Source organism: Tympanuchus pallidicinctus, unplaced genomic scaffold (genome assembly GCF_026119805.1).
Source record: "Tympanuchus pallidicinctus isolate F22 unplaced genomic scaffold, pur_lepc_1.0 scaffold3, whole genome shotgun sequence".
In the NCBI taxonomy this organism is placed as follows: domain Eukaryota; kingdom Metazoa; phylum Chordata; class Aves; order Galliformes; family Phasianidae; genus Tympanuchus; species Tympanuchus pallidicinctus.
This window is the reverse complement of record NW_026294747.1, coordinates 54,258,884-54,528,402: the sequence shown is the minus strand read 5'-3', so window position 1 is coordinate 54,528,402 and position 269,519 is coordinate 54,258,884. Positions and strand designations below refer to the sequence as shown.

General features: G+C 43.3%; 7 protein-coding genes, 1 long non-coding RNA gene and 1 other non-coding gene across 30 annotated transcripts; 6 read left to right on the top strand and 3 right to left on the bottom strand.

Annotated features, from left to right (window-relative positions):
• Positions 1-22,476: 22,476 nt before the first annotated feature.
• ARMH4 (armadillo like helical domain containing 4) lies at positions 22,477-75,914 on the bottom strand. 6 transcript variants are annotated; one of them, XM_052694754.1, is made up of 8 exons: positions 75,789-75,914; positions 67,775-69,186; positions 66,002-66,220; positions 64,591-64,809; positions 53,885-54,136; positions 30,433-30,464; positions 27,011-27,145; positions 22,477-26,803 (listed from the first exon to the last, which is right to left on the bottom strand). In XM_052694754.1, the coding sequence occupies exons 2-8, from the start codon at positions 69,147-69,149 to the stop codon at positions 26,735-26,737; spliced, it is 2,301 nt and encodes a 766-aa protein (XP_052550714.1). In that variant the 5' UTR covers positions 69,150-69,186; positions 75,789-75,914; the 3' UTR covers positions 22,477-26,734. The 6 variants fall into 6 exon arrangements, with proteins under 6 accessions (XP_052550714.1, XP_052550718.1, XP_052550715.1 ...); XM_052694758.1 differs by having other exon boundaries at positions 22,477-26,800; XM_052694755.1 differs by lacking the exon at positions 75,789-75,914 and adding an exon at positions 74,664-74,957.
• A 7,365-nt stretch (positions 75,915-83,279) lies between these two features.
• Positions 83,280-103,745, top strand: LOC128086677 (actin-related protein 10-like). The gene is made up of 14 exons (XM_052695547.1): positions 83,280-83,376; positions 84,710-84,782; positions 85,137-85,219; positions 86,211-86,319; positions 87,797-87,904; positions 88,249-88,316; positions 88,474-88,553; positions 88,897-88,932; positions 89,951-90,030; positions 90,119-90,192; positions 90,602-90,683; positions 91,869-92,070; positions 93,158-93,640; positions 103,623-103,745. The coding sequence occupies exons 1-13, from the start codon at positions 83,300-83,302 to the stop codon at positions 93,337-93,339; spliced, it is 1,254 nt and encodes a 417-aa protein (XP_052551507.1). The 5' UTR covers positions 83,280-83,299; the 3' UTR covers positions 93,340-93,640; positions 103,623-103,745.
• Positions 94,736-103,745, top strand: ACTR10 (actin related protein 10). The gene is made up of 13 exons (XM_052695546.1): positions 94,736-94,874; positions 95,996-96,068; positions 96,510-96,592; positions 97,226-97,334; positions 97,569-97,676; positions 98,021-98,088; positions 98,246-98,325; positions 98,669-98,704; positions 99,717-99,796; positions 99,885-99,958; positions 100,368-100,449; positions 101,077-101,278; positions 103,125-103,745. Exons 1-13 carry the CDS (start codon positions 94,798-94,800, stop codon positions 103,304-103,306), a joined length of 1,254 nt encoding a protein of 417 aa, XP_052551506.1. The 5' UTR covers positions 94,736-94,797; the 3' UTR covers positions 103,307-103,745.
• Positions 103,746-104,171: 426 nt separating this feature from the next.
• TRNAK-CUU (transfer RNA lysine (anticodon CUU)) lies at positions 104,172-104,244 on the bottom strand. Its single transcript has one exon. It is a non-coding gene; the product is annotated as a tRNA-Lys (tRNA).
• A 132-nt stretch (positions 104,245-104,376) lies between these two features.
• PSMA3 (proteasome 20S subunit alpha 3) lies at positions 104,377-113,815 on the top strand. Its single transcript, XM_052695550.1, has 11 exons — positions 104,377-104,483; positions 104,777-104,859; positions 105,622-105,745; positions 106,178-106,279; positions 106,412-106,485; positions 107,108-107,180; positions 108,535-108,600; positions 110,962-111,008; positions 112,867-112,934; positions 113,071-113,135; positions 113,638-113,815. The coding sequence occupies exons 1-11, from the start codon at positions 104,463-104,465 to the stop codon at positions 113,680-113,682; spliced, it is 768 nt and encodes a 255-aa protein (XP_052551510.1). The 5' UTR covers positions 104,377-104,462; the 3' UTR covers positions 113,683-113,815.
• A 9,906-nt stretch (positions 113,816-123,721) lies between these two features.
• On the top strand, positions 123,722-177,085 carry ARID4A (AT-rich interaction domain 4A). Of its 11 annotated transcripts, none has more exons than XM_052695533.1 (28): positions 123,722-123,892; positions 124,445-124,518; positions 125,587-125,697; positions 128,078-128,143; positions 128,972-129,062; positions 138,281-138,360; positions 138,461-138,555; positions 139,264-139,396; positions 141,005-141,084; positions 142,948-143,024; positions 144,770-144,936; positions 152,139-152,211; positions 154,343-154,437; positions 154,588-154,685; positions 156,161-156,389; positions 157,249-157,499; positions 159,186-159,383; positions 160,348-160,432; positions 160,608-160,803; positions 161,013-161,075; positions 161,879-163,003; positions 163,202-163,306; positions 163,979-164,194; positions 167,849-167,995; positions 169,021-169,562; positions 170,132-170,371; positions 171,268-174,346; positions 176,404-177,085. In XM_052695533.1, exons 2-25 carry the CDS (start codon positions 124,513-124,515, stop codon positions 169,122-169,124), a joined length of 3,891 nt encoding a protein of 1,296 aa, XP_052551493.1. In that variant the 5' UTR covers positions 123,722-123,892; positions 124,445-124,512; the 3' UTR covers positions 169,125-169,562; positions 170,132-170,371; positions 171,268-174,346; positions 176,404-177,085. The 11 variants fall into 11 exon arrangements, with proteins under 11 accessions (XP_052551493.1, XP_052551487.1, XP_052551490.1 ...); XM_052695527.1 differs by having other exon boundaries at positions 169,021-170,371; positions 171,268-171,428; positions 171,689-174,346; XM_052695530.1 differs by having other exon boundaries at positions 169,021-170,371; positions 171,268-171,807; positions 172,194-174,346.
• Positions 177,086-177,197: 112 nt separating this feature from the next.
• TIMM9 (translocase of inner mitochondrial membrane 9) lies at positions 177,198-183,007 on the bottom strand. 2 transcript variants are annotated; one of them, XM_052695551.1, is made up of 4 exons: positions 182,889-183,007; positions 180,045-180,113; positions 179,626-179,721; positions 177,198-177,712 (listed from the first exon to the last, which is right to left on the bottom strand). In XM_052695551.1, the coding sequence occupies exons 2-4, from the start codon at positions 180,081-180,083 to the stop codon at positions 177,578-177,580; spliced, it is 270 nt and encodes an 89-aa protein (XP_052551511.1). In that variant the 5' UTR covers positions 180,084-180,113; positions 182,889-183,007; the 3' UTR covers positions 177,198-177,577. The 2 variants fall into 2 exon arrangements, with proteins under 2 accessions (XP_052551511.1, XP_052551512.1); XM_052695552.1 differs by having other exon boundaries at positions 180,045-180,108; positions 182,889-182,997.
• LOC128086682 (uncharacterized) lies at positions 177,681-179,755 on the top strand. The gene is made up of 2 exons (XR_008209475.1): positions 177,681-177,787; positions 177,925-179,755. It is a non-coding gene; the product is annotated as an uncharacterized LOC128086682 (long non-coding RNA).
• Positions 182,566-247,220, top strand: KIAA0586 (KIAA0586 ortholog). Of its 6 annotated transcripts, XM_052695524.1 has the most exons (32): positions 182,566-182,723; positions 183,414-183,463; positions 184,562-184,641; positions 185,338-185,410; positions 186,443-186,509; positions 187,341-187,518; positions 187,886-188,119; positions 188,393-188,561; positions 189,996-190,116; positions 190,988-191,132; positions 192,150-192,191; positions 192,773-192,814; positions 193,151-193,380; positions 194,383-194,455; positions 194,782-195,042; positions 195,450-195,624; positions 201,821-202,009; positions 202,845-203,032; positions 203,892-203,999; positions 204,989-205,069; positions 210,125-210,321; positions 210,527-210,645; positions 211,257-211,441; positions 212,219-212,378; positions 212,949-213,162; positions 213,648-213,889; positions 214,371-214,438; positions 215,193-215,327; positions 216,862-217,042; positions 219,355-219,494; positions 224,227-224,308; positions 246,851-247,220. In XM_052695524.1, the coding sequence occupies exons 1-32, from the start codon at positions 182,617-182,619 to the stop codon at positions 246,994-246,996; spliced, it is 4,482 nt and encodes a 1,493-aa protein (XP_052551484.1). In that variant the 5' UTR covers positions 182,566-182,616; the 3' UTR covers positions 246,997-247,220. The 6 variants fall into 6 exon arrangements, with proteins under 6 accessions (XP_052551484.1, XP_052551485.1, XP_052551481.1 ...); XM_052695525.1 differs by lacking the exon at positions 183,414-183,463 and having other exon boundaries at positions 182,576-182,723; XM_052695521.1 differs by lacking the exon at positions 182,566-182,723 and having other exon boundaries at positions 183,015-183,463; positions 219,358-219,494.
• The last annotated feature ends 22,299 nt before the right edge of the window (positions 247,221-269,519 follow it).

The following is a 269,519-nucleotide window of genomic DNA, read 5'->3' as shown; positions in this document are numbered from 1 at the left end:
TAAAAGGTTTTGATGTGGCCATGAACAAGGCAGGTTTTTTTTAATGCCAGTTGGTTTCATTGAAGGAATGCAGAACAAGAAACAATCAACCCTTCGTGAAAATAAAACACAAAGATGGTATCAGGGATGGAGGAGAAAGCTGCAGGAGCAATAACCAAGTGAAAGTAAAAAAAGCAAGGAAGAGAAGTGGAAGTGTGTGGGAAATAAAAGAACTGAAAGAACCAGGAATTTTGAATAAAGGAGGCGGCCAACAACAGAGATGTCACTGTTTCAATATTTGCACAGACAATAGAAAAGAATGCCTTCCTGGTCCCAAACTTAGCTGTGGTTTCCACTCCTGGAAGGGAACCAGCTTACACCTTAGAGCACAACAGGGGCAGAAGATGCACTACGAGGCTGAGCATGCTTATTCTGTGGTTAACTCCTGAAGAAGCAGCTTGTGCACATCTTTTAAGCATGCATCTGTTGAGCACAGACAACAGTGCAGCTTGAAACCATCTCTGTGCTCCAAAGCAATTTGTATGAATGTGCATTCTGTGATCCACTTGGGACACTAAGAGACATAGGGATAGTTGGCATTTGCTCCTAAGATGTATAAAAATGCAAGTCTTCAGCTCTAGCCAACTATTATAAGTAGAGCTAGCAAGAAAGGAGCTTCCACAGTACTCACTGCTTGTTTCCAAATAACAAAGGGAGGTAGCTACTCTTCTGACCCATGTTATCAGCTATTTCCTGGAAGCATTTATTTAGCAGCAACACTGCCAATGCATTGATGTGTTTCAAAGAGAGGAGAAAGAGGGAAGAGCTTCTCAGAACCACAGAACGACTGAGGTTGGCAGCACTTTTGGGTCCATCTGGCCCAATTCCTGCTCCAGCAGGTACATCAAGAGCAAGGTGCTCAGGCACACATCCAAGAGGTTGTTGAAGCTCATCAAGGAGGAGACTTCACAGCCCCTGGGAAGCAGCTGTTCAGTAAAAGTAAAGAAGTGCTTCTTGATGGTCAGAGGGAACCTCCTGAGTCTATATTTGTGCCCATTGCCTCTTGTGCTGGTGGTGGCACCGCTAACAAGAACCTCTCCACCTTCTCTACTTCTCCCTTCAGGTATTTATGGGCACAGATAGGCTCTCCCCTGCTCCAGGCTGAGTAGCCCCAACCTTTCCTTATAGCAGAGCTGCTTATGGCCCTGTGTTTGATTCTCCAGCTTGCCCAGGTCTCTCCTACTGGGGTGGGGGTCAGAACCAGACCCAGCACTCCAGATGTGACCATACCACCACAGAGCAAAAGGGAAGGATTAACCCCCTCAATCTGCTTTGCCTGATGCTATATTCTTAGCAGCAAAGGCACTCAGCTGGCTCCTGTTCAATTAAGCATCCACCAGGACCCCCAGCTCCTTTCTGCAGAGCTGTGTTCCTGGTGGGTCCCCCCACCAGGGTGGGGGGTTCGGTCCAAATTGCACTGGTTGTTGCAGGTATTTACTCCATAAAAATCATCCAAGTCACCTCTGTCCATTCTTAATGACAAACATGTATACATAAATATGTATGCATATAGATATACCCATAAACACACTATAGAACTCCATACAAATAGCACAAGTTTTGTTCTACATCAAGGAATATATGCAAACAACAACAACAACAAAAAAACCTTTCTTGGCATTTTGACCTAGCACTGATCATGACTTGCCTTCCTTCTTTGGTAGCTCAGCTCAACATAGAACATTATAGCTCATTTAACAGGAGCCCATGGATTGATTTATACCCATTGCTCTACATTTTCAAATCCTACTGCTGCAAGGTCTGAAAGCAATCAGTGTCTCTCACCAATGGCCACAGCCAGGCTGTTCTACTGTTCATAATGGCTATTAACATTTAGACCCACAGAAGAACTTTGTTGGTTACAGTGGGAAGCAGGGTAGATAAAATTCAGCTGGACTTTCAGATTCCAGATCAACTGCAGCTGCCCATGGAGGTTTTGGAGTCACTATACCTGGAAGTTTTCAAGAAAAGGCTAGATGTGGCAATAAAGGACATGGCTTAGGGAGCATGGTGGTGATGGGTTGGTGGTTGGACTTGGTAATCTTAGTGGCCTTTTCCAACTTCGACTATCCTCCAATTCTACCTCTGAACAACCTGCAGCATTTGAGAGGCACAGAGGAATTTGAGTTCTACAGTACGACTCAGAAATCAGCTGTGGTAAGACCCACTCTGATTTAGTGAGCAGCTGCTAAGATTTGGATACCTCTCCCTTGAATTGGTGCTGGTGCCACTGGAAATTAAGCACACTGATGCACTGACATGGGAAGTCCTGACGGCTGGCAGCCAGGACAATACTGACTTCATACCTCAGCATCACAAACCTCCTCTTTCCTGTGATCTTTTGTGCCAGTTTTTCAATTGCTTTTGACACCAGCAGGAAGCACAGCAGGACCCACAATGAGCAACAGCCCATGTAACACAAAAAAAAAAATCTGCAACACCAGGTAGTCTCACAAAAGAGCTCTTTTGCAGATGAAGTCCTGGTTCTTTCAATACATCTGCACCTATAAAGTCTCCCAGATACTGTTTGAAGGAGATAAGAGAGTTCATGAAAAGGTACTTGTAAAAACCTAAAAATCTCTACTACCTCCTGGTGGCAGAGATTTGTTCTCCGTACACACAGCAAAGAAGCTAATGGAATGAGCTATTCATGTGGCATCACTGTACAGACTCCAGAATCTTCAAATTAGCTCAATAAGCCCTAAAAACTCCAAATGATACGTAAGGCATCACCTGAGCAGCAGCTGTCAGTCTGTCCTCAGCTCTTTCCTTCCCACACCTCTCCCTGGCTACATCAAGTCCATTCCTTTCAGCTCCTTTCTCTGAGCCAAAAAGGAAGATCTTATCCTCTACCTTTCATTTTGGTACATCCAGACTCTCTCCCAAAGGCACAGAGATTAAAACAAGCAACGTGTCTTTGTCCCAGCTGTAAGATAAGTCCTGTCCCTTGGGTTTCCTAGGTCCTTTAAAATCAATACCTTGTAGAATCATAGAACGTCATCTCCTCTGGATATCCTAGGCTGAATTTGTGCACGGTGCTTACAGAGAGAAGTTGATCGTGTCCTGCTCTGCAGTGAGCAGCTGGGTGACACATCTGTGCACGTCCCCAAGGTTCTGCAGTCCCAGCACTCAGACAAGAGCTTGCAGCTTCTCCCCAAGGGCCTTTCGTGAGCAGTCCGAAATCACTTGCACTTCCATTCCAGAAGGCAGAAGCCCTTATTTAATATAAAACAGGACTCAATCCATTGATCTGAACATCATAATCCGGTGCTGTCTGTGAAAAGTGCAGAGTGCTGGCAGGTTTGACAGAGGATCTAAGGATAGATATGTTCCTATGCTGGCAGCTGGAGACCACATTGTGTACCCTAGCACATCCCAAATATCTCTGAAGTTTTGCACAAATCAAGCCCTCAATGGCTCCACTACATAACCAGTACAAGTACAATTTAATGCAAAAAAAGTTAAGAGCCATCCTGATGCCTCTATAGGAAACTTCATCAATAGGATAGTACATCATGTGTACGTCCAGGAGCCAGAAGAACAGCATGTTGCACTGTCTGGCATTTGACAGATTTGCTGACTGCATGCCTGGAATTATCTGAATTGCATCTGGGAAGCTACAGAGCAGCACTACTCAGAGGCCAATAGCGAGCACCCAGATTAGTTAAGTGTGCACATCTCCTTTGAAAATATGCTTGGGTTTCAGATAAATCACATGCAAGCAAGCTGTCCCAGGACTGGGACAGTCCCCTCAGCTGTTCTCTGCTGGCCTCAGGAGGCTGGGTACATCTCTTTTTTTAGGGGTTCAGTTGCAAGCTAAACCTTTTCACTTTTTTAAAATCAGGGTGTTGTTGTTGTTGTGAACTGCCTGTAAAGATGAACTGATTTTCATCCTATTTTTTTCCATCTGTTCACCATGCCATGCTAAGTTGAGCAGGTGGCAATTGCTTTTCTCTGCCCAGCATCAGCACACACTGGCATATCACCAGCCACCCCAACCCTTCTCCAGAAGAACATCATAGATTCCAACCCCCTGCTTTTCCTCCAGTTGGGTTTGCCATGGTTTTGCACCTTTATCATGATCCAATAGAAGCTCCACGCTCCTCTTTCAGCTTATATCTGCTGCATTTACAGCCCAGTCCTGTGAACACTCTTGTGCCCCACAAGTAGAAATGCAGGATATGATCTGCTATATCACAACCTCAGACACTGCAGAGGAACCCAACGCTCTGCCTGCTGTGTGACCAGCTTAGCTCAGCCCCCTTCCCAACTCCTGTCCCACAACGCAGCCACATCCCAGAATATTCCATGGCATTTCTCTCATGTGCCCCAAATCTAGAATCACTCATGACAAGTGGTTAAAAAAAAAAAGACACCTGGAGGGTGCTGACCAGTACCCTAAAAACATGGAGTTTTTTTCCACAGTCGTCACCACAGCACAAATTTTCAAATTTGAATTTCATACTTTGCAGCTGCTTCACATCCATGGGAGAAAACTTACAGCAACTGATGCCTTCTCTAAACAATCAGAGGATAAGATATGGCTTTCAACATTTGCTTTCCCTCTGGAAACTGCTTGGGTTGAATGCATCTGTAAGGAAGAAATCTGGTGTCCCACTCCCTCTGCTGGTACAGTTTTCCAGCCATTCTATCATACCAAAGGGGAAGCTGGCCCAAGGCTCTATTTCCTAACACCAACCACAACTCTGCCATTTGGAGATCTATCACTGCATGCAAGGAGAAAACTTGGGAGAAACAGCAGATCTCTTCTGCAGTTTTCTAATTGCAACCAGGCTGTTGCACTTGGCACTGCATGTTTTATGGCTCTGCCTTCTGCTTGAGCACTGCTATTTGGAGATTTGTTTCTGCCCAAAGAGACGCCCCTTGCTACCCTAACTGTTCTGTGGGTAATTTTTTCCTGCTTCCATGAACATTTCCAAGTTCATATTTCTTCCTTCAAGGTCACATAACCTGCAGCTTTTTTCATTTGAGTGCTCCAATTGTTAGAGTTAGGACCCTGGTGTACACATCTCATTCTCTTCTCAGTGACATTGCATTTAAAAAGAGCTTTTCAGACTGCTAACAGAAGCTGGGAGTCCTTTCAGCCTGATATTCTTATTTATAACAAAGCCCCTTAGCCTTAGTGTTGGTCAAACAGTACATAGAATACAGTGGAAAATGAACTAGGTTGCCCAGTACAGCAAGCAAAGGCAGAGATATCTCCGAGAGCTCTGGATACTTTCTGCCTGGAGGCAGTGTCAGTGAATGTAGGACTGACCTGATCCAGGTGTGCATCTGCATGGCCCCAGACTTCAAGAACTCCAAGGGTCCCCAGCTCCCAGGTCCTAAAGCCGCCAAAAGCTACACCTGATTCAGCACCAAGAGGTCATTGCATCAAGTCTCCCTCACAGGTTGGGCAGTCAGCTCTGTCTGTAGTCATTCCTTACCTAAAGTCCCCCCCCCAGAGTCCATCTAACCCCAGAACAACAGGGAAGTGGTCCTAGATGCTGGAAGGATAGAAAGAAAATCATTTTCTTCCACTTCTTTATCACAATATCAACCCTAGTTCTAGCTAGTTCTGTTTCCTTGTACAAGCTATAATCAAGTGTGACCCATAAGACCAGAAGGAAAGCAGCAGTCTGTTTTTCCCCTTAACAATCTAACATACAGTATTGGTGCCTTTTAAATATGGTCTTTGATGTTGACATGATCAGTCTGGCTTATATAACTAACAGGGCTTGTCAAATCTCAGATCAACCTACGTATTCTGCAGCCAGAACAAGCTATCATATTGAAATACTGACCTGGATAACATCAAAAATATCTGCTATTCATCACAGAAATTACTAAATCTTTCATCAGGAACAGAGCCAGCTGTTACTGTCTTTAGCAAAATAAATTGTCTTTAAATTGTAGTGCTCTTTTCTGTTTCCTAAAGCACTGCAACTTGCCATGAACATTTTGAGTGTCTGGTGGTGATAAATTTTCTTCCACTCTCTCTCACAGCATTCGAGTCTTTTTCTTTATGAGATCCAAGTATTTAATATTTTTTTAAGTAAATAAAAATCAAGACAAAAAAAAAGGTTCTTTGTGCGGCACTGAGATCTCCTTGAAAGAGTTTTCAGCCCTACAGAAGGTCTTCTGCTGTCTGATGGAGCAATGGCATTGGGCAGAAGTCACACTGCAGGGCAGGAAAACTCCTGTTGCAGGCAGCGCCATGCTGGCTTTCTGCTTGAAGTGTGATGTGGAACTGACACATTTGTTAGCCTAATCTCCAAAAAGAAATAAGCTTGCTAATCCCAGGGCTCTGACTATTACTGTATTGAAAGCTAGAAGAGTAATAAGTATTTCCCAGCATTCTGCATGAAGCATAAGGCCTTCTAGTCACTTTCCTTTGTTTGTAATAAATTACCTTCCTGCTAGCTATTTCATTGTGGTATAAATCAAATGTTTCCATTTCAAGGGGATGCTTTGTATCTCTGAAACTTCTCTTGCTACCTCTCAATTTATTACATTGAGAATCCAGTTCATTACTGTTAAGGTCACAAAGTCAAGCATTAAAAAGTTCAGAAATGCCAGGCTAGATGTTATCTGTGCCACCATATTTTATCCACCTATTCAAAGCACACCCCATACCCAAACCAGCTGTTAAAAAATGGCCCTGTGCAGTTGCCCCACTTCCAAAACCTACATAATTTAGACTAAGTGATAGAATCATTACGTTTGGAAAAAATACACTAAGATCACCCAGTCAAACCAACAACCCACCCCCACCATGCCCTCTGCCCACATCCCTCAGTGCCACATCTCCATGGCTCTGGAACATCCAGGGATGGTGACTCCACCACTCCCTGTGCAGCCTGTCCATCACCACTGTTTCCTAAAATCCAACCTGAACCTCCCCTGGTGCAAATTGAGGTCATTCCTTCTCATTCTATAACTGTTACCTGGCAGAAGAGGCCAACTCCCTCTTTTCAGGGAGTTGTAGAGTCTAATTTGTTCTTCCTCCTTATCCTCACCACGTGCCTACATGTGCTGAAGCAGTGGGGACAAGATACCAAGTCAGTCTTTTTCCACACTGTGAGAGCTGAGACTGTTTTCTGCCAGCACCAAACCTCTGCACTGAACAGTGTATAAATAATTCCTCGTTGGCTGTTTCTAGGACATCATCACAGGAGAAACTGGGAACTTCACAAAGCGCAAAAGTCACTTGTTTGACTTGATCTTCACAACGCACTGCTAACATCAAAGGGCATCGCTGCCCTCCTTTTACACTCAGGGAAGCAGATGCAAAGGCAGGGGCCCAGTTGTTGAAAGGATGCTCAGAGGAGCTGTGCCTGCCTTTGGGCAACCTGCACCTGCCCATGGAAGGAGTTGTATTGGGTGTGCTTTAAGGTCCCTTGTAACCTAGACTACCCCATGATAAGAGCTCTCTCCATCACTCCTTCTGCTCTGCTTGCCTTGCTGTGGCACAGCTGGCAATGGAATGCCAACAAAAGTAATAATCTCCCCTGCTGTTCCACCATTAAGCCAGAGAAGTTGGCTTCTTGTTGACTTGCTTGATTACAGCTGGCCTCATTACCTTGTACTAGGAAGAATTTCTCTTCACACAGGCCTACATTACAAGAAAGTCTTTAACTGCTCATGCCCACACTACTGATACTTTTACAAACTTCCATCATAGTCATTCTCTCTCTTTTTTCTTGCCATTTTTCCTAGCACATATCTTGTTCTGTACCTTCATTCACCTCTGATGTCCTTCACTCTGCCTTTCCCTAGCTTTGCCTGTCTTTTCCAAGGTAAGGGAGCAGGATTGCAAAAAGCAAACATACTGTGCATTACAGAAAAGCCACAAGATATTTTCTGATCTTTCATTTATTCCTGTCTAATGATCATTCTGCTGCTAAGGCTGGAAGCGTTTCAAAAGAGTTATCACAGTTTGAAGATCTCTTTCTGAATGGTTGCAGCTAACCTTGCAAATGTTTTGTGGCCATATTGCTCTGTATTTACTACCTTTGGAAATCATTTAACATTTTACCACCTCAGTACCTAAGGATCCTTTATCATTTGTGCTTGCTTTGCATTCTTCCCCCTCTGAAGAGAAGGAGCATCAGTGACAGCCGTAAATACATCCCTGCCTTTTGGGATCTGAGCCCAACCTGAAAGAAGATTAAACAAAAATCTCTGAAAGCAACACAACAGCTTCCATGACTTGTTTCAGAGCAAACTTCTGGCTGACACTTTAGGCTGAATTTCAACTCCTCTTGCTTCAGGCTTCCATGGCTAGAAAACAAAGACACCCCTAAAGAATGGAAGAGGCCAGGAAGCTTCCCCTAGCAATGTGCATCATCAGCTCTGTCTCCCTGAGATTTCTCCTCATGGAGTATGCTGGAGTGACTTGTCCAAATAGACTGGTACTCTCAGTGTAGAGGGAAAAGTCTTCATATAAAGACTCAGCTTATTAAACGGCCTTAGAAGTTTATTTCCCTTTGTAATTAGGTTGTAGATCTGTAGATCCTGCAAGTCTAACAGCCAAGTTAATCAGCTTTCCCTGAAGGCAAATACACCTCCAGCCTGATCAGAATATGACAGGGGATAGCTAGTAGTGATGCTTAGCACTACCTTTAAAAGAAAACCCATATTTCCTCTAAATGTCTCCAATATTTCTCAACCAGAGCCTTATCAGTGGTATTCCATCATCTGAGTATGCAAACTCTCAGATCACAGCTTAGTTCTAAAACAAAGGGATGCAAACTCTCCATCCTGCTGCATTCAGAAGTTTTTTACTTCCATCTACCAGAAGGCAGAGGTGGCCAGCAGCCTCAGGAGAGGCTTCATATTCAATACAGAGTTTCAAGTCCAACCTATGAGGAACAAGCCAGCCACTCCACCTACCAGGGCAACTCTGCACAAGCAGGGTCTGGGTGGGCAGGAACACCACTGGACTTCTGGTCCACAGTCAAACTCCATGCACTCTTGTCCAGCTGATGCTTCACGTTGCCTAAGAAGAAAATCCTAGCAGGTGACTCATGTAGGACTATTAGCATCCCTGCTCAGAGACTGCCCCTTCATACCTGCTGGCTGCAGGATGCCCTGTTATCAGCAGACCAGTGGTAGCATACAGTGATCAAACCCAGCAGCTGAAGGAGCAACATCAATATAAGGTAGGCACGGCTCCAGTGGAGACAGCATCCCAGCACAATGGAGGAGGGTGTGCTTTGAGCTCCATTTTAACCCTGATTTTGTCTGAGTGATCAAAGCTTCCTTGTCAAACTACAGACAGCTGTTCTGTTTTATCTGCCCTGGATGATGATGTGCAGACAGCGATGCGTGGATGTGACGCTGTCTGTGTTATCAAGGATGTGGAAAAATCAAGAAGGAAGATGGCAGGATCATGCCAGAAACTGGCACCCAGAAAGATGTGACACCACCAGGAGATGGCTTTCTTTGCTACAGCCTATCCCTGGGTCTCATCTCAGCTCCAGGATCTCCCTGGACTTGGGGATGGATCCTCAAAGATACACCAGCACCTGACTCCTCCTCATGCTGCTGGCACAGAAAAGCTCCACATAGGGTATTAGGACCCTTCTTCTGTCTGGGGTTAACCTATTGCTTTTAACATACAATAAATTCCATACCAAGAGTGGATAACAGGCTAGTTAGCTGGGCTTGGACACACCAATATTGTTCTTGATGCAGTCCAAATCAGAGCCTCTCAACCACCAGTACAGTGATACAAATTATGGCTGTTCCCCTCTCTGGGAGCTGCTCTGAACAAATAAGAAAACATTCACTGGATGATAGAAAAGAAAATAAAGAGAGAAGAATGTTCTCTAACAGAAGGTCTGACATCCAGCAGCAGCGTGGGCTTAGATCTTCATTCATCTAGGATCAGAAAGCACACCAGTGGCATGCTGGGTTCTTTTCTTTCCATGGTGAACGTATCTGTTGGTCAGAACAGATACTTCAGCTGATATTTGAAGTCAAAATGAAAATGCAATACAAAATAAACAAATTCAGATAGAGACTCTCAAGTCTTCTACAACTCTCAGTAGCTTTGGTTGAAGTTGGAGAACAATTTGCAATAGCTAATATAGCTAATAGCAATATATAATATAGCAATGGCTAATCAGCAACCTGACTTGAACGTGCCTTATGTGAACTGAAAGGCTTTGTCTATAGATTATCTGTGGAAAGACAGAAACGACAACTACTTCTTTTAGAGGAAGGGAAGATTAATCCCACGCAGACATTGGCCATCACCAGCTTATTGCTCCTTTTGCTTCTCCAGCAATGACTCTGCCAAATGAAATCCTCCACAGAGACCGTCTGTGCAGCTTTAAAGCATTTAGCACATCCCAGCACTGTCTGGGGAATGATGGAACACATAAGTAATAAGGGAGGAAAGAGCTATATTATAGCAATGCACACAGAGGGAGTTTATGGTATCTCTCCAATCAGCATCAGAATTTTTACTAGCACAGGAAAATGAAATTCGACTGAACATATTAGTCACAGCTGAGATGCTTAAAGCAACAGGGAACCTCAAACAAGAGCCCGTTGTACTCTTCTTACCCAGCAACCACACACGTTTTCCTAGCAAAGTGAGTGCTGTGTGTGCATCATCCCAGACTGGCCACTCACAGCACAAGTGCTGCTCTATCTGTACCAGGAGCAGTTGGTAAAATCACTATGTGAACAGTAAGGTTGAACATTTGGAAATGCCCGAAAAAGCATTACCAGGACTCCAATAGAGGCAAAAAGTAAAAGCAAAGAAAGGAAGTTCAGACTTCTTCCCTACTTGCATGGCACAGCTTGACCTAGTCCATCCTCCTCAGCCTTGGGTTCAAGATTTGTTCACACAGTGAACAAACAGGAGCAATTACACTGACTGCCACAAGCCAGAAGTGTTTATATTTAGAGTTCAGACACTGACAGTAACCACAAATGGGCACTAAGCCTTTAGGTAGTTCAAAATGTTGCAGTGCTCCGAGGAAGGTAAGCTGAATAAGAAGCCAGAAGAATACTTATGCAGATGGTATCTGAAACATTTAGGGAGATTGCATTTGTAAAGAAATGTGTACAGCCAGTTATTAGCCAATAAGTGGAGCAGTTCATTGGCACAGACACAGGAATACACAGCAGGCTGCTGGAGCTCTTAGGGAAAATACAATTAACTTGATAACAAAATTAAATATAGGAGATCTATAATAAGTGTGAGCAGCTTATAGTAAACCCAAAGGGAGCATTAAGAACTCAATCCATCAATCATCACAGCACGTAACCACCTCTGGACAGCATTTCTGAAAACCTGTTTGCAATTTCACGTCCGTTCCGGTTACTCTACATTTGAATAAAGGCAATCTTTCCTGATTTTAACTGCTACAAGTGCTTGGACTTCAGTACAGAAGTGCTGCTCTGTGTCTCTCATTTTGATCTGCTCCATCTTTATGCCCGTGTTAACTATTGCAGTTCCATAGCTAGAACACTCAACTGTTTCCACCTCTGCCAAGTGATTTTTAACAAGATTCCCACCCAAACGTGACTCATTTTCTCAATCTATACAATGCAGATAATGGCATTCCTTTCCATCAAGAAATGGTGGAGCCCTGAGGCTGTTTAATAGAAACACATTGGTAGAGCTGCAGCCAAGTTTCCTTTTACTTAACCCAAAGCAATCATGACTAATGCCATGAACTCATTGACGTCACTGTGGTAGAACCCAAGCATGACAAGCTCCAATCATTCTAAAGAGAAAAACACCAGAATATTGTTGCAGCTTACAGGAAACAATCCAGTGTAACAAATTGCTGCCTACCCTGTATTACTACAAGGATCGCGCATGGGCTCTGCAGCGATGACTTTGAAGTTCCAATGTGTCCACTCAAGAAAACATGATTAATTTTCAGTCTCCCTTCTCCATCAGATAGAAAAACACTCCCTGTCACAGGAAGGACCCTTAGGCCAACCAGTCTCTTCTTCCACAAGGATTTTAACCAGGGGGTAGAGCTGTGTAGAGGCTGTGCAAAACATAACTGTCTTCTGAACCTGGAAAATTTCCATGGAAAATATAATCTTTTCCCCTTAAGATCACATTAACCCAATTTCAAGACACTCATAAGACCATCTGGTGCTTCTGAAGTGGGCAGCCCTGGTGTGTGCTGGTTACCAAAAGAAACTCCAAGAAACCACAGCGCTGAGGAGCTCACTTCATTGCAGGAGGACTTTGAGGGACCAAAGACCTTCAGAAGTGCACAGAGAGGCAAAGAGCACACGCTTAAAAACACAGGAATGCTGCCAGTGAAATCATAGAATGGTCTGGGCTGAAAAAGGATCTCAAAGATCATCTAGTTTCAACCCCCTGCTATATGCAGGGTCTCCAGCCACTAGACCAGGCTGCCGAGAGCCAACTCCAATGTGGCCTTGAATGCCTCCAGGGATGGGGCACCCACAACCTCCTTGGGCAACCCAGAAGAATTGCCTCTGGCTACCTCCCAGGGAAAGTGAGGAAAAGATAAGGATGAAGACACTGAGGACAAAGGTATGAAGGCCAGGGTGAGCCCAGCCATACAACTAGCCCAGCAAGGCTTGCAGGTTCAGGCTGCTTTCACATTCACTCCAGCTCATAACACACATAAAGGACTAATATTCCCACCGCAGGAACATTTAAAACACAGTCTCCACACAATGCAATTGCAAGAGAAGCTGCTAATCACTGTGCAGGACAGAGTAACCTTTGTGAACCATGCAATGAAAATTTGAGGAGCTGAAGTGAAAACATTCACTCCAAATATTTTGACTCCAGGACTGCTTTTCCTTCAGAAATATTGATTGAAGGTGCACCTCCCCACGTTTTCACCTCTAGGACTGCTCAGCAATCATCCAGATAAAAACCACCAGAGCCTAGCAGCCATGGGTATCATAACACCTCATTCAGAGGAAAGAAATAAATAGTCTGCACAAGTTATTCTTCCGGAGAGACAATTCAAATGCCTGGAAAATTACACAGGGTATGGAAAACTTAGAAAACATGCACATTGAATCAGCTCAGTGCAAAACAGAGAGCTACCATTATATCACAGAGCACAGGGGTTGCTCGTGCTCCAGTCCCTTCCTTCAAGGAAAGAGGACTGAAAAATCCCAAGCACAACAGATTCTCCTTGACCCCTTTGACCACTGATGGGCTTGGAGGTATTTACTGGGGAGCTAATCACCACCAAGGGAAGCCTATGTGAAATACACTGTTAGCATGAGAAAACAAGGATTTATGTTCCTCACTGCAATAAAGGCATGAGGCTGACTAACAACAGAGTCTAGTTACACTCTGTGACAGAGAAGTTTGCAACCTGGGACTGTTCTATAGAGTGCAGCTCAAGTGAGGTATTCAAACAGAGCAGCCTCTCATGTTTAATAGAAACAGAAGCTTAATCACAGAGGAGCCCCTAGGTCTCACATATGAGGCATTCTGATGTGAACAGCATGAACTGAGATACAGAGATTTAGAGACACCCTTCCTTTTGTAGCTGGTCATTAAAGCTTGAGCCAAAGACCACTTGGAAGTACCAGCAGAAATTATTTACATGCACGTGAGAGAGGGAATCACACTGCTTGAATCTGGCTTTGGATCACCCCCTAATGCACTCAGTTAAGCTAGCTATTTTATTAAATCTCTGTGCCAGCAAATGCATACATGGATCTTGACAAGTTAGAAGGAAATTAAATTTCAACAAGGAGTCATAGCTTTGACAATGAAAAACTATCTGTGATATCCAGCAAGGCCACCATGCCACAAACATCCCAGTAGCACCATGCCAGCTATTTCCAGGAGCCCCTCAGATGGGGAGATGAGTTGGTGAGCACCTGCCTCACTATAGAGCAAGAGCTACATGCTTTGAGTCAGCATAGGATCCCAACACCAGAAGTGATCTGAAAACACAGGACTTACATGAGGCAACACATGCATAAGCTCCCATTACAACCCACCCTGCAGCCAGTGCAGCAGTCACCTCTAGGTCAGCTTTTCACAGGGTACAGCTGTCCTTTCTCATTTTTCCACCTTTGATCTCAGACCAGCTCTGCAAAGAAGATGGAGCAGCGCTACACTTGTTCTTTGTCAAACTGAGCTAAAGAGACTCATTGCTAAGAGCTTACCCTGTGTTCAGAAAAGAGAGCTTGTAAAATCCACCTCCATTTCACCTGGAAACCAAAAGATCACCTGCAACTCTTCTTTGTGAAAGACAAGGGCTGACTGTGCATCAGTCCAACCTGCACTTCTTCAAGCACCTTCTTGCCCACCCAGCAATCAGTGAGGATAGAACAGCCTGCCTACAAAGCATGTCGGATAATTACACCCAGCTGGATCTCTGCTGGTGTGAATTGCATCAGTTCCATCACAGCTGATGCAGCAGTGCTTGTTAAAAAAGCGTGAAGGTAGAGGAGGAATCTTAGTTACAGTGAACATTGTGTTTTTCTGAAGAGAGATGCTATAGGTTGGCTCTAAGCTCCTGGTGGATTGTGTAGGAGGGTGCCAGAAACCTGGAAACCAGCTGAGATCTGTGCCTTCGTCAGTGCTGCGGCCCATTCTGCCCAGGAGTATCACCCCTATCATCCAAGCAGCTTGCTGCAAGGAGGTGCAGGCAGAGCACATCTTAATTCTGCCAAAGTCTATGGCAGAATTCCACCGGCCTTCAGAGAAGGCACAAAAGTATTTATTGAAAAAAATTAATAGGCATGCTCTCAGGGAAATGATCAGCTGTCAGAGCAGAATTGGTCAGAGCAGTATTTGATCTATGGACTCTACAGCTACTAGTGGACATCGTGTCCATTACAGGCAGCTATATGCTGCTTTTTTTTATGTATCAAGTAGATCTTTCATCTTGCAGCCATTAATTTTTTTTCCTTTAAGGACTGTTCTTAAACCATTAAATTAATGAATCAGGCTCCAGCAATTACCAAGAGCCACTATCAGTGAATAGATGTGCTGCAAGGACAGCGTGAACAACGTTTGTGGATGGCCTGAGATGTGACAGCAGTTTGCTGACATCCTGCAGTAGTGTCCCCATCCCAAATTAGAGCTTCTCTGGGGGAGAAAAAGGGTCCAAAATGGGGCACAGTTGAATCACAGAATCACAGAATCACACAGAATCACCCGGGTTGGAAGGGACCTCAAGGATCATGTAGTTTCAACCCCCCTGCCTAGCAGGGCCACCAAACGTACACATTCAGAATAGTGGAGCTGAGACAACCAAAGTTCAATTTAGCCACCAAGTCTGATGGATTTACCTGCCAATGTATCCAGCCAGACCAGAAGGGTTTTCCCCATCATTCAGGCAAGATTCCTCCAGTTTTTCTCTCCCACCATCACCAGACACCTGTGCTCCCTCCTTCACATCCCCAAAACCATGGTGGATCCCATAGCAGTCACTTCCTCAGCAGGCATTGGATCCCTTGCTGAGAGCTACCAGTGGTAAGGTGGGAAAGTAAGGGCAGACCCGTGCTCCCCACACAAGACTTAAAAAGTCTTTGACTCTCATTTCTAATGCACTGCTGAGCAAAGGAAAGGGCCTGGCTTACCTTGAAGCAGTGGGAGATTGGGTTTTGTACAGCCTCCCCTTTTCCCATGAAAAGCCTCTCTGTTAATAGAGGGTAGCATCAAAGAGATATCACAAGCAGATCCTCCCCATCACTGGAGCTGCCACTTGCCGGGAGGGTTTCTCATGCAGCCTGTGATGTGCTGTTATATTTTATGAAAAGAACAGAAAACGTCAACTTAAGAACAGAAAATGTCCTTTAGAACACCTTGGCTCTTTCCAGTCAATTTATACCATTTCAACGCCGTGAAGAAATGCACTGGAGCCTACTGCCATGCTCCCAGGCAGAAATTTGGGAGCCAGCACTTCAAGGTGGCATCTGAGCCAAAATAAAGCTGATCCCAGGCTGAGGAAGGAAGAAGGCATTTGGCTCAGACAGTCCATCTTGTTTGGGTACCACAGTACCAGAAGGAAATAAAGCTATTAGAGCGTGTCCGAAGGAGGGCTGCGGAGACACAGAATGGTCTGGAGGGCAAGGTGTGCAAGGAGCAGCTCAGGTCCTCTGGTTTCATTGAATCATAGAGTTGAAAAAATCCTCAAAGATCATTTAGCCCAGCCATCTGCCTACTGCCAACAGTGCCCACTTGACCATGTTTCTAAGTACTACATCTCCTCTTCCCTTACACACCTCCACTGGCAGTGACTCCAGCAATTCCCTGGGCATTCTGTTCCTGTTTGTTTGGCCCAGGACAGTCCCCAGCTACTAAATCATCATCCCCCTAGGAAAGGAGCTCAAAGAGATCCCCTAAATGAGTTGCTCTGTTTTATTAGACACTCTGAGCTCTGCATCCAGCTGCTAAGGACACCAGCACACCAACATCCTCTTTCTCATCAGGGATATCGTTTTAAAGGTCAGAATAACCAAGAGTCATAGAATCACAGAATGCACAGCTTTTCCTCGCGGCATCTGAAAAGAAAATCTCTCTTTAATTTGAGATATAAAATATTCTGATCAGCTACAGGAGGAAAAAAAAAGCAAAACCCCCACCCCTACACACACAAAAAAATCAAAGTCACAACCAAACAGATCAGAGAGATTTTCTTCCACGTGGCTACAAGATAAATCATTGTCCAGGTCACCAGGAAGTAATTGTAGCTCTCCTTGGAGCTGTACAGAGCATCAGAGGTTCTGCAAGGGCTGAGATTGCTCGATAGCTGCTGCACCTTCCAGACTCCAATTATCCTCCTGGCTGCTTTCAGTATCAAAGGCAAAAAATAAAATAAAATAAAATAAAAATTCTTTCTTTGCAATAAATGATCCACAGAGTGGAGCCAGGTGGGCAAAGGAACTTGGAGAAATTATTGCGGCTTTGGCTGTGCCTGAATCTCATCTATTTCTCTGGCTCTGCTCAGGAGGAAAGGCTGCATGGAAGATGTGGGGCTGAAGGTGCTGCTTTCTGCACCTCATGCTCTCCTGATGAGCTGGTTATGAGCTTTAGGCAAAAAGAAAATTAATCTCTGTTCAGTGTGTTCCTTGGACTCTTCAATATTTCACAGAGGAAGAAGAGAACTGTGGAGCAAACCCATTCTGTCTTTCAATACTGTGCTCCTTCTGGGGAGCAATGCCTTCTCCTGCAACAGAGCTCCAATAGAGACATTCTGCCTTTAAAAAGGGGGAAACTGAGGCACAGGGCTGGTGAAATTAATCTGCTAGGGAGTCACCCAGCAGTTCTGTGGTGTGTGAGCAGCAGCCTGCAGTGAGCAAGGCCCCACACCTCACTGCCCTCCAGAGGCAGACATCCCCTTGCCATCTTGCCCATTCCCAATGGGCTTCCTTTTCCTTTGCAGAGCAAAACCTACCAGAATGCTCAGCCAAGGAGCAAACTGTTGTCAGGCACTTGAACTACCAAGGCACATCTTTCCAGTCTGCTAAAACAACATACAATGAATTTGGGCTTGATTTCCCACTGGCCTCCATGTTATCTCCTGCACATAAATCACATCTACATGGCCATACAATGCCAGTGGGCTGCACTGCTTGGGGCTCCATGCATCCTGCAACAGCAGAGCTCTTACACATACATGATGACCCCGAGGTATCCATCACTGCCTAAAATGCTGCTGCCCCAGTGATTCCAGTGTCCTATCAAACTTTGGTTAATAAATAGTATTGGGTGAGGATTTGCTATGGCAGTGGAGCTGACAACAACTCACTCTAACCTCTGTGATTTTAGCTCAAAATTTTTCTTGCCCTGGGTAGCTAGAAAAGAGTCACTGTGCAAACTCTCAGACTCCAGTAGCACTTGACACGTATGAATTTCCCAAACAGTGCATGCTTATAATCCTGACACATTTAAGATCATAGAATCACTGAAACTGGAAAAGATCTGCAAGATCATCATGTCCAACCATCAACATATGTTGGTGTGTGGACATTATACCTAAACCCCTGTGTCTCTCAGAGCATTTTGCTTTATTGCAATGAAAATGATGAATATTGAGATTCTTTTTTCCTTTCTCCTGAAAGTCCACACTTTACTATCTAAAAATGAGTGCTGCTTCTAGCTTAGTGCTTCTGTTGCCTCATCTCCTCCCTACACCCAACTGGGATCGTTTCAGTGTTTCAGGGCAATACCATATATTTTTAAGCCAAGTAAGCTGGCTGCATAACAAATATCCAATTAAATGCTCATTTTTAATAGATGCTGTGCTGCTTGTGCACAGCCAAATCCCTTTACTAGCCTTCTGCTTTTAATGCAATTAAACCACATTATTCAGTTTCAATTTAAGGGGAATTTCTTCTCTAGGATGTGTTCTACCAGCTTATCCACCACTGTTGGGACTTTAACAATTCACTGCCCTGTACTGGATATAAGGATGCATTGGGTTGCTTCTGCCAGCCTTTGTCTTGGAGCTAGACATGCAAAAAGATGTTCTTTTGTTGAACCACCAGCAGAAGTTCACAGCAGAGCAAGCTCTGTGCTGCTCAAAGGATGCCGTCACCACACGTGAGCTGGACTCTACCCATGTGGATGTGACCCTGGGGAACCCAGCAGTGATGGGTTGCTGAAATCTTCCTGTGGGGTAAGAGAAAGTGGAGGCAGTGGCCCTGATGGAGTCACTTTCTCCTTATATCACATTTAAGCCTTCCCTCTTTTAGTTAGTAACCATTTCCCCTTGTCCTATTACAACAGACCCTGCTAAAGTGCCTGTCCCCTTCCTTCTTACAGCCTGTCTTTAGATAACAAAAGGCCACTATCAGGTCTCCCCACAGCCTTCTCTTCTCCAGGCTGAGAAGACATGAAAGCATTCAGACACATTACCTCTTTAATTTTTGCTTGCTAACTGGAGCTGAGAAGCAGCCACATCCAGAAACTCATTTAGCACCAAAGCGTATCACCCTCTATGGTAGAGATTAAATATCATCCTTTAGATTAAGTTTGACATAAAAAACAATTACTCTTGGCAGCACAGGTTTAAAGAGCTTTTGTTCTGCACTGACCTATAGACAGGATTAGCTTCCATAAAGCCTCTTCCCAAAGATTTGGCTGGAGTTGCTAGAGAAGGATCCAGAGACCCATGTGCCATAAATAAGCTTTATGAACCCAGCACAGCTTTCTCTCCTTGGAGCCCTGCCTCAGTGGTGCATTTTACTACTTCTCTCCTTTTCATTTGAAACCCAAGAACAGTGCATTTTTCATCTAGTTCTCCTTGGCCACGGTTGTGCCTCGAATTCAATATCAATCTGCTTCTCTCCAGCTCTCCCTGCCCAACCACTCTACAGCAGTCTGCACGAAATGCAAGAACTGAAGATGCTCAGCTGCTATTAACCTCACAAACCACGACCCTGTGCACCTCTAAACACGGATTTGTCACAGTGAGCCATCCCAGATATTTGAAGGCAGTCCAGCAAAACCATTAGCCTAAATTACAACCTGGCATTGGCAAATGATTCTGTTATGGAGACTTTACTCGCATCATAGCAACTAGTTGAATTTTTCTGCAGAAATTCTTGGCTTCTTCCTGGATATCCTTTTATATGAACACAGCCACCTTTTTTTGCAGGTTTTTTCTTTCCTCTTTTCTGCCATATTACCAATTTGTTTTCTGTTAAAGAAAAAAGATTGAAACTGAAGTTCTGGTAATATCAGCGTTTTCCTTGCCACCGAATTTCATTTCCTCTGCTTCTGATGAAAATGACTCCATGAGCAGCCATCAATGGCTGCCATCACTGCAGTTCCAGTTGTTTTTATGCACACAGTCCCAGGCATTCTGCACCTTGCAGAGATACAGAACAACATCACTAACAACAACATGCGGACCTGTGGACGCTTGTGGAAATAAGGCAAGTTGTTGTCTGGGATTCTACACTTTCCCCATGGGCATCTTCTTACAACGGGAGACAGACAACTGTAAAGGCCATATTGAGGCAGAATATTCCTATGATAACATAGGCTAAGTGGTCACAGAAGAGATAAAGGAGGAACAGCATTGAGCAGCACATCACTACAAACACACAGGTCGTTATTGGAGTCACATCAACTGTTTCATCACCATGTTTCTCCGCCCCATCATCACGTTCGTGCTTCATGTATAGCTTTTTCACATCTCTGCTTCATGCACCCTATGGGTGATATAGGGAGGCACAGCTCACTCCCACTGATCCAAGAAAATTTTCAAGCCTACCCCCCCAGCTTGGGTTCTGCTTTAGTCCTCTGCCTTCCCAACAGCCTCCTTCCTCCTCTCATTGCCCATCACAGTGGTGCTTGCTTAGGAAAGACCTTTAAGATCATCCAGTCCAACCACCCACCAATCACCAACATTTCCCATTAAACCATGTCCCTCAGTACAACACCTACACATTTCCTGAACACAGTGCCATCGCCACCCATGCTGGCTGCCTGCTGCCTGCTCACACCCACACCCTCTTGTTGCAGACAGTGGCTGTCCTACTCCTGTGCCTTTAGGGGAAAACCAGACAGCTGCTGAGCACACATCAGGCTTCACCGCAGTGCACACAGTGTCTTTTGTTTTGTCCTTCCAAAATCCATTTATTAAAACAAACCCAGCTGAGCTGCCAGTGTTGCTCTGTGTGGATTGGAACCTCTTGGCTCACCACGCGTGTGTGACTGACAGTCTCAGCCCCACACCTACATGATCCTGGGCTATGCTCATCCAGGTAGTCCACACCAGCCAGGTCTGCCAGTGATGCTGGGGAGCTCAAGGTCATCCTCTCCATCAGGGCACATACAGCCTTGCCCACGTGGCCCCAGAATGGATCTGCACATGGTTGTCATAGAATCATAGAATTATTTGAGTTGGAAGCTACCTTTAAGAGTCATCTGGTTCAACCCTCCTGCAATGACAGGGACACCCACAGCTCCATTAGGTGCTCAGAGCCCATCCAGCCTGACGTCGGGTGCCTGCAAGGATAGGGCACCATCACATCTCTGGGCAACCTGTGCCAATGCTTCACAACCCTTACCATAAGAAAACTTCCTTAAATGTAATCTACATCCCTCTTTTAGTTTGAAACCTTGTCCTGTCACAGCAGAGTCTGTCTGCTTCTTTCATGGGGGAGTTGGAACAAAACAATCTTTGAGGTCCCTTCCAACCCAAGCCATTCTATGATCTTATGATTCTTATGGCCCTCTTTTAAATACAATTTATTGTGGAAAGTTTTCAAATGACCTCTCTTCTCTGACCCACAGCTTAGCCAGCAGTCAGGGACTTTGAGGTCAGAGACCTAATGAATGTAAGACGGAGGCTCACAGCAAGGCACTGTGAGTGCAGAGTAACTTCCTTAGGAAATGTAACTCTGGGGGCAGAGGGAATGTCATCACTTATCTTCTTTCAGGTTTTGTTTTTTTTTTCATTGGAAACGAGTCAGACACGAAGCAAACAGCTTCATGAACATACAGATTGCTTTTAGCAGCTACCAATTAACAAAGGCTGTGCTGGTACTATCCCCAAGTGGCCATTTCCCTGGCAGCTGCTTATTTTGAATGAACCACTTTTCATTAGAGAAGATACACACATATGGACAAACAGTTCTTGCTGGTTCTCTGAATGAGATGGAACCCAGCAAAGGATGGGTGCCCCATTGAGTGCACAGGACACATATCAGGACCATGCAATGATGCAAGCTGTGAAAGGATGCCTGAAAACAGGGCTGGGGAGGCCACTATAAACCCAGCCTACGTGCCTTATCTCAGCCCATTCGTGGAACCACTGAATGGCTTGGGTTGGAAGGGACCACAAAGATCACCCTGTTCCAAACCCCCTTTCACAGACAGGGTTGCCAACCAATCAACTGGCACCAGATCAGGCTGCCCATGGTCCCATCCAACCTGGCATGGAGCACCTCGAGGGATGGCATCCATGACTTCTTTGGGCATTCTGCTGCTTCTTAGACCACAAATCCATGGAGGTCCATGAGATGGTGTTCACATGCAGTCAGCCCCGTTTCCAGGAGTCATTTGCAGTACCTGCATCTGAGACTCCAGGCTCACCTGTGATGTATCACTGAGGTCTTGAAAGGTTTGTGCACAGGCCTTGCCTCACGAGTCACACCAGATGGGAAAAAATATCCTGGTGAGGACAAAGAAGCTTCTGGCTGTAAGCTTGACATCATAAGCATGTCAGTGTTGGACCCCCTTACAGCTCCTCAAAGTTTAGGAAGAAGAATCTGGGTGTTATTCAGTATAGCCCAAAGCCAACACCTACCTCCTCGTAAATCCGACCTGAAACATCCCAGGCTGAAACTCCTCAGTGCGTTCCACTTCAAGCCCAGCTCTCATCTTTGCACCAAACATAAAAGAAATGCAACATTTGAATCTCCAAGCAATCACTTGGCAGCTTTACCTGAGACAGAGCACGCAATGAACCTCAGGTCAGGGAAACAAGATGTTTAAAGTCAGCTATGATGGCCAGCTTTTTATTTTCCAATGTTTTACTTTAACAAAGTGCTACATTCCATAGTTACAGTATGAGGAGTTGGTCTTGTCCAAAATTGAAAACCACAAGAAAGCACAAGGACTGCTAATATCCCTCTATGGATGCAGTGCAGTCCAAAGGAACCTCATCTTCATCAAGGTGAACCCCTGGCATTAGAGACAACATAAAAAGTCAGCAGCTGTGGAGTGCAGGAACATTTTGTCAGGACAAGGGCTGAGCGTCGGGCAGGCTGCTTCCTCCCATTGGAGATGGGGCTGTGAATGCCAGAAGGGTTGCGTGTTGCCTACAACAAATTCTGGCTTGTGCTATCAAGAAATCCCAAACTGGGCATCTAAGGGAAAACAGAGGTGAGCTACAAGTTTTGTGCCAAGTCAGGAGAGGATTATTGCTGCAGCAAAGTCGTCCTTACAGCTGTGCTGTCACATGAGGCTCACGCCGCGTAGCAGTGGCACGACCCATCTCTACATCCAGGTCACCCAGCACTGACTGTGCGGGGCCAGGGGCCATCTCTGCTGCTTCTCTCCTCTTTCATTTCTCAAATGAATCTGTTTGGCTTTTTATTTTAGAAATGCAGGGACACCAATCAAACCAGCAGAGCTTTAAGAGATCCCATTGGAAACCCTTTCCCCATCCGTAATCTGATAATTTCCAGCAAATTAATCTAACTCCAAGACTTGCACAGAAAATATTTGTAAGAGCCCAGTTCAAAGTCTACTGGTTTGGGATGAGAGGAGAAGGAGCTGAATACTGCTTGTGCTTTAAGGACCTGCAGGAATCCCACTGACATCAGAGGCTCTGCAGAAAACCCTGTCTGTGCTCCAAGAGCTCTGGAAGTCTCACTGGGACATAAAGGCTGCTTGTGGCCACCCCTCTGGCCTCCACTCCAAGTAGGAATAAACTGGAAGATGTGGGGAGTATCCAGGCTCTTGGGTAGGTGCTTCACCAAAAATAACTATTAAAGACCTCTATTTCAAAGGGACATTGGCTGGGATCTCTGCACTGCTGAGCCACTCATAAAGTTGGCCCACAGTAAGCTTCTACTGACTAGCAGCTCCCAATCAAGGCATCATGTCTGTGGGTAGCAAACTCAAGAGCAAAGCATGGTAGAATGGGGGTCAGAGCTAGAGCCAGGACTGGAGTGAAGCTGATGCACAAGCAAAATCTTTGGGCAGCCCTTCTATCCATAGATCTGGATAAAGCACAGACTCCAGAGCCAACACCGAGCTCTGCATTTGACTGGACATCCCATATGGCCACAGCTTGCCCAGTTTGTCCCATCATACCTGTAGAACAGCAGTCAGATACCTGCAACAATGCCATCCCTACCTGTGGCACAGCTGATGTCCAGCATCACAGCCACCCACTGTGTGTCCTCACTGGGAGATGCGTGGCTATCACAGACTACAGGTCACCCACACTATGCCCTCAGATGCCAGCTTTATCTAACAGACCATGCTGCCTTTAATTTAAATTCACTATGTCAAGGACTGAGAAGAAGAGAGACACTCAAACTGATTACCACTGTAGAAAATGCTTCCCAAACTGAGGATTAATTAGCACAATGAAAGGCCCCATTGCCTCCCCATCAGCCTTTTCAATCTATCAAACTGACAACCCACCCAAAAAGCCCTGCCAGGGCTGCAGTATCTGCACTCACATCAGCAGCCTTGCTCAGCTATCCTCCTCCTCCCCACTGCCTAGGAGCTCATTGGTTATCAATGTGATGTCTGCAGTTATCACAAACTGCACAGGCACATCACTGTTAACAAGGAAGTTGAAAAGAGGCTGCCCTTCACAGGCTGCTGTTGCACAAAGCCCTGCTGATCCCCAGCTGTTTGGACCTTGCTGGTACCCCTGCTCCATACAGCAGTGTCACAAGCAACTGCTCCTCCAGGCTACTTGGCCCTCCAGACTACTTGGACAATCAGCTATGCTAGCAGGCTTTTAACATCTCCCAAGCACCTGTAGGCTCCAAGAGAGATGGGAATGAGAAGGAAACAAGGAGAGATCAGTCCAGAAGTGAAGTTCTTAGCTTGGACTGACCACTTGTGATGAAAAAAAAAGACTTCAGTTTTGGGTAGGGCTTAACAATGGGCTCCCAGGCAGTGGCTGCTTAGAGATCTGGGGTTGCTTTTAGCAAAGCAACATCTTCCTGTTGAAAGCTGCAGGAATGAAACGGGAGAGAGACAAACACTGTGGAATCCTGGCTGGGAGAGCCTGTCCTAGAGGGAGAGAAGAATGGACATTGCCTGGTGCGCTGATGGCTCTTCCCCCAGCCTGCTTCCCACCACCCAGTGGGATGAGCACGAGGGCCATGCACAGCTCCAGGACTGGAAGACTAGCATTGGCAGCAGCATTTTGAATACAGGTAGTCCTGACTGTCCTTCTCCAGGTGACTCACTGGATGGGAGGGGAAAGCTGGCAGAAAAGTACCTGGGCTCTGAAGAGCATTGCTTCCTTGGAACTGGACATCCATCTGATGACTTTTTTGTTCAGAGGACCCTCTGAAAAGAGAACTGAGCTTTAGACTCTTCTGATGTGCTCTTCCGAATGTTGTTTCTACCACACAAACCCATTCATAGGCCCACCAGACATATGCTTACCATCAACTACATCCTTGGCAACCTGACAGCCTTTTCACCTTCACTGAGGATGAAATCCTATGTGGGTGTCATCTCATTCACTCCTCCCTCACACCTCCTCAAAGACTCAGTGGGACTCATCTCCGTCTGATCTCATTTCTCTAACCAAGTCTCCTTTGGTGACAGATGCTGTTCTCTGTATAAAGGATGACTCCTCATAGAACAGTGATTTCCACCGTGGAAACATGAATATTTTGCATAAACGTAAGATTAAAGAGTCATTGCACAACTGGCAAGAGAGATAAGTAATGCAGCCCTTTTGTTATTTGCTATTTTGACTGTGCAAAGCACCATTAGCTTCCCCTTCTTGGTTCAATGATGTCAGACACTGGCTGTTTCCCTCTGCAACTTGCTGCCAGCAGCACAGGCAGCTTGCCCTCACCCCAAGGCACCGTTAGGATCCATCTCCACAGCCCTCCACAGCCGTCTGTCCTACAGCTACACATCTTCCCCATGACCAAGAGTTCCCAACTCAACCAACTCACCTCCCATGGACATGCCTCCAACTGAGGCTACTGCTGCTTTCCAGCAGCCAGGAACCTCGTGACACCCTGACAGTTCAAACTTTGGTGCCTTCCTCGTGTCTGGTGGCATGGAGACAAGACCCAACAGATATCCCAAAAGTTCTGCCTTTCATGGAGCTTTCAGGGGGCTGAAAATGCAACTTGCAGCTGGGGAAGGAGACGAGCTCCACTGCCATCTCAATGTGAACGCAACCAGGAGAAGCAGTCTCTAGTGCCTAGAAACGGGCGGCAGAAGCTGAGGAAACCTCTGACCTGGCTTTCCTTTTATCTACCTGCACACTGAACAAAAGCTAAGGGATCCATGCAAGACTACCCATCAGTACGTGAGCGCTGGTATTTATTGTGCTGTAACAGACAGTGCTGGTAGAAAATGGACTAAAATTTTTGTCATGAATCAAAAGTTGAGGCCATTCCCACGTGTTTCCAAGAAGCGAGGAGCAGAGCTAAAGGCAGAGGTTGTAAAAGAAGGGAACTGGGGAAAAGAGCGTAGAAATGTGCTTCAAACTGTATCAACAACACTATACTCGGGCACTTCTCAGATGATGAGGGATACAGTTCAAGTGGGTAATTCATTAATTAAGCAGAGCAGCTAATCTCAGCACTAATGAACTCTAGCTCAGGTAATGTTAACACTTAAAATTAACAAATTGGACAGAAGTCATTCACAGTAAAGATTTCCATTCCTGGGTTAGGTGAGAGCTATTGTTATGATTAGATTACTGCCAGCCAGGTCTGAAATAGTACACCAGGATAATAGGAAAACAATCATCCGTACAGATCAGCTCCAGCTGCAACAAGATGTGCTGTGGATCTGAATGAGGCGCCGGGTGCAAATGTGAATCTCACTACTGTATCAAAACAAACATCACTGCGCAGTACACGTAGAGCATAGCATGCTGGTTCGACGGGGTGGTACCAACCACTGCTCAGTGTTTGGGGTGGCTGAGAGCAGCGATGCAGCAGAAAGTCCTTCCTTCTCTTCTTTTCCTCCCCTCACTCCTTTTACAAGTCACTGGATATCACAAGGACACTGCAGTTCAATTCAGAATTCGTCTTCAGAGCTGTCGGCTAGGAGCATTACTCGGTCTTGCATGCTGTTAAATTCCCTCTGCTGGGGGTAAAAAAGAAATGTTAAAGATCTCCACCCACTAAAGTAAAAGGAGCAGCATCTGGATCCCTCCCCCAGCACTCCACCTGATAGCTCCAGTGTACATTGCTCCATAGAAACCGCCCTCCATCACCAGATTACAACCAAGATAATGAACTGGAAAGCGGTGGGGACAGATCAGGGTTTTCCCTTTCTTGGCAGTTGCTCTACCTTTCTTTTATGCCTCTTGGAGCCGTTCCTCCTCCGGCGATTCATAATCTTAATGCTGTAGAGTGCTCCGAGGATAAAGAGGGCTCCAGCTATCCCGACTCCTACAGGAACCAGCATCCCTGACATGTATCCTGCCTGTGGAAGAGAGACAGGCTGAGCAGCACTCACAACAGCATCCCTTCAGAATCCTTTTCCTCTTACTTTTCTCTGTATTTGAAACCTTATCATCACCTGCAAGGGACGAGGTTTCCAGGAAGGGACACAACGTCTGGGGCTGTGAAAGAGCTGAAATGCCAAACCAGCTGTGTTCACACACCATGGGGTGGAGATGAGGGTAGCCCCGGCCAGCCCACCTGGAAACCCCTTGGTTTCCATGAATAATATAGAAAAGTTTGAAATCCTTTGGAAAATATTTCGAAGTGCTTATTATTTTACTGTTGAAGTGAAAATTAAGATTTAAGCTGCCAAATTGCTACAGCATCCTCACTTAGCTCAGGCTGGGGTCTCAGTGGAGCAGGGCAGGCAGGCACAGCTCACATCCTGTCAGTGCTGCCTTCATTCTCTGCAGCTTTACCTTTCCCCATCTACAAACCAGAATAGATTTTACATCCGCTGAGGGACAGACGCACAATTCATGTGCTTATCTGAAGAATGGAATCAACTGCTTTCATCTGGGACAGAAACAAAGCTAACGAGAGCTGTTTGGCTCTCACAGACCCTTCCAGATCCTGCTGGGCTCTTTAAATAGGAACACCTTCATGCCTGGATCATAGGGCTCACGGCTGCATCCTGCAGTGCCTCCCAGCAAAGTCAGCCCTGCTCAGCACTGCACTTTGCAGGGAGCTCTGTGTGGCACCCAAGAAAGGAGGTGAGTGAGAACATGGCAAAAAGCCTGCACCTCCACCAGGCAATTAAGGCACTTTAATCAGGTGACCTAATTAGTGCAGCGTGGGTAGTTCTATTTCTGGGAACAGTGCTGCTGGCACAGGAGGCAAGGGAAGGTTGGAAATGCCTTTTTTGCTGCTGTCCAGCTGAGTTTCTGCATCAGAAATCATTGGTTTTAATATGATGAACTCTCCAGTCTGTCCATGAGCATTTCCAGCCTGCTCAACCCATGCCCTTTTACAGCCTTCCTCAACAACCACACCAATGATTTGTACCCCAGATGCCTGCGTTGTGAACCAGCTCCAGGATCTGTCCTCCCAGCCCTCCTGCATCATGTGGCCCAACCTGAGAGGGCTTTGGCATTTGTTTGATATAAAACCTACTCTACAGGCAGCTCCAAAGCCACTTTCTCATCCACTGCCCACAGGGAAGATTTCTTTATGGACCCCAGTTCCTCATGTTGACCTTCCTGGCAGAGAGGACAGGGGAGGATCAGGTTGGATACCAGGGGAAGGCTCTGCCCCAAAGGGCATGGCCCCAAGCTGATGGAGGTCAAGGAGCATCTGGACAATGCTCTCAGACATAGGGTCTGGTTTTTGAGTGGTGCTGTGTGAAGCCAGGAGTTGGACTCGATGCTCCTTATGGGTTCCTTCCAACTCAGGATGTCCTATGGCTCTTTGACAGGGCTCTGCCAACAGCACATGGAAAGGGCGGGTATTAAGACTGGTGCTGACAACAAGAGAAAGGAGGAAACAGGGTGTGCAGACGTGATTTGTGCATGGTTTGGTTGATCACCACTTGGTTGGCGGTGAGGAGTGGGTTTTGCTGGGCTTTTCTGGGGGAAAAAATGAGCAAGATGAAAGATCTGCCTTCCCCAGTGCCATACCCTGCAGGAAGGAGATTTCTCTCTTTTCAGTGCACACCAGCAGATTGGTTATATCAATACTGCAAAGGGTCAGACCCCAGACAGCAACTGTGCTAGAAACAGAAACATGCATCCCCTTCGTGGGGACATAAACGGGTAGCCAACAAGAAACAAAGTGAAATACACAGAAGGCACATGATGCCCCCTGGCTCGTGTGGTGCAGCTGGGTAGCTCTGGTGTGAGCAGGTGACACACGTGCATGCTGTAATCCCTCCAGGCACCCAACCAGCCTCAGTGTCTGCTTTTTTTTACCTTTGCTGGGAAAACCATTCTCTGTCCTTGCAACGCTCGTTCTGGCTGAATCCCATGCCAGGATGCTCTGCTATGAGCAAAGTTGACACTAGATATGTCTCCTTCCTATTGTGGGTAGAAAATCAACTCAACGAGGGCTGGGCACAAATTCTCCTCAACACCTTCACTCCTCAGTCCTTGAAAACTGACACCCAGATCCATTCTTTCTTTTCAAATCCGGTGCTGCTGCAATTCAGTGGGGATCATGTGGGAGGACATTGTTCACTGGGTGACAGTCTGCTCAAACTCATCCCTGCTGGAGGACAAACTTTTAACAGAGGCAGACAGTGATAGGAAAAGGGGGAATGGCTTTAAACTAAAAAGGGGGAAATGTGGATTAGATGTTAGGAAGAAATTCTTTACTCAGAGGGCAGTGAGTCACTGGAATATGTTGCCCAAAGAGATTGTGGGTGCCCCATCCCCAGAGGTGCCCAGGGCCCATGGCCCTGGATGGGGCCCTGGGCAGCCTGAGCTGCTTGGGGCACCCAGCCCATGGCAGGGGGTGGAATTGGATGGGCTTTAAGGTCATTTCCAATCCAACCATTCAATGATTCTATGTGTTTTCAGGGGCCAGAGCTCTTCATTCTTTGTCTTTTTATCTGTATTGTCTCTGATCCTATTGAAGAGTTTCTAAGCCCCACTGAGCCACAACATATTACCGCCTTGAAACACTCCTGTCACTTCATTTCTAGCTTCATTGCTTTACCACTGTCAACAAAGCATTTGGAAGGTTTCACAATCATTTCAAAATGTTAATATTTGCCCTAGGATAGCAGAGCCTGAAAATTTATCGGTCTGTGGCTGGTACAACTCATTATTGCACATACCACCACTCTGCAACGTCAGGGAGAAAAGATCAGGGTCCGGTATCTTTTCAATTGCCCTATGTTCACTCCTTCTACCTCCAGGATCTGGCAGCTCTTCCTGTATATGAGGCAGGAGAGGTCTGGCCCTGAGCTGATGCTAAAGTACACAGCCAGAGCCAAGCTTTGGGCTGAGAGAAAAGGGGTGGGGGAAACTTGAGGGCAATAAGAAAGTACCTCTGGGAGCTAGAAGAGAAGGCGACCATCTGGTGCGGAGAAGTCCATCCAACACCTCTGTCTTTCATTTTGCTCTTAGCTACCTGTCAGTGATATGCTGTGGATTTACACCAATCTACACAACAGCAGCAGCTGGTTCATTGTCTCCCAGTGGAAATGTTAAGCCCCTTCTCAATTGTCTTTGTAGACAGAACAAACTGCACTGGCAAAAGCTTATTTATTCCTGCAAGTAAAAACATTTCTGCTTTTAAAGTCATTGAGAGAAACACTGAGCCTCCTACCTTATCTTTCAGCTTCTCCATCCAGCTTCTCACTGAAAAATTAGACAAAAAGAAGTTAGAATCCTCTTATATTCATTAGTAACCGATAATAATCATAGTATTGAAATAGATACTAATTAACTTGACAAGCTGATAACACTTTTTATTAGATTTCCACTCTTTTCGTTCACGAAGAAGAGAAAACGCTGCAAATCAACAAGAGAAATTCTTCTTGAATGAGAACTTCTCATCCATACACTGGGATGTTGGACAAGGAGATAACCCTGCAGTATGGCTGTCTCCTTCACTGGCCTCCCTACAGATGCTCTATCCTCTGTTAGGCATAAGTGTGTACTGACACCTAAGAAGGCATTCCTTGTTTTCTATTGTCCTGATTTTCTGGAAGCAGCCACTGTTTGCTCTGGGTTGCCACCATGTACCATCTACTGACAGGGAGAGTGCTGGAGGAGCTGAAATACCAAACCAAGGAAGTTTGTACTGCCATCACAGACATTTCCTAACAGTCCACACATGGCCCACGAAATGGGATATCCAAGAATGTGAGGTCTTTAGTGGCACGTACCTGGGGAGGAAATCTGAAACAGGTATCAAAGAACTGCTTGGCATTGAGTGCACAACTCAGTGACTCCATCGGCAGTTCTACATTTGTCTGCTCTGTATGGAGGAAAAAAGGCTGAGCACTTTATTATATCGTATCATATCATAACATATCATATCATATCATAGAATGGCCTGGGTTGCAATGCTCATCCAGCTCCAACCCCCTGCTGTGTGCAGGTCACCAACCAGCAGCCCAGGCTGCCCAGAGCCACATCCAGCCTGGCCTTGAATGCCTGCAGGGATGGGGCATCCACAGCCTCCTTGGGCAACCTGTGCCAGTGCCTCACCACCCTCTGGGGGAAAAACCTCCTCCTAATATCCAACCTAAACCTCCCCTGTCTCAGTTTAAGATCATTTCCCCTTGTCCTATCACTATCCACCCTCACAACAGCTGTTCCCCTTCCTATTGTTGCTTCAATGAATTCCTACTCACAGGAGATAGTCAAGAAACGAGTTAGAGGTATCAGAGTTCAGCAAGTGTGCTTTAAGCCCTGAGCAAGGATCTCTTACTCCAAGGGACACATGTGGAACCTCTGCTGTGCCCATATCTTTCCGTGGGTTATTTCCCTCAAAGTATGTTAGATCCCAAATGGAACACAATCTTTATGGAGGGAGACTCTACTTCCAAGCCTGCCTTTTACAGAAGCACCCTTCAAAGCTTTTGTTAGCAATGTTAGGGGTTGCATGTTGGTGTACACATGTGTCATTAGATAACCCTTAGGTCTCACATACATACCAAGAAGCACAGTGGTTAGGAGGTAATAAGAAAAACCACAAATACTGCAAAGCAAAGGAAACCATCCCAAAACTCTTACCAAAGAGCCTTCAGCTGACTGTCATTTTTCATGATACGGTTGTGTCATATACCAGGAGGACCAGTGACTGTGAGTCAGGGACACACAAAAATGGTTTCAAAATCACAGCACGTGCTTGGAAGATCTTGACTGATGTCCTCAGTGCACGCACACAGGCAGCTATGTGTGTCCCTGCAGTGCATACACAGACACAGCTAAAGCTGCCACGATGCTCAGCCGGCCCCAGCTCTAGCTAAGCACAAAGCCTATTTTTATATGGCTTCCACAGTAATTACATTGCATCGGTGATCTTGTCAATAGTCGACCCACTTTCTTGCAACTGAACATCAGTGCCTCTAAAGCAGCAATTAACTCGGCAGTATTTCTGACAGTTTGCATGTAGGGGCTGCTATTTCCACTGGAGAGATCATCTAATAATACTCTACTTTCAACAAATACAAATTCTGGCTTCGTTCCCCTCTGCTCCACAAAACATCAGCACGTCCGACGGGACCCACAGATGCTACGGTACAAATTCACATTTGCTATTTATACAATTGCCTATTATTAAAACCAACCTTGTTTTCAGCAAGGTAGAGCACATGTCAGACACCTTTGGGAATCAGCCTGAGAACAACACCATGTGGTATGTGCCAGGCTGGACACTTCTGTGAGATGCTCTCATGTGGCCACAGGCTGCTGGTTGGCTCCTGTGACGAGTTGGTGTGCACCAAATTGCTGAGTGTGACAAACACTTTTGATGCTACTCATGCATGGAACTATTTTAACATCTCTGAGGAAATGACAAGCCACGGTGTCACTGAAACCAAGCACTTTGTGTTCCAGTTATTTACATATATGTGGATGCTAAGCGTGGGGAGGAAACAGGGCCTTTTATCAAGTCAGGATTTGTATCTATGCTTAATGGCTATCATCAATTGATTCTGGACTGCAGCCTCTCCTTAGGCATAATTATACATCATGAGTATTCTGAACTTGGTCTTGGAAGAGGAACGCTATGGATTGCAATTTCCCAGATAAACAAAAAGCTTTCCAAGAACACCAGGTGACTTGCCAATGAGGCCAAGCAAATAATCGCTAACAAATACTCTATTCCGTGTATTTTTCATCCTCTTCTTTTTTTGCCTTCCCTGATCGTTCAGTGTCCTGAACAAATGGCTTCAGCCTGTGGGTGCAACATCAATCCTACAGGTCTGCAGTGCCAGCTCCTCTCCTATGACTTTTTGAGGATAGTGACCAGCACCAACTCTGCCTTTGCTTAATGCTGAACCCTGGGCTCGGCAGGGAGCTGAGTCAGACCACTGTGGAGCACTTCTGAAAATTGCATGCATAATCTGATATTTCCTCAATGATTTATATAACATCTGCATCTCCTCAAATTGATTTTAAATAACATCTAGCTTAAGATGACTGGCACAGGCCAGCCTGAGCTGCACAGGGGATGACAGGCCTATGCCAAACACAGAGCACAGCTGGAATTGGAATCTGTGCAGCTGGGATGAGTTCAATTACAGATGTATCGTGCTATTTTTAGTCCTTTTTGCCCCTCAAAAGTGTGCAGGCAGCCATTAAGCAGCCACAGTGTCAACACTAAAGGTGTCGTGCTCATTGGACGAGGTAGGCTGTGGTGCTGGCACAGCCCTTTTTTATGTCTCTGTTCATTGCAGGTGAGTTGAACTTGATGACCTTTGGAGGTCCCTTCCAACTCAAACAGATCTATGATTCCTTAGAAGACCCCAGCCCGAAGGCAGAATCAGGAAGACCCATAACCAAACCCTTCCTGTGAGTCTGGATTTGGCCAGAGGCAGGCTGAAGGCTCAGAAGACAGGCAAGAGGTGATTTTATGTAGCTCAGATGGTCCAAAAACACCTTTCACCATGGACACCATAACACTAGGAATCCACATTAGCTCCTGTGAGAGATGGTTCTGCTTTCTGCATCAGAGACCCTAAAATCTGGGGCTGCAGCTCCTTATGTCTCACGTGCCCCTCCAGAGTCTTCTCCCACTGATTTCATCTGTGATTTCAGAGGACAAAACAGGCAGCTGCAGACTATAGATTATTCTCTGAGATATTTTTGAGCCCCTCAGCTTTCCACCGTGTCCCACAGCATTGCAACCCTTCTAAGACTGGATTCAGCCAGCAAACACAAAGCTGCTCATTTGTTGTTTGTTTGTTTGTTTTTTTTCCAGGGCTCCTCTTGAAAGAGGGAGTGATTGGGTATAACTTACAACAGAGAACTGAAAAGAAATAGGCTAGGAAGCTGCCAGTCCCCTCCCTTCCCTCAATACTTGCAGGTGGCCTTTGCCCACAGTCTCACTTCTTCTATTCAGAGGTCTGCTCATCTTCAACTACACTCTTTCTCACTGGCCAGGCCTCTGGAATCCCCTTTTGCTCTCATTTCAAACCTGCTGCAAAGCACCAGTCTCAGGGTTTACCCCTGATCTAATGCACTGTTCAACGTCTCTCCAGAAGCTTCTTCCTGCTTCCCCACCAGTGTCCTCAGAAATCAGGAGCACAAGTCCGCTGGGCTGCACACTTTGTCCACTAGGAATAATCCTCACTGCCTAATTATCCACTCCAACACCATGATAAAGTTGCTTAATAATTCTGTTCACTTCTCATTTGTTCTCTCCCTTCCCGAGATAAGAAAATGCAACGACATCCTACTGGTGAAGATTGCAATCAATAATTCATGCCCTCACCCCATCGCTTTCAGTTCTTCCTTCTTGTCTTGAATGCCCTGCTATGTTATCTTGTCGCTTCAGTTTCCAATTTATCAGCTTGTTTTAATCATATTTCCCTTTTTATCACCTAAAGCAATCCTATTTTTCCACAACAAAACAGCACATTCTCCCTCTGACCTGCACACCTCGGTGTATTTTCACACCCAGCCATCACATCTTCAACCCAGAACGTGTTGATAGTGATCTATACAGCAAGCATCTTTCCTCTTAACAGTTCTCCATCACAAACACAGCAACAAGTTTTGAAAGCGTGGCACCCAAGTTTCCATATACACTCCAAAGGGCAGAGGCAAGGCCTGAAGGACGGCGTCTTATGCTCCTCCTGCTCAGTCTCCTTGCTATGCCCCGGTGCAAGCAATTTGCTGTAGGCAGCTCCCCTCCTCCCCACTTACATGCACAAAGGCATGCACAAACCCCGAGCTGCACACCTCGCTCCTTCACAGGCCTTAAAATCTTAAAAATAAAGAGCAGATCGATTGCTTTAAATCAGTCTGGAGACATCAGGCAATCCATTCTGTATGTCACAGATTTCATCTCTTTCTCTTGCAGGTAAAACTTTCTTTTAAATGAGAGTACGGAGAGCAATTTTGCAGAAATGCTCCGTGCTTCGTCTGCTCGGCTCTGACAACTTAATGGCACAAGGCTGCATCAGCTCCCTTTCCTTAGAAAATACAACTGCCAATTTACTTACAAGCACAAATAAATAATAGAGAAAATGGCATTCTGCTGGAAGGCAGCATATTTTTAATTCCAGAAGAAAAACTATTTCTACTTGACAAGAATTTTGATGAATTTCTGCCACAGCCGCTCAAAGAAAGGGAGAAACGGCCATGCTCACCCCAGCAAGCAGAATCATAGAATCAAAGAATCATAGAACAGATTGGGTTGGAAGGGACCTCAAGGACCATGAAGCTCCAACCCCCTGCCACTTGTAGGGCCACCAACCATCATATCTAGGAAGCTGAGGTGCACTTCCTAACTCCTTCCTCTACCACAAAGATCCTTTCCACACTGCCATCTCCACGGCATGCAGTCAGCTTCCTCCTGATTTCTCCCTTTTTCAGCCATTTTCCACCTTGATCTTTGAGGCTGGCAACAGCTCTGCCTTTCAGCCTTTGCATTTCCCTGTAAACTCAGTTCCGCAGTGCCTCGAAATCGTTTGTTGGCTTAGATGAACTGTTTGTTTTTCCCTCAGTGATCCCAGACAGGCACAAGATGTTAAAATGCAGTGAAGGTAGAAAACCTCAGCATTCAAAGAGCGCAAGGCATCAGCAGGATGCTGCTGTGAACAGGCTGTGACAATCACTGTATGATCACACATCTACAGGATCGCACAGCATACAAAACTACACGCGCTCTGGGAGGTGAGATGCAAATGTTGCTTATGGGAATAGCAATGCCTCTGCCAGTGCTCACACTGGGCCAAGTTCTCCACCACTCTGCACAGCTCCTGCAGTGAAACATACACTTAACAGCAGCAAGAAGCCGCTCTGCTTTAGCTGATCTCACCTGCCACACTTATGTAGTAGTAATTGGATAGCAATATGTAAATAAACTCCATGCAGAAGCTAGTCTGGTTACTAAGCTGAAAAGTTCACAAGTAAAGAAATGTCTCTCAGTAAAAAAATTATTGCTGTATTTTTTTCCCCTTCTTCATTCACCATAGCAGCCAAACTCTAACTAAAGGCTCAGAAAGTCTGGCACAAGTAGTGCTGAAGATTTCAGTCCCAGCATTTAAAATTTGCAAGGCAAATTTGTAAACAACTGGAATTTAACAAGAAGCATCAGAGGTGTAATGATTGGCATGGCCATTATTCCAAGCAAGCCACACATGCACTGCAGAATCCCATGGCCATGCCTTATGGGGAAAGCATCACCATTCACTTGTAAGCATCTCTCAGCCTTAATGACAGGTTTTTAAAAATGCTTTATATGGTGTATAGAGATCCTTAGCTGTTCACTTCCTGATTTATAGCAACTGAGGATGTGACTTTAGAACATAAACTCTTTGTAGCATCATAGAATCATAGAACCATTAAGGTTGGAAAGGACCACTAAGACCATCCAGTCCAACCAACAACCCACCCCCACTGTGCCCACTGACTGTGTCCCTCAGTGCCACATCTCCACAGTTCTTGAACACCCCCAGGTGGTTTAGTCTGGTTACAGCTGTCAGATTTAACCCCATAAGTTAGTACAAAACAAAATGGAAATTCATCTCAAGCTACTTTTTAATGCCCATTTTTCAACAAGCCTATTTTCCTCTCCACAACCCAGCATCATTCTCAGTAATCTTGGAAAGACTGCTACCGTTTACCAAATTAAAACTGGATGCTGTGAGAGGAGGAACAAAAAAAGCCAGAGAGAGCCTTGCATATCTTTCCTCTACTCTACCAGCATCCCATTGCAGCTGCAAGACAACAGCAGAACAACAGGCGCTGATTTGTGGCTCAATACCATCAAAACCTCCAGCTGAGGCCGCATGTTCCTGCTGTATACAGCAAGGAGAGGCAGTGGTTTCAAACTGAAAGAGGAGAGACTGAGACTGGATATAAGGTTTTTTACACTAAGGGTGGTGAAGCACTGGCACAGGTTGCCCAGAGAAGTGGTGGGTGCCTGTCCTTGGAGATACCCATGGTCAGGTTGGATGAGGCTCTGAGCTGTGGGTATCTCAGTTTGTAGAAGAGGAGATGACCTTTAAAGGTTCCTTCCAACTCAAACGATTCTATGATTTCTCTATGCTGCTTCTCAATCCACCCTTCACTCCACCTTTCTCTAAGTGCAAGCCACTAGACTTCCATGTCTCGTTAACACCTTCTTATCTATCTTAAAAGAGCAGCAGTTAAACTGTCAAAATTTCTCTCTGTATCTCAGTTAAAGTCTAATAGTCATCAGGTTCTGAAAATGTTCTTGGCTTGGTTGTTTTTCCCATCTATATAGAGCGAATGTACTTTTCAGAATCATTTTTCCTGGGGACATCATATGAATGATCTGCCTGCAGCAAGCAATACCGAAATGGGGCATTTTCCATTTTTGTATTTAAGACAAATAATTTATTTTTCTTATTTCAAGATTTGGCCTTTATTTTGGCTGGAAAGATGCAGCATTCGTCAAGAAATGACACAAAGATCAATAAAGTGCTAAATGGCTGGAAATAAAAATGATTGAGTTGGCTTTCAAAGGAAAAAAGTAGATATTGAACTCTGTTTTCAGCAAACAATTATTCTAGTAATTAAACCACAAAGCCCTGAGCATCGATTAGACACCAGAAATAAAATCTGATTATCTCAAAGACTCATTTTCATGCAAATGCTAAGGAACAACAGCAGACTGAGCAGTGCACACTTAGTCTCCAAAGGAAAATGCATTTGCCCCCATCTGGTAACAAAAAAGAAGGCTGATCCCACATTCCTTTTGCATCAAGAACTGCACATCGATTCTCAGTACGATGCAATGCTTTCGTGTTGAAATACCAAATGGGGGTTATGGCTCCTGACACTGGTTCGATAGCCTTGCAACTGACTTCTTGTACAACCACAGGAAAATAAATTAATCCTTGTTACTTCTTTTAGTATCCTTACCATGGGAATACTACGGGTATATATGATAGATTATGTTTTGCTTCTCTGTTTCTGTTCAATTCTGCTGCAGGAGTAGGATAACAAACCAACTTCAGCCTTCTCCTCAGTGGTGAAACTTCAGTAGCTTCAGCAGAATTACAGCACTTCTACCAGAAAACGTGTCCAGATACTCTGCCACATCATATGCCTGTAGGATCCACTGATACCTTCAATAACACAAGAAGAACTGTGCATGCCACTAGAAGAAGCCCAGCTCCAGGGAGGAGGTGATAACACAACTGCTACTCATTAGTGTGAGCCTACCCAAACTTCATATTTGGTGCTAATGAGGAGTTCATTAAAAGACGTGGCTTTATTTAACTTGCATAATGCCTTACCAACTGTCCACAAAGGTGGATATGAACCTGGCTGAAGACTTGGACTATATATTAAGCTCCAGCTGCTTAATACCCACTTTCACTTACAGTAAAACTCACAACTGTGAAGGCTGAAGTTCTGTTAAGTGAAGCTTTATCCAGCTGAGGAAGAAGAGAAGAAAAATTCAATAGTTTCAATAGGGAGACAAACTCTCCCAACCACTATTGATGTTCACATCAGACCTATGGGGATGGCCTCTAAGAAGGCTGCAAAGAGAATAAGTGCAAAGCAGTGGAGAGAGAACATGCAAATTGAAGGATCTCAAAAGTACATTGATCTTACACTCCACAGAGATTTACATAGTCAATTGGCTAAACTGGCTGTCCAGAGAAGTTGTGGATGCCCCACACCTGGAGATGCCCAAGGCCATGGATGGGGACATGGGTAGCCTGAGCTGATTGGGGGCACACAGCCCTCAGCAGGGGGTTGGGGCTGGGGGAAATTAAGTTCCCTTTCAACAGAAAACATTCTGTGACTCTGTGATTCTAGGCTAGCATTCTAGGATTCTACAAACTAGAAGTCAAACAACAGGATTTGATACATTATGAAGTGTTAATACAGCACTGACCACAATGAAATATGGGGATCCAAGTCCCATCCTTGACGATGATAACATCTGCTTTATCACTGAGCAGCACAAAGCTTGGAAGCCTAGTGCCAACTGAAAAGCTGGCTCCAAGGCTCAAAGCCTGGTTCTGCTTTGTAGGTGATGAAGCCCAGCAGCGGTTCAGGCTGGGCTCCAGGGCAAGTTATTTCATGTGTCTGTAGCTCAGATCGTCACGTGCAGAACAGAGCAAATGAGAGCAGACTCTTTGTGAAGCATCCTGCACTGCAGAGGGAGCTGGCCACTAGTGCTGCAGAGCCTTCTCCAGAGCAGCACAATGAGGATAATTACTCAGCTCTTCTATTTCTAAAGAAGCCAACGCTTTGCATGCATTGGAAAATGATAATGTGTTTGCCAGAAATGCAGTAACTATATCTAAAACTCTTCATTAACACAGAAATGTCAAATAACAAATTAGAATCAAGTATCTACAATTAGGCTAAAAACCCACAACAATTTGTTGCTCTTTGCAAGAAGTCATTTTTCATACTGTTTATTGCAAATGAGGTCTCATTACGTAATGATATTCAGCTCTTCCACTACTTTGCAGCTTTATTAACTGCATTCACAACAGCTCTCTTATATAATATAAACAAGCAACATTATCTTCATCTATTGACTGGGAAGCCAGATGTGATGTATGCAGATTTGGATAATTACAGACAAAAGGAGGCAGGATGAGGCAGAGGCAGTGCAAAGCCAGTCCCAAAGCAGGGACAAATCTCTTCAATGCAGACACAGGCTTTCCACCTGAGAAGCAGAATTTCCATTTCAACACCAAGAGGTTCAGAGCAGTGCTGTGTTCTATCAGCCTCACCCAAAACTCTATTTTAATGTCATAACACAATTATCCAGATGATGCTTCCCCTTTAGCTAGCAGCAAGGCTTCTACTGAAAGTTGGGCCTCGAGAGACAGTGAGTGCTTAAAGTCAGTGGATACTTCTCAGAAATAATGACTTAGATGCATGATGACAATCAAACCAAAATGGTTTCACTGTGCTGGCTGGGGATGAAGCCAGGCTCACAGGAAAAAGCTCTCCTAGGAGGCAGAGAATGACAATCTGATGACGGGTTATCCAAATGAAGGAGCCACATCTTTATTTGGTAGACAAAGCTGGACAAGCCTGAAGAGGGGGAAATATCTCAAAACATCTTCACAATGAAAACTCTCTGAAAGGCACTGAAGCAATTTTGTTTTATGACTGGACTACCAATTTCAAGGGATGCACTTTGGCAGGGCTGTTTTTGTTTGGTGTTTTGAAATACTATGAGGCCAAATTGAGCACCTGAACAAGCAGGCCTGGCTCCATTAGGTTGATGATGGAAAGCCCTACCTCCACATCTTTCTGGCACTGTACTTTAACCTCAGTCCCTCCAAATTAAGGTTAATTGCAATTGCTTCAAGGGCTGCAGAGAAACAAAATCTCATCAGTACCCATCAGTAGTTACAGAGGCTCTGAAGACAAATGAACATCCCAAAATCTTGTTGACTTTTGCTCCCACACAACAGGCATTGTAAAATCATCACCTCCCAGCCTGCTCTGCTTGGTCCTACAAGTGAAAGGGTTCATTTATCCTCAGACTGACTCTTACCAGCATTTTCCATTTGTTTCACTAGATCAGCTAGCTACCTGCACACCAGCTCCTTGATCCTACCCATGCCTGAAGAAAAATCTCCTCACGAGAACAGAGATGCATTAAACAGGCTAGGATGTCCTTGTGCTGTTTTCACTAACAGCGTTCTCAGCCTTCAGAATGCCTCAATACAAAATCAGTGAGCTGTCAGAGGATGTTCTGTGTGCTTTGCCTCTCTGCTCTGAAATGAATGGGTCTGTTGCTTCTTCAAGCAGATTTAGATCATCTCAAACAATTTTCTTACACCGAAAGTGCATTACTCTGATTGGAACTGGTCAAAGACCACTGTCTAATTAGGATAGTGATAAGATGCGGCTGTAAGGAGACATTTTGGAATATGAACCTCTCTGAATTAGCTCCTGATTTTGCTGCCATCATCTGTCCATATAACAAAGAAACAATCTGATTTACAAGGACAAAGCTTCAGAGCCAAATTTGCCTCCAAAGTAGCAGCAAATGTTTATTATCTAAAGGCTGGTGGCTACCGTACAGCTTCCAAAGCTCATGAAACAGAACTGAAAGTTTTCTGTTCACTTGACAAGTGTTGGACCAGGTCCTCCAGGAATGCATACTCTGCAGAAACAGACATACAGAGAAGTTAATGACATGTCCCAAGGAGCAGACAAGCAGAGGACAATTTCTAAAATTATTTTTGATCAGGATTGATTGTACACTGGTTTTAAAGGACAGCAAATACACTGAAGAACTTAATTCACATATACAGGCATTCCAACAACACCTCATTTCATCAAAGGATAAAATTACACAGAATCACACAGAATGGCTGGATCATGAATCTCCAACCCCCCTGCCACATGCACAACCACCAACCTCCCCATTTAATACTAGACCAAAATTATTTGAGTTGGAAGGGACCTTTAAGCGCCATCTGGTCCAACTCTCCTGCAATGAAGAGGGACACCCTACAGCTCAACCACATGCTCAAACCCCATTCAACCTGACCTTGCATGTCCCCAGGGATTGGTCAACCTGTGCCAGTGCTGCACTACCACTATTGTAATATATATATATCTCCACTCTATCGCAGATGACACCAAGTTGGGAAAAAGTATCAATCTGCCTAAGGATAGGAAAGTTCTACGAGGAACTGTGCAGGCTCTATTGCTGGGCTGAGGCCAGTGGAATGGAGTTCAACAGGACCAAGTGCCAGGTCCTGCACTTTGGCCACAACAACCACAGGCAACACTACAGGCGTGGGGCAGTGTTTGGAAGGCTGCACAAAGGAAAAGGGTCTGGGGGTGCTGATCAACAGCTGGCTGAACATGAGCCAGCAACATACCCAGGTGGCCAAGAAGGCCAATGGCATCCTGGCTTGTGTAAGAAATAGAGCAGCCAGCAGAAGCAGGAAAGTGATCATCTCCCTGCACTCAGCTCCAGTGAGGCTGCACTTGGAGTACTTGCATTCAGTTTAGGGTCCTTCACTACAAGAAAGACATTGAGGCCCTGGAGTGTGTCCAGAGAAGGGCAATGAAGTCTGGAGCACAAATCTTATGAGGAGCAGCTGAAGGAACTGGGATTGTTTAATTTAGAGGAGGATCAGGGGAAACCTTATCGCTCTCTACAATGACCTGAAAGGTTGTGCTGAAGTGGGAATTAGCTTCTTCTCCTGTCTAACTAGTGACAGGACAAGAGGTGATGGCCTCCAGTTGTGCCAGGGGAGGGTCAGGTTGGATATTAGGAAAGAAATCATCTGTAAAAGAGTGGTCAGATGCTGAAATGGGCTGCCCAGGGAGGTGTTGGAGTCACCATCCCTGGAGGTGTTCAAGAACCGTGGTGATATGGTACTAAGGGACATGGTTTAGTGGGAAAATATTGGTGGTAGGTGGATGATTGGACTAGATGATCCTGGAAGTCTTTTCCAACCTTGGTGATTCTATGATTCTATTTGTTTTTGATGACCACATCCCAGCTCACATTGACACACATATGCCAACAGACCAAAGCTCCAAATTCTCTCCATCTCCATGGCCCCATGCACTGGGCAGCTGCTTCACAACCATTAGTTGAGATGCGAAGACGGCTGGGGATCTGAGTAATCTCCCAGGACCCATTATCAGCTGTGGGGCTCTCACTCCTACTGACATCCTTAGGTCCCTGTCAGGTGGTAGGATGTGTCAGGCCCACATGCCCCATCATACAGAGACTCACTTGTAGGGAGATTTCTGTGAGGGCTGCAGGATGCAGCATCACCCATGAGGGATGTGGATGCAACAAAGGTCAAAAAGATAAGATGCAGCAGCAGAAAAAGGCACAACAAAATATTTAAAGATCTTTGCCAGCATTTTATGTCTCTTGGCATGCAGATAAATCTCCACATTACATGTGGCTAAAAGTAATCAGCCTGGAGAAAGATGCAGGCATTTCATCAGACTTCTAGCAGGGAGCTCGTTGCTTATCTTCCAACAGGTTTTGCTAAATCCTGCAAGGCAGTCAGTGAGCAAGCTCTAATCTCAAAGCCAACACTAATAGCCTTCCCTGAGAAAGAAACTGTTATCCAACACTGCGTTTGAAAAATACACAAAGCCAAAAAAGGTTGGGAACCAAAATTTTCTCTTGGCTGTTTTGGAAGCATCACAGCTTCTTGGCCAAGGAGCTCTGGGCTTCAAATAATTCTATTTATTTTTACCTACAACAGCAAAGGTTCTGCACTGGAAATTTTCTGGGGAAAGGTTTTTGTTTTTTTTTTCCACAGCATAAGCAAAACCTCTTTGGATCACCTAAAACCTGCAATTCTTTGTAGGTACAGGAACAGTAAAGTCACGGAGCACTTCCAAAATGCAGTCCTAAACATGGAAGACAAATTATTGGCTTGTCTTGTAATGTTGTGAGCTGGTTGACAGATTCAGGCAATTGCTGCTCAAACCTGGCTAGAGGTTTGAAGAATGGACCAGGTGACCTGTTGATTTAAACCTGTTTATCACAACATCCCAATTTATAGATCTGTCCACTGACTGAGAAATGCCATTTGTCCACATTTATTTGAACTCCCCTGAGCTAAGGATTCCTTTTTGAAATTATTTTCTACAAGACAACAAGCAGATCCATGAAGCCAAGATGAGCTTTTGGAGTCTTTACTGAGACAGGTGTGGGAACCCATGTGCATTTTATGCATACAGAAAGTTTTCCATCCCAGTATTTGCAAACAGTGAGAAGACACTGCAAAACAGAGCGGAGCAAGTCAGAAAACACCACTGCTTTCTGTGCTACTAGAACCAGCTCTTCTGCACTGAGGACTCAAGATATGATGCTGCCTCTGCTGCAAGGGATATGAGCTCAGCCCAGCAGCGACAAGAACTGTACAGCATACAAAATGAAGCATCAGCAATAGAAGAGGACAACATGAACTCACTGATATCTGTTCTCAGCTACACATCTTTGGGACCTGAGCTAAATTATCAAGCTCAGACCTCTAATTTCAGTGTAAGTGCTTTATGTGGAGCTTTGTGTACCTGAAAGACAGTGTGCACTTGGAAGCTATCTGTGGTCAGTCACAATCAATATTTTTTGTCAGCAAAAATAAAACAGGGAGAAAGAGGAGGAATATATTATCAATTACTCTTATCACTGCAATACATGAAAGCCCACTTGAGATGACACACTCCCATAATAAGTGCTCTACAAACATGTAAAGAGAGACTGTATTTGCCCAAAAGAACCTGAACCAATACATCACCACAGACGCTGTGACATCAGCCCACTGATGGATAACAACTCAGGAAGAGAAGGAAGGGATTTGAGCAAGGTCACATAACAAAGCAGTGAAACTGGCAGCAATGAAGCAGAGGAGACCAGACTCTGCTTACAGCTAGTCTAGGTCAGACGGAAGGTCTGGCTTGATTAGTAACTCAGCATCTAACAGCATCTTTGGGAAAGCTTAGGGATGGGACAGTCATATAGCAATGTTCCCCTCCCTGCAAAGAATCTGATTTATTCTTTTGCTTACTCCTATCAGTTATCCTTTGGTTAGTCTTCCTCTTCCCTGGACGTTTTCCAGCTCTACTGCATCCTCTTCTAGATGCAGAGTGGCACAAAGTATTTAGGATCAAAATGACAGCTGTCATTTTGCTCTCTTTTCCTCTGATCCCCCCAGCCCACCAGGCCCATGTTTCTACTGTAGCATCTTCAATACGGTTCTCCTCTGTGCAGTTGTTGGTATCCTCAAGATGGGATGCAAGAGCAGATACTGTAATGGATGCCTTGAAGCAGATTCAGAATACATGAAGAATTATGAGTTCCAGGTTTTTTAAACCCTCATATTCATCATCAGAGCCCACACATCAGTGACTACTCAGCGCTTAATAACTAATCATTGCTGCTGTCAATCAGCACTACTGAAGAGCTCTATCCCTGCAGCAGATGATTCAGACTTGGGGATGCCAGCTCTGGTTTGAGAGATGCTGTTGCAGTGGTCATACAGGTCCATGTTCCCAGGGAGACGTCCCAGGAATAGAGACACGGAGCAGCTGGGGGAGAGTCTCCAGCAAGCACTGGGATCTAACACTCCACTCAACCCTCTACACAACACTCCCTGCAACCAAAAAACAGAAAAGGACTTCTTTAAAACACTTTTTACACATATAAGAAACACTAACGTCCAAGAGAAAGGTATTTTTCTCATAGGATTTCACCTGTCAGGTCAAATGAGTGGTGTGGGGAGAGGGAGGTGATCTAGAACCCGTGAGATCCTCCATGGGCGTTAGACTTGTCCTTGAGCCAAGGAGAGAGACCCAAGTGTGCAGCACTGCAAAATCGGTCTGTGCAAACACCTGAGCAGTCATACTGAAGAAAGGGAGATGTGGAGAAGCAGCTTAGGAAAGGAACAATAATGGAGAAACTTGGGAGAGCTCCTGGCCTCGCTTCACATCAATAAAGCCTCAAGTAAAATACATTAAAAGAAATGATAGGTTATTGGGAACAGCCTTGCTGAAACCTTTTATTAAATCCCAGGCTAGGATGAGGTTGTGATTAGGAGCTATTCAAACACAAAAAAAAAAAAGAAAGCAAAAGACTCTAATAATTCTCACTGCATCGACCCTTCTCAGAGATTAATGCTGATACCCAACATTTTTGCAAAACACCAATTGCTTGCGGTTTGAGATAATTATCTTATTGTCAGTCAAAATCCCAGCAATTTACTTATTTCCAATACTGGTCCCTAACTCACTCTCAGGCATGGCAGGATTTATTTGTTTATCAGGAGAGAGCATCCTTTCAGGAAGGAACTTAGATCTCATTCGATCCTCAAGTCATCTTAATTCGAACCAACACCAGCAGGGAGTAAGGGTTAGCATCAGTCATCTTGGCTTGCACTGCCTAAGCAGAGAGAGAACTTATCTACATTCTCATTAGAGAGGAATATTTTAAAACCATCTTCTCCACAAGTTACCATCACTCTCCCTGGTCATGGCTGCAAGGAGCTCTTTTTCCTACAGTTTCCTCTCTCTCTCACTCTGTAGTGGGACCCAATACTTCAACCCAAAAGATCAGCCTCTGATGCAAATCCCCAGAACAAGAGAAGCAATTCAGGGCCAATGAACTTTCACATTCCTTTTTTTTTTTTTTTTTTTTTTTTTCCAAGGGCTGAAATGCCACAGAAACAGACAGATCTTTTGCACCATAGTTTATATCACTATTAGAAAATAAATGTGATTTCTGCAACATAAGGACAAGGCTCTTCATACAAGGCAAAGGCCACCCAGGCGAGCACATAAAGGAAAAATTAATAACTCTAACCCAGGGAGAGCTGCTGCCCTGCCTGCATTCTTCAATCAAGCTAAGTGATTACCGAAACCCAACGGGAGAGAGGGCTGAAAACCTTGTCCTCTGTCTAAACAGAGCCAAGAGTTCTGACGTATATAAAGTGAAGGGGAGAGGGTGAGGCAAAGCACTCTAAAATGTGATACATGCTGCAGTACACTGAAACTGTAGACTTGAGAAGGAACTGGATTACTGCAGATTAAAAAGATAGCCAGTACACCAGGCTTCCTGTTACGGCAGGGCTGACAGACAGTGGGATGTACACACTGTCCCAAAGGAGCTGACAGACTCTGGTGAGATGCTGACAGTGCTTAGTGCACACATATGTAGTGCACACCCTCTGCTGTGCCCATATTGGACCCCAGCCCTTAATTAAGGCAAAAAAATAAAAATAAAATAAAATTGCATGAAATACTGAGCCATGCTTGATGAGAGATAATAGCCTCAAGTCACAGGGTCAGGTTGGATATTAGGAAACATTTATTCTCAGAGAGAGTGGTAATGCATCGGCACAGGCTGCCGGGAAGGTGGTGGGGTCACCATCCCTAGAGGTGTTCCAGAACCATGGAGATGTGACTCTGAGCAACGTGGTCAGTGGGCATGATGGGGGTGGGCTGGGGTTAGGGGGTCTTTAAGGACTTTTCCAACCTTATTGATTCTATAATTCAAGATAGGTCCAGCCCAAGACTGCAATTAGTGGATGGCAAAAGACAGAATTGGAGGTAAAAAATGTTCAGCTGCTGGTAGGATTCTTCTGTGGGCAGAGAGGAGGAGTGCATAGCCAAACCTGGCCCTGCACAAATGAGCAAATCACCCTAAGCCAGCCCCAGCTCCAGGAGGCAGCACCTGAGGCTGACAACAAATGGGCTCAGCTAATCTTACTCTGAGATAGGTTTAACCAGAGACACAAAGCTCAAGGCAGGGCTGCTGCTTCAAAGTAATGCATCTGAGGTTGTGACAGTGCAGCCACTTCTCAATGCATTCTAGTAAAAGCATCAACAGGAGTTTCCCGCTTGAGGTTTTTGTGTAGAAAGGCCTCTGCTGTCTTCCCCTTCCTTCTGACAAACTGCAGGCACACACTTTTCCAACACAAACTACAGCTTCATTGCACCCATTTCTGACAGCCTTTTGCTTTCAGAGCTGCTTAGGACCAACCAAGCCTCCTATTTTCTCTTTCACTCCTCGCTGTTCCCTTCTCTGAGTCTTTATTTCTGCTGTGAGGACAACATCTGAATGTGGCACTGCCAACTTCTCACACTTAACATGCGTGGGGTGTGCTGGCATTCCTGTGCTGTATGTAAAAGCATAGCAGATATTCCCCAAAGCAGCTTGGGACAAAATGCGACAAAAGGAAAAGGCCAACCCTGATGTGAATGATTCTCTTTAGGGAGCTGCTCTGGCACTATAATAGCATGTAATAGCTGTTGAAATAGCATATGTCAAAACAAGGCGGGGAAGAGGATTAATGTTGTTGTAAAAAAGACATTTGGGTGCATAATTTCTTTTAGCAAAGCAAACCTGATTGAATACCGTTCTGCTCCAGGATTAAAGCGTGATCACAAGCAAACTTAGAATGGTTAAAAAGAGGCGATTCCAAAGTGCACATTCCTCACAAGGAACAGAAACAAAATTTAGCCACCAGCCTGATGGTAGGAGCTTTGTTACTGCTTTGGAGAGGGAAGGGAGCTGGTGAGGAACATATGAAGGAGGGAAGTCTTAAAGCACAGGAGAAGGTTATCCCCTGGGCAGCCAGATCAGCCAGAAGGGAAGAAAACCAGCGTGGATAAACTGAGAATTCTTCCTGAGGCTCCAGGTGAAAAAAAGAATCCCAGCTGGTACTGGGACCTGTCCTGTTCAGTGGCTTTGTTGATGATGGCATTGAGTATACCCTCAGTAAGTCTGCAGGTGACACCAAGTTGGCAGGAAGCATCAATCTGCCTGGGTGTAGGAAGGCCCTACAGAGTGATCTGGACACACTGGACAGCTGGGCTGAGGCCTATGGGATGATGTTCAACAAGATCAAGTGCCAGGTCCTGTACTTCAGCCACAGCAAAGACTAGGTACAAATTTTAGAAACTGCATATTGAGAATTACATTGACACACTTCATAATCTCTATGACTTCCACTTGCCATCCACAGAGATGGTCCAAACTCCACTGTGTACAATATATGTACAATATGGGGATGGAAACCAATAAGAAATGCTGTGGAACCAGACATGGGATGATAAGAAACAGGACACAGTGCTGGCCCTGAGGCCACTGTGGCTATAAGCAGTGTACCAGATGTCAGTTAGATGACAGATGTAGACTGGGACAAAACTGATTTAGGGTAAAACAAATATAGTATTTAACATATATAAAAGCCACCATATACAGCAAACTGAGATACATAAAGTCAGGAATAGGCACAGAAACCAAGAACTGTGGGTGTTACAGCTCTAACTGCATAATTATTTCTTTTTCTGTAAAAATAACTATGTCTAGACTAATAACGATTAGACTGTGAATAATACAATTGCATTAGCAATAAATTCTTGGGTTTGGGTATATTTGGATGTGCCTTTTTTTTTTCCTATAAAACATGATTTTGAGCATAACAACGGCATCTTCTCTATTAAGATTTCTAGTTCAAATAGAATTACAGAACTGTTAGAGTTAGAAGGGATCTTTAAAGGCCGTCTGTTCAAGTTCCCCTGGAAAGAATGGGGTCACCTGCAGCTAGATGTTACCTCATATTTGTGGTGGCCTAGGATAAGCAACCAACAGGCTCCACTGACATTTTAAAGAACCAAAGTCCACCGTACCAACCCCCACATCAACAATTTCAACCAGTCACAACCCTGTAAAGACTCAAGAAACAAAAGCCACAGCTGCTCCAAACAACTCCATGCATTTTGAATGCACAAAACAAATTACTGCAAACCTCACAGCAGGCTGAGTAAATGTCCCGGTCCTGCTACTGCTATCCTATCACAGACAGCAGGATCTCCCAGTTACACACACTGGGACATGGAAGATTAGCAAACACTGTGGCATTAACAAACAGCTTGGGAGCATTTCCTTGTTCTACACTAGTTCAAGATAAGTTGCTGTGTCTTATCCTGTAGTCTGTACAATAATAATGGGGTGATGCTGCCACACACAGAGAGCATAAACACTCTCAGGAAGTGGGAAAAGAGAATGGTCACAGCAGCCATCACCAACACAGAGGTAAAAGGTTTTGATCTCCATGGAAGTGTACAACAAAAGTAATTTATTTTAACATTCATGAGGAAAAACTTAAAGAGGACCCAAGAAGCGTTCATGAGGTTTGAGTTCACTCAAATCAATGGCAGTTCTTGCTGTAATGCATGAACATTTAATCCCAAAAGAGGGAGAAGAGAAGAATGATGCATTTTTATTCATCCTCAGAAAGCTTAAGTTCCCTGCCCCTCTGATATTCTCCAAACACAAAGTTTGTGTTCACCTACTAAGCAGCACTCAGGGACAACTCTAACAAGCAGAGGAAGGTTGAAGTCATCTCCCACAATGCAGAGAGGTCCCAAAGTTCTGCCAAGAAGCCCTTTACATCTGAAGACAGAGCATTAAAGCCATCAGAGATCCGAAAGCAAATTCAGACCTTCTTTCTGCAGAACCAGAGGCCATCAGAATGTTTTTTTGGAGGATCAACTTCTGTTTTGATGACATCATTTATTTTTATCATTTAGCTTTATTTTTGTCTAAATCTTGCTGGTTAGAGAGTCAGCTGATAGACTGCAAAGCTGACAGCCTCATTACTGAAGCATATAAATTGCTTTTGCTCAGCTGGAGTTAATGTAGGACCATCTGACTTCCCAGAATTGACATTTTAATGATTCTGTTTCTCTGGCACTTTTTCATTGACCACTACAAAAATCTAAACTGTCTCTTTGCTTTGCCAAGCTGCCTGTGGATCAAGTTCTCCAGAGATTTTCAGCATGTCAGCCATCAGACAGGTAAACCCAGTAATAACTGAGCTGAGAGTACCTACTCCAGTACTTCTCCCTGTTCTGTACTACGGATGTTAGAGATAAATCTCAAAGTTCTGAAGGCCACAGGACAGAAAATGTCCCCAGGAGAAGGATATGCGTGAAACATTTTAAAGATGAAAAATGCCAACTGTAAAAGTTTGGTACTTATTGAACCAAAAAAGTAAGGAGAATCAAGAAGAAATAACATTTAATCTCCATTTAAGAGAATCACGACAGAATCAAACACGAGGCTGACAAAATCGACTACCGTGGGTATTCTGCAATTTGCTTCAGATAGGTTTTCAGTTATCTCCTAGAGAAACTTTAATAAAGCATCTGCAGTAACTTTGCAGGATCTGCTGCAATCTATCAAGCTGATTATCTGCAAACTGAAGTATACAAAGTCATGATGTTCTAGCTGCAGAACTCACTGCCTTGTCTCCTCTTGTGTGCCCTTATCTTGCACCTTTCTTCAGGTCTTCCCTTGCAGTGCCATATCCCAGGTTAAACAGAACAACATCCCTCTCTAAACTATAATTCGTTTGTACAGAATGTGAAATTAGTCACTCCTTGTGGAATCCCAAGGATGAGCTCTGCACCTCCCTTCCTATTTCCAAAACTCACCATGAGCTGAGACAGGCAGGAGCAACATGCCCTGACCCAGCTGAATTGAGACAAACTGCAGATCCACCTCCTCCAGGGCTGTGATGAGGCAAGTACAGTGGTTAAGAAGTCATCTTAAAATGAAAGTCAAGTTACTTTCAGCTTTAGAAGAAAAGCACTTAAAGGAAATGGATTTCAGAGAGCTAGATTTAGTTGAGAAAGCACTTTGAAGAAAAGGGTTTCGAAGAGTCCATGAACTTGTCCAGCAGATTCAAAGTTTTATAAGCTCTGTACAATAAGTCTGGTATGTCCAGATGCCCCAGTAGAACAATGTGGGCAGTTCTTTTGGTCTCTTGTCAAGTTTGGTGAATTTCTTTCATTCTTAACAACACACCTCCTGCTGACACAAGCTACACATGTTGTCCATCGTTCATGTTCTCTTTTGAGTGCCCCTGATAACACACCACACAAAGCAGGATAGAACAGGGCCACGTACAGGGCATCTCCCATTCCCCACTCCCAAAAAAGGACACTCTGAACACTCAGTTCAGTTCCTTGCTCGACCTCAGGTTTTTGGTATGAGTTCATACATGTTCTTGGTTTTCTTTGTGCCTCTGTCTGAAACAGATCATTTCCCTTCCCCTTAAAGAACACTGTAGAAGGGGAAGGAAACAATATCAAAGGGTCATTTAGGTCATCTAAGCAGAGAAAGAAGAAATGACTCTTTATGTGTGTTTACCTGATAGAAAAAGGCAGGTGATGGGGGAATCCAAAGCAAAAAAGACTGATCCCATTGTTCCTTCTCTCTTCTCCCCAAAATAGCACAGTACAAAAGTCCCATCTATTTTTTAAAGACAATGTCAGCTCAGCTTCTCCCTCCTGACTGCAACAGCTCCAAAATGAAGGCAGTCCGATCTATTTGGACACACAACCCAGCCAGGCACTTACAGACAGCACAGAAGTTCACACCTACTCTGTCCTCCAGGTGCCTGGCTCAGCACTTGGCAGCTGACCCAACCTGACAAGCTTCGCAGCAGGCTTTTCCAATTTGCACAAGGATAAATAAAATATAAGTGAGTTAGAAAAAAAAAAGTCTCTGGCCACATGATTTATTCCATATCTGAAATTTTGGGAAAGACAGCTTTTTCAAGAAAAAGAGGAAAGGTGGTAGAAGATGAAGGCTGCAGGATGAAATAATATTAATATAAAACACAAAAATAGAGCTGAGTCCTTATGTTCAGAAAAAGCTGTCTAGAAAATACTGTAAGGAGCATTTTCCAACAAGGTTCTGCTCTAGGCAAGGAGCCCTTGCATCCCTGAGGAGGAATCAATGCCATCTTCCTCCTCTTCCTGCGTGCTACATGGGCACACACCTTGGAGTTTGTCAAACACTGCATTTCTTGACCACAGCAAAGCACTGGTACCCCTCAGCCAGGACTGACTGATCCAAAGGCAGAGCCATCCATCCTGCTACACACAGTCCTGACCCAGGCAAGTAGTTACAGTGTTTTGAGTACAAAAAATGTGTACCTTCCTTAAAGGCACCAAAGATCCTGCACCAATGAAACGTGTAGAATAACAGTACAAAGCTACCAAAGCAACTCTTATCACAACCCCATGTTTTCTACGTTCCTCCTCCAAGCATGGTCACGTAGCTCTCTAATACAGCTTCTCAAAGCCAACCAGAAAGTCATTAAAGACTTAGAATTACTTCCCTTGCACAGCTCCTGCCAGTCTGGCAAGTTAACAGGACGTGTGAAACAGATCTGACTTGCAAATCATCCAATATAATGTTTTCCAAGAAAGAGTTAGTGGGACAGCAGATATCAGGCCTGATGCAACCTCAGTCTGCCCTTGGAGAGCAGCCCTCCCACAGGGCTCTTTAAATACGCTCTTTGATTTATTTCAAAGGAAGCTAACAATGCTTAAGCTCAATGCCCAAGGAAATGGGACTACACTGAGAAAATTAGACATCTATGGGAAGCAACAGTTCATATGACTCAACATGTAAAAGGGGCTTGGGGTTTCTGCAGTTGGTGAACCTGTCTGTACAGCGAGATCATCAAGAGCCACGCACGTTTTCTGTATGGATGTGGCTCAGCTCTCACTGATTCACCTTTCTAGGCAGAATAAACTAACATAGCCATAAAGCACAGGCTCTACACACGTAGTGGGAATAAACTGGTTAATGCTTTACATGGGCCTTAAGGGTTTGTCTTGTTTATTACTTTCACCACAGGGTCCTAAGATTGGACAACACAACCCTGAAGAAATATCAACGGTGCCCTCACAGGACTTGTATGCCAACATACTTCAAGCAAAAGGCATTTAAATCTCCCTGTACTGTCTCCTTTCTGTCTCCTTTCACTATGACACCAGGATTGCAGCATTAAAATTTCAGCTGAGACACACAACACAGCTCCAGGAATGATGACCAGGCCTGGAGTATGCAGAGAGCTTCTCTTCCAAGCTAATGCCACAGGACACATTGTTTGGGACTCATTCCAATTTGACCAGTTGTTCCTGGAGCCAGGGTTTTCTCAGAAACACAGCTGCTCCATGTGTAGCCAAGTGTGTTGGAGGCCTGCTGAGACCTCCCAGCACAACGGGCTGTCCCATACACGATGAAGAGGAGACATGTCCTCCATGAGGGTAAGGGAAGAAAGGGTTTATTCACTCACCCAGACCCTGGTTCTGCTGCTCCCACTCAATGGTATCAGGAACCTGGTAGGACACCCCGGCCAGCTGGGCTGCAGGGTTCTCCAGGCCAGCTATGGGCTCCTGGGAGGTCTCGCCTGGAAGTGTGAAGCCTGGCAGCTCTGTGTCACCCTCCATGCTTTCATCCATGGAATCTATCTCTTTGTCCTCTTCATCTTCCTCTTCCTCCTCTTCTTCTTCCTCCTCCTCTTCATCCTCTTCCTCTTCCTCGGCCTCTAGTCAAGAAGACACAAAAGCAATATCAGGAAAGGTCCCACAAAACAGAAGGTTCATACATCCCTATCAATGAGTTCATAATCCCCTTTCCAAAGCCACCTTAACAAAGCCCTGCCTGTTTTCTGACATGAGAGACACCCAGAGAGGTTGATGTGGAAGAACCCAGTCCTGTCTCAAGTTTCTGCCTCCACCCTATTCCTGACCACAGCTACCAGCAGAGAAGAGCAGCTATAAGAACAGAGTGTACACCCAGCAGGACTTCCCACAGTGCCTCTTCCCAGCTTTTAGTTACAAGGACCCAAGATCTTCCTTGGATTATTCCTCTATGGAATAATGCCATGCTCTGCATTTTCAACAGTTAACTTTTCAATGCCAAAAAGATAAAGCACAGCATTTATGTGCTTTGATGATCCAGCCAAAGTGGTGCAATGCATTGGAGTAGCTTTGATAGGAGACCTGTGGAATGTACACATCATACCTGCTGTAAGTAAAGCAAGCTGCACCTTAGCAATTGCATGATGCTTCACTCTTCTCTCTTCTGCTATGGGATGCAGTGGCTCCTCAGACTAACTTAGGGAACTTTGTGGAATCTATTCAGTGTTGGGTATCCACCTTACAGATGGAACTGGCCTAGGGAAATCAATGCACATTGAAAAGCCGCTGTGCTGTTCTCTGTGCTGTTACATGGTGTTACCTGCTGCCCAAGGAGGCTGTGGATGCCCCATCCCTGCAGGCATTCAAGGCCAGGCTGGATGTGGCTCTGGGCAGCCTGGGCTGCTGGTTGGCAACCCTGCACACAGCAGGGGGTTGGAACTGGATGAGCATTGTGTCCCTTTGCAACCCAGGCCACTCTATGATTCCATTATAATTTCTTCCAAATCAAAGATTTGCTTTAAAACACAGCATGTTTTTTTCAGCTCACAAGACAGGACAATTGCACTTGCCACCTTTCAGTTTTAGCCCTGCATTTCATACAAATGAGCTGCTCTTTGAATTTAGTTGCATCATCATGTTCTAGCATGTCTTTCAGTATCTGGAAAAGAAGATCCTGCAAACAGTTATACCATGCAGAGCACTGAATGGAGCTTACAGGAACGTAGTTGGACCCTTACATTCACTTTATGCTTTAGAAATACATTCTATTTTACTACGTGCCCATAATCTTAAATCAAGATAAGAATTTTCTCTATCAAACTATATGCTTCCATACAGAATACACAGCCTCTGTGCACCTGAGCATGGCACCAGGAGAATGCCTGCAGGAAGCTTGCAAAGATAAGTTAAAGTAGGTCTTGTGCCTCTGCTGAGGCAAAACGCAGCTGTAAGCAAAAGATTTCCCAAATGAAACAGCAAAGGTGCTAAGCAGCCAGCACTCTGGAGAACATAACCATGAGCACATTTTCCCTGAATGGACTGGGTGAAAAAAAAAGGTCAGAGAAAACAGCAATCAGATTGTATCTGAAAATCTACCTTGGAACAAGGTTTTTAGAAGGCTCCTGTGATTTTAGCAAGCTAATTAGAGACACCTGCCAGGAGCTGGCTTTGAGAAAACAGATATCCATCTCTGTACTTCCAAACTCCAGCAGGCAGCCAAGATGAACACCTGAATTGAAAGTGCCAAGACTACTTATCATGCCTGAAAATCACCCAGCTTCATCCATCACCCCACAGCCACAGCACGAGGATGAGGATAGCACAGCGCTCACAGCACAGCTGCACCAAGGGGAAAAAAGGGCTCATTCACATGACTGAAATCAGCTTTGTAACCCACTGCCCCAAAATGCCATCAGCTTGCCTTGATGCAAGGCACAGTGCAGAGCACCACTTGGTGGTCACAGATAGGAAACTGTGCTTCTAAAGAAATGCAGACCACATGTGTTAGAGCTCAGGGGTACACAAGGAGGATGGCAGGCACAGGCAAGCTGCTTACAGCACCCACTGGTCCCAGCAGATAGGGAAGAATGCATGCTAGGATGACAGGAAATGGCCTTAAGCTGCACCAGGAAAGGTTTGGGTTGGATATTACAAAACATTTCTTCTCAGAAGAAGCAGTAATAAATTGACACATGTTGTCCAGAGAAGTAATCAAGAGTGGAACTGCACTCAAGGATCTGGTAAACTGGGATGGGTGAACTGTTGGTCTAGATGATCTCAGAGGGCTTTTCCTTCCTTAGTGATCCTATCATTCTGTGTGTCACACAGCCAGGCCCCAAAAGCTGCAGGTTCATGTGTCACATCAGAGCCTCTTTGCAAAAAGATGTTTTACCTCCTAAACCAGTCTGGCTTGGCACTTCAGAGATCTCCACAGCCATTCCAAAGAGGAGAGCGGAAGGACCAAAACTGCAAAGCCCAGCAGATGTGGACAGCATTTAGATTGATGTGTAAACACATCAGCATCCCTTCTGAGTTAGTTACTTTGTGGAGCATGCTTGCAAGTATTCAAGGCTAAGCTAAGGTTCTCCTTACACAGGAAGCAAGATAATCATACAGTGGAACGTAGCCCATGGCCAACATGCTAATCTCTAATAAGGAGATGCAAATAGCTCTCCTGGTACTTGTGTGACATTATTCAAATCATGCACTCAAGTGAAGAGCAGCTGTAGGAGCACTTCTGCACACCTGGCACTCCTTTGCCAACCAGAACAGACAGAACTGGCACAGTACTCCTACTGCAAGTTCATCTTGCTCTGTAGACCTTCTTCAGTGTCTTGTTTCCTTAACATTCACCAAATTCTAGACATCACGTGTCACATGCACTGTGACCCTAAAGAGGCTTAAGTAGAGTAAATCCTTCTCCTTTCACTATAACACCAGGATTGCAGCAGCAAAATACCATCCATTACATTCCTATTTCCTCCTGCAGTATGGGTGATGCATAAGCAGACAATGGGAGAGTTACCTCATCTCCACATGTTGATAAATGCAAAATCTGACCCTCTGACAGAGACTAAATAAGCACTGTGTTCTGTAATGGGCTCAGTTCTGCCTTGACTGACACAGAGGAAGAAAAATTGAGAATTTTAACACTTCCCTGCTGTGACAGCAATGCAATCTAAGCAGCAGGAATCCCCATAAAAATGAGATTCCTGCTTCACCTGTCAACAATTTTGGTTTTGAAGGACCTGACAACCTTGTAACAGGCATTGAAACATTGAGTTTTTGAGAAGTTAGAAGAAGGCATCAAGAGAAGCATGAGACAAGTTTTTTTGCAAGCTTCCACCTTTATTATTTGCCAGAATGAGCAATGATTCAGTTTTACTATGGGGCACCCGCACCACTGCTGAAACCCATAGCACAGGAGGCTGCTACCCATGCCTTTTAGATATTTTCCCTTAGCGTTTAAACATCACTGTCATGCTCACTGGAACAGGTTGCTTAAGGAGGTTGTGGATGCCCCATTCTTGGAGCGTTCAAGGACAGGCTGAATGTGGCTCTGGGCAGCCTGATCTGGTGGCTGGTGACCTTGCACATAGCAGGGGGGTTGAAACTAGATGAGCATTGTGATACTTTTCAACTCAGGCCACTCTATGATTTTAAGTGTTTTCACCCTCCACCAGACTTAAAACATTATTTACTAGAGTTTGTGCACAGCAGAAATATTCTATTCTATGAACAGCAAGGCTCACCAGAAGGGGACAGCTTGACTTTCACAGTGAGTTCAAACAAACTATAAGAAAAACCCTGTAAAAAGCTGCAAGACAAAACATGGAGGTCTCAATCTCTGTTCTTTGCTCCAGACCCAGAGGACCCAGTGATGTCTAGAGTAATGCAAAGCATCATTAGAGTCCACAGTAGACTTAGGCTGTGATAATACCAAGTACTCAGCACTGTGGTGATTGAATGCCTATGAGCATCTGATGAGCACCAAAGTTGCACTCAATCAGAAGCCAGTACCAATTAGCTTCCAGTAGTAAGCCCAGTTCCCATGACTTCACGAAAAATGTAACCTTTGCTCCTGTGCCAGCACTGAGCAAAGCAGCTCAAGAGCTGAGCTACCACTTCAGGGAGCTACAAGGTAGGCCTAGCCCTATCTGAACACAAACTAAGAGGGGCAAGAGAGCACTACAGAACACTAACAGCCACCTGACAGCAACCCACAGGGATGTTATCCAGCACAATTCTACTTTTCAAGAAGTCTTGGCTTGCCAAAACACACCAGGAAACTCAAGGGACCTTACAGAATCATAAGATCACCAACACTGAATAAGACCTCTAGGATCCTCCAGTCCAACCATTCACTTATCACCAACATTCCCCACTAAACCAGCCCCTCAGTACAACCTCCACACATTTCTTGACCACAGTGGCACACAGCACAGAAAACAGAAGTGAGTAATTAAGGACAAGACTGGGAATGAGGGGTGCATGACTACAGAAAAGGAAGATGCATTTAGAAGTCTCCACTAAAGAACTTCTTTCAGTAAACTTGTAGTGTGGGAACACAGCCCATTTTCTGCACTGCTTTTGTAATCACAGATAGCTGTCAAGACAGAAAGACCTTTCTAGGAGAACACTTATTAATCAATTGTTTCCATGTGATCAGTGATAATGCCACCATCTGATGTTTCTAAAGTGCTGCCAAGAGCTAGCACTTGTGACAAAGCCCAGCTTGGAAGGAGATGACTGGCAGGAGAGTAGAAAGGCTCTAACCCTGCCCAGCTTTCTGGGTTGCATAGGGACACCTAAAAAGGGAGTAGAAGCTGGCCAGGCTCTGAGTTGCACAAAATCCTGCTGTGAACAGAGGCATTCAATGACTGGCCTGCTGCACAGGTGAGAAAACAGAGCACTGAGAAGAGTACACCAGTTGGATGGGTTCTTATCACACAAAGCAAGGCTTTACTACAACCCTAACTCTGCACACCTAAATTTCAAGATAAGAGGAAACTGAATTTTTTTTTTCCCCCCTGCTACATCCAGGAGAGCAAACAGGACAGCAGGACTGAACTATGAGGTTTCCTTATGAGCTGCAGAAAGTTTTCAGTGCCCACTTGACAGAAAACAGACTGCAGAAAGCACTCCCCAGCAGAGGGCTCTATAAAGATGGTAATGATTTGGATTCCGATCCTAACCTTCCTCTCATATCTGAGGGGATTCACACTTGCTTTTCGAGTCCTGGCTTCTCTCTCAACACAAGGGAGCTGATGCACTTGTAGGGGGAAAAAAAGAAAAGTATTCCAGCAGGAACAACAGGTCTGCTCATGTATTAAGATTAGAAACAATCATTCTCAAGTGCTGCACTTCCAGCAGCATTCACTACAAAATTGCTTTCACACTGAGCCTGGCTAGAGAAAGGGCTCAGCAGCAAACAGCTATTTTAAAGTTATAAAAAGAAAAAAATTATAGCACAAAGTGTAACAAGTTAACACTGTAGTTCACTGCACAGCAGCTCTTCCAGTCCAGAGTAGGCAGCTGCTGAGCTGGACAGTTTTAAGAAGTGATTTATCAAATGAGGGCATTTGAATCAGTCCAGATTTAACTACCACGACCTGTAAGTTGATAGAATGGAAGAAGATAAATGCAGAGTTTACTTCTCTCAACAAAATGGTTTCCTACAGAAGAGGCCTGTGAACATGGTATTCCCCCTCCCCCAGTTACAAAAGAGTTCCCATACACAAATCCCTCTTTCCATTGCAAAGAAAGCCGAGGGTCTCTCTTCAGAAGTACATAGTTTAGCTACTCTATTTGGGAAAAGAATAACAAACCAAGGGTTGAGAAAGTGGCTGATTTAAGCTGCTTTCTAGACAAAAGCACAGGTGTAACCAGCATGAATCCATTGCTGATGACATGAACTGTGGTTAAGTGTTACTACAGGCAACAGCCTCCAGGACACCAAGGTTAACTCCAGTCCTACTTAACACCAAAGGTGAAGATGACTGCAAGCCCACTCATCTCTAGACAAAGCCTCATGCCACTCAAAGCATGAAGGTCCAGGAATAGCTGTATCAGGATACAGAAGCTAAGTCATCTTGGTGGTTTTGAAAGAGCCAAACCATTCTGCAGCATTGCCTGCCCTGCTCCCCATGCCCAAAGGGCCGTGGGGAAGCCTTACAAGCCCTACAAGCACTGAGAGACCCCAGGCAGCAGCAGCTCAGAAGTGCTGCTTGCAGAGCACTCAGAAGGAACTGCCACGTACCTGCTTAGCTGAACCCACCTCACTACAACTGTAGGGTGAGCTAATCCCCAGATTAGGAAACAAAAGCTTCATTAAAATCTTCACCCAGAGCCCAATTGCCTTTCAACAAGCATCTGTAGGGGGTTTCTGTCAACTGCTGTTTTGTTCAACTGAGAGATAAACATGGGAAAACTACAACCTTAAAATATTTTTTAGACAAATAACAAGTCAGATACAGCTAGAAATTTCAAGGTGCCTGTCCAGAACAGTAGAATGGGTCAGACTGAACCAGGCCACCTAGCCTGCAGAGTGGTGACAATCAGGATCAGGTACCTAAGAAAGAAGTGCTAGAATTTTTTTAGATATGTGGTTCTTTGGTACAAAGAAGTAGGAGTGAACAGCCATCCTCCAAGAGGAAGATCAAGGTCAATCTGTACTACAGGGACAGCAGTTCTCACTTCAGCAGCAGAAATGAGCTACAAGCAACAGGAAGTGTGCTCCAAAACCATTATTAATTAATTTTGCTTGTGCTTTATTTTAAATCTTCAGATCCTTGCCAATTCAGCTGATATCCAGAGAACTGGTGCAGAATTATAGCCTAGTGTGGTTAACTAGCCTGATGCTAAGTGCCCTTCTTATTTACAGCCCTGCAACCTCATTTAAATTTTTAATGGGGTTGCAGAGATTTAATGAAGCAGGTCTTAATCCATACAGTCAGGGTCCAAACAGCAATTGAACTCAAAGCCCTGATTTCCATTTAAAAATAAGTAAAACTTCGCATCAGAAAAAAGGTGCCTTGTACTGCAATGGCTTAAAAGTAAGGAGAATTTGAAGAGTCATTAAAAAACTGAAAACCAAGGACTAAGTATGTGCCATTAAAGTACCATGGATATATTTTGTGCTATATGATATGCTCCATGTTCTGGAGAAGTCTTTAATGTAATCAGTGAAGCAAAATAGAGTTAAATCTGAAGCCAAGATGCAGTGATCAGGTTCCATACAGCTGCAGGACACAGGATTTGCTAACCCCAAAGGCAAGTCCAGCCCCATATCTTAGAACACTGCATTACACAGGCATGCACCAGCTCACCAGGAACAGTGCTGTGCTCCGTCCTACCCAGCAGACACTGACATAAATGATCTAAACATCCTACAACTGATTTTCCTTATCCAAGTCAAAAAAAAAAAAAAAAAAATGTGGAGCTGCCCAAGGTCTATGCTTTGCTTAGCTGTATGTTGCAAGGCTCATGAGAGTGGTCTCCCCATTGCTCATGGCCTGTTCCTGAGCCTGTAACTGGCTGATTTTTATAGTGTCATTAATGGTGGACAAGACTCACGAAGACCACTTAGTCCAGCCATCCACCTACCACAAATATTGCCCACATCCTTCAGTGCCACATCTCCACAGTTCATGAGTCCCTGGGCAGCTGTGCATCACCACTCTTTCTGAGAAGTGTTTCCTAATATCGAATGTGAACCTCTTCTGGCACAGCTTAAGGCCATTACCTCATCCCACTTTGTTACTACCAGCAGAGCATGGCTCCATGAAATAGACACAACCCTAGTACTCCTCACACCAGCACTAACTTGTGTGAACAACTGTGTTCAATTTATAATTTGAGAACCAAGGTGAAGTCCTATCATTATTAGCCAAGAGAAGCTGCAAATCAAGGCTGACTGTATCTGTACTTACATATTTGCTCATTCAACGCAGTTCTTGGCTGAACCTTTTCTCCTCAATGTGCCTTTCCAATCCCAGGATTACTCCTCCACCATAGCAACAAGGACTTCATCAGCTACACATTGAGAGCTAGCCAGATTCATCAGGAGCACCTCATATTCAAGAGCTATACAGCTCAGGCTATAAGTTGCCTGCTTGCAGAGCTATTGGCCTGCTCCTGACATCACACAACAGGCAAAGCATCTCCCACAAGTATCCTATGAATGCTGACCTGCAAAAACAGCTCAGCCCCAGCAGCAGTGCTCAGATAAGCCTAGATGACTGAACAGGAACCAGCCCTAGGGCTTACATGCTGTTGTAGACTAGTTTTGGATGTTTTCTTTTTATAGATCCACTTCAAAAAGTGCTGGGAAGCTTACAGAATGATTCTGAACAGATAAGTTGAACTAGAATTTCTCCTTGGATCCTTGAAGTCCTCCAGAGAAAGTTGCAATGTAGGGCTTTCCAGAGAGATGCTGAAATTTTGGGCACAGGTACAAAATGCAGCATTAAGTCTCACAGACAAGTAAGGCTCATCCTCAGCTGTGTCCTGTCCTCAAATCCTATAATCCCCTTATAGGATTTCTTCAGCTAGGAAGGGCAAGTAGAACCAGTCTCACTGCATAGTCCAGGCAGGAATATGCTCATTACTCTGCTGATCTCTCCAGAGGCTGTAGAGATGAGGACAACCCTATCTAGAAAGCTATTCAAAACGCCTCATGTTTGTCTGTGCAATTTGAGATTTTTTTTTTTTTTTTTTTTAAGTTATATCCAAGCCAAGCAGGTGAATATGCTGATGCAATGAACTGCAGGCAGTTTGGTACAGATGGTCCCCAGAAACAGAACTCTGAACAGCAGGGGTCCATATTTAATGATGAGCCAGGCCCTCAGCAAGGCAAGGTAGCAAGCTACACTGAGCACTGTGGGAGCCAGCTGAGCTCACCCAGCTGCCTGCACTTCTTCCACTGGTCAACAAGCACCAGGACCTCCCCAGGACCTTCACTATGTCTGTAGCAGTGATGTCTGATCCTGCATCCACATATAGTCAGGGCACTCTGGGCTAGAGTTCAGTGTAGCTGTGTAGGAAAACACTCCTGAGCATAATGCACCTGCTACCATGTGGATATTTGAGAGTAAGCACTAGATATTGTGATTTGGGAAGAAATACATCAGCTTTCCCAATATTACTCCACAGTGAGGTGGAGGTGCACACTAAATGCCACTACAAAAAGACACCAGTAAACAGTTGCAGCTCAAAAGCTTCCTCTGTGCTTAACTGGGGCAGTAGCATCTCCAGGCAGAAAGCCTGTCCTCAAGTGGTATTTGTCCCACTTCACAGAGTGTAGACTGGTGATCCCTAACACCAGGGAAAGTTCTGGCTCACCACAAAGCCTAAGTTACTCCAAAGAGTTTTAGACCACAAAAAGAAAAAAAAAGCCCAAACAAACGCTGTGCCAGTTGTCATAAACACACAGCATAACAAGGAGCACCACATCCCCTGGATGACAGGCACCTGCAGAGCTGTGCCTCAGAGCCAAGGAATCCACACCCTTGCACTACTATAGATCCATCAGGGTAAGGAACTTGTGCTGTCACTCCTGGCAGGTTTTAAAGCCAGCAGCAAGCCTGATAAAGGGCAGGAACTGCAGCATCCTGCACATAGAGGGGAGGGCTCCCTGCCTTTGCTGCCCTCCAAACTAAACAGGAATTCAAGTTATTGCTTCACACAGAGAAAAGATGCTGATTAGCTGTTGTCTGTGGCACCCCACCTCTGATCAGAAGAAAAATACCATCTGGCATGCCACCCCTGGAGGACTGCCAACCTTTGCAGTAAAATATGAAGGTAGGAGAAGGTCAAGATAAAGGGAGGGGAGCAAAACAGGCAGGAAGATTAATCCCTGCCAGGTGGTGTAGGCCCAGACACTGGAGTACAAAATAGGGATGGATGAGCAAACAAAAGTCAGAGTGAAAGAAACAACAGGAAGAATCGAAGCAATTCTCTATAGGAAAGTTGGATGGATGAGCCAGAGAGACCAGTGGCAGAGCTGTAGATAGACTCTAGAAAAGGACCCACTTCATCAAAACCTTGTGTGAATTTGCATCAGTGAGTTTTGGTGAATAACTGAACTAGTAGAGCATCTCAAAGGGGATGCATTCTTGACCTCCCTCAGCATTGCCACAGGAGCACGAGTATGGCACCACGCATTCCAGCGAGATCTGAGGAGATGCACACTGAGGTGGCCATCTCATGCTGAGCCTCTCCACTCAGAGGGATCTCTGGCTGTCTGAAGATGCTCTCTTGACTGCTTGTTTGGTAGAGGCTCTGCAGTAGATGCCCAGAAGTAGCCAATGATGATCAAATCCAGGCTACTGCTATTGCTTCCCCAGGAGAAAGCCCATGCCTCCTACCACAGCCACTAGAAATCAGTTATTCTCCACAACACCTCACTGCTCATTTCCTGTACCACCTGGAAGGTGACAGGTTTTCCAACAGTTTTATTATCAACAATAACACATGCTTAGCCATGTACCAGACAGACCAATTGGAAGCCCACATTATCAAGATAATTGCTCCTCTCCACAGGGAGCTGCCTGCCCTTTAGGCTTGGGAACAGTGGTACCTTCTGACTCCAGCCGATCCAACCCATAGGTTACAGCTGTACTGATCTTCCTCACAGCTGGAAGAGCTGTTCTCCTGACAGATGATGCCACTGACGCTGGAGTCACCAGGACCATTGTTTTGCTGGATGGTTCTTCTGTTTGTCCAGACTGTGTAGCCAGCAATCCATCCAGAGATGGAACAGCGTTCTCACCAGTGACCAGGACCACATCTGTGAGATCTGCAGAAGACAAGAAATTTGGCACAACAATATTAAAAAAAATTCCATTAGAGTTGGCACTGAGGGATATGGGTTGGATTTGATCTTTGTAATCTCTTCCAACCTTAATGATCCTATAATTTAACAATGAGCTCCTTAATGAAAGCTTATGCTCAGGAAAGAAGCTATCAGACACTTGTACTCCTTGCTACATTAAGTGACTCTGCTGTAATGACAACTTCTCTTTCAGGACAGCCAGCATTGGAGGTTCCCTTAGTGAGAACAACACTGAAGTTTTACCTCCACTGCTTTGAGGATTCACTGCAAGATTAAAGCACTGAGGCACCAGATAAGTGCCTCAGAATCAAGTGACAAATCTAGTTGTTTATTGCAAAGATGAGAGTTCCTTGAATTTATAATTAAATCCCAGAAGCAAATTAATTAGTGGTAACTGCTGGAAGAGCCTTCTCCCCGTACAGAGCAACCTTACTTTAAGGGATACAGTGTAAATTGATTCTTTCCTTTGATGCCCTGCAATATAAGAACTAGCAGAAGTGCTGCCCAGCAGCAGTTTCATTGCAGCAGCACCTACTACAAAGGTGCTAAGGGGGCCCTTGCTACACTCCTGTTAAGAAAACAGGCTCCTGTGTGTACTTGCCAAAGCGACATCGAGCGAGCAGCTGGATAAACATGACAGCTTAAAGCACTTCTTATGAGGTACATCAACCCTGGACACAAGAGCAAGAACTCACCCTCACTCAGAGGTCAGGACAGGCTTCCAGTGGTTTCTGAAAATTCTTACACGAAAAATCCCCTTCACTCCCACATTCTTCCCTAAATAAGCTTTTTTTCCCCTCCTTTGGGCCAAACATCAGCTATCCAGAAGTAATCCCCTCCAAAAAAGAAACTGGCTTAAGTGATTAAGGCTAAAAGTCATCTTGTGAGCAAGGATGGATGTGGGGGGTTTCACATGGTGGTTTTGTTTAGGATAGCTACTTCATTTTTGCTTGGGACAAAGATTATGACCTGCTGGCACATTTTAACATGACTGATCTGCATGGGCATAAAGCAGCAGCAGCACAGGGCCAGAAGGCAAGGAAAAAAGGAAGTCTGACTCTGGATGCTGTATGAAGACTTCAATGTACAAGCACCAAAATTGGTGCTATGCACCACTGTGTCTTTGTGGGAAAGAACTTGCAAAGTTTGAACCTACCTTCCACACCTGGACTTCTCACTGTGGAGGTGCCTGCAGCTGTCAGCATCTGGGTGGCAACAGGGGCACTCAGCATCTGGGTGTCCTCCCCACTGGTTTCCTGGGGAAGGCTTGCAGCTCCTGTTCCCTGGGCAGGAGCAGGCAGCAGTGTCACAGCTGTCAGAGCAGCAGCAGCTGCTGCTGCCTCCTGGGCAATAGTTGTCACCTCCTGAGTAAGGCCTGCAGTGAGAAGCAGCATCACCACCAACTCACAGGACAACTGACAGTAACAGAACAGACATTTGAAGGACTGGCATCACATATTACTTCTAGAGTCACAGTGTAAACAGCAGATCTAGCCAGTTAGCAGCTTAGAAACATATGATGCTCCATGTATAACACAAAAGTAAAAAAAAAACCACACAATACAAAACAATCCTTGATTGGCCAGCCACCCCTTTATAGACAAGTAGATCTACCACAGCACTGCAAGTCCATGGTATGGAACCAGGAAAAAAAAAAATAAGAATCAAGCAATGCTATCTGCATGGCATTTTTGGTGACTAACTCTCAGAGCTAAGAGACTCAAGTTGTGCAGAGTTTATTTTCTACTGCATAAGTATTATTTATAGCTGATGTTTTCCCAACACCTGGGAATAGCAGAAGGGAACCTGCTGAGAAGTCAAGTGGCTATAAATTAATCTAGAAATTAATCAGTCTTGTTTCAGCACCAGCATGCAATTAACTGTGCATCTCTTACAGCAGGAAACATCTTCTGGATGTAGCACAGAGGAAGTTGTCCCTTTGTCTCTGTAGCCCAAGGGACAAAATTAAAGATGCCCAATAGACATTAAAAAGTCCTTAGCCACAGCTCACATTCCTAACCAGCCTAGGCATGCTATTGCCCCAGAGAAGCCCCCAACATTTGACCCTAAAAACCACCTAGAAACATTGTCAGAGAACTGAAGGTGTCATCTATGTAGCTATGGCTGCAAATACAGCAGAATCAGAGCTTTGACTGAAAGGTAAGGAGACAACATCAGGAGCTTCTGTAACAAAGAAACACACATCTCACCACAGATTTGATTTTAAATCTGCTCTGACCATCCTTGCATAGGCCAAGAAGATTTAATTCACACTCTACTGGTACAGCTTGTTTCATCTTCTCCAGTCAAGGGAAAGGCATACTAGAAGACTACTCAAAGCAGAATTACATCTGATCAAGGTGAGATGTCTACAACCAAGCTATGGCAACCCTTCTCAACTGCTATGGGAGCATCAAAACAGAAGGGCCTGCTTTAGGGGTACACTGCACATGAAAGCTTTGCTAAGTCATTAACATGCTCTCCTTAGCAAGCCTTAAGTTGCTGCTAATGAGACTCTAATTTTCTACTGAGACCTTCAGTTTCACTTGCTTCCTTCATTCCCAGCTGCCACAGCCTCTCCAGACTCAGCTCTTGTTCACTACTAAACTCATCCTCTCAGCTCAAGGAGAAGGCACAGCTTAGGGCAGTTACTTCACATCACTCAGGGTAGGACACCACCCAAAGGACTACGTTAGCTTGGGCAAAGGGTCACCGTGTGTAGAAACATTCAACATGAGGAGTACCTGATGCATGCAAGTTACCCATTTAAGCCACTACCCCCACACAAAGGTCCACAACCCTTCCTTCCTAGGGGAGGTAGATCACACCTTTTTCCACCTAAACTCTAAAAAAAGAAGTACAGGCTCTAAGGAGCATCCCTCCTAAATTAATACTTAGAAACAAGTGTCTGTGAACAGACAGGTTTTACCTTCCTGTGAGCTCTCCAGAGTAGAAGAGAGATCAGGTATTATGTCTGTTATCACAGGAGCCTCAGGTTGTGAAGGAAGGATGCTCTTCTCTTCTGCTGTGACCATGTTTATGTTTTCCAGAGAGTTCAGACCACCTGTGTCTACATCTGGCAAGTCCCCTGTGAGGGAAACATCACTGCTGGCTGTGGAAGCAACCAATACATCTTCTTCATGCACTGCTGCAGGGGCTGTGCAGTTGATCTCCTTTATAAGCCCTGGAGTTGGTGGAGCAGATGCTGGGGATGGCAGCACTCTTGTCACATCTTCCTCCTCCTCCTCCTCTTCTTCCATAACTCCTAGTGGGATCTGGGATGTTTCTGTTGCCACTTGGTCCTCTCCCACCTCCTCATGCTGCATGCTTTCCTTTTGACTTGTACTCCCTAGCTTGGTGTCATCCCAGTCTGGGGGCATGGAATCAGTAGGGAGGCTGGGGGCAGTGCTTGCTGCAGTGGGCTGCTCTTCTTGCTCCACAGCTGTTTCTGCCCCCAGATGAAGGTAGGTCTCAGTGGTCACAAGGGGATGGTTAGTAGCAGTGGCTCCTTGTGAAGCCAGTACCCTCAGAGAATTGCCTGTGTTGGCTTCTGGCATTCCCACCTCAAAACTCTCGCTCGGGGCCTGTGCCATTGGGATGATGAGGTAGTCACTTGCCCTTTCCAGGCTGGGAGTGCTGGGCTGTGATGTGGGCACCTTCTCGCTGTGGGGCTGGGGTTCAGCTGAGGGGTACAAGCTGCTCACTGCTATCTCCTCCTCTGCAGCAGCTGTGACAGAAGGAGGGTTTGCCAGGAGGCTGGCAGAGCTCTGCCCCACCTCACAGTCCTCTGTGGTGGTCACGCTGATGGGTTCCTCCCGAACAGGAGGGCTCAGAGTGGTCACAGCTGTAGTCAGCATGGCCTTGAACTCTCCATTTTCATTCAGTTCTGACTTGGTGGGACTGAGCTCCTCTTCTACAGCAGCCAGTACCCTAGGTATGGTGGTGCTGACATCCAGACCCTGGCTGCCTACAATGGTATGTCTTGGGCTTACAGGCCACATTTCTCTTTCAGAAGTGAAAGCTTCACTTAGGGGCATCCCAGATGGCTTTGCTGATGCTCCAGATGGCTCCTCAGAAAGGGTTTGCTCAGAAGGTCTCAGCTTGTTCATTAAGTTTGGCATGCTCGTCCTTTCATCTTCTACCCCATTCCCTGCCCACGAGCTGTACTGGGCTTTCATTACATCCCTCTCCTCCAGCAGTGGATACGCAAGGCATGGCAGGCCAGAGGATAAGAGCAGGATGCAGCAGGTTACCACGCAGATATTAAGTCCTATTGATCTACTCATAGCTGAAGAGGCATGCATAGAAGTCCACAAGGCTGACAAGTCCAAAAAGTAAGACCTAGAGAGGGGAAAAAAAGAATCCAGATTACGTACCCATAAACACATATTGAACTCTCATATTGACCCAGTGCCATAAATAACTAGATGACATGGAGTTCCACATTTGGAACTCATCAGTTTTGCACTGATCCCTCCTACACATTCCAACCAACAGATCCCCGTGCCTCATTTTACTGTTCTAACCAACCCAAAGCCTTATGCCTTACCAAATAAATAAATAAATAAATAAATTTAAAAAATCAAATCTCAATACAGAGATCAATGCAGACCTTGCCAAGCACTAGCCCCCATGGAGCACCCTAGCTGTCAACCCAACAGGCATTAAACTTCCAAGTAAAAGTTGGTGATAAACCTGTTTGTCCTCCAAGTACAGAAAGGAGGCATGATGCTTGTCACACATGTAGGCCTAAGGCTTCCAATCAGCTGTGTGCACAGTTGCAGAAACTAAAAAAGGTGCTAGCACTGCAAGGCTGACCTATCAAGTACAAGCAACCATAGAGCTTCCCTTTATTTGGCCAGTGCTTGCTCAGTTCCATGAGAACCACTTCTACCTGTAAGTGGAAGAGGGACAGCGGATACGAAGAAGGAAAGGCTGGGACTGTCAAAACCACCCCTTGATCTTCATGGAAATAAACAAAGGTCACCTTTGTTCAAGGACACCAGGGTGAGTCATGCTTCCCCACCTCACTATGCTTCTTGTTTGTGCATCCAAACAGCAAGCACGTAAATAGTCCCATTTGTACACACAGTGCAGTTGTTGTTACAAGGGTGTATCACTCCCCCACACTCCATCACACGGCCATACGATGCTGCGTGAGAGGTAACCTCTGCCACAGGGGGAGGGATTTCAGGAATACCCCATTTGTGCTAATGCATCCAACACAAAGGCCCTCTGTGCCCTGCTGCTCAAACACATTTGTCTCTTCTTTTGGAAGAAGTTATTGTGTATGTCCAATCAGCTAGAGACAACTAGAAAGCATATCATAGTAGGTCACACAGCTATTTGTGTATTCTGATCAGAAAATGGGCCTCTTACTCCACACAGCACAGATTTCTCTAGCTGAAGGCCCTCAGGAGGGCTAAGTATCTCAGGATCCATAAGCTTAGCTGTAGCCTATCGCAGCATTCAGCCACAAACCAGGTTGCTGGAGCCTGGAGCCCACAGCATTTGACACCAAGTGACTTTTCCAACACTCCCTACAGCCTTGTTCATCCACAGCTAGAGCTGTGGGAGGCACAGGCCACACACATACATATACCAGGTGCTCAGGCTCTAGACAGAAGCCACCAAGAAGGTGTCCACCAGCAACAGCACAGACACCTCCCAGCACTTCTTACCTCCAGAAGACCAGCATCCACACATCTATCTCCTCTACCTCATCCTTCACTACAGAAAGCAGTAATAGAGAACTGACATCATTCAGCAACTCTCTTCCAGGTTAATGCTTTACATGCTTTTGTAGTGAAAAAAAAAAAAAATCACCAGGACTATGCTGTACAAGTCATAGTGCCCAATAGCATGCATCTGGTTTGCTGTATGAATGTAAACACATTCACATCACACCCCTTCAGCAATGGTCAGCTAAGATCAGGCTACAAAGCATCGAGATTTGTTTTTCATACTTTAAATGAAGTGAAGGTGCAAATTAGATTAAAATACAGTTTTCCTGGAAGAAATGGGTAGTCTTTAGGGTACTCAAGACATTTTAGCAATAGTTAAGCCTGAACAACATCAGATGTACATGAAAGATGAGCATAGTATTCATCCTGCAGTCAAACACACTATAAATGTGTACATACACATCTTCAGGTTTCCAGCTCTAGGTTCTCCAATAGCCTAAGACACTCAGAGGATGTTAAGAGGAACATTGAAAAGGATCTCTTCCTGGACAAGCTTATTCCATCCTCAATAGGGCTGGGAATAAAGCAAAAAGGGAAAGCTGCTCCATAGCAGGCTGGATCTTAAAGACCTGTTAATGCTTCTTTTTAACATTCTATTTAAGAGCCTTTCCTCCTTCTGGCTAGGAGCTAACACGGGTAATACTCTGTGTAAGCCTATCACTGCAGTTCCCAGGGAACTTTGGGCAGCCTCACACTGTTCCTCCAGGCTGGGAAGCACTGTCAGCCACAGCTCTACCTGGGTAAAGGGCAGAGATAGCAGCAGAAAGTTCTGTGTTAAGGACATCTACAACCACCAGATCTAAGCTAACCTAGACCTCTACATTCAATAAGATCTAGAGACAGTGGCACAGAGCGCGCTGCAGGATAATGGCACAAGTTCATCTTCAGAGATTAGTCAGAGCTTAAGATCTACTTTAGAAAGAAGCTGGATTACATCGTGTATGAACAGCAGTGACCTGGCTAGCTACTTAAGCAGAGTTTAACACCTTGCCGTAGCACTTCCACTTAACACAGAATTGATCTAGGGCTTAGCAGCTGGCTGCAGCAGCCTGGCTCTCAGGCTGCAGTGGGCTATACATCTCTCCTCCTGCCTGGCTACTTATATAGTCAGTTTGCTCTACAGCCTTAACCCAGTGATAAAGCAAGCTGCTCCGACCAAGCAGCTCCTCTGTGGTAGGATTAAGGCTTTTCCTTTCCAGCTCGCAGCTGGGGGAATAACCCAGTATTCCACTCTGTACCCAGCTTTCACTCAGAATCCTCCAAGCTAAAGCCCTGGAGGACAGCTACAGAGCAGCAGTCTGCGAAACAGTAATCCTTGCTTCCAATAGGAAGGAGGCAGGAGACAACACCAGCCACTTCCCCTGCACATAATAAGAAGTCCCAGGAGATGCAGCTCCTCATCTGCTAAAGCAGCACAACTGCAAGCAAGCAAAAAGCTTTATCTTTAGTACAGAGAAAAGTGGCCTTTAACACCTAGTGAGCCTGAAAGAAGCACAAAGAGCTGCAAGGCTACAAGAGGTGCCAGAACAGGGCATTTCTGAGAGCTGCCCATCAGACTGAGAACCACCTACTACTATGGCAAGACACCAAACTGGGGGCGAATGTAAACACTTCACGTGGTGACTCAGTCTCAGACTCAGCTGTCTCTTTGAACCAGGCTACCTCCTTTCTCCATACAATTATTCTTCACAGGTTCTATTAAGTCATTAACTCCTTCCATGGAGTTTTGAGACCTGTTTGTATTGTCAGCTCAGGCACCATCACTCCAACACAGCAGGTTTGAAGGGACAAGCACTGAGCAGATCAAATCCCTCTCTTTCAATTGAACTGCAATCTACGGATCCACATTGCAATACATGAAACCCTTTTCTACCCCAGCTGCACACAGCCATCCCCTGGAATAGCTTCTCAGGGTCTTACCCAGTTTACTTGATGAAAACCTGCATGAGCACCATTTGCTTCTATTTCTTACTGCTGGAGAAATACAACAAGAACTTGCCAAATTGTTGAAATAAGGAAATGATCAGGTTTTGAATTAATAACCCTGCCCTAACAATTCCTCTTCCACATAGAGAAGACACTTGTGCACTGAAGCTGAAGTGGCTGCATGCATTGTATAGCAGAGTACACAAGAGATTAACAGGTCAGCTTCAGACAAGTCACTGCCTTGCCCTTGCAGAACACAGCTTTTTGCACCTCCAGTACAAGTTTGATAATGGTAGCTTTGACTAGCTGAACAGTTCTAGATGTTCAGCCCTGCAATTCATCTACCACTTGGTATGGAAAAAGGACAAAAAAAAAATCTCCACAGTGTGAAGATTTAATGTGAAGATTTAGCCAAAATGTGCAAGTCAGCCAGAAATCAAGTGCTGTGTTACTGGAGTGCTAACACATGCTATCCAAGCATTATTACTTGTGCTGAATACAAAAGCCAGCAGATAACACACAACACTGCAGAGCTCCAACTCCTACTTTTGTACAACAGGGAAGACTGCCTTCATTTAATCTTCTATTGTCCTCACACAGTTACATCAAGCCAACTGAGGAGCCAGTGCTCTTACAGCATCTCAACCACCTCCAACGGCTCCTGATGATTTCCCAATGACACAGCCCCACGCTGGCATAGCCAGAGATGGATGAGCTGAACTCTGCAAGCACAGCTGCATATCACCCAGAGAAACACACCTTCCCCTAGCTTTGAGGACAAATCATTATAAGCAAAGAGATTAGATTATTATTCTTTTAGGCCTGGTAGGAAGCTGGCCTTGTGAGGCACCTTGATGCATAATGCATTACCTCCACTTGGAGCATTTGTGTCTCTTCTCAGAGTGCTACTGCTGGAAGGCAGCATGTTTTAGGCATTATTCCCCCAGCTGTGAAGAAACGCTCGCTTTGTTCAGAAAGGCACTGACCACCTATGTAAATCCCTGCTCAGCTTTGCAATTAGAAGCTGCACGCAACCCTCTGTGGCTCCTGACCCATGTCAGGTCTCAGCACTCCACGAGTCAGAGGTCTGATAGATTTCTGAGCAATTAAAAGGATGGGAAGAAAGGGTGTTAAGAACAGGGCCAAAGAGCCTAACAGTTTGCAAACACCATAAGCATGGCAATGCCATCCTCCAGGTTCACTGAGAATGGAGTTGTAGCATTTGGGTTCCAACAGTCAGAAATGTCAGTGTCCAACACAACAGACAGCAAGACACAACAGATCACCTGGGAGACCACGAAGCAGATTAACTCAACCTTGTCGGGCCATTTTTATGTAGCGCTCACTCTGCTTTTTGATGAAGGAATGGGATTAGCAGTGGCTTAAGATCCGACTGCACCGCTGGCCGCACACAGACTCACCCCATTGTTGTCCCTACTTGCATTTTCAGGTTAGCTGGATGTTAGCACAAAGCCCAACACCGCCGCTGCCCATCGCCATGCCGCACCGACAGAGAGCCGTGCCGGGATCGAAGGACCCTCCCAGCAGCCGCCGGCCCCAAAGGCGCCGGGACCACACCGCGGAGGCTGCGAATGAAATGGAGCCGGCGGCCCCGAGCCTCCCCCCCAACTCCCCATCCCCATTCGCAGGGCCCAGCCCCAGCGCTCCGCTCTCTGAGAACAAAGAGCCTGAAGGCGAGTGGAAAACCATAATAATCAATTAGAAACGAGCGAACACCGGGAGAAGGGGGGAATAAATAAATATCCTCCTTAGGAAGAGAAGGATGTTGCCCAGCCGCCCTCGCATCATCCCCACGTACACAAGCACACAGCCGGCTCCCCGAGCCGCTCCCCCTCTGGGCTCACCTGCCTCACTCCGCCCGCAGCTCCGCTCCGCAGCATCCCGGGGCCGCGCGGCCGAGGCGGGGCGGCAGAGCGGGAGACACCGCCCCGCTTGGGCGGACCGCTCAGCCCCGCCTGCCCCCGAGCAGCTCTGGGCACCCCGAGCCCCTCCCCGGGACCGCAGCTGTCAGCCGGAGGTGCGGGGGGCTGAGGGGCCCCGGTGCCACGCTGCCCCAGGGAGTTGCACCAAGCGGACGGGCTCGGTGTGGTGGCAGCCAGCTGTTGTCCCCAGTGGGTTTTAGCTCACCTCCAAAGGGTCCGGTAACTGCATAGGAAAAGCAAGCAGTTGATGGTTATAAGGATTGCATGTGCTGCTGCTAAGCAGAGGGCACTGGTGTGCTCCACCGTGAGGCGGATGGTTCTTCACACTGCTCACATCACTCAGGACAGACTTGAGACCACATACATTAGTAGTTTTCTCCTCATCTGAAGGAAGTTTCAGCTTCCAGATCACCTCTTCAGGCAACACACAAGCTGTGCTCTGGGCTGGCCTTCAGCTCTTAGTCCAAAGCCAGGACCAGAATCTAATCACAAGGGCACCCCACAGAATCATAGAATCCTTAGAATTGGAAGGGACCTTTAAAAGTCACTTAGTCCTTCTCCCCTGTTATGAACAGGGGCACCGTAGCTCTGTGAGGTTGCCCAGGCCCTGATCCACACTTGCCTTAAAAATCACCAGGAAAGAGGCATCGACCACATCTCTAGGTAACCTGTGCCAATGCCTCAGCATCCTCCCTGTAAAAAAAGTTTTCCTTACATCTAACTCAGATCTATCCTTCTTGAGCTTGAAACCATTTCCCTTTGCTCTATTAAGGCAGACCCTGCTAAAGAGTCTGTGCCATTCTTTCCTGTAGCTTCTCTATCTTTGCAGAAAATGTACAGGAGTACCTGGTCAGGCTGGATGGGGCTCCGAGCACCTGATGGAGCTCTATGGATCCCTGTTCATTGCAAGGAGGTTGGACCAGAGGGCCCTGAATGGTCCCTTCCAACTTCAGCATCTCTGACCTGAAAGCAAGGCCTGCAGTACCATTAGCAGTTTACCATTACAGATTCTCCTTCAGTATCTCCAACTTTAGAGGTCACCTTCCCCTCATGTTCTTTCTACAAGGAGAACGTTTTTAAAATAGCATCTTACACATAGCTTGTTTCAGGGCGGTTGATGTTTTGATGCTGTTTTATTTTAAACACCTCTTAGGCCTGGAGGAGAGCCAAGGAAGCATTTTTACTCCTGCTTCCTTCTTAATTTTTTTTCCCCCCAGTTGAGAAGCCTACATCTAACCGAGTAACACAAAGAACATTTACACCATCAGCTCCTGGAACATGTAAACATGCTTTACCAAATAGCAAAGAATTACCAAAGCTCAGAACTTACCACCAGCAAGAAAAAAAATACCAGTTCTTCTGCCTTCCTTCTTCAACCAAGAGTTAGGGCACCATGAGGTCCCAGCTGCTCTCCTAGGGCTTTATGTGCCGTGCTTTGGCTCTTTCAAAGCAGCACAGCAGCAGGTGCAGGTGGTTCTCATTGAGTAGGGGCAGGTGAGCAGAGTCCTAAGGTGCTTCTTTTTTGGCTTTGGAGGAGGGGGGGAGGATTACAGAGAGGGAATACAGAAATAATACAGGAGAGGATGAGGAAAGTCAAAAGGTTTTGCTACGATTGTGTTCCACCACATGAAGCCAACAAATTCCTCTGTACTTCCATTTATAAAGGTCAGTAAAGCAAGGCTGTGTTTTGCAGGTAGTGCAGTGAGATCCTACCTGCTTGCACCTGCTAAATGCTTGATTCTCTGCATAAAAGAGTTGAGACATTCCTCATGAAGAATATGTTCTCTGTGGAATTTTGTGGTGTTCTGGTTTGTTTGTTTTCTCTTTGTTGTGCTACTGAAAATAACATCAGTGGTTTCTTTGTTACACTCACCCCGGTGTTTCACTTATCTATTCTTACAGTGCATTCTATTGGATTTCAACCAAGCTGGAGCCTGCCCAATTCATTTTGGTGGCATTCTGCATCCAATATTCACACTTTTAAAGGACAGATTTTTCATAGGTCAGGGCGATTTCTTTCAGGGCAATCTTGCTAAACGCTGCGTAAGTTGGAGACAAAGCATAAGGAATGCCTGTATCAGCAGTCAGGACAGCTGTCCTATCAAGAAATCAAAAAGAACTCCAGAGCTAGAATAGAATCGTTTGAGTTGGAAGGGGCCTTTAAGGCCATCTGTTCCCGATCCCCTGCAATGAATGTGGACACCCACAGCTCTGTTAGGATCTCAGAACCCATTCAGCCCGACCTTGGGTGTCTGCAGGGATGGGGATGATAAGGGTGCACTCAATCTCACTGCTGATTAAAGTATTAAAGGGCACTGGTCCCAGCACTGACTCCTGAGGGGTACCACACATCGCTGATCTCCATCTGGACACTGAGCCCCTGACCACCACTCTCTGGGTACAATCTCACAACCAGTTCCTCATCCATTGAGCAGTCCACCTATCAAATCTGAATCTTTCTAATATGAACATAAGGATGTTGGGATGTTGGTGCTGTGTCAAAGGTGTCAGGCTTCCTGGAACAAACCATCAGCAGCGATCAGAATAGTCCCTTCTGGTTTTACATCTCTGAATTGTACAATCTGGGTATCTGTTTATGAATCAGTATTTCTAGTGCTGCAACACCTTTATAGGAAAAAATAGATAATGTGGAAATAAGTAAAAAGAAAGGGTACTCGTTCTCTTTTGTAAGGGAGATAGAGGGGAAGAAAAGGAAGAAGAAAGGGTTGCATTTCTGTGGCTACGTTAAACACCATTCACTCCCCAGTTAGGAACCCAAAACTCCCCTTGGATCCATCCTCACTCCCTGTTCTGTTTTGACTGGGGGTCTCCTCCAGCAATGGCAATGCTTGGACAAAGAGGTTCCATCTTTGGATAAGCGTAGCGAGACCTTACAGCAAACCAAAATCAATGAGAGCTTATTTTAAAATGCAGCAGAGCTTTTGTGGCTCAGCCATTGATTCACCACTGGCTGCTCCTGGTCCCACACCGATGCTCCTCCCAGGATGCAGTACTGTCAGCAATGGGCCCACCAGGCTCCAGGCAGAGGCTTCAGCAGCCACTGTTCACCCCTTGCTATGAAGCCACGATTCCAAATGAGAGGTGCTGTTTTCAGCCCCTTCCATTGTTATTTCTAATCTCTAAAGGTCTCAGGAAAGTTTTTAACATGTAAAGCACGTGTAACTGATGCTCTGCTGTGCTCTAAAGCTTGCAGAGCACTTAATGTATTGGAGAGGTTTTCGCTTCCCCTTTCATTTCTCTGGGTAACTGACTCTGAATCCAGGCTGTGTACCTCAAGGTTAAACATTTCACTGATAATCACTGTAACCAAAATAGCTGTATTTTTCCCCCATCTGATATTGCAAATCCCCCATACACTGCAAGTTTCTCTACCCCGCATAACCTGCCAAAATCACAGGCTTCTGCGTTATCAACAAAAAGTCTGCAGACTGAAAACAGATAGAAGGAGGCACAGGGAAGCAGGCAGAATTCAGCTCAGAAATCCCCTGAGAGCACTGTTTTGTTGTTCATTTATATGGTTTATTAACTGAATCACTGAACCATCTGAGTTGGAAGGAACCCCTAAAGGCCCTCTGGTCTCACTCCCCACAATGAACAGGGACACCCACAGCTCCATCAGGTGCTCAGAGCCCCATCCACCCTGACCTTGGGTGTCTGCAGGGACAGGGCACCCACCACCTCTCTGAGCAACCTGTGCCAGTGCCTCACCACCATCAGAATACTGCACCTTACAGTGCAGCTCCTGGCATCAGTGATGAGACAATATCAGGCCTCTTAATTATGTCAGGGCATGGCACAGAAGGTGAAAGCAATTTTAAAATAGTTAACGCTAATTTCTCTGCCGAATGACTTTCCCAAATTGAATATTGGGGACATCCAGCATGTAAATCAGTGCACATCTCCCTCTGTAGTTTTGCTTTATGATTCACCTTTATGTCAGCTGGTAGCATCTGCATTAAGGGGACCTACTCCTCCCATTAAACAGCAGTCACTGGAATGGAGCAGCAGTGAATCTACATCGGGCTGATGGGAAACTGACAACAGCATCCCCATGTTACAGGCTGGGAAGCAAGTGTACAAGTAGCTCACTTTAAAGAACGAATGGGAGGTTTGTAGTCAATTAGAAATGGTGGTGGTGGGTTGATAGTTGGACTAGACGATCTTAGTGGTCTTTTCCAACCTTAATGATTTGATGATTCTCTGAAATGTGATCATCACTGATGAACAGATTTCTTTTTGCCTCAAACTGCAAACCCAAAAATGCCATCTGCAGTCCAAACAGAATCAAGAGAACCTCCTTGGATTCTGTTCTTCTTCCTTGCTTCTCACCAGTGGCAGCAACGGGAAAGCTTCACAAGGCCAGGCAGTGCCCATGTAATTCATACCAATTAGTCTCACCAGAAGTCACAGCTTCTGTTTTCCCAGCTCTCTTGGTTCTGCAGTGCTCAGAGAGTGGGAAAGCCATAAAAACTTCCATTTGTCACTGTAGTCAGCAGATGTGACTTGGAGTGTGTACAGCAATCAGATCTGCTGAGTAGGAAAGTACCATTTTTACACCGTCACTTCTCAGAGGAGTCCCACACTTCTGCTGACTTGCCCAAGGTCGCTGGAATTGGTTGCAGTTGCTCTGGGAATACAGCCCAGCAGTACCAGTGCTCACGTCCATAACTGGATGTCTATACAGCCCTTGCTCTTCTTCATACCCTTTAACAAAATCGATGCAGTTAATACCAAAGTGCAAGGCATATCACAATTTTCCCAGAGATAAAGTGCTGAAGAAGCCATCCCCATGCATATTGGAGTCTCAGCTAAAATGTGAACCATCTGTCAATTCCCTGTAGCAGTTGGATATTTTCCCCCCGTCCTACATACTCCACTATGAAATTAGGCTGATAATAGAAAAAGTAATTGACACAGCACCCCAAAGCGAGTTAACCCTAAGCAAAGTTCTAGCAACAACCTCCCTACTTCTTGAGGTTCAACAAAGCCATGCACAAGGTGCTGCACCTGGGTCATAGCAGCCTCCACTAGTACAAGCTAGGGGACGTAAGGATAGAGCACAGCCCTGCTCTGCCTCCAGCTGGCCCTAAGATGTGATTGCTTTTGTGAGAAAAAGGAAAAAGAAAAAGAAAAAACATTACATGACACAACTAGCTGTATACAGGGATTAAGGAAGCTTAAAGTGAGCACACAGACAAAGCCATCCGATGTGGGAACACACAAGACTGTTTACTTTCTCTCCAAGAAAAAAATTATGCTATGCCACTGAAATATGTCTAGGGTTTAGCTGTAAGCCTGTAGCCTGCAGGAGCATAGGTTGGCATTTCTGCACTGAGGGCAATCCTTGGCTGCCACCTCAAGGCACCAGCACTGCCTCCTGCATCTCTCCTTGCAGACAGGCACAGTGGTGACTGTGACAATAACTTGTCTGCAAGGTACTCAGAATGATTATTTCTACCAATGGCTTGAACACCAGTGAAGTCTAAAAAAAGTCGTAGAATCATTGGAGTTGGTAGGGAACCTTAAAGACCATCTAGTCCAACCCTCCTGCAGTGAACAGGGATACCTACAGCTCCGTCAGGTGCTCAGAGCCCATCCCCTGACCTTGGGTGTCTCCAGGGACGGGGCACCCACCGCTTTTCTGGGCAACTTGTGCCAGCGCCTCACTAAATGAAAATGAAAAATGAAAAGGACTGCATTAGCCAAAAGAAGTGTCCAAACAATTTAATATAAATTGGAGAATTTTTAATGATTCCAAGGGGCTACAGTTCATTGTCAGGCATTTCTGTATATTTATGCAACCTCTTCCTTGCTTATAAAGGATACCACTATTTCCACAAGTTACAGGAACAGGCTGCACTGTCTCGCTGTGTTAGGGAGATCCCTTGCTGTACTCCCCTCAACCTTCTGCTTCGTAGCCACCTTCATTGTCCTACCATCTCCTTAGACAGTGAATCATTATCTTCATTTGTATTGTTATCTTGAATGTATTTATACTCATATTCTTATGGGTTAGCATCACCATCTGTTCTTTCAACAGTCACACATTCAGGATGGCACGAGTTCTTTTTGCATTATGCAAGCAGCTTCCGTGATGAAGCCAGCACGGTGTGGATGGATTTTGTTATGAAACACTGGCACACTTCCGAGCTCTTTACCTTCTATTATCAATAACTGTTAGGCTCTAAAAAGACCGTCCATTACATTGAGCCACTTCTAAGATCCAGCTTGCGTTTCAGAACTCATGTTAACTGTGATTGAATAATGTAATTTAAGGAAAGATTTCCAACGGACCATAGAGACAGTGATGTGATTAGCAGCAAGCTCTGATCTTTCCTGATCTAGTGATAACATGTTGAAGAGGTAACAATGGGCTATATATTTCAAGTAGGGTCTGTGACTTTTGTTGAAGTTGCTTTCTTTTTACGTAAAAGATTGAATTTAAAACAAAAAAGTGTTGCAAATATATGACATAGTGTAGCAGAAATGCTAAGTCATAGCCTGAAACAGTGATTGAGCATCTGGGGGAAAGGTAGGGCTGTGCCAGGGGAGCTCAGGTGAATGCAATGTACCTGAGTGACCAGAAGGGGTGGATCCTGGCTCCGCCTTTTCTCAGTCCTCATTTAAGGGTTGGCAGTGGAGGTGAGGTTATCTTGCTGGAGATTCCTGTCTACTGGAGGCCTTGTGAAGGTAAGCAGTTTCTTTTATTTGTTTTTGTGCCTACACCTATTGCGTTTGAGCAAATTCCCACTTGCTCTAAGCCTGGGACCTTGTTGCTCTGCTGTTGTTTCTGTGCTTTCCATCATGTTACTCATAGTAGTACATCATAAACAGGTGAGAACTGGGATTGGAAAAGGTTGTGAAAACATCATGCTTATATTTCATGTTAATCAGAGAAGCGTAGAACCATTAAGTCTGAAAAATGCCTTCTGGATTTCCCCCGCCCATCCTTGCCTCATCTACTGACCAGGTCCCTTAGTGCTCCATCTCCACTGTTCTTGAGCACCTGCAGGGACAGTGGCTCCACCATCACCTTGGGCAGCCTCTGCTACTGCCTTGCTGCTCTTTTGGAAACAAAAAATTTCCTTGTATCCATCCACTGTGAGCTGGTGAATTCAGGGATTGTTTTCTTAACAGTAAGCCTAGAGAAAAGCATCTCATACATAATGACCAGTTCAGTCAGGTCTAATCCTACATGAGTTCTTCTTTGTTGCAGTGGGGTATTGCTCTAACATGGTCAAGTTAAGGTTCTGTTGTGAGAATGACACTTAAACACATTTCCAGGCATGTTTGCTTGCATATGTTTAAAGTTTAGGTTTATTTCCATATTCTGGAGGAGCATAAAATACTAACCATAAAATATAACAATGAAAAACATCTAAGAAATTCAACTCAATCTTGGAGCGTTTAATTGCTACATGCTTTTGTTTGTTTACTCTTCTATGTGTTGGCATCTTCCTCTGCTGCCTTGGAAATGCTTATTCCTATGCCAAGAGCCCACTGCTTGCTCGCTGGTCTCTTCTCTGTTCTTGCATCTCACACTGCTACAAGCTTGTTTTCTTCTCATTTCCCCCTCCAAAAAGCAGCAGCTGATATAGTGGCTGATATGAGGCATGTAGGGGTTTATACTGAATTATGGGGCAATATCTGTAGGAAAGCTGTAAGGACTCTGAGGGATATAAGTGCTTTATGAGGTGTCTTCCTGGGCTTTGTCGTCATAGGGCTTCCTACTTTGTACTTTTTCTGCACTCCTGCTACGCTACCTGAATTCCTCCATATACAGAGCCCTTCTAGGATGCTCCAAGGACTTCAGCTCCTCAGCTTTCCAGTCCTTCTCCATAGCTCTACATTTTTGACCCCACTTTGAGATTGAGATATTTAGGAAGGCCTGAAGGGGCAGGAGCAAAAAAACAAATGGATACACTGAGCCACTTGTACAGTGATGGGTAGTGCAGGGTTTGCTTGGGCTACAGCAGATGGGCAGCAGAGCTTTCGGTGTCTCACCTCACAGCCTTTTACCGTTTAACTCCACTGCACGCCTCCATCTTCGCACATCTTAAATAGAAACTGTGCATGTGGGATAAATCTCAAAAGTACATGAGAAATTTAATATTTAGGAACTGCTAACAGCTGCTCCCATAGTTTGGGTTTTAAGCAACACAACATCAGGGTGTGCCTTGGGTTAACTGTGACAACAGCCTAAGTGGACTCAGGTCACTTAAAGCCCAGACTCACTGCATGTTGCATGCACTTCAGTCTTGTTGGCTTGTCTATCTGGTGTGAGCAAATGTCCGCACCCAGCCCACCAGTTAATAGCTTTTCCACTGTTTTGTTTCCTGAAAATGAAATGGCTCCCATGTGCTTCTTTCATACCATTGCCCTGTGACAGACTTCTTGATGCACGTTTTCCTCACGTAATTCCTTATTTTCAGTGTCTAAAGGAAGGCAAGAGGTGGACAGGTTGTTTAGCAGGGTCAGGATAAAGGAGAACGGTTTGCGACTGGAAGAGATTTAAATCAGAAGTAAGGAAGAAGCCGGCTAGGAACTGGGGCTCCTCAACCTCCCCTCACACTTCCCGCCTTCCCCGTGCTGCACTCGCACCGCCTGCCGCTGTAGCTGCGCGCGGCCGACGCTGCAGCGGAGCCGAAGGAAAAACCGCTTCAAACCGCGGGCACTGGCGGGCTGTGTGGGGGGATCGGAAGGGGAGGTGGCAAGAAACGATCGGGAACCACGGGCGGCTTAACGAGCCGCGAGAAGGAAGGCCCTCAATGGGAAAGGCGTGGCTCTGTCCGTGCGGAGCCACGGGGGCCCGGAGCCGCGATGCCGCTGTACGAGGGCCTGGGAAGCGGCGGGGAGAAGACCGCCGTGGTGCTCGACCTGGGCGAGGCCTTCACCAAGTGAGCGCTTGGCTTCGGCTCCTCGCGGCGCCGGGCCTCGCGCGCTTCCCTGTCCGCGATGCTGGCGTGCTTTGGAGGTTTTGTTCGGAGGCCGTCAGTGCGACTCCCTGCGCCGAGCGGCGCCCCGCAGCTCCGTGGGGCTGCCCGGGGCCGATCCAGCCTCGCCTCGGGCCCCCCGTGCCGCTGCCTGTGCTCGGGGGCGGCTGTCCTTGTCGAAGTTCTCCTGAACGTGTGGCGAATTTCTCAGGCGCGATCAGGGTGGCAGGGAGATGCAGCTGCTTGCGTGCCCTGGGACTGGAGAATTCCTTCAGGGACCAAAATTAAGCACTGGAATTCTGATCTCTGTCTGTTTTCGGGAGTTTCTTTTGAAGTTGTCTCAGGGGAGATGCTTATTGTTGGTCAGCAGTGAAATGGAGCGCAGGACCTTCCGGAACTTCCGAGTTGTTTACAGAGAGAGTGGTGAGGTGCTGGAACGGCTGCCCAGAGAGGCTGTGATGCCCCGTCCATCCCTGGAGGTGTTCAGGGCCAGGTTGGATGGGGCCCTGGGCAGCCTGGGCTGCTGTGAAATGTGGAGGTTGGTGGCCCTGTGTGTGGCAGGGGGTTGGAGCTTCGTGATCCTTGAGGTCCCTTCCAACCCGGGCCGTTCTGTGATGACAGTCATCGAGGCTGTCTCTTGTTTCTTGTAAATGCACCTCACCGAAAATGAGGATGTGAGCAGGGTGTGAATGAATGGTGCGTGTGAGGACTGAGAGCTTCAGTGGAAATGGGTCTGATGTGGAAACGGGGGAAGTTACTTGTGTGGGAATTTAGTAGGCAGTAAGGAAGGCAGGTGGTGGGTGATCATCACTCAAAGATTGTACTTTCAGAGGTGAAGTAAACCTATTCTGCTTAATGCAGCTGAGACAGAGTCAATGAAAGATAAGAAATGTGTCTTGGTCAGTCTGATACGAATTTATTTGTAGAGTATCTTGTATTAATTGTACAAACACTCGTGTAACTGGTGATAGGACTAGAGGAAATGGCTCCAAGCTGAACCAGGGGAGATCTAGGCTGGACATTAGGAAATACTACTCTTCTGAAAGAGTGGTCAGGCACTGGAATGGGCTGCCCAGGGAGGTGGTGGAGTCACTGACCCTGGAGGTGTTCAAGGAATGTTTGGATTTTGTGTTGAGGGACGTGGTTTAGTGAGAGCTATTGGTGATGGGTGGATGGTTGGACTGGGTGATCCTGTCAGTCTTTTCCAACGTCAGTAATTCTATGATTCTGTGGTTCTCAGGCATGTGTGCTAAACAGTGAAAAAGTCTTATCAGTGGTAATCAATGTTTGCTTTCAGGTGTGGTTTTGCAGGTGAAACAGAACCTAGATGCATTATTCCTAGTGAAATAAAGAAACCTGACATCCCAAAGGTAAACCACTTCACCTTTACAGTGTTTGGTTTTGTTATAGAGGGAATTGTCACTGGCTGTTCTTCATGGCATTACAGCATCTGCTACTAAATACTGAATGTAGATAGAAGTTGGCTTTTTTAAAAGTAGATAATTGCAGCTTTGGAAAACTAATGTTAGATTAATTGTGTGAAAAATTAGCATGAAGTAAATTCCATTGTTTACTTACAAGATGAGTTTTTGGGGGACATCAGGTATATAACATCAAAACGGGCAGAAGAAGACTTCCTTTATATGTAGCAGATCATATGTACTCTGGTGATATATAATCAATGTCTAATATGTCTGCTGTCGATGGATGTTTTCTCTTTACAGCCAGTCAAAGTTGTTCAGTATAATATCAGTGCAGAAGAGCTATATTCACATCTGGAGGAATTTATTCATATGTTGTATTTTAGGTAAGAGATTGTTGGATGTTAGTCATGCAGACCTTCTGCAGCTCATTTTTTGGAGTGCCCCAGGAGGCATATATGTGTCAGTAGAGTCTGCTTTCTAGTTGAGAAAACAAACTTGATTTTGCAGGTGTCTGCCTGGCTGTGTATGTCTATATAAGGAGAAACTCCGTGCTGAGTTTTAGGTCATATTGCAAATTGTTAGAATCCTGTGGCATTAATCACTCACTAAAATAAAAGGTATTTGATAAGTTGCTTTTTAAGTGTAGGAATCCTAAAGGATGTAGGAGGGGAAGGTCAGTACCTGAGGACTTGTACTGGTTTTGATGGGGCTGGAGCTCATTGTAGGCTGAAATTCAGTGCAGGACTCATTGCCCTGTGTCATAGTGTAGGAGATGGAGTCTTAAAGCATAGGACGTTTCTATCTCAGTAGTACTCTGTTGCATTTTTAGTGCTGTTAAGGAATAATTAAGATGAAGATAAAGAGGACAATTTCCTCTTTATTTCCAGTCTTTCACTTATGCAGTAAAAAAATCATTGTTTGCAGTGTTCTGTACTGAAGATCCTCACAAGTGGGGACTTCTTGGTGTCCTTTATCATCGTCTTGTAATTGAAATCAGGGCGCCTGTGTCCTTTCTGCTCCATGTGTGGCACTGCATGGCACTGGACAAGCCAATAATGACAGCTCTGCATCCCCACTTGCCTTTCTTTATGTTGGTTTAGCAATGCATGACATTCAGAACCCCACGCTCCCAGCAGAGAGCTCCTTAGCTTGTCTTCCGCAGCTCAGTTTCCTTCTTCCAGTGCGGAACGTTGGGTTTGAGTGTTTAAACTTGAGCAAAAGACCTTGAGGTAGCTCTTACAAACGCTGTCTAGCTGCAGAACATTAGGATTTGTAGGTGGAACAGGACATCAAATGAGGGTAGGTGTTGTCGTACGTGCATAAACTGGGTGGTTCTGTTTCCATGTCCTGATTTCTTTCATTTGTAATTTTCAGACATCTTCTGGTGAATCCCAGAGACCGTCGTGTAGTGATCATAGAATCTGTGCTCTGCCCTTCCCACTTCAGAGACACTCTTGCCAGAGTCCTTTTCAAGCATTTTGAGGTGCATACTTGATGTAACTACGTATGTGCTGAGTGTAGCACTTAATGGTGGGATCTGTAGTGATGGTATGGACAAAGGAGTGAAAATAATGGCAGAAGAGTCGCAGAATGGTTTGGGTTGGAAGGGATCTTCAAGATGATTCAGTTCCAACCTCCTGCTATAGACAGGGACACCTCCCTCTGGAGCAGGTTGCTCATAGCCCCATCCAGCCTGGCCTTGAATGCAAGGGAGGGGACATTGATAACCTCACTGAGCAACCTGTTTGAGTATCTCACCATCACAGGAAATAATTTCTTCTTGATATCTCATCTAAATCTACCCTCTTCCTGATCAAGACTGTTTCCCCTCATCCTGAAGTGTGAGATGCAGAAAGATAAAAATGTGGAGGTGGTTCATTTGGGAAGGTGGGAGATCAGACTGCAGCACCTTTTTTCACCACAAAACAGTTCTCTAAGAATCTGAAAGGCTTCTCTGGGTTGTATGGAAATACAAACCACATCATGCTGTTCCTGACAGATCCGATAGTCCCCATTGAGAAGTGCCTGAATTTATACTTACATGCTTCTTGTTCTCTATCAGCAAATGTCATGATTTTTATCAGAGTCAATATTTTCATCTAGCACGTGATCTCACCTCTGGCTGTTCTTCAGGAAATAAGAACTTACCTGAAATTCATTATTTCTTCTGCTTAATCACTTTTTGATTGCTTTAAGAAAAGTCCAAGTCTAACTCTTGGTTTGTTCTACAGCCAAATGCTTTCGAAGGCGATGCTGTAGTTATTTGATTTGTGTAGAACTAAGATTGGAGTTGTTCTGTAAAGCAGGGAAACTACTTTGTCTGCAGAGCTGCTCAGCTATGCCTTCACAACCCAGTTTAACAACTAATCTGAACTTCTGTCTAATTTTTTTCTTACTACAGATAAAATTTCACATGATTTGAAATCACTGAAAGATTTGTGTGGATTTCCTTTGCTCCCTGACCACTGATCCCTTTATAGGGAAAAAAAAATTATGTCTTTGATAAAAATTTCCCATACAGAATTGGATGTCAGAAGTGACTCGTGACTCGGACACTCATGTTTTGGGGAGACTTGTATTATGTTAAGAAACTAGTTAGTACTGAAGTGAGGTTATTTCTCTGGCTGATATTTTTGTCTTGTGCAGCAAATGAGTGACGTTTTAATACAGGGTCAGTATTACATAATGAATGCTTTCAGTATGAGTTTACTCTCTCATTAATTGCATCTGAAATGCCTCGAAAGTACCACAAACAAGATCAACTTTAAAATTGTAGATTTCAGAAAAGTAAAAACAGTGATTACATATCCTGTTCCTTCATTAATTACCAGATTTCCATAAAAACTAAATTAAAAATGGACACTTTTAGAGGCAGTTGTTCAGATCTTGAATCCTGAGAATGCATTGGGTATTTTTTTTTTTTTCCTCTTCTGTCCATTGCCTTCTTGTTTTCCTCCCAGGTGCCTTCTGTTTTGTTTGCTCCAAGCCATCTCATGTCTCTTCTGACCCTTGGGATCAACTCTGCCATGGTGCTCGACTGTGGATATAAAGAGAGCTTGGTGCTGCCTGTATCCTTTCCTAATGCAGAGTGAAAGCTTTCAGCAGGAAGGCTGTGATGAAAAGCTGGTGTTGTACAGACATGGAGTGTGACTGGATCAGCTGATCCAGCCTTTGTTTCTAAGATGTCAGAACCTGGGGAACCTCCTCACAGCTGCCACGTGAAATCTGTGTCCTCTAAAGCTTGGGAAAGGCGTTACGGGGCTCCAAGGTTGACTTGTAGCTCCATGGTTCGTACAGTAGTAGTTTTGGAGAAGGACAGCAAGTGCAGGAAAATGTAGATGAGAAACAGCGTTCAGTTCCAGCAGGCTGGAAGCTCCTGTGAGAAAAAGAGAATTTCCTGATCTTGGTGCAGATTTATGAAGGAATTCCAATTCTGAGCTGCTGGGGTTCTCTGCCTTTGGGAGGAAAAGCCATCCACAGGTAAGTTTGCAGTCCCGGCTTATGGCAATCCAATCTCCTTGAGTCTAGATTTAGAAGACTGTAGCTGAAGTGAGTGAATGGTGTATGATGAGCATAAGATGGGGAGCAGTCGCGTGTCGCTGGCTGTCTTGACCTGACTTAATTTGCCCTGTTTCAGGGAGCTGGAGTACCGGCTGTTGGAGCAGTGCACAGTTGACACAGGATTAGCCAAAGGCCAAAGCCTTCCGTCTGTCATGGGTAAGGGCTGGGTGCTGCTCTGTGCTGGGAGCAGTGATGTCTTCATCACAGCTCACGCGGTCTTCTCTGGTGACTTCTGTCTCCCTGTTAAAGTACGTTACTGCTATACTCAGCCTCTTGTACCAGAGTTGGGAAGGCAGCTCAGATGAAATTTCTGTAGGAAGGTTTCACTGTCTTCTGAGAGAAGGCCAACTTCCTGTTCTTCATCTTAGAAATCTGTACAGGCCTCAGTCAGGGTGAAACCTTAAGTGTCCTAATTGGAATTCAGAATTACTTTGACTATGAAATTCTCTTTTTGCTTTCCAAGCTTTTGTTCTCAGTGTTGTTGTTGTTGCTGTTGCAGGCTCTGTTCCGGAAGACATAGTCGAGGATATAAAAGGTAAAATTTTCTGCCATTAGTTTATTAAATTGTGTAGTAGAGGAGAGTGTGATGTCCAGTGTTGAGGACAGTTTTGCTGTTTATCACATTAGATTTTTTGCACTTTGTGCCTTCCAGAAGCTCTGTCAATGTTTTTCCCCTCTGAAGGCAAGCACCAAACATCATTGAATTCTTATTTAGGTGTAGTCTTTGTGCTGCCTAGAGAGAGTTCATAGTTAGGTAGACTAATGCAGTGGGAGCATTGTGCTGTCAGATCTAGCTTACCATCAGCAGGTTAGGTTAGCTTGGTGGTCAGGCTGAACCAAAGGGTTACTTTACACCAGAAAAATGTAGGGTATATATTTGGGCAGAACTTAAATGATCTCCTATGTATTGTTTATTGTGTTTCTACATTATATAAGAATATTTATAGAATTGTAGGTAATGGCCCATGTTACTGTGTATATGTGGTATATGTCTTCTGGACCAAGCTAGGAAGAATCCATTGGTCAAGTGCAAAATATCTTGAATGCTACTGGTGCTTTCTTAAATGGAAATTGTTTTCTAATTCCTGGACTGTCTTACTGGAAGACAGCTGTCTGATTGGTTTTGAGACAGTCTCTTGTGATCAGATGTGGAAAAATTAGGCTTGAAATTAGGATTGCTTTTATATTGATGTGGGATTGTTTAAAAGGATCAGTGTCTTGTGGGAAGCTGTGGTGCAAGACCTGGTGTGGTGTGTTGGACCGCAGAGTTCAGCCCATGCCACCTCGTGGTAACCAGAGGCACAGTGAACGATGTCTCTCTGCCTTTACATCGTATTTGGCTTTTTGGAGAAAGAAATGTTGCCTAGGTGCAGTGCCAGCTTCATTAACACTTGGGACCTGGGTGCAGCTCAGCTCAGCTGAGGTACAGAAGCTTGGTTGGATGTTTTGCTTTTTTCTACTGGCAGGACCTAGAATGTGTTCTGTGAATGAAACAAAATTGTCTGTCCTGTTGATTCAGTGAATTCTCTCATCTGTGCCTTTGTTTTCTGAAGTTCGCACTTGTTTTGTGAGTGATCTCCAACGTGGACTGAAAATCCAGGCAGCCAAGTTCAACATTGATGGCAGTGCTGAGGTGAGTGGAGAATGAAAGTCCCTCTGATCTTTCCTGAAGTGGCCATGACTGTTCTGGCCCTGAAAGCAACACATCTTTCCATTTGTAGCGTCCATCGCCGCCTCCAGATGTGGACTATCCTTTGGATGGTGAAAAGATTCTCCATGTAGTTGGCTCCATCCGGTGAGAAATACTGTAGTGCAGTGTTTGTCCTTAGGAGGGTATCTTTTCAGCAGCAAGTGGGTTTTTATCCAACTGAGCTGCGTTGAAGCAGCTGCTTTTTTGTCCCTTAACCCAAGCATTTGTGCCGGGTGCAATGCAAACATTCTAAAAGCTTTCTGCTTCCCCAGGGCGCTCACAATTGAAGATGAGAGCCAATGGATCAGAGAGATGGGGGAGGACACAAATAGAGAATGAGTAAATGGTGGTGAGACACATGGATTGGAGTGAGTGAGGCTTTGGCACCTCCTGGTGTTTGCACTGTGTGACAGAAGTGATGTTGTGCTGTCAGGAAGGAGTCTGTGGTTGTTTCTACCCTGCTGGCAGCAGTGCTACTCTATGAGCTAACAGTCCTCTCCTGTCTTTTCAACAGAGACTCAGTTGCAGAAATACTGTTTGAACAGGATAATGAAGAAACTTCTCTTGCCACCTTGATCTTAGATTCACTCATTCAGGTATCTTCTTAATACAAACAAGACCTTGCACACCTCCAGCCTCAGAATCTGCTCCTAGAAATGGTTCTTGCAGTGCCGTCCCCCTGACTACAGGTTGCAGTCAGCACAACATGACTCCTCAGGTTGTGCCCTGTAATGAATTCCTGTGGGGCGGTGAGTCATTGTGTCTCATTCCCTCTGTGGTTTCTTTGTACTCTCTGGTTCATTGCAGTTTTTTTGGGACAGTTTTCAGTCAAGAAAAGAAGCAGTGCAGTGCTCTCTCCTCAGTGGAAGCCCTGAGTTACATGCAAGTAATTGGGGCACTTTTATTCCAGGTGGTATTTTAGAGATATTGTGGAACAATTTCTTAGGCAAAAATTATGAAAATTTATTAAAAAAACCACAATAAATAGAAATCTTATATGGTGTTGTGCTTGTGTCTGTATGTAGTAGTTCAAGTTGGAATCCTCTAGTTATTAGTGCCATCAAAGTTAGCTTTCTGCATTGTGATTTATTGGAGAACGATGGACTTAGATGAAGGCAATCGTTTCAGTATGAATTCCTTATGAAAACAAATGCATACCTGTTCCTGGACCCCTCATCTCTCTCTAGCAAAGACCAGGGTTAAACTCACAAATGTTAAATAGTATGTAGCTATTTCTGCCGGGCAAGAGAACTACAGCAATTTGGAAATCAACATTTGTTTTTCAAGTGATAGTGCAGATCTGCTTATGAGAGGTAAAACTGAGAAAGCTTGCTTTTGTCATGCCTTTGTGTCTCCTACTTAGAACCTGGTGCCCAGGTAAAGCTGTTGCAGAAGCCTCTGAGACTTCTTAACACCTTTCTCCTATGTGCAGCTAAAAGAAAGTTGAGCTTATATTTCACAGCTTTGCTCCTCTGAGAGCTTTGGCATTTCTTCTCCCAGAACTGATGGGATTCATGGCACTGCCCTGGCTCTCTTTTGTCTTGGCCAGACTCAGCTGAAGGGATTTACAGTGACTCACAGTGTGCTCATGTCAGCCTCAACTGGGCAGTTCCTTCTCCTGGTCTTCTGGGTAGAAAATGATGTAGATGCTTTCTCTTTCTTGGCTGAAACAAGTAGTTGAGGTGCACAGAACTGCCCGCATTTCTGAGAGGCCTTTGAAAGCATCTGTGTGCAACTGGCATTGAAGTGCTTTTTTTCTTTTCAATTCCCTTTCTTGTCAGTGTCCCATAGACACCAGGAAGCAGTTGGCAGAGAACTTGGTGGTTATGGGTGGCACTGCCATGCTGCCGGGATTCCTGCACAGGCTGATGGCTGAAATCAGGTACCTGGTAGAAAAACCGAAATACAGGGAAGTGCTTGCGACCAAAACCTTCAAAGTTCACACTCCACCTGCCAAAGCCAACTACGTGGCGTGGCTGGGAGGTAAGAATGGGAGCAGCTTTTGGAGCACGGGTCCTAAGTGGGAAAACGGACCTTGCAAGTGGGTTTGTAATGAATAAATAAGTGGCAGTAAGGCTTAGCTGAACTGTTGGAAGTGAGCTGCCCCTGATGTGTGTGGAGTTGTGAAGTCCTCCTGGAAGAAGCACTGCAGGCTGCAGCTGCCTTGTGGGGTGCAGTGCAGGATGGCACCGCAGGCTTTGGGAACTTGGAGCCGGTGGCTTGCAGTTTGAAAAGGCGGGGTGGGAGCGAGTGCAGTTTGTGGCTCCTGCCGTGTGGTGGCAGCAGTAAAGGAATCGGGGAGCTTAGACCTGCTGGATGCACAGCAACCTGCTAGTTTGATAAAAGCTTAATTAGTGACAGGGAGCTGCTAGCTAGGGGCTGTCTGGAGGCTGTTACCACCCTGTGCTGTCCCAAAGTGCCTGGAACGAGTACTTCAATTCCACAGTGGATTTTACATGCACTACTGGCAAGGTGGGGAAAGAAATAGGGTCAGAAAGGGTAGTGCCTCTCTGGGAGGATTTTCTTATTGAAAAGGTGCTCCTGCTTTTCTAAACTTCTGGTTGGTAATATGTGGTTTGTCTGAGGAACTAACTTGAATTTTATTTTGATCTGCTTTTGAAATATGTTTATCAGTTTATTTACAAAACTCATGGTGTCTCATTTTGAATTAGCAATCAGAACAATTTATTTGCACCGAGTTCCCTGGTATTTACTCTCACTGGTTTCTAGTCTAGCTGCTGTGATTCAAATCTCCTCTCAGCTTGGGTGGCCTTCTTATGGCTGTTGTGTTCCCTGTCTGTGGGAGAGGGAATTTCCTGATAATGATAGTTCATTTGAAGCGTAACCTGTGATCTTGTAGCAAAGGTTCTTTGTGACAAAGAGGTCAGCTGGGCGGATTTTGTTCTCAGCTGTGATTTTTTTATTTTTCTTTTTAGTTACGTTCATGGTGTATAAATGGGAGCAGTTAGGGTCAAGCAGGGTTACTAACAGTGTAAGTATCTTGATCCTTTCACTCCTCTTTAATGCAGAACTATGTTTTGTTTTTTTTTTTTTTTTGTCAATAACATAGGAGCCATTTTTGGAGCACTTCAGGACATTCTTGGCAGCCGCTCTGTGTCCAGAGAATATTACAGCCAGACGGGGCGCATACCTGACTGGTGCTGTCTGAGTAATCCTCCGCTGGAGATGATGTCTGATGTTGGAAAAGCACCCCCACCACTGATGAAGAGGGCATTTTCTACTGAGAAATAAGCAGCAAAATGCTACACGAGGGTTCTCCTCATCTGTTTCAAGTACATGTATATAAATATCAGTAGGATTTTGATATGGAGTTATCTGTGTGTAATGCCATTAAATATGACCAGTGTGAGTGTTGTGGGGGAGTACAGAGTCGTTCCTAACACTGTGTGTGGAACTGTGTTCACGTGCTGTTTAAAGATGAATTCTGTTAACTCCTGTGCTACTGTGTCACCCGGTGAAGAAATGGTTGTAGTCACGAGTTGTAGCTTAGTGAGGTCTGTTATTTATTGGTGCAATAAATAATGTTGTGAAGGTGCTTTGTTTGAAGGTACTTTGATGTCAAGTAGTCTGAGAAGACGGCAGGCCTGTGTGCTTTGGGGGATATCTGGAAGCTTTCCTGCCAGACTGAAGAGCGGAATGCTTTACACAGGATCGTGTTGGGACTGCTAGGACATGGCTTGGGTTCCTTAGCGAAGTTGCTGGAACAGTATTTCCCCTGAGAAGGGAGTACTGTTCAGTGCTTCAGCAATGAAACACCTTTCATCGTGTGCATAGAGAATTCTGATGCCTTGCAGCAAACAGTAGCACCTATGGGTGCAGTTGCAGATGCCAAACACGCTGCTGTGTGCCAGTGTGTGTTCCAGACCTGATGCAGAAAACTCCTGGTGTCCTGTTTACTTCAACAGCACCTTTAGTTTGCAGGGTTCACTTGTTCCTGGGAGACTTTGATGTGTTTCCTTTCAGGATGCACTTTCTTTTCCTGTGGCAGTTCCTTCGTACACACCTGTAGAACACATCCTCACTAACTCACGCTAAGGGGGTCTCATGATGTGGGTTTTACCACCCAGAAACATAAGGCAGGCTGAGCATTGCCGACTTTTGGGGTAACTTTGTGGAAGCAGCTGCTGGCTGAGCTTCCTTGCAGCAGTGTGGGCTCTTGCCTCTAAGGCCAAGATTTAAGATAATTTAGAGTACCTTAACACTTCACAACTTTAGCATGAAAACCTCAGCGCTGGGGCAAAGTCTGTCACTGTATGCGGGTGCATAGAGGCTGCAAGACGAACGTGATTTCCGTTTTGTTCCAGCGTACGATCTTGTTTCTAAGAACTTCACCACAGAGCGCTGCGGCTCCATGCTTTTGTGATGTAACGAGTAATTCCTCCCCATCGGTATCTGAAGAGGCAAGAAGAAATGGACGGGCTGTGAGCCGTCCTTGGCGGTGCCGCCACAGCTGCCTACAGCCAGCGCCGAGCAGAGCCGAGGGAAAAACCGCGCCGTGCTTCAGAGCGTCCCGACGGGCGGCCACGGCACTGAGGAGCGGGAGGCGGCCGTGGGCGGGAAGAGCGGGGCGGCAAGAAGCGGTCAGGCGCCGCGGGCAGCTTAACGAGCTGGAGGGAGGAAGGGCCCGCAGCAGGAAGGACCTGCAGAGGGACGCTCCGCCTCCGTCAGCGGGGTGCTGCGGGAGCCGCGATGCCGCTGTACGAGGGCCTGGGAAGCGGCGGGGAGAAGACCGCCGTGGTGCTCGACCTGGGCGAGGCCTTCACCAAGTGAGCGCTTGGCTTCGGCTCCCTGCGGCGCCGGGCCTCGCGCGCTTCCCTGTCCGCGATGCTGGCGTGCTTTGGAGGTTTTGTTCGGAGGCCGTCAGTGCGACTCCCTGCGCCGAGCGGCGCCCCGCAGCTCCGTGGGGCTGCCCGGGGCCGATCCAGCCTCGCCTCGGGCCCCCCGTGCCGCTGCCTGTGCTCGGGGGCGGCTGTCCTTGTCGAAGTTCTCCTGAACGTGTGGCGAATTTCTCAGGCGCGATCAGGGTGGCAGGGAGATGCAGCTGCTTGCGTGCCCTGGGACTGGAGAATTCCTTCAGGGACCAAAATTAAGCACTGGAATTCTGATCTGTGTCTGTTTTCGGGAGTTTCTTTTGAAGTTGTCTCAGGGGAGATGCTTATTGTTGGTCAGCAGTGAAATGGAGCGCAGGACCTTCTGGAACTTCCGAGTTGTTTACAGAGAGAGTGGTGAGGTGCTGGAACGGCTGCCCAGAGAGGCTGTGATGCCCCGTCCATCCCTGGAGGTGTTCAGGGCCAGGTTGGATGGGGCCCTGGGCAGCCTGGGCTGCTGTGAAATGTGGAGATTGGTGGCCGTGTGTGTGGCGGGGGGTTGGAGCTTCGTGATCCTTGAGGTCCCTTCCAACCCGGGCCGTTCTGTGATGACAGTCATCGAGGCTGTCTCTTGTTTCTTGTAAATGCATCTCACAGAAAGTGAGGATGTGAGCAGGGTGTGAATGAATGGTGCGTGTGAGGACTGAGAGCTTCAGTGGAAATGGGTCTGATGTGGAAACGGGGGAAGTTATTTGTGTGGGAATTTAGTAGGCAGTAAGGAAGGCAGGTGGTGGGTGATCATCACTCAAAGATTGTACTTGACAGAAATACGGGGACAGTCGAAGTTGAGCTTTGCAAATGAGTCTTAACAGAAATGAAGCCTGTTCTGCTTAATGCAGCTGAGAGGGAGTCAAGAAGAGAGAAAAAATATTTCTTGTTCCATCTAAGTAGATGGAGAAGTCGTATGCAGGATACCTCTTAGTAGCTGCAGAGTGTTCCTGATTGATTGCTCTTTGATTCATGGGTGTGTATGCTGTGCAGTGACTACAAATGATGGGATTTCCAATGTTTTCTTCTAGGTGTGGTTTTGCAGGTGAAACAGGACCAAGATGCATTATTCCTAGTGAAATAAAGAAACCTGATGTCTCTAAGGTAAACCATTTCATTTTTACAGTATTTGGTGTATTGTGAGGGCACTGTCAGGTAGACCTGCTCATGACTGGCTGTTCTTCCTCGTGTTACAACGGCTGTTATTAAGTACTGAAAGTGGGTACCAGTAACTGTGATGCTGATGTGTATTACTTGGTACATATCAGCCATGCTTCTTATTTTGGGGGTATTTAAAGAGAAATTTCTTTGCCTGTTTAAGCTTTTTTTCTTAAGAAGAGAATAGCAGCGTTGAAAAACTAATGTTAAATTAGTGGTATGAAAAGTTATGAAGGAGAATCTGCAGTTTAGTCATAGGGTGAGTTATTGTGCTGCATCCTGTATGTAACAGCAGAACAGGCTCTTTGTCTTGTATCTTTGAATGATATATTTCTAGATACTCACTGTCCAATATTCATGCTGACTGTGGGTTATTTCTTTCTACAGCCTGTCAAAGTTGTTCAGTACAACATCAACACAGAGGAGCTGTATTCATATCTGAAGGAATTTATTCATATGTTGTATTTCAGGTAAGAGGTACTTGGATGTTAACTGTGCAGACTGTGGTCACAGTTTGGGAGGTGGGGTCTCAAAGTATTGGTTGTTTTCTGTTGCTGTATTTTTAGTACTGTTAAAAAGAATAAAGTTGGAGTTGACCATTTCCTCTTTATTTCCAGTCTTTCACTTATGCAGTAAAAAATCATTGTTTGCAGTGTTCTGTACTGAAGATCCTCACAAGTGGGGACTTCTTGGTGTCCTTTATCATCGTCTTGTAATTGAAATCAGGGTGCTTGTGTCCTTTCTGCTCCATGTGTGGCACTGCATGGCACTGGACAAGCCAATAATGACAGCTCTGCATCCCCACTTGCCTTTCTTTATGTTGGTTTAGCAATGCATGACATTCAGAACCCCACGCTCCCAGCAGAGAGCTCCTCAGCTTGTCTTCTGCAGCTCAGTTTCCTTCTTCCAATGAGGAACATTGGGTTTGAGTGTTTAAACTTGAGCAAAAGACCCTGAGGTAGCTCTTACAAACGCTGTCTAGCTGCAGAACATTAGGATTTGTAGGTGGAACAGGACATCAAATGAGGGTAGGTGTTGTCGTACGTGCATGAACTGGGTGGTTCTGTTTCCATGTCCTGATTTCTTTCATTTGTAATTTTCAGACATCTTCTGGTGAATCCCAGGGACCGTCGTGTAGTGATCATAGAATCTGTGCTCTGCCCTTCCCACTTCAGAGACACTCTTGCCAGAGTCCTTTTCAAGCATTTTGAGGTGCTTACTTGATGTAACTACGTATGTGCTGAGTGTAGCACTTAATGGTAGGATCTGTAGTGATGGTATGGACAAAGGAGTGAAAATAATGGCAGAAGAGTGAGAGATGTGAAGAAGATTCAGAAATGCAGATGGTCATGTGGGGAGCTGGGGTTGGGACTGAAGCACTTTTTCACTGGATGACTGTTTGTTTTTTTTTCTCTTCTGTCCATTGCCTTCTTGTTTTCCTCCCAGGTGCCTTCTGTTTTGTTTGCTCCAAGCCATCTCATGTCTCTTCTGACACTTGGGATCAACTCTGCCATGGTGCTCGACTGTGGATATAAAGAAAGCTTGGTGCTGCCTGTATCCTTTCCTAATGCAGAGTGAAAGCTTTCAGCAGGAAGGCTGTGATGAAAAGCTGGTGTTGTACAGACATGGAGTGTGACTGGATCAGCTGATCCAGCCTTTGTTTCTAAGATGTCAGAACCTGGGGAATCTCCTCACAGCTGCCACGTGAAGTCTGTGTCCTCTAAAGCTTGGGAAAGGCGTTACGGGGCTCCAAGGTTGATTTGTAGCTCCATGGTTTGTACAGTAGTAGTTTTGGAGAAGGATAGCAAGTGTGGGAAAATGTAGATGAGAAACAGTGTTCAGTTCCAGCAGGCTGGAAGCTCCTGTGAGAAAAAGAGAATTTCCTGATCTTGGTGCAGATTTATGAAGGAATTCCAATTCTGAGCTGCTGGGGTTCTCTGCCTTTGGGAGGAAAAGCCATCCACAGGTAAGTTTGCAGTCCCGGCTTATGGCAATCCAATCTCCTTGAGTCTAGATTTAGAAGACTGTAGCTGAAGTGAGTGAATGGTGTATGATGAGCATAAGATGGGGAGCAGTCGCGTGTCGCTGGCTGTCTTGACCTGACTTAATTTGCCCTGTTTCAGGGAGCTGGAGTACCGGCTGTTGGAGCAGTGCACAGTTGACACAGGATTAGCCAAAGGCCAAAGCCTTCCGTCTGTCATGGGTAAGGGCTGGGTGCTGCTCTGTGCTGGGAGCAGTGATGTCTTCATCACAGCTCACGCGGTCTTCTCTGGTGACTTCTGTCTCCCTGTTAAAGTACGTTACTGCTATACTCAGCCTCTTGTACCAGAGTTGGGAAGGCAGCTCAGATGAAATTTCTGTAGGAAGGTTTCACTGTCTTCTGAGAGAAGGCCAACTTCCTGTTCTTCATCTTAGAAATCTGTACAGGCCTCAGTCAAGGTGAAACCTTAAGTGTCCTAATCGGAATTCAGAATTACTTTGACTATGAAATTCTCTTTTTGCTTTCCAAGCTTTTGTTCTCAGTGTTGTTGTTGTTGCTGTTGCAGGCTCTGTTCCAGAAGACGTAGTCGAGGATATAAAAGGTAAAACTTTCTGCCATTAGTTTATTAAATTGTGTAGTAGAGGAGAGTGTGATGTCCAGTGTTGAGGACAGTTTTGCTGTTTATCACATTAGATTTTTTGCACTTTGTGCCTTCCAGAAGCTCTGTCAATGTTTTTCCCATCTGAAGGCAAGCACCAAACATCATTGAATTCTTATTTAGGTGTAGTCTTTGTGCTGCTTAGAGAGAGTTCATAGTTAGGTAGACTAATGCAGTGAGAGCATTGTGCTGTCAGATCTAGCTTACCATCAGCAGGTTAGGTTAGCTTGGTGGTCAGGCTGAACCAAAGGGTTACTTTACACCAGAAAAATGTAGGGTATATATTTGGGCAGAACTTAAATGATCTCCTATGTAATGTTTATTGTGTTTCTACATTATATAAGAATATTTATAGAATTGTAGGTAATGGCCCATGTTACTGTGTATATGTGGTATATGTCTTCTGGACCAAGCTAGGAAGAATCCATTGGTCAAGTGCAAAATATCTTGAATGCTACTGGTGCTTTCTTAAATGGAAATTGTTTTCTAATTCCTGGACTGTCTTACTGGAAGACAGTTGTCTGATTGGTTTTGAGACAGTCTCTTGTGATCAGATGTGAAAAATTAGGCTTGAAATTAGGATTACTTTTATATTGATGTGGGATTGTTTAAAAGGATCAGTGTCTTGTGGGAAGCAGTGGTGCAAGACCTGGTGTGGTGTGTTGGACCGCAGAGTTCAGCCCATGCCACCTCATGGTAACCAGAGGCACAGTGAACGATGTCTCTCTGCCTTTACATCGTATTTGGCTTTTTGGAGAAAGAAATGTTGCCTAGGTGCAGTGCCAGCTTCATTAACACTTGGGACCTGGGTTCAGCTCAGCTGAGGTACAGAAGCTTGGTTGGATGTTTTGCTTTTTTCTACTGGCAGGACCTAGAATGTGTTCTGTGAATGAAACAAAATTGTCTGTCTTGTTGATTCAGTGAATTCTCTCATCTGTGCCTTTGTTTTCTGAAGTTCGCACTTGTTTTGTGAGTGATCTCCAACGTGGACTGAAAATCCAGGCAGCCAAGTTCAACATTGATGGCAGTGCTGAGGTGAGTGGAGAATGAAAGTCCCTCTGATCTTTCCTGAAGTGGCCATGACTGTTCTGGCCCTGAAAGCAACACATCTTTCCATTTGTAGCGTCCATCGCCGCCTCCAGATGTGGACTATCCTTTGGATGGTGAAAAGATTCTCCATGTAGTTGGCTCCATCCGGTGAGAAATACTGTAGTGCAGTGTTTGTCCTTAGGAGGGTATCTTTTCAGCAGCAAGTGGGTTTTTATCCAGCTGAGCTGCGTTGAAGCAGCTGCTTTTTTGTCCCTTAACCCGAGCATTTGTGCCAGGTGCAACGCAAACATGCTAAAAGCTTTCTGCTTCCCCAGGGCGCTCACAATTGAAGATGAGAGCCAATGGATCAGAGAGATGGGGGAGGACACAAATAGAGAATGAGTAAATGGTGGTGAGACACACGGAGTGGAGTGAGTGAGGCTTTGGCACCTCCTGGTGTTTGCACTGTGTGACAGAAGTGATGTTGTGCTGTCAGGAAGGAGTCTGTGGTTGTTTCTACCCTGCTGGCAGCAGTGCTACTCTATGAGCTAACAGTCCTCTCCTGTCTTTTCAACAGAGACTCAGTTGCAGAAATACTGTTTGAACAGGATAATGAAGAGACATCTGTTGCCACCTTGATCTTAGATTCACTCATTCAGGTATCTTCTTAATACAAACAAGACCTTGCACACCTCCAGCCTCAGAATCTGCTCCTAGAAATGGTTCTTGCAGTGCCGTCCCCCTGACTACAGGTTGCAGTCAGCACAACGTGACTCCTCAGGTTGTGTCCTGTAATGAATTCCTGTGGGGCAGTGAGTCATTGTGTCTCATTCCCTCTGTGGTTTCTTTGTGCTCTCTGGTTCATTGCAGTTTTTTTGGGACAGTTTTCAGTCAAGAAAAGCAGCAGTGCAGTGCTCTCTCCTCAGTGGAGTAATGTGAAAGGAGTTGGGATGTTATTTTTACAGGCGCTGTTGTAGAGATATTTGGCATTTCTTCTCCTAGATCTGATGGGATTCATGGCACTGATACCCCGGCCATCTTTTGTCTTAGCCAGACTCAGCTGAAGGGATTTACAGTGACTCACAGTGTGCTCATGTCAGCCTCAACTGGGCAGTTCCTTCTCCTGGTCTTCTGGGTAGAAAATGATGTAGATGCTTTCTCTTTCTTGGCTGAAACAAGTAGTTGAGGTGCACAGAACTGCCTGCTTTTCTGAGAGGCCTTTGAAAGCATCTGTGTGCAACTGGCATTGAAGTGCTTTTTTTCTTTTCAATTCCCTTTCTTGTCAGTGTCCCATAGACACCAGGAAGCAGTTGGCAGAGAACTTGGTGGTTATGGGTGGCACTGCCATGCTGCCGGGATTCCTGCACAGGCTGATGGCTGAAATCAGGTACCTGGTAGAAAAACCGAAATACAGGGAAGTGCTTGCGACCAAAACCTTCAAAGTTCACACTCCACCTGCCAAAGCCAACTACGTGGCGTGGCTGGGAGGTAAGAATGGGAGCAGCTTTTGGAGCACGGGTCCTAAGTGGGAAAACGGACCTTGCAAGTGGGTTTGGTAATGAATAAATAAGTGGCAATAAGGCTTAGCTGAACTGTTGGAAGCGAGCTGCCCCTGATGTGTGTGGAGTTGTGAAGTCCTCCTGGAAGAAGCACTGCAGGCTGCAGCTGCCTTGTGGGGTGCAGTGCAGGATGGCACCGCAGGCTTTGGGAACTTGGAGCCGGTGGCTTGCAGTTTGAAACAGCGGGGTGGGAGCGAGTGCAGCTGATAGCAGCCTCACAAGTCCTGGCCCTGGTTATTGCAGGTGGTTTTAATTACCCCTTCCTTTGCTAGAAGGATTCTGTGCCAGCCAGCCCCAGTCCAGGAGGTTCCTCCAGTGTCTTACGATAAGTTCCTGGTCCTAATGGTGGATGAACCCCCTAGAAGGGCGCTGCTGGATCTTATTCTCACTAATAAGGAGAGCCTGGTTGAAGCGGTGAAGGTTGAGGGCATCCTTGGTTGCAGCAACCATGAGGTGCTGGAGTTCATGATCTCATGTGACCAGAACAAAATACTAAGCAGAATCACAACCCTAGGCTTCAGTAGGGGTGATTTTTGCCTTTCCAAGCAATTGCTGGGGGAAATCCAGCAAATGGGACAGGGTCCTTGAAGGTAAAGGGTCCTCGGAGAGTGGGTTAGCATTGAAGGACTGCTGCTTCCAAGCTCAAGATTGGAGCATCCCAAGGGTAGGAAGTTGAGAAAGGGAACCAGGAGACCTGCATAGTTAAATAGGGAACTGCTGGGCAAGCTCAAGTGGAAGAGGAGAGTCTACAGATGGTGGAAGGAGGGGCCGGATGCTTGGGAGGAATACAAGACTGTCAGAGGATGTAGGGAGGCAACTAGGAAAACTAAGGCCTCATAGAATTAAAACTTGCGAGAGGGGTCAATGACAACAGAAAGGGCTTCTTCAAATACATGGCAGACAAAACTAGCACTGGGGGCAGTGTAGGCCCTCTGATGAATGAGGTGGTGCTCTGCTGGCAGAAGATGCTGAGAGGGCAGAGTTACTGAATGCCTCTGTTGTCTCTGGATTATCACAAGCCAGCACTGTGCCCCAGTGGCCAAGAAGGCCAATGGCATCCTGAGGTGTGTTGGAGGGGTGTGGTTAGTAGATCAACAGAGGTTCTCCTCCCCCCCACTCTGCCCTGGTGAGACCACATGTGGAATATTGTGTCCAATTCTGGGCTCCTGAGTTCAAGAAGGACAGGGGACTGCTTGAGAGTCCAGCATAGAGCCACAAAGATGATAGAGAGAGTGGAGCATCTCCCTTACAAGGAGAGGCTGAGGGAGCTGGGTCTCATTAGCTTGGAGGAGACTGAGGGGTGACTCCATTAATGTTTATAAACGTTTAAAGGGTGCGTGTCATGAGGATGGAGCCAGGCTCTTCTCAGTGACAACCAATGACAGGACAAGGGGCAATGGGTGCAAGCTGGAACACAGGAGGCTCTGCATAAATACGAAAAAAATCGTCACAGTGAGGGTGACAGAACACTGGAGCAGCTGCCCAGGGAGGTGGTGAGGCCTCCTTGTCTGGGGACATTCAAAACCTGCCTGGATGTGTTCCTGTGTGACTTGATCGAGGTGTTCCTGCACAGGATTGGACTTTGATGACCTTTGGAGTCCCTTCTAATCCCTGACACTGTGATTCTGTGATATTTTCTTGTTTTGCTTTTAGTTACTTTAACGGGATGTAAATGGGAGCAATTTGGGACGGGGGGGCTACTAAAAATGAAAGTACCTCCATCCTTTCATTCCTTTTTAATGCAGAACTATGGTTTTTTTTTGTCAATAACATAGGAGCCATTTTTGGAGCACTTCAGGACATTCTTGGCAGCCGCTCTGTGTCCAGAGAATATTACAGCCAGACGGGGCGCATACCTGACTGGTGCTGTCTGAGTAATCCTCCGCTGGAGATGATGTTTGATGTTGGAAAAGCACCCCCACCACTGATGAAGAGGGCTTTTTCTACTGAGAAATAAGCAGCAAAATGCTACACGAGGGTTCTCCTCATCTGTTTCAAGTACATGTATATAAATATCAGTAGTATTTTGATATGGAGTTATCTGTGTGTGATGCCATTAAATATGACCAGTGTGGGTGTTGTGGGGGAGTACAGGGTCGTTCCTAACCCTGTGTGTGGAACTGTGTTCACGTGCTGTTTAAAGATGAATTCTGTTAACTCCTGTGCTACTGTGTCACCTGGTGAAGAAATGGTTGTAGTCACGAGTTGTAGCTTAGTGAGGTCTGTTATTTATTGGTGCAGTAAATAACGTTGTGAAGGTGCTTTGTTTGAAGATACTTTAATGTCAAGGAATCTTGGACCTCACTGCAATGCCACATTTAGAAGTCGCTTGTTTGCCCTCCTTTCCCTACCAGAATCATTAAACTTCATTGTCCTGCAGCAGTACGAAATGAAAATGCACCACGTGGTTCAGTGCTTGGGAGAAGTGTCCGCTTTGATCTTAACACTGAATCGGGCATCGCTGTGAGCTCCTCTTAGCAGCTCTGCTGCGGTTCTGGGGCGTTACAGCGCTCATTTCTTTGCTCCTGGAGCTGCTGTGTGCCAGCTGCTGACCGGCTCCCCTTGCTAAGAACGCGCTTCGTCACGAGGCCCGGGCTCCGGCCGACGGGCGGCGGTCAGAGCGGGGCGCTGCTGCTTGCGTTCACCCGTGCTGCCAGCCGCACCGCAGGAGCGCTGGAACGGTCCCTGCTCGCAGATCTGCCTTCAACAACGGCTGCGCTGCCTGCGCCAAAAGCAGCGCCTCGAGGCTATGGGAGCTGAGCTGCCCCCCCCTCAGCGCTGCCCCACGCAGGAGCCCTGTCATACGGGAGCAAAATAACTTCCGCCCAACGTGGGGCTCGAACCCACGACCCTGGGATTAAGAGTCCCATGCTCTACCGACTGAGCTAGCCGGGCGCTGGTGAGCGCTCTCTCAGCACCTACTGTTCACCACATGACGAGAGCGCGTGTATCGATTCTAACACACTCCACCGCCCCGCTCACCGAGACCCCGCCTCCGGGGAGCGTCGATTGGCCAATGGAGCGGCCAATGGGATCGAACGTTGTTGGGCCGTCCGGAGCGCGAGCGAGGCCGGGGCGGGAGGGGGGCTGCGTGCGACCGAGGCGGCGCCGCCATGAGCTCCATCGGCACCGGGGTGAGCGCGGGCCGCGCGGCGGCGTGGGGCGGCTCCGGGCAGTCGGGGCGGCGGTTGGTTGATTCCCCTCGGCTGGGCCGGAGCGGGGCTGCGGCCGCTGCTGAGTCACCGCGGCCCGTTAGGCCGAGCGGCGCGCCGCAGCGTGAGGGGTTGGAGCGGCTGCGGCTCGGCGCTCTGCTGGGCAGCGCCGCTGCCTTTGGCCGCGTGGAGCCCTGCGGTCGGCTGCTGGGCGCCTGCTGCCAGAATAACGGGCTGTGCCGCGGGTTTGCTCAGCAATGCTTTTTCTTCTTCAGTACGACCTGTCGGCCTCCACCTTTTCTCCCGACGGCAGGGTGTTCCAGGTCGAATACGCGATGAAGGCGGTGGAGAACAGCAGGTAGGACGTGGCTGCGTTGCTCTTTGTGAGTTGGCCTTTTTCAAAGCAGCTGGTGGCTTTGCGGGTGGTACTCGTTGAACGACGGTGTCCCTGCCCTCAGTTTGGGAGGCTTCTAATAGGGTAAAAACGGTGCGATGGTTTCTGCCTGCTTTGTTGTGGAGAACGCAAAGCAAGGCTGTAAGCTTACCCTGTGTGATCAGGTAATAAGTCACAGGCTGTGGGACAAGGCTGGACTGCAGACGTCATTAGTGTGTATAAAGTGCTGAGCTGCTGGGGGAGCAGAGCTGTCAGAGTACCTAAGAACTCGTTTTGTGGGTGTGAATTGAGGCACTGAAAGGCTGATGGGCTCAGAAAGAAATCAGTGCTCACTTTGGTGTTTCAGGTCAGGGCACTGCAGGGGCAGTGGCTCTGCAGTTCCTACAGACACTGCATGCATTCTGTCCTCAGTTCTTTGGGTAAGGGCTCCTCAGCCTCTTCCACCTTTGAAAATGCGTTTATTTGCTTACTGTGCACCCCGCTTTGTTTTCTTTGGGCACGAAGTGGAGCGTTGTAACAGGCCTACTTGGGTGGAAATTATGTCATTGTGTCATTTGATCACTGGTTGCCAACCCTGCCCACACAGGGCTGGAGCTCAGTGACCTTTAAAGTCCCTTCCAACCTAAGCCACTCTATGATTCTATCCAGAATTGTATTAATTCTTCGTTACTTATCTTCACAGTTCTATTCTGTGTAAGAGGAATTTCCCTTTGTCTTGTCTTTCAGTACAGCAATCGGGATAAGATGTAAAGATGGTGTTGTCTTCGGTGTAGAAAAACTCGTTCTGTCCAAGCTGTATGAAGAGGGTTCCAATAAACGCCTCTTCAACGTCGATCGGCACGTTGGAATGGTGAGGTGCTCTTAATTCTTCATGGAAAAGGGCTTCCTATTCCAAAGTGGAAATGCACAGAGCTCAGAATCGATAATAAAGAGGTTGTGGAAGCTGTGTTAGGCTTTCTGTGCATGTAGAAATGCCACTGGGTTGGTTGTTTGGTTTTTGTTTTTTGGGCTATTTTCCTGCAGTTCTTCTTGATTGCACACACACACAGGATTCCAGACTTAAAACAGAAGATCAGCACGTGTTCTGAAGCTGTCTAAAACTTTCTGGGAGCTGCTCAGATTGTTTTGGTTATTAATTTTCCTAGACAAAAACTCAAAACTCTATTAGCATCAAATCATTGACGTGTTGTAAGCTGGCTAGCAGGAAGTTGATGGAACTCGTCTGTAAGGATTAAGCCATGAGATTAGGCTATTTGGACTGTGATGGCAATTCTCCTTTCAGGCAGTGGCAGGACTGCTGGCAGATGCTCGTTCGCTGGCAGACATAGCTAGAGAAGAAGCTTCTAACTTCAGGACTAACTATGGCTATGATATTCCACTGAAGGTAAGAAATCGGCACGGTTCACTCGGAGTTTTTGGCTTTCTTAATCTTGGCACTGGTAACCTCAAGTTACAACCCGTAATGAACTTATTTCTGCAAATAAAGGCCTGCAATTATGTTTCTTTTTCCCCTTAGCATCTTGCAGACAGAGTGGCCATGTACGTGCATGCATACACACTGTACAGCGCTGTCAGACCTTTTGGTTGCAGGTAGGTCTGTGGCAGGGGGTTGGAGATTTATGATCCTTGAGGTCCCTTCCAGCCTAGGCCATTCTGTGACAGCTCTTTCCAACGCCTGCTTGTTTGCAAAGATCTTTTGTTTCAGAAGTGCTGGAGCTACTTCTGTTTCCTAAAAGCCTTTTTCAAATTTGATACTGGTGACCGGGGAGTGGAAAGAGGTTCCCCTGTCCTTTTTTTTGTATGTGTGTGAAGCTTTAGGTGAAAAATCTATGTATGCATAAGAGCAAACCCTGCTCTGTATAGACTGCATGCCTGTCCCTCAGGTTTAAAGCTGAGGAGTTGAATCTGTGTCAGTACTGAAAGCAGAACTTGTCTCTGTGGTCGTCCCCTAAAGAATAAGTAATAACTGCCATGCAGCTGGAGTACCAAAGGACGATTAAACTGAGGTCTGCTGTTTAGTTATAGTTAAGTAAAATGTTTCTGGCAAATTGCAGGTCCTTAGGTGTCAAAGTAACACTGAGCCTTCAGACAGACTGCTTACAGAACGTAGTAGGGGTTATGCACAGAGTGAAGGAATCCTGACTTGATTCAGCTGTCGTCATGTTGTGTGGGTTGGGAGAACAACTGTTTGATTTCACTTTTTCTCACCCAGTTTCATGTTGGGGTCCTACGATGAAGATGACGGTGCACAACTGTACATGATTGATCCATCAGGAGTTTCATACGTGAGTTTTTCAGAAATATTTGTCTTTAAGTTGGTCTTTTAAAAGTTTGTAATTTGGAAATCAGTAGCACGGTGTGTATTTTTTACATTGTAAGCACATAAAACCTGTATTTAAAGCTGGTCTTTAAGAAATCTGGGAGTTCATTCCACCTGGCTGCATGCAATGAAAAGTCCCATCCGTTGCAGCCCAGAAGGCCAACTGTGTTCTGGGCTGCATTAAAAAAGGAGCAGCCAGCAGGGAGAGGGAGATGATTGTCCCCCTCTACTCAGCTCTTGTGAGGCCCCATCTGCAGGGCTGCATCCAGGCCTGGGGCCCATAGTACAGGAAGGATGTGGAGCTCTTGGAGCGGGTCCAGAGGAGGGCACTGAGATGATCAGAGGGCTGGAGCACCTCTGCTATGAGGAAAGGTTGAGGGAACTGGGCTTGTTTAGCTTGGAGGAGAGAAGGCTCTGGGGAGACCTCACTGTGGCCTTCCAGTACTTGAAAAGTGTATAAACAGGAGGGGAACGGCTGTTTGTGAGGGTGGATGGTGATAGGACAAGGGGGAATAGTTTTAAACTGAGACAGGGGAGTTTAGATTGGATATGAGGAGGAAGTTTTTCCCCCAGAGGGTGGTGAGGCACTGGCACAGGTTGCCCAAGGAGGCTGTGGATGCCCCATCCCTGCAGGCATTCAAGGCCAGGCTGGATGTGGCTCTGGGCAGCCTGGGCTGCTGGTTGGTGACCTGCACACAGCAGGGGGTTGGAGCTGGGTGAGCACTGTGCTCCTTTGCAACCCAGGCCATTCTATGATTGCCAAGAGATGTGAGTATTGCAGTGATGCTCCACTCACAAAATACTGAGGTACAGAGGTTCAGACGAAGGCTGCTAACAGCAATTCAATTCAAAGGAGACATTTCTGTTTGTTGTTATGTATAAAGTGATACAAACACACTCGTCTGCTTTTATTTTTTTCCTTTCAATACATCTAATGTCTCTACTATTGGAAGTGCTGAGTTTGTGTGCTTACACTTCAAAGTATTTTCATGATAGGTGGGATTTTGTGTCGGTTTTCTCTTTGTACACGTTTGTTATAGAACTTTTCTAATTCTAGTTTCTTTTAATTATAGCAAAAGATCCATTGCAGCAAACTGTGCAGATACGTTTCTGCACGGAGGAACTACTGAGCACTGCTGTCAAGGGTGGCAGTGCCTCAACTGCTAACTTGGGGATCTTGTCTGAGAGAGAACAGCACCAATGTCTGCTGTGTATCTGCCTTCTTGTTACAGGAGGGATGGAGTCATTATATGCTGTGTAACAGTAAGAAAGGATTTGTTTTCCATTCACCTTGCACCTCTTCTGTTTCATTTTTTTAGGGTTATTGGGGCTGTGCCATCGGTAAAGCCAGGCAGGCTGCAAAAACAGAGATTGAAAAACTTCAGGTATGGTGTTTCAGTTTTATTGTGCTGCTTTCAGGACAGATATTTCTACATCACATTATTACCTTTTTGGATGCCTTAAATATATAAAGTACAAGAGAAGCTGAAGTATTTCCTCCTAAGTTGTCTTAAGTTCTATGGTAGCAGTATTTCTGGCATCTTGACCCTGGACAATGGGTAGTCCTTGGCAAGCACACACTTTTAAACAGGGAAGCACAAACATGCACTCCTTTGTATACTCTACATTGTATACTCTGCTTGCCCCTTACAGCTTTCACCTACAAACGTACACCACAGCTGTGCACTCCAGTGAACTTCCATTGGTGGTGGTGAAGTATCACAGCTGAAAAATTACAAGAGAGGTGAAAAGTCTCAGATAATTTAAGTCTTGAATCTGGTCAGAAGTTTGAACACCAAATGAAAAGTAGGAATCCTGCAAGATCATCTGATCTTGATACTGGAATCTTGGCATCTGAGAAGTTGTTGTTTCCATTTCCATGTGTGCAAAGTGATATAAAGATGTTATGTTGGGTAATGTCTGATTTACCAAAAAATGTTTTCTCTGCAGTTCTTAGATTTTCAAAAGCTTTTTATTGCCTAATTTTTTTGTAGAGCTGTAGAATTTATATTCCTTGAACTTCATAGTAGGATCTGTAAAGCTCAGTAGATGAGAACAGGGGTGTGCCATGCAGCACAGCTGCACTGTTCTGTCACGGCTTGTTTGCAGGATGCCTTCAGTGTGATGTGGTCAGAGCAGCACGAAGCAAGTGCAGTCTTGTGTGCTGATGCTTCTCGTTAACTGTGGGCTGGACAGGTTCCAGCTCAGAGCTGATTCTGTTCAGGTGAATTTCTGATCAAATGACAAAATGTAAATGGGAAGAAGACAAGAAGTACAAACGCTTTTGTGGAGTTGATGATGACTGTTTGTGAGGGTGAAGAGTGGTAGGACAAGGGGGAATGATTTTAAATTGAGACAGGGAGGTTTGGGTTGGATGTTAGGAGGAAGTTTTTCTCCCAGAGGGTGGTGAGGCACTGGCACAGGTTGCCCAAGGAGGCTGTGGATGCCCCATCCCTGCAGGCATTCAAGGCCAGGCTGGATGTGGCTCTGGGCAGCCTGGGCTGCTGGTTGGCGACCTGCACACAGCAGGGGGTTGGAGCTGGATGAGCACTGTGCTCCTGTGCAACCCAGGCCATTCTAGGATTCTATGATTCTATGATGTGGCCTATAGCAGCCTATTAGCTACAGTTCTGTCCTGTGAAATGTGACTGTATATGGGAAGAAAGAGGTGAGAATATCATCATAACCTTGAAACCTGTCTGACAGGTACTGCAGTGCAGATGCTGGATGTGGGAGGGGATGCAGTACATGAAACCTGCAAATGTAGCTTATCCTGCAAGTGGGGCATGCTGCACTGATCACGTCTGTTGCATGTCATGCAAACATTTGACATCTTGTGTCATGTGGAGTGTACTTGGATCTTTTCATGTCCTCTACAGTGCTGCTCACGTGATTTTCAGATACTATTTAAAGCTTTTTGATGTATGGACATAATCAAAATTGGTTGGATTTTGTGTTGAGGGACATGGCTCAGTGAGTGCTACTGGTGACAGGTGGATGGTTGGACTGGATGATCTTGAAGGTCTTTTCCAACCTTGGTGATTCTGTGATAATTACAATCAATTTCTGAGACAAACCATTACAGTATGTCCTATTACTTCCTGCAAAATTAACTGGGATGGGCAAAGAATAACAAAAAAAGATAAAGCTTTGTTTTGTGCATGACAGTAGCAGACCTTTGGGTTTTCCTGTTCCACTACCATCTTTGTGTGTGTAAATACACACAGCTGTGTTTGTGTGACACAAATTACACTTGTCAGCAGAAGTCAGTGCTGCGTTATGGATTGAGCCACAAGTGGAAGGGCTGGGACAGTGTGTCTCTGTCTATTTAGGAAACTTCTTGGAATGCAAATGTGACAGCACATCTACCTAAGCAGGCACGTTTCATTTTCCTCTGGCCCATTGCTTGCTTGGGTGTGTGCCTTACACGCATAGGAAGCACTGCCAGACTCAGCATGAAGAAAGAGCTGCTGTCCTTGGCCAGCTTCTCCACACCAACTTCCTCACTATGGCTTTGAAAACTGGTTGAGAATCTGAGATGGTAAACTACGTGTAGCTAATGAGTTTGACATGGTGTAAAATATGCTGCTCTAATCAGTAATGACAGATATGTTCTTGTGAGTGAAAGATGCATTGTAGAGAATGAATTCCATTGCACTCAAGCTCTTAGGCACGTCACAGTCACTTGTTTGCTTGCTAAATGCAAAACAGGATGCTCTGTTAAGCTGTATGTTTGTTGTCTGCAGATGAAGGAAATGACTTGCCGTGACGTTGTGAAGGAGGTTGCGAAAATGTAAGTCTCCAGTGTGCTTCTCCAACTCAGCAGAAATGTGTTCTGGTGAGCTTGTGGCTTCAAACTGAAACTGTTCCCTTGACGTTGGGTACCAGGTTTCACTTTTGTAGATGAGTGCTCATGCTGACTCTAGTTTGGTGTTAATGTTTGCCTTCTCAGATGGGACGTGCTGCTCAGCACTGAGAAATGACAAAAGATGGGAAAAATAAGCATTATAATCTTATTGCTCTGTGTTAGAGGTGTGATTTACAGCTGTGGTGAATTAATGCTTGAACTGTCTGAATGTGGTCACTGGTTTTCAAGTATATAAAGCTGGTGGTAGATGGGGGAGGCTCTTCAGTGTGTTGATCCTCATTAAGGTAGAATATAAGTTGGCCAGTAGTAATCGTGAAAATACTTGGAGGGAAGATTGAGGTTGGATGTCAGGGGGAAGTTCTTTGCTATGAGAGTGGTGAGGTGCTGGAACAGCTGCCCAGAGAGGCTGTGATGCCCCGTTCATCCCTGGAGGTGGTCAAGGCCAGGTTGGATGGGGCCCTGGGCAGCCTGGGCTGCTGTGAAATGGGGAGGTTGGTGGCCCTGCATTGGTGGGGGGTTGGAGCTTCGTGATCCTTGAGAGGTCCTTTCCAACCCGGGCCATTCTGTGATCTCTTCAGATAAATACAGGTATTCTTTCAGCTATCTGCAATACTTCATGTTTGCAGGGATACTTCTGCACTTGTCCCAAATCTAATAATATGCAGCTGCAGAAATAATTTTCAGCCTTTTATGGCTGTTCCTTGGAGGTTATAAAGAAGTAATAAATGTTTCCATCAATGGTGTTGCAGCATGCGAGTTTATTTCTGAGCCTGTGTCAGAGGCTATCATGTCACTGCTAAAGGAAAGAATGTGTGGGCTCTCTGTTCCTGAAACCTAACAAGGACCTCAAAACAATTCCGAAACCACAAATGAGGCACAGGCCTTCCAATGCTTACAGACCTTCTGTTCTTCAATTCTGCTTCAGCTCAAAACTTAGCAGCAATTTGGGGTAGTTCTGTTTTTTTTTTAATAAATCTTAAGCCTAGCCCTGGCATCGCTCAGCAAATATTTTAATCATTTCTTAATCCTAAAGCAAAGGCCAGCAGCTATTACAAGCTCTTGAAGAAATCATATTGCTGCTGAAAAGCCTGCAAACGGCTTAGCACTTCACAAACACCTGTAGGTGGACCTAATCATCATCAAGTCTAGTCTTAACAGTGACAGAGTATGCATACAGCGTTTCTTTGGACACGTTTCACAAGACCTTTATCAAACATGAATGAAAAGCATCTGCTTTTTCAGTGAAGGTGTCCTTCCTTCTGCTGTCCCCAAACTTCCTATGCTGGCTAGAAGTAGTTTTGTGTATGTAGCTTTGGTCTTTTTGAGGGAATACTACCTCAACAAAGAAGGCTGTAAGTTGTAGGCATAGCAGGCAGGATGAAGATCTCTGTGTTGCACATCAGAAGATGTTATGGTATTCAGATTCACTCCCAAGTATAAGATAAAGTAAGATTTACAAGGGCAATGCAGGGTGTTCCTGCTGTAAAGGTGATGTTCTCAATAGGGTTATTCAGCATCTCACCTACATGGGTAACTTGCATCTCATCTGTAGTCATGCAATATCCTGTTTCAGCAATGCTCACCTCCACAGTATTCTCTGATGTAGTTTTTTCTCTTGGAATGGCATGAACACAAAGGAGAGTTTGAGGATAAAGCAGGGGGAAGCTTCTATTGCATGTAAGAAATGGTGTTTCAAAAAGAGTAAGAAATCTGCAAAAGGAAGAAAGTAGATTTTGCCTGTCACCAAATCTGTTCTAACCTCTACCCTCTGCATTCTTTCCAGAATCTACATCGTTCACGATGAAGTAAAGGACAAAGCTTTTGAGTTGGAACTCAGCTGGGTTGGAGAAAGTAATGCACTTCTAAATGTCTATAAACATCCTAGGAAGCTTCTCATTGTCTGTATTTAAGAGAACATAGAGAAGCAATGTTTTATTATCACAGTGTTGTGTGAATTCTGTCTAATAGGTACTCTTTTTATTTGCAGTAACCAATGGAAAACATGAAATTGTTCCCAAAGACATAAGGGAAGAAGCAGAAAAATATGCCAAGGTAAGGTCTGACATCACTGATGTCATCTCAGTGCTGCTCTTGACAAATCTGGAATAGAATGAAGTAAGGAGCAGGATTGTAGCATTGCAATGACTAGAGAAGTGTAGCTGCACAAATCACCTGTACCTGGGATATCTCCTGACGAGAGAACTGTGAAGCTCTCTCCATGCAATCCAGAGATGGTTCATTATTAAATACACTGCATGGCAGCAGGCTTGCCCATCTCATTTCTCCTTCAGCAATGAATGTATGAGCTCTTCAGTAGTTACAGAAGTGAATGGGAAATGCAGCAAGTCATGTTAACCAAAATACCTTTTATAAGGGCAACCAACTAGAAAAAGCTGCTCCTCAAGCATCTGCCAGCTTTGCATTTGCTTTAAAGGCAGTATATATTCTTAAGTAGAAACCAGGCCTGCTGAATAGCAGCCTTTGTACGTGTGGAAAAAAACTGTAAAACAACAGCAAAACTCCCTTTTTTAATTAAACTTTTTTTTCTAAATAGGAATCTTTGAAAGAGGAGGATGAATCAGATGATGAGAATATGTAACACATTGTTACTTCAAGACAAGTTTGACTTAGTACAGGTTTGTTTATAATGGATTAACCATGGGATGCTCCTATGTACTGCTGGAGGAAACTGAGTGACCAACTTGCACTAATAAATTTTCCATTTTACTGTCTGTTAGCTTTTATTTCAAAGTAAGAATGCATCTGTATTCTAAACTGCACTATATATCAAAATGGTCATTAGAGGGGAAGATGTGCTCATGCTGCTGTAGCTGCTGCTTGCCACAGCAGAACTTTTGAACCAGGCTGGTCACAGGAAGGGCAGCTGCTTAGGAAGCTTACAGGTCTCTTGTTTACTGGCTTAACCAGCCAGTGTCACAGCTCAGTTGTCACAGCAGCAGCTTCCAGTTCTCTCTCCAGGCAGAGGAGAAAAGCAGCTCCTTTACAGCTTGATCTGCTATCAGTTTAGGTGACACATGCAGCTGACAACTTCAACCAGCCTCCAGAAAAACACTGTAATTTGGAGTATTAAGCCCCAAATGGGACTAATGAAAACTAATTCCAAGTAGTCCTTGTGTTAACTTGCAGAGCTGAACTGTTTGCTTTTTGCTGTTTTATTCCAGTTTTATAACTTAACAGATCTCAGCTTTACATTTATTAACACTGTAGTTCTGTAAATCAGTTCTGAATCCATTGTTGGCCTTCCTAGGAGCTAAAAATCATCTCTCGTGGTTTCTCTTCCTGGTCCTTAGGCAAATAGACAGCATTTAGCCCCAAGAAGTCACTTACAAATCTTGAAACAAGGTACCAAATTCATCTGGTTACCACTTCAAAAATCAAAACAGAGGTGTTGTGTGCATACCTAAAATTCTAATGGTCATCTTTAGTCTGAAATGCATGCTTTCCTAACAGATCAAACGTTCAGTAGTACTTACTATTAGTAAAGACCAGCCCTTTAAAAAAAACAAAACCTCCCTCCCTTCAGTTTTAATAGTCTTTGTACTTTTAAAAAGCTCTGCAGTCTCTTTTCTATTGGCATTACAGGATGCAGGTTCTGTTTCTTTTTGGTGGCAAGGTAAAGGAAATGCAGATAGATGGCTCTGTGTCATTGCTTAATGCCAGTCTCAGGCTTAAGCCTGGGCTAGAGTCAAGCCACGTGGAACCCTTGCCTTTCCAGCTTTTAGCACAGCTGTCAAATTGCTACAACTCTATCAGGCCTCAGTGAAGTAGATTAATCATGACTGATGAACAGCTTCCTCGAGTGCTGTCACCTGAGGCAACAGTATAGTGATACATAAACCTGAACCTGAGTCAGGCTGAGTTTTGTGTTGCATTCAGTCTGAATTTACTACTAAAGCTTATTGCCAGTTTGGCTCTTCTGAGTCAGTGAAATCCAGTCAGTAAACTTATCTCAGCCTGAAGCACGTGCTGAGGACTGCTCTTCCACTTGCTTTAATGCAACAACGTGATTGTAAACCTAAAACCTTGCTGATAAGCTGTAAGTGAAAATAAAGATCTATCCCTACAAGCAGCCACACCCTTCTAATCCTTTCAGAGCCATTTAGGACTGGGTTCAGGAAACGTAACAGTCTTACAAGCCATGTTACTGGGTTAAGAGAGAAGGGCAAGTCTAGCTGTAATTACAGATACTTCCTTACCCTTCAGGCTTAAACAGTATCTAGGAGTCAGACTTAAAAGCTCAACAGCTGACCAGGTACCTGAAAGCTTCCATCAGATTCCTGTAGCTTCACACCCAGGGCAAGGCTGACAAAGTACAGGTGCAGAGAGGAAGGCCTGGAAGAGCTGTTACCCAAGGCAGAGTAGCCACACACTCCCATCTTTTAACATGCCAAGTGACTGGGGCAACCAAACCAGTGCCCCTGTTCAGAGCTGACTGGAACAGATGCAGGCTCAGTGATAAACTCAACAGGCCTAACAGCAGCAGCCTGTAACAGTGGCCTCTGAAGACTCCCAGAACCAGCTGAACCAGCAATGCCTCCCTGCAGAAATAAGGTCTCAATCCCCCTCTCTGAAGAAAGGAGCTTCTATGGTTGGCCTGGAAATGGTTGTTTTTAAGTTGGGTTTAACAGTGAGATGCAAGAGTATACTGCAAGGACAATGAACATGCCCTCAGTAAGGCAGAAGATTTCTGAATCTCTGATTTCAGCAAGAGGTGATTCCTATCATTCATTTTTATTATTCCTGACAAGAGTACTGGGAGGTTTTAGTTTTGAAGATACCAGAAAGGCATAATTTGCCCATACCACGGCAGCACTTCTCACTTCAGGCTTAACAAGTAACCTACTTAGTCTGGGCTCTGGCCATTTATGGGAATACATAATAGAACACAAAGTCACATACCCACTTGGAATGCACAACTGCAGTTCTTGCCATGCTGGAACACAACTTCAAAGTATTAAAGGCAAATACCATTGCTTGAGATCTAAGTTCATGCTCTAATGGAACACAAGAAAGCTGGTCTATACAATTGTTTATCTCTTAGCTTAAAGTCATCCTTCCGTTCCACCACAGAAAGGGTTAGAAATGCACAGATCCAACAAAGAAGGGTAGAACGTACATGAGAATCCTTTTTCTCCCAAGTCTCACTCACCCACTGATAGCTATTCAGCAGCTGATGAATCACTGCTGCTGTGATGTACAGCTAGGAATGCCGCAGTCCCTGTTGCAGTCACTGTGTCCACACACAGAGGCGTTGCTCTAGAAAATTAAGGGGACTAAGGTGAACCTCAGGTGCCAAGTTTATACATACTCCCATATCTAGTTTACATTTATCTCCATGACTCTTTTTAGGACTTGCAGCTGTGCTTGCAGTGTTCAAAAAAACAAATTGCATTTAAACTGCAGCATCAGAGTAATCCATTTCCATGGACTGCACTGTTTTCACAAGATTTTGAATAACATCTTCATTCCAAGTTTTGTTACTACTGATTAAATTGCTTTAAGATTGAGCTGTTGGAATATCACAGAAACAACCCACGTGTCAAGTTTCTGTTATGACAGATAAACACAAGGATAGCTCCACAATAAATACTACTCATCTGTAGTTGGTGCTGACTCAGAAAGGAAGCAGTTCAAACAATTCCAAGCAGGCCTGAGCTATGCCAGGCATCGGGTCATTTATCACTTCTCATAACCATAGATAGCATGATGGCCTAATGTTAAATCCCCCCTTCCCTGCATGTTCCACTGCCCACGTGGGTCCAATAATAGGTGAGATGCTATTTGGCCCACAGCCCTGGTCATCTCTAAGGAAGGGGCTTTGATAGCACTGCACATGGTAGTGCTTTTCCTTAGCACTTAACTGTTAGCAATGCAAAGGTACAGAAAACAGTGAGCTGCTTAAGATACATCACTGAATGGTAACCATAAGCCAGAATTTCAGGACTGAAGATAAACGTAGGATTTTGAGTGCATAACACCACCAAACACAGCAAAGAGATCATTCTCTTCCCCTCCTCTTTCTGTTGCACACCTCTAAGATGATGACTAGTTTTTACTCCACACACCAGTTTTTCAAGTTATGTGCAGTAAGGAAGTTACCTTTACCTAACAATTGACAGCTATTTTGAGACATTTACTGCCTCTGCCTTTCCCTATTAGATAAGCTTGCCATCCCTTATTTCCAGTGACACAGAGCTGCAGGGAACAGGCTGTAGAAGAGGTAAGAGTGGAGCCTTACTGCCATGCGTTTACCAGACAGACAGTATTGGAGAACACAGGATCTACAACTGAGCTCAAAGCCAGTCTCTCATTTCCAGATGCAGTGCTCTTTCATCTTCATACCGCTATTAAAGGACTCTGAAGCAGTTGTTTAAAAATGGTTCTTAGGATTGCTGTGCAAACCAAAAATGGACAACCAGAATAAAGCAGACAGCAGCCTTGCATAGTTTGTAGTCCAAACACATGTCATCAGATACAAGGAAAAGTTAAATCCTCTGAAGTTTCTCCTAAAGGTAGTATAAGAACTACCCACAAAAGATACCATTTTAATTGACGTGGTAAGACAAGCCCAATAAAAGGTTAGATAAAACATGGGGTGGTTTACTTTTGCATAAAATTAGACCACATTTCATGACACGTACAGGCTGCAAGTCCAAAAATCACTCAGATTCCTCTTTCAACAACAGATTTTGCTAACAGTAGGTTAAGCTATAGTAAATTCACAGAAACAGCTACATCCCAAACACACATACAGAAAAAGAAAAACCAAATCAGTAATTCCTAAATTAAAGCCAGAAAAAAAAATTGAAAGTAAAACCATGTCCTTTCTGCAAGATTTTCAGAAAAGCAGAAATCTGCTGCTTTTGATATTTGGGACAAGACTGAGACACATTAACAGGTTTCAGCAAACACTGGATGACTTCAACAGCATGCTTACACAGGAGCACCATTTCAGCTCTCATTCCATGCATATCCACACTCTGCAAACAGTGCCACTTTTAGAAGCTCTTTATCCCCCCAAATTCATTCCTATATGTTTCAGGAATAGAAGAAATCTGAAACACTGTCTCAGGAAGTGAAATCAAAGCAGAGCTTCATGTGTTCCCAGTAGGAAAGTCAGTTTAACAAGCAGCTACATTCCCCAGCCAAATGAGAGTTGAAACGATACTCTCATACCAGTTTGTCATCCCATTTTGCTGCATGCAAGGAAGAAACTGCTGCCCCCTAATAAAAGATGCCTTCCATAGATTCAGAATAGTTAAAACTTGCTAAGACGACGTGTATTTTGTTCTGGAAATCAACAGAACACAGCTTATAGCAGTGGCTCTGTTTGCAGTGCAGCTGTACTAGCAGTGCACCACACAGTGCTCCTGACAGGATAAAACACAACAAAAAAAGAACCCACAGCCCTGAAAATACAAACCTCCTGTGAGTGGTGCAGGCTTGCAACTAATTGACAGCTTAGAGGTGCTAACACAGTGCCAGCTGGTCACGACTTCCCAAGCAGGCAGGGAATTCGCTACCTGTAATAACAGCCAGCAAAAAAACTGCAGAAATAAAAAGTTTTAAAAGAAGGCTTAGATGTAGGAAAGAATTCAGATGCAGTCACCAACTAAGCTGTAAATTCTTGCTAACGGCACCTGTTTGTAGCTAATAACATTTAAATCAGAAGACTGAGGGCATTAATGCCTTCACAAATAATCAATACTGATGACCTGCAGTCTTGTTGGCTGAGGCTGAAAATTAACTGTAAGTGACTGACTTAATTTAGACAAGCAAAAGCCCTAGAAGAAAGAACATAACTACTGTCCTCACAAGTTTTCTTTTGCTGAACATCCTTGCTTGCAGAGGTAGTTTTGCTTCCTTGTGCATGGCTGCATGCTAATAGTGACACACACATTGCTTTCAGCAGGCTGCGTCTCTGCCCACGTTCAGCTGGGTGATGCTGTCCTACAACCTCTGCAATCCATGATTTTAATTAACAGCTTATCAGCACCAACAAGCTTGAAAGTGACAGCTGTGCTGGTGGGCAGCCCATGTCCAAAGACTCAGCATCAGCATTAGAACAGTATTTTCTTTCTCTACAAATAGGGAAATATGCACCTTCTTGAAATCCATTGTGAGCAAGTCAGTTATCAGTGTCTTAAAAGCCTGTGTATATGAAATCATGGCTCTAATCTCTATACTTTTCCTTCCATACTTTTTAAACATAGCTATTTCTGCAAGTATTACAAGGGAAAAAAGCCTTCCAGACACCAGCAACAGGTAGCATAAGCAAGGACTTTACAAAATGCCCACCAGAAATCACTCAGAACATTACTTTTAAACAAGACAGTAGAAAACCCACTGCTCTGAATCTTCTAACACAAGTACTGAGAAAATAATACAAGTGAAGTTGCTTTTTCAAAAAAAGAAACAACTGATTGTAGTTCTCCAATTGGCATCAGTGAACACCTTAGATAGGAACAGCATTAGGCAACCACTCAGTGTAATGCACACCTGAGCTGTATCACAGCTTTCCTGCAGGATAACAGTAGTGCTGCACTGCTGCTTTCCAGCAGTGCACTGAGGACAGAAGATCTGCACCCACTTCCCTAGTATGGTTGTAACAGCCTCACTGTTGTCATCAAAGGAAATGCGTGGTCATGACAAGTAATGCAGGAAATTAAACAGATCTGTAATTAGACCCTTTGCTAGGCAAACTTTTACATGCAGATACTTTAACAGAGCACGACAAAGTATGCAAAAACTGGCTTTAAAATCCAATGTTTGGTCAACTTGAGTAATGGGCACCCATCCACAGCTGCTCTCGTAACAGAAAATTCCACACCAGGAAAAATAGTCTCCGAATACAGCTCTCATTATGCCCAACCATAAGAATACCATATCAATCTTTAATTTAAAAAAAAAAAAGATAATGTTTATGTCTGGAATTAAAAGATAGCATGGCAAATACCCAAACATCTCCCCTGGGTTAACACGGGCTAGGATGAGAGCAGCAGTTCTATCAGCTGAGAACTGAAACTTCTCTCGCATGAGGCTGCTACTAACAGTTCAGTTGGTGCACTGCTAGTTCCTGTCTTACAGCACACAGAACTGTAGTTAGGAACTGCAGCAGGACTGGATGTCATCTATTCAGTAAGAGGGGGACTGCTCCTCCCTGGAGGTCTCCCAAAAGCTCCACCAAGAGCTACTCAGACAAGCTAAGCATGCATTATCATTTCAGCCATGTTAGTGGAAGAAGCAACAACAGTGAGCACTACTGTCGTGTGCAGAGCTAACAGAAAACTTGGCTGTCCTCAATATAAGGATGTGGCTCTGGGCAGCCTGGTCTGCAACCCTGCACATAGCAGGGGGATTGAAACTGGATGAGCATCGTGGTCTTTTTCAAACCAGGCCATTCTATGACTCTATGAAATATCAATGCATTACTACACTGCTGCAAAACATACCCATACCTGCTTTAGAAAGCTACTAGTAAAATTCAGGGAATAAAATGCACTAATTCAGGTTTCTTAAGGGTTACTACACTTTCTCCAGCAACGCTCCATGAAGTGCCTGAAGCAGCATGCAGTTACATTTGAATAACAGCAGCCATTTTTCTGAACACAAAGACTGGAATATGATGACAGTGCTGGGGAAAGTGAGAAATAAACAGGAATACTTTTTGCTTGTTTTTAAAATACACACTTTTTATAGCTATCTCTATTTGTATGTAAATAAAAAAAACACGAAGAAACTTATTGTCAAGGGTCAGCAGTAAAAGCACTGACTAAGAAAGAAGATTTAACCAACCTTTCATTTTTATAATCTTGCTGACCAAACTTTCTGTTGCCAACTCCACATTTCTTGGGTTTTGTTGTTTTTTTCCCTTTATGCTGGAGTACTAAAGACTTCACAACCACCTGACACACTGCTATGAGCAGACTGCAAAGAGTGAGATAGTAAAGTTCCATAGCAAGCACGCACCTGACGTTCATCTATATGGAAACAGCAGTTCATGCAGACATTCTGCATGCAGATGTTTGTTCAGCCAACACTGGAAATATATTGCATATTTACTGACAGAACATAAACAGCAAGGGGAAGAATACCTGAAGAGGCCGAAGTAAACACTAGAAACAGGAAATAAAAGAAACATGAGGTCTATACTTCTGAAGTCTGACAAAGTAACACAGAGCTCCACGTTAGAACAAGAATTGCAGTTTTTCATACTTTTAATATTCAGTAATAAGTTATGAGACAAACTGAAATATTAGTTTTGGAAAGATGACAAAGCAGCTGATGACAGAGCAGCTCCCAACAGGAAATTCTGCTGCTCATTTTCTCCACTCGTGACAAACTTTTCCCTGTAGGAGATCACATTCTGCAGGAAGAAGCACAACTGCAAGGATCCGATATAGACAAGCTACATTTAATGCCCAGAAAAATTTAACACTGACATGCAGTGTTTCAGCATCAGAGTGCAATCCTGAGTTCTGAAGCTCACGTTTCAATGAAAAGTTATTTTAAACCAAAATTAGAAGTAGTGCCTGGCTTGCCAAGAGTACAACTTTTTCATTCCATTACAGCAAACGTCATGCCCAAGTCATACGTGAATGTTTACGCTACTTGGTGTGCTGCTTAGCTTGACATTCTTAGGTACTTTAAATGCCTTAAAAGAACAAGTCACTTCTCCTGCTGACTTACTATGCAGAGAACAAAGTAATCCTTTTGCTCATAGTAGTTAGATGAGTGATGTGCCAAGAACTTCCTGTGCCAAGAACAGCTACACCCAGACGGACAGAATTTTTCTGCTAGAAATCAGAAACAAGACTGATTAGTTTTGTCAGGAACTCTTATTTATTGAGTGGAACTCTATTTTACACAGAGGTGCAAAGCATGCCTCCAAAAATCATAGAACGATTCAACTATTACATCCCACAGAGATACCATAACTTGACATTCAAAGCAGGCTTTCTGAAGTTCTGAAGAGGAGCTACAAGACACAGTTTAGTGGCTTGTGGAAGCAAGGATAATGGGAGGACCGTTGAACTTAATCTCGTAGGTCCTTTCCAACCTTGTGCTTCTATGATTCTAAGTTTTACTAACTTACTTCACTAACTTCAACGTATTCTAAACAATTTCTTCTTCAGTTTATCCACAGCATCAACTACAACACAGAAGTTACGTCAGCATTCAAACAAGCACACCAAGCCTTTATACACACACACACTATACACATAATATTTACAGAGGAGATCTAAAAGCCAGAATGCCACAGCTGCGTTCACTTCCAAACATGTTAGAAGTGTCCCATCATCAACAGTAAGCATTATTGGTATGCATTAGCTTTACTACTACTTATCTATGCTATTACCTCCATAAAATCCCTACAGCAATCCCTTTGCACTTCCTAAAACACCAAATTTAATCAAAAAGAACACAGGTTTGAAGCGAGGTTTAACTTACAAACCAAGGTAGCTCCTTATTGCTTTCAAAAACTTCACAACCACATCCACAGGTCCTCTCAATGCAAAGATAAACAAATGAAAAATACATTTCGGAGCTGATAACGAGCTGCTGAAATCAGGTTCTCGTTACTTCGAGGAAAAACGAGGAAGCCGCACAGAGCTTAAACACAGATTAAGGTTTAGACACAAAGAAAAGAAGCAAAACTGCAGCTGAAGCCCCCAGATGGCTTCACAACAGCATCAGCACTGCCTGCGAGCAACGAGAGCCTCCGAAGCCTCCGAGCCCGCCGAACAGCGCAGCTCCACAGCAGGGCCGGGGCCTCTCCGCCTCCCACTGCGGGCTGACAGACCGAGCAATCCCCGGCACTCCCTACCTGACGCCTCAGCGCCTTCCCGGCCCCAGCGGTTCCGCCGAGCTCCGCCAGAGGGACCCTCCGTCACCGCTACACTTCCGGGGCCGGCCGGGCGCGCTCCGCCATCGCGGCCGAGCGGGAGCGACCGTCACCGCCATCACTCGAAGGGCCGTGAAGGCGAAGCGTCGCGCCGTCTCCTCGGAGCGCTGGAAAGAGCTCACCACCGCCGGGCTCGCCGCCTCAGTGAGGGTGCAGAGCTCAGCCCCGCCGCTGCCCACCCCGCGGGAAAGGCGCCGACCACTCCCGCCGCCTCCCCGCCGCGGCCTAAAATGGGAAAGCGCCTCACACAAAATGGCGCCGGGAGGCTGACCGCCGCGCATGCGCGTCGAGCGTCCCGGCCCGCCGCCGCCGCAGGACGCCATCTCCGCCCGCGCCCCCTCTCCGCTCTTCCTCTCGTCCCCGCCCCACCGCGTTTCTAAGAGACGGTTAGCGCCAATCGCGTCGCGCCGTTGCTCTTCCTGACCCCCGAGCTTGGCCAATCGACTCGTTCACAGCTACATCCGGATCCAGCTCTCACCAATCAGAGGCTCGGGAGCGCTGACTTCACTTCAACCGCCGCCAATCGACGGGCGCTCCAGCTAAAAGCCAATGAAAAGTCTCCGTGGCTCTACCTGCGTCCGTGGCTGTCCAATAGGTTCCGCCTGGCTCTCGGGGACCAATGGGGGTGCCGTCCGCGGCGCCCAATCCGGGCGGGGCAGAGCCCCCGGGGCGTCACGAGGGGGCCAATGAGAGTTCGAGGAGGACCGATTCTGCTCAACAGCTTGTTATTGGGCTCGTCGCTGGCGATCCGCTGCGAGTCCGGGCTGAGAGGAGGGGGCGGAGCGGGGCCGCGCTCAGCGCCGCCGCTCGCGGGGCTGTCGTCGTCGCGGAGGGAGACTGCGGCGCCGAGCCGGGCGCTGCCCACTTCGCTGCGACTTTCCAGGTAGGAAACGGTCGAGGGCGGCTCGGCAGCAGCAACTCCGCCGCCGTCCCGGGGGAGCGCCCGGCCCCGCGAGGGACGGCCTGGGGCTGAACGGAGTGGGACGGCCGCCTCTCCCTTCCCCCAACAGCGAAGCGGGCAGCGGGAACGGGGACTCCGAACTCCGCCTCCAAGCCGCTCGGCGCTCGCTCCCGTTCCCCTCAGCCCCGGGTGCGCGGTATGGTGGTGGTGGGGGGGAGGAGGGGGGGCGGTTTTCTCGTCCCGCTCCCCTCAGCCCCAACGCTGGCGGCCGAGGGGGGCGGGGAGGAGCGGCTCGGCGGGCCGCGGAAAGTTGCGAGGGCCGGGGAGGGGCGGGGAAGGCGGGAGGCAGGCCGGGCCCCGCCGCCCCTCCGTCAGGAGTTGCCGCCTCGGGGCCCTCCCCGCCCCGCAGCCGCCGCCGGGAGCGGGAGCAATGGCGACGTGACGCGCACCGAGCGGCCCGGGACGGGCGGAGGCTCCCGCCCGCCGCCCTCTGACGGCCGCAGACCCTCGGCCGATCCCGCTCTTGTGTTGCAGCGCTTCCCTGCCCGGCTGTGCGGCGAGGAGACGGCTCGGAGCTGGAATCCCTCACGTAACCGGGAAAAATGAAGGTACGAACTCTCTCTCTCTCTCCTTTTCCTTTCCTTGAGGTAACTTCGTTTTTCGCTGCTGTTTCAGCTGCAGTTGTCTGGAAACGCTCTGAGTTGCCGTCCTCGGAGTGCTGCCTTTAAATGCTTCCTGCATCAGCAGCTGCTATTGCAAGTTTGCAAAACCACAGCTTTTGTCCCGCCTGTGCTGCTGCTGGGTTGTTTTTTTTTTTATGCCAGTACAAAGACGGGGCAGTGCACAAAAGAGAGAGAAACTTTTCTTGCCTTCAATTAAACAGCAGCAAAGCAGTTCCTTAATGCTGTGCGTTGATTTCCTGTCCCGATGGACGTTTTGGCGTGCTGCTTCTGGCCTTGTTTACCGCTTCACACACGCCCAATAAAGTGAGGTTTGGAGTAATAAAGTCCAGATTAAGGAAAAGGTGAGGAGAAATAGTTCTTCCCCTTAACGAGGCGATTCAGCTTTCATAAAGGATTTCAAGAAAAACAACTGCTCACAGAGATGAGAGTAAATCTCTCTAGAGGTCTCCGTTTAGTCGGCAGGAGAAAAACTCCTATATATAGAATGGTATAGACGTAATTGTAGATATTGGTACGATAGCAGCCTCAAATTATCTGCCTCACCAAATTGGTTTCAACAGGAAAAAGTGCAGTTATCTTTTATGCTGCAGTTCTGCTGTTAAAAGATTTCCCTTCTTTAATTCTTTTGAGTTGTCATTTTTATTGATTATTATTACCTTTTTCATAATGAGGTGCTTTAATATGAGCTCAGCACCCCCAGAGCTATGCTGAGCATACCACGGAAAGTAATAAGGTGTTTTTTGGTTGGTCCTTTACATTGGGAGAGCAATTAGGCTGACAGAATCGGGGGTCAACCTCACTATGTGAAGCCAAACTTCCTGTAACTCGTTTCTTTACTTTTTTAAAGAGCAGTCTGAAGGTAGTTATGAATACAGACGTTGTTTGTCACGTAATGATCAAGAACTTCAGATGGAAAATCGAATGTGCGATGCTGTAGCTGTAAAAAGAACTAAGAACTAAACTTTGTTCCTGTTTTTTTTTGCTCCTCACTAGGCAGCAGATGAGCCTGCCTACCTGACAGTGGGAACGGATGTCAGTGCCAAGTACCGTGGTGCCTTCTGCGAGGCAAAGATTAAGACAGTGAAAAGGCTTGTGAAAGTCAAGGTAGTATGCTGTGGTTTGTGCTGGCTTTGTTAAAGCGCTGTGTTGAAAGAGCTGTCAGAGAAGATCAAAATCCTGAAGATAGGGAATGTTCATTGCTTTACTTTTTGACTTTTAAGAGCATTTGAATGTTTGTGCAGTTATTGTTTTCATGTTGTTATTTTTCCATATCTGTGTTCAGGAGGATGCTGAAACAGGACTGGGCTTAAACATTACCTGTCTATGCTGCTCAATTCCTGATCACAGTTGTCTCCTGTTTATGAATGCATCAGTTTCACAGCAGTCAGTTTTGAAGGTTCTCTTAGAGGCTTATGGCTTTACATGAGTAATAAGAGCAAACTCTTCAGAAGCAAAAATTCCCTTTCATTCCAACTGACAGTCAGTTTTACTTGAGAGGCTGTGCTATAATAAATCAACATAAGAACAAAAAAAAAAAAATGCAAAAGAACCTTTTTAGATCAGGTTTTTGAGATGTCCAGAAGAGTATTTGTTAGTTTCCAGCATCTTGCTGCTGCTTTCAAAGCAGCATGCAAAACTGTAGCTAAGTTCCTGTGCAAGCGTAGTACTGACACTTAATATTCATTTCTGTTTACAGGTCTTATGCCAAAACAAACAAAAATGAAGGTCATTATTTTACTGTTGCAGTTCTATTGTTCATGCTAATGTGGGAAAACAAGAGTCAAACCTAGTTAAATAAGAGTTAAGAATGCAAAGTAAATACAGAGCTTGGTTTGTTCCCTTGAGTCTTTCCACTTCTAGATAACTGTCCAGGATATGTAAACAAGGCATTAGTGACCCTCAAAACCTTGCTAAATAGAGATGAAAGCTTCTTTTTATAACTGTACATCTAAGTTTTCATATGCTTTAATGCTTAGATCAAGTAGAGCAAGCTGTCAGCCTCTTCAGTTACATAGGTGGAGCTCATTGCTTCTGTCAGAGTTCTTGTCATGGTTTAAAAAATCAAGCAATTCAGATCTTTCAGACTTTTCTCCTGTTCTTAGTGAGTACTGTTAGAAATTCGTGCCCTTCTTTGAAATCTGTGTGAATGAGTTGCTTCCTAGAAAGCAGCGTGCTGCCCTTCCTGAATTGACATCCTTCATTTTTCTTGTCTTTGGTCTGAGTATCTGAGCGTTAAGGCTGTTTGTAGATGTGTGCTTCTTTTTCTCTATCCAACGATGTGCTTTATTACTCCATGATCAAGACTTGTAGGTACACGAGGCTGCTCTGACTTGGTAACAATTCCTGTTGCTGTGTCTGAATTGTAAAAGAACAGTTGAAGTTGTAGCAATAAGCCTGATATTTTAATGAAGAGTGTGTGGGCACAGCCCAGTGTGCCTCCTAAGTCCAGAGGATCCATCAGGCTTTTCCTGAGTAGCAGGACGACTTGTATTCATCTCGATGCTGATAGAGAATTGTAAATAAAAACTAATTGAACCAGGTTATTATGAATTCATATTACTGCAGGGTGCATTTCAACATGCTACTGGCTTTTATAAATATAGCTGCAATGTAAATTGTGCTTATCTGATAAAGAGAGGGGAGCACAAAAACTGGACATCTTATTGGTGGAAAGGAAATTGCTTGGGTTTTTGATTCCTGAAAAAGGATAGGAATTTGGGAATTGTTGGTTAGTACATCCTGGGTACTCAGGTGGGTCTTTTTGCTATGAAAATGGCAGTGAAACAGCGTGCTAACATCTAAATATTCATCTTCTATGTTTCTGAGCTGAGTCTGTGCAAACTCAGGGATTCAGCTTGCACAGGCTTCTGTTCCTTCTGTGTCATGATGCTTACTCTCTCAAACACAGGATTTTAAAGGGAAAATTGTTTTACTTCCTCTTTTTCAACCCATCCTTATTTTAATCACGCTTTCAGTGGTTCGCATCTTTACCATAGAAACTTTCTCCCGTTCATGGTAGCAGCGGTGGTGGTGTGGTCTGTTCAGTGATTCCTCAGTAAGTTTTTTATACACAGAGCATTGTATTTTGATTGCAGTTCACTACTCAGTGTGTTGTCAACGAAGTGCTGTGGGTAAAGTAGAGAAAAAGCACGTGAATCATCTGATCTCTAGGCTGAGTTCCAGGTGTACCCTGGGGTGCATCAGTATCTAAACTCGCATTGAAAGCTTCAGTTCTTTTCATTGGAGCACCTGTTGTTTTATTTGCCCTCTTTGACTGTAGTGTTTCAGGATGAGTGTTCAGTGTGCTGCTTGGGCCTTCCTGTGAATAAGGCCATCTGTGCCGAGGGTTTTGCATTCACAGTAATGTTTGACTGTGTTTGATGGAGAAAAAGTTGATTTTCTGCATTTGCTACTTCTGTTCTTAGACTTTTCATATACCATTACAAATAAGGAATGCATAAACAAGTTTATGAATGTCTTTCAGGTGGTCCTGAAGGGGGATAACTCAACTCAGTTAGTTCAAGATGATCAAGTGAAAGGACCTCTAAGAGTATGTATATTGCATGCCTTTTATTGCTTTATCTCATAGTAAATCAACAGGAGGAGGCCCATTGCTTTTGGTTGGGTTGATTCTGAATAGTCCTAACTCCTGTAGTTTTTGGAGGCTCTTGTGTTCTCCATGTAGCATGCTTCATATGCCAACAGAACTGCACATGCTGCTTTTGAAACCTGTTATAAGCAACAGAGATCCTGATTCCACGAGGGTAATTTCAAACCTGTTAGACAGTAATAAACACGAGTGTTCTGAAAGTGTTTTTAAAGTAGTTTATGTATTTTATATAAAAATGCATGTTGATTTGTGTTTTTACAGGAGCTGAAAGTTGTCTGCTAAAACAGCTGCATTATAGAACACTGACTGCAAATTTTTAGAGATCATCTTTAGTAGTGCCTGCACAAACACTGCTGTGTGTTAGTCTGATCTAGCTGATGGTACAACAATAAAGAATAATGTTAGAAGTGTTTTAAAGTGTAAGGAACATTGGTAACACACATCAACAGTGAAATACGAGTTACTTTGAATAATTGAATACTTATTTCCAATTAGCCTTGTACTATTTCTTGTTACGGAATAAGCCGTGCTGAAATTAGTTGTCCCAAGATCCTTACTGCTTTATTGTTTAACCAGAGTTCATCTTAAGAACCTTTGTTCTTACCAGCTATGCAACTACATTTCACAAAGTAACGTTTAGCTAAAATGAATCTTCAACATTATCAAAATAAAATCCTGCCTTACTAGAAGAATTAATGCTTTTGTGAGTTCTGTCTCTTTCATTTGAGTTCTGGATTATGTGTAACCTTGGGATACCCCTTTTTGCAGGTTGGTGCCATGGTTGAAACCAAAATGCCTGATGGATCCTTTCAAGAAGCTGTTATCAGCAAGTTAACAGATGCTAGCTGGTATACTGTAGGTAAGTAGCCACATGCTTTCGTTGACAGTCTCTAATCTTTGAATAATACATTTCTAATTATAGATAATAACATAAGTAATTATATTCTGTTTTGTAAGAGCTGAGATTTCGAAGGGAACTTTAAGTCTTCCAGATCTTGTTTCCTTAAAAATAGAATAATAATTTGATGTTGAAGGAGGTTGTAGCAAAGGGCTCAGCAGACAAGTTTTATTTGGCACAACATCCATATGCTGATGGTGGTTTCACTCAATGGAATTCAGAATGGCTTTTGCAGATTTTAAGACAAACTTCAAAATAGCACTTCTGGCTGAATATTTGTGACACGTGTTGACTGACTGGCTTGCAAGTGTTCTTTCACTGTATGCAGTCTTACAAAAGCAGCAGCAGCACCCACAGCTTCTGTACCCTTGGAAGTGATTCCTCTGTTTTGCGTAGAGCTGAAAGTTGAGGGTTGTGTTTGGTATGAAGTAACAGAAGAAAGGAACTTATTTTTAAAGAAATTGCCATTGCACCTAAAGAGAAAAGAGGGGACCTTTTTTTGTAACTTAAAATTAACTGTTGCCTTAAAACTTTTTCAAATAATGATTCAATCTAAAATAAAATAGAAAACAAATTTGCTTCTCCTGCAGGAGGCAGCGTTTTTTAGTTACTGACGCAAACCTCAGAACGCACAATCATCAAAATGTCAGCGTTGAATAAGGATTCACTGAAAGAGAAACTTCATTAGTTTGAATAAATAGAATTGCTCATTCTGATACCTGGGCTTTTCTGAAATAGCTCTGTCACTGGAGTGGCCTGCAACATTCAGGTGATACCATATAAGCAAACAAAAACAACCACAGTAACTGGATCGAATAGCTTTCCAAGTATCCAACTTGGAGGAAATGCACTATTCTTAATTGTACTGTATATTCTGCCATTCTACTCCACTATTTTTGTTCAGTACTTGCTTCTTCTTAATATCCTTGCACACAGTTCAGTTTTATCTTCATATTCTTCAGTACCCTGCTGAAGAGTCCCATATAGCGTGGGATATCAGTTTTATTTTGGTTTTGTGTTGTTTGTTTGTTTTAAGATAGACAGTACTTTCAGTAGTCCAACTTTCCCTTTGCAGTAGATGAGATTATTTAGTCTTTGATGGGATCAAGATAAGACTGTCAATGGAAATAATTTGGAAGAGTTTATCATGAGGCGTTTATTATTATTGTGTGCTATAAATATGAGCTGGTTGACTTTCCAGTTGACAGTGCTCACTGCTCTTTGCATTTTTATTTTTTTAATTCTCATATATTGTTAACAAATATCAGGAAGGGCCTACTTGCTGTGCAGGTGACCAAGCACAGCCTGCCCAGAGGTTCTGGGATTTCTTGTTTGGAGGTCTTTAAAAGCCAGCTGCTCTTTAAAAGCCCTGCTCTGAGTGGCCCAGACCAGGCTGGATGTGGCTCTGGGCAGCCTGGGCTGCTGGTTGGCGACCCTGCACATAGCAGGGGGTTGGAACTGGATGAGCACTGTGCTCCTTTGCAACCCAGGCCATTCTATGACCAGAGCTCATTTCCAACCTTAACTACTTTGTGATTCTGTGATCTTTTTTTTTTCCTTTCAAGGATATACATTGCTCTAGAATTCTAGATTAAGCTGTAAAGTTGTGGTACTCAGGTGGAAAAGGCAGACTTACTTCTGAGTCCTTTTGGCCTTACACTGCAATGTAACATATTTGGTGAACCCCTACTACCTTTTTTATCTTTGGACAGATAGAATAGAGGACAGTAAAGTTGCATGTTTTTTCATATGCAAATTTACTAAGGCTGCTAGGATTTTGTAGAACTTTGGAGCTGCTGGGAATGAGAGGGGATTTAAGTAATTCCATGATAAGTCAGTGTGCAATGTGGCATATAGGGTACCCATACATCTGAAAATACAATTGTAGCATGCTGGAATTGCATTCAGATCTTCCTAAAATTGTCATGAGTAGTACATGGTGTCGTGTTTATTGATATTGAAAGCAGAGGTGATGTTGACCAAGGTAAGCAGATTGAGAATTTTGTATCTTCATAACTTGGCTCTTTAACTTGGATAGTAGTGGAAGTGCTTTAGCTTGAGTACAGAGATGTCAGAGTGTGAGAAATAAGCCTTTTTTTTAGCCTGCTTGTCCTGTTGTAACTTTGTAGAAAGCTTTGGATAAGTATGGAGTGTATGTTTATGTTGCTGTCAAGTAAACAAGAGCTGAATTGGTTCCCCTTTAATAGATGGTGGCTGTGCTCCTTGGCAGTCTTATTGACGATTCAGTCAAAGCTAAAAACTTGAAAGGGAAGTGGATTAAACAGCTTTTCCAGTTCTGAAATGTTTTCCTGAACTGTGGTCAGGCTTGAGTTAGAAGCACAGGAGAAAGCTTGCTTTTAGTATGTGCTCCTGTAGCATTTAATTTCTGTTCTATGGATCATCACCTCTTTGTGATTTAAAACTATGACTGATAAGGGTAGAGAGGTCAGTAATATATGTGGGTTTATAAATAAATAATAATTTGCTTTTGTCATCAGCATAACAGATCCACAAAATCTCTTCTAACATGAGTTCTGCCTGTTAGTGGTGTCCATCTGCCCAAAATAAGTAAGGATCTCTTTTATTCTTGTAATGGTAGCTGCTCTGAAATGGCTGTTTCACCTGGTACCACATCTAGCAATGGTGTTATTGTAGCCATTTAGTCGTGTTGAAATTTTCAACTGGAGTACTTGAAATGCCTTCAAAAATCTCTGAGTGCTCAAGTAGGTGAAGAGACACAGCTGTTGGGGGTGAGGACTTAACAAAGCCTGGAAAACTGAGTTGCACAACTCAGCCCTCTTGTCTGCTCGATGGAGTCTATAGGGAGACGGCAGGGCTAGCAGTGTAAGTTCCTGGGGTAACAAATGGCTCGGTTGAGTTTTTAGTCTTTTAAAACTTAATTATTTTAAATGAACTTGCAATTTTTTGAAGTGCTGCATTGATGCTTTTGAAGTGCTGGATATATTGCTCAGTGATAATTACCTAGCATTAGAGCAGTCTGTCAGATCTGTTTTCGGCTGAGCCACGTTTGAATTGCTGCTAACTTAGTGTACACCCACCTGATTCTCTGTTAATTTGTAAAACAGGTCAAACATCACACTGCACATAGTTATATTTTTCTGCTGTAATCTTTTCTGGAGTTTTACTGCCATTACCAGAATGTCACAAAGCAGAAATCCTTGTGTATAAGTTTAAGGAAGCACTTTTGTATAACTTCTTTTCAAAGCTGAAAGTAACGTAGTGTCTGCATAAAAGTACAAAACTGTATTTCACTTCTTCAGTGAAGAGTTGCTTTAAATCAGTCTCTTTTCTTGCCTCATCAAAACAAGTATCACCTTCCTCTTGATAATACCAGTAACCTGCATATGCTTAGGTCTCTCATTGAAGATTTAACCACTGCTGCAGCTTTCAATGAAAGTAAAACCAGACCAAATACATTGTATCGTGTCTTCCGAAAGATAAAATCATGGAAAAGTCTTTCTAAAGAAAGAGAAGACATACAGCTAGCTTTAATCATTTTAGCTCTGCAATGTAGGGAAAATACAGAAATTAAAAGCATTGATGAGCACTTGTGGTTTCTAGTAGACCTTGCTGTCACAGTAGTGCTTTTTATACCATTTGGAGTAAAAAGCAGTGTGGTTTTTTTTATTTCTTTGAGAACTATGGCTTTCTGGCTTTTATGTAAGGCATCTTTTTAAAAATTATCTTGAAATGGCAGAATATTTTAGTATAAATAGTAATTAATTTTGCTCATTCTTTTAAATGCTGCGTGAATCTGCAAAGCCAAAAGAGTTTCCCTTTTTGGCTCTGGTGCAGTGCTGTACATCAGTGTGGCCCATCTGGTTGTGCTGTGGGCCAAACACCACTTGTGAGACCTCTGTGAGCACCCTCCCCTTGCTTGGGCTGCCCTGCAGATTCACATGGGGTAACTTCTCCTCTCTTGTGGTCACTGGGGCATTTTGCAGGGAATGCTGTTATCTGAGTGTGTGTGCTGGGGGAAGAGAGGGGAGTTGATACCTGACTGCTCATCCCTATGCAGGTGAAGTTTGGGTGGTCTGGGTTGTTGTGGAAATGAGGTCTTGGCCACAAGTTGTGTCACTGTGGGGTGTCACGTTTAGGAAATGTTGGATGCAGCCTTACTCCTGTCTGGAGGGTGATAGAAGCTATCAGTCACTAGATTTCATCCATTCCAGAGTCTTGCCAGTTTGTCTTTTCATAATGTCTACAGCAGGCTTTTTGTAGTATGTGCAAGGCTGGAGTTGTGTTTGTGTGGCTGGTTGGACCAGTTCTTCTTCCCAGCATCCTGTTGAGTTGTACAGTCCAGATGCATCGCTTCATCTTCTGGCTATGCATGCGTCACCCAGGAATCCTAAAGGACGAGTGTGGCAGGGGAAGTGTCCAGTCACCCCCACTTCTCTGCTGCTGCAATCCTCCCTGACCCACCACCACTTTCTTTTCGTCTCCAAAATGCTGCTTGCTTGGATTTTGAAGAAATCCCATATTTACCAGCATCACTCCATGGGGCGTATCGTGGATCAAGTGTGTCTGCAGCACACACAGAACTGTGCCACAGCTGCGTTGGTTGCTTTCTGAAGAATCTGGGAAATAAAAGAGCAGCACAGCATTTTGTGCTACCAGCACCTGCAGGTAGAGAGCACGTATGGGAGGGGAAGTATAGCAACTGAGCCTTGTTACAACTCATGGCATGGAACCCTTGCTTGTAAACCATCTTTGTTACAATGTGGACAGTGCATTATAGCAAAGTTATTATGTATAAATAATACTGTAGAAGTACAATACAGTAATACTGTACTGTTTTGCTAAATGCAGGGAGGTGTTTTTTTTTTCCTTCCAAATCTATGTAACGATAGTAAGATTACTATAACATCTCAGAAAAAAGGCTTTCAGGCAGTAGGTTCTTATAAGATGATAGCCTTATGTAGGAGGAATCTCAAGATTTATTCTTTGGTGCTTTCAGGGATATTTCATACATACCTGAGCAGAGGAACAGTTCCTCTAGAGTTGTTTTCTTTTTCTAAAATATAACACATCACTGAATTGCTTGGTCTCTGGAGGAGCACAATCCATTGCAGCATCTTATTACAACGATGAATCAGTGATTAGTGCAGTCCTTATCTGCAGGGTTATTCAACAAGTGCAGCCTGAATCCTAGTACTTTCTATATTGTTTCTGTAGTTGAAAAACAAAAAGCTAAAAAGCTTTCACATGTTTGTGGATGATTCATGGGTAGCATCTCTGATAGCTGATACACCTTAGGCAACTAGTGAAATAGTGACACAGTTTTTATTTGTTGGCATATACTTTCATTGTCTTGGTAGGTTTAGAAAACTTTGAATAGGAAGAGTAATAAAATAAAAACGTTTGCTTGCTATGCAGTGTGGAATCTCTCCTCTTTTGAGCAAGGACAGTAACGTAACTTGTTGGATTTGAAGTTAGCAAGCTGATGCAGCCCGGAGGGTTACTTTCTGTATTCACTTGTATGTTACAAAACTGCCTTGTTCTGGTAAGACTGATTGCTGTGTGTTCAAGTAATGTAACTATTTCAAGTATGTTACCACTGCTCTCCTGCTTTGTTCTCTTTATTTCTTTTTCTTTTTTCCCGTAATCTTGTGATATATATAAATAAGATATTTATAAGATGACTGATCTGCAGTAGCTTGGGGTGAGTTTCTCCCTGGTTTTTAAGCACTTTTTGGATTAGTTGGCTTTTTAATATTTCCTTTATAACCAAATGAGAACGGATGTTGAGATAGTGTTTTTGTGAGGGCAGGGTTAGGATTAGTGTTACTGTTGCTAATAGCTTATAGAGACATGCATGGGCCTGCTGCAGCCAGGGAATGGAGGATAACTGCTAATCCAGGGCTGGTGGAAAGCTACACTGCTTAATGCATGTTTGATGGACTCAATTTTTAAGAGGGAGTTTTTGAGATATTTGTTTTCCTAGCTTACTGAAAGTACTGCAATGATTCCCAATGGAGAATTTTGTTTTTCTGTCATAGCTTTGGCTTGCCTAAGCTTCCATGGACAGGAGTGCATCCACTTCTGTTTGTTACCTGTTGTTACTGACAAGGCTGGGTTGCAGCAAAAGTCTGAAGTTTTCCATTTTGTTCCATTTTTGTTTTGTTTAACAATGCTGTATATGGAACATACTGCGCTCCATATAGGGCATTCTTGGGAATTGAATGAGAACAAACAGAATAGAGACTGTTCCTCCAGGCTGTGCTGCTTAGTCATCTTTCTTCTCCTTCTGTCAGTGTTCTTGGTTAAATAACACGCCTTGGAAGAAAGGCCTCTGGCCAGCTTTTCCTCCTGTCATTCCTACTTTGTCAGATTGACTCTTAAAAAGTAGAGTTAGTTTCCTGGCTAGGAGGTATTGCTCTCTTCCCAGAAGTATTTGCTGGAGCAGACAGCTGGGAAATGGCTGTTGCCCCGGTGAGTACGTGCCCTCTTCAGGGTTAGGCAGCAGTGGCACATAAAGGGCTTCTGCTTCTTTAGGGAGACAGGACTTTAAGTCCCCCTTGTGTGATAAATATTGTGACACTGTGAATGCATCTTTCGATGGCTGAATTAGGTGGGCATGGAGAGAGAGATCCCTGCTTTCCATTTCCTTTCCTCCTTTGTATGCCTGACTGTTCAGCAGCCTTCCTTAAGGAATACAGCATGTAAGCATTTCTGCTGTCAGAGAATTTGGAGGTGTAACAATGACCTGTTTGGGAAACAATAAAGCAATTCATATAAGTTGTTCAGCATCAGTTCAACAGTTTTTATCTCTTTGTTAGTACTAGGCATTTTACCTAAACAGTCATACTTGTTAATATAGGCAAAGAAGAATGAATGTTCAGTTTTAATTTAAGATCCTATTATGTTCTTCTGCAATGATAGCTATTATACTATTGATGTAGTGCATAGACAAAACTCTGCTATCTCATCTACTGCTTATATCTCTTAAATCCATAGCATGTATAATATTTGTATGGTGAAAAGACATTCTCCTAAAGCCCTTAGGACTTGCATTTAAAAGTTGTGCACGGGGTGGAGGCAATATGAGCAGTATGTTTTGTGAAGTAGATTTTTCAGAAAAAGGCACCTGAGATGGAAGCACGAGGCCTACTTATCTTCAGGAAGGTGTATCTCTGAAAAGGTGCTGACAGTATCAAGGCATGCTTCTGATTAAGTCAGATTCCTTCCAAGAGGAGGAGTCGTATTTGCCTGTGGAGGTGACGTAGAAACTTATGAAGGTGATACTTCTGGAAGTAGGAATAAGATAGACTGATTGTATTTTTTCTTTACTGCCAAGTATCAGATCCTGTTTGCTGTTTCCAATAAAGTTACCTATTGCTAATCACCAGCCTTCTGTTCCCTAAAACCGTGTTTGTGAAGTGCTTTGACTTCAGTTCTGAATGTGTTCAGTAAAGCATAATGATGATGATCTGCTTTTAAACCTCTTCATAACAATGAGAAATTGCAGGTACTTGTAGGGTCCCTGAAAGTATACCACTGCATTCTATCAAAGTGTATGTATGAATATTATGTACAGATTGGGTGGCAATTAAAGATCAAAGGGCTGAAACGTATATAAGATGTAAACATCTCGTACGCTGCTGAGGGGGAGACCTCAGACTTCAGTGCAAAGTGCATCAGTGCTGGCTTCCTTCAGCTGTCAGCCAAACCAGAGGATTTTGAGAGTATTGTATTGGCACTGAGATTGACAGGTCTTCGTGGGATTCGTATTTTAAAGGCTTTGAAAAGGTTAATATGGCTAATTAGGCATATATCTTTCTGCTGTTCTTAAAATGTTAGGGTTCAGGATTTGCTTTCTGTGTACTGCATAATGACACAAGCCATTAAGATAATTCAGTATTGCAATGTACAGCAGCACTATCTCCACTCTGAGATTCTAACAATCTCAATGCTTATCTTATCAAGCTTAACTAAGTTTGTATTCATATGTTATTATGAGCTGTTATTGCAGTATTATTCCAGTCCAAGGTTTCAATCTAGGATTGAGAATATGACCATTCTATTCTGTTGACAAGTGAGAGAAATGCTTTTCTTGCTGTGACTAAACTGTACTTTTTGCTAACAAATCATGTAATTTCATATTTTTTTTTAATAGAAGTATGCCAGAATTACTGCATTGATAAACACAATGCTCTTTACACTTTCTTATTTTAATTAAAAAAAAAAAAGTTAGTTACTGGACAAAGCACATTTCAAGTAGTTTAAATATAGAATAGTATTCTGCCCTTTGACCCATACAAATAAACTTTTAACTTACCAGACCGACTGCAGCCACCTGGTCTCTGCTCTGTGAAAAGAGCCCGTTCTTGTGGCTCATGCAGAGGGATCTGAACCAGAACATGGGACATCTGAACATCTGAACCATGTTGCCAAAATATTGTGTGTTCCTTAAAATACAAGCTATTTCTGTGACATATTTGAGATAAAAGGAATATTGTTGCTTACTTCAAACTGTAGGTACCAAAACATTTAAAGTAAAATTCAGCAAGTGGGGAAACTAATAACTTTTCTTTCCTTATCTTAATGGAAATCTTAGTGAAAATGTTTTAAAGTGACTGAAGGGTAGATATTTCTCAGGCAAAACTTACAGTGAACTCAGAGTGTCCTGGACTTCTTCAGCTGCATATTGGAAACTGGTGGAACTTCCTTTTGCCTTACCCTTAACATCTTTATTTGTCTACTAAATCTTCTTTCTGAATTCTGTCAATTCTGAGTTCTGTGCAGCAGGAGAAAGAGAATTAAAAGGAGGGGAATCAAAAGAATAAGTGAGGAATAAATGGGTAATTTAAAAGCAAGAACAACAAAAAAGGAAAGAACGCTGTTAGATAATAGTAACTGGTATACAGCCAGTAGCTGTGGTTTGAAGAAGTGCAATGTATTGATAAGGTGGATGTCTAAATTAGATTAAAGCTACAGCTTCCAAAAGCCTTCCTGGGCACTGATGTGAATTTGAGTGTTACCCCTCCTGAGGCTGAATCTTGAACACCTCCCTTGTGTTTGTGAACCAAATAAATGTCAAAGTGAAGGTCTTTGAAATCGTGTTCTAGAGAGTATTCTAAATTGCATGATGAACAGTAGACTTGCTTTGTCAGTTTGGGATCATTTTCTGCCAACATGTTTTCTTGCTTGCGTTCTAGTTTTCGATGATGGTGACGAAAGGACCTTGAGACGAACTTCATTATGCTTGAAGGGAGAAAGGCACTTTGCAGAAAGTGAGGTAAGATGATGGACATACACTGAGAACTGGGTAGTAGACGGTTAATTTTTTTTCATATGAGAAACTGCAAATTAACTTTGTTTCTTCTTTGTTCACGTAGACACTCGATCAATTGCCACTAACCAACCCAGAGCACTTTGGAACTCCAGTTATTGGGAAGAAATCTAATAGAGGAAGGAGATCTTCTCTTCCTGTGTGAGTTTTGTTAGTGCTCTGTTCCTTCACTTCAGTGTCCTTTGCTAAAACTGTAGTTCAGTTAAAGCTGTAACAGTCTGGACAAGCACACAGTGCTTGTGGTACTAATAGGAATGGGAGGGTGATTGGACTAGATGATCTTGCAGGTCGTTTCCAGCCTTGTGATTCTGTGGATGGATCATCATGTGAGCTGCATACAAAGATTATAGACTGAGAAGTTCAGTTCATGCAGACTTGTTGATATTTTAGCTGTAGTATGAAATGGATGTTTTATTGTTGCTGTTTTTGTCCCTTGCAGTAGCCTTAAGGCTGTCCATTCTCCTTTCACATAACACGAAGTCATGTCAGGAAATGTGGGATTTTTAAGCTGCTTTATAAAATAGGAAAAAAGGTGCTTTTAAATTTTAAGGGTGGAGATTCTTTCCCTTTTGTTTCATGTCACTGTGCAATCATATGCTGATTCACATCTCCAATTCCAACATGATGCTGTGGTAAAATGCTACTATTTGGAAAGAATTTCTACAAGAATCCTTTAAGTCAGTGCATTTGTTACTTAGGAGTATTTCCAGCAATTTCAGTTCTTAAAATTATAATTTTATTTCTGAGTCCTTGCAGAAAAACAAGGAAGATCTGGCTGTTAAGTATTTTTGCTTTCAAATATTAACCTCAGGTGAAAACTTTAAAATATTGTATGTTTTAATAATTCAGAACTGAAGATGAAAAGGAAGAAGAAAGTAGTGAAGAAGAGGATGAAGATAAAAGGCGTCTCAATGATGAACTGCTTGGCAAAGTTGTGAGTGTGACCTGTAATTCTGAGAAGGCAGACTGGTATCCAGCTTTGGTAAGTTGTTTAAAACATTGAAATCTTTAATTTCACACTACTGTTTTCTGACAAGAATATAATCCAATTTGCTGCACTGTTCCTATAACAGTTTTCTTGGTTTGAACAGTTTGCACACTTCTGCAGCAAAGCTGTGAATGCAGTCAGGCCAGCTGTGCTGCCCATATTCTCTAAAAATCCAAATATTCTACAGTGTCTGTGAACAGTAGGAGAACAACAATGAATGTTTGTGTATAACTTACAGTTTGATGGCTCTTAAGTCAGTCAAAACTGTACGTGAAATGATTGATATGTCATGAATTTTTTCTTGGTGTTTAATGATTGCCTTTTTCCTTAGGCTTTCAGGTTTAACTACAAGTTCTTATCATGCATGCAGCTACATGACACGGCCAGTTCATCTAGCAGTAGGCTGGCTACTATTTTCATCTGACTACATTGATTGATCCTTTTTATTACCTTCTCTAACAATAATTATTGACTAAATTCAAGTGCCTTTGCTTGTACTGTAAAGGCAGATCCTCTGTAAGCCCAAAACAATTTATAGATACACATAACAAGTTTTTTTTCTTAAGTAGACTTTTCTGATAGTGTTAGACAAGCTTAATATGCATCTTCTGTCACTCAAAAAAGATGTGATTGTTGCTTGGAGCATTGAACAGATGGACAGATTTTGTTCACAGAGTTTTGCAGATATTTAATACAGGGTGCACAGTTGAGTTAGCAGCTGTACCTCAGTTTAAAATGTGAAATGTGGTGTTGCAATGTGTCTTCTGATTGCTATATATTGTTTTATGAACAGCAGATTTGAAATTTACGTGGTTCCAGGTAGGGGATTACCTTCCTTAGTGGCTGTGTAGCTGTCTGTGAGCTGAGAAGCAGGAAAGTCTTTTTGTCTGTCTGCCTCATCTGAATGGGGTGGTCCACCTTCCACTGAATTCTGATAGATCCAGGAGTTTATCTGCATTCAATGTGTTTTTGTCCACATGTGTGGTCTGGAGTAAAATGTAAACTTGTTTGTGGTGATACAAATGCTGCAATTGAATTTATAGCACCTTTTTAGACTTCTGGAGATAATACTGCTGTGGAAGAATGCATTGGAATCTGTACTGGTTTATATTAGCTACATCTCAAAAAACAAACTAACAAACAAACAAAAAAAACCAACCAAAAGAACCCAAGCTACTTATCTCTTAGGCTGAATCCCTCAGATCAGAATTTGATATAAAGTAAATAGGCCTGTAACTTTTGTTGTTGGTTTGAATAGTTGCTGCGAGCAGTTCTTCTATGAACAGGAGAAAAGACTGAGTGCATGCATAGGACAATGCAGTGTCAGCTCTGTAGAGGAGTAGTTTGAGTTTACAAATGAAATAGTAAACTTTTCCAGCTTGTGCATGACAAGTAGAGTAAATAGCTTGAGATAAACTACTTCTTGTAATTTGTTATTTTTGGCCCTGCTAATATCAACTGGAGTATGTTGCTTTTCTCAGAGCTGAAAATTACGCTGGAAGAAAGAAGGAAGCAGCTCTTTTCCTGCTGTCATTCCTTTCAAGAAAAGCTATTTCATTTTCTTTTCTGCTTTAAAAAAAAATGTTTTATTTGAAACTTCAGGTTGTTTCTCCCAGCTGTAATGATGACGTCACAGTGAAAAAGGACCAGTGTTTAGTCCGATCCTTTGCAGATTCCAAATTGTAAGTAACAGCTTACCTTTATTAGATTTACTACTTCTTCATTCTTTTCCTATATAAGACCTTGCTTCTGGAGGTGTTAATAGCTTTATCCAAAAGTGGAGGGTCCAACTTTGTGTGTTGTTGCTTGTATACAGTTGCTGTTCCTTTGCGATGTGAAGTGCAAACAAATGGTTCTTCACACTTAAGAAGGCTTGCAATATTGTACATTTTGAGTAACATGCATAGTTATTGCTTAATTCCAATTTAAGGGAATTTATATGTATATTTTTTTAGCCTTTATCACTCATAGTTCAATTCCAGCTAATTTCTTCTTTGTGCTCTCCCTGCTTCCCCCTCTATGTTGTATTTGTACTACGGATTGGTACAGAATTCGGTGCCTTCAGAGAGGAAAGAGAAGTCAGCAACTTCAAAAAACAAACTACTAGATGTTAACTTCTGGTCATTCCTGTCCTGTAAAGTGTGTTTCACTTTCAAGAAATATCATTAATGTCTTAACTACTACAACTGTCACGTGTGTCTGTTGCAGTAGCTTCAATACCTGATTGACCCATTACATCGTGTGCCCAGATGTCATTGCTGTTTAAATAGCAAAGTTTAAAAAGTATTTAATCCACTTCTAAATTTTAAGTGGATGTAAATTAACAGTTTAATTATTATTTATTAATTTATTAATTTATTAATTATTATTAATTAATACTTATAGAATCTCAGTCAAGAGTTCTGGGAAAAGGAAAGAAAGGTCTTCCAACCTTTTCTTTCCTGCCCCCATACCGCCTTGAAAAAACTGTGAGTGGATGAGTGGATGGTGGGAGAGACGTGTGTTACTTAAGGAAAAGTATATTCAGAAGAATATTAAGACTGTTTGTGAAGGTTGCTTCCCCTTGTTTGTCTTTTCTCATGCACTTCTAGTGCATCTGTCTCAGCATACTGTAACCAGAAACATCCTTGGTGAAGGCCACCTGGCACTCTTCTTCCTCACTGTTGTGATTTCTAGTAGCCACAGTGTTGACTCAGGGACGAGGATTTGGTCACTGAAACACATTTCAGGTAGCAGAAGGCATTCAGTTTTGCTTCTGAATGTAGACACATCATCAGCCTCCTAGATTAATTTGGCTCTGAATACTGAAGGTACAGTGTTGTTGGAAAAGCATGCAGCCTGGCTCTGTTCTACTCTTTTTTTTCCCCCATAGTATTATGGCTTTAACTTCAGAAAATGGCAGCCTCCAATTCCTGAGGCTTTACTCCACTTTTTCTGAATACAGCGAAAGAAGAAAAACAAACTTATTGTAATAACTCACTTGTAAGGCTTTCCTTGCAGGTTGGTTAGCATTTATATTATAGTAATTCAGTAACTGAGTAGTTTTTATAACTTTAGAACAGAACAATTTCCATATATTTTGCTAGTTTGGCAGCAGTGTATCAATGCAGATGTGTGAGTTTGCCTTGTTCTGTGCTAGTGGAAATGTGTTTTGGAAATAGAATGCTCGTTTCCTTTTAACTCATTGCTGTTCTGGGTAGCAGCTATTGATGGTGTCTTTTGGATTTAGAAAATGTTTTCAGTCTTTTTAGAGTATTTCAACTTCGCAAATGTGTGCAGGCTGAATGTTTGCCATGTAGAAACTGTACATGTTTTTCTTTATTATAAGTATTCCTTCATTATCTGAATTTCGGACGTGAATATTGGGAACTTATTCTGGTTCTAAATCTTGTACGAGGGACCACAGTAACAAATGCCTTACATTTACTTGTAGGAAAGGAGCTTGAAACTGAGTAAGAAATACTAGAATTTTTAGAAGTCTGTATGTATGGGTCAAATACTTGTTTCACTGTGTTATAAAAGTAACAGAACTTGTTTTTTTTCAGTTATTCAGTAGCAAGAAAAGACATTAAAGAAGTAGATGCTCTAAACTTACCAAAATCGGAGTCCTCACCTAAAAAAGGTAAATTTGAGTAAATTCTAGGTGTTTTAAAAACGTAGACTTAGCCAGCAGTAACGTTAACTTTTGCAGAGTAACAACTGCATGTTGGTTTGAAGAGAATTCTCCTGGTCATCTGTTCTGCAAACAGCTTTAAATGTGATAAATTTGAAAAGCTTTGGATACAACTGCCTAATTAATAACATAGCAACTAATAGAAGTGTTGCTTATTTGGTTTTGTTTCCTTCTTTCATTCCACTCCAAATTTATGCAAATTAAAAAGGTGATTTTGAAGGTACAGTGTTTGAAATGTCACTGAAAAATGACATACAGAGTTACCTCTCCTGGAACCAATGATTTACACTATAGTTGGAACACTTTTTGTCTTTAAATGAAAAGTACCCAGGCATGGAAGTGTAACCTTTAATAGAATAGCTTATGTCAATAGCCTGAAATTAACGTTTGATTAAAGACCATAATTACAGAGGGTGATTTTCTGAATGGATGGATGATGTGACTGCAGAATTCGTGTTTTTCCTGAGCTTGTGAAGGCCAGTTTCTCACCTTAATGTAAATCTTAAACTTTTAGTGCTGTTCATCCCAGTCAAAACATATCATTTTTGAAGGGGAAGGGTTCCAACGTTTATTTAAAAAACAAATACACAAATGAGAAAAACCACCACCAAGAGTTCCTTTGTTTTGAGTAAAGATGTGGAGCAGCTTCTTTACATAATGCAAGTAAGACAGCTTGAGGTGGTTTGATTTAAGATTTCCCATGTGCTTTCTTCTTATTAATTATTTCAGAGTACAGGAACTCTACCAGCAGTTATTAGGTGCTGGTGCTTTTTCATCTCTAGCAAAGCTTTGAATGGTTCATTGCAGTATGTCCCTCTTTTGGGTAATCTTCTGATTCCTCCTTGTTGAAGAAAAGGAATTCGAGGTATTCCTGCTATACAAGCATGACTTCTCCCTGTACCATCACTCCCTTATTCATCAGAATGGTTCTCTGATGTTCCAGACATGAATGGGACAGAATCTCCTTAAGCAGCTTTCTTTGACAAAATGTTGGTGTGGGGTTTGTTTGTTTGTTTGTTTTTGCAATCTAAACTTTAAGGCATGAAGATCTCTTAAAAAGAGCAAAGAAATCCATGGTATCTTAACTGTGATGGTTTGGGGCTTTTGTTTGTTTTTAATTGGTTTTACTGCAGTATTTGCCACTTTCATACAGAAACAAAACAGCTTTGCAGTTACGTGGAAAATGTGGATAAGTAAAGATCTTTGATGCTGTGTAAATTGCTAGATGCAAGTCTTAGTAGTGCTCATGAGGATGTGTCTAGGAAATACCACAGAGTCATAGAATGGCCTGGGTTGCAAAGGAGCACAGTGCTCATCCAGCTCCAACCCCCTGCTGTGTGCAGGTCACCAACCAGCAGCCCAGGCTGCCCAGAGCCACATCCAGCCTGGCCTTGAATGCCTGCAGGGATGGGGCATCCACAGCCTCCTTGGGCAACCTGTGCCAGTGCCTCACCACCCTCTGGGTGAAAAACACAGATGGATGCTCTCAAATCTAAGCTCCTTGAAGTTCTGATACTTCATCTTTAAAATCTGTCTTTAAGTATGTACTACGTAGACTGAGCGTTTAAAGCTACTCCATCACTTACTATCATTTTTGCTTTGTTAATTTATAAGAGTATGAAAAGGAAATTAAAAAATGCTTTCTGATTATAAATACTTGGGATGAGGTTAACATAGGGCCCTTTCTTCTGTAGGGCTTCAGGAAGCAAGCACGTTTCTCAGCACAAAGGTGGTTCCTCGGAACTGGAAGATGGACATAAGTGAAATTATGGAATCCTCTAGCAGTGATGAGGAAGATGGAGCTGCTGCAGAAACTGATGAAGAGGAAATAAAAAGAGAAGAGAAAAATGAAGAAGTGCTGGTAAGTCTGGGCAATTTCAGTTACTCTTCACAGATAGTAGAATAACATGCATGTTTAAAGGTATTCCACTTCATAAAGTTCTGCTCTGTCTTAACTTCAGTGTGTTTTCAGAGCTGTGCATCCTCCCTTTGCTCCTGGTCAGAAATAAAGAATAAAAGGCAGAAAAGAGTGATGGAAAGAATCTGGGTGAAAGAAAAACGAGCAAATGGATGCCGAAGCAAACATTTGTGATCCAACACTATAAAGATAGCTTTGTATTTTTCTTTTGAACTTCCTATGTCGATCATGTAAGAAAGTATCTTGTTTCTGAAAATCGTAGTTTGATGAGAAGACAGACTAAACTACAAAAGCAAAATTGCCAGGCCAACAAAGCAGGAGCTAATGCACAGTGCCTGTTAGAGCTCTTTGCTGCCTAAGACACCAAAAGCAGTGCAATACTTACCTTTATATGTGAGTCACAGCATTAGCTTTTTTCTGATCTCTAATATTACAGGTTAGGGATGGTACCAAGTGGAGGGAGTTTAATTCTCAGTGGAGATTTACAGCAAAATTTCAGCATTATTTTAAGTGATTTTCCGCAACCAGTTTCTTGTCATCAAAAACTTGTTTCTCCTTGTTCCTTTTATACCTGCTACCTGTTTCTAATGTTGATGCTAAATTAGTAATGAAGTTGGAGGAGGGGATCGCTGGTGGGATTTGTTTGTTTTTCCTTTGTTTCTGGCCGTTTTCACGATACGCTTGGCAACGTTTGGTTCTTTATACAGAAAAATCCAGTGAAGTCCCTCTCCTGAGGAAGGTCAAATATCGTTTCCCTTTCACTTCCCCTGCAGCGTGTGGTTTTGTCACAGCGAAAACAGAATGGCTGTTCATACTTGGAGGCTGCCTACGGTGTTGCCACAGCAACATTCTGTTGGCGTGGAGTGAGCATGCTCCAAAAGAGAGGAAGATTTAGCAGAGGCTTGGCAGCCTGCCAGGGGAGGCTTGCCAGATGCTTTGAAATGGGCTGTCTCTTTCTTTGCCTTTCATGTAATGTCTGATTTTTATTTTTATTTTTATTTTTTAATTTATTTATTTATTTTTTTTAATGTGGAAGAGAATGTAAGTAATGCTGTATAACTGCGGATGCCGTGCGGTGAGAGAGAGAGAGAAAGAGAGAGAGAAAGAAAAACAAATATTTGGAAGTCAGGCTGAAATATGTCCAGGCATTGGGCACGATAGGCAGAAAGGAAATAAAACCATTTAACATTTGAAAGAATGCAGCTCGTAGGTAAGGATTCTGTGTTTTCATCTGTAATGTTAGCGTGCTTTGTTGAGAATGTGGATTTGGAGGTAGATTTGTAGATTTCTGATCTGTGAACTGTCTGGTGGAGCATGCAACCAGGCTGGAGCTTTTCACATAGAAAGGACAATAAGAAGCTATTTTTAGGTGTTAATTTTATGGCTTAATTGCTGTTCCGGAAAACGGAGTGGATGTCTATATGGAAATAATGATCTGATTAGATAAACGTAAGGCCAAATGTGTGTGGAATATAAAATCCTTTGGGGTTTTTCCTCTGTTTGCAGTGAATAGGCCACATTTTTGCAGGGTGTGAACTGTTGCAGTCTGTATTAGTCTGTTTGCATTAATGTTGCCTGAATTTGCTGAATATCAGCACTGAAAATTAAGAATTGATTGAGCTGTTTTCTTGTATCCCTTTTTAATGGCATTTTTTGTGGCTTTTGCAGAAAAGTGCTGTGTGTTTTAAACAAAGAAGGGGGAGGGAGAGCTTGGTGGTTTAAAAAAAAAAAAAAGGAGAAAAAAAAAAGCATTCCTATAAAAGAAATAGGACTGTTTTTAAGGAGTAATCCAAATATAAAGAAGTGAAACGAAAGATTACAGACAAGCAGATGTGATGGTATGGAAAGCTGTGGAATCCATTAATTCCAGGTGACAAGTAGGGATATAAAAATACAGTGAGCATTTTCATGCTGAAGCTGTGTAGCAGAGGAGAGGTAGTAATCTCTTCTGATTCTCAGAGCAGAATTGTCATTTTAGCCCATGAAATCCAATTTCTGATTCAACTGTTAGAATATATGATTTGTTTCAACTGTGGGCCAAGCTAGCTGCTGCAGTAAGAGAGCATTTAAAGAATTTGTCATCATTTCTTCTTTTTTCTTTTTCCTTAAAGGGCAGTAATACCAGTTGCAGAGAACTGATGAGGGAATGATGCTGCCTTGCCATTATTTCACTGCAAATGTTGAATTGCTCAGATTTTGCATTTATATTTTGTAGAGTTTCTCATTTAATAATCAAGGTCCAAATAGCTTCTGCCCATTCTCTGCCAGAATAGCTTCATTGGACCTATTTTTTGTGGGACTGCATGTTGTTACGTTGCTGGAAATGGGACAGAGGTTTACAGAATGATCGTTTTTCCTCCACGCCCCTCAGTCCCATCGTCTGAAACGCAGAGTAGCTTTGCTGTCACGGCTTGGCCTGCTGCTGACCTGCTGTGATAGGTCTTCCTTAAATCAATCAAATGGCCTCAGAGCTACTTAATGTGTAATGAAAGTATCGAGTCAGTCAGAAGAGTCTGATTCTGAGGGTGGAAGGGATCCTATTTTTCTGCAGTAGGATCTTTTCTAATGGTAATGGAGCAGAGACCTGCTACAGCTAGTGATGATAGACCCTACTATTTATCCAGCCAGGATTAAAATCTGTAACTTTGTTTTGACACAGGCTGTCTTGCTATAATTATGCCACCTTTCATCAGGTATTTGTAGTGCAATTAGAATGACTGTTTTCAGGATTTTCGTGGTTGTTCTGTGATGTTTTTCATACTCTGAGGAATGGGAGCAGTACGGTGGTGGTGAGATGCTAATCCTCACTGCTGGTAACTGACTTGTGTGGTCCTGAGTTGATTCTAAAGGAAGAAAAGGTGGAAATTGTTTGCCATTGACTTTAACAAGGATTGCATTGGATTGAGTTGCTCAGCATGTTCACCTGGTTGGATTTTTGGCAATGCTTGCAATGTGTAATGCAACTTGGGATTACTTCTGATTCACACCATGAGGTTTGAATAACAGAACAGATGTTGCTTGTGTCACAAAAGGTGAGAAAAATTAGGAGGTATTGTAGAAAACAATTTCGTTATAAAGTGAAATTAAAATAAAATAAAATAAAAATAAAAACCAACACTCTTGGTTTGACTCCAGGTAAGAATTTGGACATTTCTCTTTGTTTTTATCTAGTTTTCAACCTGGCCTAATGAGATGGTTGTGATTTAAGGGCATGTTTGGCAGTCAAAGGATGCACTGCAGATACAAGGAAAGAGAATAGAATCTGAAGTCCACTATCTCCATCGAGATGGAAGCTTTCCTTGTGCTACCTAATTTTTGTTAAAAATCTTCTTATGTATACTGGTGTATTTGTAATTCAGTTGTTCTGCAAGGGGAGAAATCATCCCTGTTTGCTGCTTCTCAGGATGAAATAACCAAATACCTGCTGTTTTACGGGGGAACTTGTAGGCAATGTTTGTTCCTTTCGGTCTCCCTATAGACCTTTCTGACTCCAAAGGAATCAAGATTTCAACATGCAGTCTTTTGAAGTGTATTTTCAGTATGTGTTCTTAATGGGTACATTAACGTAAGACCTCAATAAGGGTGAGGAATTTGCTTTTAGTTAGAATTTTGTGAGTTTAAAAGGATTTCTGTCCTACCTGTAGAGTTGGCTTTAGTATCGTCTTTGGAAGACCCCAACCTGACCTGTTATTCTTCCACTTTTAATTTCCTCCCCTTAATCAAACATGCAAAACATGACCAGAAAAAAAAAAAAAAAAACCAAAACCAGAAACAAGTAGTTAAAATTAAAATACTTCCATACTGTTCCTGATTCTCATGTGGTCTTTTCTCTCAGAATCACAGAATGACCTGGGCTGAAAAGAGCACAGTGCTCATCCAATTCCAACCCCCTGCTGTGTGCAGGTCGCCAACCAGCAGCCCAGGCTGCCCAGAGCCACATCCAGCCTGGCCTTGAATGCCTGCAGGGATGGGGCATCCACAGCCTCCTTGGGCAACCCGTTGCGGTGACTTTGAAAGAGCAAATAAAATGTTACCTGAATCGTCCGTTTCTGCCCCAGCCCGTGTATAGGGATGGTTGGATTCATGCTTCTTCCTGGTAGTGATGAACGTTTTAAGGCTTCTCATCTTCATGTATTGCAGAGTTGCTAACCTGTTGCAGTAGGTTTAATTCTTTTCATTCCCTTAATTCAAATTCAGCATCAAGAAACAAACATTAAAATGATGAAAACAGATTTACATTAATCCTGACAACTTGTCCTGAGTGCGCGCTCTTCTGAACTCTGTGTCCTGTACACACTGCTCCTCTTAGCTTGCATTTCTTTCATGTAGGAGTTAACTGTGTTGTTAATCTGTTAATGACAGGAAGATCTGCTCCTGGTACCTTGGCTTGGTGTTGACTGAATGTATGATGTGCATGCCTGTAAGCATTCTTCCTCTGTGCTCCCACTCAGCTGTTCAGGTTAACATCTACAGAAGCTTCGGTGTTGTTTCTGTAGAGTAAATGATGGATCAGGGTAACTGAGCTGTGTTCTTTGTGAAAATCACATTAAGGAGAGAGGGCTGAACTCATGGTCCATAAAGGGGCTGGAAGGCAAATGAAGCAAAATCAATTAGGAGATTTCTGCAAGTTCACAGGGTTTGTGTTCTGCTTATTTTTGAGAGTAACGACCGCCAAGTAATTTGTACAAAATACATGAGAGTACTGTTAGCATTATTCGAAAGGTAATATGAAATGGAACTGGGAGACACATGATACAGAAGTCCTGTGTTCGTTGCTGCTTTCAGTTTTCAGTGTTTATCATATTCTTTGAATGATGTGACCTGCTCATTAGAAAGGACGAACAGACTCTCAAACACCCCCAAATTTGGCTTTTTGGTGATAAGGCAAAAAGGGCATTCTGGAGCTTTATTTACTTATTTAGAAAAATGAAATTAGGTGGCCTGAAACAAAACACATTTTGTCACGTTGCATCTACTTCTGGGTATTGGATGGACAAGAAGAAAGGTCTTGATTTTGAACTCCTGGCCCTAACAAATCTGATGTTGTTTTGCTTCTCATTTGAACTTGCCTTTGGTACTGTCTCTTTTTTGCAACATCTCTGTAAGGAAAATGAAACGGAGAGACAGAACCGTCCTTAAGAAAGCTAATTTTGAAGAATTCCCTCTATAAACTTATTTATTCCCAATCTAGCAAATGGGCATGTGTGTCTGGATATAGAGGTGAGCTTTCAGAAGGTATCAGTGTTGCCTCATTGCTGGCTGGAGGGATATTCTAGGAACTGTAGCTCTCCATTCACTCTCTGATGGTGATGGCAGGTTGTGGCATCAGCATTTCATGTGTCATATTGAGGTCACTTCTCAGAAGGAGTTGGGCCTTCCCTGGTGTGGGTGCCAGGCATGACACAGACTGTCCCTGTTGAGCGCCAGCCTGGCTCACGCACAGTCTGCAGGGAGAAGTGAGTATGGAGCTCAAGATCTCACATACTGCAGTCAGGTTTCCTGCCCCATTCTGTAAGTGTGTAAAAGCTTTCATCTTTCCTTTTTGTTCCTCTTCAGGTGAAAATGCTGCATGTCAGTGAAACAGTTAACGTTCTGTCTGCAAGAGTGCTATTTCTAACCTACATTCTGCTGTTCTGACCTACAGTTCTGGTTTGGCATTCAGCCTCTGTAAAAGAAATGGTTGGAGTGCAGCTCTTCAGAAATATTCCTGAATGCTTAGTGTTGTTCAGATGGATTTGGTTGGTATGGTGAGAGTGGTATTGCCTCCACTCAGTAAACATTACAGTAGGTGTTAGAAATTTCTCGATCGTGGAGTTCGTGATGCAGCTTGTCAAGAAAGGGAAAAGGAGCTGTGGTTTCTATAGCAATAATTCATTTGCTAACCTGAAAGGATGTAATTCTATAGATAACTGTTCCTCTTTATATAATCCCTATAATATGCAACATGAGGAAATGTAATTTCTCATTTAATTTCCTCCAATTATTTCCAAAGAAAAAATGGGAAAATACGAAACAGATACCATCTCTGTCTGGCTGTAGGTGATCCCTGTTGGGCTTTGAAGCATAGAATTCACTGATGCAGACAGAGCTGAAATTCATACTGATGCTTGGCAGATTGCTTTCTGGTTAACAAGGCAGTAGCACGCACATTTACATTTCACTGCCTCTCTTTCTGCCTTGGAGCTTTGAGTTTGTGGAACACAGAGGAGGCTGAAGTTGAAATTACAATTCTGCTTTCCTTCTGGAGCTGCGTGTGACTTTTCTGTTATTTTTAATAAAGCAATGTAAGGTTTTTGACACGTGCTCTACGTCTTTCTCTCGAGACACTTGCAGTCTTCCTTGTACAAACTGCCTTTGCAGCAGTCCTGTAATTGCCAGGCTGGCAGGAAGAATGTGCCATGCATAAAGCATTGCAGGGAGAAGATTTTGCTGGGCTCTGCTGGAATCTCAGAATCTGTGAAGTTTATATAGATATGTAGAAAGTGGATTTTTTTCTCTTGCCTTTCCTCCAACCCTCCCCCAAATTTAATGGTTAAAAGAAGAAAAGCGTTGTTATACAATGTGGACTGCTTACCATAATGTTTTGGAAGTGTTTGTCTGTTTAAGAATTTAGGTTTTAAAGATAAGATGAAGGAACTTAAAATAGAAAAGTATGGAAAATATGTGTTTAGGGAATGGTGGAAGTGTCCGTAAAAGCGTTTCCAAATGTGAGCTGAAGGCAAGCATCAGTGCTTAATCACAAAAGGAATTCGTCTTGAGCATCAAAAATAGGAAGAGTTGGAGAAAGCATTTACCAGCCTTAGCTGTAGTTTGGTTGAGGAAGGTTAGTAAGCAAACAATACTATGTTCCTGTGAACTGCTTCGGTGCTGTAAATAACAGACCTCTTCTGTATTAGAATGAGACACTAAATAATATTTTCATTTTGAGGATCACACTGAATGCTCTTCTTCGTTTTCTTTTTCTCCTCTTGAGGTACCCACTGTAACCCACCAGGGAACGTTTGTCTTCTGCACGTGTCACCATGTTAAGGGTGTGGGGCCAAGCAGAAAGTGGTTGGGGTTTAGTTTTTGCCATTATGCTTCTGTACAAATCAAGTGTTACTTTGCATACCTTGTTTTCATTGTGACCGCATTTGCTTTCGCAGCCCGAGGAAGAGCTTGATCCTGAAGAGAGGGACAACTTCCTCCAACAGCTCTATAAGTTTATGGAAGACAGAGGTAATGCCAGATGAATTTTCTTTCACTTTCAGTCCACTTTTCTGGTGGCTTTTGAATGTGTGGTGGATGTTGTTATGAGCATGTTCTCACATCAGTGAACAAGGATAACAGCCTAGACAGGGGAAAACGCTGTTTTCAAGTGGCATTTCTGTGGCAGATCTGCTTCAAGTTCTTTGAAGCACAGTGCACACAGGAAACTTAAATCCTCCTTGAGGTGTTATTGTTTTGCTTTTGTAAAGCCTTTTTTTTTGTGTTAACAGTCACTGTTAAATAAGCTCTTGGCTGTTTTGTTGTAACAGCCGCGGCTGGGAGCTCTGCTGCTGTTAGACTTAGGCTGGAACCTGAGGAGGCTGTTCATGGATGATGAAATGCAACCAGCAGATAAGAGAAGTGCCATCTTCAGCCCCTTGCCTTAATCATGCACAGATGTAGCAGTGATACTCACCTGAAGAAAGAACATCCTACTTTGTCCAGTAGCTAGAACAAGAAAATGGCAAATTTAAAATGATTTTAGAATCAGAATTAGGTGAGACTGTAATGAATTGGAACAGTTAATGTCCTGGGGTAAGACATCCATTGGAAAGGCTTGTGCAACGTTTAGGTAGTCAGCAGGTACATCCTGCTCCCTTCAGAGAACTGTTGCATAAACCATTCACATTTGCAGTTGTGATGAGACTGATGCTATATGGTGGTGTCAGAATATTTCTCCCTTATTTCCTTTTAATGGGAAAAAAAAAAAACCAACTGGATTTTATAGTGGAAAATACGTTGAAAAAGCCAGCTTACCTTTTGTTAAAGATTGCTGCATTGCTATGTCTATGACTGTGAAAGCCTGTTCAATATTGCCAGTGCTTATCACAGGCTTAGAAACAGATCATGTGTTGTGGCAGAGCGCCAGTATCATTTTGAGCCTGTTTGTGTAGGACCAGTGTTTCTACAGATAACCTGCCTTGGAGAAGTAAGAGGTTTTTAGGGAAAAATAAAAATTAATAATTAAAAAATAATGTTGCTGGAGTAATCTGAATTTTTTCACTTTCCCAGTTGCCTGGGTCCTCCCCCTTCTATTTGCTTCCTTCCCTACTCCCTTAAGCACTCTTAGAAACCTTCTGTGAACCAAGAGGAGGGATGACATCAGTGACTTGCAGAGGAGAAACTGGAAGGTGTCTGTGCACTTAATTTGAAGACCCAGTGTAGAAATTGTTCCTTAATCCAGCGTGTTGATTGAGCAATATTCAGGACTTCTCAGGACTGCATCTTTTTCCCTGCCTTTTTTTTTCTGCCTTTTTTTTTGTTTTTCAACCTGTGCCCTTTTAGCAGTATTTCTGTTCTTGCCAGATTTGTTCTGTATTCTCTGCTCTGACTATGAATGTTTCCATTCATGTAATTGTGACATTATTCCCAACGTCCTACAGAGTTCTTTTCAGGATTCTAAATACTATTGCATGAAGATGAATGGAGATGACAAAGCAGTGGGAAATGGGGTGATACTCCTCCATGCTGGCAAGGATGCTGTACATGCACAGCCACTTGCTCAAAATCTCTTTTGGTTTCTCCTTTTGTAATTAATTATTGTTCTTTAGATCATTGCCACTCATCTGATTCAGATCCTTTCTTTTTCCCAAATATTCACATCCTATTAGGAATTTGTGTTGTTTCACATTCTGATTGTTTGTCTGTGTTGCATTGCAAAAAGAAACATTTCTGCCCCCTTCTCATTTCTTTCAGACCACAGTGCTTGGAGTTAAGCTCTTCACATGTTGCCATATTCCAGCATTCATCAGGCACTCTGTACAGCTTGCTGCAATTCTGCTGCCCCCCACCTCCAAAGGGGAACAGTGGGATGCAGCCAATTGGATAGGGATTATTGCACAAATCATAGTTATCAGGCAGCTGCTGCCAGCACGCTAATGAACCACCCAGAAATTTGTGATGTGTTCAGAAGAGGGTGAAGCCTCGATTGTTGGTGGGAAACTACTGACTTGTGACACATCTTGGAGCTATTAAATAGAAATGTTAAAATGCAGAAGACTTTGTAATGAAAGACTTAGTAATGAACTGCGTGCTGAATGAATGGAGGAAGCGGTTTGCTGTTCTTTGTGATGATTTTTATTCCTATTTTTGTTTCATTTAGGTACTCCTATCAATAAACCACCTGTTCTGGGCTACAAGGACCTTAATCTCTTCAAACTGTTTAGACTGGTATATCAGCAGGGTGGGTGTGACAATGTAAGTGTCGGGTGTTCCCGAAACTGAATGCCTCACCGTTCTTAAAGGCTGTGACTTGTGTGTGTGTTAAGTGTCATTCCTTCATGTTCTCGCTCAACAAAACATGACAGCTTACATTTCTTTTTCTTTTTGTCTTTTCTCTCCCCAAAGATTGAGAGCGGTGCTGTTTGGAAGCAAATTTATATGGACCTTGGCATTCCTATTTTGAACTCAGCTGCTTCTTACAATGTAAAAACTGCTTACAGAAAGTAAGTTCTATTGTGAAACAGTGGAAACATTGCTTTTTTTTTGTTGTTGCTGTTGCTGCTAATAGCATGTACAGCATTCAAGCAGTTTTTGGTAGTTTAATGGAACAGTAGTTGCCATTCTTCAGTTAATTAGCAATTTTGAGCATTTTCCATTGCCAAGGATTGAATAGATGGAGGAAAGGAGGAGTGCTCAGGGCTGCATTAGAGTTGTGCTCATTTTTTTTAATCAAGAAACATTCATTTTCAGCATACGATGATGCCATTTCAGCATACAACAACAAAAGTTATTAAAAAATACTTGGGCAAATTCAGGTTTGCAATTTATGGTTATGAATCTCAGTTGCATGCTGTTCAAGTCTTAGATGCTGCCTACAGAGAGCAGATTTTTTTTTATCAGGTTTTTTTTTTTTTTTAACTTCCTCACAAATGTTGATAGAGAAGGATATCAAACTGCATGTTTAAATGTCATCTTTGTTTGGATTCTGTAAATTAATAGCTTCAGAATTACATAATTAATGTATACTGCTATGGTGGATATCACAGTGTTGTGTAGTAGAACCACTACTGTAATAAAAATGTGTGAAACTTTATTCTAACACCTGCTTTTGAGTCATGTTCTTACTTTTGAAATGGAAACCTTTTAGGATTTACATTTTTTTTCAGGCTCATTTTCTAAATAAAGATTATTTTTATTATTTATTCTCCTGAAAGTTTGAACAAGAAACAATTGGGCTTTTTGAGTAGAAGGGAAGAATGAGGTTCTCTTGACTCGAACCTAAGGAAATTTGGCTGATTGAATAGGGATGAATGACTAATGACTCAACTCATGTTAATGTTGATGAAGATGAAAATGTTCAGACTATCTTCAGTGGCATTTGAAGTGGGCACATATTTAAGGTCTGTATTTTACAGAGAAGAGTATGTATCATTAAAAAAGTAAATATCTGCTAGGTTGCTGTTGATGTGAAAATAATTGTTGTACGGACACATGACAGTGTGTTGTGATTTGCATATTTATTCTTTGAGGGAGCTGCTGCTTCACATTTCCCTCACCTGTAACTGGATTAGAGCGTGTCCACAGGCAGTTAACAGAGAGCAAGCTGATGCATGACGATTTGTTACCTTGTGGTAACTTGCTTATATGCCCATATTCTAATACTAGGCTGATCTTTGCTGTCACTCCATGTTTGCAAAACTGTGTATATGTTCTTAGGCTTCACTGTCATGAGCTCTTACTTGAATAGAGATGAAGTTAAATTGGTGGGAAGCAGCTGTGTGTACGTGCTGAGTTGTCTTTTTCACTGCTTGACTTCTTGTTCAGAGTTGTTTTATTTCAAAAACTGCTCTTCTGTTTTCGTTTTTTTTTTCCTGAAGTTACTGTTCTTCCCTGTGAGCAGGAAAATAGGTTTTTTTGCACTTAGATAAGCAAAAAGCAAAGCTGAAATGTAAATCAAACTCATGCTTGTTTCATACAGGTATCTTTATGGTTTTGAAGAGTACTGCCGTTCTGCAAACATTCAGTTTAGGACCATTCATCACAATGAACCAAAAGTGGTAGAAGACGTACAGAAACACGAGGAACCAATGGAGGAGAGTGTGAAAGAGGAGCAAAAAATGCCTCCAACAGAAGCAAAAAAGGAAGCAGAAGAAAATTATTCCAGCAGCGAGAGCGAAAAAGAAGAAATAGAGCTAAGATCCCCAAGGGTAAGTAGTTCAGACTGATTTCTGCTTAAACCCTTTGTATATTGAACAGTTTACATAATGAGTTTTCCCTTGTGCAGCAACTGTACATTGGAATTAGCATTCTTATAGGACAGCATTCAGTGAAGAAGAGTTGGTGTTCAGTTGTTAATTGCATTTTTGATTATTTCTTCACTTTCTAAACCTTCCATAGGATTTGCTAAGGCTGTGTTGGTTGTCAGTTGTGTTTCTATTCAGGGATGGTTTGAGAGCTGCTGAGAGCTGTATGTCATCAGAACAGTGTGAACCAGCAGGATAGTCCTGGTTGTGGGTGAGAACTTCCACTTGCACGTGGAACGTGAGGCTTTGTGTCAAGAAACAGGCATATCAAGGGAGTGCTGAAGCCTTAAGAATCAAAGGAAGACCCATTTCTTACCACAGAAAGAGTTGATTCTTAGCACAGTATTTCTTCATAACATACTTAAACGTTCAAGTCACTGTGCGATGTCCCTGTCAAAGATACTTCAGTAGTAAAATGATAAACCTGTACTAGAGCCCCAAGAATCAGTCTGAGAAAGTCCCAAACAGCAGGTGTCCCACTGCTGAAAATACCTCTTAAACATTCAGTATTTGTAAAGGGGACAGATTTCTGTGAAATCAACAGGTAGCTGTTGGGAGTGGAGACACTAAAAGGAAGGTGCCTTGTCTCAGTCCAATACGAGCACTTAAACAGCATTGCTGTTGTTGTCAGGGACAGCAGACCTTGCAGGCATCCTGCTTTGCTTTCTGGTGTTATCTCCAGCCTTTCTTCCATACAGGAGTAGTGTATTTGGAGAGCCTATAAGAACAAGTAGATTTTAACCAGGTTTTATTTGTGTTGCAGGGACGAAGACGGCTTGCCCGTGACACAAACCCTGCTAAAAAAGAGAGTGAAGATGATAAAACACAAGACAAATTAAAAGACAACAACAAGGAAAACAAAGATATAGAGGAAGCCCTCGAGAATGCAGAAAAGAAAGAAAATGAAACTCTACTAGGAAGAAAAAGTACGCCAAAGCAAAAAGAGAAAAAGATTAAAAAACAGGAGGACTCTGATAAAGAGTCAGATGAAGATGAGGAGAGGCAGAGGGAGAGGTAAGCATTAATTTGTGTCACCTTCTTAGCAGTCTATCTGTGTAAGGGCACTTGTTAAGCAAGTGCATCCAGAGAATTTGGAGGTCTGACTAGTTTCTAAAGTGTGAAAATCAGAAACCTCATTTGCTCAGCTGGAAAGGAAAAGGAAAGTGCTATTTTGGGCTTGCAGAGTTGATTATATTTGAAGGAATTACCTTTTTCTGGTAGATGGCAGGCAATATTTTTCACTTCCATCTTCTTGAAAGTCCTGCCAAGATCTGTTTAATCATACTCCTATGTAGACAACAAGTAAGACAGGCTGTTGTATGGATGGTGAGCAGCTGGGCAGTTAAAGCATAAAACATAAACAGTTAAAACATAAAGCTTCTCTGTTGTTAGTGATGACTGGTGAACGCACAGTTCACTTATTTCAATGGTTACTTAAATGTATCATTGGTAGGCAGAAGTTCAGCTAGGAAAGCAAAGGAGGAGTTTGAATGAAACCTGAAGATAAGTTGACAGCTATTGGATGGAGAGTTGTAGAATGGCAAAGACAGACTGACTGAACAGTGGATGGATGAGGAAAGAGTAGTAGAGAAAAGAAATGATTGTCCAAGGGAAAATACTGTCCAGAAACAAAGTTTGGCAAGTGTAAGTGGCTTGATCAGAAGCAAGCTATCACCAGGTGTCTCACATTGTTGCCAGAGTGGTTGAGGGCATTATCTGAGTTGTTTAAGCTGGCCTGCCTGCCTTGTTTTTCTTGTCCGTGTGGCTGAATTGTGTGGGACGCAGCTGATACTGAATAAAGGCTGGTGGGGTTATTTCATGTTTTCCTCTAAGGAGGTTTGAGGAGCGGGAGCAACACACAGTTATTTTAAAGAAAGCTTCACTGTGCAGCCCAGAGAGAAATATTTTAGCAGACCATAGTATGCAAAAAGGGGGTGCAGTGTGGGTGTGTGGCAGGTTGCAATCATGTCAAGTGAGTAGGGCATCAAAGATATTTTGAGTAATGCAGGTGGTGCTCATCATCTTCATTTTTATTCTGTTTGCCACAACAGAATAGTTCATCTGTCCCTGGTAAATACATTTGATTCAAAGTAAACTTGGAGTCTTTCAGGATTTCCTCTACTGCTGACTATTCTTGTGGTTTAGCATCGCTCTAAGTTCACCCTAGCAACAGGTTATGATTGTAGGAACTACGTTTAGGTATTGTGTTCCAAGGTTGGATATTGCTAACAATATGTAGGTATAGACAGAAGAGCTGTGTAGACACTTCTGATCTTGGTTAAAACTGTGGTAGTCAGTATTTGTTCTGTTGGAATGGTGTTAATATCTGCAACAGGATCACTGTCCTTCAAACTCCATATGCTGTTAACAAACTTCAGGCTATTAAGCAGCGTAGGAGGAAGAGACTATTTTTTACAGTAGTGTGTCAAAAGCAATGATATTTTAAAAACTGAAGTTAGTTTTTCCTATCTTAGAAGCCAAACACTGCGTTGATTGATTCCTCTTTCTGAGTTATCTGAATTTTCTTTAAAATCCTCAGCCTGCAGAGTTGTGTTCAGGCTGGCTTTGGAGGCAGGGCGTGATGCAGAGAATGAGCATTTTTGTTGCAGTTTTCTTTCTTTGGTAGCAGCTTGGCTGTGCTAATTAAATGTTAAAACTTTGTCACTAATTAGTGGGTATTTAAAATACATTTTATTGCAGGGAGGAGATTGAGAACAAAGGAGAATCAGAAGGTGAAGAGGATGAGGAGGATACAGAACCTTGCCTGACTGGAACCAAAGTGAAAGTAAAATATGGACGTGGAAAGACACAGAAAATTTATGAAGCCAGCATTAAGAGCACTGAGACTGATGATGGAGAGGTTTTATATTTAGTGCATTACTATGGTTGGAATGTAAGGTGAGGAGATAGCATGTCTTGATTTCTAAAATGATGGTTACTTCCAAAAGATTTTGTTTTTAAGAAAAAAAAGAGAAAGATAATCAGTGGCTTGGCTGGAATGGAATTGTCAGCATGGTAGTGTTATCTGATTGTTCCATTTTTCCCTGGTAGTAATTTTGTTCATGGCATGTTGCTGTAGTATTAAAATCTCAGAATGCACTTGTATGTTTCCAAGTTTCCATCCTGCTTACACTGTGTAATCCTCTCTCCTCACAGAAGTATCCATGTAATTTATTGTGCCAGCTGGTGTCACCAGCGTCAGGCTTGAGTTTAAAGAAGCACTGGTAATAGGGAAGATGCCTTCAATTAGAAGATATGCAGGCACTGAGATTTTGGCAACAGAATCTATTCTTGGATTCAATGTTCCCTGTGATTATCAAGAATGGTTGTTACATGTGGGGAGGTTAGGAGAGAGCCCAGCAGCAAGGAACTAGAGAAAACAAAAAGATTGGATTCTTCTCTTGGCAGCCATGCTTTATATTCAGTACAGCTGTAGAAATTGCTAGGTTTTGTTGTTGGTTGGAAAATGGTGATTACATAAGCAAAAATATAACAGAATTAATTCATTATTATAATTATTTTTAATAAAGCCTTTCAAGTATATAACTTCAGGTGTTCCAAGTCTGTGAATTTCTGAGTAAATTGAGCAAATTCCTTTTTGTGGCAGTGTGAAGTTTGTTAGTGAGGTCGGTATCCTTCAGACAGTTTAATGGAAATTCAGAAAAAATTACTACATTGTTTTTGAAACTTAATGTAATAATTTATTAGCAATGTAGTTGATCTTCCTAATGCCAGATACTCCATACATCTGTAGATCTGTGCTCTGCTTTGCTGCCTCTCTTTGTAAATGTTTTCTGTAATTTTCTAAACATCCTGTTGCAAACAGCCTTCTTGTATCTAATATGTTGTGACTTGCTTTTAGGTATGATGAATGGGTGAAAGCTGATCGCATTATTTGGCCTGTGGACAAAGGAGGACCAAAGAGAAAACAGAAGAAAAAAACAAAAGTAATACGGATGATTTCAATAAGTTTCTTGTAGTACCAGACTTATGACTATCTATGTTCCTTATTTTAAATAAAAAAAAAAGATTCAGTCCAAGCTCTGCCTTTCTAATAAATGTGCAGGGAAAAAGGAGAATAATTTTACACCTTAATAATAAAATGTTAATTTTCTCCCCCAGAATAAAGAAGACAGTGAAAAGGATGAGAAGAAAGATGAGGAGAAACAAAAATCGAAGCGTGGGCGACCTCCTCTGAAATCTACTCTTCCATCAAACACATCTTTATCCAAAACACCGAATAGTGAAGGTAAATCAGGAGCCAGAAGTGCACGGAACAACTTGTCAGATTCCTCACCTTTGCCAAATGGAACAGAAGGTACATCTGGTGCACTCTCGTTCTGGCATGGAAGTGCATGTAAACAGTGACGTAATGCAGTGCATTGACACGACACCTTCAGTGAACAGAGTGCTTTCAGAAGCTTTAAAATCCTGCTTAACCAGTCAGTGTACAAGCAATATGACAAAAACACATTTCTGGTGCAGATTTGACTCTCTGAAAATTAATATTTTCAATTTTGATTTTAGCAACACCTCGCAGGCAGACAAGACGTAGCTCAGGAATGTTTGATTCTGATAGAGGATCAAACGGTGAGTGATCTCAGTCCTGTGTATGTTTTTGAGGGTTTTTTTTAGTACCTTTTTTGAAAAGAAATCTTAAAATTATTATTTTTAATTTTTTTTTTTTTTTTTTTTTTAACCTGCCTGTGAATTTTTATTGAGGAAGCAGGTGAATTGAAACTGCTGGAGAACACAATTTGCTCACAGGAGAGCCATGGCATGGATGTGACAGTGCAAGTCATCCCATGTTCTTTAGCCAGAGCCTTTCAGTCCTAATCCTGAGCAGACCTAGTGGAATAATAATAGTGTTTATAATGGAAATTAAGTCCTCAGCCTCAGTACTCCATCATCCAGTAAAGAAGTTAATTATATACAAATGACAGTGATATTTCTGGTATTTCTAAGCCTCTGCAAATCAGAACTGAAGTGAAATCGCCGCCTCTTTTTAGTGTGGGTCCCTGAATAATCTTCTGGTAACATCATAATGCTGAAGTTTTATGTGGTGTGTGATTCATACAATAATTTAGCAGTGTCCACGTGGGAATCTGTACAATTATTTTTGCTACTAGAAACTGTGATACAGTTATACTGGATAATTTAGGAAATAATACTGCCATCACTACAATTGTTGAGTAGGGGCTTGGGGTTGCAATAAGAACTGTAGTAAGTGGATTTTTTGTTGTTTTTTTGGGATTGCTTGTTGTAAATTGATTTTAATTGCATAGATTACTGGAAAAGAGTTTGTAGTTGACAAAAGTAATAGTTCTGTATTAAATGACCTAGGGTGCTTTTCCCTTCCATTTCTTCATTTCTGTGTTTTAAAATTTTTGCAGACTCTGCTTCGTCTGACAGTGAGGCAGATGAATCATCTGAGAAGAACATGAATGAGGAGTTTTCTCCAGAAACTTCAGAACTGGAAAAGAATGAAAAACAAAATGATGAGAAGCTAGACGAGGAAAGCCCAAAGATTCCTCACGCACTGAGAGAAAATGACAGGACTCAAGTGCAGCCATTAGAAATCCTGAAACTGGAAGTTGAAGAAAGTGAACAAATAGTGCAGATTTTTGGGAATAAAACAGAGCAAACGGAAGAAGTCAAGAGGGAAGCTGAAAAATCACCTAAAGGAAAAGGGAGAAGGAGCAAGACAAAAGATGTCTGCTTAGAGAATGCAAAGGTTTCTCCAGGAAGTCAAGAAGAGGTGGCTAATGAGTCTCTTAGAGAAAATGAAAGATTAGACACGTCTTCCTTGGACTGCAAAGAGTTTTCCAGCACTACTGAAACTGAAACAGAGCCTTCCACAAAAGATAAGAAGCTTTTGAAAAGGAAGATTTTGGAGCAGGCTTCACCTGAGAAAAGAAGTCGACGAGAGAGTGAGATGGAGGTCCCAAATATTGTATCTGAGGAGAGGACCAATGAATGTACTGGGGCAGAGGAATGTAGAGGGCTGAATGCTGAAGGGTCACTCAGAACTGAAAATGAAGAAATGCCATCCCTCGTGGCAGAATCTGTGCAGCATGGGGAAGAGCTGAGGAGCGAGAACTTTCAGCGTCCGTCTGAAGAGAATGATAACGTCCCCTTGAAAGATGAGGATGACACAATGCCTCACATTGGTCCCGAAACTTTGCTCTGTCATGAAGTGGACTTGGATGACTTGGACGAAAAGGAGAAGAGCAGTAGTGAAGATACGATATCGGAAAAGCCAGATCCCAATACTTCAAATCCAGCTGCCTTACCTGCTGCTGTCCAGTCGAGCTTCTCGGTGGCCTCACCTCTGACACTTAGTCAAGACGAGTCCCGCAGCGTCAAGAGCGAAAGTGACATGACTATTGAAGTGGACAGTGTGGCAGAAGAATCTCAAGAAGGGCTCTGTGAGAGTGAGTCTGCTAATGGATTTGAAGCCAGCACTACGTCCAGCAATTGTAGTATAGTGGTGCCAGAAAGAGACGTTGGAGAGAAGGGTGAGCATTTCCTGGGAGGCGTCAGTCTCCGTTTGTAGAGATTTCTGGACTTCTTGAAGTCTGGTATTACGTTGCTAAAGCTTACTACTTTGCTTTGCCTTCTAGATTTTAATGTCTTTCTTGCTTATAAAAAGTGCTGGCTAATAGCAGAAATACTTGAAATGCTTTTTTTCTTTTTTTTTTCTCTAACTCATGTAGGTCAAAAAAGGCCCAGTGATAGCAATAGCGGAACGCTGGCAAAAAAACAAAAGCGTACTCCAAAGCGAACAAGTGCTGCAGCCAAAAATGAAAAGAATGGAACAGGTACATTCCTCAGGGAGATGAGGGGGAGGTTATGCTGTCACACAAACATGCATAGGGCCCACTGTTTCACTGTGACATGTTATTTCTGTTAGATAGGACTTGTGTTCCCATAGCTCATTTTTGGTGATTAGATCCAAACTGAAGAGGCTGAATTGAATGAGTCAGTGTATTTAGGCACTACAAGAGCACTGTTAAAGTTTTAAAATATCAAGCTAAAATAGTAATTATCTGACATAGAATATTCAGGCATACTTAACTGGTTATGTGGAATATTGTAATTATTGTGGGAATCCAAAATATTTGCATACTGTGTAGCTTACGATTTTCTGTTTCTCGTTAAAGCTTCTGTGCTGTTAGTCATGTTTTAGAAGTGTTTCAGGTTTTTAAAGCAATTTAGTAAGTACACAAGCAGTGTAGAATATCTACACAGTTGTGTGTTACCTGCTTGTTTTTTGTTTTTTAAATGAAACTGTTCAGTGTCTGTTTTCAATTAGAATCCCAAAATAGGAGCCAAAGGCACCTAGTGAATCTGATCCTGTTTTTTCCAGTGTGCATTTTGGAATTTTCTGAGCAAGAAGCAACTGGTCTTTCTTCATGATTTTTCTGACTACAGCTACAGCTTTAAAACCTTGATCATTTTCATGAAATTCAAATACATTTCTCTTACTGCAGGACAAAGCAGTGACAGTGAAGACCTCCCTGTCCTGGACAGTTCCAGTAAATGTACTCCTGTAAAACACTTAAACTCATCAAAACCACAGAAGATTTCTCGATCACCTGCAAGAGTGATTTCACCTCACATCAAAGATGGAGAAAAGGACAAACACAGAGAGAAACACCACCACCAGAATTCTTCACCTAGAGTATACAAGTGGAGTTTTCAGCTCAGTAAGATTGTTGGGTTTTTTTGTTGTTGTTGTTTTTTTTCAATATCAACCAAAATTGTGAAAGACAGACTTTCTTGAGGCATTGCACCTTCGGTATTTTAGAAACGTTTCAGCAGAGCTTTTGGAGTTAATCCTTAAGTTTCACATTTATGTTCACTACTGTTTCATTTAAAATAATTATAAATTCAAAATTATCCTTTTTTCCCGTTTCACTGAGACAGGGGAGGTTTAGGTTGGATAGGAGGAGGTTTTTCACCCAGAGGGTGGCGAGGCACTGGCACAGGTTGCCCAAGGAGGCTGTGGATGCCCCATCCCTGCAGGCATTCAAGGCCAGGCTGGATGTGGCTCTGGGCAGCCTGGGCTGCTGGTTGGTGACCTGCACACAGCAGGGGGTTGGAGCTGGATGAGCACTGTGCTCCTTTGAACCCAGGCCATTCTAGGATTCTATGATACCCCTTCCCGTGTTTCCCTGTTCACTTGATCCCAGATAATTTTTGGCCATCTTTCAGTAAATTTGGAATTATGAAGCCTCTGTCCACTGGAATCCCAACTCTCCTATGCTCCTCAAAAAAATGAATGTAACCAAAAACTGAGGTTTTAGAATCATAGAATCATAGAATCACCAAGGTTGGAAAAGACCTAAAAGATCATCCAGTCCAACCGTTCACCTATTCCCAATAGCTCCTACTAAACCATGTCCCTCAATACAACATCCAGTCTTTCCTTGAACACCCCCAGGGTCGGTGACTCCACCACCTCCCTGGGCAGTCCGTTCCAGTGCCTGACCACCCTTTCCGAAAAGTAATACTTCCTAATGTCCAGCCTGAATCTCCCCTGCCGTAGCTTGAAGCCATTCCCCCTGGTCCTATCACTAATGACACGAGAGAAGAGGCCGACCCCCAGCTCACTACAGCCTCCCTTCAGGAAGTTATAGAGAGCAATGAGGTCTCCCCTGAGCCTCCTCTTCTCCAGGCTGAACATTCCCAGCTCCTTCAGCCTCTCCTCATATGGCCTGTGTTCCAGACCCCTCACCAGCTTTGTCGCCCTCCTTTGAACACGTTCCAGGGCCTCAATATCTTTCTTGCAGTGAGGGGCCCAAAACTGGACACAGTACTCGAGGTGCGGCCTCACCAGTGCTGAATACAGGGGAACAATCACCTCTCTGCTCCTGCTTGCAACACTGTTTCTGATGCAAGCCAGGATGCCATTGGCCTTCTTGGCCACCTGGGCACACTGTCGGCTCATGTTCAGCCGAGTATCAATCAATACCCCCAGGTCCATTTCCTCTACGCAGTCCTCCAGCCACACCGCCCCAAGCCTGTAGCGTCGCCTGGGGTTGTTGTGGCCGAAGTGCAGGACCCGGCATTTGGCCTTGTTGAAACTCATCCTATTGGCTTCAGCCCAACTCTCCAGCCTGTCCAGATCCCTCTGTAGGGCCTCGCTACCCCCAGGCAGATCCACACTTCCAGCCAATTTGGTGTCATCTGCGAATTTACTGAGGGTGCACTCGATGCCCTCATCGAGGTCATCAATAAAGATATTGAAGAGGACAGGCCCCAGCACCGACCCCTGGGGAACACCACTCACAACCGGTCGCCAGCTGGATTTGACTCCATTTACCACCACTCTCTGTGCCCGGCCCTCCAACCAGCTCCTTACCCAGCCAAGAGTGTATCCATCCAAGCCTTTGGCTGCCAGCTTCTGCAGGAGAATGCTGTGGGAGACAGTGTCAAAGGCTTTGCTGAAGTCTAGGTAGACCACATCAACAGCCTTTCCCTCATCCACCAGATGGGTCACTAGATCATAGAAGGAGATCAGGTTGGTCAAACAGGACCTGCCCTTCATGAACCCATGCTGGCTAGGCCTGATCCCTCGGTCACCCTGCACATGCCGCATGATCTCCCTCAAGACAATCTGCTCCATAACCTTCCCTGGCACCGAGGTCAGGCTAACAGGCCTGTAGTTCCCCGGATCCTCCTTACGACCTTTCTTATAAATGGGAGTCACATCGGCAAGCCTCCAGTCTTCTGGGACCTCACCAGTCAACAAGGAGCGTTGACAGATGATGGAAAGCGGCCCGGCTATCACCTCCGCCAGTTCCCTCAGCACTCTTGGGTGGATCTCATCTGGCCCCATCGACTTGTGGCAGTCCAGTTGGAGCAGTAGGTCTCTGACTGTTTCCTCCAGAATCACGGGGGGGTTAGTGCGCTCCCCAGCCGAGATTACCAGGTCAGAGAGAGGAGTATCCTGAGGATAACTGGTCTGACTTTTAAAGACAGACGTAAAGAAGGCATTCAGAACCTCTGCCTTTTCCTTATCCTCAGTAGTCACATTCCCAGCCTCATCCAGCAAAGAGTGGATATTCTCCTTTGTCCTCCTCTTACTGTTAATGTATTTATAAAAGAGTTTCTTATTTCTTTTCACCCCAGCGGCTAGGTTAAATTCAAGCTGGGCTTTTGCCTTTCTGATTTCACCTCTACATATCCTAACAACTTCCTTGTATTCATTTTGAGTGGCCTGTCCCTCTTTCCACAGGCGGTAGGTTCTCTTTTTCTCCCGGAGCCTCAGGAACAGTTCCCTATTCATCCACGCCGGTCTTCTTCCCCGCCGGCTCATTTTGCAGCTCAGGGGGACTGCCTGCTCCTGCGCCCTTAAGACTTCCTTCTTGAAGAGCAACCAGCTCTCTCGGACCCCCTTACTCGCTAAGACTGAATGCCAGGGGACTCCCCTTATTAGTCCCCTGAACAATTCAAAGTCCGCCCTCCTGAAGTCCAAGGTAGCAATTTTACTATTCCCCCTCCAGGCTCCACCATGAATCACGAAGTCTATCATTTCATGGTCACTCTGCCCAAGACAGCCTCCAACCTCCACATCTCCCACCAAACCTTCCCTGTTTGTGAACAGCAGGTCTAGTGGGGCAGTTCCTCTCGTGGGCTCTCTGACCAGCTGTATCAGGAAGTTGTCCTCTACGCGTTCCAGAAACCTCCTAGACTGCTTCCTCTGTGCTGTGCTGTACTCCCAGCATATGTCAGGGAAGTTAAAGTCCCCCATGAGGACAAGGGCAGGCGACTGTGCAGCTTGTGCCAGCTGCTTATAGAATACCTCATCTGTCTCTTCATCCTGATTTGGAGGTTTTGGTGGAGTGGTCAAAGTATTAAATTGCAGTTCAGGAATTGAGACTGCTAAAATCAAGGCTGTGATTGAAGAGGTGGGGATTAGAAACTAGGATGCTAAACAACTATTTGCTGTATCTTATCTTGGTTTTTCATTATAAATATAGCTTAAAATTAAAATTGATAAGGAGAGTTTATTGAGTGTTAGATACCTCCCTCCTCTCCCTGATGTGTTACTGTGTAAAGGATGTCTTGTTTAAAGAGTGCATCTAGCAGGAAGAGTGGAATATCTGCAGTGTAACGTTTCCTCATGGGCAGCATGATTCTTACTTGTGTTGCCTGCTTTAAGGGCCTTGGATTGGGGGAATTTGCAAGAAAATTCCTTCTAAAAAGAAAATTGTGTGAGTTTTGTTATTCTAAATTAGGCATGTGCCTTTTTGGTGTAGTTGAGAGAAGCAAGTGTTGTCTTCAGTGCTCCATCTTGTACACTCGAAGAGTTGCGTTCGTTTCTTTATCACCTCCTTTTTCTTCCTACTTTTAAGATGAACTGGACAACATGAGCAGCACTGAAAGGATCTCCTTCTTACAAGAAAAGCTACAGGAAATCCGAAAGTACTACATGTCTCTGAAGTCAGAAGTGGCCACCATAGACAGGAGAAGAAAGCGGTTAAAAAAGAAAGACAGAGAAGGTAACGTTCAGATTTACTTTATGGACTTAAATGATCTCCACAGGTCCCATCCTGCCCCTATTATCCTGTGTGATTCTGTGTATGCTTCCCCTGAGATTTTCAGCATTTTTCATGAGAATACAGAACCTGAAGCAATTATTGGACAGCATTCTGGGGGAGAAAAAGTGGTATCTGTTATCTTTCATATATGTACATGTTTAGAAAGTGTATCTTTGACTTTCCAGAATGTGAACCTAGCAAAAACATTTACTGACTGTATTATAATTGTCCTTTGGAAGTGTGGAATTTCTTGGGAAATCATGAGGATTAAGAAGGGAAGATTGAGGTTGGAAGTCAGGGGGAAGTTCTTTGCTATGAGAGTGGTGAGGTGCTGGAACAGCTGCCCAGAGAGGCTGTGATGCCCCGTCCATCCCTGGAGGTGTTCAAGGCCAGGTTGGATGGGGCCCTGGGCAGCCTGGGCTGCTGTGAAATGTGGAGGTTGGTGGCCTTGCATGCGTTGGGGGGCTGGAGCTTCATGATCTTTGAGGTCCCTTCCAATCCTTTCCATTCTGTGAAATCCTGTGATGTCCTATAGCCTCCAGGCAGATTTTCTGCCTGAGATGTTTTGTGAGATGAGAAATTAAAAGCAGTGACCATATAATGTCAGGTTTAAGGAAGATTATGTAGGATAATTTAAAATCTAAAATGGAAGAGCTCCTCAATAATTTAGTTATTGAGTCATTAGGGGGGATTGGAGCTTCGTGATCCTTGAGGTCCCTTCCAACCCTGGCCATTCTGTGAGTCTGTGTTTTGAGTCAGCATAGTAAACCTTCTAATGGATTGTTGCAGTTGGTGTGTCATGCAGGAAGGATAAGGTCACTCATTGAGTTTATGTGAGTATAACAACGGAAGGAGTTGCCAAAAGTTCACACCTGTTTCTGCAATACGCCAAATCTCCGAGGTCTTTTTAATATGTATTAAGTATAGGCACCTTCATTCTCACTTGTGCTTTCGTCATCTGATTCTGACATGTTCTCTGTCTTCAGTGTCTCATGCAGGAGCATCCATGTCATCTGCTTCATCAGACACTGGAATGAGTCCATCGTCGTCCTCCCCTCCACAAAACGTGCTTGCTGTAGAATGCAGGTGATACACGTTGCTCTGCCTTGCCAGCAGCTTGCTGCCATGGACTTCAATCCTGACATTCAGCCACAGAAAGCACTCGACTGGTTTGACATTGCCAAGTATATCCTGTACACACTTCCACTGCTGGACTGTATCTGTTCTCCCCTCGTTCCCTCTCTTTTGTTGTTGTTGTTTTGTTCTGTTTTTAAGTTACCGTTTGGAGAAATTAAGCTCATTGAAGGTCTGTAGGCACAACGTGACATGCTTGTCATCGTGTTTGTTTCTGTTTTGTTTTTGTTAATGCAGAGCAAGGGCACTTATCAAATTTGAAAAGTTATGTCCAATGAAGCATTCAGGTGTTCTCGGGTAACCTTAGAGAAGCAAGTGCACCAGGTAGAGACATCAGAGTATTATCCAAATGAACTGAGTAACTGCTGCACTTTCACCGAGCCGTGGTAACTCGGTGAGTAGTTCCTCTTTGTGGAAGCACTTGCTATACAGAACTGCCAAAGTACGTGTTCAGCAATGTGCCCAGTTTTAAAGGTGTAAATGGGACAAAATAAATTGTGAAAGGAAGTGTAGTTGACTGAAAACTACAGTTGTAATAAGTCTTCCACTTTTTATAGGATTTTTGAGCACACAATTATGCAAATATTTTAATGTTTATTAATGTTTACAGTGGAATTGTGAATAGGTTTTCAGTGGACTATCTTATCCCTTGACAAAAATATTTTGTCTTTTTTCTATGTAATTTCAGAGTTTTTATTTTGTTACAAAAAGACGAAAAATGAATATATAACAACAATGAAGTTATTTAACAAGATTTCTAAAGCTGAAATTTTTGTGTAAAATAAGGTATCTTGCAACTTGTTAAATATATTTATTCAGACATTGGATGTTGTATTTTTATGTATTTTTTAAAATATTAATAAAATTGGAAAAAAAAAAAGAAAAAAAAAAAAAAAGCAAGCAACCAAACTAGGTTAGTTCACTCTTTTGATAAAACACAGCTGTCAGTTCTGGCTCTCACAGGAGGATTTACCCGTGCCTGCATTGAAATGGGTCCGGCTCTGTGTCCTCCACCACGCAGATCTGGAAGCGGGCATCTGGATTCGACTCTGACTTTGGTTGGAAAACTTTGGCAGTCCTACTCACCTTGTTTGGAGGAACAGAATCTGTTGGGTTGCCCTTAAGATACTTTGTCGCGAGTTCTTATGTTTGCTATGCTGCCGAATGAATTTCTATCTCCCAAAGTTGAGATGCAACCATAAGGTAAAGCAACTTTGTATGCTTTTGTCTGTGGATTGTCCCACAGACAGATACAGTTTGTAAATAACTCTTCCAAAACCATGTATTTAAAGCAGTTTGCATATACATTATGTATAAAAGCAATTTTTTATCAATTTTTTTATTCATGTTTGTACATTGGAAGGGGTTCTTGGCCCCTTTTTCTGTGTTTAATATGCTGTAGACTAATAACATAGATGCTCTAGACTGTATATCGGGATATTCTGGTTCACACAGCAGGAAGTCAGAACGAAACACTAGTGATGGAGTAGCATTACTAAAATCAATGTTTCTTGAAATCTCATTTTACAACATTTGTCAACTTGTGATTCCAATTCCTTCCATTTTTGCAGAAAATTAAAGAAAAAGTACTCTTGTAAATGCACTTTTTCTGTCTTTTCTTAAGCAAAGCAGAACTATTTCAATGTAAGATAATTATGGAGCTCAGTAGACAGCATTAATAAAGGCCGTGTTTTAAACATAGGCTTTACATTCTATTTTTATTGAAATGATTGTTCTTGTAAATGCCTGGGCTTACCTAAACAGGACGATCAATCTGCCTGAGTGGTTGTGAAGACCTTTTTCCTGAGCTGACTTACTGTTACTCTTACATAGCTGTGAATAAAAAGCAATACTGATTTCAAAGGAAATCACGTGGGTCACAGTTCCTCAGCTCACCTCCCACGACTGCTATTAGCAGAAATTGTTCTATTCCAATAAGATCAGTTCTTACTTTACACAGGTCTCTAACTTCTGCCTACAGATTGCTTGATGTCTCCAGCAGACGTGCACACACTCAGCATGTGTAAGGCCATGGATGGGCTCTCAACTGTCTGTATTTCAGCACAGAGGTTCACTTACAGCTTCTCCTTATCTCTTAGGAATGTTTACCTGCTCACATCAGCCCAGAGCTCCTCAGAGCCCTGAATTCTGTGACTGTCCCAGCAGAGAGCTGCACAGCCAGGAGAGGTGGATGACTTTCTGCCAAGCCTGGAGCACGTCACTGCCTTCCTGCTTCTGTCTCTGGCAAGAAGGACAGCAGGTAGCTGAGATTATTCAGTGGATGTTTCAAGGAATGTTTTTAAATGCCTGTAGAAACTGTAGTGAAAAGAGCATTATATAATGTGGAACTACGCTGCTCTCAAATTGAAATCGACAAAAAACTCTCCAAGGTCTTTTATTTCTAACTTCACAATCCCCTCATTTCTGTGTTGTTGCCATAAAGCAAACTCCAGAGTGCCTTTTCAGCGCCTTCAATTATGAATGTATTGAATTGGGATTTTTTTTTATTTTTGTTTTAAGAGACGTTTGCAGGAGCAATGAAAACCAAAGCACCCTCTTGGCAGACCTCCCTGTTCTCCTGCCTCCTGATCTCCAGGTTGTGTCAAGATGAGAAGCACGACTTCCAGCTTAGCTGGCAGGTGAAATAAATTGCAGAGGATGATGGAATCAAATACTCTTAGAACTGTTAGAAAGAGCTGGGCTCTAGGAAAATTCAGACCCTCCCCTGCCACCTACTGTTGATAAGAAAGCTGGCAGATTACTTCAGGCTGTGTATTAGCAGCTAATCTGAACACTAGAAAGCAACGTAAAACTTGCATGCAAGGACAGACAGTAAGAAAATGTTTGTATCCTTACTTCTTTTAACTTACAGTTGCTTTTTGTGAACGTGTCTATCAGCTCTGTGTGTACTGATGACTTTTTGTTTTTTCTAAGGTGCAAATTAAGCAACACGTGGTTTAATCTGCTCATTTCTGATTCCTCCTCGCATCTGAGACACCTCTTAATCAGTGCTTCTGTCTTTCAGAGATGTTGGGACAATAATAAAGCATTATTTCAAAAGAATTTAAGTAGGATTACCGTAATAATTAAAAGCACAACAAGAGCAGGTAAGTTGCATCTTCCTGAAGCACTGTGTTTGACTTTCACAGGGAGCAGCACAGACCTTAAAGCTATGGGATGGTAGAGAGGAAAAAGTGCAATCAGTTCTTCACTGTGTTATTCTGTGCAAGCTGCTCTCAGATTGTAAATTAATTTTGATACACAGTGACAGATGAATCCAGGCAGCAATTTTTGAAGCAGGTTCATCTGTGGGAATGGCTACTAGAATTGCACACGATGGGTTTGGTGGGGAGGGAAGAAGGATCCGTGGATTCTGAGCTCACATCTCTGCTCAGTGCTGAGGGCACCTCCTTTCTGCAAACGGCTTTGTCAGCCAGATGGAATTTCACCCTGACAAGTCAGTGTCAAATCCTTCCAATAAAATGTTCTTTTCCCTGTTAAAAAAATGTTCTCTGCTTGTCTGAGGTGGTCAAATTTCTGAGCAGCATTTACTGGAATTCTTTTACAGCAGAAAGTCTGAGAAAAGTGGTTCTGCTCTTCTTAAGAGCGGGTTTGGTTTGATCACTTGAAACAAAGCTGACAGGTGAGCTGGAAGAGTGATTTACAAGCTGCAACAAAAAAAGGACTGTTAACAGAGGTATGTTGAGCTGTTTATTTCGCAGTGCCCTTTGCATTTTGCAGATACTGTGCACTGAAACCTCAGTTATTTTTAGGTCTCTGTACTTGGATTTTATTGTTTGCTGCAGTTTGCAGGATAAAGGCTACCTCTGGAGATGGAAGGAACATGACAGAGCAGCAGAACCAATGGGGTGCTGCCAGAGCCTGACTGTAACGTCAGGGCTTAGAAAAAAAGGCTTTTTATAATTAGCTCACACTTAGCAAGCTATCACCCTCAGATTTTGAGCAATTCTGTCATTCTGCCATGTTCTCTTCCTCCAGGTAGGATGGTTTGTGAACACGTCCCCGGAGAGTTTAAAATCATTCACTTTCATTAGTGACTACCTGATGACCATTATTTATTAGTGCTTGCTTGGTTTGGGTTTGGGTTGGTGTTTCTGGAGGAGAAGGGGGGAATCCATGAGTTCCACAAGGATTTACTGTTCTCATCCATTGCTCTGGAGGAATATATAAACTCAGTTTTTCTTTTTTAAATGCAACTGGTCTCAAAATGTACCTACTGTAATGTGCTTTGGTGGTGGATTTTCTGAGTAGTCACAGCCTGATGATGAATTTTGCCATTTAAAGAAAACAGAGAAGGTAGGACACTTAGCAATGCAGCAGTTCACCATGGCTCACCCTTTCTGGCTTCGCTACCTTCCCCGTTCTGCACTCTCAGCAGATGTGTGCAGTTACTCCTGCTGTTTCCCCATGTTTCAGAGCAGGGCTGTGCTGGCTGGTGCTGCTGTAAGTCTGCAGCTCCCTGTGGTTTGTATTGTCTGTTGGCTTGTACTGACAGCTTTCAAAGGTGAAAATATGTCTGTCTCAGTTTTATGGCATTTGGCTTTCATTTAGCATTACAGCTCACTATGACAACACAGGAGCGTTGTGAACCTTACTTACTTCCTCTGCAAAACATAGTTTGCCAGCATAGAGAATCAGCACAAGAGGCCCATTGCAGCTGTGCAAGCCTGCAGGACATTTAGCAGCAGTGCATTTGCTTGTATTGAGCCATGCTCTGGACAGTTATTACATGGTGTTGGCTCCATCTCTCTATTTCCCAGGTTTTCAGAGTCACCCAGCAGTATTTCCATGCAGCCCCATCAGTTTCTTCAGCTATTTCTAAACCACTTCATTGCTAATCCCTCATCTGGGTACAGCTTGACCCAATTTGCCACCATCCTGCTAGCTCTGCTGATTGTGTAAGGAGGAGCAAGAGAAGGCATTTATATGAAATACATTGCTTGCGTTTTGCAAGGGTGACTTATCCTTTTTAACAAGCCACTTGTTCACGTGTGCACAGTCTTACAGCCATTGTTCATCACACTGCTCACTCTTTAACCCTTTCCCTTTTCACTTTATCACCAGGTGGCTGTGCTTCATCCCAGCTCCTCCTGCTGCCTGCTCCGCCCTGAAGTGTAACTGGCACCACCCCACGTCTCCTGAAGACAAGAAAAAGCTGTAAGTATTTTGTTTATTACTATAATTTTCCTCGTGTTGCCTACAGCACCCTAGGGAGGCCCTGCAGGGCTCAGAGGCTCTGTTCTCTGCGGAGATAAGCGGGCCTTGCTGTGAAAGCATGGCAGGACGGGTAGCCAACACCCCACTCCTCACTGATAAGGTGGTTTGGAGTGCACCTTGGGGCTGAGGAGGCTTGAAATGAGGCAGCAGTGGCTCCAGGTGTGTTGCTGGAGCCCTGGCACACACACAGATGCAACACAAACTTGGGCAGAAAGAGGGGCAAGGCTCCCTCGCTCTACACTCCAGTAAGGGCAGGATCTGTCAGATACAGAACTGGATTTCTGCTTTGATGATTTGAAATCTGTCTACTCTCCCCTTCACACTGCATAAACAAACGTCAGCAGGGAGGCACGCTGCCTTCCTGTGTACAGTAAGCGTGCCTTCCACAGCACTCCTCTTGCTTTCTACCTGCAGTCGGTTCCAGCTTTCTGAGCTCAGGTATCAGAGTGCAGAGTGTCTCCTTGCACTGAAGTCACAACCATGCTCCATTTCCTGGCATTCAGCCTCTTCTTTGCCCTTTGCCCCCAGTTACAAGCCCAAGCACTCAGCGGGACTTACAGAAATTTGGACCTTGCTCTTATCCCTGAGAGCAAGGCTTTGGTTTGACCTTTCCTGTTTGATACGTGCTGACCAGTAGCTGCAGTGTAGCCTTCTGGTTCAGACACCTACCTAAAGAGGAAGGATCTCTGTTCTTGTCTCTGCTTCAGTGAGCATTGCCTCTAAGACGTGGCCATTCACACACCCAGCCCCACCAACCCAGCTCCAGGCAGGCTGCACAGATACTGCATTGAAATATAGGAGAAGATGGCAACCTTTTTTTCCCCCTGGATAACAGTTGGTTGAGGTGGCTTTAAAGCTGCAGTCCAAGGAAATTGGGGAACCTGAAAGTAATTTATTAACTAAGTCTCTCTAATACTTGCCTAACCTTCAGTACAATAAACTCATTTTAACAAATATTTACACATCTCCTTACTCCCCCAAGCCACAAAATGTGAGGGAAAAAATGGTTTTTTAATCCTCTCCACCCTCAAGGAGTTTGGCCCAAAGGACACGAATGTCCTGCACTCCCATCACCTGAACTCTTACAGTCGCTCTTCTGACTGTTCTCTTTGCACACTTGAGATGCAATAGAAAAATAGGAGCATTTCAGTGATACGTTGTCTTCAAACATTAACAAAAAGGCTTCTAAGTAAAGCCTTTAATATCTGATATGGATATTTCTGATGGCCAAGAACATCTGTGGTTCAACTGTAGAAAACAATCTGGATGTTACAAGTGTGTTATTCCTTTGGAAAAAAAATAAAACACCAACCAGGCCATTGCAGACTTGCTGCCTTATTTGGGCTCTTTTTTAGCCTTTGCTATTTTAGAATTAGCTCTTAACCATCTCCAAGGGAACAAGGCACGGGGGGACGTAGGAAAAAGCAGTGATGTGGATACTACAAAACACGTCAACCAGAAATTAGAACGTATTTATTTCTTCCACCTTTGAAGTGCATAGAAATGGATCTGTGTGGGGAGCTGGGGCAGCTTTAAAGAGCAGCAAGCAGAGTGGTTCCAGGTGGAAGTGGCAGGAGTACTGGCTGCAGTCAGTGCCTTGTGCTCCACACCCTGGACAGCTGAACAGTAGGAAAGGAGAGCAAACAAGAAAAACAAAGGGCAGGATTTTATTTTATTTTTTTTCTTTTGTCACTAATGGAAGTCGAAAGCTATAAGGAAGCCAACAACAAAAAAGCATGTGGGCTGGCCCCCTGCCATTTCTGCTCCTTATTGCTGCTTTTCTATCTAACAACTGCTATTTCATGTCAGCTGCCAAGTTCTGCTTCAGCCTTCGCTGCTTGGTATTTCAAAATCTGTATGGTAATCCTGACATCCAGTTCCATTTGTTAGTGTATTTTATTAGGAAGAACTGAAGTCAAACGTGCCTGTTAGCTATCAGGGCATCACAGTGGTTACTGCTGAAAGTGCACAGTGTTTTTCTCTATTCTGTATTTCAGAACACAGCTATTGGGTAATGAAATAGCAGCAAGTTGTCATTCTGCTGTACTAGCAATCTGACTGTGGGATCTCAGCTATCAAGATCCTTTCAAAAGAAGCAGTGTTTATTCCTGAGCCAACAGCACATAATCAGAACGGTTTTCTCAGACTTTGCTCTGCACTCAGTCAGCAGCAAATAAAAAGGCATCGCCTTGTATACATGTATTCACACTGAACTGTGTGAATGCCAACAGAAAGGAGGAGCCTGCCAGCAAGCTCAGTGCTTGGAGCACATCGTGCTTACAGCCAGCAGCAAAGCCAGTTTTGGAGGATCACTGGGTCCCCCAGAGGGAAACAAGGAGCGTAGAGTCGTTGCCTCTGGCAAAGGTGCTGCTATGACACGTTATTGTCACTTGTGAATGACCTGGTGAAGCATAAAGCCAATGTAACCTAGGGATAAGTTGGCAGGCAACCCTGCCTACCTGAACTCATTAGTTACAGCAAATGACTGCTGCTTACAGTAGCTCTTAGCTTGATGCTCTAACAGGCTGCAGTCAGCACTCCAGGACACTCAGAATGATCTTAAGGCTCTAAGAGAGCAGCTGGCAACGAAACAAAAGTTCTTCCCAAGTTGAGAGATGTAAAACGTTGGCAAATCCCTACCTGCTAAAACCAATCCATTAATTAGTTATCTACCAAGCAGCAAAGAATGAACAATACTCCATAGGAGGATGATGAGGAATGAAACTGCAACCAAAACATGGCTCTCAAACAGCGTCCCAAATGATCTTTGGAAAAAACATACATACAACTGTATGGTTCCATTTACTTTACTTGAATTAAATTAAAAAAATGTATTTCCATATTACACTTCTTTTGCCTCTGAATCAGTCCTGACAGAAGAAAAAGTATAACTTTCCCATCCTCTTGAAATTTAAACATAGTAGTCTGTGGGCCCTGAAGAAAAAATTGCTTTATTCCACTGTAGAATGGAAAAGACCTCAACAAGAGACTCTGCTGTCAGACAGCACTCTCTAACTCTTTGCATTGCCCTCCACGGCTTCCAGTTTCCAAACACACCTACAGCAATCTCTGGAGTTGCTGGACATGCACCCTGACAGCAGGAAATCCAAAACGTGTTCTTGCCCAGTGAACACTGGCACTGCTCGTGAAGTCTGAACAGAGTGCTCTTGTCTAACGAGGTTGGCTGAGCAGTCCTGCTTTCGCTGCCAGAGCTTCGTTCTGCTGAATGTGATACTCCTGAAATCTCATGGAGATCCTCTGTGTCATTTTCAAATACTTCTGTAGGCAGTGTTCTGAGCAAGTTATCTGGAGGAAGAGGAAAACAGCTTCAGAGAGTGATGAAGACGCCCTCCTCAGCAGAATCCCAAGTGAAATAGTCAGGTATATAATAGGAACTGACTACATCTCATGCTCTGTGTTCAGACCTAACTGTTCAGTCTCTCTGTGCAGTAGAAAATGGGAAGCTTAGTTTTTTGAGGAATGCTTGAAATGTCTTTTAATTTCATTCTCATAAAAAGGCCTTCATGAAAAACATCTTGGAGCCAGGAGATGTTAACACTTCATCCTTGGACTGCTCTTGTGAAGTGGAAGTACACAAAGGATTTTATTTTGCAGTAAGTACTAAACCTGAGAAAGGTTGTGTTTGTGATGTTTCCCTCCTCTCTTTCTGCATCCTGGTTTGCAAACACTAACTTTTGACAGCCAGATCTGCTCTACCTGTGTGGTAGCTCAGGTTAAGCTCTTTTTTTGACCTTGTTCCTATTAGCTCTAGCAGCCTGGTTCACCTTCCCAGGACAGCACCTGAAGTGCTACCAGACAGCTTGCTGGATAGGGGACAAACACCAGGGCCTGTTCCACAGCTGCTGTCATGTTTTCAAGGGAGGGCATTTTATTTTTTCTTTCAATAATTGTAGAGAAAAAGCCACGGGATCTATTTCTGAGTTACAGTTCTACCAGTCAGATATTCAGTTCCAAACCTTTCAATCACTGTAGAAGTCATCACACTTAAATACAAAAGATGAGCACCTTGCATGAGTACCAGAAAACCAGAAATTGCTTTAATGCTGCTCAGTATAAAGGGATGTGGAAAGCAGAGATGATGGAAGAAAAAAAGATAACCTGCAACTGTACATCCTCTCCATTCTACTTTCTCTCTCCCTGACCTGGCATCAGTTACAGTAAAACCTGTTCAGCAGGAGTTAAGTCTGACTAGGAAACAAATGCTGTTGGATTCTAGAAGCACCCCAAGCCACATCTCCCAGAGGGTGTGGTGTCTGTGATGCCCTGCCTGGGGAAGCCTAGACTTGTAGTGAAGAGTGCAGTATGGAATGAGGGCAGCAGCTGCTTTTACAAATGCAGAATCTCCAAGATCCACAAAGGCATTTATCTTCATTCTTAAGGAAGTACGACTTTAAATAGGAAATTAGGATCAGAGCAGACCAGTCATCCACTCAGACCAGTATTCCATATCCACGAGGGCCACAGCCAGATGCTTTGCAAGAAAAGCATCCTGCGTAGCTCGAGCAGCTAAAATGAGCTGGTGAAAGACAATGGCAAAACCTTATCCAGAGTAATTCTGACACCTGCAATCGAGAATGTTCCCAACAAAGCAAATGCAGAGAATTATCATGGGAACAAAGGATCTGTCTTGGGAAGCCAGGAGAGCTTGGTTTAGTGCAGCAAAACAAAAGCTGAACGGAGAGATGATTTCTGCCTGCACTGAGGGACAGCTGTAAAACTCTAAGGAGGCAGCAAATGCTAAAACACAACGCAGGTTTAAATCTTTGTGTGTGGTTTAGGTGGTTTTTGGGTGTTTTTTTTTCCTGGTAGCAGGAAAGCTGGAGTTAAGCAAAGCTATTAGACTTTTAACCAATTATATTAATTACACCAGTCTGAAGCCTCCCAGCAAGCGACGAAAGGCCAAGGACAACATGCAACTCATGTGAGCCAGAGCCTTTTCTTTTGGCAGATGGGTACGTGATGGAGCTCCCTGCACTGCAGGCAACTGGACTGAGCAGCCAGAGCTGTGGGGGCAATAGATTTCCACCAGCACACCTCCCTGCTCACTGCATGCCAGAACACTTCCACTCCTCCAAAGACAGCTGATGAGCTTTTCAGCTAACTGAAAGATCCAAACTGTCCAAATCGCTGCTGAAATTTGAGTATTAAACAGAAATTCTGCCTAAAGGTAATTAAAAGCATAGGAAACATTTACATACCTCTTCTGGCTTAACTTCTCTGGTGGTGAAATCCCTTATACAATCCATGAAGCAATTTTCTGTGATTTTATTATATGTTCCCAGGAACTCCTTGAACTGCATTAAAAATTGAAAACACCATTAAAAAATATCTCTGTCTCCATTCATTTTTTTCCTTATGCACAGCTCCATGAGCTGCTTGGTGATGGTGACATTCAAAGGACAACTCATCAGAAAAAACTTACTTCCAGCACCAGATTCAGCACCAAATGCTGTTAGTGCTTAAAAAGGCTCAGTGCTGTATGGGACAGGTGTGAGTGTTGCTTGATAGAGAATTAATCTCGTCCCAGAGGACAACATAGAGAGGTTTTCCTCCTGCCCCATGCCCTGTAGCTTTTGCTCTATGTGACAGATGCACCACTCAAGAACACAGCACTCACCTGCTTGATCTGATCAGTTTCTGATATTTGTCCAGCCATATTCTGCTCTCTGTGGTTCTGTCACCTGTTCTGAAAATCAAAGTTGAGTTCTACACAAGAAACCATACACACACCACAACATTTTTGAAGAGAGCCAAGCTGTACGTGTTCCCTAAGTGTACTTAAATGCAATGGTCAGCAAACTTTCAAGCCACCCACATAAAGTTTTCTGACTTGTATTCAGCTAAAAGAATATCCAAGATAGTTCCAGATGTTGAGTTCATTCCAGATCTACCTGCTAACTGCTGTCCTTTTAACACTTTATAAGCATTTGGAACAGCTGAAATGACTACATGGGAGGGTGGAGAAAGGTGTGGAATGTTTATAAAGGCTTTCAAATACATGAAGTAAAACTGGAGTGGAGGAGAAGCAAGCAGTAATGTTATCTAGCCTTCTAATTCAGTGACTTGAGCTGTCATTTGCAGAAAGAACTGTAAGGCAAACAAATATAAACCAGTGCCAACTCTGAATGAACCAGCATGGATCAGAAATGGATGAATGGATTCAGTGCAGCTGCATTCTCACCAAACACTTCAAGTAGAGGCAGCGTTCTGGTCACTGAATGTAACATGTGAAATTCAAGAAATCGTAACAAATTGAGGGCAGCCTCAAAGAAAGAAAAACAGACAAATGAAAAGGGAAGAACGAGCAGCCAGGGATCCAAGAATTTAAGCAAGCATCCTTAAGGGTGGCTCGCATTCCTCATCTAACACCATAAACAAGTTAAAGCTTGAAAGTACACCTCTAGGCAGCCTTTAAGAACAGTGAAAGCATGTCCTCCTTTCCCATGCTTGACACATTACCCAAGGCCTATCACCCATGGTAATGTCAGTTAATGTTACACCTTGAAGAGAAGATGATCCTTCAGTTTTATTCACAGTAACGAGTGGAAGAAAAATCAGTGCCAAACTATAATGACTTTGTGAAGAAAGCTCCTTCAGCCCTCTAGTGAGTGCAACTGCTAATTACTGTGAACAAGAACAAAGTGAGTTATTTCTACAAGAGAAAGAAGCAATTAAAATAGCACTGCAGAGCTGCTGCAAGCATGCAGCCACCCTCCTCCTCCCAGTAGTGGAACAAGGGTAATATCTGCCTCTTAAAGTTACACTTCATTGCTACGTGTGTAGCGATAGAATTGAGGGACTGAAGATAAGGAGCACGTGTGGTTCTTGGGTTTAAGATCTGCATCCCCGTGACCAAGAACGCCTCACGAGGCAATGGATTACTCTGTTCTAAGAGAACCTACGAGATATGGTTACTGAGAAGCAAAGCATTGCTGAGGCTATTGTAACCTCTCACTTGTTTTAAGAGAAGTGGACACAAATGTCATCTGGGAGAACTGCTGAAATGAGGGCAGTTCTACTCTCCCATTTATCTGTTACAAGAGAAAAAAAAAAACAGTGAGAATGCTGCCAATCCACTTTATGTTGATGATTAAACAGACAGCCCGAGCCCACAAGGTACAGAAAAGACTTTTGTCCTCTCCCATGCACCAAAAGTTAACAGCTCCAGACCCTCCCAGTGCCTTTCTCACACTCAGTATTGCTTCACTGTGTTTGCTTACAACAAACCTGAAGTTTTCCTCTTCTGTCACTTGTTTGGCAAGCTTAAGATTATGCCTAACTGAGCTGCAGCTCCACAACGCCTGTACACTTGCACTTGGGAAACAGCTCTGACTTAAGACAACCTAATGGCACCATCTTATTTTACATGTCTGAAGCACCAGTCCCTCTGCAGCTACTTTGTGCAGCGCAGGCAGTGAAATTAGATGGCTTTAGTGCACATCTTGGTGCGTGGTCAAGGACCATTGGTGACTGCAAAGCCACACTTGAAATCATGTGGATCATGAGGAAAACAGCAGGAGCTGGGAGGTCCCATCTCAAAGAGCCCCAGTGCTCCTCCAGATGAGTTGTTACATACCAGAGAGATGTTCTTTTGAAAAGAAAACTGAGCAAAAGCAGGGAGCTCAAGAACCATACAATGGCTTGGGTCAGAAGGGATCTCAAAGATAATGTGACCGGAGCAGGATTAATGGGACAGGCAGGGTTACCAGCCACTACGTGGGGCACCAGCTCAGGCTGCACGGAGCCCATCCATGGCCTTGGGCACCTGCAAGGATGGGGCACCCGCAGTTCCATGCAGCAGCGCCAGGGCCTCTGAATGATGAGTTTCCCCCTGACACCTAATCTGAATCTCCCCTCTTTAAGGTTTAAAACCACTCCCCCTCCTTCTGTTATTATCAGACGTAAGAAGTTGTTTTCCCTCCTGCTTAAAGCTCTCCGTAAGCACGGCAAGGCCTCAACGAGGTCTCCTCGCAGTGACAGGGCAGCAGCGATTCCCTAATCTTGACTCAACAGCATCCTTTCCCATGGAAACAAAACAAGCTCTGTTTCCCTCTTCCCGCCCAGCCCTCTCGCGGAACTCGTTCCTCCGCTGTCTGTGGCGGCGCAGCTCTGCCCCCTAGCGGCGGCATTGTGCAACGCAGGAGGCAGCGAGGCGCCCTGACGGGGCCTCCCGGACCGCCCGCACTGGAATGCCATCCAACAGACAAGAAGCGCTCCTCCACGCGCGGCCTGCCGTTTCAGTCGCGCCAGACCTGCCCGATGCCTGCGGTTCCGCGCGCTCCGCGCCCGCGCTCAGGTAAAGCTCCTCGCTTTTCTCCCACATCCCTCAGCTCTCCCTTTCAAGGGCACCTCGCACCCCCTGCCCGCGCGGCCCGAGGACGCGGTCCTTCCCCGCCGCTGAGGAACGCGACTCCTCGCAGCTCCCGCTCCGCGCCTTCCCGCCGCCCGCGCGCGCACTCACCGCACCACCACGAGTCCGGGCCGCGCGGGGGGAAGGAGAGACTCGGCTATCGGCCCGCCGATTCGACAAAAAGCCCCGCGGCGAATCAGGGAGCGTGGCGGGCTCGCCGATAGCTTTACCCTGTGGGCGGTGCGCGACAGGAAGTGCGTCAGAACGGCGCGCCTGAGGGGGAGCGGGCGCCGTTGCTATGGCGGCGCTCGCAGCCGGCCCTGCCTCGCGCGGCCCGTAGGGCTCGCCTTTAGAACACCGCCGACCGCCTCTCCGCTACGAAGCCTTCATGGCAGCGGAGAGCAGCTCCAGCACCAGCTGGGACTCGCTGAGCAGCCTGACGGCCGGCGATGTGCTCGTTCGCTCCACCGGTGCCCACGGGGCGAAAGGCTCTGGAGGAGGCGGGTGCGGGAATGGCGTTGCCGTTTGTGTAACGCAGCTCCGCGAGGCGGTTCCGTCTGGCCAGACGAGCGGTGTGGCTTTGGGTCGAAGGGAAACGCCGTGCGTGCCTCCGGCCGTGTCATTGTCATCAAACAGGGATTCGAGCTGTAGTGTCGCCGATGTCACGCCCTGCAGCGCCGCACCAGGTATTCATTTGTTACATTTGATTTGTTTTTCGTTTGTTGGACAAATTCAGGTTAGGTTTCATCTACTTAAGATTATATAATCTACTGTTTTCTGTTACAGAGCATTGTAATTTTGGAAGCCCTGCCTGTGCTCTAATATTATCAACATCAGCATTTTTACAGTGCTTTTCCAATGGTTGTGTTTATTTTCTCAAAGTTCTGTAGCTGCAGCCTTTGATTGGTGCAGAGCTCCTCTAGCAGCCCCCAGTCCTCGCTGTAGATTCTTAGTGTTTAAAAAGCATAGAATCACAGGACGTTCTGAGCTGAAAGGAGACCGCAACCATCACTGAGTCCAACTCTCAGCTCCACACAGCACCACCCAAACCCAGTGTCTGAGAGCAGTGTCCCAAGGCTTTCTGAGCTCTGGCAGCTCAGGGCTGTGTCCACTGCCCTGGGCAGCCTATCCCATGCCCACCACCCTCTGGAACACAGCCTTTCACTAACCCCCTTGATCCTCCCCTGATGCAGCTCCACGCTGTTCCCTCAGATCCTGTTGCCATGACCAGAGAGAGAAGATGCAGTTTCCAAATCAGAAAAATTGTAACCATCTGTGTGAAAATGATCTCTGGTAGCATTCAATAAACCATTTCCATTTTATAAGGTTCAGGTAGATGACTGTGGTCATAGAATCACAGAATGGCCTGGGTTGCAAAGGAGCACAATGCTCATCCAGCTCCAACTCCCTGCTGTGTGCAGGTCACCAACCAGCAGCCCAGGCTGCCCAGAGCCACATCCAGCCTGGCCTTGAATGCCTGCAGGGATGGGGCATCCACAGCCTCCTTGGGCAACCTGTGCCAGTGTCTCACCACTCTCTGGGTGAAAAACTTCCTCCTGACATCCAACCTAAACCTCCCCTGTCTCAGTTTTAAAACATTCCTCCTTGTCCTATCACTATCTACCCTTGTAAGCAGCCGTTCCCCTTCCTGTCATTTGTGTTATGAAAGTTGTTATATTTAGATATATATCAAGCAGAGAACAGACTGAAATTTGAGTTAATCAGGGGACAATGAAAATACATTGAAGATCATTTGAACCACAGTAAAATTGCTTTTATTTTAGGAGCCTGGAGTACTAAGGGTCACCCAGAACATTTGCTTTTAGTGGAAGATCCTGTGGAGGCCATCTTTGTACCACAGATGGTAAGAAAGTCACTGTTGCTTCCCACAGCCCTGAGCTGAGAGATCAGCATTTTTCTCTGAAAGTTTCAGCTTCTGTAGAAGCACAGCAGAACTTGAGCTCCACTTCTGCATGAAAAGTACCCAGTTGCTGCCAATGTGATATGCATGCTGAAGTGTTTGGAGGGGATTTATTTACTGTATTGCTGCTTGTTGCATAGTTAACACCCAGGTATGTTTTTAAATTTTAGTGCAATTCCCCCTCTGAAAAAGCTGTTGCACATTTCATAATATTCATTAGTAAAACCTAAAGGTTCGTGGTTTTCTTTCTTACTCACCTCATAGGTATTGAAATAGACATTGATTTACATAACCTACTTAATATTTGTGATTAGAAGGTTTATTTTCCTTTGATTTGTTCATTGTGTCTTCCATAGAATGGAGGCCTGTCTGTAGGGCATTCAGTCTGTAATGAGAATTATGTTTTTAGCTTCTATCCCTGGAATGTCGTGGAAATTATTGAGTGCAAAGTCCTTGTGGCTCTGTGATAGTGGGAAGCCTTAATGTATTTTGTTCAGTGTGTTCAGTGACTGTGTTACTGCACTGTGGAGTCACTTACACAGCTGTAAGTGTATTCAGCAGTTCTGTCTCCTTGTGAAAATCTGGCCATTGATACTGCAGGCTTTGATGTGTGCTTTTCGACTGTTCTTGTTTTTGAAGGATTATCCTAAAGAAGCTGCAGGTAATCCTAAAGAAGCAGGTCATTCACCAGAAGACAGCAGGAGGCCTAAAAGTAAGACAAATCAATGTACTGCTACAGCTCTTTTTCCATAAGACTGATAGAGGAGAAGCAGGCTTTGTTTCACAGATACTTTTCTTCAGTGTAGAAGTTCCTGACTGCAAGTATTCAAAAAATGGCTTTGATTAAAAATAAGAATAATAAAGATAATTGTAATTTATATTTTTAAATGTTGCAAACTTTTACTTTCTGTCTTTTTGTCCTGTGGATTGTGTAGCCCTTGTGATGAAGTGGGACTTCTACCAGCACACCAGAAACTTCGAGATTCGTTTTGCTAATTGAACTAATTCTCATTTCTGCATGAAGACTTTCTATATGTGTTTGTTTATTTGTTTTGAGGACCTTGTTTGTGTGTGTTTTCCTGTTGTGAGTAATTCTGCTTCATGTCCTTATTTTCTGTGAGCAGCCATGAGAAGAGTTTTTGACTTATAACAGTCTAGGAAATACGTTGTGGATGCCTTTTCCTGTAACGTCTGACTGTGCAGTCAGTTTCACTCAGATTTGTAGTTTTTAAAAGGAAATACATCTCTGAAGGTTTTTTGGCTGGATGGGGGAAAAAAGCAGAAATGGCTCCCTTTGCTTAAAGCAAGAAGCAATGTTTTGACTTCCTCTTCTATGACTCGGGGAGGCAGCAGCTGTCTGGCTTAGCAGCACGTGTGTTCTACCTGCCTAAATAGCAGCAGTGAAACAGTGAACCCATCACATCTTGGACCAGTTTCACACAACTTGATAGTTGTTTTTTCAATTATATTTATCTCAAGTTGAAATGTGCAGGGTTCCATTGCATACATTGAGCTCAAGTTGCCATTTACATGACAATCTTTTTCAAATTTTATTAGGATAGGGTGATGTTGTCATTTACAGAGCATACAGAAATTGCTTTTATTAATACCAGCATTCAATACTATGTAAAACTGTGTTAAATGAAATCTACCTGTTGATTCAATAACTCTTTGTGTCTACTTGTAAAATGGGTGCTTTGTATTAGTTAACCTGACAAAATGTGGTTTATGTCCTTCCACACAGATGATGTTTTAATTTCTCGGTATCCTACTGGCCAGAAAGAAGCATTGAGAGCAGCATTAAAGCAAAAGTAAGTCTGTGTTGTTGTACCATTCTGTTTTTATGTTAATAGTAGGTACTTCCTCAGTTTCTGCCAAAGCAGAAGAGGAGTCAGCTCTTTGAAAGGGTAGATAACTGCAGGACAAGGGGAAATGGCTTTAAGTTGAGGGAGGGAAGATTGAGCTTGGATGTCAGGTGGAAGTTCTTCGCTATGCGGGTGCTGGAACAGCTGCCCAGAGAGGCTGTGATGCCCCGTCCATCCCTGGAGGTGTTCAAGGCCAGGTTGGATGGGGCCCTGGGCAGCCTGGGCTGCTATGAAATGGGGAGGTTGGTGGCCCTGCATGCAGTGGGGGGTTGGAGCTTCGTGATCTTTGAGGTCCCTTCCAACCCAAGCCGTTCTGTGATGATTCTATGAACATGTAGGCTGTCTTTAAAGACCATAAAGCGGATATATGCTGTTCATCTGTAGGCTGGAAGTCTTCAAGATCAAATATGATATAGTAGAGCTTTGCTACTAGCATGCTGTTCTTTGCAAAATGCAACTTGTTAAACATATTCTTTGCTGTGGTCATGGAAATACCACATGGAAATGCCTTTTTATATTGAAACTGTAACAAAGAATCATAGAATGACTTGGATTGGAAGGGACTTCAAAGATCACCTGGTTCCAACCCCCCTCCTGTGGGTATAACCCTGAGAAACCTCTAGTGTCATACCAAATTATGGGAATAATATTATTTCATGAGCATCAAAAGCTTCATGGAGTAATGCTTATATAACTGGTGATTCTGGTGTTAAATGGGGGAAAAGAGTGGATTTTAAGAAAACAGTGTTATTTACAGGACCTTGTTTGTTTTTACAGAACACGAAGTGCTCCTGTATTTAAGGAGGTGAAGGTGCAGCTCTTAGGAAATGCCTCCCCTGAAAGAAAGGAAGGTGTTGGTCAGGACCCCAGGTCAATGCACAGGGAAGCTGATTCTGCAACAACCATTGCAGCAGCAACTGCTGCTGCCATTGCTACCACTGCTCCTCTTCTTAAAGTGAGTCAGCAGCTTGTGGTAATGGTAGTTCTTTGCCCACTTTGAACCAGTAGATCTTCTAAGCAGACTTGAAGTGATTGGTGGTAGAACTGAATATTTGCTTACTGTTTTCTGTGATCTCAGACAGTTGACCATCACAGCAGAGACAACTGCTTGGGGTCTGGCTAAATGGGATGTGGCTGCATATGGATGGAGGCCATTTGATTTATCTCTCAGAAGAATTTCATAGTGCTGTTAAGCCACCAACATTAAAGCTAACTGATATTTTGTCTGTCTTTTGGGAACCAAATCACTCCTTGATGATGGGGAGGGTGTCGTGTTCTGTTCATGCTTGCAGCAAGGTTTTTTCTTTTTTCTCTTCTCTTAGGTACAAAATGATTTGCAAGCCAAAGTTAACTCAGTTTCTACATTACTTCACAAGCTACAGGAGACTGAGAGGCAACTGCAGCGTGTTGCTGAACAGCAAACAAATACAAAGACTCAACATGAGAAGCCCCACTGTCATGAAAGAGTCAATGAGCTTGAAAAACAGATGAATGCTTTTATGCTGCAACGGATTCACCATCTGGAAAAGCTGCAGGAGCATCAAATGAGTATTCAGGTATCTGTGTAAGAAGGCAAAGCTTTTGTTTAAACATTTCTTCTATATCTCGGTGTTAATGTTATTATCATCTGCTTTTTAAAACTTGAATTATATGTTGATTATGGAAATTTGGGAGTTATCCCCACTGTTATGCCTTTTGTTTTTTTTTTTCCCCCTTCTCAAGAATCATATCAAAATCTGATTTGTATGATTACATGGCAAGTATTCATGTGGGGAGTTTTACATAGGAAATGAATGGAAGCATCAGAAATTCACTGTAATTTCTCTCAGTCTCATTTCTTTAGCTCTGCTGTCAACATGGGTGGCTTGCAGCAGACTCACATGCCTTCTTCTGGTCTCGTGACAAAACAATCTGAGAAGGCAGAGCAGCAGTTGCTTAACAGTGGAATATCATCATCTCAGAAGAGTTTTTTTCCTTCTGGTGGTCTGCCTACCCAAGGTGAAGAAAACTTATTATATCTATTTTTCAGTGTTAGTTTTGCATTGATTTTGATTTACTAGTACTGAATAGTATATACCATGTTAGCAATGAGAAGGAAATGTTTCTTCTGTAAAAATGGTTTTTGCAGCATAACATACATTTATTAAAATGAAAGTGAGATTTTGGCACTTACTAACTGCATAGTCTGCATCAAATTAATTCCATCTGGGGAGGCAAAGACACTGTTTGTTCCCCCCTCCTCTGAGCTGTTGGTTTGATGGCACGTATGGACTTGTGTTCAGAATAGTTGAAAATATGTCTGGGAGAGATCATGGTTGGAAATAAGTCAGCTGCTCTTAACCAACTGAAGACTTCAAGATAGGCTGAGGGAGCTGGGCTTGTTCAGCCTGGAGAAAAGAAGGCTGTGGGGTGACCTCAGTGCAGCCTTCAGTACCTAAAGGGAGCCTACAAACAGGAGGGAAGTCAAGTTTTTGAATGGGTAGATAACTGCAGGACAAGGGGAAATGGTTTGAAGTTGAAGGAGGGGAGATTGAGGCTGGGTGTCAGGGGAAGTTCTTTGCTGTGAGAGTGGTGAGGTGCTGGAACAGCTGCCCAGAGAGGCTGTGATGCCCCGTCCATCCCTAGAGGTGTTCAAGGCCAGGTTGGATGGGGCCCTGGGCAGCCTGGGCTGCTGTGAAATGTGGAGGTTGGTGGCCCTGCCTGCAGTATGGGAGCTGGAGCTTCATGATCTTTGAGGTCCCTCCCAACCCTGGCCATTCTGTGAAATCCTGTGATGTCCTATAGCCTCCAGGCAGATTTTCTCCCTGAGATGTTTTGTGAGATGAGAAATTAAAAACAGTGACCATATAATGTCAGGTTTAATGAAGATTATACAGGATAATTTAAAATGGAAGAGCTCCTCAATAACTTAGTTATCACTGTCTGAATAATTTTTTTCACACAAACTCATGCACCAAGTCCCTGGGTTATAGCAATTAAAATAGCAAGTGCAAAGCAAATATATTGATTTACTGCTTGACATCAGTTTAGTGGTATGGAACTTGTTTTTGAACATTTTATCCAGAAAAAGTAAATTGTCTTTTTTTCAGTTGGTTGTATTTAGAAGAATAATTCAGGACTAAAGATAGATCCAGGCATGGACAAAATGTCTTTTAGTATCTTCATCAGAGTTCTGCTTCAGCCTTTTCAATGCTGTCACGTGTTCTCTTTGTGCTGTGAGTTAAGGAATAAATGAAACCAGATGAAGGAAGAACAAATCTGTAACACTGTGGACTCAATTGCTTGCCATGGTTTCATTCATGTGTTTTCTGACTTTGCTAATGTAAAGCAATCATAGTAATATGGACTAGTGTAATGCTTGGAAAAGAAAAGAGGTACTGAAATCTATTGAATGAACTTAATGGTACTTGTGACTATTTTTTCCTGCCTTAGGTGATGGGAGACAACTTGAGCATCTCCCAAATCCTCAAGTAGCTCCATGGGGGCAAATGGAGTCTTCTGAGAAGACAACATTGACCAATGATAAAATGAGCTGGCATTCTGAGATAGAAAGGTAAACAAATGCCCATATCCAAAATTGAGGACGTGTTTGTTGTTGTTTGTTAATTTTAATGAAGTTGAGAAAGATGTGTGAGATGGTGGTGGTGTGAAAGAGTCACTGCCTTGGCTCTTGACTCCAACAAAGCTATGTTTGAAGTAAAACACCAGAGCACAAGTATTTGCATGAAGCTTCTGTGTCTGGTCACACTGCGTCCTGAAGGTAGGTGGAAGCTGGCTGGTCAGAGCAATTTGTAACACCATTCTCAGAGGTCAGTAGGTATCACTTGGAGTGCTTTTTTGTCTTCTAAATGTAATTCCTGTACTGCTGTGGCTTCAGGAGTAGCAGCAGAAAGCCAGCTGTGCAGGCACTGTATTAAAATTGAATTCTCTTGTCAATGAGGCTCCAGGCTGCTTCTGGAAGCTATATGAGAACTGTTAGGAAGGAGCAGCATCAGTTTCTAAGCTTCAGGTTAAGCTAAGCTAAGTTTCTAGGCAATGCAGTCTGAAATGTGTTTTCCCTCAGGCAATGCTTTGACAAAATTTCACTAATATGTGAGAAACAGCTACAGAAATAGTCTTATTTATGAAAATATGAATTGCTTTAAACTGGAAGGTTTTTAAAGTTAAAATGTTGTTCTGCTAGGTCTGAATTTTAAATGCAGTTTCACGGTTACAAATTCAAGGATGCAGCTCAAAGTGCTGAGTGATAAACAGAGGAAACTCAGTAATCTGTCTGTAAGCTTAGGGGAAAAAGCAAATTCTATTCTGCACAAGACCTTGATATTCCTGCATTTTAAATCCATGCTCAGTGTGGAAGTCAGCGATTTCTTGTGGGCCACACAAATAGCTGTGAAACGTACAATAGAGGGTATTTCTCCCATCAGGCCTACTGCTTTGCAGACAGACCCGTGCCCTGCTTATGAAAACTCCTCCCAAAATTGCAATTCAATTGAGAAAACGGTGAAAAAAGCAGATGATTTGCTTCAAGTTCTTGGCCAGTTGAGAAAAGAGATGCACGACGTGCTACAGGTAAAGTTTGTACTCTCAGAATGACTGGAGTTTCAGAAAGAGACATAAAAAACGCTGAGAACTTACAGGTCTTATCAGTAAAAACGTTTCCCTTGCCTCTGCCTTTGTAAGAATGTAGTTTTCAGTGATTTGAAATATTGAAGGTTTTTTTTAGTGTGTGGAAGGAATTTCTGACCAGACTGTTGAGGCTTTCACTGCCCTTCTACCATAGGTAAAACAGTAATAAATAAGGATGTTTTCTTTTATTTGTTTAATTATTTGTTTTAAGGTATCCTGATAGTTTTGGGGGCTTCTTTTCTGCTGGCTCTGTTCCTGTGATATTAGAGCTATAGAGCTCTAACAGAGCTGGTGAAACATTCCCTCTTGGGCAAGAATAATGTTCCACTTAAAACATCTCTGAAGTTGAATGTACTTAAGATACTTCCTTTCCTGTAAGTAATATTTCATAGTTTTTTGTAACATATTAGTGGATTGCACTTCTTAGTAAGAGAACAGATGCCATGTACTGCATTTGCATTACAAATATTTGCATACTACTCTTGCTAAAAGCTGACACTGAATAATGTACCCTACCTAGACCAGGCAAAATGGAACAAGATGGAGAGAAAGAATAATGGGTAAGGAGCTGACTTAAATGGTCTCAAGTATGTTCCTTAAAGAAAAAGAAAACTCAGTAGGAAGACTAGGATGGTTAATTCAACAAATGTGGAGTTGAGCTGACTAGGAACTTCACTAAAGACTTTTCATCCTTGCTTGAGAACTTTGTAGAGTGAGAGAGTAAACGATGGGGGCGAATGACCCCTAGTTCACCACAAACATCCAAAAGGTCTGAAGAGACTGAGATAAGTAGAGATGGAACAGAAGGAGGTGCTCTAACCTAAAAGCAGTGCACACTGAGATTTAACAGTTCACAAAGAATTCTGTGTCTATTTAAATTTGTCACATATCCACTCCAGACTTTACCCTGACAGATTTGTCTTTAGCTAAGTTTCAACGGTTTTTCTTCCCTATTTTTAGGATGCAAATACATGGAAATCAGACATGAATGATCTCATTAAGGTATACTTTGAAATTTATTTATGTATTAGTCTTAAACTGTGAAGTATGGAAATGTATTGCATTTGTTTACAGTGAGATAACGTTATGGTAACTACTGCATATCTGTTTGCTTGGAAAAGAAGTTGTTATGTAAAGATTACATTACTCAAAGTAAAATGGAACTTGTTCATTGGCTTGTCTTATTCAGCCTTAAGGAACTAACTTGAGGGAATGAGACAGAACAAATCCTTCTCAGACAAGCATGGTGTGGAATGCTGATATAAGTAGCATTCCATGCTCTGGGTGATTGGGAAGTCTATCATTGGAAGGTTGATAGTGAATCATAGAATTGCTTAGGTTAGAAAAGACCTTAAAGTCCAGCCACAACCTAACCAAACTTACCCTAATTAACCACCCTCTGCTAAATCATGTCCCTGAGCACTGCATCAAATTGGTTTTTAAACACAATCAGGGCTGGTGACTCCATCCTGGGGAGCCTATTGCAGTGCTTAACAACCCCTTCTGTAAAAAAGTGTTCCTAGTATCCAACCTAAACCTCCCCCTGTGTAACTTGAGGCCATTTCCCCTCATCCTGTCACCAGGGAGAAGAGACCAGCCCTGCCTTCCCTGTAAGCACCTTTCAGGTACTTGAAGAGAGCAATAAGAACTCCCCTCAACCTCCTCTTCTGAAAAGCAGAAAATCAGCAAAAGGGAGAGAATCATGGTGGTGTTGAGGTGTGGTTGTGGTGGTTTGTTGTTTGTTTAAAGCTTAAATGTATTGCCAGGTGCATCTTGGGGCATATATACATGTAGAGGGCTTTGGTTTTTGCTGCATGTTTAATTATTCTTCAGTACTGTTACGTGGATACATGAGAGTTTACATGCACGTCTATACAGATGCCATCTCTTCACAAACTGACAGTATAGAAAACTACATTATAATCTCTGGTTAAAATCCAGTGGTTTTGTTTCAATTGTAGTCAAAACCGACTAAAACCATTGCATCTGATCCTCCTGAACTTAATCAACTCATTAAACCATCCGTCCTTCAAAATGTTAAAGAACCAGAATCTATCCTGAGTGATGCAAGGAGGGTTTTGAGAGAAGTTCAAAGCAGAAAAAAAGTTCTTGAAGAAAACTTGGAAGCCATTCTTCGTGCAAAAGGTGGAGGTGCCATGTCTGCTTTCATAAACGCCTTGACTACAAACAGGTTAGGCTCCATTCCTCGGTGCTTTGTGTGACTGTTCCTTCTATGTGCTCATCTTTTGTCTTTTAAACCTCTCACAGTTTTTTCAATCCCATGCATTGAAGAGCAGTTAGTGAAGAGCAGTAGTGCAGTTCCTTGAAAACAACTATTTAGTGATTCTTCTTGGAAATTGTAACATGATTCCCTTGAACTTCAAGGTTTTTTGAACCTTGTGATATGAATTGAGGTGTCTTTGTGGGTTTTTTTTTTTTTGACAAGAACCTGTTAATTGTCAACACCTATACAACCTGCTCTCCAGAAGGTAAATCTGAATTCTGGGACTATCAACTGGCTGAAGTGTTCTGCTGTCAGTAGCAGGGTGTGCTGAACTTTTTGTAGACAAATGTGCAGCAACAGAAATATTCTGCAGCAATGTCATCGTTCAGTTCTGAAGAGACTAGGAAATGCTAGGAAATTAGTCGTTGTACAGCAGATCTTTCGGTTTTTGAACTTTTGTTTGGTTAATCCATTGCATTAAATGGACCTACTAAATTACAGTTTTCCTCTTAAAATGTTCTTGTGTTTTCTTGAAAATAGTAATTCTTTTCGTGTAAAGATCTTTCAGGCATGATAGCTGCTATAATTGTACTGTAGAGGAAGTGATAATTGTCATCTGTCTTTCTGTTTTGAGTTGGGTCCTAGACCTATTTATTCACCTTTTTTTGTAGACCTATTTCTTCAACTTTCGATGGAAAATATGAGAGGGCATGCAACTGCCACTTACTCAGAGACGTTTGCAATCCCATTAGTACACATCAGCAGGAAAGTTTTTGCAGGTGGCATTATGTAAGAACATCTAGGTTTGGGAAACCCAAATAAGGTGTGCTCAGTGTGTTTTGGAGGCTGTAGATGTGCACCATCTATATTCTGGGTTTCTGTTTCCATGGAGTTCCACAGAAAAGGTCCCTGCTTTCCCAGGAATTAATCAGTGCAATTTCAGACCTAAAACAGTTCCTTCTGTTTCAGAGATGCGTTGGAGAAGATTCGTATCAGAAAGGCTGTGGATGAGAGAATTAAGGCCATTAGTGCAGAAATCCAGGTATGGCTGGAGAAAAAATGAGTTCAGGTTTCTTGTACTGTGTTTTTCCAGCTTGCATTGTTCTTTCATGTTGACATTTAAGCATGATTCACCCACAATCTGAAAACATGAGAAACTGCTTTATTATTACTAACTTGTAGTTTGCTGTAGAGAAATATTTACATCTATTCTAAAGCTTTCATTCCTTAATGAAAATCAGTTGGTCACAGTTGCTGGCTAACATGAAAAGCACTGACCATTTCTTAGAACATCAAAGTTATCCATGGACTCTTCTGATAGCCTTGAAGATAAAATCTCCTTTTACTATGTTTGTGTTTTATCTTTAGGCAGAAATGGCAAGAAATGATATGGAACAAGTGAAACATGATCAAAAGGTCCCATGGATCAAGAGAGCCCAGAACATCAAGGCTATGAAGAACAGTAAAGAAATTAAAGCAAAAACTCAGAAAATCCAAGGATGCTCAACAAAGAAGCCTTTATCTGCAGCTAAGTTACTGCAGAATCATGCAGATGATAACAAAAGCAAACTGGGCTTTAGAACTTACTTTTCTTCTGAAAGTTTGCGGAGGAATAAAAAAGGAACAGATGTGAGTTCACAAGTATTTGGTTTCTTTTTGGTAGTGCTCTAGATTGTGGGATTTGTGGGAAAAATTGAATGTGAGATTAATAATTTCACATGAAAATGATTGCCCTGTCCTGTGGAATTTTCTTGTGAGAGTTGAGTTTATTTTTATGTTCTGTTGAAGCCTAAGTCTAAGCATGTATAGCAGTGTAGAATTCATTGTCTTGTTACAAGTTTGTAACCTGATGTTTCATCCACCTGCTGGTAAGTGTCTCATACATATATTCTGTGTGCAGAGGTTTTCATGTGTGCATGCAGTGTATAATGCTTTTTGCAGAACTTTTTTTTTTTCCCCACTTCATTTCTGTAATTTTTCTGTTGTGTTCAAATGTTCATATATGAAGAGCTCTGAACTTCTTTTTCTGGTGATAGGAGCCTGTGAGCGGATGTGCAGTGGTACAAAATGAAGAGTATTTAAGCCAAGTTTATGGAAAACCAATTTACCAGGGCCATCGAAGCACTCTCAAAAAAGCACCTTATCTGAGATTCAACTCTCCCTCTCCTAAGTCTAAACTTCAAAGACCCAGAGTGATAGAGTGTGTTAGAGGTACGTGATTCCTGGATCTGAACAATGTGTTCCTTACCACTTTGCCTATTAGGAATCCCTTGTATTTCTTGTGTTCCCCTGCTCTTTCATTTAGGGCTGAAGCAACTGCAGGAATTTCAAAACTAAAAAAAAAAAAAAAAAAAAACCACCAGCAGGTTTTCCAATTTCTTTTTTGTTTCTCACTTATTTTAAGCTGTCAAATTCATACCTATTGCTAAACCTAAGAAACATAGTAGTATATATTACTTGTTGCTCAAGCTTTGAAGTTAAAAGATGGAATTGCTGGAAGTAATTGCACAAGCACCTGTAAGTTGAATGTGTTGGAAGGCTAATCCAGGTTCTGGTGAAGGTTACCTGTGTCAGGTTTACCCAGCTGTGCCATTTAATAGATTGATTCAGTTCAAATCTACTAAGATTTGAAAAACTAAGGAAGCCTGATATTTCTTTTCCTACCTCTAATACGAGAGTTGAACAGTGCAGATTGCAAGATGATGATGATATCTCTTAACTTGAAAGCTTTGGAAGACATGTTAATCTGTGGTTCAGTTCCCTAAATGGAGACAACTCTTCTTCTGTTAGTGAAGTTTAAATGCAGAGTATAAGTTTTTTTTTTTTTAACTAATTAGTTAAGGTTATTTACTTGATAAAGTTATTAATTAACTGATAATAAATTCTGTTCATGAGTTCTGTAGGCAATCTGTTAAGAACAGTAGTTCCTAATTTTTAAAGTAATAGTGAAAGAAGTAAAATTAAAGCTGGCATAGGTAAGTGTACATCAACTTCATCTTGATTTAGTAGAAAGGAATGGGTGTTCCAGTAAAATTCATCCGCTCACTGAATATCATGTTAATGAATATAGCCTTCATTAAGGAAGCAATGAGGTACAAAGACAAATCTTAATTAAATTTGATTATTTTCTCTGGCTTGAAGTAAATTAAATTTGTAACACAATTCTCAATCAGTTCACTCTGTCAGCGAAGGTAATTATTTAAAAATATTGTCTAAAGGATGAGTAAAGAAAAAGAAAGAGAAAAGAAAGCACAGCAGAGTGAAATAAGCACTGTGTGTGTGGCATGGCCATGATGCTTATGAAAGCAAGTCAGGATTAAAGCATACACTGGTAACTATGGAACTTAGATTGGAAAACAGATGATGTTGGAAGGCACAGTCTTTATCTCATTTCTGTTTTAAAACTCAATACATAAAGAATAGAGCAACTCAGTGTTTGCCTAAGTAAACCTGCTGGAAAGCATAGGATTGTACTTGAAGTGGATTTGCAGAACACGTGGTCCTGTTTTGAGCTGTGTCAGGGACTTTTGCTCTGTCTTCTCACAACCAATGCATCTCAGGATTCTTGTGAGCCTTTCACATATCATGGACGGTTTGTGCTTCTGTTTTAATTGGATCTTTAGTTTCGTGTTTACCTTTTCAAAACTCACTGATTCTTAATACAGAAATGAAGATTGATCTGTCGTAGGTCTGTCAGAACAACAACACATTGGGCTAAGGGAAGTTTTAGAGGTCAAGACTATTGTTACTCTTAATAATCACAGAACAGCCTGGGTTGCAAAGGAGCACAGTGCTCATCCAGTTCCAACCCCCTGCTGTGTGCAGGTCGCCAACCAGCAGCCCAGGCTGCCCAGAGCCACATCCAGCCTGGCCTTGAATGCCTGCAGGGATGGGGCATCCACAGCCTCCTTGGGCAACCTGTGCCAGTGCCTCACCACCCTCTGGGGGAAAAACCTCCTCCTAATATCCAACCTAAACCTCCCCTGTCTCCATTTAAAATCCCCGGAGCCTTCTCTTCTCCAATAATAGAAAAGCTTGTTACAAAAGATGTAATCAAAGAAACTTCCAAAGCCATTGCACTGTTATTTTCATTATGATTGAAGTTGTCTGGGGATTGCTATCCTTCCCATATCTGCACAGGAAAGAGTGTATTCAAACTAGCATTTTCCTTTATTGAAGTTGTTTTATAAATTTTGAAGAGGTAAAAACCAGCAAGAACTGAAAAATCTAAGCAAAGAAAGCGACAGTGGAGTGAAGAAGGAAGGAAGGAATGAATGAAAAGCAACAAGGGCTCTTAGACTCACTGCAGCAGAGAGCTAGGAAGCTGACTGATCAAAGATAATGATCAAGAAAAAGAATGTGTTTGAGTTTAAGAGGCAGTGAAAATGATTGTAGGCACAATCAAGATAATAGGGTGAGCACCAGTGGAAGAAGAGTGCAGTATTTATTAGCTGCCTTCCCTCTTCACTTCTTGGACTTGTGCTCATGCAGTAAACGTGCAATTGATGCAATCTTAACTGTCACACTTAAAAATTGTGTTCTTATAACTGTCAAAATATTACATTCTGTATGAAGTATAGGAGAGTACTATGATAAAGGCAGCCACTTAACAAAACCGTGGTTTTAGGCCATAAATATAGATGGTATAAAGCACTGTATGTATGTCTTTGGAGAGCAGCACTACTATTTTTTTTGAAATTATGACTTACATCTGAGGTTGCAAATCCTCAAAACAGTACAAGAATTGGGTGGTAAGCAAAGAGTTGTCTTTATGTGATTCTGGCACTTTTCTTAGACTGCTCTCAAACCCAGTCGTGATCCATGAAGAATCAGTCTTACTGCTAGAATGTATTTCCAATTCTCAAAACTCCCCTGAAAATGTGATGTCCTCATAAAGAACAAAAACACTCTTGAAAACTTAACTTCAAGAGTTGAAAACATGATTTAAAACTGCTTCTAGTTTTGATTTGAACTCTTTTTTTTTTCTTGTCTGTTTTTAAGTGGTAGGATACTTGTTTGAAGGGTCAGTCTGACCCACCTCTTGTTTTGAGTCTACTGGCAGGGCTGCACACCTATTCATTTTTTTTTTCTACTTTTTTGAGTATAATGTGTTCCAGTTAGCACTTAGTGTAGCTATGATACAGTTGCTTCTAAAATCTGAGAACAGATGCTTCTTTAAATATGTTTTAATTAGCAGTTCTGCTTTTGCTGCACCCTAAATTAGTTTGTTGTCTAGATTTATAGAACTCTTCTCCAAAAAAGAAGGTTACAAGCTTTCCAGGAAGGCCAATTTTATTATTTCAGAAACAAGACCTTGCAAATCATCATAGAATGGCCTGGGTTGCAAAGGAGCACAATGCTCATCCAGCTCCAACCCTCTGCTGTGTGCAGGTCGCCAACCAGCAGCCCAGGCTGCCCAGAGCCACATCCAGCCTGGCCTTGAATGCCTGCAGGGATGGGGCATCCACAGCCTCCTTGGGCAACCTGTGCCAGTGCCTCACCACCCTCTGGGGGAAAAACTTCCTCCTCAACATGGGGGAAAGGTTAAAGGGGTGGGAAAGTGTGTGGTTCCTGTCCTCCACCTCTCCCCCCCCCCCATTCACCTCCTCAGTAGATCACTGGATTTTGATGCTACCAGTTTTCTACCACTACCACATTTAATGTAGTGAAATGTAAAGGTACAAATTACATGTAGCTGTAACAAGCCTCTCCTGTGCTTTACCTTGTTTTGTTTTGTTTTGGGGTGAATAGTAAATGAAAAAGAAAACTGTACTGGATCCATGCTGTTTATAGTGTTCTAAAGTTCTTGAGTGTGACCAATACAGTTTAAAAACTATATGCTTGAAAACAGAATGAACTCTGGATAGCCTTTACCCAAATGCATTCTCTTCCAAGTTATTAAGTCATACAAAAACAGTAGGGAAACATATGTGTTTGCAAAAGTAAAGCCATCCTAAAAATCATTTCTTTATTTCACATCAGACTGCAGCTACAGAAAGTTACATTTTGTTTTTATCTTGACAGCAATTGAAATAAGACACCCTTGAATCCTTATCTAACGGAAGAAAGGAAGGTGGATGTGGTTTTTTCTTTACATGTCACTTACCTTAGCAATCCTATGACTATTTAACCTGTTTTCTGATTTTTGTGGCTTTAGACTGAGGTCAACCTTTGTTTTAATACTGGCACGATGTGTCTTTCACTCCATGACAGTTCTCCATGGCAGTTCTCCATGACAGTTGCTCAAGTTGCTTAATTAGTGTGCGTTCTCAGGTCTTGCCAACAAAATGGGAAAGTAATTATTCTGTATCCTATGTGAGTCTCTTGATGATAAAATTGCTGAGTGTTTTTGTGGGCTGCTGTTCTGAAAGATGCAGTTACAGCAGGGAAGTATAACCAGTAGAATTTGAAACAGATTCCTACTCCTTTACAGTAGGAGTGTAATTAAAATGAAACAAAGTTGAGTAAACACCAAGGTTCTTGATAGAAAACCAAATCTAGCATGTATTAGACATGGTTTGGTCTTTCCTGTCATGCAGCTTCTTTTCCAAAATGTCACTGCAGTTCTTTAGCCTGCATGTGGCTCTGGGCTGCCTGTTCTGCTGGTTGGCGACCCTGCCCATAGCAGGGGGTTGAAACTAGATGATCATTGTGGTCTTTTTCAACCCAGGCCATTCTGTGATTCTATGATTCAGTTGCACCCCCAGATTCTCATACTGGCTTTGATGTACCAGCCGGTAAAGGCTTTAAAATTATTGCTAAAATTTGGCCTTGAGTTTGATTGACTGAAAAATGGAGCCTTATTAAATGACTTTTTTTGGTAGAGCAGTCCACTGAGCTTGTTTTAAATTAACGTTAGAATAAGGATGTTTATTTAAGTCTGAAACAGCCGTCTGGAGAGTCTCCTTTCAGTCACTTTATAACTTTCTCAACCATTTTCTTTGCAAATAAACTGTAGTGACTAATGCTTGGTTTCTTCTGGGAAATTGGGGGAAAAAAATCCAGCTATTCACACTTTTATGAGCAAGAGGGCATTTCTCTAAAATAGAAAGTTGTTTTCCTGCATAATTTGAACTAATAAATATATGTAAAACACCAGGTTTTTAAAACAAAGTATAATTAAATGTCCAGTTTCTGCCCAGTGCAAATAAACTTTTCAGGGAGAAATGAAAAGTTGAAAGCAATTAAAATGAGGTGCTGTGTGTACACAGTACTTAATCATTCTTGCTGTGAGAACCTTGTTTTTACAAGTTGGCAGTATTACAGATATGTTGCCAATTTCTGCTTTTACTCAAAAGTTCAAGGCCAGGGGAGACTGTTAGATTATGTAGCATGACCTCTTCTAAATCACAAGCCACTGAACTGTATCTATTTATGTTACCGAGTCCTGTAATTTGTCTTTGAGTGAAGAACAATATTTCTGGCTAATCTGTGCTTTGAAGAAAGGTATGTGCTCATCATTTAGAGACATGAGAAATTCTGCCCTTAGTTTCTTCTTCCTGTGGTACCTTATGGTTCGAGAGGAAGCAGGATATTTTAGATTTTTATATCTGATTTATAAGGAACATTTGGCTTCACTTTACAGCTACTTCAGTTTCCAAGTGATTTCCCTAACAAAATTTAACAATCTTTTAATATTCAACCTACTTCAGTATTTATGGAGGTGCAGAATTAGAGCTGATTGTTACATTATCATATATGGAATTCTTGTCTTGCTCTACCTTCCTGCTCTCTTGTTGAGACATCTGGAGATTATGCTTATCCACTTGACCACAGCATTGTATTGTGATTTCTCATTGCTTTGCTTATCCAACATGACAATAAATCCCTTCTCAGAGATGCTTCTTTCTGATCTGCATTTTCTAATGGAAGAGTTATGACCTGCTATTTTTGTTTTTAGGCTTACAACCCATAATTTGTTAGTACTAAAATGCCACTTTGTAAATGGGTTGGCTTACTCTTGTGTCTGCATTATTAAAAGTCACATTATCAATCTTTATTATCCCTGAATTTTATAATCATTGACTCCCATTATTCAATTAATTAGGAAGCTTTTAAATATAAATAGAGCTAGAAAGAGTGTTTGATGCCATGTGCTAATGGGCCATTTATATGTGAAGCGTGATGACTGTAAACAACAGAGATATAAGATTATATTTTATGCATATACTTACATAATGTAGATTTAGATGTTCAAAAGTTATGATTTTAACTTCTGCCTTGCTGTCAATACTGAGACATCTGACTTGGTACTCTTACAATTCTGCCATTCCAGTATCCCAACCCCATTCCATTCATCCCACAGCAAAAATTGTACCTGTTTTGGTTCCAAGGCTTGATTTCAGTAGTGATGTGACTGAGTTGTTCACGCATTGAAGGTGTGCAACTTAAATGGCTCTCATTTCAGGTACAAAGGTGAAGTCAGCAGGAACACAGACTTGTTCTCACGCACGGAAGGCAGTCATCAGCTCAAAGAAACAGCATCCTCTGTGTGCACTTGCTCAAGAAAATCAGTATTTTTTTAGTCCAAGCAGAGATGTGCCAGCTGACTGCGGTCCCCTTGAAGGCCACCTAATTCCTATGGCTATTCCACTAGGTAGGAATGAGTAATGTCTACAGGGGATGTGAGTTGATACCTGCAGTTTCAGTCTTGTCAAGTTGGTGATTTGCCCTGGTCTGTGAGATTTGCAGCTACCGTTTAAAATGCTCCAGTTTTCCTCATCTTTCATGCTGGGTTACCTGGCTGAGAAATTATCTGTATAGCTGGATGTGCCTTCTTTGGAGCACTTTCCATTCGTAGGGCTCTTGTTCTGGCTTTGTTTGGTATCTGTGTAAGTAGGAACTGAATCACCAGTTCCTTGGGCATTGGATCCAACATTTACAGTGACTTCAATCCAACAACTTCATCAGGGTTGTGCCAAACACACTAACTCATTTTCATGGTTTCTGTGTTCCTGGATTTCAGTAGAACTTCTGTATAGGCCTTATTTTGGAAAGAGTTAGCATTTAAAGATGATAATTAAGTATGAAATAGGAGGGTCTCATATCAAAATTTAAGGGATGCTGAAAAGTGTAATAGTATTTTGAATATAGTTAAAAGGATGTCAAGGGAAAGGAGCACGGCATGTAATTTTTAAGTGGCAAAGACAATGTAGTTACGCTTGTTTTCAGCAGTAGGTGTCACCCTAGTCAAGTAAAATGAATGATTTCCAAAAAGTGGCTGTGGTAAATGTACAAATTTTTGCTAGGAAAGTTTACTTGGTGATGCACAGTGCTTCAGTCAGTGGTATTAGAATAAAGTACACTCTTGGTCTGTAGCTGTGATTGGTCTGTTTCATGTAAAACATAGACACCCAGAATTTAATCTATTAATTTACTGCCTTGTTTTGGAGGTTGATATGTATCTGTAATTGTTTTAAAACTTCCTTTAGGTCAGACCCAACTTAATGACATCTCAGTGCAGCCTGCAGCAGTAGTTACGTGCACACCACACCCTGTTACAGTCACAACCTCTATTCCCCAAGTGCCACCAAAGCCTCCAGCTGAAGTAAAAAAGCCAAACATAGCTGTAATAGAGATGAGATCAGAGAAGAAGGATCCCCCTCAACTGTCTGTGCAGGTTTGTGTCAAGAATGATGACTTCTTGTTTATTTTAATGAATAAATGCTAACTGTAGATGGTCTCATCCACTAGTAACTTACCAAGAAAGCATCACAACTTAAAAATCATTTAAGCCAAGCAGAAAATTACTTTCTCTGTCGGCCAGCTATGCAAGGTGTTTGTGAAATAGTCCTATGTCACTTTATTCTTTTTTTTTTTTTTGTGAGACTTTAAAGCCAGAAGAAACGGGATAAAACAAATATGAATATAGATGTTAGTCTTTAGATGAATGATTTGGCCTTTTAGATTTCTCTCTCAAGCATGATATTCAGCCCAAGAATTTCACTCCTTATTAATCAACCACTGAAGTCCTTGCCTAGCCTTCTCTTATTTTCACATGAGTCTGTTGTCAAGGAAGTGAATGCTTCTAACTTATTCAATGTCTTGGATTCAAATTGTCGAGAATATACACACTCCTACATACACCTTTCAAATATATATGATTCATGGATCTTGAAGTTAATTACAGGATGAGTTTGTACTCTGTTCCCTTCCATATCACTACCCACATACCTTTTAGCTTACCAGATATATGACAGCATGAAGCCAATAATCAGCCTTGCACGGTGGCTTGTAGGCCAACTGAAATGAATTGCATGTCAAACACTTGTGTGCTACATAAATAGTTATGAGTCTGTTCACCTTTCATCACATGCAAGACAAAGTCCAGGGAATTAGAGAACATGAGAAATCAAGTAGCTTGAGAGGAAAAAGGATTTCATGACTGAGTAGCAGTAGGAAGATAGAATATAAACAGTTCAACAACAGTAGCTGAGCTAATACATAAATATTCAGAGTGGTTATTTGTTCTTTCCTAGGTGTTACCAAATGTTGATATTGACAGTGTTTCAAGTGGCAGTGTGAGTGCAGACAGTGTGCTTCCAGAACCCGAACCTGCACTTTGTCCTGCTGATGCTGTAATACAGGTATTGATTAGTCTAAATGTGTATGGATTTAATTATTTTAATAAGAGAAATCAGTCAGTTTTGTTGGCATGTGAGATGTCTGCCCTGTGCTGACTTCAGTGGGGAATGTTCTTCATTCCCCTTTCTGTTCTTTGGCCATACTATAGACATGAGGGACATGCATGTGTAGCCTGTTCATTGGTAGCCTGCTGTGTGTAGATAGACATGAGATAGCTAGGCCACAGAGTTGGCTCCTTCTATTCTCTTTTCAGATACCTTTTTAGAAGTGTCTTTTTTAGATAATCTAAGCAGTAATGAAAGGTTTTGTACAAATGAAACATTTACTGCTGCGTATTACAAGATAAGATTGTAAAGCAGGGCACATGTTTACAGGGTGGCATGTTGTTTTTCCAGTGGATTTCTGAATTGTGCATTGCACAGTTTGGACAGTGTGAACTGAACAGGGCACAGAGATGCAGTGATTATTGTTGGTTGGTTATCATACCTTTTGTTTTCCCTGTGTTTCAGCTCCTGTTCTGGCTTATGTCTGGCTATGCTCAAGAGAATCAATGACTGTTGCAGAGACCAGTGGCTAAAAAAGCAGCCATTATTTATAACTAATGTCTTTAAGCAACTATGCAGAAATTACACATTACTAAATTGCTTAACATACTTTCAGAATCTTACGTTTTTTTTTTTTTTCAATAGCTTGTCTTACTGATATATATATTTTTAATAGGGGTTACAGGTATTGCCCTGGAACTATTTCTTCATTAAGCACAAGTTTTAATTGTTGGTATGTAATGAGGAGTTTTAATAAGCTCTTTTTGCACTAAGCAGAAAAATTTCCCCTCACTTTTAGGATAGGTCAATTACTTGTCTTGGATTCAGGCTGCTGACAAGAGTGATGATATGACTGCATCCTTGGCATGAAGTGCTTCTGCGAATGCATTTTCTTCTTTACCTCCAACATGAGATATCTAATGATTATCATCTGTCTTTACAAATAGGCTCCAGAAGATATACAAAGTGAGGAAGAAGACATGAAGTTTCCAGGAACTCATTTCATTGATGTTACTGATGTCATGCAGGTAATTATATTGCAAAAATGTTATTTCCTTCTTTTTTTTTTTTTAATTTGATTTCTATTATTCTGTCACAATGGAAAATGAAATGTAGAAGATTTGTTGATCTTATGAGCAACTTTAAAAAGGACACACTGTGAGTAATACCAAACTGCTCACAGTATTAAAGCAGTATCACAAATCACTGCATATCAGTAAAGGACCTTTGGAAAATTACAGTAAAAACTTAAAATTAAGTTTTACTTGGATATAGTAGAATCCAGAAGGAATAAAAGTAGTTCTCTTAGCACTTAGACTTCACAATTTTGAGCTCTAAATGTAATGCATATATGAGACTCTTGTTTAAGAGGTCCTAAAATACTTTGGTTATTTCAGTCAGAAATTATTTGAAATAATTAGATAAGACAATGTACTGCTTAGCAAATGGAGTCCACTAAGAGGTGACACAACATCCAGCACATCTTGTCTTGGTAGTGTAGCTGTGCCTGCTTTACAGCATTGATGTTTCTTCAGTATAATGGCATGGGTTTATTGGAGATGCTCTTTTACAGTGTAGTCTCTTTAAATAGCATGTACTTTGCTGATTTTGCTTGTTAAAGTAGGGCCTGCCAAACACCCCCAGTTCAACTTTGGTGAACCAGTATGTATTTCACCTCTGCAGAAGAAGAGCACAAGCAGAAACTCAACAGTAGCTGGGAAAGGCTGCTTCTGAAGGAAGCAAGGTGCTGCCACCTGGATGCTCTGTAGTCTCTTCTCTCTGTGAGAGATGGCAGCTTCAACCTCCTGCTGTGTTTAGGAATCAGTAAATGTTCTGAGCACAAAAATGCTGTTATTTGCCAGTATTCTCCTGAAATGTGTTTTACTCAGAATCTCCCCCAACTCTTTTGTGTGGGTTTCTTTTATGGTTGTTATTGGATTATTATTTTTTTTTTTTTTAAAGGTATGATTTTGGTAATAAAAATGGGAAAATGGCTCATTTATTATTTTGGTTCCCAAACTTACGTTCTTGGAGGAATTAAATCTATTTGGAGAACTTTATTCTATTTGCACAAAAAAGGTTTATCTTATAAAAAATAAGTAAGGAAACTATTTAAGAAATCAGTTTATGAACTAACAAAAGAAGTCTCACAACATAAAATTTTTGACACGAGTAACAGTTACTCATTTTTTTTCTCATTTTTCTTCTGAATTGCTTTTATCATTTATTTTTGGCAATGAAATATATTTTAACCACAATACCAAAAAAATGTTCCAAGTGAAACACATGTTTGGCCTGTGACCATGCAGACAACGTTCTTAAAAATGTGCAAGAGAAACAAAATGTGGAAGCATAAAATCAACCTTTGGAGTGGCAGCAATACTGAAAACATCAAAAGAAAAACTCTTTATCACAGTAACTTCACTTCAGATGTATAAAAGAATGTGCATAAAATGCTATGCAGGAAAATAACTTAGTGATGCCTCCCCCTCACACCCTCTGTTTTTATGGAAACTTAATTCTATTCAACTGAGGAAGGTAGATATTTTTGAGAAACAGCTGCTTTTTTTTTTTCTCTTTATCCCCTGCTGGATGTTGCACAAAAGCTTCAGGACCTTGGCTCTGCTTTGTCCTTTTCTTTTTGCTTTAACTTTCCAGCCAGCAGGTACACATTCAGAAGCTGCTAAGGAGCTGAAATGCTGCCTTTTAGGGGTTGGCAAACTTGGAAGCCTGAGAGAAGCAGAGTTGCCCCAGCTGCCTGTTCCCAGGACCACTCAGTAGGGAGGCTGAGCATGTATTGCCTACAGATGCAGGCTCAAACAGAGGGTGTGTATGTGCACATATCAGGATTGAGCACCAGTAGGCTCATCTTGTTCTACTCTCTAGCAGCTTAGAATTGAGATCTGGAGTGTATTTGTGAGTATGTATGTACAGACAGAAGTGTATGTTTACTATGTATGCAGATGTAAGGATCCCTTTGTTATCTTGTCCTTAGACACTATGCCTGGTGCCTGGCCTTGGAACCCTGCCCTTCCCAGCTCTGGGAGCTGGGCTTGCAATCCCAAACCATTTGTTCTACTGTGTGACTGCTTTTGGCTTGACACTTCAGCACTGTTGTGCCTACATGCGCTTGCTCCAGCTACTGGCACCAAGAACACTCAGGCCCTGCTGGGCTGCTACTTCAGCCTCCTTACATGCACATATGATGGAAAACCCCTTTCTCAGAAAAATAATCAGAAATGGAATTTGGTGCATTCGGAGAGGACAGAGAGCATTGATCAGGCAGAGAGCAAGGCCAGACAAGTATACTGAACGGCTGCTTATTTACATGCAACCAGTCCTTCCCTTTTATCCCCATATCCATCTATGTTCTACTTACACCTCCTTAAATGTTCTTGATCATTCCCTTTCCAAATTGTTAGTTTCTCCTAGTAAACATAAGGTTTTGTACCATCCTGAAATATTCTTCTCTGCATCCCTTAATTCCTCTCCCTATTCCCCCAGAATATCCCTACTGAATCTTAACAAAGGTGCTGTCAACAGTCTGTCCATCAACTCATCTTGCTGTGTTTCATGCTGAAATGCTGGGGTTGATCTCCTGAAATAATCCTGGTCAGGATGCTTGAATCTTGTAGATAAATGCATCATATCCCAACTTGAAACATGCAAGCCCTGCCACAGGCAGAGATGATGGATGCATATTGTTCTCCCATCACAACCTCACCATCTGTGTCTAAAGACCTGAAGTTCTGTCTTCCAAAGCAGTTGAGTTGGGTCCTTTTATTTCATAACAAGAAAATTCACCTATGGAATAAATCAGAAAAGGTTGTTATGGCTTTGACTTAAACACTTCTTTGTTTTTGATCATGGCTTTACCTACATGAGTTCATTAGGCTGTCTGACAGATGAGATTTCATAACACCACCCCTCTCATGAACCCTGTCTTAATCTGGAGTGAGAAACTTGCTCAGTTAACACGAGCCCCAAATGGAGTTTCACTGTTATTGAACCTTGCCTTTAGCTCCTGAGCAGCCACTTCCAGCAATGCCTTTAACAAGTTTACAAGGCTCTGAGATCAGGCAGGCTTCTTGCTCTTTCTAAACCTGCCTAAGTTGCAAGGAGGAGACAATTTTCACTTGCATTCACTGCCCTCAAATGTATGACATGCTGAGATCAGAGTAAACACATTTGCCCCAGCTCTGTCTTTCAGCAGGTGCTTTCTGAGACTGTGTGACTGTGATTCTTCACACACGTAATTCTTCAGATGGCACCTGTAGGACAGTCTGACCTTGTGAGAACTGCAGAAATCCACAACTTAAGATTTGGATGACTTTAATAAAGGGACTGTGTGTTACCTGATCATTTAAAAAAATGTTAATTATCTGGTTGTAATTTGGGAAATAGAAGATGAGCCTGACACTTTGTCAGAAAGTGCAACGATTAATATTCCAATCGTATCTGAAAGGCTTTCTAATTTATGCCACAGTTTGGGCGTTGTGATAAATATTTGTTAACAGTTTCCAGGAAGTTAAATTGCAGATGTGAGTACAGATTATTCAGCATCAGCCTACAGAGTGATCTGTATGCAAGTTCAGTCTGTATAATTAGACACTGAATAGTCTCTTTTTTAATTTCAGGAGAGAAAATATATCACTCCAAAATGAGTGTAACTGTCTTTGGGATTTGTGCACTATTAAATGTAACATGTTTTGTGCACATAATTTAGAAATGCAGGAGAACTGTGAAAGCTTGTCAGGAGTTACTAATTATACGCAGGATTTATTGTACGTACTTGGTTTATTTAATCCAGATGTTTGCATCTTGCATACTTTCAGAAAAAGATTATATTAAATAGGCAACATCAAAGAAGCTGTATGGAGTAATGCAGTCAGAAGAAAATGCATAACGACACACTGGGTAAAGACATCTTTATGTTTGCTGTCAGAATGAATTATGGTTATGAATGCTTCGATCCTAACAGAATGCACTTATCAGCATGGAAGTCATCCGGTGCCATTTTGAGTTTAACTTTACCATCTTATTTCTGAATGAGTGCAGAAAGTTGTGGGATCTTTCTCAGCGATTCCCCAAATACACGTATTCTTTTTTGGCTGCTTTGTAGGACACAGCTTTTCTTTAGAAGGACATTTTTCCATTTAAAGCTGCAGCTCTCCAGTAGCTGTCTGTTGTAATATTCCTCATGGATCTATCTGAGTTTTCAGTTTCACGGTATGTTAAGTAGAATAGATGCTGGAATGAGGAAGGAAAAAGGAAAATTACTGTCTATTTTTTTTCTCTCACCTTTCTTTCATTCACAGAAATATGAATCTGCGGGTTTTTTTTGGAGGGGGTGGGGGAGACACTTTAAAATAAAATTAATAAAAAGGGAAAATTAACCTTTTTTTGCCTTTGGCTAAGTTGGAGATGGTTCTTACTAAATGTAGGTTTACATGGAGCTACCTTTTTGTGCAATACCTCATGATTCTTGGCAGTGATTTAGGGCTTGACTCTTCATCTTTCTTCAGTATGCCCAATTTTCATAGAGTTATGCTACGTTTGAGATGGTTTTAATTTTGAGTGAAGGATGCAGGTTCTCACCTGCCAGGAGCCATTCAGTACAGTATGATGGGTTGGTGCTTTTGGGGACTTACAGAGTCACAGAATCATTAAGGTTAGAAAAGACCACTAAGATAAAGAAAAGCAAAATATCTGCTAAACCAGGAAGCAAACGTGAAAAGTTTCTTAAACTTTTGTTTTGTTTTGTTTTAAATTAATTTCTTAAGCGTGTGTTTAATGAAACCAGAGTGATGTCAAAGTAAATGTCTCATGTAGTAGTATCACCATTGGCTCCCTGCCCTGTGCAAGTAACATAAGTCATGCTTTACCCAGCTGTTCTGCTACCCTTATACGTCTGCAAATTTATGGTTTGCTTGGTTTAGAATTGTGTCAATTAGCTGTAACATAATAAGAAAGGAGAATGTTGTTTGTGTGCCATGACGTGGTGTAACCATTTCTTGAAGTAAACCTCAGTTATATTATTTTCCAAAAATGCACTATAACTTAATATACTAATTATTTATTAGGATCAGGAAGAGGAGAGAGACGAAATTCCAGAATTTACAGAGCCTCTTCTAGAGATTAATGGACATTTTAAAGTTGCTGTACCAACATACAATGGTCCTTCATTTCCTCCAGTGGCTTCTGCTCCTCAGCAGTCTTCTGATGTTTTGGATGAATGGATTGAAAGGAGAGAAACTATAGAAAACAGATTGATAAATTGGTGAGTTAAGATGTAACAAAATATCAGGAGAATGTATATGAAAGAGGGAATGAATCTGAAGAATGCCTTTCCTCTCTTCGTCTTCCTCCCCTCTCTTCTCCTCTTTTCCTTTAAGCTTCCTTACATTTTGTTTCAAGAATGCTCCTTTGTACACTTGTAGGTGTCTTGGTGCTCACTGATAGCCACACGCGTTCTCTTTTGCTAGGGTGGAACAAGAAATAATGGCAAAAATTATCAGTGAGATGTACCCAGTTCGGAGAGAAACTGTGCCCAGTGTTAGCACATCAGAGGGAGAAGACAGTGAGACTGTAACCTCTGACATTGGTAAGTTAAAGATGCTGCTTTCAGCAGATAGGTTGTTTCAAATATAGGCTAATTTTAACAAGTTGTGTAGATGGCTGTTTTGGCTGTGCCTAAGAGCAAATAATGCTGAACCAGTGAAATTTTAACATGCAAAAGTGGATGCTGTAATTTATGCTGAGGCTGAGCAGGCATTATAAGATCGTTGAAATAAATATTCAGAAAAAGAAAAGAAAACACATAAAAGGCACCATTATGCAAATCCAATTTTGTTATTGACCATTGAAATGACATTTTGGATGCACGTGGCATTTTGCTAAGGTGATAATGTTTATTTGCTTATCCTTTGTTAATAGATGTGTAAAAAAATTAATTTCCTTATAAATCTGTGAGAGTGGGAGACAAATAGATTTCTCCTGTGGTGTCACTGCACTTCTCTGTCCTCTTTTGTGATCCAGAATTGCTTATCTGTGTTCTTTCATAGAATCATTTCTTCTTGGTATATAATCTACAAAAATCACTTTCTGCAAAGGAGCACAAAAACATTCATGCAGAGCAAAATGCACAGCTGCAGTACAGTAGATGCGTTTAAGAACTGAAGCCTGGATGTGTGCTTTGTGTTCCTTCATTTTCAGTTGAAGCTGCAGGTGGGGGAGGATTTCAGCTCTTTATTGATGCTGGTGTACCAGTGGACTCAGAAATGATTAGTCATCTCGTCAACGAAGTGCTCAGCGAGACAATTGCCACCATGCTGGGTAACAGGCAGGCTCAGGAAGCAGTTCCTGCTACAAATGTTCTTCCAAGTACAGCAGCTGTGATGGTAAGAATCTGTTTTATTTAAGCTTTCCTAGTGAAGTTCTCAGGGATAATTTCTTGGTAGCACTGTGGTTCAAATACATTCAAGAAGAATTGAATGTATGTGGTTTTCATATTTTTATTATTCTTTATAATATCTAAGCAAGAAACAAGATGAAGTGAGACCTATCTCACTTTTTTTTTTCTTTTTATACAGTTCCTTTGTGCTCTATGCAGCATGCCATATTTATCTATCTACTTATTTATTTATTTCAAGGCTGAGCACAGAGCTTGTTTCTAAGGGAAAGAACTGAATTTTGTGTTATCCATAGATGGCTTCTGTTGTATTTTTTGGTTTGTTTGTTTGTTTTTTCTGTGAAGTTTATCTGAATTTCAGCAGCCCAAATTCTTCAGTGTTCATGATTTCATGTTGAACTGCTGAATGTGCTCACGTGCTCAACTTCCTGTAACAGCTGATCATACAAATGATCAGCCCAGAATTTATTCTTTGGAAAAGCACCTGGAGGCCTTCCTCAGCCTGGTTATATAACTTTCTTAACAAAATGTCAGAAAACATTTATTGTTTTGTGTTTTGTTTGTTTGTTTTGTCCAGGCAGACAATTTAGGCTGGTACATCTTTATGTTTAGGTGGAGGAGTTAGAGTCACGAGGCATGTATCTCAGTAACAACTGTTCCTGTTTTGTGATAACCCCTCTCTTCCCAACCTCCTCCCTCTCAACCCTAACTCTGGAAGATAGATTTGCATTGAGGTAAGAACTGTGGTTACAATTCTTTCCTTCAGGAGCCTCTTGTGCCTACTCCATTGCCAACACCTCAGGCCACACCACCACAAACACCACCTTCAGAAAAAGAAATGCCTCCGGTCAAAACTCCAGAGTCTTCCCCATCTATCACAGAACTGAGTGAAGATGCTCGTGAACAAGAAAAAATGAAAGAAGCAGGTAGTGAAAATAACAGTTGAACTTAAGAAGGAACAAATATGCTTTAATCTACTGTCTTTAATTTTCTTCTTCAAAGACGTGTTATCTCAGGATAAACATTCTTGAGGCTATGATTCAAGTGAGGACTCATGTAACACAAGAATTACGAGCTAATTTGTATGAAAAGGCAAACATCTATCTGCTCAGTGTTCTGTTTTCTTAATGCACATTGCTATGGTCTGTGTGATTTCCACCCCTCCTGGTCCTTCCACTTTTCACATCAGAAAAGTAACTGTCTTGTGCTTCTTCCTGTGTTACGAGCATTAAGTGAACCAAATTTACACCCCCAGGTAAAGCAGCATAGTTTTTAAAATGCAGAGTAGCCTCCCTTACTGAAGGAGGTAAGGAATTGAAATTTTATTCTAGCTCCTTCAAATGCCTACACCATTCTTAAAGGAAACTCATCTTCACCTGGTCTCATCACGACCATCAGAAAGGTATCACAAACATTACAAGTGCTTACTGGGAAGTGAGTAGCTGCCTGTCTTCCTGTTTTCCTTTCTGACCTGAGATTTGTCTTCCCTCCTGCAGGCTCTGATGTTCCAGCTGCTGTTAATCGTGTAGGCACACCTGTGATTACCCCTATCAGTACGCCTCCTGAAATAATCACACCAAGCCCTCCTGCCTCTGAAGCTGCAAAAATGGAAAATCCAGCACCTCCAAACCCATGGGATGATGCAGAACTTCCTCTGGAAGAGGAGAAACCCAGTCCATTAGCTGATGAAACATTCAATCCCAAAGCTGTGTGAGTTTAGCAGGCTATATTGTTTTCTCAATTCTTTATAAATAAATATGTCCTCAGAAAGTCTGTAGAGAGAACTGCTTCAAGTATGTGCCTGGAGGTATTGAAATAAACCAGGATTCTTTTTTTCTGAATTGCTTGACTTATGTCTTGAGGGGAAGTGTGAAATATGGACATTTCTCATGTCCTTATTTGTTGCCATGAAAAACATGAAATCAGTAGTGTTACTGTCAATGTAGTGACAATGAAAGACTATTATTAGCATTTTCTTTTCTCTGTAGTCTCAGTGAGAATACATGTGGTCATTTTTATTAACAGCTAGAAATTCATTCATGTTATTTATATGTTTATTCTTGGACTAATCAGTAAAATGCTGTACTTTCACTTGAAAAATTATTTGCAAATTCCTTTCAGTATGGATTTAATACTTTATTTTATTCTATTCAATGCATTTTGGTATATTCACAGAACGTATTCTTACATTTCAGTGAGATGTCAGTGGCGAATGATGAGGAACCAGAGGCCTTGATTTTACCATCTTGGCAGTCGTCACCAAGGCCCTTTCAGTCACTTCCTTGTGAACCACAGGTTCCATCACCTGCACCTACAGACAGTTCTGAGCAGTCCACACAGGAAAGCAGTCCTACCCTCACAGAAACAGAAACTGCAGACAGACCCATCTCAGAAGGGGAGGTTCTCTTCAGCTGTGACCAGATGCTGGCTGCGAGAGGTAACTAATGAAACAAACCTGTGGAAATTAGAATGTGCATTTTCTTTTTCCTTTACAGAATTCTCTTCCAGTCAATTGAAATTACATTTCGTGCTCTGTCAGATAGAACTGTGAGGCTGACCTTTAAATTTCACTTTATGCTTATGGATTTCTTTGATAGACATCCTTGCTCTTCTTGTCGTGAAATGAACCTACTTAGTAAGAAGAAAAAAATCTGCTATTCAGTCATAAAATCAACTTGGTAAATAATTTGGACTGTCTTGCGTGAGTCCAATGTGGTACTGAGTTTTTACTGAAAGCAAAGTGTAAGAGTCATTTTCTGGAAGTTGGATATCTGTTTTACACTTCACATCCAGAAGTGAGAAATTTCCCAATTTACTGAAGCACAGAGTTGCAATTATTGAAGAATGTGACCTTTGCTTTTATATAAATGCTATGCTTTTTCGTATTTATAACTTAAAATATTTTTTAACCTTAACAGAAGGAGGACTGCCTTTCCCAAACCCTAGTGAAAGCTTAACGAGTACCTTACAGGATGCCAACGAAATGGTAAGGAAGTGTTTAACAAGGAAGCTGATTTAGAGTGATAATCTGCTTTGAGCAGAATGGTAAATTGGATGTCTTTAAGCATTTTCAGTTATAAATTTTCACTTCAAAATTTACACTTTTAAAACTGTATACTTACAAATATGCTTGGAATTTCAGAGCTCTTAAGAAAGAAATCTGTTGCACAAACTAATTTATATTAAAAATAAATTAAAAATAAAATACAGTTTATATACCTCCTGCAAGTAGGTGAGAGATGGATAATATGCATTTTCATTTCTATGCTTTTTTAACTTTAAGACATATTAAACAGAGGGGAAAACTGCTATGCTCTAAGCTATCTTTTAATTGCTTGTGTGCTTAGTTTATTAAAGTAGGTTAATTGAGACTGGAATTAGTTAAAGCTGCTTAAAGGATCAGTAGTGTTTTTTTTTTCTGACGTGGAAGCTTCTGAAGTTAAGGTATTCTCCACTTCCTTGGCTGTTCTCTGGACATGAAAACTTAAAAGTAGACCCTGCCCTTCTCAAAGTATGTCAGTCATATGCATCAAGCATTTTCAAAGACTGCATGTCTCTGAATATAAAAAAGGAGAAAGCAGTTTGTCAGTTATTTTCAGACAAAAGTTCTGAACGTAGAAACCATAATAACTTCCTTTGTAAAGGAAAAAAAGCTTAATTGTCAGCTTAAGAATGATTCAGGTTCACACGAAAATAGTTTTGGATTGTGTATTACGTGGATTTTGTTCCTTTTGCTTTAGGACTACGATCCTCCCAGTGAAGGGCAGGTGGTGAGAAGAAGCCATAAAGGCTATCACAGGGATCCTGTTCTGGCTCTTCTAGCCAAATTAAATCAAGCACCTGTTGCTGTACAAGAGGGAAGGTACCATTCAGAGGTAAGTTACTGTCCTTTTCCTTGCAGCAAGCATATGAGTTTTGAAGGGATACTTTCTGACTCGAAAGTAAATAAAATGTCAAGCGTATGAAATCTCAAGCTTGTCCTCGCTGTTGGCTATAGAACAAGTTCATACACTTTGATCCTTGCTGGAAGCGATCCCGCTTCACTTGAGTCTGTTTTCATGTGAAACTTTTAAAACCACTGAAGGTTACTTTATAAGTTAGCAGAGTATCACACATACCTAATTTGCAAGGTGCACGTTTGCCTGTTTCACTGCATCAGATTCGTCCTTTTGAACATCAGGGAAGTTTTCTGTCACTTCAGCAACGTAGCTGGTATGTTTAGCATTAGGATTCATTGCACATACCTGCCTACAACATTCAAGTGGCTGCTATGAAGAATGTCAGCAAATACTTTCATGCGCTCTTGCGTACGTTGTTGATACTGATCTTGGAACAAAACCTCAACATTTTCATATTTGCTTGGCAGAAAAAGCAGACTAATAGAAAAATACAACTGCATCACAAAGAGCAAAAGTCATTTGTTGTAACACAACTGGGCGTTTTCTATATGGAAAATAGTTTGGATTGAGTGTCTAACTGACCTATCTGGAGGAATGTTTAAAGGAAGTGAACTCTGAATGTGGCAACATAGTTCATGAGCACCTTTGTTTAGGACAGATCTTTCTTTTTCATTTTAGTGATGCATATGCAGTTTCTTTCCTCTGTCTTGGTCAGTTTAGTCTAACAAACTTCACTCACCTCTGTAACTGTTCCTTTGTCTGTCTTTTTTTTGTTTGTTTGTTTAATGAGCTCTGGTGGATGAACTTAAAGAATGGCTTTCTACAGTGTCAGCTCTGAGTCTGACTAATTGCAATGACATTTTCTCATCAGCACTGCCAATTAAAAATGCATCTCTAATTTGCTTGCTGGCTTTCCCATAGCTACAGAATATTCAGTCTGTCCACACAAGAAGCTAATAAGTTTCTCTGCAGATTCTGGCAAGCAGTGTGCAAGCACACATACCTCCCTGTGTATCAGAGAAGAATTTTTTCATTGATGTTGCAAGTATTGCCTTAAAATGAGTCTGTTCATGTGTGTGTACGTATATTCAGCCTGTTTGTTCTCTTGCATGGAAGCAAGTTAGCTGTTTTCTCTCTGCAGTTTTGCACGTCAGAAGCCAAAGAGCCACCCATCCAAACCTATTTAAAATCTAACATTTTTATGTAACATCCAATAGCTTTTAGGTGCTTCCAGTGTTATGAGATCTGACAGTTGTCTATGGACATATCTGTAACATTGAAGACTTCTATGCCAAAAGGTTCTTGCCACGCTGGAGCACAGCTAACAAAATAAGTGATGTTCTTCACCTGTGATTATTGTCAGTCCAGTACTCATCAACATAAATATTGTTTTCAGATCCAGTGAGATGATAGGTACCTTTATTCATTGCTAGTTGAGACTTGAGTTTGCGTGCTTTAAGGGTTAATGCAGTTTTTAAACCTGCTGTTCTGATGTTGCTGTTCCGTGTAGGATTCTGATGACAGTGCTGGGGAGCTCAGTGAGGGTCAAAGACCTCGTCTGAGCAGAGCAGCAGAGAGAATCCTCATGGGACACCCAGTAGATACGGACCATGCAACTGCTCGAACTTCTGAGGACAGGCCGTACCAGGGATCGCGCTCTCCATCACCAGGGCAGCTTGTCCAGGCTGCAGGTACAATTTGATTGCTGTTTATTCTCTGAGATATTTACGTGGATTCCTGTAACAGCATCTGAAGTAATTTTAGAAAGTGTGCTGAAAACACAGTATTAAAAACTTAATAGCAATTGCTGTGGGGAGAGGATTAGCATTTTTATTCGGAGAATTGGATTGGTTTCAATCAAGATTTGTTTCCACTCTTCTCAGTCTGTACTAGTCTACAATTGGAAAGAAATATCCCACTAAGTACTTGCCTATAAAAAAGTTGACTATCAAAATGTGTATTTTACTCTCTGAAGTCAAATTCAGATCTCAAAAACACTTAGTTTGAGCATTCTTGAAGTTGCTCTCCATAGGGTAGGTATTAAGGCTGGCAGGTGAAGTGATTTCTCTCTGTCCTGTTACATGACACTCCTCCTCACTGCTTTTATCACACCATCAGGGTGATCTTGCAGTGACTCATAACCTGCAAGAAATTTAAATCTGTAGCTTTCCCATTACAGTATAGAAATTCTTTTTTTCCCAGATGGGTAACTGAAGCAGGCGTAGTAGATTGTTCAAGGTAGCATGGAGATACTTTGCTATGACAAAGCAGGGAAAGCAATTCACTTATTTTCAGTTGAAACTAATGCTAATAAGCTGTGATTAATCCTTCCTCTCCTTTATCTTTCTATCCTGGATTCTGCATTGTTATCTGAAAATACCTGGAATATTCTGTACTTGCTTGTACTGAAGTCATTATGAAGCTGTAACAACACAGATACTATTGCACTGATGCATCAAAAGTTGCATAAACTGAATCATTCAAACAGTTGTTTTACTTCTTTAATTTCCACATCTATGAATTTGACAAGAGAAGTGTATCTCACACTAGGAAATAGATTGAAATCGAATGTGTTGAACAAATAGCCAAAATGATCTCAGAGCAGTAAGGGAATTTGTTTAGTACTGAATGGATTAACATTTTATCTGCTTACAGAGAGTGTTAAGCTAGTTGCTACCTGATATTTAGGACCAGCTACATCACTGTCAGCCTGGAAAATATATTCTGGAATGTTATGCACTGCCAAACTTTTACTTGAAAGTAGCTTGTTGAATGCTTTTTGGGTATTTATTACTTGGAACTCCTTGGAAAAAGATGAGGTGATGTTGCCATCCCTTCCTCCACCTCACCTGTTTAGTAGTGGTACAGTCATCATTAGTGATCCAAATCAACCAGCTGTGATTTTCTGATGGTGCTTAGGATTGTATGGATAGCTGGCAGACACCAACAGACACCTGTCTTCTGGGGATATTTCTTTCTCATCTGGATAGTTCATCCCTACATCTGGCATAACGTGTTTATATCTATGCAACGTGCGTATGTTTTTGTTTTTTTAATAGCTATGTAATTTAATTCACTCTGCCCACTGTCTGTCCTATAAAATTTTGCTTGAAGTCAATGCTGCATAAGAAATAATCGATCCTTAATGGGGGCAGGGGAAGATCTGTGATTATTTCCACTTTTCTTCCAAATTTTTTGTATCTGCCCTCTGGTTTGCAGGATTCCATGTCCTTCAGTCTAACACAAGTCAGGACTAGGAACTATATCCAATGAGAGTCCAACATTTTATTTCAGAATGATGTTCAGGGATAAAATGAAGTAATTGTTATACCAGTGGGTAAAAAAGTTCATGTTTTTCACCAGTGTTTCTGTACGTGGAACCTTTTAGTGGATTTCTCTGTCAGAATGAGTCACTTGCTGATACATCTTGCAGGAATGCTGGGGACTGTGTGTGTATCATCATCTTCAGTTTAATGACTTTTTTATTATGGTAACTTAATGTCAATTTTTGGGATGTTTAAGGTATTGTGCATTAGGTGTATAGCAGCATCTTGATGATGAGTCTTGCGTTTATATATCTTTGTTTTCAGTGCTTGAAGTTACGGATATGAAAACCAACATGCAAACGAAACATGACACGTAGTCTTAAAGTGAACAATAGTTACAGTCACTGAAGTAATTGTAGTTAGACTTAAAATTCTTTTTTTGGCTCTGTATGACAGCAGAAGGCTAAAATTAGTTCATGATCTGTCGGTATATTTTTCATGAAGATGCTTTACACACTTTCAGACTGCAAAAAACAGTAAGTGCTGCATTATCCAGCAAATTATCAGTAGAAGATAGAATATATGCAGGTTTCTTTTCATTCACGAGAAACAGTGAAACATTTTCACAAAGACACCTTTACAACCTCTTCCCCGCACTTGTGGCAAAGTTTTTGAGCATGTCATGATTATGGCCATGTATGACAAATCTTTTTTTCCTCTTTCTTTTTCTCCCTCAGCAGAAATTCTTGGAGATGCCGATACAAGTCATGGTCCGATGCTTGTGGCTGAACTGGAATCACAGCCCATTTCAAATCCTGTTGTGCAAGCTGCCCAACCAAGCTGCAGAGTGGCATCTCTCCCAAAGGGTCCCTCTCAGGTAAACTCAAGCAACCTTTTCTGTCACTGGTCAGAAAGTGCAAAACAGAGCCTAGAAAATAAATTTTCATGTTTAATGTGAAGACTGTCACAGAACTGATGTGTTTGAAGAGACACATTCAACTGAGAAGCTGAAGTCAAAAGTATACGTGTGTAATAAAAAATGATTCTGTGGTTTTTACTGCGTCAGAATCCAACAATTTCTGTTAGGCTCGGGCCCACTTTTAGCTTTTTGTTACCTCCTCTCTGCTTTTCAAGTCTCACAGGACCTAATGGTATACAAACTCAGTGAAGATGAGGTATTCCAATGGTACAGTACTTCAATTACAGAAAAATAATGTGGGAAATACATGGGAAAGGAAGTAATAGTAAGGGTTTGGACCTTCTTGTTGTAAACCAGTGATTTAGCATTTCAGGAGCTTTGGCTGTCATAGCAGGGGGATGATTGGAAGGGCAGTAATGATAATGTACTTTACAGTTCTGGAAGGTAGAGAAAGATTCTCTTGATCTCTGCTTGAGACCTGCAGAGTTAATCCTTTGCTACTTATTAATATGAGCTGTTACCTAAAGATGATGGTTTTCTTGCTAAGTGAATGTAAATTTAAATAGCATGTGGCAAAAGCCAAAAATGTGACAGATTGCTCTTCAATATATTAAGCTACACAGTGTGCTTGAAAGCAATAACATACTTACTATGGTTGATGTGTATAAGGATGCACTCTGTCCATTCCTGATATTCTATACTTAAAAGAGCCAAAAATGTCTTATATTTAACACTCCCTGGTTTTATATTTTTGAGTCTTGATCTGTATTATGCCATTGGTATCCAAGCAGTTCTTAAATATGTCATCTGATGTGATGTGTTGCATCTTCAAAGAGGATTTGGCATGGTACATGATCTTCACTCTGAGATCACCAGAACATATTATTTTTTTTGAATAATTGTTCACAGGCAAGACTGGATTCTGTTAAGCAGCAGTGTCTGCTGGGGTGAAGTTTGTATCCTTGTTATCCTTTGGCTAGCCAAAAATAACAGGCAGAGAGTGTAAGGAGTACGTTTCCTTCTTTTTAGCACCAGATAAGGATACCAGTGATATCTGCTTCTCTTACACTGAGGAATTAGCTGATGTGATGGATTTTTGTTTTCCTGGGTACAGTCAAAGGGAAGTACCTTGTGTAAGAAGACCCACATTGCATAGTCTCACCTATGCAAGAAATGTAAGGTGATCTGACCGAGTCTCTTTCATAGAGAGAAAATGTACATACATTTGTATATTATCTCATCTCTAGAAGGTTCATTTTGCATCTGAACCCTCTGGCTGTTGTGGTTTTTCTTGCCTGCTGGCATATAAAACCCACCCTCCCTCCAAACCAAGCAAACAAATCCACAGTTTGTGTGTGTGGTTTTGTTGGTCTTGTTCTCTCCCAGATAAAATATTCTCTTCCTAGATGTGGGTGTTCCTGATAAAAGGCACTAACTCACATTTTCTCATGGGCTAGATTTTTAGCTTTTCTGTGATGTTTACTCTGGTTATCAATTCTAGGTGTACACATCTGCTCTGCGTGGGGCAACACCATGCTCTGTGAGCACTTCACTAGATTTGTGCATCCTTCTCTACTCTAGGTAGTACAAAAGCTTGTTTCAGCATCACTTATGTACCACGTAACAATGGTCAGCCTCTTGCCTGGTTTCTGTTAGGGATGTATCACATCTATGACTGGATCTGCTTTGTTGCCTGCCTGTAAGAAATAGGTTTGTTTTTATCTCTAAGCAGTGGGTTGTTTTTTTTGTTGGTGTTTTTAGGTTTTGTTTTTGTTTTTTTAAATAAAACTGTATTAGCCATGTTTGAAGCAAGAACAACGATCTGTTTAGGAACAAAATGAGGTTTTTCATAATGTTTACAATTGGCTTCAGAAAATACATATTTCAGGTGCCATCCACCTGGGCCATGAGTTTGTAGAACTTTGTTCTGATTTAATTTGGAATGTTCCTCCCTGATGCTAGGACTTACTGTGGCAAAACTTGGGCTGCTTTTTCAATCTGTCTGAACGGGATCTTTGTTTCAGAAAGGTTGTGGATGGCAGTGTGGAGCTGCCATACACTTGCCACTTCTTTGCTATCTGTCACATGTGTCTGGGTCAGATTCTGACCAACAGAAGACCGTTATGTTTCCATGTGGGACAGTAATGCCTTTCAGTCATGAAGAGTGAAATCTGCATGGTCACTCCAAAATAAACGGCTTAAGTCACACAGGAATTTTCTTATCAACCCAAATTCCTTGGCTGCTCTTCCATTCTGGTGCTGGACTTTTGTGAGATTTATATGTGCTTTTAGCCACTGTTAGACAGGATGTCAGACTAAATTCATCTTCAGTTTGACCCCTTCTGGCCATTCCTTTGTAACGTTACAGGAATTAACTGCTGTTTGTGGCCACTTTACCCCTACACTCCTACTCGAAGAAGCAACAGAATGACTAAGATGAAAATGGGCTCCTCCTGTTCTAGATAAATCATTTTGTGCTTGTGGGAGGGACATGAGCATTGGAACCAATATTTGTATGGCTAAACATTTCAAAAATTATAAACCTAAATCATTCCAAGTCCCCAATTTGTTGTTAGAAAGTGAATTGCAAAATACTTACATAATTTTTTAATGTAAGTGGAGATGTTTTTATGCAAGCTAGGTGAGTGGGATTATCACCTGGCTATTCTCATTAGCTTTCATTTTTAGTATTTCAAAATAAATAGCTTTTTTTTTTTTTTTTTTTAAACATTCCAGGAATTCATAATTGTAGGTTATCATTCTGTTATCTCTCAACTTCTACTTGCACCTCAGCTCAGTTTACAAGTTTTTGAAACAAAACAAACATTAAACTAAAACAAAACCACTTCAAATGGACACTTATGAGCATGTTTTAATATATACATTTAATGTTCTGTAACAATGGTAGCCTTCTATCACATTTCCATGAGACTTTAAGGCGGACCCTCCTGCTTTCAGAAAAAGATGTTTGCTTCCCTTGTCTGCTTTGAAGTGTGAGCAGAGGGGGTCATGGTATGTAGAGGTGCCTGAGTTCATGCCAAACCTTGAGGAATACAAGCTTGGTCTCAGACACATATATTGATTTTTATTAAATTCACCTCACCCCTGTGCCGGTGACGATGCATTTGTGCTTGTTTTAGGAGGAAGTTTTTCCCCCAGAGGGTGGTGAGGCACTGGCACAGGTTGCCCAAGGAGGCTGTGGATGCCCCATCCCTGCAGGCATTCAAGGCCAGACTGGATGTGGCTCTGGGCCACACAGACCCAGCACACAGCAGGGGGTTGGAGCTGGCTGAGCATTGTGCTCCTCTGCAACCCAGGCCATTCTATGACTCTGTCACAGAGATGATGTGCTATGCACTAATGTAGGATTCTCCAACTTTTGTTCACTGAGGAGTGTAAACGTGTTCACGCAGCCAGTGAAGAACAGAGAGTGACTGCTTTTCCTTTTGTTCCTTCTGATTCCTGCAACACTGGCTTACGTGGTCACTAAATACATGACAACCAGTAACATTACTGCTGATATTCTCTTTATCATAGAGATGGGTTTTGGCTGAAAGGAATGGAAAACCTTGATTGCGTGGTGACATCATGCTTATTGTTTGCCAGACAAATATTTTCTTATTTTTGGCTAACTCTCTCACTTGTGGCTTATACTATAGAAAGTTTCTCATAGGGAACTAAAGTATATTTTTCTTCCTTTTAGCTTCTGGGGAGAAAAATACCACTAGCACTTGGTCATCAGGTCTTCAACATAATGCCCATGCTCTTGGATCTTTTGGATAGGGCAGAATTGCTGTTTGACTTCTGAGAAGCAAGTGTTCAATCCAATATGCAGAAATTTATGATCTTTCTCATGTTCATCGTTAAGAATCTTCATTTAAAAATTCATATTAATCTCTAATATGAACAGAATAACAGAATAAATCAATTTTGACTGTCCTAAACAATGCTTAAGTCTTCTAAGCCTATGTACACAATTTTGACAGCCTCAGTCCCTGCAAAGAACATGATCTCTATCCCAGCCAAAATCAGCCAAAATTTCTTTGTATTTTTCATGTTTCCTGTGTATGTGTGATGGAATGTTTTTGGGATGCACTTTCTGTTCCAGATACATAACACACAAGAACCAAGCGTATTTGACCAGTGTGATTTTTCCTTCTTGGCACACGCAGTGTTTGTTGCTGTTTTCCCATGGGCGTTGTTGCAGACATACATCCTCAAAAGAATGGAAGGAAGGCAGTAAAATAATTTTTAAAACAGTGTCAAAGAAGTATATTTCATACTTGACACGTGTTTTGCAGCCATGCACTGAAATCTTTAGTTTTCTTTTTCCTTTCAACTTCCCCTTTTTATCCAGTAGGTTAATACCTATAGCGAAGTCTTGGGTATGGAAGAAAGCCAGAGAAATCCTAAGTTCTCTGTGCCACATTCTTTGAGTAGGAGTTAAAGGACTCTCCTATGTCTGCAGGTCTAACTGGCACTTTGCCATCATCTTTCCGGAGAAATTAGAGTTGCAGTCAGCTAATTCAGATCTGAATTCTTTTGAAGCTGAAAGGAAGTAGAACAAGTGCATAACCTTTAATGAATCTTTAAAAACCTCTCTGGATGTTTCTTGAAGCTCCGCATGATTTTACTGTGCTTTTAAATAAAAAGTCAGTTTTCTAATGTGATTTTAACGTATGTTACATAGGAAGAAAGCCAAGGAGATGCACGAGTTGTGCGACCTCGAGTTGTTCATGTGAGAAGGAAGTCTGAAGAGATGCAAGAAGAAGGTAAGTTGTGCATAAGCAAGCCAAGTTCTTTCAGTTAAGTACACCGCTTTTAAATGTTGTTGTATGCTCATGTGTAATGAGGATCTGATGTTAAAAAGTTTTTGTTACTGTGAAATTCCCAAATTCCTACAGGTTTGTATGCAATTCTGTATTCATAATTTTGATAATTGCTGGGGTGCTCTGACAAGGTTGGAAAGGCAGCTGTCTGTAATGTCATGTCATCAGTGGATGCCCCATCCATCCCTGGAGGTGTTCAAGGCCAGGTTGGATGGGGACCTGGGCAGCCTGGGCTGCTATGAAATGTGGAGGTTGGTGGCCCTGCATGCGGTGGGGGGTTGGAACTTCATGATCCTTGAGGTCCCTTCCAACCCAAGGCATTCTGTGATGCTCTGAATCCTTGACATTAAGACTTCATTTAAACTTCATTTGCCAAGATCTTTACAATGTGCATATGATGTTGTCAACTGAATCGTTAATTGCTTTTAGTAAACAAAGTACTCATCATGCAGTGATAGATGGCAACAGTTCACGTGTGTGAGAAAATGCTGGGGTGCTGGAGGCAAACTGAACGAGTGTGCAAAGTGTTAGGATCATGCAAATGTGGAAAAAATAGACATTTTCAGTGTTAAAGTGGCCTGATTTAAAATGAGTTTCAAGCTAGCGTATAACAGATAGTGACTTTCTTCTCAGATGGATGCTATTATCCATGCATAACCCTTCTATTTCTAGAGATTATTTGACAGTGTTTGTTAAAAGTATTAATGACATTACATGAGAATGTTTCTTGCTTACTGTTGTTCGAGGCAGTGTTGGAATAACATGAACTGTGCATGCTTCTGCAATACTTCATTATTTTAGCAGATAATAAGTTTGTGGAGGTGGTAAAATGAGATGTAGCAGTTTTAATCTTAAGTGCTAAGAGCAGGAATCTAAAAACCTGCAGGTCTGCTACGCATGCAATTATAATTACCCTTGTGTAGACAAATTCTTCCTGCAAGCCTTTGTAAAATCATTCTTTGAACTTCTTTCATTTAGTTATTTAAAAAAAAAAAAACATCCAAGAGAAGTGTAATTCTGATAGAATTGTTATGCTTCAACTGTAAGTGGGAAGAAAAGCCCTCAGCCAATGTTATGGTCATGGGACTTGGAACCTAATTGCAAAACTGTGGATTACATATAAAGAAGAAGGGGATGAGTAATGTAAAACTTAGCTTCTATGCACAATTAGTGGGGAAGCTCCCAGAACTGCAGTGGCACACCTTGGTGTTTGTGTATGGGACATTTATAAGCATATGTTTTTAAGCTAGTGGGTAAATAGATTTTATTTACTAAATAAAATAGTTAAACTCTTTTTTTTTTAATATTGATGGAAAATGTAACAATGACTTTTTCTAATAGGAAGAATTGTACTTTTCCTCAGCCTCTCAGAAATTCGGAATTGTTTGAGGAAAGTGAATTTCCAATAAACCTCTAAATTGCAGAAAAGGAAATCGTGTAGCACATCTGCCTTCCTGGATGAATACTTCCTGGATGAATACCAGCTTCAAAAGCAGTCTTCCTTGCTGGTGGTTACAGTTATGCCGTCTTTTTTTCCTCTTCTTCTCCACCACTTCCTGTTAAGCATCTGAGAGGAGGAGGAGGGAAGGGTTGGGTGGTTTTCCTAAATACTGTACTTCATGTTTTTACACCTCAGCTTAGGCTTAAGGCCCTAACAAGGCAGCACTTCTGGTCTGTATCTTTGAGTCGAGCATTGGAGACAGCTGGACATGGAGTAAAGTATTTTTATCACATCTGTTGCTTTCTGAAATACTTACCTTTAAGAAATAATAAAGAAAATTACCTGTACTATAATAATAATAATAGAAATTATTTGGACCCAGTCCAAGTTTAGCTGTCAGATGAAAGCATTTAACCACAGGATGGCAGTAGTCAATTTTCTTTGCAAGGAACGCACCGAAGAAGTTGATTTATATACAGGGATAATTTAAATCTCGTTTGTAATATACATATTTAATGAGCCAATAAAAAAATCTAGAGGATTTGCAAGTGGAAGCAACTGTCTGTCAGTTATAAGCACAGAAGGTCTTGCCTGTGCAATCTTTACCACATTGAACTTAGTCAAAAATTTGAGGGTAAAATTAATAAGAATCGTTTGAAAGAAAAAAGAAAACTTGCAACTTGATAAGTACACATGGGTTTAAGTAAATACAAGATTTTAAAATTAAGCACATCTGTTACTGTAAGATCAAAGCCCCCTGTTTGCTAAACTTCATGTCAAACAGCTGCCTTTACTGAGATAGCAAGGGACAGTGAGTATCTGCTTGCAAGTGGAGAAGCATTCCAGAGGCAAAATCATTTGGGTCTTTTTTAAAGTTTAAAGGATAAGTGGTCGTATCAGTATTAGAGTTCAGAAAATCCAGAGCTCTGAGATGAAGTGTGAATTCAGTGTGACGAGAAAAGAGAATTTGTTGTGGACTTAAAATTTGTTTTACAGAACTGATAAATACGTGGCGAGGTCTGATTTATCTTCTGCGTGTGGTCACAAGTGCACGCACAATAGAACTTTCTTTTGTTGTTCAAGAATGTTCTGTGGTCTACAGTGAACATGTGTTTCTACTGAAAGAAAGTTGATTGATGTCCTTTAATGAAAGTTGAAGTTCAGTAGGACTGTTACAATATCATGCCTGAAAGGGTAATGTCTCCCGAAAGTTACAATTGAAAGTAAAGCCAGAATGCATTATTAATTGAAATGTGTGCCTTCTCTAGACATAGTGGAGACAGTGGTTTGAAAACATGTATTTGTAGCAAATAATATACATGCATATGTATTGCTGGCTTTATAATAACCTTTAATCTTTATACCAGTCTTTCATATATCTTCATGAATTTAATATGATAATAATTGTCATGGTTAGTAAATGCACATATTTCCAGAATACAAGCATTTTTGGGGTTTGCGTTAACTTAATTGAGAATTCTTAAATTAGAATGAAAGAACAGGTGGCAATGCTTGGCTGCAGAGCATTTTAACATTTGAGCAGCTCAGAACGAAGAGGTAAATGTATCTTAATAATTTTTCTGCAGCACAGTCACAGAATGCAATCTAGAGAGCATAACTTCATGATAATAATTCCTTTTTATCTCCAGCTAGTGAATTATAGCCAGGCAGCCATAAGTACATGGGAAAGTAATATTGGAAAACAAAGCAATTGGCTTTGTTGCCGCAGAAGGATTGCACAACTGTTGTGGAGGAGATGATCTGTGCAATAAAGGAATTAAGGGGGCAAGAAGTCATTAAACAATTGATTTAAAAACAAACAAAACAACAAACAAACTTCCAGAGTCACTGCCTAGTTCTAAACATGGCCTTCTACTTTGTTCACGCTGCCATTGTGCTGCACTGAAAATTGTCATATTTCAGTTGAAAATTGTTAACTAAATAGTTTCTTGTCTCTCTTCATTGGCCTGAAGTTGCTTTGAGTTAGGTTTGGGGCTATTTTTTCTTAAATCTCCTGTGGTGTGAGGCAAATCTCCAACAGATGCTTCAATAGGAAGGAAGAAGATGAGGATAAGGCCAAAGGTCTTAATTTTTTTTCTTGAAACTGGAACTGTTTTGTTCAAACTCAACAACAGTTCTACTGAAAGTTTACTTTCTCTTTAATACCCCGATGTTTCTTTCTTTGGACTGAAAATCTCTCAAGATTTTTGCTCGAGACTGTCCAAACCACCCTGAAAATAGCAGCTAGTGAAGCATAACAGAGCTGTTCTATCATGCTGTAGGCAGAGTACCACCACAACCCAAGAAGTAGGAGTAGTTTGCACAGCCTACATTGTTCCTTGAATTTGACTAATTTCTGAGATAAAATCCTGGAAATTACAGTTATGAAACCAATTAGGTGTAATTATGGCATTTGACAAGCCAATGTTTGTTCTGTGGAGTTTTGTGTGTTTTTTTTTTCCTGTAGCTCTTCAGAACTCTTTGTTTCTGGCCTAGTTAAGATTCTTGCTTCTCCTATACAATTACCTCCCCGTGATATCGGGTGGCTCGCTGCCTTAATTCAGTGAATATATTTTACATTCAGGCGAGTCAGGAAATGCAAAGCTGCGTTTCCCATGGAAACTCTGCCTTTTCTGTAAGTAACCATTTGCTTTTGGGTAATCCACGTGGCTTAGAACACCATTTCTCAAACAGGATTCATTTGCTTTTTCTGCACTGTGTAACCTCAGTAGTTACATGACATTACAAAACAAGCAGCTCCGCAGTAAGACAGCACTTGGCATATCTGCACATAACATCCTCAGCAGCCACACGTCAGAGTTGCTACTTTGAATAGAATACAGAATTGCTGTGAGTAGGTATGTGGCTGTGTTACAGGACGTGGAGGACAGTAGCTTTGAATGGCTTTGCTTTTGTAAATATTACCTAGCTATCAAGTGCCATTTATATCTACGTTGGATTTTTTTTCCCTACTGAGCTGCCTCAATTATTTTTCAGGCAAAAGGCACTTTAATTAATACAAATAATCATAAGAGAAATAGAGAATTAAAAAATACATACAGTTTATACTGGAAAATGACCAAGTAAGCTTCTATTGCTTTGCAGCGCGAGGATTTGTTACTGGCTGACTGGAGAAGATGCTCTCTTCTGAAGTCCCAAAGACATATTATCTTTCCCTTCTCTCTTTGATGTACTTGCATTAGATTTTTGGTCACTTTGGGATTTTCTTCAGCTTCTAAGAGGTTGAAAGTTACTTCTGAGAGTTCTCTTACCGCGTTCCTCCTTAAAAGGCACAAAGGTGCCAGGTCACTTCTTCTTGTGCTGAGGTCTTTTGCAGTGGGAAGTGCATGCAAAGGCAGAGCCTTTTCAGTCTTTGGTGTTTGCGCAGGTGATGCCTTGTATCCATCAAGTGCTCTGCACAGATTTATGTTCAAGTTTAGATTTGCTTATTTCTCACTTTTGAAAGGATATTTATACTTGAACTATGCACATTTTGTTGAGGTTTGGGATGTGCTCCTGTAACCAAGTCCCTCCTTTAGTCTGTATGCAGCAGAAAGGATATTCACCAAAATTCCAGCACCACAGGTGGGGCTTTTCTGGCGAAAGGGAAAGAAAAACTTATTCAAACTCACATCATCACTTCCCCTGGAGCCTGTGAAACACTTGGATTTTTACTTGTCTTTTTTCAGATTTACTGGTGCTCAAACGTAAATATTTGTTATTCTCATCTGATTCTCTCCTTAAGCTTAGATTGTAAAAGATTGTGGGTGATCTCATCCTGGTAACGCTACAAGTACGTTTTATGTTATCATGAGCTGAAAGTTTAGGGAACTAGCAAAATCAAGTAAGCGTGGTGTTTCATTTGTGCATGGGGTTATAATGTGCTGGTAATAATGAACATTTCATACTGAGAAGCTGGAAATCCATGGGACTGCTGCATCAATCATCCAGTGCACCTTCCAGATTTTGTATGAACTTTTTGCTTCAAAGTGTCACGTGGTACCCAATGTGGTACCTGAGGAATGTGCTGTCTCTATCAATAACAAGCTTTGTTATTTCTTTGTGGGTTTTTTTTTTTTGTATTTTTTACTCTTGGTGATGAGGCAGATTCTAGGCAGAATTCCCTATAAATGAAGAGTATCTCTTGGTGCTGTATATCCACTCCTGTGCATTTCTATCTGAGCGCCCGAAATTCCTATTTCCATTCTGGCTTTTTACCTCTGATTTATTTATTTTTTTTTTACCAGCTCCACTTTCCAGTAGTATAAATCCACCTTTTCTAAGCCAGTCTAGGAGCAAAGAGGGATTTCATATAAGTAGGTTACAGCAGCTTTGCTAATTTCCCTGGTGCTCATCCACTTCTTTTGTGCACGGTTCTCATGTGCTGGTGGATCTGCTGGAGATGCCGTGCTCTTGACAGCAAGTATCAGATACAGTCTGAGATGTCCTGGGCACTAGCAGGCTCCTCACCAGGCTATCCAAGTTGTGCCAAAGCAGTCTTTCTCACAGCCTGTGGAGGATTTGTAAACAGGCGAGGATCTGACTGAAGCAGCTTTGTATTGTGTATTATGATTTGTGTGCACTTTTACAAACTTACAGTAATTGCTGTTGCCTTCATTGTAAAGAGCAAAAAATAAATACGCACAATAAACCCCCTAAATGGGCACTGATCCCACTGGCACTGATCTTGAGTAACTCTGAATAAAAGCAGATGGTAGCAAGCCGGCTGGGCTGACCTGCTTTCCCCTTTCATACAAATATTGCTTGTATAAATGGGGGACACACACACACAAATTAATGGGCTCAGGCAAGCCACCTAAGGACAGAGACTCCCTATGTACTCAATGCTTACAGCAGCCTAAGGGCTGTTTCCAGTTAGCTCTTCTGTGGAGGGAGAAGTTTCTCACAAATTAATGGTTCCACAGCTCCGTGCCATCGTTTAATAAGAAGGAACTGATGTGCATCTAGAAAGTAAGCACCCTGAGCTGCTGTGTGGCCTGTGTGTTGCAATAGGTCACAGCAGATACTTGCTGCTCAGTTGAATACACAGCATGAAGTCCCTTAACACACCACCTTCTATTGTCTTTATGTTGCAGAGAAGCATTAGATTTGCGTGGTCTTGCAGTGCTTTAATTCACACACCTGTTGTTCAGCAGGAATGACAAATTTGAAGTGAGATTTCTACTGCTTCTAAAGATGCGCCTCACTGTGTCGTTATAACAAAACGCTTTCTGAGGAATGACATTAAAAGTAAAGAGGGGAGATTGAGGTTAGATGTTAGGCAGAAATCCTTTAGTTGAAGAGTGATGAGGCCCTGGCGCTGCTGCGCAGAGCTGTGGGTGCCCCATCCTGGTGGTGGCCAAGCCTATCGATGGGCCCTGGGCAGCCTGAGCTCCCAGCCCACAGCAGGGAGTTGGAACTCAGTGATCTTTAAGATCCCTTCCAACCAAAGGCATTCTGTGATTCTATGAATAGTGCTGTTTTTTACTCAGCAAAGCATTTGCTTGGGGTTGCTATGCCTCTGCTAGAGATCATAGCCTGCAAAGGTAATGTTCTGAACAAGGTGACTACACCCTCAGTCCCTGCAGTTTGCAGCCTGGTACATCAGTGCCAGCTGTGTCAGCTGGACCCACTGCTGGCTTGGTGGAGACACCGTAGCATCTTTAAAGGCTGCCTTCCTGGATTGGGTTAACAGGCATTTAAGACAGTCATTTAAGAAGTCCTCTTATCTCACATTTCTTTTTCAGTGTGAAAATTGCATTTCTTTTATAAAAAGCTTCGGTATCAGACCAGGAAGTCTTTGAGGCTGGTGACAAATTGCATGGATACCGTATGGTGACAGATGAAGACAAGGAGTATTACAAACACATATTTCAACTTGAAGAAACATTTACAGCATGACGATAGGAGAAATGTAGGCTTTCTGTCCTCAGCACACACTGTGTTTGTTTTATTTTGCTGGTTGGCGGGGAAAGCAGATGTTGCCCTTTATAATTTAGTAGCTTGTGCATGGCTGAGGGCAAAGCAACAGAATGAACAGCTTCTGCTGTCCCAGTTGCGCTGGCTGCGCTGATCTCTGGCAGAGGCAGCTGGACACCCTTCAGCTTTACCTGTTTGTAGAGGACTCTCATTTTAGCTTCTTAAAGCACTGCATAAAAATCGAAAGGAGCCAGCTGTTTGTGTAGTGCCTGGGTAGAAGAGAAATTACCAGGGCGACGGCATACGTGCCATGTAGAGGCAGCTTAATGTGAGCGATGAATAATCTGCAGTCTTTGCTTGCAAACCTCTTTTATGAAGGAGAAAGGAGATTTACAAATGCTATCATTCTCAGCCATTAAATTCGTTTTGTTTTCTTACTGAATGCTTTGTAAGTTTGTGCACTGCTAACAGAGCAGGAGCGTAGCTATGAAGTTGTTCTTAATGAAACCTACCGAGCCAGTAATATGGATACTTAGTTGATTGCTATCCACAAATTGTCAAATCAAATTGCAACATTAGTTTTTTTTTTAATTTTATTGCTGAATATATTGTAAGAGTGCATGACTCGATGGCAGTTCTCATACTCATGAGCAGTGCGGTTGGCTGGTATTTTATTCACTTGTTTTTCTGAATCCTCCAGGACTAAGCAGCCCTCCTGCTTTATGCATTGAACAACGGCCAAGTTTTTCTGGTACCTTCTTCTTGCTGCAGCAATACAAAGGCTGCCTCTAATTAAATACTATTAAATGCTACAGATGCTCTTCTCTGAAATACCTGTTGAAAATATGCTTCTGGTGGCTGCGTTTGCAAGGAGCAGTGATAAATAATGGAGGTGGGTTCTGTTTTGTCTGCAGACTACTGCGCTCTGGTTTTCATCACGAGTGCTCTCACTCAGGGGAAGAAAATAGAAGTCTACCTAAAAAATTAATTCAGATTGAGAACCTTCGCATCTCTTGTTGTATAGAGACTGCTTTCCTTCTCTTATCTAAAACTTTTCTTTTACTTTTAGAGCAGGAAGAGCTGTTCTTATGGACAGTTCTAAACAACTTAAGTGAAAGTTGCAGAGTGTGACACAAAATACACAGCAGGTCAGTGAGAAGCATGTATTTCTGAGCGCCTTGGCTGCAGGAAGGTCGCTGTTTCTCTTTTGTACAGCACAATTTTGACTCTCTGTTAATGCTTTCTGTTTTAGGGTCAGATAGGTACATATCTTCAGTGCAAAATAATAATCAGCCATGCACAAACAATGGAAATGTGCATCTCACAGGCCACCCAGAGTCTGGGAGCACTGCATTTATGTTTTGGGTCAAAACGACGCATTGAAAGCAGGTTAGACTTAATATGGTTTGACCTGCTGACCTCCATCCTGCTTGTTACAGTAAAGCAATAATCTCAGGGTTGTGCATCATGGCCTCATTTTATGCACTGTACCTATCACGAGACATAGGCAGGGCTGTGTTTGTTTTAAAGGCAGTAAAAGAGCTGCAGTTTCTGTCCCTTGTCAGGCCACTGGATCTTCAGTAGAAATAGAAGGCATGGAATTTGCTGGCGCTTGCTCCATTGCTGTTATTTAGTTTGTTTTTATAATCGTAAAACCATAATTACAGATCTTGAGAAAATTATTTTATTTACTTAACAGCTGCCATTGTGCGCTGTTATGTAAATCACAATTAATAAATGGGAAATATTTACTAGCTTGTGTTACAGCGTAAATACACCATTAGCTTCTTTAGAGTGCATGTTGCTCGTTTGAGTAATTGGAAGCGATCCTGGAGACATGCGAGCAGCGAGATTACACAGGGAATGCTTGTTTCTGGAGAGGGAGCTTCCTTCCTGAGTTTAAAAAAAAAAAACCAACAGTAAGAAAAGAAGGGGAAAGAGTTTCCTGTTGAGAGTCCTCACTTAATGGCCAGGCAGCCGTGCTCTCCTGCCCCAGCTGCCTTTACATGCAGCCTTTGTGGAGGCGGTCTCTGCTGAACGCTGTCTAAATCCACTTTCACCAAGCTCATTTTACAAGAGCTAGAAGCATTGGGGTCTGTCTATGCAGGCAGCTGTAGGGTTTAAAGAGATTTTTGCTCTTCTCCCATCTGCTTTTAAATGCAGGGCTAAGGCAGGCGGTATCTCTGTGGGTAGAGTCTGATAAAGGCTGTTCTGTTCCTGAGGTTTGTAATCTAGCAGCAGCCTGACGAAGAGATTCCAAGGAAAGTTGCAGCTCTATGTAAAAAAATGTCTTCTGACCTCGATATATATGATGTGAAAAATGAATAATAGCAGCACTGCAGGCAAAACCTTCTCTGCTATGATGTGACAACCCTCCCCTTCATTGGAGGTTTCAAGAATTTGGCCGTGCTCTTGGAAATCAGCCTCACGATTCTGCTGGAGAGATGTTTTTAGCTCAGACAGAGCACAGCACACAACGGCTTTGTTAAAGCACTGGCTTTGTGCTTATGGCAGGAAACTGAAGCAAAAATATACTTTTCTACCTATGATCTGTGCTGGTTGTTTTGAATGGAGCCAAGGCAGCATTTTAGTCCATGCTTACAGGCATGAGCACCTCTGCAGCTAGGAGACAGAAGCAGTTAAGAGAGCAGTTTGCCCCTGACTTTGTATTTCATTAGTTCAGCAGCTCTTTTTCTTTTTTTAGGACAAACCCTCTAGCTCTGTCTGCCCTGTGACGGGCTGTTAAATGAGAGCATCCATTCAGCTCTTCAATTCAGCTGCTTTTTGCAAGCCTGCATGGAAGGTGAAGTACTTACAAAGAGTAGACTCCATGCATACCCACAGTTGGTTGGCGGTTGGACTTGGTGATCTTGAAGGTCTTTTCCAACCAGGACGATTCTGTAGGTCAGAGTGGTATCTTTAGGAGAAGTTTGCATCGTGCAGCCCTGCTTGGCAATCTGTCAACCAGCAACAGAGCAGCCAGCAGCAGCAGCGAAGCTCGGGGGATGTGTGCTGGAGCTGACAGACCCCGGGATGATGTGATTTCAGAAGGCATCCAGGACATCTCTGTGTCACTGCGATTTGTAGGTGCACCGAGCTGGGCATCCCAAGTGTGTGTTTGTCCTCCAGTGAGAGCCGTCTGACTTTGTGCACGCACAGAGCACCGCAGTGCAGAGCTCACCAGAGAGAATATTCTGGAGCGTAAGCAAAGAAAGTTCAGATGTTTTCAGTCTGAGAGTGAAATCGCAGAAGGCCCTCCGTGGTCTGACTTATTGTGCAATCTCTGTAAGTAATTTGTAATCAAAATACCTTTGCACATGTCACTTTTATATTTCCTGTAATAAAACAGCAAGAGCAATTAAGATTTTGGACCATAATCTTCTACGAGTTTGCTTCTAAAAGGGGCTGGCTTGGGGATTTTTTCAGCTATGACTGAAAGAACCAATTTTAAGATTTCTGATTACTTCAAAAAAAAGTTTAATAATAGCTATTTTAACAGACTTCCAACTGTAGCCTGACAAACAAAGCCGTTATGTAGTAACATAATTGATCTGGTGTTTACTTCTGAGAAAGTAAAATAAATAACACCACAGAATTCTTCACAGAACTGGGAGAACAGCTGTGCTCCAGTTACCCAGCACATGACCCACTGGGCTCCATTTGCTTAAAATCAGAATGAATTGGTAAATCTGCATCCATATTCATGCAGATGCTTCAGAGTGAGTGTGCCTGATAGCACGCTGTGTGCTGTGCATCTGCAGGGTCGTTCTGACACAGCTCTGAAAGCTGTCTGTGGTCTTGGCATTCTTCAGGGAACATTAGATTAATGCAGCCTGCCTTCTCGTGTGAGTTTTTTTTATTATTTTTTTGGGTTAAGTAGGTGCACGAAGGCTGGTGCTGCATAAATGAATTACACGGAAGGCTTTGGAGGAAGAGGGTGCTTGTAAACTAGACTGAAATTAATGAATATAAGAATTAGAAATCAAAACTTTATGTTTAGTCTGAGGAGAAACAATTCCTTAAACCATAACCACATGGCTGTTTCTTGTTTGCATCAACTCTGGTTGACTGTTATTGTCTTCTGTTAATTCTCTGGGGCAGTGGCCTGACTTTGTTGAATGAGCCAATTGTTTTCCTTTGTGTTGCCCATCAAGTAAGTCCCCATCTGGTTTGTATCAGACTGTTTTCACAGCCAACAACTGCTGCCTTTTCTATATCCTGACACTTAAGGGCCCCATGCTATCAAAGCATTGCTGTGATAGCCTGTCTGGTTGGGCCTATACAGCTGTGCCTTGCAGCTTGAAACTATTACCCAAGTAATGGTAACTTAGAACTTGAACTGGCCCTTATTCCCATTGGTGTCGTGTGTACAGTGAACAGAATACATTTTTTGTTGAACTCGGTCCTTAGCAAGAATTCTTTAAAGCTCTTACGTGAGTTTATGTGATCGGTCCGTTTTTATTTTCCAGCAGCTTCCTGTATCTAGAGGTAGTTACGTGTTCTTCTAAAACATTAGTGAGTGCAAGACAAGCAATATTTATTTAAGGCACCGTTGTAATTACTTACTTTTATGGTACATTAAAGCTCAATACGTGAAAATTAAACAAGCAAATGATTCTTAATAGGGACTTTTCTTATCAGATTGAGAATATATTGCCAGCAGTGGTCAGGAAGCTTTCTGAGTGTGATAAATGTGGGCTGTGTGAATCACACTACACCTCGGCTATGACTCTGCTTGCTTCCAAAGTAGCTCTCTGAAAATACAGAGCAGCAAGTCTGCATGGACTTGTTTCTCTCCAGGTGGAACAGGGATTGGACAACTCTCTCTAACCTGGGAGGTAAAACTGTATTACAGATTGCATTACAGGACCCTCGAGGGGCCCCAGGCGTGACCCCAGGCTTTCCTCATCCTAGGAGACAGTCCTGTTCTGAGAGGCCTTGCAGCATGTGCGTTCTCTCCCTTAAATATGGTTGAAAACAACCTAATTGCATCAAATAACAGTGCCATTCAGATGTGATGATCTTTAAGCATTTGGTTTTCTCTGCTCTTGCATAGGCTGTTGTGTGGCATAAGTCTTAGTGAGGGGAAATATGTTCCCAAATGAGTGCATGTATTGAATTTGTAACTGTATTCTGGAATCACTTCTTTCATGATAGTCTGTATTGAAGAGAGGGAAACAAAGAGGGACAGAAGGAAAAAAGGTAACAAATAATGCATTTTAAATTTGCTTCTTCTGTGAGTGTGTATAGAAAGGGCATGAAAGCAGATTGATTTATCCGAGTGTTCCTAAACTTGGGAGTGCAGAGGAATGTATAGAATATATATGTAATGGAAATAAATTTGCTTCAAGTAAGGTACCAGGGAGCCACTAAATTCCATGAGCTGCTTTAAAATCAAATTATTGAAATTCCCTTGGCTTATAACAGTAAACTGTAATTACTTATGGACCTGAATGACTCATAGGTGATTTTATTCAGCATTAATGTTTTGTATAGACTTGCATACACCTGTGGTACCCATGTAGCTAAGTTGGATCCTATTTCTTCACTTGCAAACGTTGTAAGCCCAGGACTTCAGCTGCTGCCTTTGCAGAACTGCGTGTTTGGTACAAGCTCACCTCAACTTCAGGACTGCAGAACTCGTTAGATAGGAATGGTTTACCTCTGTGCTTTTTGTAGTTGCACACTGGGTCTGATTGTGACAGATTAGGACTGTTGTAAACAATTGGCTTTATGTTGTTGTCAGTTCTATAGAGTGTTTGCAAAGGTGCTTTCTTAAGGAGCTCTCTATAATTGCTGTTCCTACAAACTGTAACTAGCTGAATTCAGGAGCTGCAGTGTGCAGCCCCACAGATCTGCCCCATTCACCTGAGTCACAACCAGTTGGCACGCAGCACTCACACCACTGCAAGCAGCCGCTCCCATGCATGCCTATTTGAGTTCCTCTTGCTTTTTGTTCCAGTGCAGATTTCCCCATGCTGTGGCCAGGAATATTTAAACCTAGACAAGTGATAAATGAATTTCATTCAGACAGCTTACGAGCTCTATTAATCATGTGGCCCAAAGCAATGAAGAAACCTATTGGTGAACCGAGTACAAGCCAAGATTGGCACCAACACTTTGGGCTGGGAAGAGTGACTGTCAAAGAGCTGCAAGGCTTTCTAAAGCAAGTTGGCACTGGGGACTACAAAGAATTATCACCATCAATTAATGCTTCAAGTTTTTGTATATGTGTATAGTTTTAGAAGTAAAGAACATCTGCCCAAATGAGAACCCGATGTGAGCGGGGCTTACATTTCAGGTTGGACCAGCCTCCGGGCTCTTGACTGAGCTGTAGGTGACCCTGCATGTTGCAGGGAGTTGGAGCAGTTAGCCTTTAAGGGTCCCTTCCAGCTCAAATGATTCTGTGATTCTAAGTAGTTATGTTTGTGTCCCAGGAGGCACTGCCTGGCTGCTGCTTGAAGACTGCAGAGCAGCTCCAGGGTTGCTAGCAGTTTGTTGGTTTTACTGGTGCTGGTGGGGAGCCGCTGGTCACCGCATCTTCCAGAAGCACAGTGTTAGAGGGAGCAGTCTGCAGTGCCTTTCTTTGCTTTGTACAACAACTGGCAGCAGTGGATGCGTGAGCCATTACAATAAGCAGCAATGTGGGAAGTTAGGAAGGGGGTGTAGTGTGCTAAACTGGTAGCATAGCTGTAGAGCAACGTGTTTCTGCAGTTCATTGTCTCTATTGATTTAAAGCTGTTTGTGAGTTCTTTTACAGAGCATTGCAAAGGAATCTTGTTTTATTCTTTCCCGTGTAACAGGCTTTGGTTTTTGTTTTGTTTTCCAAGGAGGAATGCTTATCGTTACTCACAAAGTTTAAACATTCTTGACGTGTGCAAATGTTAAAATAGCACAAGAAAGAAAAAAAAATGCTGTCAAACATTTCCAACTTTCTGGTCCAGAGTATTGGATTGTAGACAACATTACTTGTCATTATGTTGGGTGCTCATTGCGAGGGAAGTTTTGGATACCCTTTGGCAGAATAAGGTCTGAACTTTTGCACGTTAACTCTCTCCCAGCACATCTGCTAGTAAAGACATTGAATGTATTCCTTATTTTAACATCATGCTGGTGTAGATTACTGTAGTATTCTTTCTGACCTAATGGAAAAATTATTTGCCACTTAAAATTTTCTAGAATTACTTATTCTTCATACATCTTTCAGAGTTAATTGATATGCACAAATATTAAGATCTTCAATTGCCACCTTCAGCTATTTAACATAAGTCTTGAAGGGAGATCTTTCTAACAAGTTTGTGGGCACGTGTGCAAGCAATGTCTGTGCAGAATTGCAAAATGCAAAACTGCATAGGGCTGGATTTGTTCTGTCTTGTTTTGCTATGGGGAAAAAAAAAATCATAATCTTTTTAAAGGGTGCAATTACAAAAATTGAGTAATTGTGCTGTAGCTATGGGCTTTTTAATATGCCAAATTTTTGTAGTGTTGGTACAGTAATGGCAGTCTTGGCAAACCGTTTCCATATGCAGAATCCCATGACTTTAAAAGTGAAAAAAGATCAAAACAAATGCATAAGGTCCTGTGAATATTTACATCTGTAGAATGGAGGATTACAGCTAGGTGACAGTGATCATCTAGATGAGAACACTTGTCATTTGAACAGCTTTTTATTCTGAGTAGGTCTGGTGTAGATTTTTGTTAAAAGAATGCAAGTAGTGACTTCAGTATAGGTGATGAGTGACTCACAGTGAGAAAATTCTGCCCTGCAGCACTGCTGGAGGGGCTGTGTGGTACAGAAGGTTTTCTCTTCCTGATGTCCATCCCAGAGCTTTCATGCTGACCTGACTGCTGCCATGGCTGGAGGGAATGTAACTCTGGCCAGGAAATCCACTTGTTCGGTTGAGAGAGAGCGCATCAAGGAATCTCGTCACGTTTTTAAGTGATAGAAAGTAGCTCTTGGCTTCTTGCCCATGCTCTGCAGTTTGTTGTCTCACATTCCTAACAATTGTTTTTAAAAGTCTGCTAGCTGGCCTTAATAGATGAGCTGAGTTAATAGAGCCGGATAGCAGATAATGTTTACTAAGCACATGCAGTGCGAGCATCACTGCAGAGAACGTGCTCAGTCTTGACCTGCAACACACAGAACTTGTCTGATTGCTGTTTGTCTTGAACTGTGTGTGCACCCATCCCAAGTGATCTGGACAACTGCGCATCAAAGGCTGCATGAAAGCCATCGTAGTGCAGTGCATGGGCCACACTGACCCAAACAAAAATTCTGAGACAGGAGTGGATTCTAGAGTAACCCAATAGGTCTGCTAGCAGGTATGCCTGCTTATAAAGAATGTCACTTCTGGGATTCCCTCACTGGGACACCCATCTTCATTTCACCACACCTTGGGAAGATGCTCATTTTCAAACCCATTGCAAGCCTGATTTGCCGTGAGGCATTACAGAATTTGTTTGTCCAACTCTTAGCAGCTTGTGTAAATTATTGTTTAATTATTTCGAAATAAAAACAAGTCTTGGAACTTTTATGAAGGTGCTTTGATTTTTTTTAACTTGACACTCCTCATGTAGGCTACAAACACTATTATGTCTAGCACTGTGGTACAGTGTAGATAAGGTGCAGGCAGTAGTACTGCAATTAATATGTAAAGATAAGATGTCTCAGAGGAGCCAAGCTTACTGCTAGGTTGTACTGAATGACTCTGCATCCTGACGGAGGTCTGTGTAACTTCATTTCAGAATTAATGTGAATTCATGCTATTGGTTGTATGAGTCCATTTTCTTACAGAATCATAGAATGGTTTGGGTTGGAAGGGACCTTTAAGGCCACCCAGTTCCAACATCCCTGCTGTAGGCAGGGATATCTCCCTCTAGACCAGGCTGCTCACAGCCCTATCCAGCCTGGCCTTGAATGCTTCAAGGGAGGGGGCATCCACAGCCTCTCTGGGCAACCTATTCCAGTGTCTCATTGCCCTCACTATAAGAATTTCTTCCTAATATCTAGTCTAAATCTACTCTCTTCCAGTTTATAACCATTTCCTCTTGTTCTCATGCTACCTGCTCAACCTTCCCAATACAAAGTTCCTCCTCCTTGAGCTTTGTTTTGCTTTGCTTTGATAGCAGGCATGAAAATGTCTTTTGGATCCCCAGACATGAAGGTGTGAATAGCAGAGCTGTATGTGTTGCTTTTATATTACTACTTTCCCATCCATTCACCTTTAGATTTTGCAGAAAATGAAACAAAGAAAAAGAAAAAAGATTAAAATATGGTTTTTAATGATCACTTGTCAGATTTTTCCAATCCCACCAGCTGTTTACCTGGGTTTTTTTGTGGACTGAGAGATTGTTCCCTCAAGCCTTGCACAAAATGCTTGTTTTTGTGATATTTTTCTGGTGTTGCTGTACCTGCTGTTCCTTCTGCTGTCTGTTGTTCACTGTCTCTTTTACCTCTGAATAAAACTTGCTGTTTCCAGGTCTACTGCAGATGACCCCTCCTCTCCCTGTTTTGAAACAAAATGGTTGCAATCAAGAAACAAGCAATGCATACAAGTTACAAAATGAGTATTCATGTTCATGTCCCAAAAATCGCAGGCTTCTGCAAGGAGAATTGGAGCTGACTTTTCTATTTCTTCTTTGTATTAATAATTATTGCAGTTGTACGGAAAGATCATTGCACATCTTCTGAAAGTGAGTTGCTGGGAAACAACAGCAAGAGTTGCAGCCAGGGAACTTCGTTGTTGAACAGTGAGATATTGTACAGCACAAAGTATGTCAGATCGAAGGGAGGAGGGTAGATTTTAGTCACCAAAAGAAAATATTTATTTAGTAAACTCTGCAATCTCATTCCTAGATGTTTTTGGAGCTGCTTTCTGTCTGCCCTTCCCTACCGGTCTCCAACAACTCCGTTAGGATTTTGAACAATCTGGTTCTAGTTTATTTTATGTATTTCTAGTTTTTGTTCTGTTTAGTGTTACTATTGGTGGGAATATAACATGTTTTGGAAAACCGCTGAACCTTGAACTCAGACTTGAGAGGAGGAAAAAATCATTTTCAAATATTCTGCTTTGTAAAACGCGTTCCCTGCTTCGCCCATACCCCACCCTCCTGTACTGACTCAGGATCTGATTTATTTCCTTTTCCCAAATGTTTATAAGCAGGATATACATTGGAGTTTAAACAAACAAACAAGAAAGAGAAAAGAGTGTGTGTGTCTGCATGTTTATTTTCTGTGTATATGTACACACAATTTCCGTAAGTACACTACACCATGTGAAGATGGAATTTGCCAAGTTTAGGTCAAACCTTCAGCTGAACTCACAGTATGGAGTTTTCTGTCTCCTCTGGTGGCTGTAGCCCACTTATTGGATTTTATGAGTTGGCTGAAGTTTCCCAGAATGAAACCCTTTTTTTCAGCTCAAGCAGTAGACTCATGCTTTTAGATCCAGACATTTTTTGGCTCAAATCCTGCAGATATCAGTCCATTTCTGTAGAATATCTGATGTGTTTTAATTGTAAATCTATCCCTTTCGTGTAACTCAGCCCTGGAAATTTGGCCTCAGTTTGCCTAGAGAATTTTCTGTTTGTCATGAAAGCATTTAAGTAATGGATGATCTGTTTTTGAGCTAGAGAACAAAACTGCTCGCATTTGCAGAGCATCTTGTTCTCTTGCTTTTGTGTTTCTAACCCCATGGAAGCCAGAGATCTGACCTGCCTTCAAGAGCCCTGTGCTAAGCAGTGCATTTATGCAGTGAGATCACAGTCACACGTGCTTAAACATTTTTGCTTCGTTTTTGGCTTAGCTGGGAAAGGGCATCTTCTCCATAATAGCATAAATGTGCACGTGAATTCAAGGTGGAAGTGGGCCAGGGTTGAAGAGTGGAGGACCTGTGGTTTCTAATGAGGGGAGAATAATCTTGTCCAAATGGCTGGGTTATTTCAGAAGCCACTGATGGTTGAGCTCCCTTCTGAGAATGTTGTATTCTTTGCCATCTTGATGCCACCTGACCAGTTCCTTACCAGACCAACTTTCAACTGTATAAGCCATTAAATCCTAGAAACATTGAGTTATGTATTCAGTATACAGAGTATAGCTTGACATGAGACTTGACTGGAAATACTGTTTCTTGTAATATAATTAGCAACATGACTGACATTGCAGTATATTTTCTCTTTTCAGTTCAGCCTTCAGGACTGCTTACATCAAAATATGCCTGTTTCTTATTGATATATATCAACCCATTAAGTCTGGAATAATCTTGACTTTGCAGAAAATACCGCTTCTTGCCTTGCTGTGCTTAATAACTGTACAGCTAGGTATGAAAATGAGTGCACAAAATGGGGGAAGGATGGAGTAAAAACTATTAAGGCACTTTCATTGGGGATTTTAAGATGCCGAGTTACGGATTTGCAGGTGCTGTGCTATCCCCTGTGCTCTGAACACTTGAGATAATGCCATCTGGAGGAAGTTATTTGTTGGGACAGGACAGCATTTTAATCTTTGAAGTCAGTAATAAACAAAGTGAAGCAGCTGGAACCTGGCAGGAGAAGAAACAAGCCATTCGTATCAACCCGTGCTATTAAAGGAATGGGAGTTCTGCAGTGGACTTGTTTTTTTCATATGCTTGGAAAGTTATTCTTGCTCTAGAAGTTAGCTGCTTCAGTTTTTGCATTGGAAAAAGAGTAGAGAAAGGGTTCTGAAGGGTGATGGTTGTTCATAAACTTCAGGAAGTAATATGCAGTTAATTAGAGTAATTATAGTCCCAGTTATAAACTACAACAACAACCTGGGTCCCAATCCTCCCTATTTATTGTCTGTGAAGATAAGTCCTTTTATTGATAAGGGTCTGATTTACCTCTTGATAAATTAAAAATGGAAACTTTATTTAATGTATGGACACCAACCGTAGGGAGTTAAAGCACGTGGTTTTTATTTGGCTTAAAAGTCAGACTTGTTTAGTCTTTTTATTTTGCCAAATCTAAAAATTTAAAAGGAAAGATTTAAACATTTTTCTTTGTTCTTATTGTTGCCATATGGTATGAGTAACAAAACCTCCCTTCAGCGTGTTTAATTCCTTTTCCATTTGGCATACATTCACGATACACTTGTATATAGCATACTCTCTGTGTGACGGTATGTCTTAGAGAAAAACTCCCTTCACAGGTCACTGGATGGTTGACACACCATTAATTTTTATGTTTCTGTTAAACAAAGATCTGGAAATTTAGTACTGTACACGAATTTGTTATAGATTGCCAAGCACAGGCAAAATCCCTAATCGCAGATCTGACATTTTCCATCAGTGGGTCATCAAGATGTTTTCAGTCACCGTTGAGTTTCTACCAGGCAGAGTCCCTTAAACACACGTAGGAAGGGTGTCAGTTTTCACAGTTTATATGAAAGTATTCTTTTAGATGGTGACAGTGAATTCGGAGAAGTGGAGGTCACCTGGGATCACTCATTCCATTTATTGGATTTTAACAAGGAAAAGTTTTATAAATACATCTAAGTACATGATTACAAAATTGTTTTGAGTACTTCCAGAACTTCTAAAGAGAAAAAGCTGTGAAGATCACCAATCGTCCTGCCCTGCCCTGCTTTGTAAATGGAGGAATTTTCCATATTCATTTTATAGCGTATCAGAAGGTTCTAAGCACCAATGCTATGTGCATATTTATGACTGTGAAGGGTTTGGTGTGTAAGAGGAGAGCATCTTAGGCTTGGTTGTGAGCTGTTCTCTGATGGGGGGGGGGGGGGGGGGGAAGGAAAGAAATGAAATGGAGCATCATGTTAAGGACCTGGACAAGGACTGTCCAAGCTCCATCACTGATGGTCAGCAAAAGCTCAGTATAGACACTGGAAAATATGTCTGCTTAAAAGCTTGTGTGTGAACATAGAAATAAGCATTTTAAGCCTGCATGCTCGTGTTTGTGTATTTATCCACATAGGCATCTCTGTATGTGTGCACAGTGCGTGCCAGAGGTTAGATTCAGGGAGAGGTGAACATGATAAAGCACGTGTGGGGGTAACAGAACGGTTTCATCTTCGGGCCCACATAGTGGTAGGACTAGCAGCTTTGTGTCTTGGAAAGTTACAGTCATGGAGCCAAGCTTATTGAGTAGGTGAAACAGGATATCCATCATATTTTACAGTCAAAGTGCTGAAAATCTAGGTTCTGTATTTTCTCGTATCTTAACACAGTCAAAGACTTCAGACTTCAAGAAGTGTTTGCTTTGGTTATTTCTTACACTTTTCTTTAGGGATGTTTGGATTACTCAGGACCTGCTAATTTCTCAGCTGAGCAAGCAGATGGAATTATTCTGTTGATTTCTCTGTCCTTTTAGCATTTTACATCTGTCATAAAATTGAACTGCAGTACGTCTGTAAAATATATTAGAGTACGTGTTAAGAAGAATGTAGACTGATATCATAGGGTCTTTCAGCACCCCGGAGTCAAATGCTTGCAAAGTTACTACAGAGCCTTTGGGATAAGGGAATATTCTTTTTTTTTCCCCCCTTTTTTTTTTTTAACAAACCTGAAAACAGCTGTTGAAACAATGACCTCATGGAATATGACATGGCTGTGGAAATTATTAACAAAGTCAAGCTTTGAAAGCATCAACCTACATGCGGAATTGAAGCGCTGCTTTGGTGTCTCGGATGATTTACAGGACTTCCTTGGGCATTACACATCCATGTCTTTACTGTGTGTCAGCTTCACGTCTAACCAAATAAAAGCTTTTGCTTTTCTTCTGTTCCCCTTCTGAGTAACCTATTTTTGTCATGCGAACGTGGTTACAGACTAAGCTCATGGAAGTACTGCTGGAAAAACAAAACGCATATGTTACTTGCACATCCTTGTGGTGTTACTGTAATGTGCTTTGGAATCACGTTCAGAACATGTTGAATTTCTCATGCCATCTTACTGCTGCTGTGTTAGATTTGCTTGGGCCCGTGCCAACACAAGCCTTGGCATCTGCGCCGTGCTGAGGGTTTCAGGAAGGGAGTGAAGAAGGCTATCCAGAAAGTGAGGGCGGTGGTCAAACTACAGCCACTGCTTCTTGCAGAGCACGTGAGCAGCTGTGGCAGGCAGGTGACACTGGTTCCCAGGGGTCACACGCATGCTCCTGTGCTATTGCTGCCATCCCGAGGTGCAGGAGGCTCAGCTGACACAGGCTGCTCCATGAACTGGCTTTACCATCTCTGGCTTCATTTGTGTTTGACTTCCTAGGCTGTTGGCAGCTGCTCCAACATGAAAAACACCCAATGAAATTTTATTTTAGCAGTGGGTTTTTGTTATTTTAATTAGTCGTTTGGAGCGTGCTTTGCTACAAGGCAGATGAAAGCAGATTACCACTATAGTGACATAGTAGATAATTAAGTGGGGTGAAAGGAAGCCTAGCTTTCTTTTTTTTTTCATTGAGAAAATAGTGTTTTAATTACCTAGCCTGTGATAGAGGAAGGGAGGATTGTTATAGCTCACTGGAAAAAGAACAAACTCCAGAAGGGCCTTTGCTGTTGAGCACAGACTCATGTATGTTTGTTTTGCTTGTAGCTGCTGCATTTAAAATAAATATCCCAAGGACAACTGCAATCTCAAAACACTCTTTCTGGTTCTGTGAATGCTATGAATGCTATACCACTCATCCAATGCTGTTTTTCCTGTCTGGAGCCTGATTCATGACTTGCTCCCTCAGCTCCACAAACTAACGCATCTTGTCTCCTTCCTGGGGCTAAATGCAGTAACTTCTGCCCATCACCCTCCTCCCTACCTGCAGTACCTGCCTGCAGGTTGTTTTCTCTCCCTGTAGTGCTTCCCAGATGGGGACTGAGCACTGCTGTGACTTTTCACAGCATGTATACATGTGTAGGTAGGTGTAAATACAGTCCATCCTTTGTATCCGTAGATATTCATCCCTTTGTTGTCTTAGCAAGAAAACTGTGATGGCTAAATCAGCATACTCTGAAATGCCTTGAAACTGTGGACAGTGAGCATGTCTGTCTCCTTGTATTCCCATGAGGTGATGTGATATGGAGATGAATTCAGTACAGTTAAGTTGTATATGTTGTAGGCTGCAAATAACGTGGTTTTGTTCTGCTTTTTTTTTTTTCTTTTTCCTAGGAGAAAGTGTTGTCCCACATTTACATTCACACGTTTCTGCAGAAAGGATGTCAGTGAAGCTGCCTTCCATGAATATAGATGACCAGACACAAAGTATAAGTAGCATTCATGGGGATTCAGATTCTTCAGGGGCAGATACATTTTAAGGCGTATGGCTTTTTATGACAATCACTGTCTGAAGGTTTTGTCTTCAGTACATTTGTCAGCCTCGTGTGATGATCTGGATGTTTTATCCAAACAGTGATCTTTCAGAACTGCTTGTTTTCTACTATTTTTCTAATAATTTTGTTACAACTGTAAATTCAGGCAATGGCTCTGTTTGTGAATATAACAAATGCTTTTAAGCAAATAAAATGCTGTTCTTTTGGAATCGTTGTGTTTCAGTCAATGAATGTGAAGGTCCTTTAAATATTTATTGTATGCACAGATGAATGTGAAAAGGATCAGCATTAAAATCCATGGCAAAGATCTCTCTCAATGGTGGAAAAAACCAATTGGCTCAGCACAGTATCAGTACAGTTGAAATGGGGAGGCAGAGGAAAACGTACATGAAACCAAAGTCTTTGTATCAGTATTGTGTTTTTATGGATATCTTCAGAACTCGGCTCTCAAAAGCTATGAAAAACGACTCCTTTTTGGTTGACTTGTACCTCGTTGTGGTGCCAGAGCATATAGCTTCATCTGCACAGCTTCAGTGCATCACTTAATGGGAGACACTTTGTTGTTGCAGATACTCATAACCGTGAACAGTTTCCATTACTCTTATTTTATGGAGCCTGCACTGATTTCATCTCTCTGTAGCAGAGACAGATTAAAGTTCTTGTTGGCTCTATTTTGATCTCATTGACACAAGGTTCGGTTGATTTGCTGCAAAACCTGCAAAGGGAAATGGAAAAAGAGAGAGCTTCAACCATTCAAGGTCAGTAATATCCAGACGATTCAATTTTAAAGGAAGTCCTTTAAGCACGTTATAGAGTTGTGTTCTTGTCTGTCTTGACAGACATGTAACTAGCAGATTTGGTTTGGGGGTAAAAGCGTGGCAGGCTTCATGTAACATCACTTTAAGAAATGAAAAGATACCAGAGTGACAGCATTACTGGGGGTTGGTTTTCACCATACAGTGTCACGAATCATAGAATCGTTAAGGCTGGAAACGGCCTCTAAGCTCATCTGGTCCAACCATCAACCCATCAGCACTGTGACCACTGAGTTGCACTGGAACTACCTATGGGGTACGGAAATGCAGAGGGGATGGCAAGAGCTCTTTAAGCCACCTTTCCTCCAAGAGAAAATCTTTGATGAAATTATGTTCCAAGTTCCCTGCTCTGTTTTTGAAAACGCTAATATATAATTTAGATTCCCTTTGTTGCAGCATAAATGGGAAATGTGTGAAATGAGCTGCAGTGCTCCTGTGCCCAGAGCTGTCGGCCTGGATCAGAACTGTGTTTCACCAAAGTACAGTTACAGAATGAAGAACACAGACAGCTGACAAACCAGGGGTGAGACAGGAGACAGCAGGCGGATCTCCAGGCAAGCAGAGCACACAGAGGGGTGAGACAGCCCTGGCTGGGGGGAAAGGCAGTTGTCCCATCCCACGATAACGGCTGTGTCAGGTTTTGCTGGCTGAAATGCTGAGCATTGCACATGTTTTTCTAATTCTCTTCTTTTTCCTCTTCTTGGAAACAAATGCATTTAAGTCAAAGGTATTGTCATTGACTGGGATGTGTAGAAACAAGCTCTGTTTTTAGGTGAATATGCAAGAAAATGCCCAGTAAAGACTGATTTCAACTGGTTTTGAAAATTCCATCTAGAGTTATGTACTGTCTCACCTCAGCATGACTGATAAGTATCTCTGGAAGCCCCTGTGTGCTTGGCAGTGTGATTTAGGTGGTGCTGGTGGGATGATGCTGTGGCACTGGGATGTGCTAATTGTTCGCCCACAGCAATCTCCATTTACCACTCACAGTGAACTGTGAGAGGTGGAGAAAGCGCAAAGTATTTGCTTTTCTTTCCCCCAAACTTACCCAAAACAACCTATCCTGCCAAATAAACATAAGGGAACCTCTGTAAATCTGGCACCCGTGCATAGATCGTATTACAAGGGACTATTTATAATCCCTAGGAACAAACTAAAGGCTGCGTGGGGGTTGGGGGTTTTGCTTTGTTTTTAATCAGGCTCTCATTTTTTCCTTTGAAATGGGAAAATAAAATGCATCTTCTAGAAATGTATCTATTTCTTACTTTTGGATTCAGTCTTGTGTTTCAGATCCCTGTAAATAGTTTTCCGGAGTTTGAAATGGTAAGCACATGTTCTGCGAACGCAGCCAAGCCGTGATAAGGAATTCATCTGTCTGCCTCTTCAAGTTCCATTTTGTTTCTGCAGCTTTTATGATTGAAAATGCACATTTCTCATGGGCACTCACAGAACTGAAACAGCATGATTTGCAAGCTCGCTAAATGGATTTCTTCCAAGCAAGTCATTGGGGTATGTCATCAAAGCTTAGCAGCATCAAATAGAATTCCATCCAGGAAAAGTATTAAAAACCCACCTCTACACAGCTATACTTTTCAGTTAATTCTCAGCAGCAGAGGGGTGGGGGGAGGAGGTTGTTATTGGATTTCAGGATTGCAGCGTGGAAACCAAAACCCTGCCTTTATATTTTGGTTCAGCTGAATTCCTGGTGAAGCTCACTGGAGTCTTAACATTAGGAAAGCACTGGGACCAGGGCGTTTGCTCACAGACTGAACTCACAGTATATGAAAGTGCAAAACTGAAATGTCAGAAGTGTTTACTTGCTGAAGTCATTTTCAAGCTTTGGTAAAAATGTGGCAGCCCGGAGGTGAGGTGCTCAGAAACCAATTTCTTTCTCTTGCTCTAAGTAAAAAGAGATGCTGTGTGATTAAGGTGGCAGCAGTGAGGAGAATGGGTGGATCCATAAGCTGATCGTCTGATGCCAGCGTCACCTTTCCCTGTTCAGCTGATCTATCTTGGTTTTCAGCGTAGGAAGCAGAGCATTTCATGCACGTGATTAATCTTATCTGAATTGGGGGAAATTGGATAAAGTGAGGCTTTTATTACTGCTGTTCACCTTCAGAGCTGAGAGGTTGAAGTTGTCAAAATTAGCTGCTGGAAACATGGTGCTAACCTTCCAAGGTGCTTTACAGATCAATATAGGATAATGTTTCTGTCCTGCCTTGGTAGAGATGTACATGCCAGCCTTCTCCCTGTGAATTAAGTACTCAGATGTTTGAAATTACACACGTGCAAAAAATTGCTGGGTCCCACTCTGAAATGTATCTGCTTCAGAGCTGGAACCCTGCAGCTATTTAACAGCTCCCTGTTAACACTAGACATGAATAGACAGAAGGGCAAGAGGGTTGCATCCTACTGTATTGAAATGACGTCAGAAGTTCATCTTCTCTATACAGGTGCAACAGAGTTTTATAGGTGGGACTGAAAGCTACTTCATAAGCTTGTGATTTTTATACTGGCCAGCAGGTATGTTTCTATGATTCTCTCATTTTTTTATCCCATTCTTTTGGTGCACTCCTGATTTAAACATATATCTTTCATAGCTTGCCTCTAAAATACTCCTTGTTATGATCATGTGTCAACGCCTTCCCCACCTTCCAGAACTTGGATGAGATATTGCCTCTTTGGTCCCAAAAGTGTGACCATATGTGACCCAAATCTTGATGCTGTGTTGTCTTTGAACCACACCGTTGTGTTTCAGTATTCTCTTGTTTCTGTCAAGACCAGTGGCACCATCATTTTTGAAATGAGGAGATACTACTAAGCCAGAAGGAATTCTGGCCACTTTTCTATGACTTCTTCAGATGGACAGGGCTCTAGTCTGCCTCTCCAGGCTTGTCCTTCTTTTGCCTTCTTATTACAGCAGCAATTGCTTCATATTTCATAGAATCATAGAATAGTTTGGAAGGGACCTTTAATATCATCTAGTTCCAACCCCCTGCAATAGACCCTCTAGACCAGGCTGCTCACAGCCCCATCCAGCCTGGCCTTGAATGCCTTCAGGAAGGGGGCATTCAAAACATTTACATATCTAAGTTAGAAACCAAAAGGGCCACAGGCAGTGCCCCCTGTGTGGGGATGTGCTGCTGTTGTATCTGAGGGCTTATTCCCTGCTCTGCCATCACAGCGCACTGATTTCATATTGGCAGCTGAAAGATGTTCCCTTGATTGACACCTATTCCTTTATGCATGTATATATATATATATATAAAATATACACGTTGTCCTTACCCTACAGCCTTTATCACTTGGATAGCCCACTGTCTGATCAGCCTATGAAGATCTTGGCACCGCAACCATGATTTATAGCTTATTTTTAATGGGTTCTGGGAGATGCTCGTTGCAGCGAGGGGGGATTTTGCAGGCTGAGTGGCAGCCTATCATTTTTTTCCCCCCTAATTTTTATTCTGACAGCTTTGGGAATTGTAGCCTTGGAGAAGGGCACCCAGCACCTCGCATCAGTCACATAAATGCTGTCTTCCCTTCTGTGCTGCAAAGCCGCTCTCCTTCTCCACTGTGTTTCATTAATCAGCACCTGTGGCACCGAGGCATGATGAGACGTGGTGCTAAAGGGAGACCCAGTGCCTGCCTGCACTGCCTTTAGCTCTGCTAGTGCCCCTTGTTTGATGCAGCTTTCAGTGGTACTGGTGTGCCAGGTACTGACTGTGCAAGAAGGGATTCCTCTGGCCCACAGATTTTGCACCTCAAGGCCAAAGAGGACGTCCGGTTCTGTGCCTCTGTCCATGTTACTCTGTGAGCAGCTGATTTTCTTCTATTTCCCCAGTATTATTTCTCCTAGAGAGAGGGGATCAATTAACTACAGCCATCTTTGCAATCATGCTCTCTTTTAGTAAGCAGTCACCTAATGTTGTGAACATGGTTTTCAGGACACCCCTCTCCAGATTTGTTCAGTTTCTTGTACACTTTTTGGGGACAGTGCTGGCTGGTTGTTGCAAGTCTTGCTAAAGCCAGGAGGGCACAGGATGTGATAGGGACCTCACCACAAGGAGCCTGTACAGAAAAGAGTGCTGACAAAAGGGTGACAACCCCTCTTTCATGCTTGTAGCAGCAGATCTGCATCTTCTTGCTGCACTGTTTGACGAGTAAAGGTCCCTTAGGGAAGCACTGCTTTTTCTCTGCTCTGGGTCAGTAAAAACGAAGGGACCGCTCATCCCCACATACCTGGCCCTCCTTGTTGTTATCTTAATTGCTCCATTCTCACAATGCACACTTAATCTTTTCAGAAAATCAGAGCCTTCAACTTCATTCCGAGAACTTGAGGAAATCTCCCTGCCATTTCCCAGCATTGCTCATCTTGGAGAACAAACCCTATCTCTCCCTGCCCGATGCAGCCCAAATTTCCTCGGGGATTATCTAAACAGCGCCATGTGATCCCTTGCTCTCAACCTCTCTACAAATGGGAAAGCATAAATCATGTGTCCCTGCAAATAAACACAACTGGCAAGATGTTATTTTTCTCCGTCTGAAGTAACACCGGCTCTTTAATCTGCCGCCTCCTGTAAGCATGTCTGCTCAGAGAAAGTACAATCACTACAATGTATACACAGTGTTCTTCTGCCACTTTTCCTTGCGAGCTCTAATGGGAGCTCTGTGCCAGAAGCATTTAAAGTAATGCAGCCAAATGAATACCTCTTACTGTTCTCGCTTCTCTTCTTCGTCTTGGCTTTGAGAGCAAAGAGCATTCCTGCTTGTAAGGAAATGAACAGCCCAGCTAAGGAAGGGAAAATCCGAACCGTGAAATCCTGGTGCAGCTTAATTGTCAGACCTGTGACTTTCTTATAAGCACCATTTTATGGTGGTGGGTGGGGGGAGGGTGCTGGGACATCATTAATTCTGAAAATATTCTTTGTAAACTGAGGAAAGGGTAAGTCCTTGCCTTAACAGAAACAACTCCGAGCTGAACACTTAGAAACACTTCAAAAACTGGAGATGTTTTTACAGTTAAACCTCGTCTGGAATTCATTTAAAATAATCATGTTTACATGGAGGTGAATTAGTGCGCCGAGCTCTGCCAGTGCCTCAGCTAAGGGTGTGCAGCCAAGAGCCACACCGGTGCTGGTTCTGTCCCTGCCTGCTGCACTGCAAGACTCTCGGGTAGGAAGCCCAGGGTTGGAGGGGCGGTGGAAGCCAAAATTGCTTTAATCAGGGATGAACCTTGTGGGGATAATACAGGGGGAGTGAGTGCTGGAGTTATGTTTGGCCTTTTGTTGCAAACCAACTGGTTTTGTGTCTGCACAAGGCAGCCTGTAGAGTTCTTGTTGCTGTGAGTGCTGGATGGAGTCTGACCGTTCCACTCCTGCCCTTCAGCTCTTATTTTAGGGCCTCTCTGCTTGAGATAAGACATCCTTATGAAGCAGGTGATACATCAGATACCTGGGAACGTCTCTGCATGTCTGCTCTGTGCGGTCCTTCCAGGAGTCAAAGAAAGCATTTTTCTTGATGAAATGCTGAGTGCCAGGATCTCTTCCCAGCTGAGGTCTGTGAGCAATTGCAGACAGCAAAGCCTTTCCGTTTTGCTTTGATGGACAAAAATGCAGTTGCCTTGAGTGTCAGCTGATAGGAAAAGGAGCTTTATTTCAGTCATCCTGCACTGTTGTTTTCCTTTATTGAAGTTCATGGTGGTTGCAAGTCCCCTCCTGACCCTCAGCTTGTCCTCTACCTCCATCTGCAGATAGTGTGATGTCACCGGAGGTGCTTTTCCTGCCTGGGCTCTCAGCCTGGTCCTGGCAGACTGTGCCCACAGTGGGGATACGTGGACCCTGCTGGGGACTCGGATGTCACCGCCTGCTCACTGCTGGGCCTGTCCAGTGCCTGCTGTGCCTCGTGCGTGTGCCCCGAAGAAACACAGCTTTCAAATGTATGCTAAAAAAAGCAAAATAGGGTAAAAGAAAAGTTATAAATGAGACCAAACCTAGAAGGAAGACGGGGAGAAGCACGGGATGAGTGTTGGCAGCAGGGGGCTCTGTGTTTGGTCTGGATCTGCGTGAACATGGGAGGTGATTTTCCCCCTCTGCATTGCTCTTATGAACCCCTGCCTGCAGTACTGTGCTCTGCTCTGGGCCTCCAGCACGAGGAGAACATGGAGCTGTTGGAATAAGTCCAGAGGAGGCTCAGGGGGCTGCAACACGTCTGCTATAGAGTCAGGCTGTGTCCAGTCTGGAGAAAAGAAGGCTCTGGGAAGGCTTCCTTTTGTCCTTCCAGTATCTAAAGGGGCTGCTGAAAGCTGGGGGGGGGGCTTTTTCAGGCAGTGCAGTGACAGAGCTGAGCAAGGGGCAGTGGCTTTAAACTGAAAAAGAATCCTAAATTAGAGAATACCTCAACTTGGAGGGGGCCCACACGGATCCTTCCCTAACCACCCCAACCCTCCATGCCATTCCGCAGTACGTTTGGTGTGCTGACAGCAGCCTCTGATCCTAAAGCCATGGCTGCCAGTGCTCTAAGCGCTTCTTACTAACCCATTTGCTTTGAATTCCTACAGATTTGTGTCATTTGCCACCTGTGGGACTGGGGAAGCTCTGTGCCTGTGCTGGCAGCTTTACCTGGAGATTTGCTTCTTCAGATAACAAATCTCAGGACCGGCAGCTGAACCAGCGCATGCTGCCATGTTAATGAACTGTAAACTCAGAGCATCTTAGCACGCGTGGAAAGAAACCATAAATCGGAGTTACTTCTGATTTCTTTCTTTCCTTTTTCCTTGTTTCAAGAGCATGCCAGCAGCCAATGATTAGGTTTCTTTCAGCTAATGGTTTCAAAATGGGCCACGTCACCGCCGGGCCCTGCGCTGCAGGGTCGGCCGCAACATCTGTTCTGTGCAGGAGCACCGCCTTGAGCAGAGATAAACCCCTTCCAGCAGGATGTCAGGGAACCCTGCAAACATGAGAAAACTGCTGCCACTGAGGCTGTGAAACCCAAACCTCTCGGAGCTGCAGGCTGGGAGCATCACTGCTGAAAGGAAGGGGAGAAATGGAACCCAGTTTCCATGCAGCGCGGTTGGGAATCGTGACCCTCCTGCAGAACCATTGCTTCACATGCAAATTTCAGACGGGATAATGAGCTGGAAATTCAGTTCATTTTCAGCAAACATGGGACAATTCTTACAGGTTTGTTTTCCTTGCTGCGGGCATCCACCACCAGAAGCACAACATGAAGCTCAGTGGATCGAGCAGAGCTCTTACGCTTCTCCAATCCGTTATTTTTATAGCTATTTCTGCATCTTGTTAGGTATCCTTGGCAGCAAAAAGGCTTTTGTTCCCCTCCCCCCCCTTGTTTTTCCAATATATATTTGGTTTAATGGGGATTTTTTGCTGTGATACTTAGTTTCTGCGTGGCAAATGAAACATCTGAAGAGAACAGCGCTCAGAAACTGAATAAAGACATGCAAAGCTGAGATCTTGTGGCAAGGATTTCAGAAGAATAAAGGTGCTGCAGACATTTCTGACACAATCCGAGAACCTGATCAAATGCTGCTTTTCCCTGACCTTGTTCCTGGGAGTGTTTGAGTTGTTGGGGCTTCTGCTGCTGCTCGTAAAACTGACACAGTGTCTGCACCAAATGGAAAAATTTCACGTGCAAAGATTCTGAGCAACTTGAAAGAGGCTCAGAAAGGGGCAGGGCCTGGGACAAGCTCAGAAATGTGAAAGTATTTTGGATTACTGTGCCCAAGCCTCAAATTTACAAGATATTTAAAACACATGCTACATTTAGGCAGATGAATACTTGCACTGACTCAATGAGATCCTTCACTAGGGTAAATGCAGGCATAGGTTCACTTGTCTCACTGAATGAGAAATGTAGAAATAATCCATGTACTTCCTGCTTGGGTCACAATTAGTCACAGTGCAAACTTAGAGTAGATCCCAGCTGAGTACATAGAGCAGATGATGTAAAAATTCTGATAAATGCTAAGCCAGGTCTTAGATCTCGCTGGCTGACAGCACAGTAACTGCTTCTCCTTAAAATCACACAACCACTAAGGTTGGAAAAGATCACCAGGATCTCCATCTCCCACCCCCCATCCCCCCATGCCCACGGCCCACATCCCTTAGTGCCACATCTCCACAGTTCTGGAGCACCTCCAGGGATGGTAACCCCACCACTCCCTGGGCAGCTGTGCCACTGCATCACCACTCTCAGAGAAGAAATGTTCCCTAATACCTACCCTGAGTCCTTCAGACAGGCCAAAGCATGCAGGATTTGGGTTGGTACACATGGAGCATTTCTCCTCATCTCACTTCACTCCCAAATATTCTCACTTCTGAGGGTGATGAGTGCACAGACAACAGTGTTGGGGGAATTTCATGCCCATTCTTCACTGCAATGTGGTTCAGCCATCAGAACTATGGTCACTGTTACTGGTGAATACTGGCCACAATTCCTCAATATCTGTATGCACTAAAACCCAGATGTGTTCATTTTTTGTATTCTGGGCTTGATGTTCCCATCACAAGCAGGCTTCCATGAGCCACTGGAAGAAAGTGAGCAGGGAGCCCTGGTGAATGCAGCAGCAGCAGAAACACCTTGTTTTCTCAATGAGGGCTTCAGAAGAGCCACGACTCCAGCACTGCATCACACCTGGACACCTGCTGTTCCCAGAGCTCACACTAACCAGCTGGGCCAGGGGCTGCTCACGGAGCTCTATCGATCCACTCACGTGTCCAGCAGAGCTCATTGGGCTGAGCTGCCTGCTTTGTCAATATCCACATTAATCTCCATGCAGACTCCACTCCAGCCACTTTGCAGCTTTGCTGAAGGCACGAACGTATTTCCCATTTTCCTGCTGAATTCACAGAGCTGCGGGTGCTCGCTCACTTCCCTGGCTGCAGCCGCAGTGTTGCTGCCTGTAGGTGGGAACTGAAGGCTGAATTACTTTCTCTTGTCTTACTGATGGGCTCAGTGCTGGAGTTGATGTTTATTGCTGTTGTGCAAGTCCTCGATGTCCCTGTCATGTTCCCACAAGACACTGAGACGTCTCGTTCTTGGTGTGAACCAACAGCTTGGGAAGGGGCAAGTTGAACCAAGCAGATTTCCCACCTTTGGGAGCATGGGAAGTGCTGGGCTGTTGTGTAAATCACATACATTTTATTTCTGACCAACCCCTCTGCAATGAGCAGGGACACCCACAGCTCCATCAGGTGCTCAGAGCCTCATCCAGCCTGACCTTGGGTGTCTGCAGGGATGGGGTACCATCACCTCTGGGCAACCTGTGCCAGTGCCTCACCAACCTTATTGCACGCAACTTCTTCCTTATATCCCATCTAAATCTCTTTTAGTTGGAAACCATTTTTGCCTTGTCCTGTCACAACAGCCCCTGCTGAGGAGTCTGTCCCCTTTTTTCTTACAGTCTCCCTTTAGATACTGAAAGTGTTCACCCCACAGTCCTGAGAGCAAACTCACACTGCCTTCTGTTGGCAGGAGCTGCAGTGAAGTTGTCTGGTGCTCTGCGATGCTCCGCAGCAGCACATCATGGTGCAGCAGTAATGCAATGGGATGTGGTGATGAGGTGGTCCTGGGTCAGGGCATGTTGCTAATGGCGTGATGAAGCCATTTAGTTTTGAAGGGTTTAATGAAAGTCTCAAAACCTTCACTCCAGCGCTGTCTTGGTGCTGGAGAAGTAATACTGGATTTTCAAAATTCTCTTAGGAGGATACATGGGAGGACTGCTATTAGTTGAAGAATACCAGTTACAACGTGGCACAGTGCCTCCTTTTTCTAAGCTTTTTCTAAGCTGAATTCAGTCACCACCATTGAGAACTTCCCCTGCTGGGCTCCGATGTACCACCCTCATACAGCAGCTCCCTGCAGCCCTGCTCTCGGGCAGATCACCATGCTGAACCAGGCTCTGCTGAGAAAAGAGAGGGGAATAATGAAGTCAATTAAGAAAATTAAGAAAGGGCTTAAAAAAAAAAAAGGATTGATCCACAGATTGATCAAGCTGGGGGTGTGGAGGCACAAATTGCTTTGCCCATGGATGTACCTCCTCCCACCTGGATGGTCCCCTTCTTGCAGCCCCCTTCTTGCTGCTCCCATGTTTCCCTGCAGCCCCTGCATGGCCATAGCAGGAAGGCAGAGGTTTGGTGAGGGCTACAAAGCAGCTCTGCCAGCCAGCAAGCCGGCATGGAAAAATCCAGTTGCAGATTTCTTTGAGCCCCATAATCCCTTCCTCCCTTCCTTCCCACAAGAGCTCCCATAAATCTCACCTCCCTATCACAGAGCCCGTGCCTCTCCTCCACAAAAACAGAAAGAGCATCCTTAAAACTGAAGCTGTGCTGGGGCAGGGAGGGGCAGCACCCAGCTGTTGGCTCGGATACCCCTCACAAAGGAGCTTGAACTGCAATATTTGTTTGCAACTTGTGTTTTCCTCGCAATAGATGCGTTATTGCTTAAAAAGAAGGTAATATCTGTAATTTCTCCAGTAGGGTTCATTTTCAAACTGGAACCAGGCTGGGTTCTCAAACTGGGATGTGGCTGTATCAGCAAGGGATCTCGTCCTGCTATGTGAACTACTATGGAATTCTTCATTTCCTTTCACAACTATTCATTATCTTCCCTGCTTTTAGGGCACTTTCTCCACGTGCTGTGGGCATCCTCAGGCCTTTTGGTACCACTGCCACCACTGAAATTACATCCTGGGCACAGAGGGAGCTTTGGCAGCCACCTGTGCGAGGCTCACATTATTCCAGTGCAGAGGGAAATGCCTCTGTGCTGCTGGGCTGCCTGCTTCCCCCATCTGATGTATTATTAACGATGCTCCTGGCACTGAGCTCATTAAGAAATGCGTTCCCCAGCTCCTTCTAGCTGGCCCTGCCTCTTTTAAAATTGAACCTTTTAATTTGAATGAATCTTTAATTCGGCTCTGTCTCCTTTCATGCCCTCCCTATAAAGAACTATTCCCCCGGTTCCTTAGGACAAGGAGTTATTTGATCAGGTTGAAATGGGGATGTGTAGCCGTGGCATTGATCTGATTTTGTTGATGTGGCTGCAGGATTTCATTGCCTGCTCATAGCAGGGATTCATAGTCATAAAAAAAGCAGGAGGGAAGTCTTTGGGTTTCTGCTCTGCTCATCTCCGATGCTTTTAACACATGGGAAGGGCTCAGTGCTGCATTGGTTTCCTTGGTTTCTCTGGGGGATGCATCATTTTCAGCTGTGCCTTTTTTGTGCTAGAGCTCTCTGTGCAACAGGATGCTGGGAGGAAGGGAGTGGGGTTTAGGAAAGACAATGGATCCGTGGGGACTTTTTTTGAGGGGTGGGGTTAATTGGTATTTGTAGGTTCTGATCCTCTTTCTGTGAATTAAATACTCATGGGATTTGAGACTTTTTTTTTTTTTTTTTTTCAGAGGGATGAATGGAGAGGGTGAATGGAACCAAGACAAAGCATCGTGGTGGCTCTGTGACTGTGGGTTTTGACTATGATGGGACCAGCTGGTGACCTCTTTGGTAGCACATGGCCAGGATGCTTCTGCATGGAGACATGGCTGGGAACCTGAAATCCCTCTCCTGCCCATGCCCCAGCCCCTTCCTGCAAACACTTACTTACCAAGGTACAGTCACAGAATGGGTTGGTTTGGAAGGGTGCCCTCCTCAGCTCAGTCTGCACAGCCTTGGGCACCTCCAGGGATGGAGCACCACAGCTCTGGGCAGAAGTGTCAGGGCCTCACTACCCTGATGTCAAAAAACTTCTTTCTTATATCCAGAAGGATCTCAGCTTTGCATTTCTGTCCATTCAGACACTAAGCTGGCTACATCCGTATCTTGCAGAAAAGCTCCCAGATGCTTCCCTCTCCCACATGGGCTCTGAGCACCATGAATGAGCTGTGGGGCTTTGCCTTAAATTCCTCCTGCCCTCCAGGAATAAAGTTAGCCCCAGCTGTCTGAGCCCTGGTGTTTGCACCTGGCCCACCTGAGAGGATGGAGAACATGGATTATGCTGCCCTGGGAGGTTTAAATTACCCTTAACCCTTGGGTGTGCCTTTGTGCATGAATCCACATCTGGCCAAAAGCTTCTTTCCCATTCAGGGTGCACAGAGAGAAAAATACAGCTTTTGTGCCACTGGATCCAAATTGCCACTGGTATTTGGGAGCCCAGAGCTCTAAATGCAGCCAGAGAGACCTGGTTGGCCTGTGCCTGGGGTACCCAGATTGCTGGCATCCCAAATGTGCACGCAGTGGGGCTGGTGCTGGGTCTGGGCGTGGGGAGATGGAGCTGCTTGGTGCTAATGTGAGATGTTAGTTGTGCAGATAAACCACATCTTGCGGCTGATTTAGCTGAATTTGGACCAGCAACATCACTCCCAGCCTGGTTCTCCATCTCCTTCCCCCTCCCCCTTCAACTGTTTTATGGATTATGCAGCTCCTGCCAAAGGTTTTAAGTTTGAAACTGTACCATAGCTCGGCACATAAAGATGTTGAACGAACGATTTAAAACTCCGAGTCATTAAAACTGTCCAGGAGAACCTAATGGATGTTATTTACTGTGCTTCCCAGCTCAGCCGAAATCTAGCCTTTTCTTTGCCTGCTTTCTATACTTTCCTTTTAAAAACAGCAGCCAAAATTGTCTGGAAAGCATTCCTTCCAAGAGACAAACTGGATCCGTAAGTGGAAATGTCAGTTTTTAAGAATCTCTGCCGCTGCTTTGAAGTAACTTCACTTTTTGTTTGATTGCCCTGCCTCACAAGCTTTATCTTCTGGGCTATCTCTTAAAAAAAAAAAAAAAAAAAGCAAGCAATCTAGTGGCTGCAACCAGGGTTAAAATAAAAGGAAAGCCAACCAAATCATGCTCTTTTGATGGCTGCTCTTCAGAGGGCTGCCTAGGTGGGCTGGCTCCTGGGCTGCGCTCTCTGGTTGGAGCGTGGCTCCCCCCACTCCTGCCATGCAGTGGAGGTGGGATAGGGCCCCGCTTTCATTTCTGTTTGTGTTGCTGAGCTTCACCTTGGAAATGGAAATCCGACTTGAAAAGAGACTACATGCGATTAGAGGCTGTGAAAAAAAAAAAATGAGTTGCTGCTTTTAATTCCACATCTGAAAGGCAATCTATTACTGTCTTTTATCACTTCTGTCTCCTATTAGAGAAGCAATCTCGTGCTGGGACTCTTTCAACACCCAGGCAGTTAATATACATTATAATTATTGCCTAATGTATGAAGAGCCTGGTGCGCCCGAGTTCTCTGCTCATTTTTCCTTGGCTCCCAGAAAGCTGGTGTGCTACGTAAGCAGGGCAGGAGTAGGGATCTCCTAAGATTGATGAGGGTTTTGGTTTATTTTTTTTTTTGCAGTGAGCTCTCACCGATTTGAGAGTACATGCAGAGCAAGGGACTGCTCCAGCCTGGGAGAGGCTGTAGAGACATGGGCAGAGGATGGAAAGGATGGAGAGAAGTCACAAGGATGGCACCAGGGACATCCTCAGCTGTGAGCTTGGGGGCCTGTGTTTGTATGGGACATCTCTGCTGTTACAAAGAAAAAAGAATTTTTTTTATATATATATATAAGGAAATTTTAGGAAGGACAGCATTCCCCAGATTTCATTTCAATCTAAGTAAAAAATGTTTTGTTTTGTCCGTGAATGATGAATCTGTGCTCATTTCCAGGTTACTTAGCCAGATCTAAAGCAAGAAGCAGAAGGAAACAGGCAAGTGCTTTCCATGCCACATGCTCTGCATGCAGATCAAAGCAAAACCTCCCCCCTCCTTCACAGGGGGTTGATTTGACGTGGTGCTCCAGCTGTGAGCTGCTGCCGAGAGGTGCTCAGGACCAGAGCAGGGCTGCGTTTGGTGCTCTGACTGATGGGCAACACGCTGCAAAACCCCAGCCCCACTGTGACCCAGCACGTGGGTTTTGGATAGGACAGAAGCTCACAGCAGGTGGTGGGCATCCTCTGTTCCTTGCTCCATCCTGGGGACTGCGTGCTGTCTGCATGCTGCTGCAGGTCCCTGCCACAGGCACCAGTATGCTGGACCAGTATACCAACCAGTATACTCCAGCTGCCCTGTTGCATTCAGCCTGCCCCATCGGGCAATACCTCTGCAAACCATCCACTGCCCAATCAGTCCCTCATCCATTGGGCTTTCGTTGAAGCCTTTTGTCCAGACCCTTTCCCAAGGCTATTTGAGGCTCTTTGCATTCTGCTGCTCCTTTTTCACCAGGACAATTTCCTTGAGGACCATCTACCCTCAAGGACAACGTCATCCCCAAAACTGTTCACCCAACTGCCTTACAAACCACCATCACTGTGGGACAGAGAGTTGGGATCCTCCTTCAGCAGCCTATGCTGACCACAGCGCTGGTCCAACTAGAGCGGCCCAAACCCATGGAATAACTAATTTACCCCTTCCTAAAATTGCTCTCAGAGCACAGTTAATCATTTATAAGCCTTAACTCTTACAGCCGTGCGGACCCAAGGAAGGAAGGGCATTAAAATTCCACTTGATGCTCACCAGGCCTGACTAATAAAATAATGTCCAACAAGGACATCAATTAGCCGCCGAGTCGCTAACGCTTTGCGAGGCTAATGACAGCTGGAGCGAGGAATTTGAAACCCGAGTCATTTCTCCAGCCTGCACCAGGGTGCCAGGGATAAAAGGTTAGTCATGTGTACCAAATGCAGCGTGAGCTCCTCCATTATTTATGTGTGTCAAACAGACAAGGAGCGTTTCAATGCCTGCAGTCGCTCTATGGTAATTTGTTTTATATAAACAGATATAATCTGGTCATTAATACACATAATTCTGAGGGAGCTGACAGTAATGAATCTGGAGTATATTATTGCATTGACTCATTCCCTTCCTAAATAATAGTCTGTATTAATAAGAGCTGATGTAGCCGGCAGCACCCAGGAGTTTCATGGTGGACTCAAGATGGGTGGCTTTGCTCTCTGCTTCTTGTCCTAAGCTTTTCAGCCAAGCTGTCCTATAAACTAAAGGGATTTAGGATCCTCTCTCATCAGGCCAAGTCTCTGCTATTTCCTGGCTCGGGACTGCTTGTGTTGCATCAATCACAGCTTGGCACTGCACGCCCCAAATCTCTGGCTCTGGTGAGCTGGGTTGGGCTCAGAGGCTTTCCTGTTTTCTCCCACCTCTCGGGAGAATGTTTTTGTTCACTGCTAATAATTGAGGGTTTATTTCTGTGGTGGTGCAACAGGCGTTTTCTGGGAAAGTGGAGGTGGGTGTGTATGGACACTGCTGGGAGACTTGACTTGCCACAAGTACGTCAGATCAGCGCTGTAGATTTGCTTCCCTTGTGAGGCACTGCAAGTTGAAGGTACCAGTTGGCACATGCCTCCACATGCATACCACAGATGAGCAGGGCGGCTTGGCTATTGACCCTTGAGCCAAGAGTGGCCAGCAGGATACGTTTGTTTGACTGCTCACCCTTAAAATGGGATCTGCCTACTCACATGGGTGTGTGGTCAGCCCAGGCTCAGTCAGGAAGATGGGCAACAAAGGGATGGAAGAGAGTCCAACCACACACTCATTGAGCTGTCCCGGGATCACTTCATCTGGATCTGTTTCCATCAGTTTAGGTGACTAACTCTGCCTTTCCAGGCAGCTCTGACGATGTTTTTAGAGCTCCCAGAAGGGCTGGAGCTCTGCTAAAGAGCAGGGAAGAGGCTGAGGGTTATGGAATTTCTAAACCAGCTTTGCAATAAGCAATCTTGGTTAACAAACCCGGATGAGGTGGGTCTGGGAGTGTCCAGCTGGAAGGGCAAGCACTTGATCCCACAGCAAGCCCAAGCCCAGGATCCATAGGGGTGTTACGTTCATAGATCCTGACCCACCCAGCACCTGAACCTGTTTCCTGCTCTGAGGGGCTGTGGCTCTCACATCCCATAGCAGCAGCAGCACAAGCTCCTCATCAGATTTCATCCACAGCATCTCACTGCTTCATGAGGGCTACTCCCAGTTTATCATCTTGCCCAACAAACAACTTGGCTGTGTCTCTGCATGAGAGATCCCAGCGTTGCTCGCATCAACAGAGCAGGAATGGGAAATTTCAAGGTAAAAGCCCAGTATGGGCAATACTGCAGGTTGGACAAACCCATTTATTTAAAAATAACTAGCTTCTGTCTAATGATCACCTTAGCTACCACTGGAGTGAAAAATATGTCATCAGCCCCATATGACGTCTCCGTGCCATCTGGCCGCTCTCAAAAGATGCACACTGGAAATGGTGCCTTCTCTGCAGGGCTGTTTTGTCCCCCTGCACAGAAAACAAGAGGTTCCCCTGTAATTAAAAAATATATTTAAAAAAAAAATCAAAAAGCCAATTCTTCTGGCTGTCTCCTTTCCCTTGTGCCCTTTCGTTTCCCATATGGATGACCTATAGCTCCTACCTTCTGATTTGTATTCACTGCTCTTAGCTCCCCTTTCCCTGCCTGGCTCCAAAAGGACCCTTGGATTCTCTGCTTGGTGAAGAGGGGCTTGCTGACGAATCACTGCGATAGTCTCTCTCAGTTCTGAGATTGCAGCTTTTAGTGAGTATAGAGAAATGTTCTTAAACACTGACTAATTTTCATTTTTGTGGTTTTTCTTCTTCTTCTTCTTTTTTTTCCCCTTTTCTTCTTAAATTCCTTCTCTAATGTGATTTGCCTCACGAGCATTTTCAGGTTTGTAACAGCAGCCCGGGAGAGCAGCAAAGCAATATCTTCCTGGGTTTGATTTTATTCTGTCTGCACATTACAAACGTTTTCAAGTGGCAATCACTTCCTATCTAAGCTACTGTGTGTTTTTCGTCCTGTGATCAAATTCTCTGTATCTGACAAGAAAAAAAAGAGGTCTACTATACAATTCCCCCTGTTGGATGTGAGAGTTCTTTTGCGATGGGGAACAACCACCATCATCTTTACAAACACGGAGGCTGTTTCAGCACTGGAGGCAGCTTTCCTGCAGAATTCACTGCCTGTGAAGTCTCCTGGTGACAGCCTGGCTCCTTTCCCCCCTTCTCTTTAGCAGGCTCTCAGGTAGACGTGGGGCTGGTTTGCAGGTTGGATTTTGTGCTCTGCTGCCGACACCGATTGGTCTGTTTTGTGCTTTCTCTTGCAGATGATGGAGCCATCAATTTTCAGATTAATTTACTACCAAGTCTAATGACCTGGATGCTCACAATCCTATTTCTGACCTCTTCTTTTTTCCCACTTCAGCCTTCCCAGAAGCCCTGCTTGTAACACTCCAATCAGCTTCCCACCAGGTTTCCACCATTCCAGCTATGCTGAATTTCTCCCTGCACAAAAGCCATTCCCTCTCTTAATCAGCCAGGACCTACCTTTGGTGGAGGAGGAGATGAAAGAGTTTCTCTCCCTTTCCTTCAGAGCTTTGATTAATTTTCTTCCCAGCACCTTCATTATGTGCTAAATGAGTTTCCATTTGTTCCCTCTTTGCACCTTTCCCTTTTGTTGTTTGTCTAACACCTCCCTGCCTGAGGCAGCCTGTCTTTCCCTCAGCAAATCAGTTTCCAATCTGGGAAGGAAGCATCCAAAATCCTCCAAACCCTCTCTTGGAGTGCTTTGCAAATGACACTCATCTTGCCACTTCAACAGTCAGCTTTCCCACCAAAGATCTTCTGTTTTTCTTCACTTACAGGAGAAGCAGAATCTTAAAGCTGTTTGGGGCGCTTTTTTTTCATCATTCTTAGGATTGATGTGGCCTAGAAAACAAGATAAGCTGTGATTCAGGGGCATTGGTGTCTGCTTCAGTGATGTGCCTGCCCACAGCCACCACAAGGTAGATGTGGCTTTCTTTTTCAATGGGTCTGACCCTTTTGGAAAGCTGGTGCAGCTTGGTAAAATAGCAGAGAACGAACAAAGGGAAGAACAGAAAAAATAAAAGGGAAGCCCAATGGGTGCCCCAACAGCCCCCTGCAGCACCAAGACACCCTGCTGGGGCTGCTCTCTTTGCTGGCAAGCCAGATTGACTTAATTTCAGTTTATATTTGAAAGGCAATTAATTTCACTGGATTTATCCCATTGATTTTGACTCCCGTTCAGAAAAACGCTTCCTCTCCCTCCCAGACCACAAGCATCTGCGAGCATCCTATTCATCACCAAACACTCCAGCAGATGCAAAGCATCCCTTGGAAACTGCTGTGAGAGCTGCACACACACTTAGGTGTTCTGCAGAACCGGGGACTCTCTACATGAGAAGAGGCCATTAGTTTTGGCTCATTAGCTAAACAGAGATGACTATTAAATCCCACTCCTCCCGCCACTTTCTGTAAAATAAACTTAGAAATGAGCCATCTTTGCAGCTGTGACTGGTAATAAATCCAATTAATTTCCATGTCTTTAGTGTTAATATATGCATCAGACGTGTCAGCCCTGCCTTCTTGTTGCCTTCACGGAAAAGCTTGTCTCAGAGATTTCCTTTTAATTAGAGTGGGAATTTGCTGCTTTCCGGGTGTATTCCTCCAGGAAGCCACACACTGAGATACAGCATCTCCAGTCCCAGGGAATGTGTTCCTGTTAAACCATCTATAGCAGTTCCTATCACAACAAATTCCAACTTCCCCTGCTAACTGAAGGGTTAAGGACAAATCTCCGCTTTGTCCCGCGAAAGTGTGAGCAAACACAGCAGAACCCAAACACACAGATGCGCTCCTCTTTGAAATCTGCATAGTAATTAGTGTTTACAGTCCTTCCCCTTCATTGATGGCTCCGATACAAAGGGTACAGTAAACAGCTGGGTGGGATTCATGGTCAGATCCATTAGTGGAATCACCTCTCTCACCGACAGGCAAGTCTCACACTGGTTGAGACTGGATAACAAGCTCTCTACAGCTCCCTGAAAGGAGGTTGTGGTGAGATGGGGTTGTCCTTTTCTCCTTGGTAACAGAGGCCTCAAGTTGTGCCAGAGGAGGTTCAGGTTGGATATTAGGATACATTACTTCTCTGCCCATGGAGTGGTGGGGTCGCCGTCCCTGGAGATGTTCAGGAACCATGGAGATGTGGCACTGAGGGCTGTGGGCAGTGGACATGGTGGGGGTGGGCTTGTGTTGGGTGTGGGGATCTTGGAGGTCTTTTCCAACCTGAATAATTCTGTGATTCTGTAAACACCGCATGGGTCAACACTGTGTAGCAAAGTCTTTTAGGAAGAGTTGTTGGCAGTGTTCTTTATTATTGCCAGGAGATCTGAGCCCCAGTGCTGATGTAGGGGTAAAAAGCTCCAGCGAAGCCTTTCAATATTTGCTAGCCCTTGTGCTCTGAAAATTGCTCGCAGGTGTCTTGGAGCTGTATGTCCACACGCATAGCTGGAGTTCAAGACTGCTCCTTAAGCTTGAAGCTGGAACTTGAGTCCTGTTCATAAAGATCTTTCAACTGTAGCATACCCAAGGGAAAATCAGCCCAGAAGCCAAATTTACAAGCACAGCTGGAACCTCCTTTCCTCCTCCTGCTGCCCCACAGCTAACCTCCCTTCTCCACCCTTACAAACAACGCAAACTCCCAGCTCCACTATCTGAGACTCCCCTGAGCTCTGTGGGTGCTTTTCTTTTGGCCTGTCTTTTGTGTTACACTCAGATGTGGCTCTTTCTCCTCTCAGAGGTTATCTGTGCTCCAAGCCTGCTCCCCATGGATGGAATCATGAGGTCTCTGATGCCGAACAGCAGGTCTTTGTTTGCCCCCAGTGCACCGGGCTGTAAATCCTTGGAGGGTGGCCAAGGAAATCAAGAGCTTGCTGCCTTCATCAATCAGCCAGGCACCGTGTGCTCTCTGTGCCCAGCACGTTTCCAATGGCCTCTGTAGCTGCAGGGTGGATAATAAACCAGCAGATGTACAAGGAGGCAGGAGGGCATAATGTTTTAGGTCTTTTTAGGAAATGAAGTCCCCTGGATGAGCTGCCTGGGAAAGACAAGGCTGTGTGGTAATCCTACATCCAGATGTGCCCGTACCCTTGGCTGGATGCTCCTTTCTCCTCTTATCCTTCTGGCAACCATTTAATAACCAGATCCTCTGGTGATGCTCTTCTGGGCAGGTCCACAATGCAGCTAGTCGAGCTCTTTTTAACCACGTTTGCTTCCTTCTTCCTCCAGGCAATGGGCGATGTCTCTGGGAGGGCTCACACCCTCCTGCTGCCTCAGATGGCTGAGTACCGCTTCCCCTGCTCCCCCAGACAACTGGCACTCTATTTGTTTTCAGCCTCCCTGCCATGAATCTGGCCCTTCGCTCTGCAGCTTTATCCTGCCCTGCCAGCAGCCCTTTGCCAAAGCAAAAAGAAGGAGCCGAGCGCCGAGATGTGACTGGCACTGGGTGGAATGGGAGGCAAGGCTCAGATTTGGCCACGTGGCCAGATGGTTTTATTTGTGTTTCTTCGTTTGTTTGCTCCTTTTCCCATCGCTGTTTCACTCTGGAGGATGTAAGCTTTTTTTTTATAAGCAAACAACGCACCAAGACAAAAAAAAGCAAAACAGAAAAAAAAGGAAAAGAAGGTGTTGAGGAAGCAGTGACATTTGGAAATGTGCTCAAAGCAGTGTAATGACGCTTGCTTCAGTCTACTGAAAGCTTGAAACAACAGCTGGGAGGCTCCGACTGCTGGGCTGGGCGCTTCTCTTGGCTGCATCCCCCAGGCATGCAGCGCTCCTCGTTCCCACCGCGCTCTCCCTCTGCAATTGCTGCATAAATGCTGGATGGAATTTTAATAATAACCAAAGTCGGAGGATTTTGCATGATTCTGGGAGCTGGGCTGCAGAGCTGTGCTGTGGTGGGGTTAAGAAAGAGCAGCCAAAGTGGGGGAGCTCCGCAAATCCTCCGCTGAGCACCTGCACAGTGCACACCGAGGCTCGGGTTTGCATCCCCGTTAGGTGGAGCAGGGGAAAGTGTCACGGATCTCATTACTTTAAAGCTCATACCCTAAGAGCTGCACAGCTTCCCGCCTGCAGTTCTTTAATGAACGCGAGGATCAGTGAGGCGCAAGCTGAAAAATTCAGATCCCAATCCAAAGCATGAACGTGCCAGCGTTTGGGTGTGTAGGTCTGGAGCTGGAGTCTGACTCATTTGCAAATAGGGACCCTCTGCAAAAGGTTCGAATTCCTGTCCTCCCTCCAAAATTTCAAAGAAAAGGTTGAAGAAATTCTGGGAACTCAGTGTTTTGGTTCTGGGCCATCTAAGAAGGGTGAAGTATGTGCTTAAGTGCTTTGTTGAATAGGAAGAGACTCGAGCATGTGCTTAATGTTATTAAGTGCTTAGCTGTTTTTGTTGAATCGGGGCCCCTGGCTTTTAAAGTCAATAGGAACCCCTTAGGCTGCATCTGAAAGGGTTTGGAAAAGAAGTGGCATCCAGATACTGAGGGATGTTTGTCTGCTGAGCTCCACATTCCTGCTTTGAAGGCTTGTGCCTCTAGATCTACTCCCATTGCTATTCCGAGCCATCCAAATGACTTGTACCTGGCCACCAGGTGATTATGCGAGAGAGCCCAGGGTGTTACAGATACTCAGCTATGGAGAAGTTGAGCTGCCTGCAGTTTGTGTCGGTGACATCAGGGCAGTGTGGAAAAAGCAGGATGCCGGTATGTGATGCTGCTTTGCTGGCCCAGCTGAGGAAGATCCTTTTCTGAAGGGCACCTTCTGCCTCTGAGAACCTTGTGGGATGGCCCCTGCATCCAATTTACTCAAGAGGAGTGGGTGAGGGTGAGCTAAG

What these genes read in the sequence shown, in the direction of transcription:
- LOC128086677 (XM_052695547.1), top strand. Translation starts at nt 83,300, where the DNA reads ATGCCGCTGTACGAGGGCCTGGGAAGCGGCGGGGAGAAGACCGCCGTG. An exon ending in GGAGGAAAAGCCATCCACAG is followed by an intron (nt 88,317 to 88,473) that starts GTAAGTTTGCAG and finishes GCCCTGTTTCAG; the next exon opens with GGAGCTGGAGTACCGGCTGT. An exon ending in ACATTGATGGCAGTGCTGAG is followed by an intron (nt 90,031 to 90,118) that starts GTGAGTGGAGAA and finishes TTCCATTTGTAG; the next exon opens with CGTCCATCGCCGCCTCCAGA.
- TIMM9 (XM_052695551.1), bottom strand. Translation starts at nt 180,083, where the DNA reads ATGGCTGGACAAATATCAGAAACTGATCAGATCAAGCAG. An exon ending in AAACTGATCAGATCAAGCAG is followed by an intron (nt 179,722 to 180,044) that starts GTGAGTGCTGTG and finishes TTTTTAATGCAG; the next exon opens with TTCAAGGAGTTCCTGGGAAC. An exon ending in GAGAAGTTAAGCCAGAAGAG is followed by an intron (nt 177,713 to 179,625) that starts GTATGTAAATGT and finishes CTCTTCCTCCAG; the next exon opens with ATAACTTGCTCAGAACACTG.
- PSMA3 (XM_052695550.1), top strand. Translation starts at nt 104,463, where the DNA reads ATGAGCTCCATCGGCACCGGG. An exon ending in GTCAGACCTTTTGGTTGCAG is followed by an intron (nt 106,486 to 107,107) that starts GTAGGTCTGTGG and finishes TTTCTCACCCAG; the next exon opens with TTTCATGTTGGGGTCCTACG. An exon ending in ATCCATCAGGAGTTTCATAC is followed by an intron (nt 107,181 to 108,534) that starts GTGAGTTTTTCA and finishes TCATTTTTTTAG; the next exon opens with GGTTATTGGGGCTGTGCCAT.
- ARMH4 (XM_052694754.1), bottom strand. Translation starts at nt 69,149, where the DNA reads ATGCATGCCTCTTCAGCTATGAGTAGATCAATAGGACTTAATATCTGC. An exon ending in GAGAAGTCCAGGTGTGGAAG is followed by an intron (nt 64,810 to 66,001) that starts GTAGGTTCAAAC and finishes TGTCTTCTGCAG; the next exon opens with ATCTCACAGATGTGGTCCTG. An exon ending in GGATCGGCTGGAGTCAGAAG is followed by an intron (nt 54,137 to 64,590) that starts GTACCACTGTTC and finishes CTTCTTGACTAG; the next exon opens with AGGCCGAGGAAGAGGAAGAG.
- ARID4A (XM_052695533.1), top strand. An exon ending in TTTGCCAAATGGAACAGAAG is followed by an intron (nt 160,804 to 161,012) that starts GTACATCTGGTG and finishes TTTTGATTTTAG; the next exon opens with CAACACCTCGCAGGCAGACA. An exon ending in CAAGTGGAGTTTTCAGCTCA is followed by an intron (nt 164,195 to 167,848) that starts GTAAGATTGTTG and finishes CCTACTTTTAAG; the next exon opens with ATGAACTGGACAACATGAGC.
- ACTR10 (XM_052695546.1), top strand. Translation starts at nt 94,798, where the DNA reads ATGCCGCTGTACGAGGGCCTGGGAAGCGGCGGGGAGAAGACCGCCGTG. An exon ending in GGAGGAAAAGCCATCCACAG is followed by an intron (nt 98,089 to 98,245) that starts GTAAGTTTGCAG and finishes GCCCTGTTTCAG; the next exon opens with GGAGCTGGAGTACCGGCTGT. An exon ending in CGTAGTCGAGGATATAAAAG is followed by an intron (nt 98,705 to 99,716) that starts GTAAAACTTTCT and finishes TGTTTTCTGAAG; the next exon opens with TTCGCACTTGTTTTGTGAGT.
- KIAA0586 (XM_052695519.1), top strand. Translation starts at nt 183,166, where the DNA reads ATGGCAGCGGAGAGCAGCTCCAGCACCAGCTGGGACTCGCTGAGCAGC. An exon ending in AGATGCACGACGTGCTACAG is followed by an intron (nt 191,133 to 192,149) that starts GTAAAGTTTGTA and finishes CCCTATTTTTAG; the next exon opens with GATGCAAATACATGGAAATC. An exon ending in TCCCAAAGGGTCCCTCTCAG is followed by an intron (nt 219,495 to 224,226) that starts GTAAACTCAAGC and finishes TATGTTACATAG; the next exon opens with GAAGAAAGCCAAGGAGATGC.